The sequence below is a fragment of the Leuresthes tenuis genome, unplaced genomic scaffold, assembly GCF_036924035.1.
Source record: "Leuresthes tenuis unplaced genomic scaffold, fLeuTen1.0.hap1 SCAF_16, whole genome shotgun sequence".
Lineage (NCBI taxonomy): Eukaryota > Metazoa > Chordata > Actinopteri > Atheriniformes > Atherinopsidae > Leuresthes > Leuresthes tenuis.
In genome coordinates this window covers 19188625-19476982 of record NW_027325370.1, presented here as the reverse complement: position 1 = coordinate 19476982, position 288358 = coordinate 19188625, and the positions used below count along the sequence as shown (strand labels likewise).

General features: G+C 41.7%; 5 protein-coding genes across 13 annotated transcripts; all 5 read right to left on the bottom strand.

Annotated features, from left to right (window-relative positions):
• Positions 1-10948: 10948 nt before the first annotated feature.
• Positions 10949-83338, bottom strand: skia (v-ski avian sarcoma viral oncogene homolog a). The gene is made up of 7 exons (XM_072366515.1): positions 82003-83338; positions 21152-21268; positions 20129-20244; positions 19321-19631; positions 18892-19220; positions 16977-17207; positions 10949-14669 (listed from the first exon to the last, which is right to left on the bottom strand). The coding sequence occupies exons 1-7, from the start codon at positions 82906-82908 to the stop codon at positions 14484-14486; spliced, it is 2196 nt and encodes a 731-aa protein (XP_072222616.1). The 5' UTR covers positions 82909-83338; the 3' UTR covers positions 10949-14483.
• A 24210-nt stretch (positions 83339-107548) lies between these two features.
• Positions 107549-229603, bottom strand: prkcz (protein kinase C, zeta). 4 transcript variants are annotated; one of them, XM_072366641.1, is made up of 18 exons: positions 229337-229603; positions 220454-220575; positions 219621-219710; positions 218472-218522; positions 174107-174192; positions 162126-162257; positions 161177-161267; positions 159392-159447; positions 159097-159291; positions 153908-154005; positions 151769-151855; positions 149185-149320; positions 148912-148999; positions 148437-148556; positions 138925-139004; positions 135919-136008; positions 123355-123470; positions 107549-111717 (listed from the first exon to the last, which is right to left on the bottom strand). In XM_072366641.1, the coding sequence occupies exons 1-18, from the start codon at positions 229411-229413 to the stop codon at positions 111630-111632; spliced, it is 1803 nt and encodes a 600-aa protein (XP_072222742.1). In that variant the 5' UTR covers positions 229414-229603; the 3' UTR covers positions 107549-111629. The 4 variants fall into 4 exon arrangements, with proteins under 4 accessions (XP_072222742.1, XP_072222738.1, XP_072222741.1 ...); XM_072366637.1 differs by lacking the exon at positions 229337-229603 and having other exon boundaries at positions 220454-220534; XM_072366640.1 differs by lacking the exons at positions 218472-218522; positions 219621-219710; positions 220454-220575; positions 229337-229603 and adding an exon at positions 185720-185811.
• A 3250-nt stretch (positions 229604-232853) lies between these two features.
• Positions 232854-242529, bottom strand: LOC140271283 (tumor necrosis factor receptor superfamily member 14-like). The gene is made up of 6 exons (XM_072366428.1): positions 242361-242529; positions 242159-242254; positions 240029-240154; positions 239776-239934; positions 239571-239655; positions 232854-236630 (listed from the first exon to the last, which is right to left on the bottom strand). Exons 1-6 carry the CDS (start codon positions 242383-242385, stop codon positions 236471-236473), a joined length of 651 nt encoding a protein of 216 aa, XP_072222529.1. The 5' UTR covers positions 242386-242529; the 3' UTR covers positions 232854-236470.
• A 1358-nt stretch (positions 242530-243887) lies between these two features.
• Positions 243888-272110, bottom strand: LOC140271280 (tumor necrosis factor receptor superfamily member 5-like). Of its 5 annotated transcripts, XR_011907842.1 has the most exons (12): positions 264349-264498; positions 263310-263449; positions 261147-261240; positions 260822-260947; positions 257891-258040; positions 257605-257692; positions 257310-257497; positions 257168-257217; positions 256980-257064; positions 252570-252620; positions 244366-244486; positions 243888-244266 (listed from the first exon to the last, which is right to left on the bottom strand). XR_011907842.1 is itself a non-coding variant. In XM_072366424.1 (11 exons), exons 2-10 carry the CDS (start codon positions 263430-263432, stop codon positions 252595-252597), a joined length of 930 nt encoding a protein of 309 aa, XP_072222525.1. In that variant the 5' UTR covers positions 263433-263449; positions 264349-264498; the 3' UTR covers positions 243888-244486; positions 252570-252594. The 5 variants fall into 5 exon arrangements, 4 of the variants coding, with proteins under 4 accessions (XP_072222525.1, XP_072222524.1, XP_072222523.1 ...); XM_072366424.1 differs by having other exon boundaries at positions 243888-244486; XM_072366423.1 differs by lacking the exons at positions 243888-244266; positions 244366-244486; positions 252570-252620; positions 264349-264498 and adding exons at positions 255174-256012; positions 272023-272110.
• A 7937-nt stretch (positions 272111-280047) lies between these two features.
• Positions 280048-284801, bottom strand: LOC140271281 (tumor necrosis factor receptor superfamily member 14-like). 2 transcript variants are annotated; one of them, XM_072366426.1, is made up of 8 exons: positions 284704-284801; positions 283429-283567; positions 282526-282619; positions 281904-282029; positions 281435-281590; positions 281149-281236; positions 280855-281041; positions 280048-280774 (listed from the first exon to the last, which is right to left on the bottom strand). In XM_072366426.1, exons 2-8 carry the CDS (start codon positions 283468-283470, stop codon positions 280760-280762), a joined length of 708 nt encoding a protein of 235 aa, XP_072222527.1. In that variant the 5' UTR covers positions 283471-283567; positions 284704-284801; the 3' UTR covers positions 280048-280759. The 2 variants fall into 2 exon arrangements, with proteins under 2 accessions (XP_072222527.1, XP_072222528.1); XM_072366427.1 differs by having other exon boundaries at positions 280051-280774; positions 280951-281041; positions 284704-284796.
• Positions 284802-288358: the final 3557 nt, after the last annotated feature.

Sequence of the window (288358 nt, the reverse complement as noted above, 5' to 3'; positions counted from 1 at the left end):
CCACTGTAGCCAACACTGCTAGCAGGAGGAAGTTTAATGTGGTGGTAATCTACTGTGAAACAGTCCACTTAGCATTTTAATGTAATGTCTCTGGAAGGTCAATGGTAGTGGAGCACTTAGAGTATAATTTGAACTTCACAGGGATTTTTTTTGTCCTGGTTTCTTATCACTGGACACTTACAACGTCCCCACAACACACTTTCCACCAGGATCTGAGTGGAACCTGTGTGTGAAAACACTGGACAAAACTAATCTCCACAAAGAACTGTAAGATTGTGTGTGACATGTCCCCATAAAGCCTGTTCTACTAAAGTTGTGTGGACACATACTTGGCTTGGCTGGCCAGTAAAAAATTATTTACTTACTGATTTTAGAATTACATCAACCATTATTTTTTTTATGAATTAATCAGTCGATTATATCATTGAATGATAAGTCTTTTGGTGTATACAATAGTGAAACAGGGAAAAATGTCTCATTTTTTTCTTTAAGCCCAGGATGATGACATCAGATGTCTTATTTTGGTCAAATGTCCGAAATCCCACTTATTGTTACGAAACCTGTGAAACTGTAAATTGATTATTGAAAGTTTTGTTGATTAATTTCTATTGACTGAAAAATCAGTGAACTCCTTTTCTAGTTTTACGTCATTCTAAATACTGTTTTTTTTTTTTGTTTGTTTTTGTTTTAGATGAAAGACACAAATCTTGAAAATTCTGATTAACTATATTATTCTACACCAGAGCGTGCAGAAGATTAGATTCCAGATACCACTTGCAAAAGGAGAGTCCCCATCTCTGAGACAGCACAAAACCAGACAATATGGCCTTTGACCGACACATCCTTTCATCTGAAGCCACTGGAGCAGAAAACGTACCCTCTTTAAGTCAGAACATGAATTATGGCATAGTTGTTAGTGCTCGCCAAAAAAGAGGTGGTGAATTTAAGAATTAAATTACTGATGTGCTACTAATTATTCTTCTAATTCTACTTAGATTGGACTAGATTAAATTTTTTTTAACAAATGCAATAATCTGGGGATGTCATTTGTCATTGGTAATACATGTTACAAAGTCCCCACTAATCACATGGGAATTTGTGTGAATTATGCAAATAATATGTAAATGTGGTCCCCATCAACCATGAATTGATTTTTCATATGTCCCCACTGAGCATGGTGAAATCATTATTTCAACAATTCAGATATTTAAAGTGGTGTATGAGCTCCATTACCAGCTGACACAACTTCACTATACAAGAAACTCGATGCAGGATATGATATGGAGAGTTTACATACAATTAAAGAGTTTCTTACTGTTATCTTACCTTTTATCCTCATTGGTGTTGAATAAAGTGATTTGTTTTGTTTGTAATGAAAGTTTTTTTATTATTATTATTCCATACTAAGGGTACTGTGGCATTAGAGAAAAGAAAATATGGAAATCCTTTAATAAATAGTGACTATAAACATCACACATCAAAGTGATGACAGATTACATCATGTTGCATTCAATATTCTGTATGGTGTTTGGAAAGGGTTTCAAACAATCTGCACCTTTGATACACATTTTTAAGCATAAATCAGGCTTGATATCCTTGAATCTTAACATGGTGTTTTCAGGGTATGAAAAGTGCTTAAAACTGCTTGAAATAGTAACTGCATTACTTTCATGAGAATAGTTTAATAGTGGCTCAGGCAAGTTCTACAGGATGCCAGGTCTACTTATAGGCTGGTTACACATTTTTTAACGGATTTTCCTTTAAATTTTCACCCTTTTGTAAAATGCTGTCACATTGTTAAAAATCACAAGACTCTACCCTGTCTGGACCACACCACGCCTCCTGAGGTATTAAGAGCCCACCCTCAAACCTTAGCCCTCTCTCTTTTCCCTCCACAAGGACCTGATGTATCCTCTTACCTTGCAGCATTTAATTGTGGATGCCTTAGTTATAAGTGAGTTAAGTTTAAATGTCCTGATTGATTGTTCTTATTTGTTTGGTATTGGAATTTATTTATTGTTTTTTTTATTTTGTACAGGAAATCATCCACCACCTTTTGTTCACCTATACATTTCTACCAGCTACCAAATAAATTACTGAACTGATCTCTGGAAACATTGACCCTAGAAACATTGACCCCTGGTCCTTTCAAAATATTCAAATGGGTGTAAATCCTCAAAGATAAGAATACTGAGTTTTTGATGAATAATCTCATTATTATTAAATTGAGCAAGCACATGTATTTCTTGGTTTGAGAGTGACTTCCTCTTTAATAAGGAACTTTCTGTGTCCCTGAGAAAGGAGAATATATATATGTGTGAAAGGAGAATTGAATGTATAAAAATAGAAAAATACTTTATTCATCCCCCAGTGAGTAAAATTCAAATTAGTGGAGTAGCTCAAAAAATTATATTTACAATGATTGCATACTAGACAACAACAACAACAATAATGATAATAATAAAAAAATCAATGACAAAATAAATAAATTTGAGAAGAACATGTCAGCAGTCACTGTTAAAAAGCCTTATGGCTGTGGGGACAAAGGACCTCCTGAATCTCTCAGTCCTGCAGCACAGTGAGAAGAGCCTCTCACTGCAGCTGCACCTCTGACCTGCCAAGATGCTGTGGAGAGGATGACTATTATTATCCAAAACAGAATATAATTTCCTCCTCATCCATTGCTCCACCACAGCACTGAGAAGGTCTAGTCTTCTGCCTACAACAGAACTGGCCTTTTTTTACCAGTTTGTCCAGGCGCATACAGTTTTTGTCTGTTGTGCAACTCCCCCAGCAGACAACAGCATAGCACAGTGCATTCTCAATGATAGTGTGATAAAACATGCATATCATATCACTACAGACATTGAAGGACCTGAACGTCTCAGGAAAAAGAGACGGCTCTGGCCCCTCCTGTACACTGCTTCTGTGTTGGCAGACCACTCCAGTTTATTATCTAGCACCAACTTGCACTTGGATATAATACCATCCGACTTTTTAAAAACTGTTTTTACCTCAGTAGAAAGTGATCTCATACAAATAGTTAACAGGTCACTGGCATCAGGTATTTTTCCCAAGTCACTAAAGACAGCTGCCATTAAGCCACTCCTAAAGAAGAGAACTCTAGACGCCTCTGTGTTGAACAACTACAGACCTGTCTCTAACCTCTCTTTTATGTCCAAGATTATTGAGAAAATGGTATTCAACCAGCTCAACAACTTTCTGAATGAAAGTGGAAGTCTCTATAACTTTCAATCAGGCTTCCAACGTCATCACAGCCCTGAAACAGCTCTGGTCAAAGTGTTAAACAACATTAGGTTGAATACTGATTCTGGTTATGTTTCAGTCCTGGTTCTGTTGGATCTCAGTGCTGCGTATTATACTGTAGATCACAGAATCCTGTTGCACAGGCTAGAAAACTGGGTTGGACTTTCTGGAGCGGTCCTCAACTGATTCAGGTCCTATTTAGAAGGCCGGAGTTATTTTGTTAGCTTTGTTGGCAGCTATGAACCATGACTTGTGGAGGCCCTCAGGGGTTAATTCTTGGACCTCTTCTGTTTAACTTGTATATGCTCCTTTTGGGTCAGATATTACAGAACTTTAACATCAATTATCACAGTTATGCAGATGATACACAACTTTGTGTGTCTGTCATCAGATGACTGCAGCCTAGCAGGGACTGTGATAGTGAGGTGATAAGATTGCCACTTTTCATGTAGGTGACCTGGGTTCAAATCCCCTGCATGAAAGGTCTTACCTCCAGTACGGATCCTTAGGCAAGACCCCCCCTTACCCTACCTGTCTACCTGTAAGTTGCTTTGGATAAAAGCATCTGCTAAATGCATAAACAGACGTACTGTGTCATTGTCTGGAGGAAATAAACTCCTGGATGAAAGAGAATTTTCTACAATTAAATGAAGACAAAACTGAGATAATTTTGTTTGGTAAATTGGTAAATACCTTGAGACTCGGGCCCTTACAATCACTGACCAAGTTCATAACCTTGGAGTGTTGATAGACTCAGATCTGACTTTCAGTAGCCCCATCAAAGCTGTCACCAAGGCAGCTTTTTACCAACTCAGAAACATCAACAAAATTAAAGGTATTCTCTCCCAAAAAGACCAGGAGAAACTCATCCATGCATTCATCTCCAGTAGACTCGATTACTGTAATGGTCTTTTAACTGGACTTCCCAAAAAGAGCATTAAACATCTGCAGCTCATCCAGAACACTGCTGCTAGAGTTTTAACCAGGACTAAGAGATCTGAACACATCACACCAGTTTTAAAATCAGTTTTAAAATCTCACTGGCTTCCAGTCAGTCACAGAATAGATTTTAAAAGCCTACTGATGGTTTACAAATCCCAGAACGGTTTAGGCCCAAAATACATCTGTGATATGTTCAGAGAATATAAACCTAGCAGAGCTCTTAGATCCAAGGACTCAGGTCAGCTGGTCCAGTCCAGAATCCAGACTAAACATGGAGAAGCAGCATTTAGCTGTTATGCTGCAAACAAGTGGAACAAACTGCCAGAGGAGATTAAACTGTCACCAAATGTAGACATTTTTAAATCCAAGTTAAAAACATTTTTTTTCTCGTGTCTATGCATGAAATCTGCACGGTATCTTTTTACTTATCTAGACTGTTGCTTGTTTTTATTCATTTTAATTATTCTATTTCTTTCTATTTCTATTCTTTTACATATTTCTAATTCTTCTTCTGCTTCCTGCTGCAATGCTTTTATTTTATTTAAAGCACTTTGAATTGTTTTGTACATGAAATATGCAAATAAATAATATACAATATAATATAATATAATACAATATATATAATATAATATACAAATAAATTTGACTTTGACTTTGACCACCCCCAGGTATTTGCAGGTCTGAACAGTCTCTATCTCCCCTCCATATATATATATATATATATATATATACATGTGTATGCACATTTGTGTGTGAAAAGAGAATGTATGTGCGTGAGTGAATATATGTATGTGTGTGAAAGGAGAATGTATGTGTGTGAGAGACTGAAAATATATGTATGTGAAAGTAGAATATGTGTGTAAAAGGAGAATGTATGTATGTATGTGAGAGGGCCAGAATGAATTATGTCTTGTACAGCCCCTCATAGTTAATGTTTATATAGATATAAAAAAAATGGTGTTCTAATGCGCTTTTTCTCCACAATGTCGAAGGTGTTATGAAGAGTTGTTTGCTTTTATAAATTCATAAATAGTTCAAAGGGAATAATAAGTTTTTCAGCTTAAAACTCAGAACCTTTATTTTCCTTCATAGATCGGTGATGAAAAATTAGCCCTGTCTATTTACAAAAAGTTCACTCCAAGCTAAATTCAATGTAAGCTGTTACTTTCTCTCTGCTTTAGAGCTTTTTCTTTATCTTTGAAAGGGACACTGAATCATCAGATTAGTCAAATGTTCTCATTTGACCTTGTAAGCACACTGATGACTGAATGTATGAGTACTTTTCAAAAATCATGCTATTTTGTGGCCATTCGAAAGTTTGCCTCTGTTTTTTTAACTAGCAGCTGGGTGTCAGGCTGCTTAGCTCAGTTCTCCTGCAGGAGTTTGACTGCAGAACTACATGAGTGGCCATCACAAATTCATGATATACGCAGTACTATGCAAAATTTAAGCGATGAACCAGTGTTGTGTCTACACATAACAGACAACTTTGCAAAGAACCAGCTTTCTATAGTATTTGTATTGTATATTTTGGCCCCTGAGGGATGCATCTGGCCCTTCAGCTGATCCATCTACTGTTGGCCCAAGCCTCATCAGAAATGGTCTCCATGGAAGGGTGGCTGTCAAGAAGCCATTCTTAAGGAAGGGAAACAGGGAGAAAAGGCTGAGCTATGCCAAATGACACAAGAAGTGGACTGAAAATCAGTGGCAACAGGTCTTATGGAGGGATGAATCCTCCCCAGAGCCCGGACCTCAACATCATTGAAGCAGTGTGGGATCATCTGACAGAGAACAGAACAAAAGGCAGCCAACATCCAAAGAAGAGCTTTGGGATGTCCTTCAAGAAGCCTGGAGAACTATTCCTGAAGACTACTTTTGAAAAAATCAATCAATTTCTGTCAATGGGAAGGAACAAATCACCTGGATCATGTCAGACAGGTTGGATAATTTGTGTGCCAAAGGATAACCCTCATCATCATTGCCTAAAGACAATTTTGCCATTATGAGCAGATTGATTTCAAGAGTGAAGGAAGTTTCTGAAGTACAGGTTTGTGAGAACTTTAATAAATTGGATGAGCTAATAAAGATAGTAGAGCTTTAAGATGCTAATGAGCTGAGATTTTTAGGAGGAGTCAGAGACCAAAACCAGAGCCCAAGGGAGAGGTTATTGAAGTTCATCAGGGAGCAGGAAACTGTTGTAAATAATGATGTATGTATCTGTGCTTTTAGTGCTTCCTTATTTAGTTGATTCACTTAAATGTACAAATAGCAGGTGACACTAACGGCTTTGAAAAAAAAACCGTTAAGGAATGCAAAGTAATGCACACTGTTTTTAACTATAAGAAAAACACATTCAAACTGTGACAGAATACAGAACATTTAAACACCATGTCTGTCTGTCAGACTGTCTGGAGTCAGACAGATCTATGCTTGGCTGGAGAAACTCAGCTTATTGGCCATTTCTTTGACATCTTGGCGGCTCATCACACAGCGACACCCTGCAGGGATGACTGCAATGGCAGTTGAAGTGATGTGTGGAGCTGCTGGATTGACAGGCAGAGTGCCTGAGATGCTGATCATTTTTGTCAAGCTGAGATGGTAAAAATGCTGCAGCGACCCATAAATATTGAATCTGCCTAGAAGCCAGTGACCTGCACTGGCTGATTGTGGGCTTTCTGGCAAGGCAATTGGATGTCTATGTTTGTGTGTTGAGAAATGAGTCCATTCAGCTGCAGGGAAGTGTCCATTCAGAGGGAGGAAGGGGGGAAAAGGTCAAGTCTGCTGCATTTGATGAGATGTTAACCACAGTAGGTGGAATAATACAACAGTGTCAACATTTTCTTTACTTTTACATTCTTCTTACATATATATATATATATATATATATATATATATATATATATATATATATATATATATATATATATATATATAAATATATATATATATATATATATATATATATATATATATATATATATATAAATATATATATATATATATATATATATATATATATAAATATATATATATATATATATAAATGAAATGTAGAACCAGTGTCCTCTGGACAATTCTCAGCAATCAACATCCATCACAGGCTGACTGTCAGTAACACATTTTTTATAAGAAAAACTGCATCCTTTACACAGCTGTAGGAGAATTTAAATTGTTACTCAAACAAAAAGCATCCACAGATTTTATATTTGATTAATTTATGCAATTCCCTACTTTTTTAACTCTATGCAGTCAACACACATTAGCCAACTGAAATTCACAAAACTGACATATGGTGAAGCATAACTGCAGAGATAAAAATGCATAAACATAAGTGCAAAAAGACAAAAACAAGATACTACTGAATGAGATCTTAAAACAAAAATACAATGAAAATACATACTTTTATATATTTATGCACACACACGTACACATTCACATACATATATGTACAACACATAATATATTAGTTAGTGTAACTTGTGCAGCAGAGGGCACACAACATTGATGTTTAAACCCCCAACACGGTGAAAACTGTTCAGCAGTATTATGTGTTAAATATGTATATATAACATATCTAACTTATATACAATCATATAAGCTAGATAAATCAAATACCAAATAAAGGCACATGGCCTCAAAATTGAAATGTTGTCCAGTCAAAATGATTACAAGCTTTTAGCCTTTTTCAGTACTATACCACTTCCAAAGAAAGTGGGTCAGTATAAGTTACATCAGCATCAAATGTAACTTAAAATGTCAGATATATTTTTTTTAGAGCAGGAGAAGCACAAAGTTTTTAATTATTGCAAGAACATTGTTTTCTGTTTTAGTTACATAGAGTCAAGAAGACGTACACATAGGATATCAAGCCCTGTGGAGTGGATCTTTCTACTGACAAGACTATAAGGGACTGTATTTGAAGGTATTCTTAAAATCCCACTGTAACATTAAACTTGCTTCTCTACTGCAGGTCAAACAGGTCATTGAAATGGTTCAGAAAGTTGTAGTGTGAAAGATAAACTTCATATAAAATAGCCCAAAACATAATAATAATAAAAAGTTGTGTCCATTCTTGCTGAATCCAAGATCCAAGATGTTGTTGTCTCCAATGCTTCATACATTTTCAATAGGAGACCGATGTGGATTGCAGGCCACAAGCACATACACTCTGTGTCTGATATTGACGGTCACATGTCTCTCCAAAACTCCAACATCGTCTGCATCAATGGTACCTTCAAACACATAAAGTCATGCATGCCATAGACACTGATGCCCCCCCCATACTGTCACAGACACTAGCTTTTGCACCTTTCTCAGATAACAGCCGTTCTCCCTTTTATGTAGAACCAGATGTCAGCAGCTGAAACGTGGACTCATCTGACCACAGAACACATGTCCACTGTCCATCTGAGATGAACTCGTGTCCAGAGAACTGAGCCATGTTTCTGCACAGAGTCGATGTATGGCTTCCTCATTGTGTAATACAGTTTCAGGTTACATTTTTGGGTGCGGCTGTGTTGAGTGAAATTGGTTTACAAATGTGCCCCTGAGCCCATGTGGCTGTATTGATCACGTTGACATGATAGTTTCTCATGCAGTTCAAACCTGAGGACTCAAAGCTCATGCACATCCAGCAGTAGTTTGCGACCTTGGGCTTTGCGCACTGAGATTTCCAAAGGCTCCTTGAATCTTTTCATAGTATTTTGCTCAGGACAAGTTGAAAGACCAACGTTTCTGCAACCTTTATAGTTGTTTTTAACTGATCAATGATTCCCTGACAGTTTGGCAAAAATTGTTGACTCATAACTCATCCTAGGCTGGGAAGGCAAAGTGGATGCTGCTCTTATACACAGTCCTGACACACGCTTGTCATCATTTAAACAACTGACAGCCAAATCTTCTAGAAAGATTTTACTTGTATATCCTTTATTTGTATCATTTCTATTCAAATTCATAAATGACAGATTTAAACTTTTTTTGCACTTTCAAAATTTCTCCTTTTCTGGAAAATAGATTTATAATGAACAAATACTAGCATGCTAACATGAGAAATAAAGTTGGGGAATGTTCTCAACATTATCTGCTTGGGAATGTTAAAGTTTGTACATTGAGGATATTAGTATTTAGGTCATTGCATTGCTGTGTCTAATTATAGCTTCACACAGCCTTTGGCTGTTAAGGAAAAAGTTGATACATAAACCTGACTTTCCAGGACAAAGTTTCCAGTTATCCAACCAGTTTAAATAGAAACCTGGCTTCTGTATCCTTATAAAGAAGTTATAAGTGACCTAGATTAGTTTTCTGTGGGTGGGTTTTCTCACTGCTGTTCTCATCAGTTGTTTTTCTTTAAATGCTTTCTCTATTTAGTCTAAATTTACAATGGCATTGTCTATAATTGCTTCTTTTGTCTTCATTTTGAGTAGAATTGAATGTAAAGGAAACCTTGAAATTCTTAAGACTTTTTAAAAGCTGATTTGTCTCTCAAAGAGCTGCTTGTTGGCCAGGAACTAAGCATTCACGAGATCTTGAGAAGCCTAAAGCTAATACACAGCGTGTACACATTACTGTGAAGCTGCGAACACTCTAATGAATGCTTACATTCGAATGCTGTCAGGCTGAGTGGGCGTTAACTGGAGATCCAGTGTACAGTACTTTCTAGCTAAGTGTTTGCCACTCATCTTTTAATTTTCAAGGTTTTCACAGTAATTATGGAGGATTCTCCAAAAGCTGCCCTAAAACCATATCTGTGTTGACAAAACCAGCCGAATGTGAAACAGAGGAATGTGTTGTTTTGGTAGTGGTCCCTGCATTGAGGCGGCTCCGCATCATTTTACCAGCATATATCTGAAAGTCTTTCTTTGTTGAATCACCTCTTGATTGGTACGCTTTTGATCGTGTATGTCCATTTATCTTGACTAGTGTTGATAATCACTAAGCTTCTGAATCGAGGCTTGTACTCAGTTTTTCACACAGATTCTGTGTTTCGGATTGGTAGAGTAGCTCATGTTGTGTTTCAGCAGATATTTTTGTGACGTATAACATGAATTTAAAAAAAAAAAACACTCATCTTATTGTGTTTGGTCGCACTTTCAGGTCGTCGAAAGGAGGCCCAGGAGTTTGAAACTTCTACGCGATCTGAGCCTCGCGTACAGACATGCGTGTATACAACCACACCTGTGCATACATACACAGTTATTTACATACATAAGTATTTAAATACATACATAGATAGATAGAGATAGCTAGATATACCCATCTACCTACATGTTTGTAATTATGTACTGTGTGTATCTATGTATGTATAGATGTAGGAATGTGTGTACATAAGTATTTATGTATAAAAGTAGGACTTATGTAGTTTAATATATTTCTATGACACATTCAGGGTGTACCTCGACTCTCGCCCAATGGCGGCAGGGATAGACTCATGACCCCCCCCCCATCTCCACTCAGGACCCTGAATTGTATGAAGTGATTATAGAAAATAGATGGAGAGAAATATTTTTGCATGTACATATATACTTGCACTTATATGCATATCTAAGTATGCAGGTATGTAGTTGTATGAATGCATGCATGTATTTATTAATGTGTGTATCGTTATATGTGTGTGTGTCTACATGCTTGAGCAGAATTTACTTAATTTTCCATGTACTGCGCTCAGACTTCAACTTTAAACAATAATTAGTTTCCCAAAAAAAGCAGCAAAAATGAAAAAAAAAAAAACTGGGTCGTTCCGTCTGGACAAACAACTTTATTTCTGGTAATGCATCTATACACTGTACATTCAGTCACTGTAGTATATAAGCATAGCTATTTTCAAACATAATCTCATAAAGTCCTTTACTTTACAATATAGTCCGTGTCGTTAGAGAAGAGAACGGTATCGATGGTGGAGGGAAAAGGCGTAAAAAGGTTAAAGAAAAAAGGGAGATAGACGAGAAAGCCAAGCTTCTTTTCATACTGTATATGTGGCATTAATAAATGGGAAAGTTTGCCTCTTACATAAAAAATATTTCTAGAACTGTATATAGCATTAGCAGCAGCACAGGGCTAAAACGATACATGAGGTTGAGGGGTAAACAATCTGCAAGGTGGTATAGCCTTGTGTGACCCATACTGCAGGTCTGTTATACGATACTGAGCATACTGTTAAAAAATATATATGAACTGGTGAAAAAAGTAATTCAATATAAAGACTCTACAGTAATAAAAGAAAAAGGAAAAAAAAAGAGAAGAAATGGGTTAACATGTTTATGTAGGGAATATTCTCTTACGCACTGCATCAACTGCTTCTGAAACATTTTAGTTAACACAAACTTAAAAAAAAACAAAAAAAAAAACATAAACAGCTATTGTAAGAAAAGATATCTTTTTGAAAAAGAAACACCATGTACATATATTATACAATATTGTAAATGAAAAGAAACATATTTACATTTGTAAATTCTTATTCAAATCTTCACACTGGCTAGTATTTGTTTCTATTAATGTGGATTGTTATTGCTGCTTTACTTCCCATTGTTTAGCAAAATGATTTTTCTTTTAGAAAACGAGACATTAGTTAAACTGCTTTTTTTCTTTTTGTGAGGGAAGAGCACAAAAGCCAAATGTTATCGTCTCCCCTCTTTTGTAGAAAACCAGAGTAACATAAACTACACACAGGCTTATCAACATCTTTTGAGGATTAAAAACTCCTACAAAATGTACCAATTTCAGTCTGCTGAAGCGACCGACACAGAGTTGTTCTCCTGGGCAACGTCGGTAATGACCGAATATAAATGGGCGTTCAACATAATGCCCTCTTTCTCATCATCCTCGAGACAAGTCGGCAAATTGGGAATAAACGGTTTATGTACAACTCATAGTGAGAATTCTCCGAAGCGAGTGGCTTTTTAAGATCTATAAAAATTGTCTGAAACATGCATATCACTGATTTTCCCAAATAAAGGAAAAAAATAAAAGCACTCATTCAGGAAAAAAAACCCCAAAACAAAGCGTTAAGCGTCTTAGCATTTCAACTATTCTTTGCACTGAATAATCGACAAAAAAAAACATTTGTAAACTGGTTGGTTTTGGAATACTGATTAAAAAGAGCACAGGAGGGGCTCCTCGCTTTAAACCTGCAAACAAGAAAGTGATGAGAAGCCGTGACAGCTTCATCATTAGTTTTCCTATTCTGGAAACCTTTCGCCCACATCCAGGCACTTGAGGTTATCCAGCATTGCATTGACTTTTTTTTTTTGTTGTTGTCTTTAGCGTTTTTGAACGTGTGAAGTGTGTTTTCTTTTTTTTTTTTTCCTTAAAAACACAATTCAGCTTTTTTTTTTCTTTTCTTTTTTTTTTTTACAACCATTTTCCTCTGGTAATAAGACAAGTGTTGCTTTATATTGCATAACACAATAAAACCCTTACATGTACAGTATCAATGCCCAATAACTGACTATATGTGTGGCAAACGTTCTCAAATTTCATGCATAAAGAAAATGAGTTTTTCTATTGAAAAAAAAAAAAAAAAAAAAAAGTGAACATAAACAAGCAATAAAATATCTCCACATTTAAAAACATCAACAAAGCAAAGCGAAAATAGCATTAACACAATGTACATTCTGACTGCATTGTACCCACTGTGCGGTGGCAGATTCACAGCCTCCGCTTTCTGTAAAAAGTCGGACTTTGCTTTTTGTTCGCGCTCCTGTAACAGTTCAGCTTGCTGCCGTCAGGCCGAGTGAGAACCAGTTGCCCGAGTGTCGATAAGGTGGGAGAATGTGCTGCTCAATGCTTTTTCCAAAAATCCCAGACCGTGTCAGCAAGACAGCTAGACAGTTTTCTTTCCGTTTATTTACAATACTTTGCTGTGAGAAAACAGAACAACAGTACTTATTGGCAGATAATCAACAAAACGCTTACTGATTTTTTTTTTTTCTTTTATATGGCAGCAGTCATGAATAAGATGCTAATAAAGAAAGTTTGAACACAATAGTGGGAGTACAAAGCATTACGACAGTATTTTGTTATGACAAAGTGCGATTCATTATTGTAAAGTACAAAAACAAAAAAAAAAAAACATATTTATATTTACAAACCCTTAATTTATTTAAAATGAACATTTTGTGGTTATTGACAAGAGTGTCCATCCAGCCCACGACCACTTCACAGATGATGACATCAGTCGGAGTAAAAACATGCCGTCCGTTACTAAAATATTACAAGAAAGGAAAGCAAGGCCACACTCGGATCCGGAGTATTTTCTTTTTAGAAGTTAAGGACTTCTGGGTTTTGACCCTAATGCTTGATAAAAATGTGTATGCATGTGTTTGCATTTGTGAGAGAGATGGAGACTGCTGGACATTGTAACTGATCATCCAAAACAAGTGCTCACTAAAACAAAAGTGTGTCTTTAACTCAGATCGTTTTTTTTATTTCCAACCCCAAGTCAAAGTTTTGATTCCAAGAAAGTGTGTGTGTGTGTGTGGGTGGGGGGGGGGATGAATGTGAGGAAAAAGCTGTTTTACTCCTTTGGTTGGCTGCGATGGCCTCCTGAAAAACACAACAAAACCACGGTGGCACTGTGGGAAGTCCATTTGTTCATCTTCTTATTTATATCTTTTATATTTTCAAACTCCAACAGCACAGAGAAACAAGGAAACCTTTTCTTTACATATCGCTATGTAGTCTCTTAAATAGCTTATAATGTCTTCAAAATCCTCTCTTTTTCACGGCAGGAGACGGTGGAGGGTGTTTTCTTGGGATACATATAAGCCCCGCCCTCCTGGCTGCAGCACTCTAACACCTCAACGGCTAATCTAATATGATCACCTTTAAGCAGTTTTTAGCACAGTTCGAAAGTCTCGCCTCATTCCCTGGTCAGGGGAAATCCAGGCACAGCTGCACTTTGTGCTCTACATCTCTTTTTCTGTCGTGATCCAGTTTTCAGTTCTGTGAGTGCTGAAGGTGCGAGTCAGTGCTTGATTTAGAAACACATTTACTTGTGGCTGTTTCCGGTCATTCTCCAAGGGAACCACTCACTAGACTCTTCATAGGCCAGGACGAGGACACAGCTCCTCATTTAATAACTGTCTCTGGTTAGAGGAAGAGTTTTTTTTCGTGTGGGTGTGTTTTCTAGAGGCAGGCGTGAAGGACTGTGGTGCCATGTGGCTGATCCAGGACTCCTGGGTGGGTTTCATGGTCTGAAATGGGCAGAGAATGTCCTGTGGGATGATTCTGATGATGAGGCTTGGGTGGTTGGTTGGGCTGTGAGGTTGGCTGCTGGTTTAGTTGTCAGCAGGCATGTCCTTTGATGCGCCATCCTTGCTGCCAGATGTAGGCCAGAGTTGCTGCTGTAGCTCCTTCACCACCCTCTCCAGGTGCTCCCTGGCCTCCCGCTCCTGCAGTAGGTCGGCTCTGAGCTGTTCGCGGTCAGCCTCGGCGTGCTGCAGCTTCATCTGGAGGTCCTCAATCTAAAAAACACAAGGTAGAAATAAGCTTAAATAATATAGTGCCTCCAACCTCCGAGCCGGTTTTAATTGACCCTGCTGTTCACATAGATTTAAAGTAGTGTGCAAAAGGCACCACTCGTTTCTTTATATTTAGCTTCCAGCCAACCAGAAATCTTGTAAATCTGTAAAAGTAGTCTTGAGCAACAGTTCTCCAGCCTTTCTGAAGGTCTGTAAGAGCTGTGCTGAACAAACTGAATTTGGTTCTGCTGGCTTAGCTTGCATGGACAGTTGAAAGTAGTTCGACTTTTTCAAAAGACAGCAGAGGTGCCAGCCAATCAAATCGCCTGACAAGTCGTGTGCCAGATCTTGTGACTCATTGTTGCTACAAGTCCAAATGTCAGACCTGTCAACCATTGAGTGCTACAGCACCGTGTCCCTAAGAATCCTGCTTTAATGTCAGGTCTTTGCACAGTTTGCTGCAGAACCACATTGGGCATGTTTTGTCTTTCTTTTTAGCTAAAGGGAAAATTGGGGAGTTAATTTAGTCGGAGGAGGCAATTTGTTGGATTTGCAGCAAAAAAGTAGAGCTCAAGTGTGCTAATACTGCTAATCTGAATGAGAAAAAAAAACAACATCTTGATAATGTGTACTGTGCCTGTTATTGTATCCATCAACCATCCCTGCATGAGTTAGAGCTGTGATCAGACTATAATACGAAGGTTTCCTTAAACAAACAAAGAAGTTAAATTTTGTAACTGAAGGTCAAATTGTAGCAAACAGCAGGGTTTCCCCGTTCCTCACACGACCAGCTACCATCTGTTACTCCAAATGTGTGATCAGTGAGTGGTCACAGAACTGCAGTTTTCGCTGTAACAGCGGTCATAAAGAGAAAACTACATTTCTGCCGAGACACTGTCAGTCTGGACTGTAAGAGGACTTATGATCCAAAAATTGATCTTTCTTGTATTCATTTTATTCTCTGACAGCATCCAGCTCATGTCTTTAAACAGCTGGGCCTTAAAGCATAATGAGAGTGCTGAGTAAATGGTACAGGAAGTGAGTTTTCCTTTTTCTGTCTGCACTAAAAACTTCTCATCTTAATGACAATCGTCCACAGACGACTGCAGTCTCTGCAGGGAGGGACAGACGCAGCTGGAGAGTACAACCTCCCCTCTTGTTTTGTCTAATCTGCATTTCCCATGGTGCCTGAGGGAAGTTGACATCTATTCCTGTTTCCTCTTAGAGGGGGGGTGTCATACTCCCCTGCAGTCAGGGCTACACCCATTTATTTTTGATTGGGGAAGCGGAAACTAGTTGGGTTTTTTTTTTTTTTTGTTGTTGTTTTTTGCCTTCTCTGTCGCCCTTGAGAATATTTGAGACGGTGAAACTGCATTTACTGTGAGGGTGTTGATATGATCGTCTACACTTTTCACCATCACATTTGAACACACTGAACCATTAACACCCGTGGATAAGTTTTTCTGTTTGGCTCCATTCCTGTCGATGTTTCTCAACTGTATTTTATATATACTGTCAGTACAACAGAAAAATGTGCAGTGATTACTGAAACATTTCTAAACATAAATGTAAATACAGTATAAAAGGCAAAAAACAGAGTTCTAAGGAGCTTTAAAGTGAATATTTGGTCTGAGCAGCTTTATTCAGTCTGAACCCTCTTAGACAAGCTTTCTGTCTTTTCTTTAAGTAGTCTTCAGGAATAGTTCTCCAGGCTTCTTGAAGGACATCCCAAAGCTCTTTTTCAAAGTCCAAGTTCAAAGTAGCTTTAATGTCAATTACTTCACATGTGAAGCCATACAAAGGAATCGAAAGGACCGTCTCCCACGGTAAAAACATGTGAAGTGCGCAGGCACAACAGATAAGACGAGACATTTCTAGTACAAGTAAACATTCAAATACACACAGATAAGACATATACTAACGCTAAAAAGACAAAGACAGTCAATAAAAAGGTTTTTTATAAATATAATAAAAAAGTGTTTTTCATAGATGCAACTAAAAGAAATGGGAACAAATTGTGTGTCTTTGTGACAGGCTGCTAGTAACAAAGTGCCTAAAGATACAATTTAAAATGGCTCCTTCGCTAAATTGTCTGTTATGTGAAGGTACAACACTGGTACATCCCTCCAGTTGGGTGCCATTTCAATGCGAGGCCACTTTAAAAGAAGAAGACTCTTTGGATAGAAAGTAAAAAGAAATGAGGTGTGCATTAAGGCTTTGTACAGTACTGGAGATTATTCAAGTATCAACATATCTTCCAGGACTCTCCGCCTAAAGTTGTCTGACAGTAATTAAAAAGCACTGACTGACCTGTGTGGAGTACTTTGCGCGGAGACGTCCGGCCTCGCAGCCTTTATCACAGACCCTCAGCTGCCGGGCCTGCTCCAGCTCCCTCTTCAGACGGATTCGGGACTCGTTTGCCTCCTTCATCTTCTTCTCGCTCTCAGCTCGCAGACGCTCAATCTCCTTCCTCAGGTTGCGCTTAGCCTCGGTCGCCTCTCGCAGCTTCTCCTTCTTTGCCACCCGCAAGAATTCCAACTCCTTTGTTGAAGAGATTTTGGAAGTTAGGTCTGAAGTGTCTCCATATCCTACTTGTTTCACTGATCGGAGAACAAATCTGCTCTTGGTGGCAGAATTTGACCGCATAATTCACTCAGAGTTCAAAGATGCTTATGTAACTGCTGCAAATCCTTCTGGATGTATCTGTCACATGACTGTTTTGCTTTGTTTCGGAGCTGTTGACACCTGAGGGCAGAGACCTGTTACAATGGCTGTAGTATCTGTGTCAGTGTTTACACTGAGCTAAGTCAGGGGTGAGAGCAATGAGCTGGATGACCGAAGTTACGCTTCCTTCCTCTACATCACTGAAAAAGTGTGAATGCGTAACGGTAACACCCATCTCTTCTCATGGGAACTTAGTAGCTGGGACAAAAGTGTCTGTCATCAGGCTTTGTTTGTCACGTAAAAAGAACTGAAACGAAACGAGCCCCATCACACCCTTTACGGCTTTACTCGAGTGCTCTCTGTCCTGTCAGTTAGGCCTCATTCAAATAAACAAGGGAGACGTATACCGAGCGTATGGATTGTTTTAAAGTAAGTCTGCTGCTAATTTAGCTTGTAGTTTGGCAGCTGTTCTGGGCCCTGATGGAAAGTGAAAGTGGAAAGCTCTGTCTGGTGCTCAGGATACATCTTGAGTTGCTAACCCACACTGACTCCTTCGTCGGCATTTTCTTGTCCTCTGTCCAAGACCAAAAATAAAAATGAAAGGCTGGCTTTTCCCTGTGTAGCAACTTCCGTTCTTATTGTTATCACTTGTGCAAAGCTTTGTGGATAGTGAGAATGACTTATGGTGCACTTCTGCATTTTGACGCCCAAGCTCGAGTAATTTCCTCAGTTTGCCGTCTTTGCAAAGCTTCTGTCTGCTATTATCTCTGAAGTATGAAGGGAAAGTTGGAGTTTTGTTTTCGTGGACATCTTGAGTTAGAAAACCCTACTCTTTGAGTCATGGATGGTACAAATCAGTATACATTTACTGAAATGATCTAATCTGCAATCCATGTGAGATAGCCTGGCCTTTGCCCTTATGTGCTGTCTGCGGTGGCGCAATTTTAAAGGTTCAGCCAAAGTCTGACTCCTCAAATTCTCAGCTAACTCCCAAGTCCCATCTCATGCCAGTTGAGAAGAGTTCATGTCAAGTCCTAAGTCATTATAGACAAGTCCAAGTCCATTTTCAAGTTTTTGAGAGCAAGTCCAAGATCACATGTCAAGATGCAATACTTTCTGGTCCCTATACGATGGAGTTTTCATTTAATTTATTTGAATTAATGATCCTTTTTCAATCCATAGCTGAGTCTTTAACGTCAGGGGTTAAGGCCCAAATCCAATTTCCCTATATTCTGTGTAACAAGACTGTGTAAAGCTGCTCCTTTTCTTTTGTGGATGAAGGAGTGCCACCACTCCAAGATGTATGCAGACATCCAATTGGCCTCCAAGGCCCTAGCTGAGGTGCCAGATGTCAACTACTCCCTGATTCACAGTAGAAACGGGGCACTATATCCCCGTGAAACAGCAGTGTGGGGTCTGAGTTAGTGTTCTTCCTCTGCTTGTTCAGATGAACTAAACACATCTTGAATCTGTTTCTGTGCATAATGTGAGCGTATGAATCTGAATCTGCCAGCTGACACAGAACGTGATGGTTTGTAGAATGACTTGAATGGAACCTCACCTGCTGAAGGCTGCGTTTGGCCTGCAGAGCTGATCCCAGCTTCTCTTCCTGCTTCACTCTCATTTTAACAATCTCATGCAGAAACTTCTCCTTTGACTCTTTCGAGTCCAGTCCACTGTCCAGTGCCTGCCTCAGGCTTTCCAGCTCAGACTCCAGCCCCAGCTCTGGTGGTGCCACAGGGGCTGTGACAGGCACAGCGGCAGGGGCCAGGCATTCCGCTGACGTGACAGTACAGATGGGCCCTTGGGCGCCCGGGGAGCTCAAATCCTTGGCTGAGCTGCTGGACGAGGTGAAGGATGGTGACGACAGGGAGGACAGGGATGAAGTGACTGTAAGGAGAGTCCAGAGACGTGACACAAATGACATGAGTGTGCTGAGACAGTCTGACAGGATAAATAAGCTGATGCAGCTATGAGCTTTTTTGCTTACAATCGTCGCGGCTCTCCACTTCAATCTCCACCTCAGAGTCTTTGTCGTCCTGAGGCGGCGGTGGTGGTGGCTTAATGGCAGTGGAGGACGGAGGGCAGGGGACCTCTGGTGCCGGGGGCGGGAGCTCCCCTGTAGCTCTTCTCTTGCGAGGCCTTGAGTTAGGGTTGGCACCCTCACCTGGGGGTTCACCTCCACTTGGGTGGGAGGTGCTAGGCACCGATGGGGACATGGGACCCATCTTCCCCATGGGCAGTGGTGTGAGGGCGACGTTGGGAGCCACAGCATTCTCAAGGCTCTTGTAGTTGTAGAAGCTAAAAAGAAAGCAGACAGTTTTCTCCTACTGTTCACATGCATTACCCTAAACCAAGGTTACTTAATTGACAAGGGCTGAGCTGTGAATGTACCATTAGTGCAGACAGTCCATTCCTGCACTGTGGGATCTGATTTGGACAACTTATGCAAACCAGCAAATAGAAGCATTCAAATAAACTGCCTCCAGCTCCATCCTCCCACTTCAGGAGAAACTGAACTAGATCAACTGTGATGTGGTACAGCCTGCACTGGCATTACCGTGCCAAGTGGGTGCCCACAACATGAGTGTATCAAATGTATGTGAATGGTGACGTGTGGGAGGCTGTGGTACAGTCAGTATTGACCCATGTAACACCAGCCCACCCAGACAAGTGAGAGCACACGCTGGGAGCTCATCATATTCAGCAGAACAAATCAGCTATCATCTGTTGCGAGAAAAGCTTCTCTTTGAGTCTAGGAGTGCTGTTTCAGTGTTCTGTTTTGGATTTGGGCTCACCTGTCTCTCAGCAGGGCCAGAGGGTGACTGGAGGGCTCTTTATCACCAGCAGAGATGTGAGGGGACCAAGGTCTGAAAGCTGAGGGCCTCTGTCTGGGCTGAATGCAGTTAATCCCCTGAAACACAGAAGAAGGTCTCGTTTTAACTCACAGGTCATAAAGGCATTTGATTTAGAAACAGCGCGGTGACGGCTCTAAATAAAAGTACCCAGTTAAGTACCCACAAAATCGTTCCAAAGTTTCACATTCTCAAAAGTTTAACTCCAATATTTCACCTCATAGGTGGCAGAAAGTGCTAAAAGGGGAGCTTCACAGTAACTAATTGTGCTGTAGAGGTAGATGTGTTGTGTGACTGCAGGTCAGCATGAAGATTAATTGTGGAAGACATTCTACATTATCTTGAGTGGGGGGGTATCGATCTTTCACGTGGGACATCCATCATTATATTGTGGGTCTATAGTGTTTCACTGCCCTCTAAAACTTTGATTCTCTGCCAGGCTCGTGGTATCTACAGTTACCCTCACTGTTAGTAGAGCCTGCCAAATCTAAACTTAAGTGCTTGCCTCATCCGAAAACTTTCATATAAGATTACATGACATTTCATCTCATGCACCATGAATCATTATCATCATTACAAGCATCTGCCTCCTGCGCTTGGTCCTAAGTGTTTGAATAGATGGCAGCTAGACCTCTTTTCTTGGTTCTTGAAGTCATTTCACCTCCCATCTGATAGGCTTCTTCAGTTAAAACTGACGCACCTTTGATCTTTTTTTTTTTTTAAACCACAGCATCTCACATTTCGGTCAGGCTGGTAAACAACCCACAGGTAACAGTGTGGGCTGGTGGGTGAGTGACACACAGCCTGAAACTCCTCACCAGCCAGTTAGAACTAAAGAAGCATTTCTGATAACAGGTGAACCATGAAAAGAAGTCCAAAGGGCTTCCATTCAAGCTCTTAGGGTTACATTAACGTGGATGATGGAGAATATACACCAAAGTTCCTCCTGAGATGAGTAATGCCAACCTTATTTGAGGAGGACAGGGATTGTAGCCAGTCGTGTTGCTTCTCTTTGTCGGCCAGTGGGGACTGCAACGGGACATCTTCGTATTTGGACTTTTTCATCGGGATGGGATCAGGTGCCTGAAAGAAAAAGAATTGGTTTGATTTAGAGAGGATGCAATATAATTTAGGGTCTCTTTCCTTTTTGTTAGTGTGTTATTTAGCTTTTCCGTGCATGTAGAAGAATTTATAAATCCAAAAGCCTCCATCACAGAGTGCCAGCAGCGCCAAAACATTTTTGACCATTGAGGTGATCAGTCAGGGGAGAAAGGGCCTTAAAGAGCAAGATAATTGTTACCAAATGGAGAATGGATGGAAAAGTTAAGAGAGTGAAGTCAAAATAGGGACCAAACGTAGCTACTGCCTAAAACCAATAAGGATCAACGTTAACCTGCAAACAGAGAGAAAGGTTGGAGTCCGTGTGGCTTATCGAGGATGATTTGATCCACCTGATACGAACGCATCACTTGGCAGCTGGCTATGGGCAGTCATACTAAAATGTCAATGAACTGAAAATGCTCCCAATAACGTCAGACATACCAATAACAAACTGTGTGTGCGTGAGTGCCTGATAGGGGAGTGCCAGCAGAGGTGTCTGGTAGCTGGGAGTGCGGGTGTGTTTTAAATTTAGGCACGCTGTTGACTTTGTGTGTACGTGTGTGTGTGTGTGACTTTCTATTTCTGGGGAAGTTACCAAATTCACACACACACAACCAAGGCTATGTGTCACCCACTTGTCACACACAGTATCCAATGCAGCTAGGTGTATTTGCTCATGGGCAGCCAAGAGAGGAGGCAAGAGGTGACTGGGGCAGTGTGTGCCCATGTGTGTGTCAGTCTGTCACACACTGATACACCCATACAGGCAGACAAGTAGGGGTTTGTTTCTACTTCCCCCTGTTAGGCTGGCTTTGTGGCTATGACCTCAGCCTCTCCAAGCTGTGGCTGTCACTTGCTGCCACACACACACACACACAGACGCGCACACACCAGAAAAGAGAACTAGCAACGACTGATCAGAGTGCATGCAGCTATCTTGAAAAAGAGTAACATTTCAAATAAATGCACTCATCTAAAAATACTTTTACACTCGTATTTTTAAAAGAAGACAAAATGTGAAAAAGGGTTTGAGTTAGCTCCACGCTCATCTTAACGGATCGGTGAAACTTTTTCAAACCTTTCGGGTTTACTGGTAAATGTGATTTGGCTCCATTAACAACAACAAAGCGCGAGGAAACGGAATGATTCTGTGGTGACTGTTCTGCAGCTCGCGTTCATTTCTGGAATGATGCCTGACGTGTTTCACACGAGGTCATGAGTTGGGAGTGGAGGTCACATGCAACTGTTTCTGTCAAACCAATCGCATTTCTACAGGGGATAGATTCACTCTACTTGTCCTCGGGAGGCTCCTTTGCTTTTGTTTTCTCTCAGAGGATCTCCCTCAGGCATCCTTCGGTGGGCAGGAGTGGGCAGAACGCGCTGCTCCTCACACTCGGACCAACCAACCCCTGCGTGGTGTCAACAGGTGGTCATTTGTAACGGGGTTAGATACTTTCTCTCCTGATCTATCCGCCTCTCTGGACCATGTTGGCAGCGCGTCACGCTCTGCCACATGTCTGTGTAATCAGAAGCGCTCTTGCAGAGAAGTAGCGTGGCTAGACGAGCAAGTGCTACCGACATGGCATCTGTCCTCATTCCACTATGGCCTTTGTGTATAACTCCATGACTGTCAATGACTTTCCATTACGTCAGAGTCCTTCCATGACTGAGTGTTCCTTCATTTCAAGTAAATTAGTCCACTTCTCGATGTTTTATGATGTAGGAGAAAGCTATTCTCCGAGGCTTGGATCAGAAAGGAATGCTCTTGTGTTTCCTTCTAATCTGGAAGAGCTAAACATCTAAAATGAGGGAGATCAGGCCTCACAACCTTGTTTTCAAGGGCTACAGTATTTTCCTACAAGCAGCTCCATTAGAGGAGACTTTTACGATCAGACCTAGTCACTATTTTTATCATATGCAGGCTCTACCGGATACAACTTTAGCATTTAATGCATCTCAATCATGTTTAGACTATCCATCAACAGAGTGCTTTTCTCACACACACTATAAAGCCACAGAACTCTGGCCCATTGCACACGGTTTTTACATTCATACACTTAACTAGAATTACACCACATTCACCTTTTTTTTTCTGTATTTCTCTTAGCACACACACAAGCTACATCATGAAGACAAAAGAAAATCTTAAATCTGAGTGGCTGTAAAGTCCCCAAGAGTGCATGCTGCTACATGACAAGATTGTTTGCTTCACCAAATGGTGGGCTCCAGCAGAAATAGGGGCTATTGTGGTGCAAAATGGCAGAGGGGAAGGAAAAGGGGGACAAGAGTAGCACAGTTTCCATTCGCTAACAAAGCTAATCTCAAGCAATCTTTTGAAAGGTCACAAAAAAGAAATGCGATTCAAGCACATTTCCATTAACTGCATTAAAGCAAATTTGTAAAAAATGCTGTCGACAGAAGGTGGCGGATGCTAATTTTCCAAGATTCTCCAAGAATGAAATCAGACCTCTGGGTAGTTCGTTGCATCTCTGCCCGTATATTGCCCTAAATGTTACACTTTAACAATAAATATAACTACAGTTTTCACCGTGACATAATTGACTGCTATGCTGCCAGAACACGTGCAAAAGCCACCAAAGGAAAAGAGGTTTAAGAGACATTTCTTTATGATAAGATTTGAATTGATGTCTCATATAGCGATACGACCACAGAAAGACACTGCAGGAGTAGATGAAGCCCAACTGTCGTTGGGAGGTTTGGGAGTTTTCTAGAGATGATGAGATTTGTCCTACATATCTGTGTAGCTAAGCAGGGCTGGAGGGCTAGAGGCAAATGGCTAGCCCAGAGTGTAGCTGATCTCACACACACACACACACACACATACACACACACAGACCGACAGACTGGCTCTGGGCAGAGTCTCTGTGCCACGTGCCAGTCCTCGTCTCGTGGATTATTAGTTGCCAACGCTGCGGCTCTCCACCAGGAAGAGATCCGGTCCCGGTGATCTTGGATGGAGGAAAGCGTTGAGGGGTCAACAGAACTGGCAGCTGAGCATGCCGGGCTCAGCAGCGGGGGCTTTGGGGAAAGAGAAAATCTGCATGTCTAGATTACTGAGCAGTGGGACTGTGAGACATTAGGCAAATAGTCAGGTTGGGAATTCCCATTTAAACAGTGTCACTGGCACTGGTTCTCAGGGGCTTGAGGGCCGATTTCAGGGGAAGTGGTGTAATTTCACAAAATTATCCTGTTATAGGGCATGGTATCTTTCTGTGAGGGTCTCTGGGGATCTGTGGCATTAAAACGTGACAAATCCTCTTGTGAGAAGACACACGTGTACAGACTGAGACCCTGACCGAGAGGTGAGTGAGACACTTTTATTAGGGACTTGACAGCGCTTTCCCTGATAAGCCTCTGAACAACAGCAAGCCCACTGCAAATGATAGACCTGAGCGAACTCCGAAGACACACACGCAAAAAAAAAAAAAGTAAGTGCACATACACATTCGTGCACTTTGGAGCCTACCGCCTTTATGATCCGGTGTGGATTACACAGCATAGACAGGATGTCACACTTCTGAGATAAGGCTTTACGATTATCCGAGGTGTGTTAGACATGCCCAGACTGCGCTGTCTATGTTCTCTGCACCAACACCTCACACTGAAAACATGACACCTCATACTATCTACTCACTGGCATTACACTGGTGTCTCGGGTATGATTTTGGCCCTTTTATTAAAAGTCAGATATCATTTGATCTTAAGAGCTGTAGCACCCTGAGGTCTGAGAACTTGTTTTATTTGGCACCATATTAGACAAGCGATGGCACAACATATCACTAGTGGATTTCTGAAGCGCATATCTGTCACATGCTAATTTACAGCCCTTTACTTCACACATGGCAGTCAGGAATATCCCCTGCATGAGAAACTCACAAAGCGTTAAGTCATAGGGCAGCATATGTGGGAATAGAGAGAGTCAGGCACGTCTCAGCTGCTGTAGGGGGGCCCTGTGCGGGGGCTCATGTGCGAGCACATGTGGCTGTTTGTGTCTGTTAGAATGGCTGAGTGCGAGTGTGTTTGTGGCAGACACAGGATGGGCGGGGCCCCATTCTCAGTTGAAGACTGTCTCTATCTTTTGAATATCCTCTTAGCTCTAAGTTCCTGTGTCTGCAAACCACTGGTGTTTGTCACTTGAAGACAAAATAGAATGAATAGAAGTCTTTTGGGCGAAGAGTTGGAAAGATTACTTTCTCGCTGCTGTAAAGTTGTCTCTTTGGAAGTAGTTTTTGTCTTTACTAATTATGAAGAAGGCATTTGTGAAGATAAAGTGCTTGAGTTCAAACCCTTTCCCCGGAGACTTTAGTGACACTTTAAGCATTCAAATGAATGTACATTGAATCACAATGTGGTGGATTTTCATTATAACTTATGACCAATGAGAGGTTATGCTGGATGCGTAAACTGGGGAAATGAAACTTCTGAATAAGACTATGTAAACTATGTCACTGTGCTGCCCCCTAAGCATTAAATATTATGTTTTCTTGTTAGATGGTGCACATTTTTTTAGAGCACTGGTTCCCAATGTGGAGTCACTGGGAGTGCAAGAAGTCTCCGCTCCACAGAAACTTTCAAAGTGAGATCTTTACACACACATTTACTCACCAAGTTTCAGCAGCAAAGTGTCATTTTACCCATGTTGATGCACACTTACGACAGAAAACCTGAGCGTAAAATGACAACGGCGCCTCATAGAGAACGTCGGCCGTTTCTTTGAAGCTGACACATGAAAACGAATGGAAGGTGAACGCTCTTCAGTCAACTTTAGCAAAAGATGGAGAATAATCTAGAAATGTGACATTCCCGTTAGTTTCATAGGGGAATGAAAATGATTATTCAGAAACTGTCGCGATCATTTTCAGTTGTGATTACATGTCTGCTACCTGTGGGTGGGCTTATGAAGTCAGAGCAGCAATCTGGAAAAACTGAACAGAAAAAGCTCTAAACATGTCTTTCTCTACAGACACATTGTAGCATTCAAACTAGGAGGGTCAGCAAATCCCACGAGCTTTGACTAGAGCCACCGTGGTGACAGACAGCCTTTACTGAGGCACGGCTGAAGCTCTTTCTTGATACAATCTGTCGTTTTCATCAACCCTGCCACCACCTTGTTTCCTTTTCTGCCACTCCCTCCTCTCACTCCCCTCTCCCACCCACTCACTCACCCACCCTGCTCGTTTTTGTCTATCTGTCTGAGAGCGTTTCCTGTGTCATAGATTACAGGATGTCCTCTGCAAACAAGCAAGGTTCCAGTTGCAGAGAAAAAAAAAAACAAAAGCAAAATAACTTAGACAGACTCTTCCAGAAGCATATGTTGGGGGGTATATAAGAGCTTCTGGTACAGTCTAATGAATGAATAAACAAATACTGTTCTGAGACTCGACCTGAGGTCAACTGAGAAATGTTTGTTTTCCAAAAGAAAAAAAAAAGAACTAACAAGAAGTAATTCAGGGGACATTTTTCTTCGGCTTATAACCAGAAATCACAATTTTCTTGACGTTTGTTCGGCTGTCATGTCTAGAGGCCCAGAGAATCAGCATTGCACCTTCGGTGGAATAAATGGTCAGCATGGAGATTTAATCTGGTTCATCTTAAAGGGTTTCAGAATGACGTTGAAAACTAACATCTCGATGAGTCAATGTCACACACTATGTTGTTAAAATGTTCTTGGAAAAAGGCCTGCATTTTGAAGGTTGAAGGTTGCATGACAGTGAGAGAGAAAGAAACTGTAGAGGTATGGCTGCTAAACAGGTTATGGAACCAAAACTAGGCTGAGATGAAAGAGCAAACAACCTGTTTTTGTTTGGTTTCTTTTTTCTCTTTCTTCTCTGAGGAGGGTGAATGAAGCCGCACCCGACCTGCGACCTGACTTTGGCCTCCCTGCACGCCTTGCTGAGGGGCCCCTGTCTGTGGTAAAGGGAGGGACCCTTCCTAGAGGAAAAGTGAGAACTTAGCTTACGTCGCATAGCACTTGCCACAAGAACCCCACATGTGCCGGGAAACAAACAGGTGTGAGACAACAAGTCGCCCTGATGCTTTTCACACAAATTTGAGAAAAAGCTGGACTGTAATGCTCAGGTTCAGGGCTGAATTTATTAGCTCTTGGCCTTGGAGCAAGTAAACAAGATGCATGTAGCACTTTAGCGTCCCCCAAGAGGTTTGGGGAGTTTTTACGTCTGCTGCAAGCTGAATTGTTATGAGCAGTGCGGGGAAGGTGAGCTGATTTGTCAGGAGAGTTGAATTCTCACCACCTGTTTATGCTAATCAGGCAGTCACCGTGCAATTTACTACAGTTGTGTGTCTGTGCGTGTGCTTGCTGTTCATTACCAAGACGGACACGCTGGGTAAAAATATAGAGAACACCATAGCTGTTCGTTTTGGTGAGATTCCTCGACTGCATGTTTGTGGGTTACACACATGCACAGAGGAGCTCTCCAATTTTGGCAACTAGTTCATCCCACCATCGCCTCCTTGGCTGAGGAGTCCCAGAGAACAATAGGGCCTCTGTCTTCAATGAAGTAAATAGCAAAAAAAATGTACATCGTTACAGTCAGGCTGCTGCAGCACTGCACTGCAAAGCATCAAATCATTCGCATTATTAAAGAGTTCGCCGACTTGCTGAGGCGCAGCTTCGACTTCAAGATGAACCGGTTTGCTGACTAGACATGAAATGACCTCATTTAATATTCGCTTTGAAGTGGTAAAGAGTCATTTTTCCTGTGCTCAGCACATAAGTAACTCTGTTTATTCAATAACTTTGGAATTATTAAGAGCGAGTATTAACTTGTTGAGTTTGTTGAACTCGGAGGCAAAAACACAGGACTGCAGACGGACAAAAGACACATGTTCAGACTATGTAGGGAGGGGGGCCCAGCAGTACCTGCCTGTACCACCTCTCTTCCCGTCATTTATCCCCCGAGCAGCTTCCCTGCTACTTAAGAGACAAACGGCAGATGCAACCAGCTGCCGCTCTGCTCCGCTGCTACGTCTCCTGATGCATCCGTGTCTTCCCACAAGATTAGTCTGATACTGGAAATCTGACATTCAATTCTCATTGCAACACCTAATGTGTTTTCCCTTTTTAACTTCATGGCACTGATTATGCAGTTGTTCCAGGAAGTGTCAAGAGAGACCAGCTTTAATAGAAACAGGAGAAACCTCCCAGAACAGCTAAAAGTTAAATGTTGATTGCAATTATTATTCTTATTGTGTAATAAAATACAAAGTGACCAAAGTGTTTTTCAAGAGCACAAAAGTACGCACGTTTTGTTATGTGAACTGTAATATATCTATCACAAAATCCAAATTAAGGCACCAAGATGGAGAGAGAAGATAAGATATGGGGGATTAGCAATAAAGGGTAGACACAATATTTGATTATCTAAGCATAAACATTACTTCTCAGTTAAAAACTATACCACATCAGGTGCGGGTTGTGTCATTTCATAACGCTAGGCTAGATCAGGAGAGGACAAGAGGCTTGCTCAGGAAAGGAGGACCAACATTCCTACACTCATCACTAAAAACATGCGAGGATGGAAGAAAGAAGGCACGGAGTGGTGGGAAAAAGAAAAGTAGCCTGGACAGAGAGGAACACACAAACAGATGACTTCTCAGATAAACTCTGCTTATCCAAAAGGCCATGAAGACAAGCAGCTTGGTTTGTAGCTCAACCACCAAAAGTCTGTTTGATGGATCTTAAAGACTCATTAGCTGCAACCTTCTACGAGGGTTTTTTACACAGAGGAGCACAGAAATCACTGAGCTTGATTTGTAGATGACAACAGTGATACACGAGGAGAGGAATGATAATACGAGGGAAGACAACAAATGACTTGACGAGCTGCTGCATACACACAGATACACACATGCAGAAAGAGTGGAGGAAAGGGAAGAGATTGGGGAGTTTTGGGAAGGGAGCAGGGTCTCCATTTCCTCTCGCCAAATTTGCTTTGGCAACTCTTTCCGTGGGAATGGGGGAGAGACCAGTCCTCCTCGGCCAGAGTGAACCGGGGATTGGACGTTTGAAGAGATGGAAAGATGAAGATGGAGATGGAGGAGGTGGGGGGGGGTAAGTAAATACAGCTGGATGTTTCCGTAGCTTTTTGTTTGGTCATTCTGGGGCTGTGCACTTTATGGGGGGGGGGGGCTGATGCTAAGATTAACATGCTAGATATACCGTGCAATACCGTGACAATTAATATCAAGTAAAAAAGATTTTTGGGGCAAATCAGCGTTTAAGGGGTTAGAAATATTCTAAAGATTTATAAAGTTTGTTGAGATATGTACGATTTATCTCTAACGCTGTGAGTGCTGCAATATATACAAATACCAATGGACTGCATCTGTGATCGAATAATACTGACAAGAACCTTTAAAAAAAATCTTAAAGGCCCGTTTATTCAGTCCAGACAATCCTGGCGTTTAAAGAACCAACTATTTCAGGATTCAGCAGACAAAGGCTGTGACAAATTCTGTTTGGCATCAGAACTGTGGCTAAGCAGAGAAAGAAAAAAAGCAGTCCTGTGTTTACAGGCCTTGCACAGGTTGCTTTCTGATTGGAGAACGGTTGTAGAGAGACGAGTTGATCAGGAAGGAATCTGCTGATGGACCTTTTCCTGGCTTCACAGTAGAAAGCTGCCTCGTTTCAAAGGAGGCCAGATGTGAATTGTGGATAATGAGGGGAGGACTGCATCAGTGCGTTTGTGCCGGCTCGGGAAATGTGGGGTGCGGGGCATACTTCTGCTTGGCGTGTGACGTGCCCTAAGGTTGAAGTTGCTTGTGAACGGGTTAAGTCGCATGGCTGAGCAAATACATAAATAGTACTGGAGGGTGTGTGTGGGCACGGACGCTGCTGCCAGATGGCGTTTTGGGAGAGGGCGTTCGCACATACAAACTCACACACACACCGGCAGTTTGATTTCCAAGTATTACTTACGGGGCACTGGAACACCAGCAGGCATTTTGGGCACCCGTGTCCAGACTGCAGCAAAAGCCTTAAAATGTGACGACCTCGCCGTGAGCGCGGTCCACTCACACACATACACGTCTGCGTTTGCACAGTTTTTTAAGTCGCGCCAACAGACAAAATTTACATAAATAAAAAGCAAGTGAAGCTGCAAAGACGAGCCTCGTCCTGGAATGAAGAATCATAGCCAAACACTTCGAAAAACACCCCAAATAAAACAGATGCTCATGTGCTCCCAGACGCCCTCCCTGCCCTGGATGTTTCCACTAATCTGAAAGGATTAGCACAGGTTTAAATTCTCTGGAATTATGCCGTTCTGCAATTTGAAATGTGACACGCAGAACCGGTTGCATTTCTCCTTCACATTTATCACATTGAATAGGCACACGGATTTCCTAATATGGGACAGCAGAGTAGCTAATAATGGTTTGGCCATACTGTGAGTGCGCCATGTGTCCTTTAGCTGGCGGTTTCACGTGCGCGGATCCTCCTGTCAGAGAGGAGGATGAGGGGGATTTGAAAGAAGGTGGGGGCTTGCAGTCGAATCCTCTCATCTTACAGGCATCATTACGCCAGCTAAAGCCTCATCCCTGGAGATCTCATCTACTAGTGACTGGGACAGACCACCAATTACAGTCCTCAGCTCTCTCATGCCTACTTTAACACACTAACACCTAGAACAGGAGAAAGGCAGGGGTTGATAAAGATGCTAACTCATGGAAGTCACTGAGGGCTGCCTCCTTTACAGATATTATCAAGAGAGTTGGAGGAAGACATGGTAGACTGAGTGTTTTTCTCAGGATACAATGTATTATAAATCAAGAATGTTCCATTATGACACGCTAAGCTTTTACATAAGGGTGCACGAGGGTCACAGCTCATGTGTCACTCCAGTTAAATGATTAGAAACGGGCTTCTTTTATGTGTTAATGTAGTGCATGTCCTGCCTTTGACTCAAGTCCAGTGGTGTGGGCATGGTGTTCTCCAAATCCACAGGGCTTTTCTAACAGCTGTAATAACAGTTGGTAAATAATGAAACACCTTGTTGACCCAAAGTTAATCCCCGTTTGGACTTGACTAAAACCTTCTTACGAGCCCACATATAGTCAAAGTCCAGATATAAAACCAGATAAATGACTAAACATAGGGACCTGTTAAGTTACCAAGAGCTACAAGGAATGACCAGGAGCATTTTCTAGAGCAGGTAAATGCCTTAAAATCTACCTGCTGTCCAGAAAGTTTCATCCAGAAAGGAACTGGAAATACTAATGAAGACCTGCATATTGTGTGTAGAAGAGATAAAGGCATTTCAACAGATATAACGCTGCTCAGGTGAACTAAAAGACATACGGAGGATTAACAGGGTCTCTTGTACAAAGGAATATGACAGCCTGGACTTGTAAGATCTGATTTACAGTTGACTTGATGCTTCCAATATGCAGCAACTATAGAAATAAAAAGGCTCATGGGATGCTAATTCACAGATGGAGTGGTCTGCTGTGACTCAGCAGCGGTAAATGAATTGTTCATCACATAAACAAGCCTGTGGCACTTGAGACCACAAAGGTGATGTGATGCTTTAGATGATAATGGAAGGTGTGAAACAGTGCGAGTCTGGAGGGGCTCCTCTTGTAGCCGCATTCAACTTCCATCCACAGGAACACCTGAGGGAGTGATGAGCCACACTAAACAAGAGGGGTCATTGGCTCAGAATAAATGAATAAATATACGTGTGAATATCCAGGGCAGCCAATGCGCGAGTTAGCAGAGAATGGCTACAGCAAATACTCGAGAGGAAAACACTGAAGTTTCTAACTTAGCATATGGAACTATTGCCACTCTGAGAGCTGACGCACACTTCCAGGAGAAAATCCAACACTTTCTCAGCAACTAGACTTCTTTTGCCTCAAACATGATCTGGGGAGGCATGTGACATCTTGCAGGATGTGGCGGGTCTTTAACTGCTTGTCAGCCTGACAGAACACCAGGATCAACAACATATTCTGCCAAGAGAATTCTAAATGAGTGGTAAGCGGGATTAAAGCAGTAGACACCTGTAATCTAGAGGCAGACTTGCTGGGTGTAAACGCTGGCGAGAGGACGATTGTTTCCTCTGTTGATCTTTGCTCTCAATATTCAGACGGGAAAAAAGGTGGCAGCTACATCTTTTATCAAAATAAGAGCAAGAACTGCTAACTGGTACGTAAATGCTATTTGAGGAGCTAAAGGAGCTGAAGGAAATTCTGGTGGATCTTTTCAGAGGGCCAAAAAGTTCCATCAACGCTAATTTCTGAACAGATTCTAAAAGTATCAGGACAGATAGCATCTGTTGCTAATAAGCGTGAGTAAATCTCCCCCTCAGCCATGTTGTTTTGCAGAAGGTCTGGCAGCTTGTCCAGTGACTGATCCCTCACTTCACACTAAACAACTAGTCTTTGAGAGAGCAGGTCTCAGACGGCCAGAGGCTGCCGTCTTTTTCCTTCCCGTCTATGTGGTGGGATTAGGTCAGGCTGTCAGCTGTTTCAGACACCACGACTAGCCACCACCACTCTCCTGACCGGCCATCGTCTGACAGGCCCTGCCTGCGTTTCAGACAAACTGCTGAACACACTGGGGCCTCACAGGCAAGACAGCAGCTCACTATATGCTGCATAAAAAGGCGGTTGTATCAATTGATGGCTGTGTTTGTTATAGTTGCGAATTAAGTCGGCCAAGCATGTCTGCACTAATGCATCTGCAGACATGTAGGGTCAATACCAGCACCACGCCGAGCCCTCCATCTGAAATGGAGAAACAAGCTCTTACACATTCATGCCTGCCGAGATGCAAGCTATGTTCTTCAAGTGTCATCATGGGGGGAGGCAGGGAAAAACAACCGTCTATCTGGGTAGTAACTGTAAATATAAAGCTACAGCAGGCAGAAAACGTCTTACAGGTCACGGGTGGCTAATACTAGCTAGGTTTCCATTGCCGCTTTTAATTTGAATGTATAAGATGTGAATACTAAAAGTTAAATGGGATCAAAATCTAAAAACTTCCACTAATGGGCAACAAAAAACGCACATCCTCGCTTGACGGGGTTTTTGGATTTTTCGGAAAAAGGTTTGGTGGTAATTTGGGCGGTAAATCAGGTTTAAGGATCTACAAATGGCAACAGTGAGAGTTCAGCTCAGACAGCCCTTCCACTCCACTTCACATTTAGACCATGATGCAGTCATGGAGCTGTCAGAGCAGCTGATGCCAGCCCCTAACCTGCCTGTGATAACCAGCTACCACACAGTAAATACTGCAGTAGTACCATCAGAGCAATATTAACAGTTAAAACCTCTCAAATTTGTGGCACCTGTCACGTAAATACACCTGAATGATGGTTTCCCTTCACTCACCGTTTGTATTTGGAAGGCTACATTTTCCTTTGAGCCCGTGGCGGTTTAACAGCATTTCACAATTAATTTCCAAACCACTGAAAAGGCAGAGGCGCTCAACTAACCAGCAAATATGAAAATGGAAACATGCCAGACAGGAAGTTAGCAATTGCAAGGTGAAAAAAACAAATGTGCCTCAGTGAGAGACATTAGGTCATGTCCTGCTAAAGCTAAGTGGTGCATCTTGGGGACTTCTGTCAAAAGAGAAAACCGCCACGTTCCCGTAATGCAGCAACAGGAAACTGTGGCTATTACAAGTCATTAACCGGCAGCCTGGAGTTCCAGCTAATACTTGAAAGATTCGACCCGCGGGGGAAAAACATGGAGAGCCTGGCGAGCTCCATCTGCTGCTGTATCCATAGAGGTGTTATAGGGATATAAAGAATGTCCAGGAAAGTCCCAAAACTGTCACATGCTTCTTTTTTTTTTTTTCCTGAGGTGAGAGACTGTCCATTGAGACTCATGATACACACGTCTAAGGTGAGAGAAAATGGCTGCTGAATGCACTGAAGTCACATGTCTGCAGGGCTCTCTGTCTGCTGGCCTACTCAGGGAGGGAAGGCATAATGGTCTGGGTTGTTAGTGAGCACTCCAGTTGCGCTGTGATGGGAATGTTTTCGACAGCTTTCAGACACTTGGCACTAATGATGTTCTGCATGCCCTGTGGCGAGCTGGGAGTCTTTTTTTTTTTTTTTTTTTCTTGAGTCTTACTCAAGTCAGCCAGTTGAACAATTTTAACAGCAGCGACACATACTCATGGAAACATGCCAGCTCGGTAGACTGCTGCTTCAGTTTAGAAGGTAAAATGGTACAGAGCTAAAAAAAAAAAAGTTTTGGTTAGACCTTTACTTTTTAATGTAAATCATAGAAAAAAATCTAAGTTAAATTTAATTTATTAATGGGTCCATTGGGTCAGATTTGGGTAGATCCAGTCTTGGATGGTGTAGAAATATCCTTTTCTATCTTCCCAAAGGACTCCTCAATGTGATCCTCGTGGTGGCTGCTACCAGCATGCTAACTGCTAACTGCACAGTTCTCCCTTCCAAGAGCAGACAATGCTACTGAAATCCAGCAGTAAATTCTATCAGTGGTGCAGCTTGTGATAGGTGAAAGCCTAGTTAGAGCCAGTCAGACAGAGTGGACAAGAGGAACGAATCAATGAGCACCAGAGGCTCCCTGAGGGCCAGCACGGGGCAGGGGAGGGTTATTGTAAATCAATTGTCGGCCAATTAATTTCCATTGATAGCATCAGAATAATGACATGCTGTAATAAAATGGTAATCACGGCCTTTAGCTGTGGGCGCTGGAGGTTTGTGTGGCAAACAGAGCTGCAGGGGGAGCGGCTCTCATTCTCAACTCTTGCCTTGCTAAACGTGTGTGCACTTATCCATGCGTGTGCACTGGGTATATTTACTCAATAGTTTGTTTTTGTTGTGACTGGATGAATGTCAATGTGTCACAGAGACATGCATGCGCTATGTCGCTGTGCATGAGGAACATATCACGTGCAGCACAGCCACCGATTTAATCCCAGAGCTACAGGGCCCAGTGACAGCAGCAGATGGCTCGGTGAGCAGATTAAAATCTCTACAAATGACCTCGTGCCAACCCAAACAGACACAATTCAAGTAAGAAAGAGGAGCCGGGACAATTATTACAGAGTTCTAAACCACAGCTGGGTGAAGGAGACAAGAAGATGATGGTTCTGTTATTTTTCTGGGCTCTGAAACCTCGGACACCCTAAAGCCGGCACTGGGAAACTGCAGGAGATATGGGTGCTCTTAATAAAGGTGGAGAGTAAGCTGGAGAGGAAAGGCAACAACTGCATCTTTAGCCTGGGTGGGCAGGCTAAATGAGGGATGGGCAATGGTGCAGCTGGCTGGCTAGTGACCTTCTTTAATTCAGGGATTTAGCAAACCACAACCCAGGCGCATCATATGCTATTAGCTCAAATGCGAATAAAGGAAGTTTTTCACATTTTCTGTTAAAACAGGAAACCATACATCAGCTATCAGCTAATATTTCAAAGGCAAGCAAACGGTCTTCCACCTGTACCGATTGTCCAAATTATATAGTGCCTCCATCAAAAAAAGATATTGGAATTGGAGCAATCCCAGCCCTCTTCCCTCATCATGTCCAGTAAAATCTGCTTTTGAGAGCTGGCAGCCTAAAAACCACCTAAACTTGCCAATATTAGGACCTAAACAAGGTTTTTTTCAAATATCAAGCTACTTTATTTTAGGTGCCAGGAGGCTCTGACAACAGTCAAGTCTAATAGGCTGAAGACTGATTAAATAATCTAATTTAGATGTGGTGGTAAACTGTGTGTTAATAGTGCTGCAGTAGACGGAAAGGAGGAGTGCTATTTAAGTCATCAAAAGGGCAGGTTGAGCAGGGTGAAGTTGGGGTTGAGTCCTTTTATGCACCAGCCAGAGAGGACAGTTGTGTCTGTTGGAGGAGTTCACAGAGAGGTGAGCAAGCAGACCCCTGCCATAAACAAGTCTGAAGTTTATAGCCACTATTTGGGTTTGTTGTTCTGCTGCATTCTGGGAGGAGGGGGAGCAGAGACACAACAGAGACGAGCAAAGCAATGACATCGTAAAAAAGAGGAAGGTTTAGAAGAAAAAAAACAAAAAAAAAACATGTGGCTCAAAGGGGTGGGGGTGGGGGGGCACAACTGGTCACAAAACTCAGGGGTCATTCAGAGAGCAGTTTCAGGTCAAGCTCTTCAGGTCACGTTTGCAGTCATCTTGGTTTTGGTTCATGCTCCAACTGGCTGACACATTTAGTCTTAGGTACACGCAGTGCTAAGAAATAACTAGCTTGAAAAAGGGGAATAAATATGAGGCAATAGGAAGGAAAAAGAGGCATGTTGTAGTTTCTTGTATATAAGAGTGAATGTGTGTGTGTGTGTGTGTGTTACATGCTGGGATAGTAGTTGCACTTCTTTACGCATTGGAATCTAAATTAAAATAATTGGTTATGCAGTAAGTCTGTGCCTAAGGGCAGCCGGCTGCGCTGCAAACATGCTCTGAAGGGAGATAGCCCACAAGCGGAACGAGGAGGGATTGAACTTTTTTTCCTAACACACCTTCGAGAGCAAATGTTCTGTAGAACACTGTTCCTGAATGACACAGGACTTCTCAAACATCTCACAGATCCGGGTTAGAATCCGCACAGGTGACTGCATCTTCCTCCTGCTTTTAACGAGCTCTGAAGCGTTATTCACAGGTGATGACATTTAAATGAAGAACAAGTTTGAACGCCGAGTTCAAAGCGCATTAATAAACCGTGAAACAAGTTGCCGGTTGGTGCTGCTGCCACAGCAAACAGCAAAAACAACATGGACACGCACAAACTTGTACACTGATGTGTGAGTGTGTGTACACTGGGCCTGCTTCCAGTTTCTGTCTGAAGGGGCTGAAATGTCAGATCTGCTGCTGTCTCATCAATCAAGGTTTGTTGGGTGGGATGTGTTAACTGCTATGCCTCCCTCAGAAGCTACACTCTGCCACACAGACACATCTGGGCCGGCAGCCATGCCCTCGTGACCAGTAGACAGCTCTGAAGTCACAGTCTATTTGTTTTCGAATGCCCCTGGACTGTCTCAGGTCTGGATATACTTCATAGCCGACTATCTGACACCGATTTACCGTCTCTCTAGCAGAGGGAACGCTCATGCGACGACAGATACAGGTGGGGAAAAGAGAGGAAAAGTGATTCTTGATCAGATCGTCCCTAAAAACATACTCATTTACTTGAAAATAGTTGAAAAAGAATGCTGCAAAGCTGCAAAACTGTTAAGAGCGTTTTAATTCAAATACATTTTGTAGATTTTGCTTTGTGTGCGTTTCATGTTTTTTATAACTTCAATCTACTTTCGGGGGTGTTGTTAGCAACTGTGTTTGGTGGGAAAAAAGTATCCGTTTGAGACTGCATTGGTGATTGCTGGATAATCTTCAATTACTCATAATGAGATCGAGAACAAAAAGTCTCGGTCGGGCTTTCCTTATGCACTCACAGATCCAGAAAACAATTCTGAAATTGGTAATAAAAGGCAGAAACCAGCTTCTTTTATCTGTAAAATCACACTAAACAGTCCCACCACAGTGAGGCGAACCATCCACGGATGCAGGGAACAGCTAATCAGGCAACAGAACCAGAGCCATCACCATGGCAACAGGTAAACCCACGGTTCTTGTGGAGAAGAGGAGACTAAACTGTTAATACCAACTCATAGCAGACTCCAGTATGGTAGATCCTCTATGACCTGTGTCACCACACACACACACACACACACACACACACACACACACACACACACACACACGTGCACACAGTCATGCACAGTTTCCAAGAGCACAGAACAGGGGTCACTGTGACCTGCTAGAAGCGAGATGTACGCTGTTGTTGTTGTTTTTTCGGTCAGAGAGACATCTGTTTGCTTGTGGATTTGGCTAGATTTTCAGTGTGCGCGTGTGTGTGTGTGTGTGTGTGTGTGAGAAAGCGCATGTGTGGCTCCGTGTGTGGGAGAGCGCCGGCTACACGTACACACACCAAAAACTATGAGCAGAAGGGCACAGAGACTATGAGTGAGTCACCCCGCCTGTTTGCAGACAGGCAACGCTCGCCATGAGAAGTGTAAATATGTGTGTGTCGCATCTCTATGCCTCCGTGTGTCAGTATGTGCCGACTGTCACACCTCTGGACAAAATAACACACACAAAGATGTGCGTGTGTGTGTGTGTGTGTGTGTCGGCGCAGGTTGAGCATGGGAGTGCTTTTTTAAACTGCAGGTGAGCTGCATACCACAACTAAGCTGTAGAGAGATGAACTGATAACAGACATGCAGGTGAGGGCAAGACACACACACACACACACACACACACAGATGTGAAATCGTGAACAAAGAGAACTGATGCAGCTGCATACACAGCAGAATTACAAAAACGACAAAATCAAGAGCGCTTTGATTTAGTCGAAACATTTGTTCTCACACACCTGCTGACTGATTCGCACACACAAACACACACACACACACACACACACACACACACACACACACCAATCAAGGAAATGGCAGAGCTGTGGCAGCAGCCGTGCGCTCGCTGCTGACCCTTTCACCGACTTCACTCTCTTAAATAAAATACACTCCATCAATCCACCGTCGACACGGCTAACACACCTCATCTCCTCTTAACACACACACACACGTGCGCACATACCATCAATCACATGTCAGCGTGCGCTTATGCGCCTCATCTTTCATTCATGGAGAGGAAACGGCATGTAAAAGAAAAGCAACGCTTGAGTCGATGCTGAAATGTGGGATTAGCACCGTTAACTCAAGTGAACATTGCAGTGGACTTCAGGGAGGAAAGTGGAGCAATAACGCCACAGTCTTCCACCCAGTGGAAGCGTCTGAGTGATACCACATGACTGCGTTTTTTTTTTACAACTGGATTCAAATGTGGCAGCTTGATGCTACACTGGCTGGAAGCTTAAATGGCGAAAAGTCGACAAACAAGCGGCCGACTTGCCATGAATTAATTTGTGTAAAGCTGGAAAATCCTTCCCTACTTTTATGGACAGTCTTGATGTTTGCACACTTGATAAGCAGCAATAATGAAGCCATAAAAGATGTAATAGAATTCAGCTGATTCTGTTGAATGTGAGTGCAACAGCACATGGAAATTCCAGAGAGTCCTCACGCTTGAAGTGATACTAATGGCTATCCTGTTAAAAGTCTGTTCTGATATCATTTACTAGCAGCTTGATTGTGTATAAGCATTCAGAACTCTCGCCTTGCTTTTGTTGGTTTAGAAACGGTGCACCATGAGAGACAGGGTAGTCCTCGGCTGCCATTTTATTTCTGTCTGACAGTCGAGAGGGGTTGCTCGGTCTGCTGCACACTTTGTCTGTCGTGTCTTGCTCTCTGCGAATCCACACCCTCTAAATTCTTGGAATCAAATTTCCAACCCCCCCCCCCCCCACCACCACCCAACCCAATCCCTGCACATGCTTTCCTTTCTTTTCTTTTTTTTTCTTATGCCTTGTACAACTCAGAGTCTGGCATGGCCTGTGTTTTTCACCATAGAAACCGACATAACAGTCCAGCATAGCCAAGCTTGGGCTCAGCAAACAGAGACCAAATAAAATCCATCATTTAGTCGGCGTGTGCGAAAGGGTTTTTTCCTTTCCCTTCCATCTCCATGAGGCACTCGCACCCTATTTTAGATCCGATCCAGCAGGACAGAGGCTAAGGGAGGGTGAGGAAAGTTTGAGCATGGTCATCTTTTGGTAATTTGCCTGCCGAATAGAATATGCAGTACATGGAAAAAAAGACACTTAAGACTTCCATATAATTTTTCCTGAGTGGAAAGGATTCCTTTAATATTTATTCTTTATTAATACTGTAAGTCATGGTTAAATCACCTGGAGAGAGATGACTTCACAATGTGCTGTATTCATGATGTAATATGATGATTCTATTCATCCCCAAAGCATCCAAGTACAGCTGCCACTAAATGGTTTCATGCAAATCTTTTGTCCCAGCAAACTCATTTAAACTGCAGCCCCGCACCTTCCCAGCACATAAACACAACTAAAACCTACAAATTTGATCCCTTCCTATGATGTAATCCGCTAAAATGTTGGATATTTGTTTTAGTTATGTAAGCTCTCAGCCCCTCCAAACCCTCCACTGCTTCTGCCAGATGGAACAAATGACGATTCTCAGACGTTTGGCGTTTCCTGGCCAGAGAGGCAAGGGGGAGAGCTGACTTCCAAATCATTCCCTTACTATGAAATCTCTTCAATTAAACCCATGCCATGTCAGAGAGTTTTTGAATTTGTGCAGAACACGAGCAGATGAAAGCGGGGATTCTGCACGTTGCGGTTTGACTTTGCCTAAGTTCTTTTCTCAGAGCAAATGGGGAGGCTCATGCAGGAATGCTGGTGACACCAAAAAATGACTGCAGGTTCGTGTAATCTGCAGGTTCCCGAAAGTTAACTGTAAGATTTTTTAGGATCTCATAAATATCCCGTGCAAAAGTCTTGAACCACCCTTCATTTTTGTATATACTGTCACTCCTGTTGCCACTGATTTTCAGTCCACTTCTCGTGTCATTTGGCATAGCTCAGCCTTTTCTCTCCGTTTCCCTTCCTTAAGAATGGCTTCTTGACAGCCACCCTTCCATGGAGACCATTTCTGATGAGGCTTGGGCCAACAGTAGATGGATCAGCTGAAGGTCCAGATGCATCTCTCAGGTCCTGTGTCAGGTCTTTGCTAGATTTTTTCCTCTTTCTTGAGGACATCACTTTCAGATCCTGTTCATCTGCTGTAGATAGTTTTTTAGGCCTGACACTTCTTCTTCTGTCCTCCACTCATCTAATAGTAATAGTTCTTGAGAATTACAATATAAAAAATACTATTTTTAGTCTGTCCAACTGTGTTCTCTTTGGCAGATTTCTCGTCTTTGTGACAGGCTGCTTGTAACAAAGAGCCTAAAGATCCAACTTAAAATGGCTTCTTTGCTAAGTTGTCTGTTATGTGTCGACACAACATCCCTTGAGTTAGGAGCCTTTTTTCTGCTTGAATGAGTCATAGGTCAGAGTTAAGTGGCCTTAAAAAATAAATAAATTAAAATGATAATAATAAGATAAAAAACATTCCTCTGAAACAGAAAATTTGTGAAAAAGTAGCCAATGTTTAAAGGAAAACTTTGAGATCTGCGCAAACTATTGCTCAAGACCACTTAAAAAGGCCCCAGAAAAGGAAAATCTAAAGAGAAGAGGACATGTTTTAACATATGAATGAATGTTAAAGAAGGAAGAAACGTGCCTTCCTGGCAATGTATGTACCATATGTTTTGCATCTATAAATAAATTTCCAAGCAGTCGACAAACAGAATGAGTAGCTGCTGAGCCGGAGGCGGCATGCGCTGAAGCTGACAATGAAACATATCCTTATGTGCTGTAAAGTAAAAGCATTAACCGTTTGTTAAAAACATGAAACATTTTCAGGGAACATTTTTAGTATTTACTGTAAATCTGTGTTTTGATACACCTCCTGCCTCCTACTGTGCCCAGTTGCATAAACAATGTACTTTTCTTTCTCCAAGAGTCATTGGGGAGGACATCCTTTATGTACACACACGGGCAAAGTTACTGTCAGCTGACACTGGCCAGCGCCAGGCCAATCGGCCAGCCGTGTCTCGCTGTGGACAATCAGCCCTGCTGCCCTGCGCCACCCCCATGGCCCTCTGGGATATCTGGGCTGGGAGAGAAGGAGAAGTGAAAGGGAAAGGGAGGGGGGGGCAAGCGCGGATGGAGGTTGTGGGAAAAGTGTACGTGACACACAGACAAGAGCCAGGGAGACAGACTCTGGCAGAAGACGTCACAGACTCTCTATCAGCTGTCTCTGGACTCTGTCAGCTGTCTGTTAGCGTCTTCCCTCCTCTGCCTTTACGCATCCTTTAACTTGAAGTGTCATCTCCCACAGATTCTGACCATACAATTAATACAGAACCCACAGTATAACGTAGGAAACGGGCAGAAAAAATGTATTTCCTGGAGCCATTAAACCGTACTGCCGCTCCTCTGTGCATCAACTTTTTCCTTCTTGGTACAAAGGGCTTCTCTGTCATACTATGTTCATCTCCTCCTTTTCCACAACCATGACACCGTTACATAACCAAATTGGCAAACTATGCCAAACACCCTCCCCACCTCGCCCTCCCTCCATTCTCACATCACACTCATCTGTTATGTCTGAGGCCGAGGAGACGAGATTCCCAGACAGACTTATCACAGCCTGTTTTGTAACTGTGCTGTAGATCACACAGTTACTTTCATCTGCTCCTCCACCAGAAGAAAACAAATAAAGTCTTTGAATCAGAACTGCGAGATTGAATGTTGCCGGCTGTTGTTTCAATGCTGAGAAACTCCAGACAAAGTTGCCTGCCAGTAATGTCAATTTAATCAGTGCTGCACGACTGTTCGCAACAATCTTTATGCGTGTTTGTGAACAGTTTCCCCTCAGTGAGCTCATTGTTTTTAAGCACATGGGGCTTTATTGGTGCTGGGGGGACTCAGCTGGCCCTCTGCTGTGGGTACAAATGCTAGGACCATTCCTGACGACTGCTTTGAGGAAATTACAGAAGGATTGTCCAAGAGGGTCAGGCTGTGTTGAAGAATAAAAAGGTGCTCGTATTAAAAATGGACTTTCAAGCTCCTTAGAACTGTACAAACTCTGTTTCTGCCTTATAGACTATGTCGCACATTTGAACATTTTTCAATAAATCACTGCACCTATTTCCTGTTTTTCTAGCAATAAAGAAATGAGGGGTGGCTCATGACTTTTGCACAGTGCTGTATTTCCTGAAGAACTTTGGATCAGTTAAAGCAATACAATACAATATAATGCAGTCTTCCCGAGGGACACTTCAGAATCTCCTAATATTTGTATCACCACAAGAGCCTTCGTGATTTAAGTTTTCTCGTCTTACCGTGCAAGCAAAAGTCTACATTAACCTTTTTTGTGCGGGGGGTCCAAGCTTTTGGCCATGCTACAATATAAGCATTGTTTGCAGATGCTTTATGCCTGGACTGACGTACTAAAAAAAGAAGCAGGGTTTTTTTTATTTGTTTTTTTTTTTTAGGCTGTGAGAGACACAATCACACACAGCTGAATACATTGTGACAATGTGGGTTTACTCATCTTGCTCAAGGACACTCAGCACATGGGCCGGCGAGGCCGAACCTCGAACCACCAGCCTCTTACTCCTGAGCCAAAGCTGCCCCTGGCAAACAGTCCTGTTCCTGACCTCTTTTGTTCAGTGTGACACAAGCCCTGGAAGTTGCAGCAATGGTGCCAATAACTAAAGCTTTTGGGGGCTAATTTGCCCACTGGGACAACTCCAAAGGTCATGGTGGGGAGGGGGGGGGAACTAAGCTGGAGAGCAAAAAGAAAGAACATCTGTCTTTCTCTTAGAGGATAGGGGAAATAAAAGTACTGTGTCCAGAGTCCAGAATGTACCAGTTGGAACTGGCAGGCCTGGACATTTTCCACTGGCTGTCCTTCCCTGAGACTTCTTTCCTATGTGCTCCTCTATCCCGACCTTTTTTCGTCTGATAATTGTATCTTCCAAAACACAACACGGAGCGATAAGCCTTGCACACATTAACACAGAGTATGGGGAGAGAGGAATAACAGAATGGGATGTATGAAGTCAATGTGGCAACAAAAAGAGGAAACGGTCATTTCCTCCTCTTCCACACACTTTCCTCCCATCATGTGGGAAGGAGATTATAGTTCCATACCAGAAAGGAGAAAGTAGGAAGACAAAAAAGAAGAAAAAAAACAACATAGTACGGGCAGAAAATACGTCAACAAAAGAGATGAAAGGCAGGGGCACAAGAAAAATAAAGAATACACCAACAGCTGAGTGAGGCAGGAAGCTGTCTGTGAGCTTAAGTGCAGAGAAATTAACATAGAAATGTCTTTAGCTTTGCTGCTTGCCACAAACAACAGCTCCCCGGTGTCTATACAGACGATGTGAAATACACTTAAAGACGAGGAAACCTACAGGTTTCACTGCTGCTGTCAAAGTGAACCCACGCAATGGTTTGAACTTCACAGAGAATACGTTGATGAAAGGCCAAAGTTGGGAGCGTGAAACAGGCTGGCATCTTAAAAACATAAGACTCGCTCACTGCAAATGTATGTACCCAACTGGAAGGAAGCTGAGGCGCTAACAGACCAAGACTAATAAGGCAGCTTAAGTCAATTAAGGAGCAGGACAAATATCTTCCCTCAGCTGGCTTCATTCTTTTTGTTCCACTCCCTTCAAACAGCTCCTGATTATTTCTCTGTCAGTCAAAAAAAATTCAAATTAAAAGTCACTTACAGGACTGTGTATAGTTAATAAAACTGAGTCGCTGTGATAACAGTGAACGGGAGTCTGTGGTGTATGAAAGCAGCTGTATCAGAGATCAGAAGCCGGTCATTGACATCACAGAACAAAACTGCCCTACATTTGTCACTTTGCAGGGAATCTAGGTCTGTTCAATCCCAGCTGGGTGTAAGGGTAAGGGTAAGGGTAAGGGTAAGGGTAAGGGTAAGCTGACCAACGACACCAAGTCCCTCCAGTCCTAAGTGGGGGGAGGCTTAAGATGGCAACCCAACACTGGCAAGTCTGCGCTGGCCATAGCGAGCAGTGATGCTGATCGATTTCATTGCACAGATTAGATTTGGGGAGTGCACTGGGATGGAGCTGATGCTGCTTTGAGTGGGAGGGGTGGCAATCATCAGGCGCCTAGTTGGTCTTTAGGAGTCTGCCAGAGTTAAGAGACACACACACACACTCACAGAGGTGGTGGGCTGGGGGTGCAGTAAGGCAGCTGTTAGCATTTCAGAAAAGATTAGCACCAGGTTCAACTGTAAACAATGAGCTCATTCTCTCTGCTCGAGCACCACGCAACACACCACATCTGTTTTGGAACAAGCAGTCTTATTCAAGCCCCACACTGAGGTAATCCACACCCCCTTGTAAAAATAAAACTGAGAAACGCACTAGAGAGGAACTTAAAGTCATGTATTTCTAATAAGCATGAACTGCATGTATACTTCACCTACACTATGCACCACAAAAGAAATCAATATTAAGGCTCTCACGAGGAGAGACTTTCTTTCAGGGGGAAGGGTGATGGCGCTTCTAGGCTCCTCCAACTAAAGATTCATCTTTCACTTCCTAGCAGAACATGAGGTATTTCAATGAGGCCGAACCTATTTTAAATGTCACAGAGCCATTTGAAGTAGTTTTTAATCCACTGCAGAGCATCAGTGGCCATTTTGCAAAGCACAACAATCAGCTTATACAAAAATGACCAGCTGGAGATGCAAAAATCAGCTAAAGGAAATGTCTAAACACGTCTTTGCATTTTCCTGCAGCATTGGTTCCTTGTACCTTTGATGAACATAATAAAAGAATGCGTATTTACAGACCAGCTGCTCTTGTATTTGGGTTTCTTTTTAACATATCTAGGGCTCTGAAAGAGTTGCCAGAGCCCCCCTCCGTTTTATAAAGTTTTCTCATTCAGCTGTTGCTACAACGCTGCTAGAAGTGCACCAGCCAAGTGAGTTTTGGTTCGCACTACATCGTAAAAAAATAACATGTTTGGACCCATCCTTCACCACCCAAAAATATATATAATAGGGAGTCAAACAGTTAACAGTGTTATGTTTCCTAAAGGGATGGTAAACTGTCACAGTTTAAAGCTGAAACAAACAAATTGCCTTCATGGTCCTTTAAGTCTGCCATCTCATATGATCCTGCAAAGAACGCTTAAAGGGCAACCTTTGAGAAGGGAAATATTCAGAGTTTTATTCCACTGCAACAATGTGAGTCCTAATATGTGTGTTTTGGGTGTCCTTCTCCCCACGCTTTTTAATCACGTGGTGTTTGGTGAGTGTGTTTGTGTGCGGCGGGTGGGGGATGGGGGACTGGCATGAGGGTCAAAAAGACATGAGGAGCAGGTGGCACAGGGGTGGGTGCTGCCGGGTTGGTGGGTGAGGATTGGTGAGTGTTGCCCTTTCGAGATCCACGTGCCATCTGCCTCGGCCGGCAGCGACTGCCTCCCGGTGACAAAAGAAGCAACAGAGACACAGAGGGAGAGAACTGTGCTGCTATGTCAGAAAACCTACAGAGCATTTGCTCATTTTCACCACCGTCCTCCACTTGGTTTTAACTGCTGAAGCAGCTCTGGAAAACCTGGCTACAGCCCATGTAGTAAACTACACAACTGCTATACGGGCATGATAATGTGCCAGCAGTGCCTATATAAGTGGTGGCAGTAAATATGAGCCCGATTTTTTTTTTTTTTAGTTTCAACTTACACAAACCTACATCTGTTTTGCTGCACAGAGTAAAGTGGAGGGATTGGTCCTGTCTCCACTGAGACTTGATGTCACACTCCGCCAATTTAATTTGGCAAACCAATTTATGGAATAGTTAATTGCAACACTGCTCTATTTAACAGTCAAATGAGCTCTGGAAGATGTCCTCGGTCTTGTGACCTCAGAAATGTCATATATTTTAATCAGAGCTGGAGAGCGGCTCGAGCACAAGTTCACTGTGTACGCTGTCCTCTGCGAGAAAATTCAATTTGGTCTCGAATTTGTCGTTTTTTTTTTTTTCCTTTCGCCGTCTCTTTAGCAGCTTTTCAACTTCCTCATCTAAACATGATGAGGAGGGTGGTAGATGGGGTCAGGACACGGTCCACTGGAGGCTCGTGTTTACGAGCGTCTGCTACACCTGGATTTCTTGCTATAAAAAAGGGAGACTGGCAGGAATCAAATGGGGGCTTGTAGCTGTGCTTAAATGGAGCTCAGATTTCTCCATCTTCCTCCCATCGGAATGAGTGCATTGAAGGGGTGGGGTGGGGTGGGGGTGGGGGGGGTCCGATGAGCTATTTACGAGAGAGGTCATACTGAGAGGGCATGGCAAGTAGCCAGAAATCTCTCCTCCTCCTCCCTGCTCTGCTCCCTGCCCTTTCTTTCATCCACTACTCTGCAAACTCTGAACACTAAAATCAACACTTATTTTGGGACTGAAGTCGAAGTTACAGGGTATTTTGTAGCAGTATTCAGCATCTCTGAATGAGGAAATGTGCCATGCCTACACAAACCATGAAGAGAAAAGGGAGACAACAACAACTGTGGTGGACATCCAGGAGAGGGAAATGGAGATTGCTTTGTTTTAAGGGACTCATTTTAAGGGGCGGCTGTAGCTCAGGAGGAAGAGTAGTTGCCTCCCAATCGGAAGGTTGGTGCTTCGACTCTGGCTTCCCCGGGTCACTTGTCGAAGCGTCCTTGGTCAAGACACGTGTGAATGTGTGTAAATGTGGTAGGAAGCACAGTGTAGCTGTATAGAGTAAGACGTGCTGTGTGACTGAATGGGTGAATGTGGCATGTAGTGTTAAAATCCAAGTATAGTCCATTTAATCTTTGGGAATATCAGATGGGATTTACTTCCCCACTAATGCGCAGCAACTGAAAAACCACCTCCTCTTTTGTTTCTGATCTTCTGAATGTAAATCGAAATTGAAACCCGCTTTAAAATAGCAAGCCGACGTCGCAGATGCAGCTGAGTGCCATTTTCTATTTAGAACATTTTAAAAATGAGCTTCGTATTCACAACCAGATGAAAACAGCTTTGGCTAATGATGTGGAACAGATTTTTTTTACAAGCACAGAATCTTGGCTCAGGAGGCCTACACAAACTCAGCTAATGTAAAGTGACTTTCAGCTGAAAGGGCTTTTTGCACAGAAAGGGACTTGGGGATAATTAGACACAAGGAAGCTCATGGCTAAAGTCTGATCCAATTAGCCTAAATAAAATTTGTGAAGCATTGATCTTGAATACTGGGAAGTGAGTGGACCTCTGAGGTGCAAACTCAGCCTACTGTTACAACGTTTTTGGGGGTTTTTTCCTCCATGGATGGACAGACGGATGGAGTCTCTGATCAGGAGCTCAATAAAAACTTAGCTGTCTAGCCACTAGGCTGGAGGCCCAGACTGCAGCTGTTCCTCCCTCCCCTCTGCACTGCCTCTGTGGTTGTTCGCTGGCAGTAATGTATTCTGCAGCATCTCCCTTTCTGAGTGGCAGGCACGGAGCTGCACAGCTCTTCCGTCTCACGCCAGTTTAATTAGCGCAGCCAACAAACTCGAAGCAGGGGTGTCTGCTCTGCAGATATTCCAGCCCAAAGAAATGAGCTTTAATTACAGTTTGAATATCATGTGACAATGAATATGATACAGCCTGATCAATGCGGACATCAACCTGCACTGATAGATAATTCGATGCCACTGCATCAAATGTGTATGTTCGTAGTCTCTGGGGCTTTTGGGGGCATTTTATCCAATTAGGAACATGAATTAGAAATGTTTCATTTAAACAAATCGGGATGAAGTGACACTTTAAATCTTCAAATGTATGTTTTTAGACAGTGAACATAAGCAGAAAATATTAATCACCACTTTCATTTGAGCCCTGATGTGTTCAGTTCGCTCCCCTCAGGTACTTCATCCTCCCTCCCCGCCCACCCCCACTCACACTCTTGAAAACTCAAGGGTGCACTCAATCAGGAGTAGGCAGCAGCAGAAGCAGAAGAGGGTTAGATTGGGTGTGAAATACGCTCCGCGACTTTCAAACAAGGAAACAGAGCCATGGCATCGCTGGTGGTGCGGGCAAGCGTGAGCACCTAGTGGAGGGCTCTCCCTTTGATGTTTAATTTAGTGTAAGAGGGAGGGGGAACGGGCTGGAAGGGTGATGGGGGGGGGGGGGGTGAATGCTGGAACTGTCGAGTGTGCTGAAACTCCACTGTTTTCCATCAAAGGCTTTGGGTTTCCTCTCCTTTTCATTTATTCACCAACAGTGATAAAGGGGAATATGGACTGCAACACAGAAGCTGAGAGAAGAGGCTTTGGGAAGTCGAAGAGGAGGAGAGAGGAAGAGCAGGAAGAAGCTAGAAAAGTGGGATGGGGTTCATAAAGGAGGTCCTGGTGGTGGTTTGAGCCAAATCTGGCTCATGGAAGTAGTTTTTGCCACCATTTCCTATCTTCCCTTCATCTGCCCTCCTCCTCCCCCCCTCTCCATCTCTCATTCCCTCTCCTCTGCTGGGGAGTCCTTCCTCCTCCTTCCTGCTCACTGAGTGAAAAGTGGAGCTGTGTGCCAGGCGGAGGAAGCAATTAAAAATTAATGGAAGCTGAATGATAGAGAAACCTGCAAGGGCGTGCCGCCCGCCACACATACAAGTCTGCGTTTCCCTGCGCTCTGCTTCTGCCTTCCTCGATCCCTCGGCTTCAGTGTTGCCTTTAGGGCAGCAGACGAGACGACATAACGTGAACACACTGAAATTTATCACCGCATTTCCAGCTGAAATGTGACGAGTAGTCATGCATGGTTTGCCGAGGTTTAATCATGTCCAGAGTGGGCCCGAAGTTTGTCTTTGTTCTACAAAACAGTCCAAGACGAGGGAGGTTTGCGAGACGAAGTCTGCAGTCAAACAGAAGTTTTGCTCCAGTTCGCTTCCAAAGTGTCTTACAAGGGAGGAACAACATTCAAGCTTCAGATGGAAGCATGAATGCGTTCAAAAGTAAATACATGTGGAACACGTAAGCCCAAAGTCAGCGCACGTTAGCTGTGTTAAAGTGTTAAAGGTTGGTGAAGAGAAGCAGTTACCAGAGATTAGTTTCCAATAGATTCTGGAAGGCAGAGAGGGACGCCCCTGTTCTGATAGCATTCAGCAGCTCGTTCCACCGTTTCTGAACCAGAAAATCCGAACATTCTGGACAGAGACTTCCTTGTGTGTAGGGATAACAGTACCAGATGACATTTGTGAGAGGAACACAGTGGTATAAAGTAGGATCACCCTGCATGACTGAGTTTAAATAGCTGGGTGCAGACCCAGAAGTCACTCTATAGGCAAGCATTAGTAATAGGAATTTGATTTGGGCAGCCATGGGTAGCCAGAGGAGGTCAGTGAGTAATGGAGTGACATGTGTCCTTACTGGTTGATCAAACACTGGACACACTGCTGGCAGAAAAGCATTACAGCATTCAAGGCTAAGATTAACCATGGCCTGGCTCAATGAGCAGAATGAAGGACCAAGTTTAATTTCATTTGACGGATCATATTGACTGAAGTCAAAGGTGTCTTTGAGGGAATCATTAAGCCTTTTTCACAGTAAAAATGTGGAATCAATGATAGGCACGTTACCACTGAGCCAGGACGGTGATAAAATGTGAAACCCAGATAAGAAACATGCTGGTGCCTCTGTTTATGCTGCGCTGGGAGTGTGACTGTGCTTCCACAGCAAAGCCATCTTAAACTTCGCTTTGCTTTACTGTGTATTTTATCTCTTTCCTGCCAAATAAGTTACACTTGAAACAGAGAGAACAGGATGCAAAGAGAGTCTAACCACAAATGCACAGAAGTGCTAAGATAAAAAGCAAAAAAAACAGCAATCACACTGTGGAGATGGAGTGATAGACAAAAGATCAGCAGGGCCTAACATCTGCAACATCTGCATCTGATAAATACAATGTTAATCAATGAAAACAGTTTGCTTTTTCTCAGTTATATATTGCCTTTATATGTGTGTGTGTAAAAACTTTAGTGAATAAAAATGGAGTTCCCATGACATATCACAGGTGTTTATCTGCTTCCACTTTTAGATAAAGAAAATGTCTGAGATAAAACAATGATTACCGCATGCTCAGCTGAAAGGAAAGGAATTCAAATATGGCTAAGATCACAGTTTTTCCTTCCTGTATCCTTCTTTTAAGGTTCCAGTAAGCGACCTCTACATCATCCACTCTGGTTATTGCCGTTAGACGTAACGTAGCTTGGCTGTGCTCCTGAGCCATTCTGGGTTTTGATTTGTCATTCTAATTACATAGGTTGCCAATCAATAATTTGTTTGTTTGGACGCTCACAGCTGAGAAAGAGCCAGTTGCAGTTTAATTCCCAACAGAATCCGATCTTTCTCCCTCAGGACCTCACCAAAGGACATGACCTCTCACCCCTGTCCTGGGCTATCCCCTCATTCCTCCCAAACACACTAACTGGAAGCCCTGGAGGTGCCATGGCCTCGCTATCAGAGCTCATTTGCATTCCACGGAGCAGGATGTAGACCATACTACGCCACATACAAACAGAATCCACCCTGACCCTTGACCTGGTGGCCCTTCTCTCAATCTCCCCTACCCCAGGTCTCCGTCATCCCACAGATGAGCTGATGCATCCCCCAGGGGTGGACCGCCGGGTCTTTGTTCTGAGGGAAGGCAGCCGTCCGCTGTGAGGACGTCTGCCTCTCATCTGTTCAGGATAACTTAAAGAAGTCTTTGGAGAGAGGAATTAAATCTACAAGCAACCATCTACAAACCAACTCTGCAATAAAGGGAATTCTGGTTCAGATTAAAGCATATTTGTTGTCAATGTTTTTTTTTTTTCTCTACTCGAGGTTCATTTCCTGTTAGGATGACTATTTCTACTGAAGTACAAGCACCAAGATCGTAGCCTTTACAGACAGTCTTGCAACACAAGCCTCAATTATTCAGTCTAAACTAGTCAATGGAATGGCGTGTAAATCATATTTTTTTGTGGTTTACCACATTAGATTCGCTTGTCCAGTGAAAAGAAACCCGGATAGTTGAAAGCTCTCAAAAAAAAAAGAAGCCATTTTGAGTTTTCAGCTTGAAAAAAAATAATAAATACGCATTACATTCTCTTCAACAGTGACAGTCAGTGGTAGAACAAATGAAGCCGAAGTATGAGGTGCAAAACTCCAGTTAATCATGACTGTTGTCAGAGCGGGCTGTCTGCAGAGCTCTGCGGCTTTGTGGAACAGAGTGATGCAAAATGAAAGTCAGTGTCGGGCACGGCTGTGAAAAAAAAACCTAAGACACAGGGCTGAACAAAGCAAAGCCTCGCTGCGTGCACTTTTTACCGTTTGTAGGTTGCTGCACCGCTGCAATACAGAGCATAGCATAAAGCATGTGGTTACACCCAACTCCATCTCACTGAGGCCTGTGGCGGGCGGCCATTTTGGTTAAACCCACGTTGGTCTGTGCTGGGGGTTTCACTACCGCACCCTTCCCCTCCCTGTGCTGCCGCTCCTTCCTCCTAAAACTACCAGACAAATCTCAGTTTACAGCACTGAACGCAGGTCGCATGTCACCGAGAGGATTCGCCAATGCCGTTGTAAAATCACAATTATGGAGCGCATGTAACATGACTAACCGGATGAGCCGAGTGTGTTTTACTGCGGCTCCAGTGTAAGATATCAGCGTGTGAAAAGACTGCAGTACTCCTGGAAGCATGTGGAGTGTGTTATCATGGTGAAAATGGAAAGCCCCTGCTTCGTGTAACGTGGTGTTATGACTGCCGTCGTGGATACGAAAGAGAAAAGTCACAGAAGTACAAAGGGACACTCACCTACGGATGATAAAACGATGGCAGGAGCACACCAGAGGGCCATGGAAAAGAAAGAGAGAAAGAGAACAGTTAGACACATCATCGCCAGACCTTCAGCAGAAAGTTAGAGCAAAATAAATGCACAATAAAGCCTTGGCTCCCAAAGTGCTCACTTAGTGAGTTCCAGCAGTATGAAGAAAAGCTTAATTTAACTTTAATTGAAATCATCCTCAATAGACGCATGTAAGATTTACTGCTCTCATCAGTAGTCCCCCCCCCCCCCCCCCCCCTCATGCATATTCCCCCACAGAAAACGTTCCAATGCTGGATCCTGAGCTGGCTCTTTGCATTTTGACAGCCTTAAAGCCGACCATGGAGACCAGCCCGGCCTCAGGTTGTGCTTCAAGTTGTTCAGGCAGCCGTATATCTGGGCATCAATGACGTGAAATGTCAGGAGGTTATTGGATAAAGCACCCAGAGTACCAAACTCTACATGAGCTTTCCCTGTTAAGTCGATCCAAGTGACAGTTTATTTGAGGTTCTGTTACATCCAACACATAGTTTCCCCTTCCTCCCCTTTCAGTTTCCCATCACGCGGTGGGCTGCGGCCTCCCTCAGTAGTGGTTTTATATTTTTTCTGTGCTTGGCTTTAGTGATGAAGTTGGGGCGGGGGGGCTCTGTGAAACTCCAGACACTCTCATTAAAGAGCTTTAATTGCTTTTGCGAACAGCAGCTCATGAATAGGGCCCGTAGCCCCATCTCTTCCTATAAAAGGGGAGGAGGTGAAAGGGGTGTGCATAGGGGTGGGGGGGGTGGGTGGGGACCCCAACTGTGGACCCCAAGTGTTGGTGGAGGAGACACAGGGGGTAAGGTGGGGTGTTTGAGCACAATTCCCCTCCTTCTATGTTTTCAAAATGACTCGGTGCTGAAGTTTGTCATCAGTTTATTTTGGATCAGCACCTGTGAGTAACTTCACTGCAGAGGTATCGTACTGCCTGTGCTTTCAGCCTCCTAAACCCTTTTAAACTGTCTTGTACCCACACATACAAGTACATTCCTACACATGTGCAAGCAGGAATGATTAATCATGCATACAGAGCGCAGGCCCCCACACAGATTAGCTAACAACATCTCAACACACTGAGCTAAATCAGCCATGACTTTATGTTTTCTGTGGAGAGGCTGTGACCCTCTGAGCTGTATGCCCATTTTTTTCTTTGATTTCTCTTCCCCCCCCCCCCCCCCCCCCCCCCTTCTGTCTCACAGCCCAGCCGACATCGATCTCTATGCGCTTAACCAGAGGCCTGTTTGCAAAAAAAAAAAAAAAAAAAAGTCATCTCTTTCATTGCTCAAGCTAATGAGCTAATAAGGATGAAACTTTCCCAGATTTATTTGTTTTTCACACCCAGCCCTGCTAATTGCCTTCTCCTGCAACCCCAGAGTTTGTGTAATGATGCCAGTTGACAAACCACACTTCCAACGCTAATGATGACTTCGGCAATGACATCAGTACGTCAGCTCCATTTGAAGAATAGCTCTCTGGAGTGGATCATTTGGAGCAAAAAAAAAAAAAGAAAAAAGAAAGCAGGAAAACAGCTTTGCAAAAAAAGGTTTTTTAAATTTTTTTTTTTATACATTTCAATGCTTGTTGGAGAAAAAAAGAAAAACTGCAGTAGAAGGTGGAGAAATCCCTCAGTGGGTTTCACTTTCACATGGTGATTAATCACTTAAGAAGATTGTGCCACCCACTCCGATAGCCCCCCCCCACCCAAAGCGGTCCCCTCCCTTCCAGGGCGCTGATGCTCATAACAGGATTGGTCTGGCTAATGTCTCTCTGCTTAACATATTTCAAGCCCTGGCTGCAAAGTGGCACGTTTTCATTTGAAAAGACAAATGAATCGCAAAGACAAAAGACAGATGATGGGTCTTGACTTTCTCTTCTCTTTGGGTGGGGGTGGCGAAGCGCCTCCCCATTTGCTTTGCTTTCCTCACCGCAGAGCTTCTTCTGTGTATTCAGAGTGAGCCAGTGGGGGTCCCCACTTTCTCTGCAGCTAAAGGGATTAGCTGTAATTGGAACAAAGGCACTGTCCTCAACCTGTTCTCAACCCGGCCCTCCCTCTTTAGCAGGCCCGATAAAGACAGTCAGCCTCTCTGCAGGGATCTTATCAATTCGGGTTCGGGGAGGGTAGACTGACCAAAAGATGACACGATAATCCTTTTGGGGTTGATCTGAATCACAATTCTACCTACAGACACATTCGAACTCATGTGATCACATGATCAGTTGTAGATACGGTTGCCTGGATACAAAGGCTGCAACTTCCCTTTGATTTTGGTCTGAAAGTTTTGACCAGAAGAGGTGATTGATATCAATGCATCCGTGACACTTCTAACAAGATATTGGTCTTTTTGACTATAAAAAAAAATGAACTGAATTAACCTCTGACAGTGTTTCCTTTCTCACTTATTTATCTGACATGTTTGCAAGGCTTCGCCTGCGATGATATGACGATGATCGGAAATTAAAGAAAAGTAGAGGAAGATTCGAGTTTCAACTGCGGAGTTTAAGTAGCTTCTTTGCCACCAGCATTTGTTTCCAGAGTAGAGAGGAAACTGGATGTGTGCTGGATATTACTGTACATCCTCCGTGTCAGACCTTCAGTCTGCATTCTACCACAGGAAACCAACCAATAATGAGGTCGGCTTAGGCATTTGGCAGCTTGCTTCACTGGGAAGATGTCAGTTGCGGTGACAACCCAAGTGACAATCTTTTCAGCTCTTAGCAGCACTTTCTTTCTGAAAGAGCTCGGAAATAAAAAGCCAAAGAGATGCCAAATGAGAACTCCTGACCTTCCGCCGTTGCAAAGAAGAATTAAAGTGCAGTCTTGGCTAAAAGGTGAAGAGCGAGGGGCAAAACAGAAGTTCTATATTTCTGGTACCCAAGCTCACCCCCAGAAAGCCTCATTAAAAAGCACAAAAGTCAGGCTTGCTGGGTTGACTTTATGGCTGCCAGATGGCATGAGGGGCTTGGGCTGCCTGTGAACTAGCCTCCACCCCTGTAAAACAGTGACCAGTTGACCCTGGAGCCATATAAACCTGACGTCTAAGACAACAAGGCTCCAACCTCATCACCCTGGACGAGTCACTTAAGAAGGGTGGGCTCGTCATTGCCCCACCACAACCTTGGGCACTTGAGGGGCATCTTAAAACCAAAAATCGTGAGAAAACTCAATCGGTTTATTTTCGGGTTGTCAAACAGCAACAGAGACGCACGCCACTGGGGGTTCACATTAATAAGAGCTCTGCCTACACCAGTGATGAAGAAGTGTATTCGAGACAGACTCGCCACTGAGGGCTTTTTTTTGGGGGGGGGTTTCACAGAAGGTTCACGACCTTTTGCGACCTCACTAAGGACCAGCCAAAGCCACCTCCTGACTGACTTTATGGTCTGGACCACTGTAAAAATAGCAAAAAAAAAAAGGGGAAAGGGGTGGTGAGGAGGAGCTGAGGGGGTGGAGAGTCTGGAGCGTCTGGCCTTTAGAAATGCAGTCTCACTCTGCAAACACTATCTTGAGAAGCAATCAAGGGAGGGACACTTAAAGGGCTTAATTGCACCAAATGTCCTCTAATGACAAGAAGCGACGGCCCTTCTCAGTGCCTTCAGTTTTAACAGTCACAGATTCCAGGCCACTGAGGGTCAGAGAGAGGTCAGGTTGAATAACAGTCCAACGGAAAGTTTGGGCAGGAGCTAAGAAGTTAAAAACGGAAGAGCTTACGAGATGATGTTGTGGTTTCAGAGAGGAGTTTAGGTAAGCGAATGAGGAAACTGTGGTTTGTTGGCTAATACGTGATCAGGCTAACTTAAAGGAGATAAGCAGTCCACCTCCAACCAGAGAGACTGAAAGTGGAATCAGCGTCGTCTGTTAGTGGCTCTCCTCTGTCCAGCCTCTGTCATCTCCCTCCTTTCCTCTCACATCTGGAAAGCAGGATTGGTTTCCTTCTTGAAGCATGCGTGCACACACACAAACACAGACTGACGTCATGTAGATCGCTCTGCCTGATGGGAAGCATATGAGCTGAGAGAGGAACACTGGAGGAAAGGGGGGTGTTGTCACAGAACACAGAAGCCCTCTGCCAGAAATCTACTCAAACTCATGTCTTCTCTCACTTCTTTTTGTATTCACCAAACACGGCTACGACTGCTTTAAAATGGCTGGACATCAGGCTCCTCGCTAAGCTGAAGTGTAACCTCAACCTGTAAACCAATTATGTCTTGCTTCGGTCAGTTTAAATGAGGAACCCGACATCTGTTCCCCTGCATATAGATCCAAGTCTGAGGCTTAAAACAGTCTGAGACTGTGCTTTAGTTTAAGCATTAACCCATTTCAGAAAAAGAAGAAAGAAAAAGAAAAAGAACTGGCTTTGCATACAAAACTTTGATCCAGATGCATTTGTCCGCCTGTCTCTTGCAAAACAAAGCTGCGGGGGATGTTGAAGAACGCAGCTTGGCTTCTTCAGGACGATGTGTTGCCTGGCTCCCCGCTGTTCATTGGCACAATCTCTCCAGAGCTCCAGCATTATCTGAGCCAAGGCAAACCCCTGTTCTGTTTGAGTGTTTACCCCTGCCACCACGATCGCCACTCCTGCAGATGCCAAAATGGTCCCCACGCAGGAAAGAATACCAAGAAATGAGAAGAGAACACAACTGGACGTGTTCCACGTGGGAGATGTGGGAAAAGGTTGTTACTGCTTTTGCTTCATAACGAGCTTTAACCTAGAAGCAACCCGTTGGTCTTTTTAATGCTTTCCCGTGCCTCTTTTAGCAGTTTTATCATTTGCTTCCTTCTTCTTCTGTGCGTTTGGGTTTAAACCACGTGAAACGGTGACACCACCTTCCACCAGGAAGGAGCCGAGAGGAGTGAGCGCTGAACAGCAGCCACCCTAACGGCGAGGACGAAACAGCAAAAACAAGCATCGGATTAAAGTCGTGAGCAGGGCAAGGTGACGCTGGAAAATTAATTGTGCGTACTTTGCAGTTGGTATATAAAGCCCTTTCGTGCTGAGGGGCGATTACCTCGTTTGCAGCGCCGGTAATCTGAAAAGCAGCTTGGAACGTTTTTTTTTTTTAAAGACGCAGCAGTGGTGGCAGTCTGTACTCTCTCCCCCCCTGACCAATGAGAGCCAGCTGCTAACAACAACCACAAAGAGGCGTAAAAAGCACCAAATCTACAGATCCAACAGGACTAAAATGTGTTGTGAAGCAGGTCATCCTATAGAAGTTAGTGCACCCATAATGTGCTTTTCACAAAGATGAATCAGTGCTGTTCCCATATTGTAGGAAGACTGAATATCCCAATCAAGCCAATGATTAGAATGTGATAATATAATGAGCTTCTTGAGTTTTTGGCAGCTGTTCTGGTGTTGCTTCCAAAACTGCAGGAAGCACAAGATCACTACTCTGAGCAGGTGCTGCTTTATTTTCAAGGCTGCTGACTTTTTGTCTCTTCTCCTCTCATTAGAATAGCGACTAAATTACACCAAACTTCATTTAAGAGGCCATCGTCTCCCAGGAGAACCGAGAAGACACCGGAGAGAAGAAAGGCTTCAAACAAAACAAGATGACACGACTTGACTGAGAGGTTCAAACACCCTTTGCATAGCAATCGCAGAAAAACTGGGCACGACTGTTAGACTGTTAGATAAGTTGGTGGAAGCTGGCCTCACCCTGACTCTGTGGCTTAAACGCTGAAGCTGCCAAGAATTTTCCTGGTAACATATTAATGCCTGCAAGCCTGGGAAGCATCGATTTTATCGTTTAATATTCGGCCAATAATTCTAACCAAAACTGCGACCAACTCAACACCTATAGAACTAACTTTCACAATTCTATATCATTAGCATCTAAACACTAAGGTCCTTTCAAAAGGTAGATGCATTGAAAAACATTTATGTCTCAGCTGGACGTGAATTACCAGCTTCTCCATATCATAATTCACAGAAAACAACCCTCTAATAGGTCGCCCCACGATAAAAACCTTCAGGGAAAGGAAAGGAGGGATTAGTGGGTGGGTATAGTAGAGGCCTACATCTGGGTAATTGGTAATGACAGGCCCTGGATCATCCCTCACAACAAGAGCTCTCCAACATGGTGGTGTGTGTTTGTGTGCGACTGTGGGTCAGAGTTGCCTGAACCTTGTGGTGTTTGTAATGAGGCACAGGAAAGTGGTAGCTGAGAGGGAGTCTTGAGCCACCCCTCATTGCTTTACATACTTACAAGGAAAAAAATGAGAGCAGCGATTCAATGAAACATGTGCGAGCATAAATGTGAATATAGTATAAAAGGCAAAAACAGAGTTTGTACAGTTCTAAGGAGCTTTAAAGTCAATACTCGGTCTGAGAACCCTCTGAGACAAGCTTTCTGTCTTTTCTTTAAGTAGTCTTCAGGAATAGTTCTCCAGGGTTCTTGAAGGACATCCCAAAGCTCTTCTTTGGATGATGGCTGCCTTTTGTTCCGTTCTCTGTCAGATGATCCCACACTGCTTCAATAATGTTGAGGTCCAGGCTCTGGGGAGGATTCATCCCTCCATAAGACCTGTTGCCACTGATTTTCAGTCCACTTCTTGTGTCATTTGGCATAGCTCAGCCTTTTCTCCCTGTTTCCCTTCCTTAAGAATGGCTTCTTGACAGCCACCCTTCCATGGAGACCATTTCTGATGAGGCTTGGTCCAACAGTAGATGGATCAGCTGAAGGTCCAGATGCATCTCTCAGGTCCTGTGTCAGGTCTTTGCTGGATTTCTTTCCCTCTTTCTTAAGGACATCACTTTCAGATCCTGTTCATCTGCTGTAGATAGTTTTTTAGACCTGACACTTTGTCTTTTGTCCTTCACTTTTCCTAAACCATGTCAAATTTTTGTTCCATTTAGTTCTAAACACCCTTTTGGTGCCAAATATATAACTTTCAAACCTAGTTATCTTCGGCATTTCTCATAGATGCAGTTAAAAGAGGAGGGAACAAATTACATGTCTTTGCGAAAGGCTGCAAGTAACAAAGTGCCTACAAACACCATTTAAAGTTGGTCCTATTTCCTTGAGTTAGGCGTCTTTTTTATGTTGAATGATTCATAGGTCAGTTTTAAGTGGTTTAGCAAACAAAAAAAAAAAAGAAGAAATAACACATTCCTGTGAAAATGGTGAAATACAAGGACTGGGCTGAAAAAAAGTGAAAAAGCAGCCAATGTTCAAAGTAAAAAAAACTCTGAAAGACCTTCAGAAGGCCTGAAGAACTATTGCTTAAGATCATTTTAAAAGATTACATGAAATTCTACTTGGAAACAAAATCTAAAGAAATGAGTGGTGGCTCGGGACTTGCACAGCACTGTGATAACTCAGTGAACTACACGAACTCTGCTTTCAAGCTTACTTTTTGCCCTTTACCACACAGCAGACTTCAAATGGCACTGAAATTAGTTTTAAATCTGTTTTGAATTGAACTGAAACATTTGACAACTAAAAAGTCTTTGGACCATGGATCACTTTTGCAAAGGCCAACTCTGGTAGGTGAGTGTGTGTGATGCAACGGGACTGGGGTTACATGCCAGCTTCTGTGTCTCACGGCTCTGTATTTCATTATCATGCCATCCTGTCATCTCGTTGAGAGCGTGCATGCCTGCTGTGAAAATCCACTGCCTCTGCAGAATGACACACACACACACACATGCAGAAATACCTTCTTTCCACCTGACCAGCGAAACATAAACCGTGGTGGACCGCCTCCTCGGGGCTGGCAGCAAGTTGAAGTGTGTCCTCCAAACTCTTGGATAATAATTCTGCATCCAGAGATGGACTTCATGGGATGCACTTTTCATCAAGCTTACATTTGACAACATTTTCTTGTCTTAGAAATGTTATTTTTTTCTATGGATCTGATGTAAAACTACAGCGGTTTGACACCAAAAGTGACAAAAAAAAGTGTTTAATCCTGAACTTTAACCCAGCTGCGTCCATTTTCAGCTGTAAAAAGCTGAACAGCACAGAGGCGAACACCATAACGCTGCCGCCAAACTGCTCAGTTCGGCTGAGGTAAGCACGCCGGGAGCCTGCTGCGTGTGGGAGTGCGTGCACGTCCCAGTGTGTCGAAGCGAACTGTGCAGCATGGGCGGTGAGGCACACTGCGATGTGGGGAAGAAAAGGGAGCAAGGGGAGAATGGAGAGAGAAAAAGGGGGAGAGCGAGCGAGGGATGGATGGATGGATGGAGAGATGGATGGACGGGAAAGAGAAAGATAGTAATAACAGAGACGCTCTGGTCAGGCACGCGATGCTTGGCTGGAATCAGGTCAGGCCCACACAAGGCCTCCCCCTCACACACTCAACAAAAAGGTTCTGTACAGCAGCAGAGAGCTCTTGTGCAGGGTTGTACTACATCTTATGGTGCTGTGAAGAACCATTTAAAGGAACAGTACAACATTTAGGTGATGTTCTGTGTCTTAAAATGCAGCGTTTTGGTGTCAGCGTTCTCTTTACAATCTAAACAGGCAGTTGCTCCAAATGTCCAGTTTTTTTGTGCTTGGTCACACACTTCCAGAGACATAAAGATGACAGAAGATAAAAGTGGAGCAGAGTCTAGTGTTAGCCAGCGCCAAGTCGTGGGTTCTTATTGAACTGCAGTGCTTTCAATGTTACAACAGAAACATATCAGAGGCAGCCAGAAACAGAAAACTGTCACCCATTAGAGTTTGTAGTGGGAATAGCTTTCATTTCCATGGTGGATCCAGCTGGCTCGGACATTTCTGTGTAGATACTGCATCTTCTCCTCGAGTTCAAGGTGGGCTTCTAATGGAGTGAAATGACCTGGAAGGATCTCAGTGGTAGTCGTGAAAAGAGCTGGGCTACAGAAAGGAGCTTCAGTGCTTCTCATGGGGTCTCCTTTATAAATGGAGATGATTCTGTCCCATAATTCCTTGCTGCTGCAGCATCCAAAGAGACGTTTGATTATCTTCATAGTTGGACAAACTGATTCATGTAAATGCATTAAGGACGTGTGTAAGGAGCTTGTGACATCTTTCATCTTTGTGTTTCTCACTTTATTTTCATTTTTATTTTTTTAAATGGCCAACCTGGATAATGAAGTTTTATACAAATATATTTATTATCATATTGCTTCCATGAAAGAAGGTGACAACAACTTTTTGTGGAACACTTTTTTTTAGCTTCTACAGCCACCACAACAGACTGAGTCAGTGAGGTGGGATTCTCTTCACTCATCATCACCGTCACCTGTGTTTTTTTTTTGTTTTTTTTAGCCTCCTCCAAGTGTTCACAGACGTGTTGAAGCTTCCCATTGCGACTTCGTATAATGTGTGTTAACACATCCTGAAATAGTCCCCAACCTCCTCTGACAGCAAACAAAAGGATTTCTTCTTATGCAAATTCCGTTCATTTATTAACCGACTGATCAGCCTTTTGTTGAAGCAGCGAAGCATGCCTCGTGTGTAAAAACAACACAGGTAATTGTTGATTTATTGATAAAGATTTTTTTTTGTTGTCAGCACTTCACAAAGAGCTTTAACTACTCTGCCTCAAAGTTTCGGACAACAGCTTTCGGAAAAAGCTAAATGCATTCCCTATGGTGTACATATCGTGCAACCACATCTAACGTTACAGAATTTGTCCCAAGGAAGAAAAAAAATAAATAAAAAAATCTCACCGCGTTATGAAAAGTGACCCAATTAACTGTTCAAACTGTGTTCTCACACCCTTTTATTCTGGACATGGAGCGCAGCTAAGTGCTTAGACCTAAGGTAAAGAAATGTGACACTTCGACTGTGCGGCTAAAAGTAGGTCGCACTCTGCTCTTATGCACAAACATAGTCACATATAGAGCCACTGCTGCGGCCCCAACCACGTCTGAAAGGGGACCCTCGTGCACACCTCAGGGCCCTCCGCGTTACCACCTCTTGGCCCCCGTTACTCTTAAGTGTCTTGACAAGAATTTTCCTGCTAAACCACCAACACCAACTGTCTGCTGCTTTAATTAAAGTTGCCTTCAGGAACTGACCTGCTTCCCCCTCCGACTTGCACCTCCCTCTCGCCGTTTGACAGACAGATGACCGAGAGCTGCAGTCTCACCTTACCGAAACCCGAGCCGGCGGCTGCCGGGCTGATCAGCAACCAGAGAGGCGCAGTGGCCCAGACTCCTCAACACGACACTGAAAAAAACCTAATATGTGGGTCATATTTTCTGACTTAGTTGTGCTTGTTTTAAAAATCCACTAAACACCGATTGGGTTTCATGCCACAGTGGATTGTAAACTTCTGATGGCAGCGTTTACAGGCTCTTTCATAGTATTTATCTATTTTAGTGATCAACAATGTAAAAAAAAAAAAGAGGCTTTAAATTAAAAAAAAAGGTCATATTTGGATCTTATTCCTATGACTAGTAACTGGCAGTTTCATTATTCTGCTTAAGCAAAATGACTAAAACCTACACACAAGCAGTTTCTTACTCTGAATCATTCAAACTGTTGTGGGCTACCACTGTTGCATGATCCTTTGAACTCATTATTAGTCACCACCTTCTCACTATGAGCTGCCAATATGACAGATAGCAACAACAAAAAAAAAACTCCACTATCACAGGGACCAGGTTGAGATTAAATCTGCGTTTAGACAACAGGAGCTCTCCAACCAGAGTTCGCTGCAGGGACCGGGAGCTAAAGAAAGTTCCTGGGAGATATTTAACCCCAGCAGCAGCAGCCATTGCATGCAATCTCTAAGCTCTTTGCATCTCTAAGTACCAATTTAAAGCAGTTTGAGGGGTGCAAGACACTGAGAGGCATCTAAGATGCATCAAGTTATCAACAGATGAATAGTGGGGCCAGTAAGCTGTTGTTGACTGTTTCACAGCAGCTACTTTCTGAGGCACAACCCAGTCGGACGGCTTTCACTGTGTGGCTCTGTGTGAGAGCAGCTGAAGTTCGGTGCGAGTCAGCGGACTAATTCACTAATCTTCCCGGCTATTTAGACCACAGTGGAAAAGCAAACAACCCAAGTCTGAACGAGTCTTTAAGTTCCTTTACAAAAGTCCCTGGAGCTACAAGCGCTGGGCACTTTTGGTTGAAACGCAGCTTAATTGTATGAGTTCTAGGAAATATAAATACAGCTTTGATAATGAGTAGTAGTCAGCTTTAAATGAACATGTCGCCACAGACCAGACAGGCTTGTGAGTCTTGTTAGCACAGCAGCAGCCGCAGCAGCACCAAAGTCCGGCCCACCAGCCAGCCAGGAAGCAGTCTTGCTCGTTCCAATTTAGTCCAGGAAGACTGAATTTGCTTAGCAACCACATTACCGCTCCAATCACAGCAGCAGCATTTGGGATAATGTGGGGCCAGAGCGCTGTGCTCTGCTGTGTGGAGGCGGTGCATTAGCCTGCAAGCACACACACACACACTCGTCTGATGTCGGTCTCACTTAATGCTGCTGCTCTCTGAGAGCATGAAAGGAAGAGGAAGAGTAGGTTTTTTTTTTTTTTTTTTGCACTCAGGAGTGCCTCGCCTTAATGCGCGAGCTCCTACCTAGCCCACTTACAGAGAGCGCGAGAGAGGAAGAGGAAGGGAGCGAAACATTGTCTGGCACCTTGAAACACACGCTAAAGTAAACCCATTATCGCTTTCCCCTCCCTCTCTATGCCACAGAGGTGTCTGACTGTCTACACCCCCCCCCATCAGACAAATAAGACTGAAATAGAAATTTCCGTGGTCGCTAGTGCTGACTGTGCCCTGTAGCACGGTCTCTCTCTCTCTCTCACACACACACACACACACAACATATTCTGAGCCATCCTCTCCAGGACCTCAGTGCTATTTCTGTAATGAACTGCCGGTCGCTGAACTTCAGGTTGAGCCAAATTAACACTTAATGAGACTTTGTACGACGCACCCAGAACGCAGCCAGCAGTCAACAATTAGGCTGCCCACGCTGTGTTTGCATATGCGTGCGTGCGTGCGTGCGTGCGTGCCAGCCGTATCTCTGATGCTGTAAAGCTGAGAGTTCAAGGCGGCAGACACAGGTCGGGGGAGTGCTTGGCCGCATTATCGAGAGCAGAAAACAACATTCATGCCTGTGTTTTCACTATCGCAGATGGCAGCTGAGGCCCCAAGACAGGCTCAAAGTTCATCAGCACTACTGTAGAGAAACAGGCTGAGCAAATAACAGTCAGCCACTGCAGGGTTAACAGAGCCACAGTGGGCCGATGAGCTCCGTCTGGACATCTGTTTGTGACCTTCGCAGGCGCCGACAGTCATGAGTTTGTTATTTCTTTAAAAAAAAAAAAAAAAAAACATACCTATTCCTGTTTGTCACCAGCTCCACGCTAAACCTTATTTACTCTGGAGTGCAATTACCCAGGAGCCTCATGTGACGATGGAATTTCACTACACGCTCAATCAGAGGAAGCAAAGTCTCTATTTTAACTTGGATTTCGGAGCAAAGCCCACTCATTTCTGCTGTGCAGTGCAACATGCTTTTTACACAAAGATTAGCGCGTAAATGCAGGTCTTGTTTAAAAAAAAAGAAGCTCCAAACACTCCTCCTATTGTTAACAGACCAGTTTGCCTTTCGGTCATCATAAAAAAGACTGGGTTAGTAACATTAGAGGGATGTTATTGCTGTTACTAATTGATATCGTTCCCTTCAAACTCAGTCACTGAACTGTGGAGATTAGAAGTATCTCTACTTCTTTTTCATTGTACATGACTGTAAACATTGGAGTTCAACCTGCATGGATGGGGCTGTAACATTTGGACCCAATCCTAATTTCTCCTCTTTTCCCTTCCTCTCTGTGTCGCTGGTTGTAAAATGGAAGGATAGGGCGAAGCCTAAATTGCGATTCCTTCATCTTTCTTGGCACACAACGGACAAAACAAGATGTAACAATGTTATAATGTTATATAACAAACAAGAGGGCGGCTCCATGCAATCCTGAGTTCATTAATAAATGGGGACTCCAACTTCCAACTGGGAACAAAGCCACCAGAAATCAGATTTCCTGGTCGGCAACTTGAGTGAAGTTCGTCAACGCCACATAAACAGAATTCTTCAGAAATTCTTAAAGCATTTTTAAAAGCACAGAGGTTTTTTTTTTCTTAAGTGAATTACTGAAACAACTGCTGAGATTTTTTTTCTTAATAGCAAAACAAAAACGCAAACTTTTCCCACTTTGAGCATCGAACCTGATTCCGGGTTCCAGATTCTCACAGAATTTCCAAAAAATAAACAAGAAGAGCCAGTAACTGCTGACATGGATGAACGTGACGATGACCGGACAGCAGATCCAAGTTCAGATTGTTCCTAATCTGTGGCCTTAATCGAGTGAACTGCTTGAAGCTGTCGGCTGGAAGAGCGATTCTTCAGGATAAAGGTGCGAATCCAAGACGTCAGAGCACCCAGTCACAATCTGCTGTATCGTTTTCCCTCTTTTTCTTTTTTTTTTTTTCAATCCTGGTTCTATTACAATAATCTGATTGAAAAAAATGTAAGAAGTCCCGACTAAATCTGGAGAACACAGGAGGTCAGAATGTGAGCTACTCAATGCGCCCTTTAAGTACAACAGTGGGGCTGAAAAACTGATTCAACTTTTGCATAATGCTGGAAGAAGAAAAAAACAAAACAACAACAACAAACATAGACTGGTTCCAAACAAACTCTTTTCCTCTTTTAAATCACTGTAAATTAAATCATCTTTTGTGGTTTGGACTTTTGCTCCAACAAAGTCAGCCGCCTGAGGACCGTATCTGAGGCTGAATGTGATCCTGATGCACATCTTTACTGGGTTTCTGTTACTCTATGTAAAAACTGTATCGTCTGACATAATCATATAACATTTCACCTGTTCCATTAGCTATGTTTCCAATTATCAAAGTACTTTGAGCGGATTGTTTTAACCTGATAAGATAATTCTGTAACGTGTGCATGCACCATCCATGTCCATTCATTAGAGCGCCCGTGTTGATCAGTCGCGTCAATAAAATGTTTCCACCCCTTCGTTTTAGAATCTGTTCTTTCGCTGCTCCCATTAACCTTTTTTTCTGACTCACCTTCTCTAAATTCCCATGAAAATAACCCGAACGGAAACGCGGTGCTTGACGAAACAGCTGATGGTTTCACAGAAGGCTCCTGCACACTTAAATTGATGCCTAAAGCATTTCCATGTAGATTTATGACAGTATAGATGAAGTCTGTGTGCACGATGCAATGCATGTTGGGCTTTGGCTGCTAAACTGAACCCGAGTATCTGCACAGCAATCATGGCTTTGCACATGAAGAGAAGGAAGAAGGAGAAGCTGACCATGTGGGGCCTTTTCAGGTCAACTGGGAAACTTCCTTCCTCTGTTTACTTTGGTTTATTCACCAGATTTTTTTTTTTTTTGTGTGTGTGTGTGTGTGTGCAAAACCAGATCCTGGCAGCTTCTTCGCTTGGACCCTGCGTACGGGACTGCAGGCATGTCCCTGACCAGGACACCGCTGTTGGTTTTTGTTTTTTTGTTGTTTTTTTGCTGCTGCTGCGGTGTGTCTTTGTGAGGCCTGAGCACAAAGAGGCCTTTTTGGTGGAGCGCGGGGCACCGGGCAGCCTCACAGCCCAGCCGACTGGCCAGTACATGCTGGTGTTTTCCACTCCAGAGTCAGACATTTTGTTCCACCGCTGAACTCTGGGAGAAGCACAGCGAGTGAAAGGGAGAGTGAGAGGCTCCACTCTGGAGCCAGATCACATGGTTTCCAGTGGGGAGGGAAAATGCTGGAAGAAGGTCTGGAGTTTAGGTTTCAGAAGCCGGATATTGTAGACAGAAGATTTCTTGAGCCAACATTCTATGATAGTCAGCTCAGGATTCTTAGTCTGTTTTTGTCACTTAATAATAACAACACTGCATCCAGTTTGAGCGCTGCTTTTACTGTTTATGTAAAACCAGCCTGGTAGTCTGAGTAGCTGTCCTCGGAGTGCTTTTGGCGGTTTTCTCACAAATGCATGCCAAAACTACAAATTCCTTCAGATCTTACAGACCTATCCTGAAGACTATCCAGTTTACGAGTTCGCCTATATCCATCTAGTTCAGACCAGAAGAAGAAAAACTGAAACACTGCGAAGGCACCAAACAGAAGAAAGAGTCAAGATTTGAGAATTCTAAAGTGCCTGCATTTGGGGCTCTGGTTATAGCACCAGACTCCACCCTGTTGTCGGAGGTGAAAGGCTTGCTGCCTGCGGCAGACGTTTAGACTGACAGTCTGCTGGGTTGTTGTGGCCGGCAGCTGACACATCGCTAACCCTGGCAGTACTGAGAAAAAGGGAAGTAGGAGGGATTTCAGCGCCGCAGAAGGTCATGTGACACTGCATGAGTTCAGCTGTGTGCACATGTGCTGTGTTTTCACTTTGAATAGAAAAGGCCCATCCCCGGGCTTCTGGCTGTTCTCCACTGACAGGTCACCCCACGCAGGTCACACGATGAGGTGGGGCTTCCATGGGAGCAAACTCTGGTATCAGCAACCTCTGTGACCCCCCCCACTGATGAACTGTACACCAGGCAAGGAACAACAGGAACACCCACTAGACAACACTTGCACAACCAGAGATTGTCCCATACAGAGGTTGATGTTTGTGCAAAGCTTAGACTGATATATTAGGTCAACAGTGGTTTTATACTGAGCAGCAGTGGAAGGTTGTTTTAGTTCAAAAAGGTACAGCAAGGCTTTTCCACGCTGACATTATCCCTTTCAGCTAACTCCCAAGTATTTATTATGTTTGAAATTTACTTTAAATCTCATTTAATATCAACGCAATCATTTCAAATCTGTCAAAAAAGCAGTACTTTTCCAGGAGAACTGAGACAAAATGCCCCATAGGAGCTCAGCAAATGAGGCTGAGATTGAATTCAGTGAAAGCCGTGGGCGGAAAAGAGAGTAGAACTTGTGTTATTTCCTGTACTCCATCTCATCCCCCTCTTTCTCTCCTGCTATCTCACTCCCAGCTAGATTTGTTTCTCCTCTGGAGGAGGAAGGTCTAATGGACACATTAGCTGTCGGCTTTTCCCTTCGCGACGATTAGGTGGCCGTGAGGTCATTCCTTCACTTCGGCTCCCATCCACATCAGGGATCTATCATTTCATTACTGCCGTAAGAGAGGAGGAGAGAAGCATCAGTCTTGGAAGTATCTTTTCCTCGGCTTCGCCATCTATCTGTTTCACGGCTGCTTCTTTTCAGTGTCAAAGCAAATCATGTGAAACAGAGTTTCCAGGTTGCGACTTGGGATCTACTCCCTGCAGCATCTCTATGTTCCACAATGCTCAAATGGACCAAGGTGCTTCTCTTTTGTATCTTTTAGTAAAAATATACTGCTCTCATTTTTTGGCTTCTTTTGTCAGACGGTTAAACCTGTCAGAAATTGTGACTACGTGTCAACTCACGGCCAACTTAAAGCATTTCCAGACTGCCGCTCTGCTCTAACAAAACCCTGATTCTATAACCGCAGCCTCATTAGACAAAATCACCATTCAAGTAACTTAAAGAGGACGTCTGCGGTGAATTCCGCCACACTTACATGTACCGTCATCTCCCACAGAGACTCAACATCATTCATTTGATGAATTGGCTGGCATCTCGTCATTCAGAAATATGAAGGACATTCAGGCTTTTACAGCCTGTCTCCTTGGCTTTAAGGCCTGGAAACAGAATCTGATCCTGCTTTTGGAAGTTGTTCTAAACAAAAGCCCTTCTTACATGCTTACAGTGTGAATTCACGCAAGTGTGTGCGGGTGCCGTGCACGAGTGCGTGCGTGTGCGTCCCAGTTGTGGATGTGTGTCTGTCGGCCCTGAGATGTATTGATCGACGCAGGAAGTGGGATCTGATGTTTCACAGGGCTTCCTGAGTTGGATGGTTGCACCACCGACTGTGAAAGGAGTGAGCGGCAGGGATCTGGCAGGGTAGAAGGGGGGGGGGGCTTGACACAGGGGAAGTAACCGGTTTGAGAAACAAAAAAAGATTGAGAGGAAGAGAAACAGGAGTGAAAAGACAGACATAACACCTTTGGCTCTGTCCTTGAGCTGAGACTAAACACCACCTCCTGCCTGCTTCTTCTCATAGCACCAACATCCCCGACAGAAAATCGTTCGTTCTCCTTTGCCTTGGACGCGGAGCTGATGCATTAAACTGTGCGGAGATTCGCTAGAGAGTGTACGCACAGAGGTAGAAATGAGCATAACCTTTCCTTATCTTTCACCTGGGATCAATGTAAACAATCCCTCGCTAAGCAATGAAAAATGATCAGACGGAGCGCTGACAAAAGCAGCAAAGGAGAAGCAGAAATCCACAATATAACGCATTCAACCCAGAAGTGGAGAAAAGGAGATGTGTGTATTTGGTGGTATCAGTTCTAAAACCACCACTTCTGAGGAGAAAACAGGAATAGAGTCTCTTACAGACTTCTGCAAGTTCAGAAAAAAGGGTCCTGAAGAGGTGCGAAAAGGGATAGTTGGACCACATAAACAGCAGCCATCATCCCACATCACACACAGCTGCAGCCAGTGTAATAATACCAAGAAATCACACCTAAGAGGCACCTTATACAACTGAAGTATTCAGTCATTTTTCTAAATATTCAGTCATCCACAAGAAGAAAATGGGAGATTTCCTCAAAGGAAATCTGGAATATTATATCATATCTGGGAAAATGTTCTTTTGTTGATGTTTGATTAAATCTGTGTGAGAAGTGACCGCCTCTAAGGAGGACATTTACACATTTACACCTGTCTATGCTGCCAGACAAGAAGGAGATGTGGTGGATATTTGACCTCTTTGGCTCAGATTTTTACAATAAACCAGCTATTGTCAGCTGTGTTTGGAGATTTATTGTAACTAAATATTGTGTTTGCAACATTTTGATTATGTCTGGAGCGAGGAAACTTTTAAAACTGATGTTTTCATGCTTTTTTTTTTTGCATCTGTATTAGCAAAATTAATCCTGACTTGTCTTCAAGCTTTTGGGGAACGGGGTGGGGGGTGGGGGGGACTTTTGGCGAACGTTGCCAAAATTTATGTGTGCGCAAGTGGATTTGGTATAAAATTAGTGCTCTGAGGCCTGCATTTGCAGTCAGCCTGACATGCCAGCTATGCAGCATGATTTCACACCTGCTCAAAGAAGAAAGCACCAAAGTGCTGCCACAATCAGCAAGAGACCGAGACATGTGGCGATCTTTATCTTGTAGGTCAGAGGATGAGGGCACCACTGCTCTTTGAAAGTACTCCTGTCTGAGAGACATGCATCAATGTTGCAATAACGCCAGCAGGAAAAGTGGGACTGCTCTACAAACCACAAGCGCTGGCACACAAACACACTCACACACATCTGGTTTAATCCTCTGCAGAGCAAAGCAGACAACCGGCAGTCACGCATGGAGCGAAGGAACTGGGGGAGGAGAGTGACTGGAGGGGGGGAGGGGGGGGGGGGGGGGGGGAGTGGAGGTGGCGTGGCAAGGTTCAGCTGCAGCCCTGACCTCTGTGTGTGCGCGTGCACATGTGTGTGTGTGAGAAGATAATTAAAAAGGGCAGACAGATGAGCCCAGCGAGAAAGCGAGAGGTCACATGGGATAAGTCAGCTTGCCCGACCCAACCGCCACCACCGCACACACAAACACGGGAGGCAGACGTAAATAAATGGCAGTAAACTTCACATAAACAGCTGCTCAACAGAGCTCTGGCAGTGTTTCTTTAAAGCAAGACGCCGAGAATGTCGCCTTTGTGCTCAGAGGCGGATACACACTCCGCACATTACCTTGTCTTAGAGATCGACAATTACAATAATTACAGGCCAAGGGCTTCAAGAGGTCTATTGTCTGCTCTGTAGAAGCAGAATGAGTGTGTGTGTGCTTGAATGAGTGTGTGAACAGAAAGAGGATGCCTGGACAGTCATTTGTAAGTCTAATTGTATGTGAGCTTTACAATAAGAAATGAGCAGGATTGGGTGGGGTGGGGTTCAAAGATTAAAAAAAAAAAATCAATGGATTCAAAGAGAGGAGCAAGTCTGGGCCTAGTGAGGCTTCCTGAACCCGAGAAGCAGGCTTCTGTGCCGAGAGAGGGGATCCCCTTTCAACATATTGTTTTATTTAGCATCTGCATGGCTGCTTCATTTGCCAGAGTGAAGCTGGGACAGATTCATTTAGTAGATTGGTAGGAGAGGACAAATGGCCCATCCCGTCTGGAGGAGGGATGTTCACCACATTATAAGGCTTTGTTTCCAACACATCATTCCTGAGGAGTAAACTGAGCCTGCTGAGCCCTTCACTGCCTCTACCCAGAGGCCCTCGTTTGAACACACACCATCCACTTCGACTTCCTGTCAAACTGAAGCCGAGGTGTGGTTGGAGTTAAGATTTTGATTCTGTCTATGCCCACTGTGCTGCACTCTCAAACTGAAACCAGCCCCAACTTGCCTGATTTCACTTTAAACCCACTGATCTATCCCTTTCAAACATTCCATTTGTTACAGCGAGTCTTCTTCTTGTATCTTTCCATTGAGGCACACCTCACCGCATAATCCCTTTCATAAACCCCTGTCGTGACACAAAAATAGGTTAATGTGGTCAATGTTCAAGGCAAAGTTTCCTTGTTGGATCCTTAGGGCAGGTCAGTTCTCCAGATTGATCCAGTTTAAGATTAACCAGCCCCACCTTCACTTAGCTGCAAGAGACTAGACAACACCATGAGTCAGAGCAGACTAAACAAAAGTACAGCTCAGAGGTGTTTGTACGTTTTTCTGCAGGTGGATGATGCACCATTTCCAAGAAAAGGCGTGCACAAGACAAGTGCAAGAATCTATTGCACTGTCTGACTGAGTGGCTAATTCAGAACTTTCCATTCATACATTTCCAGAAGCTGACACCAGCAAAAGCCTGCGGCTTCTTGTGTATTTGCAGCACTGAACGTCTCAAGACGTTACAAGCGAGATCTGAATGCGAGGACGCAAGTGTTTAATTCAAGCTAATATGCATTGGAAGTAGTATGACATCATTTTCGCTGGTCTACGAAAGGCCGTTGAGTCGCTGCAGTGTTCCCAGCTGCAGTGTAGCAGGTATGTTGCCGTTAGTTCGCACAACCCACAGAACAGTTTGATCCGAATGTTCCTTTTAAGGGCCGACACTTTGCAAAATGCAAATAGCTCATTTCATACCACAATGAATTACCGGTACATTTTAAACCTTTGATGGCGTTTGAGCCTAATAATCTAGCATATTTCTTATTGATTTTGACAGGTTTTCATTCATATTGCCCAGTCCTACTAGAAAATTAGTGATCCTCTATGGTTTCCTTACCTTTTTGTTTGTTTATGCTGGATAGCAGGAGCCTTGACATTTCTAGGAAAGATGACCAAACAGAAACTGGAGGAGGCAGGATGGAGGAGGGGGAGGCACTGGTCCATGACTCAGGCTCTTTGGGAGCACTGACCATCAAGCGGTGATGAGGAGGTGGGGGTGGTAGCACCTCTATCTGCCCCACAATCACAGATCCACATCTGATACCCACCACAAAAGGAGGTGACAATGGCAAGCCTGTGCCACCCCCCTCCCCTCCTTTCACACACACACACACACACACATCACCACCATCACCATCATCATCACTCTGTGCTCTCACAACAATACCTCGACAAACTCCCGGGAGCTGCCCTTCCACATGGCTGAGGTCAAGCCGCTGTGACCCATCCCCCGTCCCTTGAAGAATGAAATAAAGCAGAAAGAAAAGCACAACAAAGAGGATTCTCAGGACCCAGCCTCTTTTCACAACAACAAAAAAAAATAAAAAATACACCTCAAGCACTCTCAGACTCTCCTCTCAGTGTCTGCCTTTGGTCTGCCCGCCAAATGCTTGTTTAGAGAGCCGCCACACCATTATTTCAGAAGAGGAAAAGGAACACTGAATGCCCCCCATCAGACAAAACATTTTAAGGAACGATTCAATCCAGTGAACTAATTTAATGGCGACGGACCGATCTGGAACAAACCTCGCAACCTCTTAGGGACTGAAAGTAACATTCCTCTGGCTGAAAACAGATTCCGCTTTGTTGGGCTGTCTGAAATAAAAATGCTTTTTTCTAAGACTGCTCGGTTGTATTAGCAGCTTCCACCTTGGAAGAATCAATCAGGAATGAGATTATTATGATCAAAGTAAGGAAACCTTTTGGAGCCCGCAGTCCAACGCTGTGCGCGATGGATCGCCAGCTCCTGACGGGACGTTATTCCAGGCCGCGTTTGGTGGAGGTTACATGTTGGCGGTACAGCTGACAAGGTTGGGCAAGTGTGTCTGCACACAGTTCTGTCTCCTTCCATATTCATTACAAGACTTAGGATGCATTGCGGGGGTGGGATCTGGGTGTTGTGTGGACGTCTGTGCTCATGTATTCTTGTAGTGTGTGTGATTGGGGGGGGGGGGTCAGCATCACCGTGGGAGACAGGCAGATGGGGATGGAAATGAGTAGGCAGTGAGCTCATGCTAATCTCCTCCTACAGCTGATCCGGCACAAAACACACAGACTCACACACGCTCACACACACATGCGTGAACCAGCTCCGCACAGCATCACACTGCAAATGAGACGAAGGAGGCGTTTCCGTGGAAAATGTTCATGTTTCTTATCTAGTAAATCCAAAATCTTTCAATATGATCTGAAACAAGGGGACTTTTCTTGATTCAAACGTGGATTTCATTACATAATAGTGGCTGATAGCTGCGTGTGTGTGTGTGTGTGTGTGTGTGCGCAGATAAATCTTAACTGCCTTCATCAGACAGCCATCTGCCTCGTGGGAGTTTCTCAGTGGCACGTGATTGGCCGACAGCGCTTCAAGAGAGTAGAGGGGCGAGGTGGGTCACATCTTTATTTGAGGAAGGAAAGGTCATGTGCCGCTGGCTGCTCTTGCAAACACACCAAGGGGGGGGGGGGGGGGGGTACTCCTGGCCTGACACAGCAAAATCATTCAGCCACAAGGAAAAGCTGCCCTGGCTGTGTTTTCATATTCTAGAATAATTTTTTACAGTTTATCCAGCAGTTTATATTATTTCAACTCATTTACATCTGTACCCCCCCCCCCCCTTTTTTAGAAATCACAGCTGAGTGAAACAATGAAGGAATGTGGCATAACCAAAGTGTACCTCGAGCACAAGTTTTCACAAAACAAAACAAAAAACAAAAAAAAAAAAAAAAAAACTGTGATCTCACTTTAAGCCTCTGATAGCAAAACAAACAGACTGGATGTTTGGCATCAGTGCAATTCACACCAAAAATGCTGGAGAGCCCACCCCATCCACCGTTACACCAGCAGAGAACTGCGGTTAGCAAGAGAGAGGACAAAATAAGCCTTTAACGGCATGACAGCAAACCATTTAAGATATAATTACATCAGCACATGGACCCTTGGATTGAATGAAAAGCGTCCTAAACCGGCTGCTAACAACAAAATAAGATAAGCACATGGATAAAAATGTGGTCAAGAGTGCTTGCTTTGATGACATAAAGTTCTAGTTTTAAAGTCATAGTTTCGAGCGACTCTGGGGGGGGGGGGTGTTTCTACAGCTCGGCATCAGAAGCTGCAGGATGGGTTTCAGGAGGCCAAAGGTTTTGGGATGTAGTTTGAGAATGTGCCGTTACGGCTGTAGCTGGCTCTCACCGTGCACACGTCTGTTGATGAATATTTCAAAGACCCTCTCATTAAATAAACACGCCGGACTCCAGCGCCTCCGCCGTAACCCGACATCAATAATGAATGACCACAAAAAACCGACAGTGTTTCTTCGCAAAGCCAACAGTCAGGCCGACGCGAAGGGCTTTTTATCCATGCAACACCTGAGGGGGAGTGCCAGGTTCTTCCTCCTGTGCCGCCCTTGAAGACTTAAGAATAGCCACAGCAAGCCAAGAGTGCTTGTTAGGTCATACTTTATTACACAAATATGAATATTCTGACAGAAGTTTCAGAGTGGATAGGCATGCTTTATCTCTATGCATGCTCCCTACCCCTCAGACAAATATACTTCCAGTTATGGATGCTCTATGTTCCCTGACACCCTACAACAACAGCGGCGTGGGTTCCTGTTTGGGAGCCCTTTTTTGCCTCCACCATGTCTGAATGGATGGGTAGATGGGTAGGAAGCAGTTCTAAGAGCCTTGTTATCTGCCCCTTCCCCCGTCTCCACCTCTACACAAAGGCTCACTTACCGCCGGTGGTCCCAGGAAGGTGAACTAATGCAGCTTTCCCTGCCTGGGCTCTCCATGAAGCCGCTCCATCCATTTGTCACATGATGAAGCTGCTGATGGATGGAGCAGCAAGTGAAGCCGGGGGATGTGGGGGTAAGGGAGTGCAGACAATGGCTGGCAATGAGGGCTTGAACTTCTCCTGTTCTTGCTCTCCTTAGTCATTCACTCTCCTTTAATCAGAGCTCCGCTGTGGGTTAAAGAAAGCTGGGAGGGTTTTGAGATTGTTCGCCAGGGTTCACAAAGTCATATTAAAGACTTTTTTTAATCCCATTTTAAAACAGTAATTCTCATCTGAATAACAATGTTACACTCTGCAACAGATATTTTACTTCTTCTTCAAAAAATGCCTGGGGATAAGTTTTTAAAAGATTTCTGCATCTTCTACTAAAGTAACACTCTAATACTTAGAGGTTCCTACTTTGGCAAACATAAACTAGTCTTCCATAAAGAAAACTGACTGAGCTTTGATAAAATAAAATAAAAAAACAAGGAAAACATCATCATTTCAGTGCAAGTTTTGGACACTTGACAATTTTCTCTGCTCTTTAGAACTCCAGGACTATATTTTGGTCAGTTAGTGGACCTAAAACAAAGTTCTCAGAAAGTCTGTTAACACTGGGGTGAGAGTTAAAGGTTCTAATGTTATAAATGGCAAGATAATCCAATCCATCCTGACTATGGTTTAACCTGTAATATGATCATCCTACAACACCCACACTGCTTTAGATGCATTCAGTCCTGGTGAATAATCAAGCAGCGACTGAGTAAAATCCCCTTTTGTTCACACAACTTTAAAGCGTTCTAGAAATAAACAGCTTCTGGCAGGAGGATGTGATTTATGAAAAGAATCACTGCACTTAATTCATTTTCCGCTGCTACTTCAAATGGCAGCCTTTTGAAAAAAAAAAAAAAAAGAATTTCCAGACAAATACAACAAGCTATGCAACCTGTGATGTTCTGCCGCCGTCTCTCCCTCCGCCGCACGCGCGTTACGCCGCTTTCCTGTCAACAGCTGAGGTGGAAACCCCGACTGAGACCGACATTAAGAGGCGCGTCTAAACTGCAGCGCGCACCATTCATCTGGTGGCACAACTGTTCCTCAAAGTCTTCGCCGAGAAGCCTCAGAGCGGCGTCGCTACGTTCTGAGGTTTTATTCTTCCGCAATGGGAGGGGGGAAAAAAAAAAGAAAAGAAAAGGAAAAGAAATCTATTTCTGCAGTTAACCTCCACCATATAGGAAAAAAGATGAAAGGGATTTGGAAAAATCAGCAGAATGGAAAGTAATTATGAAAAGTCGCGGTACACAAACATAACTCCAGTCCAAATCGTCAACTCTCTCCCAGTCCTGTGAAAGTGCTCCTGAAAAGCCCATCCATGGCCTACGCCGGCCAAACTGACAGCTGCTGTAGATCCACCTGATTTTAAGTTTCTTTTGAAAGCAAGCACACACAAAAATGACTCACTGCGACCGATCTTGCTTTATGAACGCCTTTTCTAATGGGCCGTTTGCAGACGGCGTTCCCTATCTGATGCGGAAGTCCTCAACAAGCTCATCTGCAGCTGGCTCGGAGCAACACCGACTCCTGCTGCTCCTATAGTTCCAACAGATTGTTCAATTGATTGTAAGCGGTCGGTTAGCACGTGAGAAAAGGCATGTCCAACCACCTACAGGCAGCAAAGTTCTGTGGCAATCAGCTGATGTCCGCTGACCTAGTTTAGAAAGGTAAACAACAGTGCACCTTTTCTTGGAAAGCACTCTATTCCTCTAGGTCTGTTTGAGAGCCAAGCAGCCAGTGAGCTGCTGGGGGGGGGGGGGTGTCACTCTGAGCTCAAAAAGTGACGGGAGTTTTCAATCACACTTGACATAAACACTGGTGAATGTCAATATGGCATCGATCTTGCTGTCCCCGAGTCGTGCTTCACGCTTTGAGCTGCTACTACAAACTCACACTGGCAGCCTGGCCGGGCCACATTTCATACAGGACTAATTGACGGCTTCCTCGTCTTGACGCTGAAAAGTCTAAGTTCTACACTGGATAGAAAAGACGAGCCGCAGCAAAAACAGAAAAGGCAGCATAAAAAAAAAAAAAAAAACTGTTAAAAACAACAAAAACTCGTCCTCACACCGCCGCGTTCAAAGCAAAACGAAGCTCTGCTGCAGACTTTTGATACGGTCACGTTTTGCTAAAAAAAAAAAAAAAAACAACAACCCTAAAAAGAGCAAACAAATATTCTTTGAGCAGCCATTGAAATGCACAGTCACCAGCTGTTGTCCTGTCCACCGTGTGGACATGGTTGGCAGTCAGTGGGCCCGGCCAACACTGCGCCTTGCATATGAAACAGGACGTGGGCCTATATCCCCTCTGGGAGTTCACTTCCTCTGAGCCCCAACCACCACGGCCCCACCTCCCCTCCTGAAACAAGCGGCCCCTTCAGCTGGAGGCCAGAAATCCTGGGGCTGCAGCGGGGGCTTCTCGGGGGCTGGGGGTAGATGTGGAAGTAAAAGGGGAAGTTTTAGCGTCTGCATACTTGAGAGCGTCACCACAGTGCTGTGGAAGAAAATGTGACAACCTCAAACAGCATCCATTTGTTGGGGTGGGGGGGTGTAATAGTTCTGTAATGCAACACCAGCCAGCTTCAGTTCTCCACAATGAGCTGCAGGACAACACATGGCAGCAGCCTGCAGGAATGTGCTGGGTGTCAGCACAGTAACGCATATGCGGAGCATAGACAAACAAAATGGCCTCAGCCCAGCATTACTGTTCTCGCTGGATTCTTCGCGCACGTTTGTCTCGAAGCAAATCTCTTCCCGCCGCCTCAGACGGGAAAATGAATCATTGCGTGAGGAGGAAACATGACTTCCCTCAAAGCCTTCAATAGTAACCAGCAGGGTGGTGCTTGACAGTACGGACATGCATGCACAGAGACATGTGCCCTTCAAGCCCAGCCAGGAGCGACAGAGACGTAAAACATCTTTAACACTCCGAGGGAGCGGCGGCTTAGGAATGTAAGCACAGACGGGCTGCCTCTACTGTACGAGCATTGATCTCAGAAGCAATCTCAGCCCAACTCAAAGGCTCCGCTCACATTTAGTTTGCGCTCGATACAGATCAGATCACGATCAGAACAACAAGTGTTCAGCATCTGACTCTGGACAGCAAATAGTTGCTCAGCTGTAAAGAACAAGAGCGAGAAGGACACCAAAGGCCAGGCAGCAGGCTTTCGCCGTATGAGCGACTGCTGCCAGCAGAGATGCAGCGGGTCATGAGAGCTCTCAGCACTCGCGATGAGTCAGAAGCGTTCTCACATATATCGGATCTGGGACCACAAACTGAAACGAGACAAATCAGATTTCTGAGCTGAGACTGCTACTAAAACTACAAAAGCTGCTGAAAACGTGCACCACGTCTTCGCCGGATCTCTCCAGAAGAAATCTAATAAAGTGAAAAATTCTGACGTGTTCAGCCAAGCCTAACCTTGGCTTGACACCCCCCCCCCCCCCTCCTCCCTCCTCCTCCTTTCAGCCTCATATCTCCTTTAAACAGACGGACTCTGTTGAAATCACCTCATCTTGAGGGTGACTTATAAAGTTAGCAACATACTAAATCTGCAGCCACAATTCTTATCTAAACATCCTGATGCGGAAAGCCACTGATTATGTGTGCCACCCACATGTGCACGAGCCAGAGAGCCAAAGACTCACAGCAGCGGCCTGGCATGAGCAGCCAGGGTGTGGAGAAGTGTTCCACACCCAGCGCATAAACTCATTTCAACAATTCAATAGTCCACCGCATTTGCCCTCTGCTGTTTACAATGGCTTGCATCCTCCAAGATAAGGAAGAAGAATGAACCGAAAATTCACACTTGATCCACGACGGCGGGCACGAGGCAAATGGCGCAGACAAGTTTTCACCCAAAACGGTCTGTGATTCAGATAAACGCGGAGTGGAGCTTTCAAAAGAGCGTCTGCAAGAAGGGAAGTGTAGCAATATCACTTCCTGTGTCTGTCTGCATGCGAGACTTGATGCTCACACTTCTGTAACAGCCTCATTAATATTCGCAGAGCCGCCCCGGCTCCTGCGCTGGCAGATGACGCCGGGTTTTTTTTTTTTTCTTGTGAGAGATCCAGTCTCACACTCCAACCCGAGAACGTGTTCGGGTGTTCCGTGCTGCCAAAAGGGAACTCTGTTGTCTTAAGTTTAGCCATATTCCTCAGTGTGTATTCCCTCATTAGTGTTTCTTGAAGCGGGGGCGCCTGAGGGAGAGGAAAGGAGGAGTCGAATTAAAAAGCGGGGCAGAGTCTCAAATGAGCCTTGGGCTTAGCACTCGGGTGCCCCGTCGGCACTTATTAAAACAGATGAGGCCCCTGAAAGTGGAGGTCCTCGAGGTGTGCCCACTCCAGTCTGAATGAAAGTGTGTGGCCATAGTGGGCATTCACCATGCGTGGCAGGACTTTGGCACTCCTCTGGATTTCAAGGGTCTCCCTGATTTCTCTTTCTGTGGCAGGTTCTTCTGAAAGAAGCCTCGGCGGAGGAGTGGAGCGAGCCTGCGTGCCAAACACTCCTGCAGTTGCTTTCTGAGCCTCATCAACAAGTGTGTGCGCCCTCAGAAGCTTTCAATGAGACGGGAGGAGAAAGTGGGCAAAGCGGAGAGGAGTGAGGATGTCAGAGGTGGGGATGGGGGGGGGGGGGGGGGGGGGGGGGGGGGGGGGGGGGAGCTGGTCCGATGTTTACTGAATGCTCCCCTTTGTTGGGATTATATTATGTTTCCACTACAATACTTCTAAACCCTGCTTCATCAGCTCCATTGATGTGTAACAGTTCATGCAAATGGCCACACAAGCCTTTTTTTTTTCCTCCTAAAAGGAGGTGCGGGGGTGGGACTCTTTACCACCCTGCTGCCCTCTCTGCAAACTCCTCCTTGCACACTAAAGCAGATTATAACCCTCCATGCAGATTTACAGTCAATTTTGCTAATTACAAAAAAAAAAACAACAACAAAAAAAAAAAAAAAAACATGGAATTAGGGAAAAGAGGAAAAAGCTGCATGTTTTTGGAGGGAAGTCCTGCATCCAAGAGCCAAAACCCGCAATCAGGCTTCGATTCTGTTTATTTCAAATATTTCAGAGGTATCTGATAGCGTGGACACAACAACAGGAACAAATAGGACAGCCTTCAACTCTGATAGCAGCGCCGATTAAAGTGACAGGAAGTCAGACTCGTGACAGCCAGACGAACATTACATTTATTTGATGTGACACACGACGCCCCGTTGGCCAACACACACACACACACAAGAAATTGTTGGATGTTGCCCAACGCAGATCCACACAGCCACTGCACTGATGAGTGTATTCCAGGGGCAGTAATCCCTTTTAATCTTAAAAAGGGACACAAACCATTTCCAGACTAACAACTCATTTTATGTTGTTTACACTTTCCCATCGAGCCATTTGTTGGGAGATGAGATTGTATTTACTGTACAGGCCAATAAAAGTGAGCCTGAGAGGTGTTTCATGGAGCAAATAATGGCTTTATTGCCACCAGAGGCGTTTTCTTGTCACTCCTGGATGAGGCCCAATTAGTAACAATATGGCAATGATGACCAAATACTGACTTGTTCCCCAAGCTGAAAGAGGGGGGGGGGGGGGGCAATCACACACAATTCAGAAATCCATCTGACAGAATTCTGCCACAAGTTCTTTTTGGACACACCTAACCCTTTCAGACTTTTTCCTCACTGATCTCCTGCCCCGGAGGATCTAACCCTGCGGTGGAAACACCGAACATGACAAGGTCCCCCCCCCCCTAAAAGTGAGTGTTTGGATGAAAACCGGACTTAAAAGGCAACTTCAAAACGCGCTCTGGGCTGTTGAAAGGGAGGAGAAGAAGAATACAGTGCACCATAATAAGAGGAGCAGGAAAGTAAAGGACAACAGCTGCGAAAAGCTGTCAACGCGAGCAGCAATTTACAGTAAAAGTTAGGAAAGAAAAAAAAACTGAGCTCCGCGTGGAGTAAAAGCACGAGGAAAAACTCACCCTGGATGACGCTTTCCTCTTGTACTTGTTGGCGAAGTCAAATTTCTCCTTGATCTCGTCCAGGAGCTGCTCCAGACGGGCCTTCTCCTCTTTCCCCGTGTAATCCTGACCCAGGAGGATGTACGCCCTCCAGTTAGCCGAGTCGAAGCCCCAGTGGCAAGTCCTGTTCTCCTGCGCCTTGTGGCTGTGCACCACGAACTTGTGGGTCGGGTACATGAGTCTGCAGTCCATGCACTGGATGCACGCTGCGTTGGGACTGGTGTACAGCTCCGGCACCAACAAGCCCTTGCACTTGCCGAAGCACTCGTGGTAGACTTTGAAGCTCCTGTCGGTGAACTGCAGCTCCAGCGAGCCGCCGCTCAGCTCCTTCTTGCAGCGCGGCGGGTAGGCGCCTCCGTAGATCAGGGCGTTGCAGAGCCGCTCCGCGTCCGTCTTGGTGATGAGGCCGCAGGACGGAGCCGAGAAGGGCAGGATCCCCATGACTTTGAGGATCTCCAGCTGGTCCGCCGTGCACCGGGAGCAGTAGATGTGCAGCTCGTCGCACACGGAGTTGATCTGCTGCAGGGTGAAGTCCCGCAGCACCGTGTTGAGGATCTGCGGCAGGCACAGTCGCTTCTCCCCGCCGACCACGAAGCACGAGATGGTCTCGCCTTCCAGCACCGTCTCGCACCTCTCCGTGGAGCGGTCCGACGGGATGAACAGCGGCCCCGGCATCACGGGCGGCGGCAGATGCTGCAGAACCGGCTCGGGCTCCTTGCCGTCCTTCTTGAAGAGGAGCTCATGTTGCCACCGGGCAGAGAAAGCCGCCGGTCCGCCCAGAGAGCTCATAGAGCTGAGGTGAAACTGCTTGAGAGTTTGTTGCAGTCCCGGATGAGGCTGGAAGCTCTGCCGACTTACAGTCTCCATGTTTTTCCTGCAACTTTAGAACCGCAAATCCTTCTTATTGTCGACCGGGAATCACAAGTATCAATGCGTCCTTTAACCTGGTAAATCCACCGTGTCCCAGAAGTGGCTGAAACTGCGGAGCGCTTCATCAAACATCCAGCAGGGAAAAAAAAGTCCCACGCGCGAGTTTACAGTTTTATTCCTGCGACTACTGAGTGAACACCGGCCAGTCGCTGCCTGACGCGGGTCGCCGACTGTCCATATCCGAAAAGACGGCTTTCCAAACTCCAGAGAAGCGCAAAGTTCCGCTTGTCTTGTTCCAAAACAAAGTAGGCGAAAATGAAACAAAAGCGGGAGTTGTGAGTCAATAACGCTCGATAAAAAAAAAAAAATCCTTATTTGAGGTTCTTTCCGCTGTCGAGGACCGCAGAGATCCACTCCGTCTGCCCCCGCAGTTCACTCTGACTGTATGGAGATGAGAAGTCTGAGAGCCAGCCTGCTCGCGCGCGCTCCCTCCCTCCCTCTCCCTGCGCTCCGTCTAGGTCTCTCTCACGCGCTCTCTCACGCGCCCCCTCCCTCAGTGTTTGTGTGTCTGGCTCAGTCATTGAATCCCAGCCAGGAATGTGAGTGACTCTGCAGGCAGGCTCGGCTCTTCCAGGAACAAGCCGCCACCCCCCCACCCCCCCCACCCCCACCTCCCAAACTCGCCAACACGCGCGCGCGCGCGTGCACATTGCCCTGCAGAGAGTGAAGAGAGCAAAAGGAAGACGAATGCTGCGTTCGAGTCTTCAAGTCGTGTGGGGAAAAATGTTCTTAACCTCTCACTTGAAGTGTTTTCATATTATTTTATATATTTTAGGCACTAAGCTCAGCAAACAGGATATGCTCCTCCATCAAGTTGCATTTAAAGACACATTATCAACACATTGTTATGATATTTGCCCTTTAAATCATTTACTCAGTTAATTTGAGAGGTGAAACAGAGGGTGAGGAATTGCCAAACTTGGCAAATATCAAGCAAATATATTAGTAATGTGGGACACTTGAGCCATAGTGCAACAATATCCTGAGCTGACATAATCAAGTCACCAGAAGTTTTTTGAGAAGCTTAAGCATGGAGGTCATGCCAGTAAAAATGCATGACTTCACAGTGCTGATGCTGCAAGAAGGTTTGGGGCCTGAGTCACCTACAAAGCTCCCGCGTGAAGTTGCATGAAGAGGTTACAGTCATAAGAATTTAACAACTTTACCTGGTTTTATCAAATAGATTTGAGATTGTGGGACAGCCTACTGTTGTTTGAGTCTTTAAAAGAAAGAAATATGCATTCAAGGACCTCCTGAGGCCTACACAGATATTCAAGGGGTTATATCACTCGTGCCGTTTATGATATTCTAAACCCCAAAAGGAAATGTTTACGTGACAAATGGGCCTAATTTACATGAAACCGGGAACTGAAACTCAATGACCAAATTAATGACAGATTGAACTAGTCTTTACGTGTTAGCCTTTGAATTTTAGTTGATTTTTCAAAGATTCCTAACACATTTTTATGAGTTAACATGGGAAAAATATGTATCTTGTGTATCATTTACACAATATTTGTAATTTTTCAAGTTCTTATGTCTACATAAATATAAGAATTGTCTTTTCCTTTCACCAGATTTTCTATAACAGAGCTATTTTCAAAAGATTTACAAGTGAACTTGGCATGCATAAAGCATGATGATGTAAGCTTTTTCTAAGACTAGTGAAAGTAACCTGTCCCACAGATCTCACAGTATCAAATCAAGACTTTTCTATTTTTCCTTTTCCTTTTGGTACAAAGAACATCAACAGATGTGGCATGTATGCTCTGAGCGTGATATCTACATTTAATTTTCTGAGTGTGTAGGTATGTAGTTTATAGTATTAAATGCAGGCCACAAATGTGACATTTTGTAGATGTAGCTTGTATTCACTGCTTCATAAAGTATCTGGCTCATAAACATTGCTTAATTTAAATGTGCATATTTCCCCATTTCTTGACCACATTCAAAATCCAGAGTGCAGTTGTGTTTGACGGCTGATTCTGACTTTCCCCAGCGACATTTGAACGCAGCAGGATAGAGAGCGTTTATGAGAATCATTTAGTTCACGGCTGTGAGGATTTAAAAAAAAAGTCGAAAGAGGATGGGCGTGGACAAGATAGATATAGCTTTGGAAGAGGAAACGCAAACTGCACGTCTGGCTGCGGTTTATTTACTTTGCCTCTGTTTCAACGTGTTAAAACTGTTTGGCAAGAGGTAAAATAAGCCAAATCCATGTGATGGCAACACTGTGAAACATTCTTATTAATGAAATAAGTCCCCGCCCCTCCACACCCACCGGACAGCTATCAGAAATTTGTTCAAGGACAGTCAAACTAGTTACAAAATTTACAATTGTCACTCATAGATACTGAAACATATCTGACTTTACTCATACAAACTGTGATATACTAAATATGTAAATGTTATACATCAGTATTAGATGTCAGCACAGTTACTGTTATGTTGATATCCAGAGGCCCTAAAAACTAAACTAAACTAAAACTACAGCTGAATAAAAAAATTAAGCTTATGATTTTATCTGTAGTTTCTAATCAGGAATGAAGATGTGACATTGAAGAAGAAGAAAGACATGACCAATAATCCAAACCTTCTGGGAGGTCATGTGTCCAGAGCAAGTTCAACTCCAGTACTGATGGGGCTGTTTGCTGCTCCTGTAGCGCCCCCTAGCCACACACTACTGTAACTGCAACATGACGGCAGAAAGGGGCCACGACCTGGAGCAATCCTCCACCTCAGGCCAGCAGACAGTCTGAGGAGCAAATCTAAGGTTGGACTTGTAAATGCACCCATGAAAATGTTGTAAATTGATATCAGAGAAGAATCACAAGAAGGAAGAGAAAGCAACCAGCTCTCCATGGCTACCATGATTTAATTACTGACAATTCAGCCCACAGACAACTCAATACACTTTTTCACTTAAAACTTGTTAAATCAATCAGTTGGCCTTTGAATTAATACACATGATTGAATGATTACTAGATAAATTCCTGGGGTATTTTGTGAGATGGAAACAACTTCATGAAACTGCACAACATAGTCCTGTGAAGAATTCTTGTGCCTGACCATTTTCAGAGGAATTATATATTTTTTTCTTTGTAAAGCCACTTAACTCTGACCTATGAATCATTTAAGCAGAAAAAAGGCTCCTAACTCAAGGGATGAACCAGTGTTGTATCCACACATAACAAACAACTTAGCAAAGATGCCATTTTAAATTGGTTCTTTAGGCACTTTGTTACAAGCAGCCTGTCAAATAGACACGTCATTTAGTTGCATCTATGAAAAACACCAAAGATAACACAGTTTGACAGACAGAAAATAGGATTTTTTCACCAACAAGGTGATTCCCAAAGAGCTATTAGCTGACAATTTGGCATATCTCAGCATGGTGTGCAGTGTGTCCTTAAAACATCTGAGGAAACTGGACAAGTGGAGGACAAAAGAAGAAGCGGCAGACCTAAAAAAAACTATCTACAGGAGATGAACAGCATCTGAAAGTGATGTCCTTTAGAAAGAGGAAAAAATCCATCATTCACCTGACACAGGACCTGAGAGATGCATCTGGACCTTCATCTGATCCATCTACTGTTGGCCCAAGCCTCATCAGAAATGATCTCCATGGAAGGGTGGCTGTCAAGAAGCCATTCTTAAGGAAACGGGGAGAAAAGGCTGAGCTATGCCAAATGACACAAGAAGTGGACTGAAAATCAGTGGCAACAGGTCTTATGGAGGGATGAACAGGGATTGCACATGTTTCAATAAATTGCTGGAGCTAGCTGTTTTTCTGTCAGTATACTGAGAAATGTTGGATAGCTTAAGTCTTTTGCGTGTTCCGATACATAAAACAAATATGGACAAAACAGTTTAGATCTCAGGACCAGAGTCGCTTTAGAAGATTGGGACTACTGCTGATATGTCATGGCTTACATTGCACATCTGCAGTTAATCACATCATGTACACTCAAACAATGCTGAGAAGAACTTGTGGCCTTTGGCTCTTTACAGATAGCCCAATAGCACAATTGGTTTTCCAACTTTATCCAAAAAGGTCAATAGTAATATTCAAAAACATGAACTGCATAGAGCTGGAGTAATTGATTAGCTGATTAGTCAGCTGGCAGATAATTAGCTGTCTTTATTTAGGTCATTCTTCAAGCTAACAAAGCCCTGATATCAGCTTATCTGATGTGAATATTGTCTCATTTCTCATTAATTCTTTCCAGAGTGCTAATCAAACAAAAAAGACTTTTGCAGTCTGTATTTAGAAATGCAGAGAAAGAAAAGACCTCCATATTCTTTCCACAAAACCATAAACACAAGAGGAGGATGAGGTACATGTCATGGCTGATGCTGTACCTCAGTGGTGTGAAGCTCTAACAACATTACAATCAGTCAGATTTTAGCTCCAAATCCAAAAAACATCCAGCAGATTCAGGAGAGATGCCCACTTTACCCATCTGATAATCCAGCCTTGCCCTGCCCTGACATTCAGCCAGTAGCAGAAGACTGTGTGACTGTTGCCATCTTGTCCTCGAGGCTGGAGTTCCTACAAGTGGTTTTAGCATGTAGCTTAATGATGATTACCTAAACGGGGCCTATTAGGCTTGTTTCCAGCTCTCGCTTTTTCTTGGGTTCTATTCAGGAAGCTTTGCATGATGCAGCTTTATACTTTTCATATTGCCCTTCAGATCCACTTGACCCTCCATGCAGATAGCTGGTGGCAGTAGTTGTCAAAAATAACCTGCTCTCTTCATCTTTTGTGATCCAAATGGAGAAATTACATCTCATTTCATTTTATTCAAGTGTTAATTTTTCTGATCAGTTAGTTTTTTTCATCAAGTGTTCCACACGACAGAGAAAGCGTGCCATCACGATTGGCAGCTGTGTTTGACAGCTAACCTAAATAAATGGGTTGTGTCTGCAACATTCGCTCGTGACTTCTTATGGAGATTGCCCAACAGCTACTTAGTAAGACGCCTGATAAATCAGCCAAAGCCCCCACGTGTGAATACAGCACTGAATCCTACATATTCTTTTCCCCTGAGCAGTGTGTTGCTTTTCTCTTGTTTGTCAGTATAAAACAGCAATTTCTACACTTAACTCCTGTATCACATTCGTGTATTTTCGGAGCTTTACTCACACGCAACTCCACAGTATTTCCATCTGAGACTCCAGTATCTCCAATATTAAATTTGTGTTATGAAGGAAGGCCAAAAATAAACTTTCCACAGTATATGGTGGAAATTATCAGCCAGATAGTGAGATAACTTACAGTTACTAATAAAAAGCATGAATGAATTTCAAAGAAAGTCAGATTTCATTATTTACTGTTTGTTCAATCAGATTGGATGTACCCATTAATAAATACTGCCTATAAGCACCGCCTGTTTCTTGATTTTTTACTTCTTAGGCTGCTGTTTTAGCTCTAAAAAATGAAAGGTTTTACGAAAACGTGTAAACCTCTCTTAGACTGAGCTATCGGCCATCTTATTCAATCTCTCCATCCTGCACATTTCAGCATAGAAAAATATCACCTGTTCAACTGTTCCCCCAACAAAGGTTGTATGAAACCTGGGTGTCATATTAGGATTGATGGCCAGTTTTCTTTCTCTGGCCATGCTGCATCTCTGTTGTTGGTCATCTAACTTTGCACTTTAAAGAATCGGGGAGAAATCGGGGTGTATCCAACTCAGTATGCCACCAACTCCTGACACAGGCCATTGTTATCTCTGGTCTTGACCTACTGCAATGCTCTCATAGCAGGTTTATCAGCATCAGGTATTCGGCATTTCCACCTGAATCGAACTCAAGTCAATGCTGCCTCCTAAGTTTGTTGCCAGCTAGTTGGACTCGGATAAGCTTACACTCCCTATTGACTGCTTCATTCTTCTCAGGAATGCTGTCTGGTACTGCCATTCCTATGGCTATAACATAATTAATGGATTCCTTAATAAGTCTGCGAGGTTGTAAGGGGGAGTTATGTGCTGCGAACAGTTGGTACAGTGTCCATGTGCAGCAAGACAGCCACAGTGAATGTTCTCATACTAACACTAGGACCTAAACAATGGACACTGGAGGACCATACTGTAGACTATAATGTGTCATTTAAAGGTATCGTGAAATTAGCATTACACAGTAGTTACTGGTGATTTCAGTGTTGGAGGAAAAGGGCTGGACATTTCTTTGAGCAGGATTAGAGCCTCCATCGGTCTTGTCAGCCTGGCATGAAGCCGTTCATTCAGCCAGAACTGAGCTTTGGCAGTTATAGACTGGATGTGAGCCTGCAGCACTACACTTACTGTTTCACTGTCTGTGTGTACAGTAAGTGGTAACGGATACAAGTCAGATACAAAGCTTGCTTTTCCTTCAGGCTTCTCATCCTGTCAAGGTCAAAGCTGTTAGACAATTTCCTCCCGTGAGTTCCTCTATTCTCACAATTTACTTAGATTTAATTGTTTGGTCTTTCTCCTTGGGCTCTTGCAACACGTGTGTGTTTTTGGAAAGCTGGAAGAGTCCAGCAAAAAGTGATGGACACAATCTGCCGCTCATGGTGAACACATGGGTCTTTCTGAGTGTGATGGCCGTGACTCATAGTCTTCACCTACCTCTCTTCATCACTGTTAACACAGCATGAAATTAAAAAAGGCACATTCACACCTCCAAACACATGGTAAGTTGTCAAACTGACTAAAATCACACTCAAAACAACCAAAGCTGGAGATCAGATGGCAACACATGTAAGGGAATGACGATATGCAAAGTAATCTCAAAGTGAGTATGATATATAACTAAATAAAAAAAGTTTGCAAGAAAATTCTAAGCTTTGCCGTTAATTTTAAAGGGTAACACATGTTTGAAAGCTGACAATGATTCAAAACCTTTGGTGTCGCTACTGCACAGACACATTCTCTCTTATCCACTGACCTTGACCATAGAAAGAGAAAAAGCTAATTATTTGAATAATCACTTCTGCCTTGTAATTTTACAGCAAAAGACATTTTTTTGTCATTGAACACTTTCTGAAGGCAGCCAAAGGTAAACTAAAGGTTCTGAACTTGTATCCCTCAGAAGAGACACACCGAAAGCCACATATACAGTGCAGACAAAATGATCTTAAAGGGGATGCATGAGGTACCCTGCAACTGATAGAGGCAGATGAGCACGAGAGACTCCCTGTTTTATAAAAGAAGCAATAAAAGTCTGTTGCATAGAAGGGGGAAACATTCAGGACAATGCTCTGCAACCTTGAGACAGTTTGGAAGATACAGTGATCCGTATCTGAAGCAGTGCTCTGATTCACAAAAATCTAATGACACAGTTGTCTTTATGTGAATCTGAGACAAGCACAAAAAGTGGGCATGATTTTCAAATCTGGGGTTTGTTTCATACATAAAGTACAGGCATACAGAATGTAAGGCTTTGGGAATCAACCCCCTTTTTGGTTGTGGTCACAATTACAAGTTACAGGATTACAACTTACTATCAGAATTTTTTTTTTTTAAATATTACCTGAGAAAAAAGGTGTTGGTAATAAACTAAATGCGGCTCTACCTATGGCCAGGCTCTGGTTGTGAAAATGAAAAAAAGTAGCATTAACCAATTCCAGTGCTGTATTCTGGCCCATAAAGCCACAATTCCTATATGGTAATGAACCTATGTAACATGTTTGATAACAATTCAATGACATATAATATGTACCATAAAAATGCATCAAAAATGTTTAGTTTTAGTAGGTATATGCTGGTGTGGAAACCATACCGAAAATTTCACAAATAAAACAAATAAAAACCAATGGGCTAATTAAGGCTAATGGTTAGAATCAACTAAAGATAATGTCACTTTTTCAAATTTAGCAAAACGTTTGATGTGTAAGCAGCCAAAGAATTGGATTTCTCATGCAACGTGAATAAGGTAAAGTATATACAACACTCTATCTAAAAGAGTTTAGCCTTACCAGCACACTCTTAAAATACTGTCACACAGCTCTTAACGGCCTCACCCCATCATATTTATCTGAGCTTTTAACTGTCCGTAATCCTGGTAGAGCTCTGAGGTCAACAAATCAACTTTTGTTGGAAGTGGAAGCACTGGGGTGACCGAGCCTTTTCCGTTGCTGCCCCCAGGCTCTGGAATAAGCTCCCCCCCGAGATGCGTCTTATTTCTGACCTGGGCCTCTTTAAATCTAGGCTAAAAACATATTTATTTCAGATGGCTTTTAATACCCAGTAGTATGGTGACTCTTTTATATTATCTTATTCAATTTTGCTGTATTTTATTTTATTGCGTTTACTGTTATTTTATTGTTTTGTACTTATTCTTTTCTTTATTTATTATCTGATGTAAAGCACTTTGGTACACCGAAATGGATTGTTGTAAAGGGCTCTATAAATAAATTACATTTACATTTACATTTACACATGTGAAGAGAGAGGATTCAATTTTGCATTCACGGTTTATGTTCTGTGACGGTGATTATTGATATCTGAATCTTTTGTCCTATTCACTTTGTTATACTCGTGGTTAAACCATCTTTCATATAATTAAACACAGTAGGTTTGAAACTTGGGATGTTTGTCAATGTGAAATCCCATTAGAGGGATACATGGATAATATCACTCAAATCAAAAATGGCATCACTGAAATAAAACAGGTGGATTTGATGCCTTATCTCAGCACTGTAAGTGGAGGCAGAACTTCTTATAAAGACTGCATTGAGATGGAGTGCTCCAAAGCCTGAAAGAGAACCAATCAAGGTGAAGTTAACTTGCATTGAGGCTCAACTTGGTGTGAAGGATAGGATCATGTCCAACGGGGGATGAAGAGCTTTATTAAGTCATTTTCAGTTAACTCCATTCTGTCAGAACACTTGAATCATACCGATGATGCCATCTCTCCATAACTAGCCTTGGAGAATTGTTGTTGTTGTTGTTTTTTTTCTTTAACTTTAACCTTTGACAGTGCTGTCGTCACCATGGTAGCGAAACACAACACAGCATCACGTGCGATGTGTGACATAACATTTCTTTCCAGGCGCCGAGCAGATTTTTCCCAGAGTAGCCCTACGGACCCACAGGCCTGGCCCACTGCTCTGTTTTTGTGTTTCTTCCCTTTTGAGGTTGAGGTAGAAAAAAAAGTGATTGCACAATATGACGAATGCAGCAGTAGTTCTTCTGCAGTGCTCAACTCATTGGGCATGGCTTGAAACAATTTTTTTCATACTTGCAGGTTTTCCCACAGTGCCGTTTTCCTTTTGTTTAAATAATGCTTTCCTCTTTAGCTTTCTTTCCATCTAATCCAGCTTTCCCTTGTCTTTTTCCATTGCATAATTGTAGCCACTCTCCGTTGGTCCCTCTCTTCTGGCCTAAAGCTTAAAAAGCTCAGAAAGTCCCACCAATATTATGACTTCAACTTTCCACTTAATGTGTGTCCTAGCAGTGGGAACAAAGTACCATCATAACAGTGAGCATTCTTGTATGATGTAACCTTCTTTACTGTGCACTAAATAGAAATCCTTGTGCAAGACTGACATAATATTGTTAGAGCATTAAAAGTGAGAGTTCAGGATTAAGGGATTCAATCAGTGCAGAACACAGAAAGCTACTTATCCTTTGGTTTCATGCTTTCAGACATAAATAAATAACAAATCTTTCCAGTGATTGCACTGCATTTAAAATTTATTTTACATACTATGCTATGCTGCATTTAGTCCCTTAACCACTCACGCTGACATCTCAGACCTAAATGTTATTTTTCAGCTTCGCTTCCCTCCTATGTTTTAAAATGACTTGATTCTCAAAGATCTGCTTTAGACAACAAAAATCCACTGCACTGTTATACAGCTGAAGGTGGGAACTGTTTCTGTGATGTATCGGTAGAAAAGTTCCATCAGGGACCAAAAGGTACCATCGTTAAGTAAGGAGTGAAGAAACATATACAGTAAGTCAGTAATCAAATAAACCTAAGTACAAAACCCATTAGGGATTCATTTGAATTTAGTTTGTAAAATCTGTCAAAAATGACACTGCTGCATTTTAGAATTCAATTTAGAACTAAAATAAGTTTGTGATTATCAGCTGCAGCAGTGTGACTGGTATTGTTTTCACTTTGTAGCCCTTTTCAGTGCCATTTTTGCACCGGCTGTTCAAGACAGGTCTGTGGCACCTTTTGTGCCTCAGCTTTGTGTCTATAAGGTATAGAGCTGGAATGGGAGGTCAGAGTTGATGTTCATCCAGGTCAATGTCTGAACTCGTCAGAGAGCTTACGCAAAATTTATGATTACCATGTCAATTCAATTCAGTTCAGTTTGATTTATATAGCGCCAAATCACAACAAATGTCATCTCAAGGCACTTCAAAGATACAGTCCAGATTACAATCCAATTCATCCCAATAAAATCATATCACAATCAAATTAAATTCATTAGATTGCAAATTATTCCAATTCATACTAAACCAATAAAAGAAGAGTTGTCTAGCCAAGGAAACCAACAGAGTGCATCGAAAGCTTTCTTCAATCCTCTCTCCTGAGCGTGCACAAGATGATGCTGGCAAGAAAAAAACTCCCTTTTAACAGGAAGAAACCGCCAGCAGAACCAGAACCAGGAAGCCATCTGCCTGCTGGGGGTTGAGAGGACAGGAAAGAAGGGACAACAAGCACGATAACACCAGGCCAGGGATACCTGCTGAGAAAGAGAAACACTAGTTAATGACAACAATAATGTCATATGTACATGGAGAGTAAAGAGAGCAGAGTGAGGAGAGGTGCATCATGGGAGGTCCCATGGCCTGTTCACTCGTGCAAAAGGCTTTTGTGACACTAAATTTCAAGACCTCAATCAGTCCTCGAGGGATTGTGGATTTCCAGTACAACTGATGCATGCAGCCCAAAAAATTAACCCTGCTCAAGTTGTTATGACTTCTAATTTTAACCAAAGGAATTTATTGTCTCATGCCAAGTATAATTATTACTAATGTACCTCCATGTAACCACGGCACCCAGCGAAATAGTATCCATAAAGGTGACAGCTGCATTTTCTAACACTAACCAAGCAATCGTATTGCCTCAACCCAACCAGGAAGTCACAAAATTGTTTAACAAAAGTGTTTTCATGTAACTCAGAAGTGCGGAAAAAAAATGGCATATATTGGTCACAATCTCGTGTTACGCGAAGGTGTACAGTTCAAAACGCTGCTTGTAGCCATGCCATCCACTGCACGGTCCAGTTCCACCTTCCAAAAAGTCATGGCGAGAAGCTACTGCCTTCAAGCAGCTCATCTCTGTCCAATAATAGAGAGATCAATAGAAATTTAGATCTTATTGCTGTCTATGTGGAAGTGTTTTACATCAAAGATCATGGTCTATTTAGTGGAGAAAAACATGGTTTCACCTGCAATAAAATGCATGCATAGCCAGTCATGCACAGCATGAGCAAGAAACATAGATAGAGAAAGGAAGCTTTCTCTTATTAAGATAGAAGTTCACCGCTAAAATGTCACATACAGTAGCAAGTAGCTGTTTGCTGCTGTATTAAGATTTACAATATAATTAATTGGAACTTTAAGGGTTTGATGGGCATGATGTAGTGAAATAAAATCTGATTTAACTGAACACTCCCCACCTAATCTCAAACTCTAGTGGGTGCAAATGCAAATAGTTTGTTTTCTCTGGGCTGCAATAGGGTATAAGGGTAACTTTGGCAACCCATAAAGCCTTTGTTCATAAACTGCTCAGTTTAAGGCAATGAAAAGACAGAAATCTATCATTTTACATGACTCTATGCTGCTTAAAACAAAGTTATGAATATGAGATTTAGGTTCAGCCAATTATGCACCCTACATGTCCCATGATAAAGCCTTAAGTTGTGAATATGAATACTGTTTTCTGCTGACAACATAACTATCATAGAAATTAAACTTGCAAGAAAGCAGATACTAGTAGAGATGTTAGTTTCTGAAAATTAGAAACCCTCGTTTGGAAAGAAAATGTTTCAAAAATAATTTTATTAGTGCGATTGTGGTAAAACATTGTAAGTATGTTCAGTACACATTTAAACCCAAATAAGAAATGAAATAATAGTGAGATTTAGAAAGATTTGCAGAAACTGTATAGTTAAAGTCCAGTGGCCAAAAATGAAAACATTTCAACTACAAAAAAGTACAAACGACTGTTTTAAGATTATGTGAGGTCTCATTAACATAACATATTTCATGTGATTTTCTTAACATTCTTGATATGATGCAAAACTGTGTTTGTTGCCTGTCCATTCGTCCATCTTTGGTGTGTAATATCTGTCAGTTTGATACTTTCACCTGATTGGTCAGTCACATTTATGACACAGATGAAAGACACAATGAATGGGCTACTGATTGGACAGTGACAAGTGACGTTTGGCCCTAATACCGGAAGTTGTAGTCTCACACACTGGCGCGGAAACCGAAAGAGATGAAGAGACATGGCTCAAAATTACCCCAAATCCAAACTTAAACGTAAGAAGTTTTCTGTTAAAGAGTTAAAGTCAGAAACAACTGACAGAGGAACTGCGAAGGAAAACGATTTGACTTTCTTCCACAGCACCGGGTCAGGGAACAGCGAGGGGTGAGTCTGTTTGTCCTGATTAAAAACAGCCGTGTTTAAAGTTGACATAAGATTTCAGTTTATTTGACACAACTGAAGACTTTTGTGTTAAAAGTGTCAAATTCAGCCTGTTCGGGATCAAACTGTAGAGCTGGCTCGTTCTGTTTTGGTAGCTATGGTGCATACATATTTTGATTGACAGCAGGCAGACCAGAAACTAGGTGCAGGACGAATTAAAGGTGTTCATATTTGGTAAAATATCAACATGATAAGGCTTTATCTCATTGCCATGGAAACATTTAGTCGTCCGATTTTGGAAAATGGCTTGCTGTAGAATTTGTAATAACTAATCACAAATATAATAACTTATTTTTCAATAAAACGAACCTTCATTAAACTTCTGGTTTCTAACCTCTCCTTGCAAGCCAGCTTCTCCTGTCTTATCCTTTCTTAATTTATATATATAATTAACTATAATTTTTATATATATATATATGTATGTATATATAATGAGTCTGAAAATGCTTTAAGTGACCGTGGGTTGTCTTAATGGGTGGATTTTCTGTCTGACAAAAGAAACAGAAACATATGTGAATGAGAGGAAATTTTGCTGTAAAATGATCCACCTCTACTTTGGAGCATGTACAGAGCACCTGTCTTACTCTAGTGGCACGTAAACATGCAGCGCAGTCTCAAGGTTGTTTAACAAGTGTCAGAAATACAGTGAGAACATTATATAGTGAAAAACAAAGGCAGATAAATGACGTGAAAGTAAGAAATATAGGAAGCCAACAGGGTTAAAAAGGTGAAGTTGTGATGCCACTGAAATGTTGAGCTGCTGTGTGGAGATGACAACAGGAACCATAAAGTGAGCTTCTGTTGCCCTGTGGCCTGCACCATCCACTGTGGGTCTCCTTTTCCTGAAAGAGGCGTGGTCAACCGCAGCTAGTCACATATAAAGCTGCAGACCCTGAAACGGCCCATAAGGACAGCTCCAAACCACAGGCGTGAGACTGAATGATCGGTCGTATGGGCAAAAACTTATCCACAGATGTCTGATTCTTGCATTAACTGATTTTAAAAAAAGGTGAATAAAGGTGTGGTTATCCAACTTATTTCAGGGCTGTGTTCACTCTGAGCGTGTCCCTCTGTGGTTTCACGTTTCCATCAATGCCGATCAGAGCCGGAGCCACAGAGCACTCGTCATTGTGCTGAACGCTGATTGTACCTTTTCCCTTTAAAGGCAGAAGCCAGATGTTAGTGAGTATTTTGTGTTTTGGCAAAGATTACTGAGTGGAGATGTTATAGTGGGGTTGAGCCAAATGATTTGGAACAATTTACAAACAACCAAAAGAATATTTTTTTTTTACCTTTTTATATTAGTGGCATTCCCCCCCATATAACACACAAAAAAACCCAGAAAATCAGAGCACAGATGAGACTTAACACTCAGTGGTTGTCACATTTGCTCATAAATGTCATCTTCCTTTTTAATTCCAACCGAATCGTCTCCTCTCTGACATGGTGCAAGGAAAAATGGAACATCATAACCCATTTTAAGGTAGGATCTATTCCAGCAGTGTTAGATGTATTAGATGCTACAAACGTATGATTAACACTAAGAGTTTAAGACCAGATCAAAGCTGGAAGATTCTCTGGAGAGTTCCTGCTAATAAAGTTCCAGGACGAGAAAACGGATGAGAGTTTTTCGACGAACCAACATGCTCCTGTGACAAGAATTTTGTACATTTTGATCTGGAATAATATCCACTTTATTATTCCCAATAAAGGAGGCAGATTTGAGCCTTCACCCTTTTTTAATATATGCAGAATACAATCCACATTAGTTTCTCTCTCTTTGTTTTTCTCTTTTCTTTTCTTTTTTTTTTTTAACAAGAGAAGACAATGTGCACCAGATCAAAGGGGAACGGCACGAATCCTTTCAGCGTCGGATTAAAAATGCATTAGAAATATTTTTTTAAAAAGAATAACAACCAATTAAAATTTAAAATTTTGTGATTAACTTCAAAAATCTGTCGAAAGGCATCGCAGCTTTCTTATGTTGACGCGCTGTGCTCAGAAATGTGCTGGGTGCAGGCAGGAGCTCAGTTAGCGGCGGTGTGGAACAGTGTGTGTGATGTGGTTTGCAGGCCTGCGCTCCCAGCAGCAGCAGCAGCAGCAGCAGCAGCCGCCGCCTGGTGGAACAGACCGCAGCCCCCTGCTGTGGACAGCCTGTGGGCATCCACACTCAAGTCTGCTCTGCCATACCTGGAGAAGCAGCACTGGGACCCGGCTCCTGATCTTCCCCTTCCATCTGCAGCGGTATGTTCCATTACATCAGTCCTGTGGAGAATAGAACTACAGATACAAGTTTCATCAGAAAGGCTCAACATCCACACACAAATGTTCAAAGTTCAGACGCAGAGAAACACCGATTGCAAGTTTCTTGGCCAATTCAACTTTTCTTTCTTGAAGAGAAGTTTGCAAAATGTCTGTGACATGCACACACACACACACACACACACACACACACACACACACACACACACACACACCAAACTGATCCTCACATTTACCTTGCCTGCAATTTGACCACAGACACTTGATCTTGGTCCTTTTTTAAGGCACAATCTTGTTGAATGTCAAAGAAAACACCAACAAGAAGTTTAATTTCCTTGTTGGGAACTTGGATAAAGTTTATGAACCCCGATTTCCATATTTAAGTCTATCATTTAAGGTATCTCATCAAGTTAGTGTACTGGTAGAGCATCATTAGCCGAATTCTTATTATTATTAAGCAAATGATACAACTGCTAATGAGGGTTTTCTGTAAATAACAAAGCACAGGAGAGGTGCAGCAGATCAAAGGGATATGAAGCTATGGGTGAGAACGCACTGATGTCACATCTGGCTATACATCTGAAGAGCTATTCTTCAGATACTTTCAGGCCTGGGTGGTGGAGGACTGCACTGGGATGGGGAACCCACGGGACCCAGCTTAAATCATGTGGGAGCAGGCCTCCATGTGATATCAGCTCCAGTATTTAGCCACCTACAAGGGTTGATGTTATAGCGTGTTTACCACCCTGCTGCTTAGTGTATACACTGTACATGCGTGTGCAAGTTAACCAAACATTTGGCTTCAAATTGCGAGATTTGCATCTCCTCGAGTAGTTAACTAAATTATACGAGTACAGGTTAAAAGTAACACTTTTTTTTTTTTTTTCGTCTTGTTTTCCTGATTTTACAGCAGGAAGGACGAAGGATTGTTGCCTGCAGTCGATCTTTGTTTTGCTTTGGAGGCCGTCTGCTAATCACAGCTTTGGTTGTTCGATCCGCTGCTCCTCCTGCCTGCATGTTGGGGTGTCTTTGGGCAAGATGCTGACCCTCTAATTGCTGCTGATGTAACACTGACGTGATAAAAGAAGTGCTGTATGAAAAACACTGCATGAAAGAGTGTGTGTGTAAACTGGCTTGTTGCACACAGCTTCTCTAAGTGGTTGATGAGACTAAAAAAGGGCTTTTTGGCACATTTACCGCTGTACCTCCATTTAAACCAGCAGATTGAACTCTATTGATGCCCAATTCACACGGTGACATTTTCCTGTGAACTTGTTGGTTGGATTGTTAAGTTCCAACCTCTCTTTGCAGCGTTTTCACAATTCCAGTGAATGAACGTAGGTGAGAATGTAAAGGGAAAATAAAACTGAGTAACTGAAAAATGTTTCATCTAATAACACAGGATGTAGTTCATATGTTATTCTGACAGCTTCATAGAGGCCATCTTATACTCTAGAGTGAAGCACACCTGGTGATTAATGCACACGGACAAAGGTTGAATTAGGGCTGAGCGTGACTCTCAGCTGTGCTACTCCTGTTGAACTGCATCAAAAATGTGTAAAAGTCTCTCGTAAATGACAGTCTGATGAAGCACAAACACTGCAGCTTCGATGAGGACAGTTTTCCAACAGCGTCATACCCACCATGAAGCAGCTGAAGGATGCCACTTAACCTGAACACTTATTCACACAAACCTCTTAAAAAAGCCGTTTAGAACAGAATCACTCCTGTTGATTTCAGTCTGGTGTCTTTCTAATGAATGTGGTTTGAGTTATTTTGCACTCGCCCACTCTGATGTTGAGATTCAGGGAACAGCTTGCTCTTGTTTATTTAAATCTTTTACGTCAGTCATCTGTTTTCCTGTCCGCTGTAGAAACCCTCATCACTAAAGCCGGATGACCCGCGGTGGTGTGACCTCTGCAGTGAGGTTGGTCCCTTACCAGAATCTTCTCCACCCTCCCTGCCCTCCCCGAGGACTTCATCGAGCCTCGGCTCCTCCCAGCAGGACCTCCTTATACAGACCAAACCTGCAGCAGAGCCACCTGACAGTCCTGATCACCAGACTGATTCTCCTCCAGTCTTCTTTAGCAAAACACAGCGGCCGTCTGTCCACAGGTGGGAGGAGGAGGAGGAGGGGGCATCATCATCATCAGCAGCAGCAGGACAATCGAGTGTTGGAGGAGAAGCGGGGCGGAAAAGAGGAGAACGAAAAGAGGCTGGACCAGTGAGCAGGCAGCTTCACTCACAGGGGGTGAAGGCATGTGACCGCTCAGCTCCTCCTGGTGAACAAGAGGAGGTGCAGAGGAGCAGTCGGGGAGATGAGAGAGCAAGGCTTCAGAGCTGTCCCATGTGTTTACAGGTGTTCCCTGCTGGGTAAGTGCTGTGCATCACTTTGTTTTCCCACTGAAATTTCAAGTAAAGATTGTTTCTCGTCAGTTCGGTCCTCATTTTTTCATATTTTATGTGGATAAAAGTATTTCTAACTTATGCTCCTGTAGCACTGTCACAAAGACACAAAATGGATTAAATGTGTTAGCTGTACGTTGGCTCGGTTTGCTTCAAGTGCCCAAAACAACTGGAGGAGTTCCACATAATTATGAGTTTCATGTTAAATCAGGAGCCGGTGAAGTCCAGCCTGCTCTGATTGGTCAGCTCTGGTGCCCTTAACAGGCACCGCCCACTTTATCCATCAGCTCTACTGATGTTCATAATCAAGAAAATGTTTCATTGGAGACGAATCTGTGCCAGCAGAGTCCAACACTTTGTTCCTTTCACAGGAAACTAAAAACTCTTAGATCATGTTAAGAGTTAATTCCACCACCCTATGTGGAGATAACAAAAAGAAAAGTGGAAGTGATGAAAACACATGCATCCCAGACAGGTCGCAGCCCAGCCGCCCTCTGAAGGACATTCATTTCATCTGCCACCTCGTTCTTTCTGTCACTAAATCATCAAGTTTATTTCTGAAGCGACCACAGTTGAACAAAGTGCTGCACAACAACAAAAATAGACAAATGAGCAGAGACTGATTAAAAGCACGTAAAGCAAAAGGAAAGAAAACACCACCAACAAAAAAAAAAAAAGGTAGAAACCTTCAAATACTAAGAGCATTCAACAGAGTTAAAGCCAAGGAGACCAGTTCCTGGCTTCAGCCTCTGCAGGGACAAACGGGTTGAGACTTAACGAACTGAACAGGGACTGAAGCTTTGCACACATGCACATGGAAAACTACAGTCCTTGTGCTCTCAATGAAGAATTACAGAGGTGTAGATGATTCAGAAAGAGACGAGTTTGGTGGTTTCCTTCTGCTTGTTGTCTTTTTACCGTCTGGGGTGTGCACGACCTTTTGAGGTTGATTGAGCGCTTGCAGTGCACACAGCTCCGAATGTCCGGGCATCGCTCAGAGAGGCCCTGTGGACCTTTAGTGGAGTGGTTTCCAACAGACAGATCGCCTGATAAGCAGAAGCCAAAACCACGACCCAGTCTTCAGATGGAGCCGTTTCTCCTGTAAGTTGGAGCTCTACCGGTTTGAAGTAGGCACACGAATGCGAGGCCACGATTCTAGCTCTCTAAAAACGATCTGTCACGTGAGGAATGTTATTTGCCGGGTTTCTGTCCAACTGGATTTTTAGAAAATTGGCTAAATAATGTTTCGCAATTAACGAGCAGTTAGCAGCCAGAGCTGTTGAAGCATCAAAACGATGGAATTAAGAAAAGCGACGGAAACAAACAGGCCGGGCGGAGGGCTTGTTGACAGGAAACACGGAGGCCACTTTAAACTGCAGCGTGCATGTTTCAGCTCTGTGGCTTCATGCGTCCTCTTTCTTTCACCGAACCTGCGTTCACGTGGCAGATTTTCTTGGCTTCTCTTTTTTGTGATGGAGGAGGCATCATTCTGTAAGACTGCTGTACTGTTACATCAAGAGCAACGTCCCTCTTTAGCTGATCATATCGATAATCAAAGCCATCAGCTTCTCAGTCAGGACCTTCAATATATAGAGACAAAGAGGCTCTGAGGGAATTTATTCATATGTGTCAGATGATTATTTATTCTGGATTTCAGCGAGCAGAACTATTATGACACAGATGATTTTTGGAGATCTTTATTAAAAGACTTGGGTCAGCACCACAACAAAAACCTTCCACGTGGAGGCAGGAAGTGATGTGGCTGCTCTGTCTTTATACTGCTGTTGCTACGGTTCTGGATGGATTTAGGCTCTAAGCCCAGGACTGAAGACTCTGCAGACTGATGGTCTTTAATTAGCAGTGCCTGTGAATATCATTACTGAGTACTTCAACAACCACTGGCCAAAATGAAACGGCACTATACAACTTATAGTGTCCTCCAGCTGCCTGCCTCTCACTTACCTGTGCTGGCTTGTCATTGGTCATATCTGTAGCTGGCTAGTTGTTTTGGAGCCATGACATCCGTTGATCATGAAGACATGCAAGCTTTTTTTTCTTTAACAGCATCAGGCAGGGAACCTGTCTGCCACCTGGTATGTATCTACTGTAAAAACAGGCTTCATTTACAGCACAGAGGAGGGGTGTCTGCAGTCAAATTGCCGCACGGGTCCACATATTTTCTACCTGTTTTCTGCTGTCATTGATTCCTTTGCATCGATTGTGCAAGAAAACAAAATAACAGGCTTTGTACAGAACATACTTGGGTATTTCTCTGCTTTCGCGACTACATTACAGAGCAAATTGATAAATAAAAAAATGCTTCTTCTTTTCTGTTTTTCATTTTGGAAACACCTTGTTGGCACAGTCCCTGTCCCTATTCAGCCTTTTTGGCCCTATGCCTCCATTTTGCAGGGACAAGGTGCCCCTGTTGGGAATTAAGTAGTGGTCATCTAACCATCCAGATGGCCCCAAACGCCCCAGCTGAAGATTAATATTACCTCAGTAAAAGAGGGAGGGGAGGAATGAGTGTTGCGCCGAAGTTTGTGAAGTTTTGACTCTGCCGGCACAGACTGTGTGCATCAGTATGTGCTCATCACACGGTGAGTGTGTTCCTTGTCAGCACCTTGTTCCTGTCTCTCCAGGTTCACACAGATGGACTGTGACGGCCACCTGGCCCAGTGTCTGTCGGAGATGAATGTGGACGTGACCTGGTGAGCCGGCAGGATGCTGGCTGCTGTCCAGGATCTACAGGGAGCCCAGATGCCCCACACACTCTGGGATCACAGCAGATGAGGTGGACACGGCTCCGCAAAGACTTATTCACTGAGCTGCAGACACTTCGCTCGGGTTGTACACAGAGAGACCCGGGGGGTTAAACCTGAGGGGGTGTTAGCCGGGAAGCTCTCGTCTTCTGAGAAGGAGGGCGTCAGGTGGGAAAACTGTCCAAGTGTCTTTCCACTTAATACCTTTTATTTCAGCTGGTGAACAGATCTGCAGTCAAAACCCAATTCAGCCCTCCTTATTCTCTGGGAGATGAGACCACCGATTCTTTTCAGTAGTTCTGAGCTAGATCTCTCATCTAAAACACCTTTCCAGCTTGTAACTTTCTGAAAATAACGGCTGTGCAGAGGTGAGAAGCATTGATCTTTTTTTTCCTCCCTTTCCAAACAACGCAGTCCAGTGATTCCCAGCAGGAACTGCCTGAACACAACAGCCAGCTTTTCACTCCTCCTTTGATTTCCAACCATAACCGTTCATCTCCTATTAAGATGTCTTTGACATTTATGAAGCTGAGTGGTGGAACCGAATGCCCTGCATTGTCATTCCTCTTTTCTCAGCTCCACCTTTGGACATCCCCGATTCCTTTCATCAACTCTTCACATTGAAGTAGATATGTAAGCAGAATGAAGAGGATGTGGAGAAGATCTTCACAAAGAATACTCTCCTGAAACTGGTTTCCAGGTCACAGAAAAGAGGGCCGAGGAGACAAGGAGCCTGAAATCTCTGCACATGAGAAAACTATTGTCAGCCTTGTGAAGGTCTCAAGTTTTTCTTTGGACATTAGCTGGGTTTTTTTTCACTCCTTTTCAGTTCAGTCCTTGTACATGACCATTTTCAGAAGATTGTTTTTTTGTTTAAAAGCTGCTTAACACTGACCTACGAATCATTCAGCATCGTTGAAGTATAAAAATGGCTCCAAACTCAAGGGATGAACCAGTAAGCGTGTTTACATGGTGCTAGAAAAGAATAGTAGACAAAAATCAGACTTAGAAAATGCATGTAAACATGTTAATCTGACCAAATTCATACGAACACACCCAGATCATGTGGTTGGGGGTTGAATCACTGCTTCATGTGCACACTCCACGAGACTCAAATGAGCCGGGGTGCTCTGAACATGCTCCAAAGTTCCATCTTTTTGTATCTTATTGTGAAAACATAAAAGCATTCATGTATATGAATACAGCTGAATTCCCAATAAAGCTGCTCTCATTCACATATTTTTGTTTCTTTTGTCAGACAGCTGAACCCGTCTGTAAGTCTGTGGGTCAACCTGCGGTCACTTAAAGGACTGTCACTCTGCTCTAATAAAATCCTGATTTTATAACCACAGCCTCATCTGACAGTCTCCATTCAAGTAACGTAAAGACATTACAGCTCTGCTTTCATGTATGATGATCTCCCCTTCAGAATGTTTAAAGCTGCACAGTGTTGTGACATTGTCTATATTTCAGTGTAACTCGATGCTGCTCCGGCACATGTATGCTGTTAAAATGACAGTGGTCTAGTTAAATGTCTACACATAGGACAACTTGGCAAAGAGATGTTTTAAATTGGATCTTTAGGCTCTTTGCTACTAGCAGCCTGTCACAAAGACACATCATTTGCTCCCATTTCTTCAGTTGCATCTATGAAAAACACCAATGATAACAGTTTGACAGACAGAAAATACTGTTTTTGCAGCAACAAGGTGATTCCCAAAGAGCTATTAGCTGAAAACTTGGTATATCTCAGCATGGTGTGCCGTGTGCCCTTAAAACATTTGAGGAAACTGGACAATAGGAGGACAAAAGAAGAAGTGTCAGGTCTAAAAAACAATGTACAGCAGGGAAACAGTATCTGAAAGTGATGTTCTTAAGAAAGAGGAAAAAATCCAGAAAAGACCTGACACAGGACCTGAGAGATGCATCTGGACCTTCAGCTGATCCATCTACTGTTGGCCCAAGCCTCATCAGAAATGGTCTCCATGGAAGGGTGGCTGCCAAGAAGCCATTCTTAAGGAAGGGAAACAGGGAGAAAAGGCTGAGCTATGCCAAATGACACAAGAAGTGGACTGAAAATCAGTGTCAGCAGGTCTTATGGAGGGATGAATCCTCCCCAGAGCTCGGACCTCAACATCATTGAAGCAGTGTGGGATCATCTGACAGAGAACGGAACCAAAGGCAGCCAACATCCAAAGAAGAGCTTTGGGATGTCCTTCAAGAAGCCTGGAGAACTATTCCTGAAGACTCCTTAAAGAAATGAGGGGTGGCTCAACCTTTGCATGGTTCTGTATCCCTCAGTTTCACTGGGGTTGTTTCTACAGCACTCAGTGGTGCCAGTTGTTGTGGAATAGAAGCACCAGTAGAAATACCAGCAATGAAATGTATCTTTCACTTTTAGAAGTAGTAACTGCCCCTACTTCCAAGGTCTCTGTCCAGATTCAAAGTCTTCAACCAACAGCTGTTCTGTTGTATTTGCTCACCGACAAACACCTGATTTCTGTAATCAGCACACACAGAAATCCAGGAGTGCAGCCTGATGATCTGTCCATTATGTCTGTGGCATACAGTCATGACCTACCCACCACATCACAGACTAGACTACTGTGAAGTTGTCATGAGGCAAGTTTTCCAAAAAGTGTGTTTGAATTCATTAATATGCAAATGTATGCAAAGCAAAATCTAATCAGATCATCTGCTTTAGGCTTCCTGTGGTACAAGTATGAAGCTCTGCTGTGTTTTCGACTCAAGTTGTTGAGTTCAAGAAAAAAGCAGCTTCCTCCTAATCAAGTTAATTAGCTCAGTAATCGGGGGGACGTTTTACACCAACATGTTTGTGTTTGCTTGTAACATACCTCATTTTGAACTTGTTAGCCTAAAGTGTTATTACATCCTTCATCAAGAGGCAAATTTACACTGCGAGGTGCTTCACACTGTAATCAGACGATCTGCCCCACATGGAGCACAAGTGGTCAAAGGATGAAGCTGCTGCTGTGAAACTCACAAATACAGAAGAGCCGTCACAAGCAGCATGTAAAGTCTGGACATGGTGACCTGGGAAGGAGGGTTTGGACAAAGCTGGAAGTGCAAAGCAGCTGAAGAGCAGAAATCTGGGACTTTTAAACAGTCCCGAACAAATCCAACAGGCCATACAGTCCTATTATTTACTATTTACTATACTATTTGTGGAGTTTTATTCATTTCAAAAGGCATACGTGTGAAAACCTGACAAGTGCACACAATATGAGCTCATAGAAGAGTATCAGCGGGAAGAAAAGAGTTTTTGAGGCTAGCTGTTTCCCCTGACAACAAAAATTCACAAAGCAGAGCCCGAAAGCAGAAGTAAGTAAAGTATGGATGTCTGGTGGTAGTTCAAAGAGGCATTTGTCATCGAAATTAAAGTTGGTGAAGATATTCTGGTTGTTTTTGGACAGGTACCAACATCAGTTATTTCATTTAAACTTTTGATCTGAAAACTGTGAGTATACATGAAGTTATTGTAAAGACACCACAGTGCAATGCACAGTTCATCATGTGAGTTTATCGTGGTTTTCTCATAAGCTTTTTCCCCATTAAACCCCGAGATTTATAACATCGGGAAAACATTTTACTTTTGAACCTGTGGATCAGGACTACTAAGGAAAAAAACTTAATTTCATCATGTTTGGAACAAACTTTAAGCATTAAGCCACTTTTCTGTACAAATTTCCTGAGTAGAACAGACTTGTTCTTCTATGGTTGTCATAACAACCTGACCTTCATCCATAATGCAGTCCAAAAGGAGCATTGTTACAAGTTTTCTCTCATTAGATGCGTGAAAGTTACACAAACTATCAGCGGGAGAAGCTAATTAGCCTATCGATGTTTATCAAAATATTCTACAATGATAACGTTAACTCAGAAATCTTTGGTACTAGTCATGAAGTATTCACTGTGAATCCACATTTCTGAGCCTGGATTTCTGTGAAAGGCAGAAATTAACTTGTGTATTTAAAAAGGTGATGAAATGACAGCGCTTCTTGTTTTTTGTCCAGTAAACTTCTCTTGGTTTTCTCCTCCATGTTGGTGAAAACCAGCGCAGCCTCTTTTCATCTGTAAAACATTAAAGTTATTAAACCATGTGTGTTGAAAATGCAGATGGTGAACCAGTAAATATCTATTATTTCTGTGTTTGGCTAATTGATGTCCTCCAGCTGCGTTTGACAAAATGCACACTTGCCTTAAGTCACTGATTTGGACTCAGCTGATGCAATCACTTGAAGATGCAGATTTATTAATATTCTAGCAAACAGTTGAGGTTTTTCTTCTCCGTACCAAAGAAAGAGAAAATTAGAGGGTGAACATCAACTAATTACCTTCTCCACTTGCTGTGTGAATGGACGAAGTGGCGATCAGAAGATTTGCTGCTATAGGAGGCAACACCCAAACAGAACTGGAGCATCTGCAAACATTTCCCTGCCACTGTCTGCAAAACAAATCCAAGGACTCAGTTCACGGAAAACCAGTATCATTTTTAATAATTACACGTATTTACAAAGATGCGGCGAAGCAAAATTAAGCAGATCCAACCAGCATTATGGTTTTTTTTTTTTCTTAAAAAACAAACAGAAAACGCATGGTCTTACTTCATTCATTTTCAAATCATTCTCGTTTTCTGTATGAACGGCCTTCAGTGTTCTGTAATGTAGATTAAAGGACTTCCAGTTCATCCATTGGTCCCTCAAGAAAAAAGATGCCACTAATGTATCATCTACTGTGCAGAGAGGTCAACAAAACATTAATAAAATGCAGCGAACGAGATGGAGGCTTCCTCAAATGTTGAAGCAGTTTCTGGCTTCCTCTTGTGTGCGTCTTCATTGTGGTGGACTATGCTGCGCCTGTGGAACTCCTTCACCATCTCCCCTCCTCACGATCTGTTCCTTCCCTGCCCCTGAAGACCCTGCAGCTAAATGAGCCCCTTTTAACTCGGGATCAGCTAATTAATCCTATTATGTAGTTATCATATCAGACTCCGTCTAATAATTCTCAGCCAGTGGAGAGCTCTTCTTTCCCCAGAAGCACACCAGAGATCGACGAGGCTTGCTTGCTTGAGAGGACTTCTGTCAGAGATGTTAATCCTAACCGAAGCTGATATTTTGGGTTTGAGTTTTGATCCCAGGTTTCCTCAGCTCAACACTCCATTTGGTTAGATATGATGCTTACACTTTTGTAAAGGTAGCAGTACACAAAGTTAAGCTAGCTTGAACTAGAACCAGCTTAAAACTTCTCACCGTGTTGAGGAACTCATGAATTCAAATAGTGAACCAGGTGTGGGCAAGACTACTGCAGAAATACGAAAACAGCTGGGCGAGCTGAGCCTCCGCCACGTTGGACTGGATTCACACCGTGTCCAAATGTCATCCGCAAGGGGTGTAATTCTAATGCTATTGGTATAAAGTACCAAATCACTAATTAATCACGACATCCTGAAACTGTTCAGTACTGATGCCAGAACTGGACTCAGATTCAGTAAAAAAATGGCTAAACAACACTTTTTGTCAATTTAAATGAAATATTTTGCTGAAATTGGAAATTAAGAGCACCAAATCCTAGTGTAAATCCAGACGGAGTAACTAATAGGAGGAAAAGAGACAAAAAAAAAATTTAGAGTTGTTTTGAACTGCTGGAACTTCCCAAAGTATCTAGGAACTTTATAGGGAGCCCGTCCCTGATGCTCTGCATCTACACTGCAGAAACCAGTAGCGACATAAAACTGTCCTGATCAAAAGAGTAGTTCTTTAAGTACGTGGGTCTTTTTGTGATGCTGGACATTCCTGATTGGACGAGTACCCTCTTATTTTCACCTCTATCTGACAATTAACCTCCACAATAACTCATAAAATTCGTTATCTTTTCTGTTATCTAAATAAGATAAAGAATTGGAAAAATAAATAGTTACTTTTTTGATTATTTCCCAGGGGTTTCATTCTGAAACAAACCCTGGAGGAAGGTGCCACATTGCGGATTTTTGTGCCTGATGCTGAAGAGCACTGTTTGCATACTGCAGCTTAGACAGATGTCCAACAGTCAGGGTGTTTCTATGATGGAAGAACGTTTCAATTATTGTGTTAGTCTGACTACAACTGGACTTATAACACGTGTGAAAGCTGGATCACATTCAGTGAGTTAGGAGTCGAATTTCTCCTCCATGTGTACGTTCAGTTGAACTCGAACTGTTCTAAGCGCTCTGCCAACGCTCCAGTTTCCACCCATGACTTCAACCTGGAACAGAAGAAGCTGCTAACAACAGAATTACCACAAAGAATAGCATCTCATTTGTAAGAAAACAGTAAAGCCTACATCACATTTGAAATGAAAAAAAAAAATGTAAAACTCTTCAATTCACCTCTCAACATGGTACCAGTTTACAGCAAGCTAAATTACTTGTAAATGGTTTCGGACTGTGTAATGTAATCGCTCAACTAGAAAAGCCCAATACTAAGCAGCTAAAAGGAGGCATATAGCAACCTACTGTGGTGGAATCAACAGACTTCGGTAATGAATCGATTCCCTTCCCGTGCTTGTGTACTGGGACAAGGAAAGTAGTCCAATCAAACTGCCTCATGAGCTGTAACTGTAGCTCAACCTAACTGAGCATGTAAACGTACAGAGTCAGCAGACGAATTTGCCAAATTCACACTTATTTAGTTCTTTGAAAAAAAGTCCCCGGTGCTAAAAGTACCAGCGACTTTTGATGAAATACAGCTTCAGAGTATGATTTTGATTAGATTCAGTCTTTTTGTTTTAATAGTCAGCAATACGGATACGTTTCAGTTGGTACTCAAAAAGTTCCTAGCTTTTTTAACAAGCCCTGTTCCCGATGCTAGCAGGGCCGGTACAGTCCTTCTGTGGACGGCAGATACACATGTCGTAGGGCTCTGCTGTAACGTGGTGGACGTGTACATAGTACATAGTAGGATCTGTCAGGTCGGGACTTTTCTGCTATCACAATACCCCAGTTATTTAAAAATGTACAACATTTATATATTCTAACATTTCATTAGGACTTCTACATGTGAATATAAGCTGTGACCGCACCAGTTTAAGCCAGTCTTTGTGCAAAGATGGAAACACAGAGCCCGAAATGGAACAGGAGACCTGTTTCCACGAGGCAGCACAACCAACAGGTCACATGGTATTTTTGAGGGGTTGCAGATGGTCACGCAGTGGAAGCTTGTGCGGAAGAACCTGCGCCCGGCCAGCAAGCCTGTACACTCTGTGGAAGCTAGAGCCAATGGAATGCTTTGTTTTTCAGCCTAATTTATGCGTTTCTAAAGCTGCCCGACTGCGACTGGCAGTAAGTCTGCTATGGCATTCAAACACCTTCCTATTACAGTAGGTTGGAAAGTATGGAGCTGCACAGCACCCATTTGGCATTGGGAAACCCTTGGCAAGCAGGACACAATCCTCACAACGCAGTACCAACACATCAAGCTTTACCTTGAAGCATTTTGCCTCTTACTGCCACCAGTTTCTGTCATTTCTGCTTTGATGCTCTTCTGAATTTTTTGAGCAATAAATAATCCGTTTTACGTCGACTATTTGAGCTGATCCACTGAAAATAAAAGGATTTTGTGTGTCAGGATTGATGCAGACTGCTGGCTTCCAAACATACGGATTGCCAGTCGAGCCTCAGCTTCAGCAGCTTTATCTACTGAAACCATGACGGGTGAAGAATATCCAATAAGTGCAATCAGAGACATAATTAATTTGATCTTTGAGGCACTTCTTAAATAAAAAGTCGTCTCCCAGTTAGCGTCCCCCTCCCTCCCCTTTTCTTCTGTGAAAATCATAAAAGAGAATAAAAAGAACAGTTTGTGTTGACTAATGAAACTGTGCCACTTGCATCAATAAAAAGGCATCATCAATTTTGGATTCACTACCTACATTATAATACACAATAACTTATTTTTTTCCTTTGTCATTGTACATTCTTGTCTCATGTGAGGCATTGCCCCCCCCCCCCCCCCCCCCAATCCCATCCCATCCCATCCCATACAAGACAGAAAAGCAAAAAGAAATTAACAAAAAAGTGCACATAAAATTATTTTGAGTTCCTCAGCAGAACTGTCATCTTCATCCGGGGATGTGAGGGGGGGGGGGGGGGGGGGTTGAATGTGTTCATGATGGCAGGCACAGAATGAAAACATTTCTCTTTTGAAATGACAAAGCCGACCGTGCTTTGACATGAGGGTGGACATTCTGAAGGTAGAAAGGAAATAAGAAAAGAAAAGGAGAAGACGACATCATGACAGGGAATGTTCTTGTGTCTCTGTTTTCTCCTTTAACACCAAGAAAAGAAGAGTCTGGTACCCTAACAAAACAATCAGAATCGTCCAGGGAGGACCTTCTCCCCTTCTCCTGTTTGCTTTGCCTTGATGACCAGTCCAGAGGGTGAGTTCGTCCTCCTTGTCGCCCTGTGCTCTTTCCTCCTCCTCGCCTTCCAGGGTTGGCTTGTGAGTGGGTTTTTTTTGGCTGAGACGGCAGCTCGGACAGACAGTAGGTGGGCGAGGGAGGAAGCTGGCCTCTCCTTCATACAGATTCTTCTGTGGGTAGCAGCAGGGGGTTGATGTATTCAAATCCCTCAAACTCTGACTGGTCTATTCGTTTGATGACATCCCTGAGGAGGAAAAGATGCACAAAAGAATTAGAAGTGGTGTTCCATCACAAACCTACAGCACAATGCTGTAAGAGCAAACCTGCATTAAGTTGGGTGCTGGCTCCTCCTGGATTTGCTAGAAAAAGCAGGTAAAGTTGTTTTGAAACTTGTGTTCAGTGATTTTGGATTTGCAAGTTTCGAACCCACAATATGACCTGGAGGTCAGCAAATTTCTTATCAGCCGGTTTCAGAACACTGACATAAAGTAAAAACCTTAATTGTCCTACAGAGGACGTAAATGCACCTCAGACCGTGTCATCTGTACCTACTGCTAACTGTTTGACTGCTTATCTCTTGTTTTGTCTGGATAAAAAAGTTGGTAAAAATGCTCGAAACTGACCAAGAAGGGAAGAGATGGACATAAAAAAAATTATAAGGAAATTAAATTGCAAATTGTAACGTTTTTGGATTGAGAGGATGCACTTTGCACAAGTTTAAAAGTAACAAATCCCAAGAAGCTCATCAACAGCTTTGCAGCTGAACTAAACAAATCCCAAAACTTAAAAAAAACGAGGCCAATTTATTGAGTCGTAGGGTGTGTTGTGGTTGCCCAGAGGTACTCTGTGAAGTGAGCTGCACTTCTTATTGAGCCATGTTAAGAAAGAACAGAAACGCTCGGTTCAAAGGGAGCTGCAGCACTTCCCACACATTCTCAGGCAATGCATGCGTTTTGTCTGGTAAGTAAAATCTAACCAAAAACCCCTGCAGAGATGTTGTTCTGAACACGTTTTGGTTACAAAATATGGATTTTATCAGAACAGAGGAGATCGCTGGTTGACAAGCAGTCTTAACTCAGTTTCACTTTCACTCATTTCAGCATCAGACAAAAGAAAGGGAAATATATGTGAAAGAGAGCAGCTTTATTCATCTGTACGCAGCGCCATTTAGAAAAAGATTTTCCACCTGTGTAGAAACGCAAAGCTCAACCAAAACAACTGAAGTTCCATTTACAAGTGCCTATACACAGGGTACAGGTGTCAATACTTGCTTTGTTATTCTCTGTCATCTCGCCTCACCTGCTGAAAAGTTCAACGCCATCTTTGTTTGACAGGTAGTAGTCGCAGACAAAGCAGCTCACTACAACCATTTCATTCTCAAAGTTGTTCTGACAACTAGTGGGTCCGATCGAGTCTTCACAAAAACGGGGGAAGTGTCCCAACCAGCTGGGGTTCTGAGCTGGATCAATGGCAAATTCTGCTGCCTTTATTCTTCTATACAGTCATTTATGTGCAAACACATAAAAAGTGCTGTCAACGAGGTCAGCGTGGGCAATATCTTGCTCCGTGTCAACAAGGGGGAATTGTGCGCATACTCTGCCATCAGACCAAGGAGATAATGGCACGAAGCGAGACAAACACGTGAATGTCGGATTAATCACTGGATGAACTTGAACCGATTTTCTGAGTATCCTTCTATTATCAACAAGACCGCAATCACAGGTAAATTGAGTGGAACCCCATAAACAGTGCGCAGAGTGGCTGGGTAAAAATAAATGGACTCCCTTAGCAACACTGCTGCTTTCTTCTTCTGCAGCAACAGGCTGTTTACTCATCTGTGTGTGACTATGTGTGTGCTTGTGTGCTGATGGTGAGACGAAGCCCAAAAAGGAGGCCTCTCGCTGGGAAAGGCCAAGAGGCTTTCTCCCTGCAGGCTCTGAGCGGGGGGCTTTGAAGTTAAAACAAAAGGTGCGTTCACTGTTCTACCAGGTGGGTGGGAGTCTCACATTAAGGGCCACCGGCGGTGTCGAACAGGTTGTTGATCCCACCCACACAGAGCACCAGGACAAGTGAATGAAATGCTACAATGTCTTTCTTTGAGAGCGTTGACTAGAATATTGATGAAGCAAATATTTTCCTTCCGTCTGATCTCATGTGAAGTACTCTCACTGTAGGAGGAGGTCAACCAAGAAGACAACAATTAGATTTAGAAAGTGGAGTTTTTCTATTTTGGAGTTTCAGGGAGGCAGAAAGAAAGACCACAGAGAGGAACACACAAAAGAGAGGGGAGAAGGTTTGGGAGATGACCAAAACAAACAGTGTGTTCAACCAATGTAAATGGTGCCTTTTTTCCAGACTTGGATGATTTGAAAACATTACCAGATGCAGAGAGAGCGAAAAAAAAAAAAAAAGGGGACAGAGGAGGGAGTGAAGTGAGTAAGATGGAACAAGAGTAAGAAAGAAAAACCACAGGAATATCAGAGTAACTCCTCTGGTTTTTGGAAATCAACCATTTAAGACTTAACATTTTGACAGTGTAAAGTGACAGCATAGTTCAGACAAAGAGCCAGAATTAAGTTTGAAGGTGCTGAGTGATATCTGGAGCTTAAACTATTTCAGCTGGGGTGCAGCAGGGGGAAAAGATTAAAACAGCAGAAAGGTCTAATAAAGCGGAGCTTCAACTTCGCTGTGACAACAGACTACACAGCTAGCTAGACCCAGATTTATGAGCATAAACAGTCTAAACTACTGCTGGCAATGAAAGCCAAGCTGATTGTACAGAGTCAAAGGGCCTGATAAACCACACTCCCATCCCGCAGGACACAAGGGACATGGTCATAAGCCTTCTTCCACATAGCAAAAATAAATGTCGACTGGTTGGACAAACTCTGCTTGGGATTGCATCTTTGCCTTTTTAGATGATGTGGTTCTATGGGCCTCATCAAGCAGAGACCTCCAGCGAGCACAGAGGTGGTTTGAAGCCGGGGTGAAAATTAGCACCTCAAAGTCTGGGGCCGAGGTCCTCAGTTTCAAAAGGGCGGATTGCCCTCTCTTGGTTGGGAGTGAGTTGCTGCTTGAAGGATTTGCCTTTGACTTTCCAAACTGAGAGTGTCCTGACCCCCGTCTACTGCAAGTAAGACACTGATCACTCATCACAGTGCGACACACTACCCTACTACCTGAAACAAAACAAAAAAACACCCCTTTAATATGACTAAAGCAGCGATTTTGATGCATTTAAGCTATAATGATAACTACAGATATCTGAATGTAATCAGGTCACCTATTTGTGTCCCGTTAGTTGCTCAGAGCTGCCCGTGTGTGATATAATCCAGATGTTTATTTGCATAAAGACCACAGAAGTGATATCTGACCACATGTGGTCAATCCAGCTGCACAGACGCATTGATACACTTCGAGCTGCTCCAGAGATATTTTTGCCTCACTTTTACATGATAAACTTTTAGAACTTCTAAGCATTTTGAGTCAAGAGTCACGCTATTTTTTGTCAGTTACCAAGGTTACAAGTGTTTTTGTCTCGCAAGGCTCACGGAGAGAATACAGCTTACCATTCTGCAGAAATACCACACAGGCTCTGCTCGGTAAGTCGACTTCCAAGTTCCAGTGTGTAACATTTGGGGACATTTATTGGGGGGGAAAAAAAATACACTTCTGTTTTTAATTGCTTGCAAATAAGAATGACGTTCTTGTTACATTAGAGCAAGCACTTTATGTCCAAAAACAATACTGCCATTGCAGTTTGGGTGTCGGTGGGGGTATTTAGCTGATCAATTTGAGCTGCGAGATCCAAGTAGATCCCACATACTGCACCTTTAACCCTTATCATTTCCAAACAGTTGGAACAGAACTGTTCTCATTGTCCAACCTACCATTAGCATCAGTACTACCACAGCCAAGCAAGAGCAAAATCTAGGGAGATTTTTCCACACGACTGAGTAATTGTAGATAAATTTAGTTCTTCCAAGGACCAGTAAGGTCAGATAACTTTACTAAGAGTGGCGCACAATTACTTTACTTTGTAAACAACAACTAAAACACTGTATTAAAACATTAAGATAATTTGTTCCTTTAAAAAAAAAAAAAGATCTCGTCTTCTGCGGACAAAATAAGCCCTTAAAAAAGATAACTATTTTCACAACCTGACATAATTTACTGAGGTCCTAAAGGGAATGTTAAGGTCTTTGGAGGTTGGGTTGTGTGAAGCACTTATTACTCAGAAGTTAGTACCTAACCTTACCAAACTATCCCTTTAATGAAATAACATGCTTAAGTCAAAATTCAACATAAAGATGGTACAGCAGCACTCTTTTCCCACTCTAAATTTATATCTCTCTTTTGGTTTGGAAAAACCCCTTGAGATATTTTACCATACCATTCTACCTGAGAGCTCACACTACCACACACAGCAAACCAAGCTCAGACTACCACAAGTCAAGCTGATAGAAAGATATAACACTGGCTGTTCTTTAACTCAAATACTAAGATTTCCCCTGTCTGCAGTTCGGCCACAGACAGATGGTACTGATGCCTGTTTAAGGTGCAATCTTGTTCCATGTCATGTATTGAACATGCCCGAGTTGTCAAAACACTTAACTGCTTTATCCAACAGCCAGCCAGAGGGTTTATAAGCCATTAAAAAATAGCATATTAATCCATCTGTCAAATTTGAGCTCCCTGGGCTTCAGGGTTGCTCCAATCCCCTGCTTTGTTTGTTCTTGGAGGCTAACATGAAAAAAAAAACTGTTGCCCAAATGGGGTACTTTTCACCAAGTTCAAGTTGGTGAAAACCCACGATGGTGCATTTAATGGAAGTCGGAATTTCCAACTTTCAACTGGGAAAAATAGGTCCCCCGTATTAGAAGTCAGACTAGACAAAGACCTAGCAAAAATATTATTATCCAATTTATTTCTGAAGTTAAATAAACTGTGGGGCAGCTCAAGGTTCCTTGTTTTTAAACGGCAATATCAAATTGTAGTAAGTCATGACGTTAAGTGTGTGGTCAATGCATAATGTATCAGAGTATGTGCACTGACAACACTTACAGGCAACATGAATGACATGTTTTTAATGTGAGGCTTAAAGTATTTAACATGCTGTAATTTGTTGTTAAATATGGGAGAAAGAAATAAAGACTATCGTATAGCAACAGGTTTTCAGACATGAGCAGGATTGTGGCCCTAACCATGATAAACTGTATTCAGCACCCTGAAATCAACCTCCAAAGATGACAGAGATGGCAAAAGCGTGTTTTCCTTGGCCCTGGCTAAGGCTGCCATTTTCTAAGACTGAGAACTGGCATTGAGAACCTCAAACCTCTCTCCCCCTCCCATCACCACTCTGGCTAAGGGCCCCTAGCAATCCTGGCTTTTAATGTTGCAATATAAATCTCAAACATGGAGGGTTTACCCTTCTCTCTCCCCTATGCTGCTCTTACTTCTCTTTCTTCTCGTGCCAGCTCATCATGAGTGGGAGAGAGGGGAGACTGGAGAGCTTTTTGCATCACCCCCTCCGAGGAGAAGTGGGCGACGTCAGCCCCTCTCCTTGGTAACAGAGGGAAGAGAAAGGGATGGGGAGACAAAGTGCGAGACGAAGGCATGAGACATGAGTCTTTTTTTCTTTTTTTTTTGGCAAGTTGCCGTCATTAGGTAGAAACAGCAGAGACAGATAGGAAAGGGAGTCGAACAGAGCAGGGAATGACCTGAAGGATGGTCCAGCTGGTCGGGAATAGAACTGTGGACTCATTGGTGAGAACATTTGCGCGCTGACTGGGTCATCATAGCGTAAATCTTCTTTTTAATGCGCCACATTGTTTGATGCCTAGTTGGTATCTCCATGACTGAACTGACATCGTGCTCCCCACCCTGTTCTTCCTCTCATCCCACTCCTCCCACCACCTCAGCCTCCGTTACAACTGCCTCCTCAAAAGTCTGTCACAGACTCCTGTCATCAAACCCCGTCTCAAATGAGAAAGGATGAGCTTCAGAGTCATCCCGCTGCCACCCCTTAATGAGCTGCGAGGCTGGTTTGAAGTTCAGCGTCTGGTGAACGGCAGAGGCGTGCGGCACCTTCAAACTGATGGAGAAATCTGGTTGCTACCCAAAGACATCTGTCATGGCTGCACAACATGATGGGCATTTAACAAGGCCACTAAGAAGGGTACAGCCAGGAGCTGTGCAGCTGGTGATAACACCAATTACTGACAGCTTCTAAATTCTGCTTTCGGTGAAATTAAGCAATCAGGGTTTTGAGTATTAATGAACCATTGACAGCAGCTGGACAAAGCTCTGGATCACATGTTTAGAAGCTACACTTGTGTACAAATCTGTACTTTTGTCGCACATGTGGTGCGCATCTGTTCAGAGAAGGGTTCCCTAGTCAGATGTGTCCAAGAACAAAAGACATCATACACTATGCTGCTGCACACATCGTAGAGCTCCTTGAGGCAAACTTGAATTTTGTGGCACAGAGGTATTTAATAAAACTGACTTAACAAGTGGCAACACAGCTCTGAGTGCCAGCGATGCTCTGCTTTGCTTTATCTACTGCTCTCTAAAGCAGAGTGTAAAGGTGTCAAGTCCTGCAGCTGAGCTACAGTGGTGTAAAGTTTTTAACCATCACTCAAACAGGAAGCAGATGCAGCAAGTTATTGATTCATGGGTAAATGCAAACAGAAATACAGTAAATAAGGAAACAGACTTTCTACAATTCTGGTGAATATTTGGTCTAAGGCACATTTACTCTCCAACACAGCCTGAACCCTCTTAGACAAGCTTTCTGTCATTTCTTTAAGTAGTCTTTAGGAATAGTTCTCCAGGCAGGATAACTATGTTGATGTCCAGGCTCTGGGGAGGATTCATCCCTCCATAAGACCTGTTAACACTGATTTTCAGTCCACTTCTTGTGTCATTTGGCATAGCTCAGCCATTTCTCCCTGTTTCCCTTCCTTAAGAATGGCTTCTTGACAGCCACCCTTCCATGGAGACCATTTCTGATGAGGCCAACAGTAGATGGATCAGCTGAAGGTCCAGATGCATCTCTCAGGTCCTGTGTCAGGTCTTTGATGGATTTCTTTCCCTCTTTCTTAAGGACATCACTTTCAGATACTGTTCATCAGCTGTAGATAGTTTTTTAGGTCTTTTGTCCTCCACTTGTCCAGTTTCCTCAAAAGTTTTAAGGACACACTGCACACCGTGCTGAGATATGCCAAGTTTTCAGCTAAAAAAAGTATTGTGCCTTATGTGTTGCATACTGCCTGGATCTAAAGCATCATACCGATTCATGATGTGGAATCATTAAGATTTGGAACTAATAAACTCAATCCATGAAGCATGCGACAGTAAAAAAAAATGCTAAAGCTTTTCATACAAAAGCTGTGAGATTCTGCCTCATCCCAAGCTGTCCTTTTTTGCTGTGCAACTGTTTGGGGGTAATCCAAATCATGGATCAAAAGCAGACTTGATAATTGAAATGATAATTTCATCAGCTTTGATCATTTTAGAACTTATTTATGCATAAAATAGATTTTTTCAATCTCTCTCTGGCTTTGCTGCAGAGCTGGTTTCATCAAATCATTTCCAAACGGAGCAGTGCAGCAGAAGTAATGCAGGTTGTAAACCAGCAGGGTAATAAGCATCATTTTAGCAGTCCTCTTTCTCATTTAATGGTGCACACATTGGAACACTTTGCCAACAGGAATAAAAATCCCAAAGTTAAAAGTCTTCAGTTCTTCAGTTCTTCTTCTTTCAGAGATGAACTAGTCTATGCAGCACACAATGAGACAGTGGGGTTTTCTTTTTGTTTCTTTTATACTTTTCCTTTGTGTGTCACGTTGTTCTTGTTTTATTATCAGTTCTTTAAAAATTCTTTAAAATTACAACAATAGGACTACATTTAAAAAAATGTGTGACTTGAAATATGTGGCTTTTATGTATTACCCCTGTTGAATGAACTCTAAATGAAACGAAACACATGCACACGTGGAAAACACTGGATGGAACACAGTGCCAACACAGTAAAGCATGTTATGGGTTGAAAGGCTGGGACGTTGCTTGTAGCTCTCTACTTAAGCTCATTAGTGGGAAAACTGTAAAACTCCTTTCGTAGTCATGTGACCTCGTTCGTTTCAAGTATTCTGACTCGTACACACTTTGCTGCACTCAAAGGGCTCTGGATCAGTTTGCTTATTGAAGCTATTGCAGTTTTTATCACAACAGTCATCAGATTTATGACATTCTCAAGTACAGAAAATGACTTTAAAAGACTTTTGTAAATCAAAACAACTCATGATCAACAGTGAGCTGTAAAAGGAAACTTCTCATTTCCCAAAAGGATGGACAATGTGAAATAAAGCCAAAGCCTTGGTACTTATTAGGTCCTTATTGTCATATTATTATATACTTATCTGCGTTAGCAGGGTTCTTGCAGTGTTCTCCTAAGTTAACTGAAGATAATCTTAACCTTTTTAATAGCACAGAGAGGACAGTTCAGCTCGTTTTTCAGTCCCAAAACTGTAGGAAAACCAATGGGACGTTAAGGGGTTGTATAAAGGCACAATCATTTCATTCATATACTCTTTCTTTATGTTCTTATCAATACTTGCTGCCTGTATATAAGAATATTTCTGCAAACATTAACCACCTCCCAAAGAACTTCTAGCAGTACAATCCATCATTACAACAATTCATTTTACCCTCTATGTCAAGAAACAAAACATATTTTATCATTTTCTTTAACATGAAAGACTTCTTAATACCCTTTGAGGTTTTTTTTAAGAGCTGAAGTTGACATTTGAAAATCTGCAGATATCATGGATAAATAACTGATGCACGTGCTGTCTCTGTGGGACTTGTTATTTTGGCTCTTCTACAGTACGTCTCATGTGCTTCGTTACGCATTGCCCAACATATATTTAAATAATAAAGACTTCAGCTCAGTGCACCCTGTGATCTAAGCAGGCTCTGTCAGAGCAGTCTGTTTATCCTACAGAACACACTGACCCGCTCCAGTACACGAGTTACACCTTGAATGTTTTTACAGAGTTACGAAATTGAATTAAAAATGCACTTAAGTTGTACGTGTTTGTCTTAAAAGCCTAATAAGAGCTGTTAGTAGCATCCTGACTCTCAATCTATAAACCGCTTGGTTTGATTTTACATTCCCATCAAATATCTTTCCTTGCACCGTATAGGATGAGTCATGCCCCGTTTAACATCCAGCTGCTTCTTACAAGCCTCTTAGTGCAGGTTGCCATTCATTCATACTAATGAGTAGACTGTTTTCTAAGGTGGGTTAGGTGCATGCTCTATTTAATTTCCAGTTCAGCGCCTGGTTTTGAGCAGCAGCTTTGTTTAGAAACGGTTGGCTAAAAACCCTTCCAATGAATGCTTTGCAGGAGAAATATAAATGCTGGAGCCTGAACAATCAATCTAGCATGGATTTAAATAGAACTGTTGTCTAACAAAAGCCTGGTAATATCTATGGGAAAGGCTTGCCAAAGCCTTATGGAATCTATTTTCTGATGGCACAGAGGAAAACAAGCCTTGCTTGTGTCTTCGTGCTGCGTCTGCAGACAATCTTCAGCGGCGGAGCCTGCGTCGTGTCTGTTGCTGTGCCAGAAATCTTCAGCCTTTTCTCTCCAAAAGTAAATCTCAAACAAGAGCTTCTGTCAGATCCTGAAGGCTACATGTTGGCATTAATCAAGACAATGTCCCTGATGGATAAAGATGTCAACGCTGGGAACTCGCAGGGGGGGATGTTTTGGTTTATTTGATGAGAAAGTCCTGTGAGAAGATGCCACAGCATGCCGTGTTTGTAAGAAAGCACATTTAAGAAGGCGAGCTCTCTTTTTTTTTTTTTTTTTTAACACCGTTTGACCACGATAGAAAGAGTTTTCTTTTTAAAATGTGTACACCTTTACAGCTGTGCAGATCCACAGCTGTCAGATCACAGAAAACTTCTGGCCACTGAGAGCACAAAAAAAACCACACCATTTTAAGATGGAATGTAAAAGCAACAGAAAGGGCGGGAAGCAACAAAATTAACCGATTAATCAAATGCAGGTTTGATAAGACAACATTATCCATAATTGTCTCCTGTAAAATAACTCCTGACACTTTTGTCACTGACTGTTTATGTCGGTACGACTGGTTCAATGTCTGCGTGGCTGGGTATAAACACCACCTCAATGTTAACGTCTTCGACAGATTTATTCACATGACTGCATTGTTTTTGGCTCAGTTGGGTGACTGACTACACTCTCTACTCTTTCTTAGCCCAAATCTATGACCTCAGTCCTTCACATGGTTGAGGTTACAGCCACAATCTGAGTTTTAGCTCGAGCTAGCTTAACTTCTTTTTTAGCAAGGCTGAAGCCTCAACATATATGTCTGTTTGCCTTCTCCAACTCTCAAACTGGTATTCAATTAATCATTTCTTTGAAACATAAAAGAATCTAAACAATTTTAGAGGCTTTTTTGCCTTTATTTGGATAGAAACATTGGAAAGTTGACAGGGAAACAGAGGGGGGATGACATCCAGAGTTGGAATCATACCCAGGCATGCTGCAGTTAAATGAAACCATTTCTGTCAAGAAAGAAAATATTTTCAAGTTGCTTTGTGAATGAAGGACTTTCTAATAGCTTCTAAGTCTTTTACTGAGATCTGCAGAGATCATGGTTAAAGTGCAACGCATGTTGCCACTGGAGTGTTTGCCAGACTTCTTCTTTTGGCTGTGTGTTGTTACACACTTCACACAATCAACGCGACTAATAAAGACTTTTGCTCGGCCCGTCCTGTCATTCAAATGGATACTGGTCGACTTGTCTGCTTACCCTGCAGTAAGAGGTGTTGGGATAAGCCGGTTGTGCCGATAATCGCGATGTTAAAACAATTTAATATCGATATTGTGCCGATAACACACATGATGAGATCGTGGTTAAATCTCAGCTGTTAATATCAACATACAACTGAAAACAAATTGGTTTATGTCACTTTTAAAGTTCCTTAACTCCTTTTTCCGAAGAATTCAATTTCCAAAAAAGAGGAGACGATAAACGACGAAACCAAGACGAATTTATCTGATAGCAATGTTTCCTATCTATTTAGTCACCACATTGAGCATCTCAATTTATTTGAAACTGTGTTTCTTCTTTGCTTTATAATTCATAGTAAAAAAAAAAAAGAGTATTAAAAGAAGATGAAAAGAAGAGAAAAGAAGAGGGAGTTTACACCAATCCAAGACTAAACTTGGTTGTGGATGTTAACAGAATTACACTTAAATTTCTAAAAGAACACCACACTTATGCACAGCTTTGTGAATTTGGCAAAGAGAAAGCATTCATACCTTGATTCATACCTGATGAAGGTAATGAAACAACATCAATGAAAATTTGCTGCGACTTTCTGAGCAGAATACAGTTAAAGGATAATTCAGATTTATTTCTGTCTGATGCATTTTTCCGGTAAAACTAGGTTTTTGTGCTAACTCAAAACTCCACTCTGGAGCGGCCATTATTGCTAAGTAGATCTGCATTAGGTGCAGCTGGCACGGCTGACCAAAATATCTGCTTCTGTGGTTCAGGTTCAGGATTATTATCTATTACAATTTCCGTGAGTTGATAAGATTAAACACTCAGGTGTATGGTCAGGTGATTACAGATACAGCATAGTTACCCAAGTTCATTTACTTCTTAACATCAACTTCCACTGTTCCATTGATGGACTGATTATGTAGTATTTTGCAAGCAGTCCCTCACATAGAGAAGTGTTGTGTTTACTTGACTGGCCCACATGTGGAGCTCTAAATGATTCACAGAAGGTCGGCTTTAATGATGGCGTGAGTAAAAGAAAAGCAGTACTTACTCGTCGTCTGGTGTTAGCTGCACTGGTTCATTAGTAAACTGTGTGTCGAAGTTTTCCAGACCGTACTGATCAGAGATTTGAGGTTTGAAAGGTGGCGTCATCTCCTTCTTTTCCAGCTGCGGACAAACAAAGAAAAAACTAAATAAATGCGTCAACGTGTGTAAAAAAAAACTGTTTTAGGCACCACAGAGAAAACATTCACTGGTAAACTAGTCAAAACACCCAACCCTTGAACATTCCCACCATGTTGTTTTAATTCTGCGTGTCCCCTTACATATGCCTTTTCGATTCATTTCAATTTTATATAATTCAATCTAAATTCTATTCATTCATTTATAGTCCCGACAGCAAAAAACGATTCCTCAGATGCTTCTACAAGGAGAGAAGCCCATCAGTTCCCTTTGAGCAGCGCTTGGTGGCGGTAGATAAAAAAAATAAAAAAAAGACCTCATAATGTTACTTAGTAGTTCATGTTTTACTGGAAACTTGACGGACAACCACACTTTAACAGGTGAACAATGGCTGCAAGATGATTTACTTGAACCCTAATCCTTAAGCTTTGGTCTCAATGGATGGGTACAACTTTAAAAAAAAAATGAATCATGCAATACAAAGTAGTTTCCACAGTCAGTGCTTCTAATCTGCTTCACTTTGCCTGCCGACCCAAAATACTGTCCGAAAATGTGCCTGCTTTATTTCAAAAGGTATCTGAAAATGTGACAGATTTTCAGTGCAGTTTTAGGCTTCTGATGGGAAAGAGAAGGTGACTGAACACTGTTGGTCTTGGTGTGACTTCAGGCCTTGGATTTGGCTCAGGATTTACCATTCCTGTACTCCAATGAATGCAAGAAAGGAAAGGAACCTTTCACATTTGAGGCAAAATCAACCCAAAAGAAATCTGCCACACAGTGCATGTGGTTTTAACAGTGCAGCTCTTTTCCATATGGTCGGATGAACGGGAAGATGAGCATCGTGTGGCCACATCTTTCAGTGGCGATGACGACAGAACTGTACAAGGGAGAGAAAAACATGTCGAGGCAGCAGAATAATTGTGCCCGAGTGATTCAGCCAGGAGAGTTTTCGTCTGGTGTGTTTCCATGGTTTCACATCAGTCCCTCATCCTGTTAAAATGTGCAGTGAGGACATTTTCTGAGAACACAATGAAGTCAGAAGCACCACAGGTACATGAGTTTGCTCCTCGTGTTGTTTTTGATTGCTTCCTCAGTCTTTCGAAACCTGACCGGGAGTCGTGTCAGGGGAGGTTTGAAACACAGGGAAATCCATGATGTCTGATGGTTATTTCATGTTTTGGAACCAACTGACCATAACATGTGGAGCAGTACACGACAAGCACATTAGATCCTACGTCAGATCCCATAGTTTAATACTCACAGACCCACATATTGTCTCATGTCTGCAGAATCAAATCGGATTAAGAAAAACGTCAAAGTAAAACTGCGATTTATCAGATTTCTATTTCAATTTGACTTCCTGCAATTGTGAAAACAGTAATCTACCAAGAATCAATATTGTGCTGCGTGCCATGTTTCTGTCACTTGTCTTGTGTTCTAAATACTTCTGGCCTCCCAAAACAGCAGCGTGCTCCACCCATCAAGCTCAGTACAGTATGTCAGCTGCATGTGTTGAGAGGAAGGTTAGAAGGTGCGTTTCTAGACTTGTTTTGGAGATAGGTGACCTTCTGTCGCTAAGAAAGGGAGGAAAAAATCAAATGAAAATCAGCTGCCTGGAAACGGTTTTGAGGAGCCCCCGGCGCCCCATTCTTTTATAGTTAAAAGTCATAGTGTTTAAAAGAAACACCAGAGTTAAGGGTCAATAAAGAGATATACACTGCCTGGCCCAAAAAAAGTCACCACCTGGATTGAACTAAGCAAAGAGGTGGGAGCCTCCTATTGCACAATTACTGCAGGGGCGATTATCTTTCAGCTGGCAACAAGTTATTTAACTCCAACTGATGCAATGAGAAGTTTCTCATTTCTTAAACAACCATGTCGAAAGACACATCCCGTGGTCATGGAAAAGATGTTAGTCTGTTTGAGAAGGATCAAATCGTTGGCATGCATCAAGCAGAGAAAACATCTAAGGAGATTGCAGAAATGACTAAAATTGAGTTAAGAACTGTCCAACGCATTATTGAAAACTGGAAGGATAGAGGGGAACCATCATCTTTGAGGGAGAAATGTGGTTGAAAAAAAATCCTCACTGATCGTGATCAGAGATCACTTAAACTTTTGTTGAAGTCAAATTGCAGAAAAACAACAGAACAACTCAGGGCTATGTTTGATAGTGAAAGTAAGAGCATTTCAACTCACACGATGCGAAGGGAACACAAAGGATTGGGACTAAACCGCTGTGTAGCCCTAAGAAAACCACTAATCAGGGAGGCTAATCAGAAAAAAGGCTTACATTTGCTAGGGAGCATAAAGATTGGACTCTGGAGCAATGGAAGAAGGTCATGTGGTCTGATGAGTTCAGATTTACTCTGTTCCAGAGGGATGGGTGCATGAGGGTAAGAAGAGAGGCAGATGAAGTGATGCCCCCATCATGCCTGGTGCCTACCATACAAACCTGTGGGGGCAGTGCTACGATCTGGGGTTCCTGCAGTTGGTCAGGTCTCGGTTCAGCATCGTTATGAGCCCAAAGAATGAGGTCAGCCGACTACCTGAATAAACTGAATGACCAGATTATTCCATCAATGGATTTTGTTCTCCCTGATGGCACGGGCATATTCCAAGATGACAATGCCAGGATTCATCGGCCTCAAATTGTGAAAGAGTGGTTCAGGGAGCATGAGACATCATTTTCACACATGGATTGGCCCCCCCGACTCTCCCATCATCAATACAAGATCTTGGTGAAAAATTAATGTAACACTGGATGGAAATAAATCTCGTGACATTGCAGAAGCTTATCGAAACAATGCCACACCGAACGAGTGCCGTAATAAAAGCTAAAGGTGGTCCAACAAAATATGTAGGTGGCGACTTTTTTTTGGGCCAGACAGTGTATATATATCAAATAAACTAACAACCTTGTCTTATAATTTATACTTATTATTGTGATCATCATTTTTGCCATAATCAGAACAAATTCCACAGAAACAGCTGACTGCATTCACACGGTTTAAAAACGGTAACACTTGCCTTCATATTGTCCAAAACCTCTTTTACTGACAACACAAAGGTGGTCGCAGTCATCTTCCCAGGCCTGCTGAACTGTTTAGTGCGCAGCTTTTCCGATAGCACCGACAACTGGCCTCATCAGAAGTGGTCTTACATACAATGAGCAGACCGAGTAGCTCACTAGAACCAAGCTATTCTCATAGCTGTTCCACGAACCAGAGAGCCAATCCAGTCTCGTCAAAAAACCCAAGCTGTGAACGATCTGATGCCTCCTCCCTTCTTCAACAAAGTTACATTTATGAGCAAACATGTAAAAAGTGCTGTTAACAAAGTTAAAACCGGTATAATCTTGCTGGTGTAGCCTGGTGCCATGTCAGTAAAGGATTTGGTGCGTATTCTGACAGCAGAACAGGGAGATGACAGCGAACAGGCTGACGTCACAGACCAAAATCCAAAGTTCCTAGGTGCTTCTATGTTTCTATGTTCAGCTACGTTTTAGTGAAAACCAAATCATGATGTAGTTGATGTAAATTAAGTTTTACATTTCCAGTGCAGAAGAGCTGCCATCATCACAATGCTTTGCTGTGGATAAACTAATATTACATTACTGTTACTGACAGCAGTTGAGCTGTGGACTGTTGACTGTACTGACATTTAAAATGAGTGACGACAGATAAAGGTAGGGCCACAAAGGATGGGCATAAACTAGCATAGGCACAAGGCTTTTGAACAAGCAAACACGTCTTCAGTGTGCCGTTAAACATGAAAAACGTCAGGGAAAACAACTATATTACTCTGAGATGTGAAGAACAACAACTGCTCCTAAAGGATTTGAGAAATGGAAGCAATTTTTTTTATTACTATTATTCAGCTAAATAGAAAATTGAAGCAGATACCAGTACAGAAAGTCAAAGCTGTCAGAAGGTATCGATATAGGCTGTGTTACAGACTGGCTGCAAACATTGTGATTATTCTGTAATTTCCATTATGTTTGGCCATGTCTCTTTTCTAGAAGCAGAAACAGCTGATGATTCCTGCAAAACCCACCAAGTTGGCATAAAACACTTTTTTTAAGCAAGAATAAAGAAGTTTTGTTTTTGTATGTTGTGGTTTCCATCAATCTTTTCTAAAGTACAATTTCAAAACGCACATTAACAAACCGTGATGGATGCAGCGAATAAAGCAGAGTTCAGCTACAAATTTCTTTACTTCACAAGCAAAAATATTGCCCCAACCCCTCCTTCTTTGGCATGTAGACCCCGAGCTTTCTTTGACCAGTTTAGGTTGTCGAAACGTAAACCTAACCTTTTAAATCACCCCTGCTGTGCTCACACGAGTTATTCAAAAGTTACCACAAAGTGACGTGGCGTTAAAGTCACTGCTATGGAGGAATGATTTCCTCGGTGTGTAGTTATTACAAAGCTTCTGGCTGAAGTTTCTGTGCTTCATTAGTGTTATTGGTTCAAAGTGCTTTCTGAGAACAGCTGCAAAAAAACAACAAACACAAAATAAGTCACTTTCTCTCTTTGTATCTCCGTCTCTATCAAATTGCCCCATCTTCCCCAGTTTTTCTGTCTTTCCCTTCATTTACTCATTTCTTTTTCAGCTTCTTCACCCTCTACCAACACACCTGTCAGTTTCACCCCCTCACATCCTGTCTCCTTCATTCTCCTCTCTGCCTGTGTCTGTCCTACTCATTTTCAATTCTTTTATCTTTTCACATCCCTCTCCTCTCTCCTCCTACTTTCTATTTCTACTTTCTCTCCCCGTCTCTCTGATGTGTTGTCGGGCAGGCAGAAGCTGTGTGGTGGTAATGAAGTACACTGATGGCCTGGAATAAGCACAGCACCTTCACACACACACGGAGACAGTGCCCCTGAGGCCAGAGATGAACATGAAAGGGGTTAGAGATTATCAGGCTATACAGAGATGCCACGGACTCCCAGATGACAGCGCCTGCCAGAGTGTATTGCATCGACAGCCTGATCTTACACACTACAACAGAAATACACAAGCACACGTATACAGCATATACAAATGTGAGTGGTACTCCAGTGGTCTATGAGCTCATCTCCACATAAACAAGCAGACTGACGTCAGAGAAGCTGATTGCCTTCACATCACTGCTGGTTTGAACATTAGAAGTTTCTGCTGCTTCTCAGAAAAAAATCTGCTGTGCAAATCTGTCAGATATCTCCAACATTTCAGTATCTAAATGTCAACTGGTTCTGGGACTTATGTAAAATGAACAGCATTTAAATAGTGCCTTTTCTAATCTAAGCACAATGCACCTCAACCCACCGACTGAGCATTCATTGGTTAAAAAGACATCTACGTGGCCTATGGACATCTAGGCTAAAACCGGGCTAAACTTGACATAAAAAGTGTAAGTTTCTAAGAGATCTATGTCGATTTGATGAGAGTGAAACTTCCTACAGCAGAATGAGAGATAGCACATATCGTGAGCTGCAGTGGTTGAGCAAGCTCCAGAATCAGAGGCTACTCTGTGAAAAGAAAGCAGTTTAATCAGAGCAATAAAATGTTCATCTCTGATCTTTTCACAACAATTTTACTCTAAGACACAAATGAAAACATCTGAAACTCCATAAGAAAGTGTATCATGGACAGATGAGGCTTGCAGTTTGCAAGCTGATCTGAACCAAAGGGAGGCGGCGGACAACACAGGCAGGCGTGATCCCGATAGCCAAGATGTGATTTAGAGGAGTAAAAAGTTCATCTCTTAAAGTTTTTCACAGCAGCTATGCTCTAAGACACAAGTAAAAACACCCCAAATTCCATAAAGCGTGTAACATGGACAGATTTTGATTTATCAGAGCTGAAGTGGATTTCGTGGTTACTTTTGGCTCGCCGTGGCAGCACTGAGGCTCCAGCAAGTGGTGTTGGGGTGGAGCAACACACCCCACCAGATTTAATTTGCCTCATCTTCTCTGAACCCTCGTCCTCAGTGGAAATGCAACAGAACCAAGGCTGGATAATCTTTAAGCCTCTGGAGAGAGAAAAAATCCAGTCCGATGACTATCCTTTCAAACTCTATACTCTGATACTGATGGACCACCTGCTCGTTAATCATTTTTCCTGCAAGTTATCAATACATAACAAAACCGTGTCTAATGTTATATTACTCCATGTTATATTATGACTTTCCATTGACCGACTTCCAGATCATTTGACTGTTCAGAGCATAAAATGTTAAAAAATAATCATCAGAAAATAACTCTTTTTGAAGAGTTTTTGGAAAATGACTTAATTGTTTCATAAATGCTACCTTCAGTGGGATAAAAATAACATCTGCATAGTTTTGGTACGTCTGGCCCCCACTGTGTGAACGTGGCATGACAAAAATTAGAACCCAAGTGGGATGTTACGGCTAGACATCTGGCTGGGATGGCAGGGGATTGTCTCTAGCAGCTGGAACACAGCGCAGTCATACGCTGTACACAGGGGGAAGTCTATGTACTGGGATGAAAGCAAGAAACGTAAAGATCACACCAGTTAGACAACAGAAATACAGGTAGTCTGAGCTTGAGAAGATAAACCAAAGTGCTCTCTCCAGTCAGTTAACATTAGGCATCAAAGCCAAAGGCTACAATGAAATGCCGATTTCCATTTCATTTTAAAGCATCCTGCTAAGTTTCGGCTGTGTGGAGGTAACACTGCGGTAAAAGGGGGACTGATCCATCGGCAACATGCAGGACACAGAACTGATAATCACGTTTCCTGCTCAGATGCGATCTCAATGCGAGTGGTGAAATCCAGCTCTTTTTGCTTCCAAATAATCAATTTCTTCCCAGAGCTCATCAACCCGACGGTTCTCTGGCAGTAGAGTACTGTGCATTTGGAGGGGGAATAAAGGAGTGCGGCAGGTAAATTATATTCAAATGTGTCATCTTTTCAGAGGGAAAACACAGCGCTCCCCCTGGAAATGTCTGATGAATATTAATATGTGGTAACAACAGTAGCAACGCGCCAGGCCTGTCAGGTCTGGAGACAGGTTCCTACTTTGAGGGCAGAGAGCGTCACTTCTCTACCTCTCACAGCTTTGTCAACTTGTTTTCCCCAGTGCACTATGTGGGAGCTTTGTCGCGGGGCAGAAAATTTCTCTCTGCTTTGATATCTCTCCCAAGTTTCCCTTTGGTGTGCACTTCACAGGCACTGATGTACCACTCATTAACAGACGATAGCTTTCCTCTGCTTTTACGCCACTACACTCACTGGCACCCCACCTAATTGTCCCATGAGGGACACTGCAACAACGAGGGTAGAGAAATGGTCTTAATTCATCTTAAGTGAGAATGTGCGCTCCTGTCTGATGAAGCATCGTGTTCCTGGCGCTTTTATACAAGAACTGCAGACAGGAAAAAGTTCAAATGCAATGGTTTGGGGAATTTGCTTTTTATTGCCTTACAGCTATAAACTATGATTTTTAATAAAGTCTTTGATTCCAGTGATAAATGAATAAAGCTAGTCCTAAGTGGTTTGCATAAACTGAGTAAAACGAATCTAAATATTCTGCTTTTTGGTTCGTGGATCATTTTCATTCACCAAAATTGGACCCAAGTGGGAAAAAAAAATAAAAAATGTTGTCAGCAACTGCAATACAAAAGTTAAAGCAACTGACAAATGTGTGAATTAAACAAAGCCAGATTCAACAACGGTTACCTAAAAGGGAAAGCAGTTCTGAACCAGTGGCATTCACAAAGGACCAGAGACAGTCATTTCAAGATTGGAGATCCTTAAAGATTATGTCAGAATACGCCAAAAAAAAACACCATTGAACCACTTAATAAACCTCAGGACTACAAGGCCCATCATACAGCTTCCCGGTCCCATTCTTTCTGAATTTCTAAAAAGAATTTAAGAAGATACAATTTTAAAACTGATGATAAGAATAATCTGGATTATGTACAATCTATCGAACCAAAATTCATTGAACCAACATTAATTTAAAATTACTTTGGACTTAATCTTGATGGGAAATTAATATGAACCATTTCTGGTTACATTTCTGTACCTGCATGATACACTATTAACCTTAAAGCTTAAATGAAAGTGTTTTTCTCCCAAGAACATTGATTCTGAGTTCCAACACGCCTACAAAGTGGGCCACTCAACTTGTACAGCACAAACACAAATGGCGATTGGTTGTGCCAAAGAGACGAAGAAAAATTGTTGGTGCCATTTTATTAGATCTCAGTGCAGCTAAAATCGAGTAAAACATTGACTGACCATGGCTCCTTATTGCTTATTTGTTTGACCAGGTAAGCCGACTCAGATCAAACGTGTTATATGCAAGAGAGACCGTCTTACAATCGGGTTCTAGTTCATGTTAGGAGCCACACAATCTGCCACTTAAATAAAAGAGGACGAGCCACCGCAGTAGCTTATCCAGTTTGCTTTAGCATGCTAATAACCAAAGCGGTTGATGGTTTAGTTGGTTGTCAGCCTCGGTATGATGATTGCCAGCCCAGATATGCAAATGCACAGCCTGTCAAAGCTATATACAATAAATACAAATGAGTAGCTGCATTAGATGCATGAGCTACCGTCCAGGCTGAGGAGTAGTTGCCACTGTCGGCTTATCATTGGTCGGATCTGTAGCAGCCTTCAGCAGGGATATAGCCTCCACTGAGTGCTCAATAGTGTTATATATGGCCCTTTGCTGCACCATAAGGTCCTGGGTAGGTTAGGAGTTTTGAGTAATGGCGGGTAAATTGCGTCATGATTGATGTATGTTGAAAGCAATATTACATATTGTTGTTTTGTGTGTGGAGTCCAGAAAGACTAGATGCTGTGTAGGCAGCAGCTGGGATCCTTTAAAACAAATAAACACACATGAAGTGCTCATGTTTCAGTACGTGCGCGATTAGGAATTCACTTTTTTTTTTTTGCCTTGGAGCTCCACATAGGGGGGAGGGTGGGGGGGGGGGGTATGCAGCAAGCGTCTACACACAATGCTTCTAACTCCATCATTCTTTTTTTCTTTCTTTTTTTTTTTTTTAAACACAGACACAAACAAAAGGCCCCACCTCACTCATGTGCCTCAGATCATAAATAGCGGGATGTGTTCTCCGAGTTGTTTAAGCGCTTCAGATATACAGTAAACACACACCATCGAGAGTGATGAAGGCATTGCAGAATGTATAATGACAGCTGTGCCCTGCTCGGTCTCTCTTAGCGGAGTAGCATTACATGTGGGCGTGCAGTGTTTACTCTTTGTTGTTTTTATAGGAGTTCTAAGTAAACTGACAGGTTGTAGAGTCAAACCCCAGATCAACTGTGAGCAGCTGTCTATCAGTAAGCGGCACACAGCCAGATTCCTCCAGTGATGAATGGAATCTGCGGCGCGTCGTCTTCCTCCACACAGTTTATCTATTTAATAAGAGTCATGGAGATTATTTTAATCTCAAAATCCTTTTTTTCACTCCTTCGTCTATGAATGCATTTTTAAAGTTATACAAATATCAGTGAACTTATTATTAACGTACTAGCAAAGAAAAAAAAAATTTATTAGAAATACACTTGAGCTAAACACCCTGAAGACGGTTCAGTCTACACACTGTTTAGATGTCCTGGGTGAAAGCTAGAGTTTCCCAAACAATTGTCCTGTATCAATGATTTAGTGATATAGCTGTTCCACATTCATGTGTAATTTCCAGGTGGCTACAGGAACAGTTGAGCTGTAACCAGCAGAGTCTCGTCTTGCAGTGTTAATCGTGTAACTTACCACTCTATAATTAATTGGCAGCCTTATCAAGACCAGTTCCTTAAAGTGCACTTTTCAGATTTGAGGTTCCCACTAAAAGATCTCCAATTAGATCTCCACCTCGCACATAATGTGGGTTCTTTTGAACTGCAGATATGTTCTATCTTTTTGAAGTTTTATCTAAATAGGAAACTACTGTATGTAGATTATCAAAGCAGCCTATAATCTGGAGAAAGAGTCGTAGTGGAGTCGACGGCATTTGTGATGGTGTCATCGGCATAACAATGGGCATCATAGTGCTGAGTGAGAAAACGGTGAAGAGAAACTTTATTTCATAGCATCTTATTTGACGAGATGCTACAATCGGCAGCACAAGCAGGTAGGCAGCAGATCCCCTGGGTCCTGTGGGTCGCTGGTGGCAGACTCAGTGGATTGGATCTGTAGGACACATTCTGTGAGAGCTCAATCTGACAGAGATCAGGGGCCTCATGTACAAAGGGTACGTGCGCACAAGAAAGTGGCGTACACACTTTTTCACGTCAACGATCAGATGTATCAAGAGCGAAATGACCGTGGAAATGTGCGGTGCTTCACGCAAACTTCAAGGCTGTTGTACGCACTTTCTACAGCGGATGATTCTTTGGCGACACTTAGAGGTGACGTTGGGAAACTGTTATAATAAATAAATGTCAACACAATTTGTCCTCAGAATGAGTGATGTGCACATTTGAGACACATGAACAATTAACACACCCATGTGTTTGCAATTACACGAGTGGATATAAAAGCATGCGCAAAGTGCTGCAGTGCATACTATTAAAAAAACAATGGCTGCTTTAGTGGTATTGGAAGACATTGTAAATGGTGCAATTGGAAGAAAGCGTGTGTTCAGAGACTGACGGGATTTGCTGGCACATGATGACAACTGGCTCATCAGCCGTTTTGAGGGCAATCCTCCTGGAACTGTGCACAGAGCTGCGGCCGGCGCTGGAGCGCAACACAGCGAGGAGCCACGCACTGCTTGTGCCACAGGTGATGTGCACACTGGGGTTTAAGCAACCGGGGCATTCCTGAGGGAGCTGGCCAACCGATTGGAACTGTGCCAGTCAACCCTGAGCCGAGCTATTCCAGCTGAGTGGGACGGAATTATTTGCATCTCAGCAGGTATATCAAATTCCCACAATGCAGTTGAACAAGCCAACATTGAAGCGCAATTTGAAGCAAGAGCCGGTTTTCCTAATGTAATCGGAGCTATCGACTGCACACACATTGCCATAAAAGCTCATCACATGATGAATTTGTATAGCAACAGGAAATATTTTCATTCCATCAATGTACAGATCGTATGTGATGCGCAAATGCTTTGTGGGGGTGACCTGATACAACGTATGATTCATACATTCAGTAACAGAATTGTTGGGAACAGACTATAAGCTGGCACTGTGCGCGATGGGTTGCTTCTTGGTGAGTAACTTTATTATCCCCATGAAGTGCATTGAGCATGTGCGCCCCCAATTTCTATCCCATCCTCACAGCATCATAGTTGGTGGTTAAAGTTAGTAACTTGCTGTTTTTTTGCTGGTTAAACTACAGCTTAAGATCTTTCTAACAAGCCCCGGATCGTCTCTGTGTGCAAATATTAATAACCCGTGCGTAAAGTGTGAAATGTCTTAATCAGCCTCACCTTTTCCCTGGGGCACTTCTGCACTAGTTTACTGTATGAACACGTTTGTTGTGAGTTACACAAATATAGGTATTTACCTTTAATCAGAGTCACCCACACTCCCACACCCACCACCCCTGAGAGAGCAGTGTCACAGCCCCCCCCGCCTTTTTTGTCCACACTTTGGCGGTGGGCAGCCAGTCTCCGCTTCACATCCACCTTAATATCGGACCGCTTCTTTTTCACCTCTGCTTGTGTGCGCTTCTCAGACTCCACAGCATTAAAGGCCTCGCTCACGCTCTCCCAGCCACTCCTGTTACGTTTGCTGCTTACATCGTAGGACAGCGTGCCAAAGAGGACATTTTTGCGGGCCTCCACTTCAGAAAGTATCATCTCCACTTCGCTTTCCATTAAGTTCTTCTTTTTCCATCTTATTCATTCTTTTTTCTTTATTTTCTGATCCTGCAGAGAGAGGAATTGCAGGTGCAGGGCTAATTTAAATATGATTTGCATATTTAAGTAGGGAGGAGGAGGAGGAGGAGGAGGAGGAGACGGGTACTCCGACATGTGCGCTCAATTCCACGTTGATTGGGATGTACAAAATGTGCTTGGATTCATGGACACATTGATACATCCGGATATTTTTATACGTTGGAGGGCATTTTGGCTTGAGCGTACGCCATGTTCAGTAGGAAATCCACGCAAGTCTTTGTACATGAGGCCCCTGGAGATTTCGAAGGTCAGATGGATCCCTTGAGCTCAGTTTCTTTGTAGAGGGCTGTTATAGCGGTTAGCTGCACTTAATGCTGATGTGTGTGGTACGTGTGAAAGTAATCCAAAGTTTCTCAGCAGAATAATTCATTGCTGCATCATCCACTTGATTAATCAAACTGTTTTAATGCTATGGTACATGGTGTGCTTGATCATGTTTTATATATACCTTTTCTTTTCCTTCCTACCCCCCTTCAGAATATACCTTGAAAGATTGGACTGACATGGCAGCAACATGAAATGATCCTCACTCAGTCAGCTCTTACCTGGTCCCAGTCTATACTGCGGAAAAATGTGTGCGACTTGATGTCTGTGAAGCCTGTCTGGACCTGGCAACCCAGTCGCTCCTTGGGATCCTGTTGGGAACAGAAAGCCAGTCAGGGACATAATCAAAAGAAATTGTATGTCACTGAAATGTGACATTATTCTTTATAATTCAGCGTTTTAATAGAGAGGAGGAAGCTTACAGTCAGGTTCATTCTACCGTTAAAAAGGTCCAGAGGGTTTGGTTTGGTTATAAATCATGTGCATACTCATAAGATTTAAACCTTTTCCATGTGGACAGCAAAATAACAATGTTAGCCCTTCATGTTTCATCATGCATTGCAGACTTATAGTGCAAACCCCTGTAACGGCTCAACTTGAACAATGACGGTAGTAAGTCATTGTGGAAAAGTGTGTTTGCATACTGTGCACATGCACAAAAACACACAAAACCTTGTTGCAAAAAAACACAAACACAGGGAATGAAATGAATGAATACTCAGTTTTACAGAATAGTACTTAAAGGGCCAGTACAACGTTTTTACATTTCTGTCACTCCCAACCACATGAACACTTTTTTTTCCCAGATATTTTCCTCCCACTAAAAGTCTTATTCTTAATATTCTTTTTCCATTACTCTAAAATATACATACTAAATTCTTAAACTAAGCCTAATTTGTGGGATATCTACTTTAATCTAAATGTTACCCTGTCAAAATCTTCCTATGAAAAGACCAGAACCAACAGCCTTGATGCTTCAACATCTCTATGGTTGGCTTTCAGCTCCCAAAATCAGTTCTTAGTGAGAACATAAAGCAGCTCACGGGTGGATAGTTTAATTTAGAACCTATAGAAGAAACGGGCCACTGGCTGCCCATACTTACATGCTGGAACTAATTTCAGTCAGTTGCACAAAACACTCCAAGTTTGACACTGAAGACTTCATTTTCACCCTAACTGAGGGACTCACTTAAGGGTCCTACAGAAAATCTCTTCAAAAGGTTTCCTTAGTTAAGCAAAATTGTTGAGACATAAACGGCAATTTAAGAGATTTCACAAAGAGGGAATTCTGCAGTTTCCATGGAAACTGTTAGTTTCCTTGCACTCGCACTTGGCATAACCTTTAGGGCTTTAACTACTGTCGCCTGAAAAACACAGCAGAAGAATAGAAACTATATATATATATATATATAAAAAACTGTGTCTCTTCTTCTTCCTGTTGTTTTGATGGGAACCTCCCCATTGCGTTCAACTCTGTGAACAACATAACATATTATTGGCATGAAGGCATGAGTTCACTAATCAATGACTCACTAGAAAGATCCAGAAGCATAAAACAGTAAAGTAGTTATTTATTGGAAAGTGCCTGGAAGTGAACGCCTGCAGAAAGCAGAGAGGGGTCCAACTGTGAATGATCTGTAGGTTGAATCCGTCATGCAGATCATTAGGTATATCTAATGCTTCTCCCAGTCATTCAGTTTTGACACGCTACAGTTAAGATGCATATGGACTTTTTTTTTTTTTTCTTTTTGTTGTTAAGGTTTTCTGCGCAACTGATAAACTAATTTTAAGGGATTCCTTAAACACTTTAGCAAAAATTTAAGGGACAGGACTGAAGAATGCTTTGTGCTTCAGATCTTACTTATAGGAAGCTGATTGGGAAATCTTAAGGTGTTCCGTCCAACTGGTCTGTGATAACCCCTCTTATGTAAACATGTACAGCATCGTGCCTCCCACATTTTCTGTCTCCTCGGTTCGACAGCGTTTACTGGAATCTGTTGAGTCTTCCAACTGGTTCAGCACCACAGTTTGTTTTTAACTACAGCTCGTCTTTGTGCTGCTTTTACTCCCACTGTTCCGTCTTTCATCTCCAACTTATCTCTGATTCCATTATCACTATATTGATCTCAGTTCTGATTTATTGTTTTTGTATTCCTCTTTAAAGCATGTTGGCACAGTACTGACAATAAAAAAAAACAAATGTGGGGATTAAGGGAAAAATAAACTGCATGCTTTTATGATAATGAAGAAACATTCCTGTGGATGACATTGGCTCGCTGATGTGTTCTGGTACATATGGACCTTATTTATTGCATACAGATCTAATATCTAAAGCTTTTTATGGTTAAATAATTCTCTCGATAGCTTCAAGCTTTTTATTAGATTTGCTGATTCTAAGAAAACTACAAATATCAGCATTTAATCCTTCACGCTGACATAACCTTATCTGTAGATCTGGGATGAAATAAAACAGACATATTAAGAACACTGAGACATAAGATTAGATGTTAACAACAGAAGAAGCAAACATCATTCTGAAGTTTTTTTTCTTATATTCACTCACAATTACCATTTAGCTTCACTTTACATGCTGTTTGGTTAGGTTTAGGCGTCACAACGACTTTGTGTAGTTTAGGGAAAAGACTGCGGCCAGGTGTAAAACACACCACTTCTTAATGATGCAGATACACACCGTTTCACTACGTTTTACTTTAAAAGAGATTTTAAATCACTAAACTTTTATTCAATTCTAATTCTATTTGATCTCCTTTGATTTAACCACAAACGTCCCATTAAGATACAAATCTCTTTTTATTGGCAACATTCTACTGCACATACTTTCTCCAGTGCAATTCTTTTGTTCTGTTTTTGCCTGTGGTATCGTGTCATTTGTGCAATTTTGAGAATTTATCACATCATTGGAGAAGAAGGTGGCTCAGCTTCAGTTTGTCAAGTGGCCCACCTTGGTCCTGACACCTCGAGATACTGCAGAGTACATTTGATGTGCCTCTTTTGTGTGCATTCTACTTTCCTCTCTTACTACCACAAAACACACAGGAACAAACATACTCAGGCAGTTTGAGCTGAACTCTGGGGTCTTCCCTGCCATCCATAACACAGCCCAAGCACTTGGCCGTGTTCCCACACATGGTGGTTTGAGTGAGCAGCGGAGTGCACGGATACACACAGAGACAGATCAAGGGCTTATGGGAGTGGACGGCTCTCACCTTGTTTAGAAAGCCCTTGAGCACGCTGGCAGCTTTCACCGACAGAGACCTTGGGATGCGAATGGGCTTCTCCAGAATAACTGTTAACAAAAAGAAGAAGGACGGCGGCAGAGGAAAAAGAAAGAGGGGGGAGACAATAAAAGGGCAGTCGTGAGTAGGGAGGAGGATGATTCACAGGCTAACCTGCCTGTGGGTGACCATGTCTGCTGTGTGGGAGTCAGAGGAAGGGAGGAGGAGATATAAAGGACACTGCTCTGTTCTCTCCCTCACGTTTTATGGTCTACTAATAGACCTTGAGATTCGCACAAACGAGAACAAAAATGCTCTTAAAAAAATAGTCTTTTCCTCAAAACTCCATTTCAAGGATGTACAAATGCTTCATGTTGAAGTTTTAAATCTTTTTTTTTTCTTCAATTACAACTCAAGGTTACTGTCTTGTACAGCCTTCCCTACCCACAAGGCAGCCTCAGGCCAGACTTTTCTGATGTGTGGTTCCAGAGTTGGGAAAGAGACACTCAGTAATGATATTTTTTTATTTAGTTAATTCTATTATTCAATCTCCTTTGGAAAACAAAGAAACCTTTGGCTCATCTTATCCTGTTAAATTAAAATTTACTGAGGAAATTACACTCTAAAATAGGATCCTGGTCACTTCTCTCTCTGCTGCTGTGCACTGAAGAAGCTAAAGAAATATGAGATAAATAATGAAAACAATCCAATGTCTCACTGCAATCAAACTTGTATGTTGGAGTGTGTGTTATGGGCTAGTTTTGACTTGTAGGAGATACAGCAGGCAGAGAAATGTGAAAATGCTTTTGAAAAAAAAGGGGGGGGGGGGGGGGGATTCTATCACTCTTTGCTGTAAATTTACATTGGATTTATAAAAGAAAGCTTCATAGCATATTTGAATTTACAGGAAGACTCACATCGCTCGCAGTAAACGTAGCCAGGGTGGATAACTCTAATTCATAACATTAATATGTCAGCATTAAACAGTATTTTCAGAAATACACCCCACACACACGCAGAGTTATTAAATACAGTCACCCAAAATAAAGAATTAAACAATAAAAACAAAATAACAGTGGCTGCACTGTAACTAATGACTTTCTTTACACTATATCACTATAAAAGGAACATCCTGGTGCAGTTTCCATTTTTATTCTCAATAGTTCAGCTCTGCCACATTTTGATGTGAAGGCCTCATTGTTGCCGATTACCTCGCTGAATCGAATGTTTCCCTGTCTCTGGGTGTCTGCTTAAAGCTCTGGGGATGATATGCGGTGCACCAACACCCAAAGTGGCGTCCTGGCACCAGGTCTAACTAGGCAGCATATGGCTGGGTGGCTCATATACAGTGAAAGAGTTGGTTTCCGTTGGAGGGCGTTCATCCAGGAACCTGCTGGCCTACTGGTGTGACTGCCAGGCGGATGGTACTGGTGGCAGCTGCTAGCCATGGTGCTGCGCTATATGCTCCTGACATTCACAGCTGAGGCGAAATGCGTCACACTGTAGTATGGAGGAATTTCGGTTTCAGTGGACTGCGTGACAGAGGGAGGAGGAGGAGGAGGAGGGGGTGATGGGCGTGTGATATGTACGGGGACCATATGGCTTAAGGAAACACAAAATGCAATAGGAGGGAATTCATAGAGGATCTTCTACCCTAAAGGGTGTGAGCTCACAGACAGTTTGTCTTCGGGTGAGCTCTTGTACTTTCACCGGTCTTCACACCAATTTCAGGACTTGAGATGGGTTGCTGTAATGCCTGATTACCAAAACTGAAACTGTAGCACATTGGCGTAGTTGTACACACTTGTGAAAATGTCTTCTTTTGGCATCTAAAGCGCTTCCTTAAGTTACAGGAACACAATCAAATAAAAAAGCTGCAAGGAATCCAAGGAGCAAATGTCAAAATCTTGTTGTGTGATGGCAACAACAATTCTTACACCGAAGATCATTAAAACAGTAAAGATTCCTACAGGCACATGGCAACAGTTTGAAAGCATAACAAAAATGTGTGTAAATCTATCATTTGATAAATCACTGTAGATGTTTTGACTGCTGCCGGAGTGCGTTTCAGTTTTTCAACGAGCACTTGATGCCTGCTGTACAAATGTTTAGACTGAAAACGGCACCATGTTTATCAGTATATATATATATATATATATATAATATTATGTACTATATATGTCAAACTGTGACAAGGTCTCCATTGCTGTTGTTACTCACTTTTAGAAGGTGTAAGAAAAAAGGTGAATGAAAAGTGTAAAAATCCAAAATCATCCAGATGTTTATACCAGCTGTTTTTGGCCCGAGCCAGCAAACAATAGCCCCCACACGTCTTTCCAGATATGAAACTGAATCACAGATACTCTCAGAGATTAAAGCCACACCTGAAGGTTTTTTCCTCTTGCAAATGTCCACAACAGCAGTTGTGTTTTCCCTCCTTAAGTTCCCTTGTTTGAGGTTAGAACAACTATTACTTTCACTGAATTCCAACCACCAGGAACCTCATCTTTACCTCTGGAAACACTATGGAGGATAGCTTATCCATTTCAAACCAGTCAACAAAAACCTGTCTGATTCACATTTCGCTTTAGCGGCTTCTCAAGAGATTACCAAAGATTGCTTTGGAGACCCCGCTTCTATGAACTTTTTGGCTTCCAAAAGAGGCTCACAAATGACTGGGGTAACATAAACATGCAGTTGTTCTCTCAGTTGTTTTACACCAGAATAAGGAGGCACTAGCTCATGGTAATGTAACAGCAAGAACAAGAGACAAGGACAAGTGAAGGACAAGTATGTATTTAACAGTAAGGCTGCCTGTTCTGTGATGGTTTGTCAGTTTTGGGTGACCAATCGTTTCCGAGTGGTGGTGCCATCTTCCTGAATGATAATCTGCAGATTCATACCGGCACAAACTGAAATGTGGTCTCACTTGGATTGGCCCCACACAATCACCACATCTTAACATAATCAACTATCTGCGGTGTTTTAAAGAAGCAATAAGCAACCACATTCACCCGCCATTATCTCGGAAAAAGTTGGAAAAAGTTCTTCTTGTGGAATGGATAAAAAAAACAAATCCTCTAGCAACTGTCTAAAACTATTCCTCAACATACTGAAATAGTTCCTGTTTCCAGAGGAGGACAAACTCTATTTAAAAAATTTAAATGGTTCTTTCCTTTAACATGGCGGTTCCATTATTTTGTCCAACCTCTTTAACGGTACACTAACAGATCCAATGCACAATAATATGAGAACTCTTCCCCTGTTCCTTATCTTAACAGACATCATGTCAAGGGAGTGTGTGCAGGGTTTATACACCTCTGCCAGAGATATTTGTTAACAACATCCAGACTTGCTGGCCAAGTGTGTTCCTGGATGACACATCTTGTATGAACATATTTGCAAGATTAGTCTGCAGTGTTGTTTACTTCAGTGCAGGTTATTCAATAAGAGCCATTTATGTGTTATTGCATTTTTCACTGAGTAATCATGTTTGTTTGAATGTGGCTTGATGGGAAAAATCAACAAAAGCTCTTCCAAGTTCGTCAAACTACTTCATTTTGCATCTATAAAGCAAAATTAAAGAGGTGACTGAACTTTAAAACTAAATTAAGTAGTACACTGACCTTTGTTAAGCACATTCCCAGGCCTGAAACCAGTTCACCACTTTGGTTTCCAGCACAGCACAACACTGTTTAGCTATACATTAACAGCGTACCAGTAATTAGATGGCACATTTTCATCATAATTAATAAAGTAAAAAAAATTTAAAATTAAAAGACATCGTCACCATTACAAGTAAAAAAAAGAAAAAACCTCCCTGGCAGAAGTAAACGCTATAGGAGGATTTAACAGGACAAGAATAAACATCAGACTGGATTGTACTGATGGACAAGGCCCAGAAATAAAAGAAATGAATGACAGAGATGCAGAGTTAGCTTCACTGTTGCTAGCAGAAAGTGATAACTGATCAGCTCTCTTGTTCGGTCCCGTTTGCTTTGCTTGGTTCCGTCAGTGAAGTTGTCAAAGTGCAGGTTTGAATTTGTGACAAGAACATGATCATTTCTCCCTCTCCTCTGTGTAGGCTGTAAACCAGAGGAGATTGAAGCTGGGGTTGATTACTTTAAAAAAAAGAATGAAGCATGTTTATATACTCCAGACATCTATTTTAGTGCTCTATATCATGACTAACAGGAAATGCACAGCACTACAACAGCAGCATCTGTGTTATGCTATTTATCAGAGATTGAAAGATAAATGATAACTTTTTCATTATCTCTGCCACACAGATGAGGCCTCAGTTCTATTTTCAGACTAACATGGAAATAGGTTCTTCTAGATAAAAAATGTTCGGTCAGTTTTTGCAAATTTTACACAAAATGTGGGAATTTTGCATCTATTCAAAGTGCTCTCTTTCGTCTTGCAATAAATGAATGTAATATATATGATGTGTGATGGTAAATTTTATGTCTCAGGACTGACAGACTCTCCAATCCACATTAACCATTTGTATCACCCAGACACGCTAATTGTTTTAAACGATTTACCTCTTAATTAACACTCAGACAAGATAATTGTTTTAACCTCCTGTTTCTTAATTATCATCAAGACTGCATCCTGCCCCCCTCTGGAGATGTTGTTACACATCTAAAGAACAAAGCCCCCACCTCAGGTATAAATGCTCTGTATTCCTTTTGTTTGTATCTTTTCATACCATTGCCGCTGAATGGTGTGGACTGATCTTTTTCCTTGCAACGAAGAATAAAAACTTAGCCGGCCGGCAGAAAAAGTAAGTGTCTCTATTTCATTGCTCATCAGAGGTATTAGGAAGGAAGCGATTGAAAACAGATGTGCATAGGACCGGATCGTGGTGTATGTGTGAAATCAATACATGAGCAACATGTGCAACATATGTATTGATTCCAGACATACACCACGATCCAGTCCTCCAAAAATGTAAATCAGAAAAGCTGATTGTATTACGGATAAACTAGAACATCAGATTTTTTGGTTTTGTCTGTTTGTCAGCACGTTTGTTCATCACATACTGTACATCATGCATGTAAAAAAAACATACTTGTTTGGCCCTCTGCATTACCCTCCCCTGTCTCTTGACATTTTTGGTGGCTTCTGGGTGTGTCTTTTGTCAGCCTCTAAAGCTTGACAACAAATTCATGTGTATAATCTGTAAGTGTGCAGGGCTCAGACAGTTATTTGTTTTCAGACAGTGGCTTCCATCCCATAACTGTAGGGAGAGCCAGAGAGCAAAATACTGCCCAGTAAAGCTTTTAATGTCTGCATTGTTGGTATAGTTTAAAATATATTCTTTAATGGGCTGCCTGCTTAGTTGATGATTAGAGAGATCAGTCAAAAGAAATCCTAAACTGATTTGTACCCATATCAGCTAAAGTCAAGGGCTGGCGATAGAGCCAGCTCCAAGATGGTTCTTTGAAGAACTGGCCGACCACTGGTTCGATTTTTCACATCTCGAGAGCAGCCACAGAGCCACATCATTACATCACTTTAAACATCTCTGAACTTCTGCTGAGGAGCACAGTGCAGGGAGACAGTTTATCTTCACAGATCATTGTGGTTGTTTCACTTTCCCTGCAAACTGATGTCTTAATGTCACCAGTCTACTTTATCAAACAACAGTCTGTGTTCTGGAACGCTCTAATATTAAATACTAATATTAAAACATTAAACAGCAGGGAATACTTGAACTCCACATGCATACTGATTTTTTTTTTTTTTTTATTGTTCTCTCCTGAAATAAGATAGGAAGATGCTACACTGGTGCTGGCTTTTTAAATCCGACAGTCACATTTTAGCTGTTATGGTTGCTCCGCGAATTAAGTGGTGCTTTGCTCTGAAAGAGCAAAGAGTTGTTGGTGCTTCTGCAGCACCAGTTTTCAGGGCTGGAGGCAATGCTTTGGCTGCTGAAACAGAAAGAACTGGTTCCGTGTTAGGCTCTGGCTCCAAACCAGCGCTGGAACGACTGGGGGAAAAACCCCAGCGGATTTTATCAGTCAAATCACTACAGCTTTTTCTCCATGTATCACTGTACATAAAACAATGCAGGAGAAAATAAACGCATAGCAAGCTGTAAACCTTTCAAACAAGGTCCGAATCCCGGACCACAACACATTTGTTTGTTCTCTGCTTTGACAACCTCCGTTTCGGAGCAAAGCACATTTTCATCGAAACACCGAAAAGTCTTTTCATTGAACTTTCTGTGCTGACATTTAGTGTGGCTGAGTGCTCCCAGAGCACAGAGCAAGCTCTGTTTCAGCAGATTAAGACTGGCTGGAACTAAAGAAATCCCGTTTTTTGGAAGCTTTCATTTACAGTAACGTGATGAGCTTCCAACTTGTCAGCTTCAGGACCCTCAACCTCTTATTGCTGCTGCTAGCTTGTGTCTCTTTGACAGTTCCACCAGCCGATCATACACGGTTGTGCAGTCAGAGAGAAAATGACGGAGCGTCAAAGAGGAGGACACACACTGAGGTGGCGCTGACCACAGCTAACCTGAGTCTGCAGTTTATCATCACAGAAACACACGTGCACACAAATAGACGAGAAAGAGAAGCAAAACAAGGTAAAGGGACACTCACACTGAACTGCAGTAAAACAAGTGCACACAGAATTTGTTCTTTGTATCCGACAACATCAGCACACATCTATATTAATGTGGTGCTTTTTCTCAACATTAAATAAACCTCCCTCCAGTACTTGAAAAGAAAGCCCACTACATTAAGTTAAAAGGAGCGCTTTCTCCGGTTTGTTACATATGAAACTGACAATTTGAATAGATGATTTACAGACTTTCTCCGGTGCCGTTTCAAGGTCGTAATGCTCAGCCACTGTTTGACTTATGATACCTTCTAGCATATAAAAACACAGCATGCAAATGTGCTAAAAAGATTTAAACGAGAATAACAAGCAGCCACTCAGAATCAGATTTTAACATGCAGCTCATACCATAAAAATGATGAGAAAATGATTCTCGCAAATGGAAACCAGCACACGAAAATATGTCCAACCAACAACTTGACTAATAAAAGACAGAGCTGTATTTTTTCAGGTGCCTCAGTGCGATTATTTGGCACCGTTTCTGTTCAAATGAAAATTCAATCAACTGCCAAATGAAGCGCACTAATGAAGAAAACACTCAAGTGTTCCACACATGCAACTGAATCTCATCTGTAATAGAGGCCATGATGTACTGCCAAATATTCCACAGTTGATGAGAGGTACGGGAGCATGCGCTGGGGCTGTGTGTGCAGCTGAACATCATTACACACTAACCCATTTCTTCTTTACACACAAATTGTGGAAGCGTAAGTGTTTTTGTGGTAAGATCCATGCAAATGCAATGAACTGTTACAGACTCATCCTGATAGTACTGGAAAAACAAGCTTTCTTTTATATATTGTGTCAATGGGATTTAAAGCACAAGTTCGACAACAAAAAAGGTAAAAAAAAAAATAATAATAATAATAAAATCAGTTCTGTTTTAGAAGTTCCTCCATTTGAACACAGCATCAGAGAACCATCCAGGTGACATTAATACTTTTACAGCCCAGAGATGATTGTAATCCCTTTACTGAACTACCAAACACAACCTGTAACTTCTACCTGTAAAAATTTCCCATCGATCACAAAAGCTTGCAGTGAATATATATATTGTATGTCATAAAAACAAAAAAATATGGGAAACAAGGCTGTAGAAACAAGTATGGATGTCATTCACCAAAACCTTATATTCCTCAACAGATTTTTTTCTGTCTCCTGTCCACCATTATTTGTTGATGTCGATTTTTTGTCCTCCCCTTATGAGACACTCCTTTTAAACGATTAAGCTCTATTGAAGAAATGCAGTCCAAGTGCTCTGGTGAGGCAGCAATGTTTTTCTGTCGTCTAATGGTTGACAGCCAGTTCCATTATGTTCAAAAAGGTCCTCCGATGAATCAATCTTTCCTGAAAACATTTTCTTTCCAAGCTAGCGTCCTCCGTAAGAGGATTTGAGATAATTTCCACTCGAAATTGTCTTCTTCCATCCATCTAGTTTATTACTCATGCTAACCAAAGAGCAAGCAATTTCAATCACTTATTTCAGTCATTATTTGAGAAGTAATAACAGTTTCAGAAAAATCCATTTTTTGTCATTGTTGTTTATGAAAGACGGAAAAATGCCTCAAAACTTTTTATGCAAAAACATAAAAAATAATTGGCTCAAACACAATCTCCTGACATGCTCAATGCCTGCTAAAGGTTTGCAAATTGCAGCCATTTTGAATCCAGAGACTGAATGAGAGTAGTTTACAAAGCCCCTGTTAGCAGCAGGTGGGCTATCTTGATTGAGTTTAGCATTTTAACTGCCATCCTGTTATTTTTTGGAACCAGAAGTCTCCACATTTGGAGGGGCCGCGACCTGTCAATCAGAAGGTAGCAACGCCCTGAAGGTTTCCTGCTTTATCGTCTGTTTCACTCTAAGCGAGACGAAAATTGGCAACATGAACACGACTTTTAAATGAAGACGCTAAAACTAGCAGTTGCAAGCATGAACTCATAAGGAAGATGTTTAGTGAGGTAATAAATGGTCATTTTTCTCAGACTTCAAAACTTCTAGAATTCAACTTGCAGCCAAAGTCACCGCCTCCTGGCCATTGCTTTCATTTTTTCAACATCTGTTCAGTGATACAAAGAAAAGCAGCATCGCATGACGCAACTTAAAACTCGGTAGGTGTTGTCCAGCTCTCCTTTTTTATACATTTTGGTTCCCAGTGAGCCAGACTTTCATGTAATTTTTTAAAGTGGCCTTGAGCAACGGTTCTCCTGAAGCTCTATCAAAGTTTTCTTTGGACATTTGCTGCTTTTCCACTCATTTTCAGTCCAGTCCTTGAACCTGAACATTTTCAGAGGAATGTGTTTTATCTTTTGTTTGTTTGTTCAGCCATTTAACACTCACCTATGACTCATTCAAAAATTAGTGTTGTGTCTATACATAACAGACAACTTTGCAAAGAACCAATTTTAAATTGTATCTTTAGGCTCTTTGTTACTAGCAGCCTGTCACAAAGGCACATCATTTGTTCCCAGTTCTTTAGTTCATGAAAAACACTAAAGATAACAAAGTTTGACAGACAGAATATTTCTGAACCATCAAGGTGAATCCCAAAGAGCTATTAGCTGAAAACTTGGCATTTCTCAGAAAAGAAGAGCCTTGGGATGTCCTTCAAGAAGCCTGGATAACTATTCCTGAAGACTACTTAAAGAAATGACAGAAAGCTTGTCTCAGAGGGTTCAGGCTGTGTTGGAGAATAAAGCTGCTCAGAGTAAATATTCACTTTGAAGCTCCTTAGAACTGTACAAACTCTGTATTTGCATTATATACTATGTATCTACTGATAAACCCGGATACTGTTTTCCTGACTACACATAAAGAAATGAAGAAAGACATTTTTTACATGCATCTATAAGCCTGATACAACCCACTGTACCTTGAAAGAGGTACTCCTCTGTGTTCATGTCAGGATTGTCGGTGATAATGTCAAATGGAGACCTTCCAGCCATCATCTCAAACATCAGCACACCCAGAGCCCACCAGTCCACACTGAAGCCTGAAAGGAAAAACAAATGACTCAGGTTTGGGTGTGCCCTAAAAAGATTCCTCAAATCTGTGTTTCACATCTGTACATCTCAAACTGAGGCTGGTTTAGCCACAAATCAAAAATGTCCTCATCATACAGGGCTGTGCAACAGTTTTCAGCACTTTTTTGTCTGCTGTCAGCTCAGTTAAACTTAAACTTAACTCACGTACTGTACTGAGCATGTGCAGACTTTGTAGTTTAACAAACAGGCAGCTCAACAGCTTGCTTGGTGGTGGCCTCAGGAACCAGTCACTGCAATGACTGTCATTTCCTCCTTGAATTTCCTTCAAAAATACCAATACAGATATGTGTTACGACAGCTCACCATAGTCCTCTCCTCTGAGGATCTCAGGTGCAATGTAGTTGGGAGTTCCACAGAAAGTACTGGTGGTGTCACCTGGTCTGATTCCCTCCTGAGAGGTAGAGAAGAAGAAGGAGAAGAAAGAAACATCATGAAGGACGTGACAAAAGGTGGAGTATGAAAGCATGTTAAAGTTTCCAGTCATTACTGGTCTACTGGATTATTGATTTCCCTGCACCAGCTGTCCACACGGTCAACAAAAAAAAAAAGAAAGAAACAAAGTAGTCAGTATGTTACCTTGCACATGCCGTAGTCTGTGAGCTTGATGTGTCCCTCGTGGTCCAGGAGCACGTTGTCCAGCTTTAGATCGCGGTAGATGATGCCCTTTTCATGAAGGAAGTTCAGAGCAATACAGATTTCAGCAGCGTAAAATCTGTGACAGAGCAGAGAGAAAGGATGAGTTTAATGACCAGCTGGTTTCCACTTACACTCCAGGCCATTCATAAATCTAGAACCCTTTGTGGATGTACGTGAAAAAGTGGGAACTCCAGCTCTACCCATGACTTTTCCTGTAAAGTCAGGAGCTAATTCAAATAACAATTACTTTAACAGGGAGAAATTAACTTAAATTAATTAGGAAAATAAATGGAATGAAAAAATACCTTATTTATCCCAAAGGGAAATGACATTATATATACTACATGTATATTATATTATATGTGCATAAAAGCAGAGAAAAGACCAGCCGAGTTATAGTGTAGAGCCAGATGTACAAAGAACAGCCTGCAGATGATGATTCTCTTCCATTCTGACCACTTTGAATACAATGATTGTGAATAATGCTTTATGGGGCACATTGGGCGGCATTCGCAGACACCAGCTGGTGATATTTAACCAGCAGAAAAATAGGAGGGACACTGGGAACATGTTCTTCCACTGCTGCTTTGACTTCACATCCATGTTGAGACTCGGTTTTTTTTCCCTCTCTCCTGAATTAAGCAGACTAAACTCTGCACTGGCTCTGGTTTTCTAAACATAGTGGTCATGTTTTAGCTGATCTCGGGTTGGTCTCCATAACCCAGACCCCAACCACTGACCAGCAAAGAGTTGGTGCTACTGAAGCACCAGTTTTTCAGGGTTGGCAGTCAGAGCAGTAAGAACTGGATCTAAGTTAGACACTGGCTCCAAACGTCCACTGGAACCACCTAATTCTAGGCACACTTTTTTTTTAAGACACTTGTTCCAAGAATCTTGTGTAACAGTTGTTCTCTGAATTTGGTTAGTCTTGTTGCACTGTCTCTGTCCATGTAATCCCAGACAGATGTTGAGATCAGAACATCTGTCGCGGGGACTGATCGCTCTTTGTATGGCTGTAGATATGGTTTCACCCTGACTGAAGTGTGTTCAGGATGTCAGACTGCAGAACGCCTGTGGCTGGCAGTGAAATAGCACTTTGAATGACTAAAGTTTTGCATAGCGCTGCAGACGCTAGCGGAGGAACCTTGTGTCTGGCGCTGGGACTCAGACTTTTTCGAGCAGTGAACCCTTTAAACCTTTTGTAGTTTTGGTCATAATTAGATGCACTCTGTGTGCTTCTTTGGTGAGTCAGAAGCATGTTTTCTCTCCATGTGTAGGTAGTGTATTTTCTGTCTCTAGGAGATAAGCCTTCATTAAAACTGACGAGCTTCTCTGTCTGCCTGCTGTAAACCAATGATTGTCAAAACACTGAGGGAAAAGACTGCATCGGAGCGATGTTTGACAGAAGAATCACAAATCCCACATCGCTCCCCCACATCTTCACCATGACAGCCTCTATTGTACACTGTTGTTTCATTGCTGCCATCAGACTGCTGGAAAACAAGTCCTATCAGCAGCACCATCCATCGCCCACCGGTCCACCTCCCCCACTGCGCGGGGGAATGCAGCAGGGCTCTCTCTAAGAGCGCCACTCATGAATATGTACAATCATTATGAGTGATTAACATGCTGTTTTGCATATGTACAGCCACTGTCTGCAGGATCCAGATTGTAGAGGCCGATAGGGGCCCAACGGTGCCTCTCTAAATTACTCAGCCTTTGATCCAGCATTTATCAGAGCCGCAGTTGGAGTGCCCTGCGAGCAGACAGGCACAATGAATTATGGGTGCTCATTATATTTCTCAGAGATGGAAAAAAGTGTTAAGTTGGATTTTGGCAGCTTTGCCGCATCCACGAAGAGCCGTTAAAGCCTCCCTTTAAGCATACGTGTGGAAAGAAACGTATGCTCTTGTGGAACATTCAATCTGAGTGCACAGAAAGGGCATAAAAGCGTCTTCAATCAACCACACACACGCACTAAAGCTGCCCTGAACCACAATACTCAAGATCCTTTCATGAGACCAAAGATTTCTGTTGTGAACGAAAGACAACAACCGCATCCACACCCCTCTTTTCACATTAAACAGTCACGAAAAAATACAAATGCTCCCTCTGAAGGAAGTTCAGTCGGTTCACCTCGAAACAGCTGCCATGTGCTTCCTGTACAACTGCACCATGTCAGCTTAAGCAAAATCTAATCATAAATGCATCTACTTCTCCATCATCCTCTGATCATACAACCTATTCCTGAATGCCTCGCTGTGCAAACTCGCCCTGTTCCACAGCGGCATTCATGACAGCGTTTGAGAAAGGCCAATGGAAAAATCCCTTCACTTCATAATTCTTAAAAAAAAGGCTTCCAAAACATGCAGCACCTTTTATGACGACGTTCTGTGTGGGAGTAGCAGAGGTAAAGACCGAGCGGTGTCTCTAAATATAGATATATGGTGAAATTCTGGACTGGAATTTGAAAAAAAATTAAAATAAATGTGTGGAAACAGATGTTGTACATCTGGATGTTTACCTTGCATGTTCTTCAGGGAGCTTCCTTTGCCGTTGCATATGAAACATCAAGTCCCCACCATTCACGTACTCAATCACCAGAAATAACCTGGAAAACACCGTTTGAAAATTAATCAGTAAGCTGCTGACATTCTTCAGCAGGAGCAGGTTAGGGACAGACATACAGGGCACATCACAGTGCAGAGAACATGTTATACCTGGATACCTCCAAGAGAAACTTTACCTGTTGGCTCTAAATCAAAAAAGTTTGTATCCAGAGTATCTAAATCAGGTCGTCGGTTTTAGGGGACATTCGTCTTAGCTTTATTGACATTAAAACCCAACTTTGTTGTCGATGGGTTGCACATGTGCTAAAACCAATCTTCAGCAACTTAAAAGTGCCTTCACTGGCTTATGTGTAAGCTCCAGTGTTTAGGATGTAGTGATGTATAGTGCAATAAACTGCAAACTGCAAACAGCGTGCTTAAGAGTCAGTGTTAGGATTGTTCCCTCTGGGCTACCGTAGTAAAACGGTGGCAGAACATGACAGAGGGGTGAAATATGAGTTTGTTTAAAGGTAAGAGAAACGCGCCAATATTCTCATCTTCAAATGGTTATGAATGGTATTTCTGCCAATAGATTATCCGAAATGTTACAAACTTTGAAATACATGTCAATGCTACTGACATATTCAACGTCTTTCCATGTCAGAGAAGAGAAAAGAATCATTGCGTTAGTCGAACTCGGGCAGATTTTTTTAAATAGATGTAAACATTTTGGTCTGACTGAAGTTGTACTGAATCATATTATATATCATATATTCAAATTACTCCCGGACGCAGACAAAAGTCAAAAGGATTTAAACTCTATGAGGCAGTCTGCCAATGCTCCCTGTTCCCCATCATGAGCTTTAACTTGGGAGGTACAGATGAAGCTGGTACCAAGAAAAAGAGAATAACCACAGGAGATGTGTGCACCTTCCATCCATCCTTTTCTGTCACTGGGTCACAGCCATCTCTTCCTGCTATTCCAGAAGGACACAGAGGCGTTCCCCAGCTAACTAAGGGATATAATCTCTCCAACAAGTCCTGGATCTGACCAACCAGAGCCTTCCTTCACGCAGGACTTGTCCAAAACGCCTCCGCCTGGACAGCAGAAGGAGTGTGCACCTTATTTATAAAAAAATAATAATTTAAATAGTGTATCAATGGTTAATGGTTTTGGTCTGTGAGGTAACTTGAAAAGGCCCAGTATAAATAAGCTGAAAGGGGACATATCGCCATCGGTAGAAGCATCAGTCAATAAATGGATTCCCCTCTCATGCCTGCATAATGGCACAGGGAGTCTAGTCCAATAAGTGGTCTAGTTAAGATATAACTTGAAGTAACTATACATGAAAACATATTGACTGTAATTAAGATTATAGGGTAGATGAATGGAAGGAGGCACACAAGCTATGTGTTGATGTGGAGGCATAAAAGAATCTTATACAGAGAAACAAATGTTCTGTAAACTTTCAGCATTTAATTCAAAGCCAATCTTTGTGAGTCATCAGAACAAGTAAATGACACCGAGTGGAGCGCAGAATTATGTAAGCAAAGAAATATGGGAAAAGGAAAGCAGAAAGTAATCAGGAGATCCAAATATATCCAGAAATGTAGAAAAAAAAAAAGTAATAAAAGGAAAGAGGGTGAAGAATGTTTGGCCACAAACACACGACAGTTTTTTCCATTCAGACATCTTCTGTATCTGTAGAGAGAGGAAACTTCACTGGGAAACCTGTATGAAAAAGCACTGGTGCCCTCTAATTGATGTCATTATATTGAAATTTCCTTGTCAAACATTAGCCTCGACGAAGCTCCAGTAGTGCAAAGACTCCATTTCAAAATACTTGCATTACACTGAAATCTGAAGAGATTTTTACAGACTTTTGCCATGACACACAAAGACAAATGACATCAAGGGCTTTCTGGACAGACTACACACCGAGAATAAATTGATTTAAATGTACCATTGTTATCCTTTAATAAAGACCTTTATCATGAGGTGGTTTTTCTTATTACTCAGAAGAACTGTCGGGTGTCATAAGCTGCGACTGAAATATGTTGGCTTTGAAAACAGAATGATCTCTGTCGAAGTGTCAGTCTTATCGTGCTCTTACCGACTTTCTGTCTGGAAGCAGGAGTGGAGGCCAACTAAAAAAGGATTTGTGGACGCCTGCTCAAACACGTGCTTCTCTGTTTGCACCCAGTCGATATCCTGGAGAAATGAGGGGAGACAGAGACAGAGATAGCATGAAGGAACGATGATGGAAAGATAATAGAATCAATACGTCTGATCAATACTCTTTCTCCGATGAACTGTACTCAGTCTTTGAAAAATCCTCACACTCGGGGCTGTTCAGACGCTGGTTCTTTGAGCTGTCCAAGTTAAGAGACTGGAGCGTTAAAAAAGGCAAACATGAATGCTAAACAGGTCGTAAAAACCATCAGTCATTAACACAACTTAAAGCTCAATAAAACTTCAGTTTCCAGAAAAGGATCCTCTTCTAAACGTACATATTTCAAGAGTAAAAAAAGGGCAACACTGAAGAATATCCCTGGAAGACACATCTTTCCACATTTTTAAACGTAACAAATGACTAAGCCCCAAATCCAAACACAAGAAAATCAGCGAGGGTATCAATATTAGCAGCTTAAAGCTTTTTAAATAAATGTGGCTTCATTAACAAGCGAGGCGAGGTCCAAGCCCACAGAAAACTAACATAACCACCATACATGCTCGGTCTTAACATTAGGTCGTTACAATCTCAGACCAACAACAACACGCCGCATTACACTGTGTCAAAGGCAAAAATGCAGAAGCAGTGTGTGAAAAACTAAGTGAACCCCAGGATCCAACCGCTTGTAGAAGCAGCTTTAGCAGCAGTAAGATGAAATGATGGTTTTCTGTATGACGTTATCAGTCTCTCACATTTGGCCCACTTTCAGCTCATCGAGGTTTGCAGCAGTGGTTTATGCACAGCTCTCTTAAGGTCCCACCACAGCACTTCAGTCAGGTTGAGGTCTGGACTTTGACTGGACCATTGCAACACCTTGATTCTCTTCTTTTTCAGACATTCTGTTGCAGATCTGCTGCTGTGTTTGGGATCATTGTCCTGTTGATGACTCAGTTTCAGCCGAGCTTCAGCTGTCGGACAGATGGCCTCACATCTGACTGTAGAATACTTTGGTATACGGAGGAGTTCATGGTGGACTCGGTGACTGCTAGCTCTAATTTCAGGAGCTAGTCATATCATCTTTACCCTGCCTGTGTATAGCCTAACTTAAGGAGGGCTTACCCTGTTATTGGATCCCCTTCTTAGGTCTGATGTCACAGAGTACAACAACAAAAAAAAAAGGCATAACTGTAACAACTGAAACAGACTATTAAAAACAAATAACGATCTCAACTGCAAATCAGCTGTCTGGAACAGTTAAAGGGTAATGCTGATATCAGGCAGCTGTGGTTTTAATGGTTCACACTTCAGTAGTAGAGAGCTGTGAGTGTTTAGCCCAAGGCAAGGGTCTTTTATGCTGATTTCAAGTGTCATTAAATGGATGATAGTCAGAGTTTTATGGGAGCTGCAACAGAGTGCGTCTACATTCTGAGCTTCCCATGCTGCGCTCTGATATGGTTGATGGTTAATTCATAATGTAACAATAGAGACCACATACTGTGCACATGATACAACGCTCCTACTGGTCAAGTCATTATTACTTAAAGAATTTATAAACATGCAGAATATGAAATCACAAAGCATATTACAGTGGTCATTGGAGTTAGTTGGGAGGAGGGGGGGGGGGGGGGGGGGGGGGGTACATTTCCAGACAGACATGACAGACATTACACTAGTGTTGAGAAGAATTATGAAACTAATGTACATGAATAAAGCAAATGGAAATGAGATGTCCAACCCAAACCTTCAGGGTAAATCAGAAACTCCATCACAAGGTCAGATCTGTTTTTATCTTCAGAAACTTTAAGCTGTGAAGATGTTTTCATGATGCAGAAGCTCTGGACACTGACGCTTGGTCTCACTGTTGGTTTGTGTGGAAGAGTTACTGTAAATGTTCGGCAATATCGCCATCTGGTGGACGTCTTTTTCCCCCTTTTAAAAAAAATTCAGGCTTGTTTCTGCACTCTGTAGTCTCAGAAGTCTGAATAACATCCAGTCCACAGACTTTGCTTGACACAGAAATAATTCTTAGCTGTTTGGCTTTAAACTGTCTGGCTTACCACTCACAGAAATCAGGCCGTGTCTGTGTGGTAGAAGCGTGCAGGACCGCGTCACTTCATATGTGACGATATGGGAGCATATCAACTCATTGGCACAAATGTGGTTCAAAGAGCTCTGAGCTGTGAAGAACTCGGGCTCGGTCCTCCCTCCGCTTCATGGAGTCTGATGTCTCCTTTCCTTTGACTTATATAAAAATATCATTCGAAGCATCACCAATGAAGCGTCTGTGAAGCTCGAGTTTCTTCAGTTTAATGTAAAAACGAGAATTAGTACAATTTTGCTGCTGTTGTAAAAGCATTAGCAAAAGCACGGCTATAAGTAACAAAACCACCATCACTAATGTTACTTCATTTTAGTCTAATCATTTAGTCTAAACTGTAACAACTACTGACACCTCCTGCAGTTTAAAATCCCTTCTGGTTTTTTTTGTTTTTTTTTACATAACATATACAGGTTCTGAATCCCCACATTTGAATATATCCAAATAAGTGAAAATCTAAAATCTTCCCGTTTGCATGTACAGATAAAATCACAAGTACAAATCGATTCCACTGGCAATTCTGAGAAGGCTTTTTCCTGCCTTCTACCAAAGTTTTTGCTTGGTACTGTTTTCACAGATTCAGACTCAGTTTCACACCTACTGGCCTGCAGAGCGAACACAGACATTAATCGATCAAAGGAGAGAGGCTGTCAGACACCGGTTCTGCTTCCAGTGTCTCGTACCTGACGAGCGAGTGCGCACAAAGAGTCGAGCACAGCTCTGTTCTCGCTGTGGATCCCAAATGTTCACTCTTGAGAAATAGTTTTGCAGGCTTCTGAAGGTCTCAGAATGTTTTTTTTCTCTCTTTGGACATTGGCTGCTTTTTCATTCATTTTCATTCAGGTCCTTGTTCCCTAATAGTTTTCAGAGGAATGTGTTTTTATGTTTGGTTTAAAAAAAAAAAACCTCAACACTGACCTATGAACCATTCAAGTAACACAGCTTGACAAACACAAAACAGGATTTTGTCAATGCTAAAGAGTTATTAGCTGAAAACCTGGCATATCTCAGCACAGTGTACAGTATGCTCTTAAATAATCTGAAGAAACTGAACAGGTGGAGGACAAAAGACGAGGTGTCAGGCCTAAAAAACTATCTACAGCAGATGAACAGCATCTGAAAGTGATGTCCTTTAGAAAGAGGAAAAAATCCATCAAAGACCTGACACAGGACCTGAGAGATGCATCTGGACCTTCAGCTGATCCATCTACTGTTGGCCCAAGCCTCATCAGAAATGGTCTCCATGGAAGGGTGGCTGTCAAGAAGCCATTCTTTAGGAAGGGAAACAGGGAGAAAAGGCTGAGCTATGCCAAATGACACAAGAAGTGGACTGAAAATCAGTGGCAGCAGGTCTTATGGAGGAATGAATCCTCCCCCAGAGCCCGGACCTCAACATCATTGAAGCAGTGTGGGATCATCTGACAGAGAACAGAACAAAAGGCAGCAAACATCCAAAGAAGAGCTTTGGGATGTCCTTCAAGAAGTCTGGAGAACTATTCCTGAAGACTGCTTAAAGGAAAGACAGAAAGCTTGTCTCAGAGGGTTCAGGCTGTGTTGGAGAATAAAGGTGCTCAGAGTAAATATTCACTTTAAAGCTCCTTTATTGTACAAACTCTGTTTCTGCCTTACAGTCTATGCTGTGTTTCCATTTATGGTGATGTGTAAAGAAATAAGAGATGGCTCAAGACCTTCACACTGTACTGGACCTAAAGCTACAGTACAAGTAAAAGGTCAAATTTTACATAAACATCTTAAAGCCTGAACAAATCACAACTGTCAAAGCTATTCGATTGTGATTGGGTGTGTTTTAAGGATGCTGTTATAGATGAAAACTACTTAAATTCACATTGATAACAAATTCTCGCTGTGTGGTGTGTAAAGTAAGCTTGTACTTTTTCCAGCATCATACAGTCTAACACAAGCCTCGGATCTAGTTCTAGTTCAGGCAGTTTCATGAGAAACATCTTAAATCCTGATTTCATTTTCTCCTGTCAGTCACCAACTCACTTATTCCTCCTTCTGCCTTTATTTCAATTCAAAAGCTCTGCGCCACTTTTGTGTCGTTTCCTCGCTCCCTTCGTCTTTCCTGTTCTTTTTTCAGCAGCTCCTACCACTCTCTTTCACTCCCTTTACTTAATTCAGTCTTTGCCCATTTCTACACATGACTGCTCCAACACTACGCAAATTTGAACCTGCTCCCGTCTTCTAACTAATTACTGCTGTTAGACCTGTGAAATATTCCAGTGTTTTTTTTATTCCCTTCCTCAGAGGACTCAGAACTCGGCGGCTTTTTGTTCTGGGAATTTAGTGAAGGACAGATTCATGCTCAGAATGCAAAGGCAAAGCAATTCAATCGACTATTTCATCAGAAAACCTGAAGTATTCAAAGTGTAAGAACTTGTCCTGAGAAAGTCGTGCAGGAAGTATCTAAAATCCAACTCCGACTCACTGAAAAATGGCAGAAGGCTTACAGATTATCGCCTTGTGTTGTCCATAAAATTCCCTCACAGGTACCGATCAGACATACATTAGCGAAAAACAGCACAAAAATTGGAAATATATTCACAAATCAAACAAATGAAGCTGTCAAGAGTGGGATGAGAGTGAGATTCAAAGCGCTGCACGATATGCCAAAAAGACCAAAAGATGCCAAGAGTAGAGGGTCCTTGTGACAGTTTGTTTCAGACAAGCACAAATAAAGATGAATGAACAGCAAAAGACAAAACTACAAATAGCCCTTAAACTTATATTACAGAACAATGTGGGAAATGTCTCTGCTTAGTGATTGTTGTACTCATTCAGTTGAGATTTTTCTTATTTAAAAACCGGTGGCAGCAGTAGCGCCAAGGGAAGACCCGTCTAATCATTAAAGTTATTAAGCCAAGTGCCAGCAGAAGTTTGCATCTGCATTATTAGTGTAGACACCAAGAATGATATGATGTGAATTAAGAAGCTTTGGGTTCCACCTAAACTGCTCATGTCCGGCAGCTGTCCCACATCCTCGGCATCTCACACGCTCTCAGCGTCTCACCTCATCATCGTGGACCAGCTCCTTCTTCACCACTTTCATGGCGTACACCTGCTCGTTCTTCTTTAGCCGAACCAGCAGGACTTTGGCATAGCTTCCACGCCCGATCACCCGGATCAGCTCAAAGTCGCTCAGTCCGAGAGTCAGGCCCTGGGACAGCTTTATGCCGTCGATGCCATCCACCACTGCTTTGATGTCCTGCAAAGGATTGAGTTCACGGCGCTGTGAGTGAGATCATACAGTCCACACAGTGGGAGTTCAGAGTTCAGCTAGAAGACTGATGGCATGAACCTCTCACCTCTGTATGTGCATCTTCTGCTTTATCCACTGCACAGCTGTGCGGTAGCAACGGTACTGGAAATTAAATAAATACAAACAGTGTGACAGGGGAAAAGAAATCTGAATCACAACTTTGACATTTTGTTCTGATTTTGTCCAGCAGAGGGAGTCAGAGCACACAAATAGTTTTGAAATCACAGTATCATGCACAAGTCTTGAGTCACTCATTTCTTTATATACTGCAAAGAAATGGAAAATAGGAGCAGTGATTTAATAGAACATGCACAAACCAACATGGAATTGCAGCACATTAGGCACTTTTTCTGCCATATATACAGTTATTTCACCTAATGTTGATAAAGTTTCCTGAACACCCTGCACATCATGCTGAGATATGTCAAGGTTTCAGCTAAAAGCTGTTGGGGAAATCATCTTTGGCGATTTACATTGGTCCAACTAAAGCAACGTGAACAAGTCAAGTGTCATAACGACAGGCTAGCAGTAACAAGAGTGAAGAAGCAGCCACTGACCAAAAGAAAAACAAACTCTGAAAGACCCCCAGAAAGCCTGGACGACTATTGCTCAAGACCACTTTAAAAGATTACTAGAACATCTGTTTCTTTGGAAACTAAACATACAGAAATGAGGTGTGGCTCAGGACGACTACGTTGAACTGCATCGAGAAAGTCAAACCAAGCTGATCCACAGGGGGTCCCACAGCCCTACAGTCTCCTTCAGCAGGATTATTAAAGAGTCTGCACTGCTGGATCCCGTCACAAATCAGTACTGTCGTTAGATAACTGATGAGTTATATCAGGGATGATGGTAAATGTGTCTTTTTAACAAAGTAGTCGTTCTGTTATTGATTTTTTTAAGAGACTCCTGGACTCACACCGTGAAGGCACTTTGATTCCGCTCTGGTAGTTATGCACTCGCTTCTTACAGTTTACTCTTCACTTAATGTGCAGTACAAATGGAGTCCTTGTAGTACCACTCAGGGAAAAAAAAAAAAAAAAAAAAACAGTTCTAGCCATTTGTTGAGGAATTGCTGGTTCTCAATCATATTGCTAATTGAAGCTGCCTGTGTTGTTCTTGTTGTTACCGTGGTGTGAGTTTCACTACAGTTGGTGCTGGAAGTGGGAGGAGCGGGTTCCCAATTGGACAAACATAACAAACACGTGCATAAAAACTAATTCAACATCTTTATTGAACACTATTTCCCCCTAATGTGCTGTTCGTGCCACGCCAAGTCAGATCTTCTTCAGATGAAGGCCACTAGGCTTATTGGTGGATCAAGTATGTAACTAAACTTGAACAATGTTTTATTCAGCGTTTTGTTTTGAAAATGCATGAAAATTCACAAAGAAGTAACTAAAACCCCCGAATTCTCAGGCACAAACAGTATAGAAGGACAGATGAGAACTGGTTTCACTCGTGATGAAGCAGGACTGTGGCTGCAACTTAGAAATTAAACATTTATTTACTAATCAACCTGGGGATTCAATTGCTGATTAATCTGCTATTCATTCATAGTGAAAATAGTGAGAACTCTGGATAGTTACATGTTTTGTAAGGCAGTCCAAGGAAAAGCACTTTACTGTCGTGTCCAACAAACAGAAGCATTTTAAACCACACCATACAGCAAAAGAACAAACTGTTTTACACTTATTTTTCTTTCTCCTCTGTGTAAAAAGAATCGGATTCACTCCTCTTCCATTTTTTTTAATTTTTTTAATTTTTTTTTTTTACAAAAACCTAAACATTCCACTTTAAAGTCCTTATAAAAGAATAAAAAGTGTCTTACTCCTATTTGTGTCCTCTGTATCATCTGGTGGAAGGTCCACCTCCTCACTCTTGGCATCTGCAGGCGGCTCCTGTGATGGCATGACTGGATCCTGGAAAAACAATTTCACAAGTTCACCTAAATATCCCCGGACATAATCTTCCAAATATGCACTGAAATATCCCCTCAAACTTCTACACTCTTGGCAGAGTGTATGATGAATCATGTTTTGAAGGACGCTGGAGGAAAACTGCATTTGGAAAGCTGTTTCCGGCTAACGTGCAGAAATGCCGTTGCTCTGGGACACTTGCGATAATGTGGGGGTTCCGAGAGAAAAGGCATTTAATCTCACGGGGCCACAAGTCACTTATCTGCTCTGAAGATAGCATGTTGAAGCCGTGATCAATGTGCTGACAGCAGAAAAGGACCAGAGCAAACACCGTACTGACTTCATTGATTTTCTAATCAGGATTTTGTCTTCGGAGGTTGGATTTCGGCTTGTTGTGTTTCGCTCTGGTCAAATGGACTGATTACGTGGAACTCAATGTTTTATTATCACTTAATGCGATAGCTCTTTTCATAAGAAGAGGAAGAAAGAAACAAGAAGCTGAGTGCCACAGAGACTGGGCTTTTCGGAGTTTTTAAAAGAAAAATGTTGTGCTCTCTTCCTCAGGCTGACCTTTATGGCATGTCTCATGCTGAATAATACAAGTAAAATGTAAGACGGGGCACGTAGGTACTCCATTCCAAAAGTTGAGGACAAAAGATGGCAGAAACCATGAAAAGAAGTTTGAACAACAAGTCCCTTAAATCTAAATGTGTCGCACTCTCCCGCTGAGGGAACGTAATCATGTCGACAGCATGCAACTTGATGTCAGACACGAGCATGAAGCCGAGCCAATGTGGTAGTGTTGGATATGCCAGGCTGGCACTGCGCCGTCTGCTGCTCACGACGTGATGAAATACTCACCATAAGCCTTTGGCAGGTCTGAGGGAAGAGTCTGTGACAGCGCTTATGGACCAGCAGTTTGCAGTTGATACACTTGTAGCCCTGCCTGCCCAGCCCCCATATCCTTTCACCACAGTGGCCACAGTAGGCTTTCTGGAAGACAGACAGACAGCACAGGACAGGACAAACAGTGACAGGTCGTTCTTTGACTCACGCTGGATTTTTTTTTGTGTGGATATTTCATAAGGCGGATATGAGGGGTGGAGGAGATGGAGAGAATCCCTTTTCAGATAAGGAAATGTGTCAGATTTACTCCACATTTCGATACATTTTTTTTACCCTTTATTTGTCACATCGTTACCAAACCTTGTTTTTAATATCGTCACAAAAAAACAGTAGAAATTTAGCATAAAAAACATCTAATTGAGTAAACATCGAAATAATAATCCAAGGAATAACTGCAGATTTTACTGTCAAGAGTGGCCCAGTAATATTACTCGTGTATCGGACTGCTACATGATCATAGCTTTTGAGCAAACTACTTCCAAAGTCAATCCTTAATCCATCCATCCATAGAATATTGGAGCAGTAATCTCTCATCCTCCAAGTCTACGGCCAGTATTCTCCGTTGTATCGCTTTATACAGCTCATTAACCGTAGCCTCGTGAGGTTGAATTTGCTTAGGAGGTTCATTACAGCTTTCTTATCAACTTCATTTGTACTATGCTGAGGAAAACCATTTGGGCCACTCAGCTGCCGATGACTTGGGAAGTGCATGACCTGCTCCACTCTACTTGAACAGACTTGGTGCACCATGAGGGCAACAAGTGCATGATATTCAGGGTGTTTAGAGATAAGTGCACCACACCACTGGGTAGAGGTAAAAACGCAAACTTTCTTTAATTTTCTGATTTCACTTTGGCCTTGTGATATGGATAATAAGATGTTTTAATTCTCCCATGTCTCTGTTATCCAGGATCTGCTGTTGAGGATTTGTTACCTGATAAAATTTGTTATAAAATATGGTATCGCTGTGTCAAAAAGGCTGAACAAGCCATACCACACTGAAAATAGGTCTTTTTGCGTGTTCACATCAAAGTTTTCACACTTGTTTGGACTTCCACACCCTCGTCCTTCCAGTGTCATCATCTGCTCTGCCTGTCGTTATGTTGGTATGCACCGTAAAGCTGAAACACGCTCAAGTTCACTCTCTGTTACCTAACACAGTTTACAGAGTGTTTGCTCTTTTTTTTTTGCGGTTACCGTTTTTAGCTCGCGTCTGACGCCGCTATATTTGTACGACAGGATGTTGCGTTTGCAGCTCGGTGTCTCTGGACATCAACAAGCCTGTCACCACAACGCCTCCCAGGGGAGCGGACACTTAAGATGCAGGGTGCGTACTGGGCCGTTTCAACCGCGTTCATTCACAGGGTGTGTATGCAAACAGTGTAAAGAACAAAGAGTCCCAGTCAGTGCTCTGTTGCCATGGAAATGCTTCAGTGAGGCTTCAAAGCTTTCTGTCAGTCTTTCTAATCTAACTCCACTCAGATTCTTAAATGGATAAAACTCCTGCACTGCCTCTGTTCCCTTCCCTGAACAACACAAATAACATGAGAGCGATCAGTGTTGTGAAGCACAACGGTCATCATTTCTCACTTTGGACAGGATGGAGAGAATAGTTATAGTTCTTAACTTTTTACACGTCAATTCTCCGTGCTGTGTTCTCCTCGGGTTCTTTAAATGTGCTTTTTTTTTTTTTGGTGTTTTGTCTGTAATACATGATAAGAAAATAGTGTCAGAAAAGTGAATTTTTAGTATCTTACATGACAACTTTTAAAAGACCCTCTCTGCTTATAAGCTGACGCTGTAGAACTGAAGAAGCCTATCGGATGAGAGTGGAGGCTCTGGTGATTACCATGACCCGGATGATTGAGAATCTTCATCAACGTGTAACTTTTAAAAGGCTTCCTACAGAATTCTAAATGGTGAATATGATGCAACTTTAACAAAGCTTAATGCGGCTATGCAAAGAAATTCACCGAGAGTTTTACAAAGGCTTGTAAATGCATCACAACGGCATTACGGACTTGGCCTTTTCAGAAAATGTTCCAATAAAGGCAAACGTTAGAAAAGTGACACAAGAACATAAAACGCCTTCGCAAACCAAGTCCATATAAGTCATTCAATTCTCTCGCACATACAAAGCTCGTCAAAAATGACGTGATAAAGTTAGTTTCCCAGCTCTAAACACTTTATCAGAAACAATATACAAAATACAGGGTTAAATGGATCTAGAAAACTGGTGATTGTCGCCTGCAGGGCATCATAGCGGACCACTGACATCCTGAAATAAACCTGGCAGCTCTGCTCGGTCTTAGCTCCGTTTAGCCTTTTAGCTCCGTTTAGCTCTCCGTATGAAAGCTTCCTGTGCAAAACTATTTCAAATGGTTCATTTCCAACTCGCTTGTCACCATCTTGGCTTTTTCTGGAGCCAGATGTGACCATATTTGGACAAAGTTTATATCTTTAAGCCCCATCATCTTTTAAATGTGAAAATATTCGCAAAAATGTCCACCGTCGCACATGATCAGAGGAAAGGCGTCCAGCTAATGAAACGTTACTAGTATGTAGGAAAAATGTGCCGATGTACACACCACTCAAATGCCATTTGTTTTCAATCATTTTTGGTCTTAAATCAAAACAGCAGATAAACTACAATTTCGGTAAAAATTTAGGAACGAAAGAAATCCACAGGATGGACACATCAAGACTGAAACTGGACGCGTCTGTATCTTACCCGTGATATTTGAGAGGCATCTTAAGTTTGGCCAACTTAGTTTGGTTTCCTCTGTAAATGAATTAACTTAACACATATTCATGATAATTTGCCACTTCTGTTCATCATACGTTTAATGAGCTCTTTTCAGGCTTAGCTGTGAACTGCTGCGTCACCAACAGGATCATTTACAGGGGCTCAAACTGCAGCTCTCATCTTTGGCATCAAGCTCGAGATCGTGACAACTTAATTGTGGTTTTCTTGTTTTTTTTTTTTTTATTCAAGTACTCACAAAAGAGTGTCAAGGAAGCAGCAGGGATTACAAATGACTAAAAAAGAGACAGTATTTCACTTGGACACTTGGAGACTTTCAGTTTAATAGTCACCTGTAAGGAATGTGTGGACATAAATTTTGCCTCTGTTCACATGAAATGGAGCCTTCCCAAAGGTCAGAGTGAAAGTGAACATTCATCAGATAAGACTTTTGAGTTTAAAAAATCCATTATCATGTAGTTTCATTGATATTTAAATCTCTCTTTGGGAAAGAAAATGGACATTTTCCACAGGAAAATCAGTTATTCATCCATCCATCCATCATCTGCCGCTTATCCGGGGGTCGGGTCGCGGGGGCAGCAGCTTTAACAGAGAAACCCAGACGTCCCTGTCCCCGGCCACTTCCTCCAACTCTTCTGGGGAGACCCATGACCCAGGCCTGGGGGTCGGGCCCGGCAGCGAGCGCCTGGTGGCCGGGTCTGTGCCCACGGGGCTCGGTCGGGCATAGACCAAACACATGACGTGGGTCCCCCTTCCAACAGGCTCACCACCCGTGGGAGGGGCCGAGGGGGTCGGGTGCCATGTGAGATGGGTAGCAGCCGAAGGCGGAGGCCTTGGCGGTCTGATCAGTTATTCATACAAGGGACAATTTAAAGCCACAGTACAGCTGAATAATTCTGCAAAGTCCTTGATCTAGCTGAGCATGTCCCCTCATATTTGTTCTATAAACCCAGGTACTGCCCCCAATTTGGGATCTGAAAACAGAGAAAGAGCCACTGTCTAGTGGTCCTTTGTGCACTACCCGAACCGCTCTGACCCACCAAAGCATACAGCGTAGGTGGACTGTGGTATCTGTACCCAGGACATTAGTCACAGATCCTTAAAGTCCCGACCCCTAACATCCTGCCGGACATGAAAATAAATCTGTGATTATTATTTTAGGGGGGAATAAATCAAAACCTGTTCCACAGAAACCACCGGACCAGGAGGAGTATATTCCTCCTCCAGCTGTAGTTGTCATGTGGAAGCGCTGATTGTGGGAGTCTAAAGTCTTGCAGCTGCTGCTTCAGAATAAAGGGATGAGAAAGGCTTTTATTGACTGGCAGTCCTCCCTTGATCCCAACAGACAGCATTACAGATCATGTGAGTGCCTGGAAACTGACTGGCCTAATATGCTAAGGAATGATGTGCTGTCTGAGTCATCTCAGAGGGGAACTCATCAGAGTGAACTGACTGGTATTGTTTGCACCAGTCAGTACAGTAAAATCAGGCTATAACATAAGGAAAGAATTTCATACAGGGTACAACAAAAAGTCTACCCCAGAACCCCACTGAAGCATCCATACTGTCAGAGGTTAGACGGACGGCATGGTGCAGTCCAAATGCTGTGCCAAAAAAATCAATACAACAGTCATACAAAAGTGAATCCTCAGTTTATATCCACACAGGCATCCCTTTCTATCAAATGCTCATGGTCAGAAGATGACAGCCTGAGTGAAAAATCTGGTCCTCTGTTCCAGAGCAGTCTCTAATACCGTATAGACGAAGCAGTGCTGTTTGAGTGTGTGTGTGTGTGTGTGTGTGTGAATATGTAATGTGGCTTGTCATGTAAAAGCACTTTGAGGGGTCTACTAGACCAGAAACGTGCCATACAACTACAGTCCATTTAGCCACAACAATAATTTGATTGATTACTTAAAAACATAGATTATTCACGCTATTTCCATAAGAGATCAATTGATTTGATCTGTAGGTCCGACAAAACAGCACTCTGAGATGTGTGAATCTACATATTGTTTATTTTTTTACTGTAAGGTTCAATGGGCTAAACAATTAATCCCAAAAAATTATCTGCAGATAAATCTATAGATCTCAAATAGGATTTCTGGATTCCGGGTTCAAACCAAAAAGTTTGAAAGAGTACAGTAATACTAATCATTAAGAGTATCGTTGCTACCAACACAACTTGTAATCCTCTAGCACAACCTGCTAGCACAACCTGCTAGCACAACCTGCTAGCACAACCTGCTAGCACAACCTGCTAAAACAGTGGTTTATAGTAAAGTACGTCTACTATAGCACTATTCAGACAGACTAAATGGATTCAATGTTATGTTTATGCTTAGTTGCAGGTTGAGAGATTGCAGGTTCGTATTTCACATACAAAACATGTCAATTCAGACTCAAACTCGACTTCATAACAAAGCTTAGGTAAGCATGATGTTGCACATCTTCTTTAAGTCTCAAAGAACTCAATATACACACACACATATATATTTATATATATACTGATATATAAAAATGGTCTCAGCACGAATGTCAGACTGTCTCTCTGACATATCGACTTCACCTCCAACTAAACCTCTCAAAAACTGAACTGCTTGTCTTCCCAGCCAAATCAAGCATACACCACAGCATCTGCATCCAAACTGAAGCCCTATCTCTTGCTCTGTCAAAGGTAGCTAGAAATTTGGGTGTCAAGATTGATGACCAGCTGACCATTAAAAATCACGTTGCCTCCGTCGCTCGATCGCGCCGCTTCGCATTGTTAAACATAAGAAAGATCAGGCCGTACCTAACCCAACACGCCACCCAGCTCCTGGTGCAGGCCATGGTCATCTCCCGCCTCGACTACTGCAACGTCCTCCTCACTGGTCTCTCAGCCTGTGCTGTGAAACCTCTGCAGATGGTCCAGAACGCAGCAGCGCGTCTGCTCATCAATAAGCCTATAAGAGCACACGTCACCCCTTTGTTCGTTGAGCTCCACTGGCTACCCTTAGCCATCAAATTAAAGTCACTGATGTTAGCCTACAAAGTGTTTAATGGAACGGCTCCCATCTTATTGAATGCTCTCGCAAAGGCTTATTCCACGACTTGGGTCACTGCGGTCGCCAAAGGATTATCATATAGCAGTGCCTACACCACGCTTAAGACAATCCAGACTCTTAATGTGTCGTTCCACGATGGTGGAATGACCTACCGAGCGCTACCAGAAAAGGTCTCTGTCTATCTTCGAGCAATTCTTGAAGACCCAGCTCTTCAGAGAGCATCTCCTACCCTCGCACTTACCCTGTACTTCCCTACCCCTTCTACTCTCTATGAGTGCTGTATGAGTGTGTGTGAATATAGCTTGTCGAGTAAACACATTGTGTGTGATCAAAAAGACAAGAACAGGGCTACATAAATACAGTCCATTTACCATTCAGTCTTTACCAAAGCAGAGACCAACAAACAGAACATGTTACTTGTATTAGCCTAGCAGTGAAAAGTGCAGAAGAAAAAAAAACCTTGCTGTCCACGGCCCGCCCTCCCTGCTGTGACCCCCTGCTGAGGACTGCAAGGTAAAAGCTGCTGTCCAACACTGATAGACAGCCAACAGCTCTTTCTCCCACAGGCCTAAGTCATGGTAATACGTGGCAAAAAGACTAGTCCTGACAGCTCAAAGCTGTCTACCGTAACGTCTGAGCACTTCACATCAGCTAATTCGGACAACAAATGCCGAACCATGTTGGAAGTGAAGGCACTCGCTCTCAAGTTCCAGCATCCTGTTAAAACGAGGAACCTCTGTGATGCCTGAGAAGGGGAAACACAGAGAGGAGACTAAATTCTGCCAACTCCTTTATGTCTTATGGGGGACATCCACAAAGCAGCTCTCCTAACTCACAGATTTGGGGGAGACAGACAGGGAAGGAAAGGAAGGAGTAGAGGAATGATGGAAGTGCGATGTCTGAGAAGAATAGGAGGGATAGAGTGAGAGAAGGGAGGAGAAATCTGACCTACTTCTTCTTGGCTTATTTATATGCTGCAGACAGCATGATGAACTAACCAAGAGCCTTGAAGCTGGCATAGCAACAACCCCAGTGAGAAATACAACTGGTTAAGAACACAACTCCTACTGCTAAGTCATTCATTTATCTAAAAAAGAAAAATCCTCTTGCTATCATTCAATGTCATGTCTCACTGTTAAGAACAAATTTAAAGTCCACAGCTGGATAGCTGTGATTAAAGACTTGAGGTATGGGGAAACAATGAGTCTGACTATTAAACCTGATGTCAAACAGCTAGTTTAAGTTCTCAGAGGACTTCTAAATGCATTTGTTAATGAGCAGGGCAGCTTAATGCAGTGAATGTGCAGCTTCCTAAGGTCTCATCACCAGGACTGTAAATGTTTTCTATCATCATATATTTACAGAAACAGCAGCTACACACAGAAAATCAGTTAAATGTTTTTGGCAACTTGCATAAAGGTGCCAGGCACACGCAAAGAGCTCTGGAAAATGCACAACAGTGAAAACTGAAACCGTTTAACTCCAGCTTCACAGAGACATGAGGCTGACGTCAATACTTCACCACTGCAGCTAACAGCAAGTAGCCATAACGATGTGATCACCCGCTTAATGAGTGCGTCCCTGTCAAAATATGTACTCCCCATAACTCCGAAAGGTATGCTGTGGTAGCAGGCACCAAGTTATCATTAGCAGATCCTTTAAACGAGGCATATGTGGTTGAAAGCTTATCTTTGGGTGTCTGAAGACATTACAAACTCAAAAATCTCAGAAAAAACAACCCTGACATTTTGTTTTGGGCCCATATATCTGAAAATGTGAAAATCAGTGAGCCACTCAGATTTGCAGGGTGAAGTTATGCCACTTCACAAGGTTATCCAGCCTCCTCCTTCTGTATCTCCACATAGTTTCAACTGCAGATGATGATGCTGCATTCGCTGTACCTCGGAGGTAGGAAGTTAAAACACTAATGTTCTTACCATCAAATCTCATCATAACTTATAAAGTTCACTTTACAAAATAAATAAAATATCTAATAATGCTCTACCAGTACTTTGTTTAATGTTTTATATCCCAACAAGGAAATCCTAATCACTTATGTAATAATTTATAATTGCTTTTCCTTGATGTTCTAAATATGTATTTCTTTTTTTACTGATAACAAGTAGGACAATCTGATTTCCCATTTGTCACTGAATGCAACATCAGTAAGCACAGATGGCAGCAATTAAAAAAAAAAAAAAAGTGAAATATTGCCCATATAAGCAACAGTTCCCAGTGTTAGCTGCTAAAAACTGCTAAAAACAGGAAAGTTGAGACTTTTGGAGCAGATACGACACAGAGGGATTATGACGCGAGTTCTCAGAGGCGTTCTTAACCGGCATGTTTTAACAACTTGGACCACATGGATCTCCTCTAGACTGTGCCTAAAAGAGGGATCAGTGGCCAACCCGCTGTCCATGGTCCAACTGCAGATGAGCGAAATGAAAACTATTTGAAAATAAATTGGGTTTTTTTTTTTAAAATCACATTTTAGTTTGGCGTATGGTCTGAGCCCTCAGGGCATCTTCTTTATACTCTCTCTTACTATAAGAATGTGCTCCAAAGGTTATTAACTACTGCAGACGAAAAAGGAGCTGCTGCACGGTCTATGTTATTGTGACCAAAATATGTCACATACATTTAATCTAAACCTCAGAATATTGTGTCAGCTTTTGGAAAAAGGACATACCATGTTTCCTTTAAGCCTTGTAAGTTGTGAGGTGGGCCCTTCATGGACGGCACTGATCCTGAAGTGGATCCAGGATCATTTTATTTAGCCTTGGTAGGGAGACTCAGCTTCAGGCTGCTTTTGTTTGACTCAGTTATTTTGTTCAGGCAAGCAACAAACAAAGGAGTCCTTGTTGTTGCATTTGTGTCATTTTTTCTAGTGTGCACACACGCGCACAACCCTTGACTGTAAATTTTATAGTTAATGGCAACAACAGAATGTGAGTCACAGCATCCAAACCCAGGTTCTCACCAAAAATGTGCTGCAAACTGCAACAAATGATTCACATATCCGTCAGATAGCTGCGTTCTAACATCTGTGCAGCTACCAAAAAAAAAAAGCCATTACATTAAGAAGTAGGCAAGGAAGGAATCATGTGACCTTATATATCCTGGTAAATGGAAAAGCAGCTAAGTTATAAAGATCTATTTTAAAAGTAACAAGGTAAAAAAATAAAATAAAATAAAAAAATCCGTTAAACTGTAACGGAGGTGGAGCCCAGACAGAATTTCATTCCCCTGCACCAGCTTTTCACAGACGGCGTATGTTTTATTCAGTAAGCCGTGCTCCACAGTGCATCAACACTGAGGACCAAAGCAAGGTGTAGATGCTGGCCAACTGCTGAGTCAGCGTGGTGGCAGGGCACTCAGCATCTGGAAGCTCATCTCCATCCAGACATTAAGACCACAGCCCCCACAGGGCAAGTTTCCCTCTGATGAACAGAAAGAGTTGTGAAGCTCCTCTCATCATGTAAGGTATTCCCTGATTAATGTGCAGAAAAAAAGTCTCACCTTTGAATAAATGACAAAAAAAATCATATGATCTAAACACAACATGAAAAGTAGGGCTTTGTCCCAGCAGCAGTAGAACCTGATCTCCCTCATTCCCCTTCAGAGAAATCACATTACCTACCTAATGCACATAATTGCATTTATTCTTCTGCCTTTCAGAGGGCCCGTTGCACTCTGTAAGTACACTTTAAGCTCTGAAATCCTGTTTCAGAAAAGCTGGATGGGCAGGTGGAGCCCTTTAACATCTTGGCAAGGAAATGATTAAAGCCCACATGTGCTCTCGTGTACATGCGAGTGTGCGGAGCTGAGATCTGAGAGGAGGCCGAACGAGCCACAACTAGGACACCATGAATTATGCATCGATATCCCGATAGCTTAGCTGGAAATCTGACTTGATCACCTGGCATTTATAATTCAACTGCAGTATGTTTGGGACTGTATTCTCAGCACAAAGACAGGAAGAAACTCATGTTCTGCATAGATTTAGAAGCACACCCACACGAGCGTGGAAGAGATTATGGATTTGAGTAGTCATCATATCATAAAGCATCATCATGACTCAGGAGCTGACCGGAACAGATGTTGCAGATTTTGTTTTTATCAGATTTGATGAAGATTCTAACATTTTCTTATTACCGTACTTATTTGAGATTTGATAAGAGCGCAATTATGGACATTTTAGTACTTTAAACTAACTAAAGCTTGAATTTTATTCAGTTCTTCAGCTTCATATTACCTTGAGGAATGAAGTCTTTCTCTTGCATTAACCTCTAAAAACCCCTCTCTGTTCAATTAAATCACATATTTAAAATATGACTTTTATGAAAATAATCATTTTATACCATGAACTGACTTAGATGCAACTTTTTTGGGGCACTTTTGCCGTACCTCAGTCTCTCGCTGTTGCTCCCAGCTGTGTGGGTAAATGCTATCATTAGGCAAACCGCTCTTGACTGCCAGCACTGACAAGTCAGCACTAACCTGCCTGTTGAAAGGATTGGTGTCTAAGGTTAGTTTCCCCTCAGCCCCAGACAGTGAATGAGTCTGAACCAGTGATTTGGCGAATGTCACAAGTGGGTTACGGCTTTAAGGCGATTATGCTCATTCATTGTGCCAACTGAAATAATATGACAAGTTAACGTTAAACTCCCAAAGCGGACATATTTCTCCACCGTTGGCCAACACACACAGGGGGCATATTGAGCCTTCAGCTGAATGAACACTGCACAAATGGAGATTTTGGGGACTGAATAACTTGGACAGATGATTCAAAAACAACTGCACCGTACACTACAACTACCTGCACGTTAAGGCAAGCTTTCCATTCTCCACTGCCGAAAACACCGGTCAAATGAGCAGCACGTCTGATCCTCAGAACCTCCTCCTGACTGCGGTCTCCTGCTTCCCAACTACACGCCCATGAGCTGCTGGAGATGCGGGTCCGATTGGTGGTCTTTACACCAAAATAAGCAAAAAAAAAGGTTTAACTGGGAAATTCAGGACGCAGTCGTGGAGAAACAGAAGCTGCTTCGAGTTTTCTTTGAGTGTCTTGGAGATTGCTGCCCGGCTCCACTTTTGTGTTAACAATTTTCAGAACAAATTTAAGATAAAACAACAAGATTTTGTGAACGCGGCCCATTATTTTTTAAATATTCTGCAGGAACATGTCTTAATTTAAAAAAAAAAAGGTTTGTGTATACCCAGATGAGGTAATGCAAGATTATTCCAAATGCCCTGAACATGAAATCCTTTAGATATGGCCGTTCTGAGGACCTTCAGCATCAGCAGTATCAGCAGAGGGTGGTGGGTGGTATAGGCTACGTTGTGGTGGTTATTGTGGGATGAGGAGGCGAGGATAAAGAACTCTCCACTACGGTGGAGCTGTTGATTGGGAATCACTTTCATTTCTGAGAATATGTGGGATATTACATCATATCTGGGAAGACATCGGTCAGTCCCTTTAGTTTATCGTTTGCTGATTCAGACTGGAAACAGCTGGTGAGTCACATGACTTTAAAGCTTAATCTCGGCCCGGTCAGATGCCATTCACAAAAGCGTTCCCATGCCCCCTAATGTGTGTTAGCTCCTCTTCAAAACAGATAAAAACCACCTCGAGTGAGTGTATAAAATGTTCTGCTCGTTAGAGGAAGCTCTTTATATTTGTACCATTCACTTTCTTATATTCCCATAGACTGCCAACCCCACCTTTTTTCCCAGCTTTGAACCCAGCTCTTTCAACAACAAATTGCTGAAACTGCCCATTTTCATACGAATCTGTTCCAAAGACAAACTGCACGTGGATGAGCTCAGTAAAGCTGTAGATTCTGCCAGCTAAAACAACTGCCTAAAAGTGTCTGTCAGATATAAGTACCGACTGATGTCTCCTCTTGGCCTGCTCACTCACAGCTGTCTCACCAGGCGTTTGTGTCTCTGCTAAAGCGAATAACAATGATGAGCACATCTTTGAAAAGTCTTACAGCAAAGTAAACATTGCTTTTAAAACGTCCTGCGTGCTCCACCTAATTAAGATGCGCTCAGTTCGTTCCACTGATTGAAGCGCTGCCTGAGCTGTAACCACATGTCCTGCCCAGCTGAGAGTGACTTACCCTGTTAAAGCGTTTGGCCTGGAAGAGGTGTCCGTTGACTCGGTAGAGCTTCCTCCATCTTCTGGCCCCGCGGCGATAGATCGACTCTAGAAGAGAGATAAAACAGTTGTAGAGCAGCAGCATTGTGGGGGTCAATGGGGGGCGGAGGTGCGCTCCGCTACACGAGAGACAGATGGAGCGACAGAAGCAAGGGAAAGCTGAGGTAAAGGTCCTGAGGCTCCTCGTTGGAGTGAGCTCTGTGTTCAAGTGAGGAGGAAAACAACCATCAGGTTCCTGTGTACAGTGCGCGCGCACACACACACACACACACACACACACACATCTAAAGCTCCTGCCTCACTTCTTTCACCCCCTCCCTTTTTTGCTCTTGTTTCTTCCCCTCCTCAAGTCCTCCATCCCTCTGTTTCTTTTGCTCTTTGTGATGAACCAACTAATCAGTGCTCTTTAATGTCTTTTATTCAAATGAGACTATGAAGCTCTTCATAATGGGAGCGTGTTGTCAGCTATTAATAAGCTGCAGGGCGTGTGGAGTGTACTGAAACTGGTTAATTCCACCTTCATATCAAACAATGCTTGAAAAGCATTAACAACACTGCACATTGCTATTAGAATTATTCTTTGCTACAATTATTATTTAGTAATAAACCATAAAGGAAACGCATGTACACGTGAAAATGTGCTATGATCTAACCGCTGAGTCACTTCTTATATGATATATTCCGACCCAGGATGCTGTCACTACCTGATGTGAAGCAAAGAAAGAAAACAAAAAAAAAAGAATGCTTTTTTGGTTGCTGAAGTACTTCGCTGCTATACATCTGGTCTCCAAAGCGGATTACAACTCCAATGAAATGCTAAATTCCCAAACTGTTTTCATAGAATTATTTTTTTTGCTATAAACCTGAGAAGCTTGATAACTGAAGTGAGTGGATCAAAAATGCCCAAAACAGATAGCTACAGCTTTGTGTGGGCTCGGGTCTATCAACAGCATTTATCGCATGGTCTCAAACATGGTTTATCTCAAACATTCAAACTGTATCCTGGGTAACTGTTGTCGATAAATCTTCGGCAGAAACTTAATTCGATACCAAGAAGTTATCAGTGTCTTGGTTTTATGGATGTCTGATCTGATGTCAGAGTATTTAAATGTTCTCATCAGTGACCAAAATGTCCATACATGGTGTTGAGAACCAAATGCATTTTCATGTGAATACATGGATGCTTCATCTTCATCTTCAGTAAAACTGAAGAAAGGCAAAAAAGAAGTTCTTACAGAACACTATGATGTCACAGTAAAGTTGGCCTCTGGATGTCGAATGTCACTGCTTCATGATGTAATCCGATTAGACATTCATGTAAAACAATTACCATGTGAAATCTTATTAACGTGCTTTCTGAGGTCAACTCACAGCAACCTTTAACTTTTGACCATCAAATTCTAATCAAACCATCTGCGACGGTCCTGGTGGACGTTTGTGGGAAATCCCTACGGTACAGTCACATGAAAATTAAGTCCAGCGATCGTTGCTGCCAAATCACACAGATCAGATCATAAAGACTTTACTAAAGTAAAGAAATCAGACTACATATTTATAGGCTGAGTGTTTAAGAGTTAACAGCTCAGTATGAATCCTTCAACAGGAATCAGTGAGCTTTGGGTTGAGAGCAGCAGCACAGAAAATGAAGTAAGAAGACAGTTTATGGTTGCCTCATCCATGTGGGCACACCGACAGGGACTCTGCAGACGGTTCTATTCATACAACACTTTGGGTCAGCTGCACCGATGCTTGCCACGCGTGCATATTTAACAGCCCTTGTCCTCTTTGACTGAAGCACTGTGGAGGTGTAGACGACTGCGACTCTCCTGCAGACAGACACTGATCAACGTGCACGAGTGCTCAGCCTGCTCAGTCTGCACAGTTACAGCTCTTTGGCCTGCACACGGTCAGCTGCAGAGCAACCCGATGAACCCACATGGACTTGTATCACACGGCTCTTGAGTGCAACCGGATGTGGAAACCATAAATAGGCTTTAATGATGCCCCCCCCCCTCCTCACTCGACTCAGACTGATAAATGATCAATATAATTTCCACAGAATTAAGTAGTTTACTCGTCTATATATCGAGCGCAAATACATATCCCATTAGATCGTCCTTTTCCATATTAGAATTTGGGTCAGAAGTGTAGTCTTTTAGCCAAAGCGACTCATCAGGCTTACACCCCCCCTCCCTCCGCTGCTGCCATCCATTTTAATTATTTCTAAACAGGAGAGGGGCCCTTTAAAAGGTGTTTTAGCGCTATCAACTATAAAATCTGTTATTATGAAAATCAATACATCATGAGAAAGCCTGCATGTTGTCGTCTTCTGTGCTTTAAAGCACAATCAAACGAATCCCAACACTGAACACAGAGTGAACTGGTTGGCTGAGCCACATCAGACGTTGCCCTCCTGACTCCCACTAATTATTCATCAGCTGCTCTCCCCCAGTGCTTCTCCCCCGTCTGGTTGGTTGCTCCAGTGATGGGTGTGGTAGTGATATTCTCCTCCACTCCCTCATTTTTTTTGCCTCTGTTGCTATGGTAGCCCCAGCCCACCATATACTGTACCAGCTATTCTTAGTTAGCTGCGAGGATGTCAGGATGACACAGTCTGCTGAAAAAAAAAGTGCATCTGAAAAACAAATCCCCCCCTTTCTCTCCTCCTGAAAAGCTGACTCTAACGCGCTGCACATCACATGCGTTGTTGATCTCTTGAGAAGGTGAAGCCTTTGGATTTGCATACCCCAGATGGAGTTATCAGGGGGCCCATCATCTTTAAGCCAAGAAATTAGTCTTGTGCCTCTTCTTCTTCTGTCATAGTCCTTAGCTTTTGTCTGCACGTGCAATACATTTTTAAAGCAAAAACATAGAAATTGCACCACTTTTGGCAAGCTATATTGAAAGCGGATTGAGTTTTGTTGCAGCCAAAAGCTCGTTTCCGGGGATTTAAACACACTACCAGACACTTGGCATATGAGGCACAAACTGAGATATCAAGTCAACACAGAAGCAGAACTCCACAAGGAATAGTAATGTATGGTTGCAATGGCTCAATGTCATAAACGAGCCTTAAGTTGGAAATGAACACTCGTGACTGTAAGTTTTGGCTTTTTGTTTTTACAGTTCCTGTGATTTTAGATTCTGTCTGTCTGTGACTCTAGTGAAAGAGGCCCTGCTTTTATGGGTTTCCTCTGTGAATTCGTATAATGCTGTTAAGTGAGGCCCTGTAAAGAAAAAGGATCACCCGCCTCTGATAATAGCTGCAGTGTCTCGCCACGGTTACCCCCGTATTTCTACCCCTGCGCTCCTGCTACACACACACTGCATGCAGATTAAGTTAAGTGGAGCTCTTAGTCTTTAAAGAGAGTGTTAATAAAAAGATGGGCTGCAGCACAAAAGATGAAACACAGCTTCCTATTAAATGTGTATTTGGCTCCAATAGAGACTGCTCTGGATTTAAATGGAAAAGATTCTGTAAATAACAACATATAAACAAACACATCGTAATGACATTCACATTGTTCAGAACATAGTACAAAGCATGAGTCTTTAGCCAGCCCTCATTACTTCATGTTTTTCTTCCAAGCAGCCAGACTTTTTTTTCGGTCTTCAGAAATAGTTGTCCAGGCTTTCTGAAGGTCTTCCAAAGTTTTTCTGTGGACACTGGCTGCTTTTTCACTCATCTTAAAGCTTCCACTAGTCCAGTGCTTATACAGCTTGACACTGACCTACGAACCAGTGTTTTAACTACAAATATCAGACAACGAAGCAAAAATCTTCATATTGTATCTAGACAACTTCTTTCTTGCATTTGTTTCCATTCCTTTAGTTGCATATATGAAAAACACCAAAGTCAGAGTGAAAGTGTTAGATTTGCAGCAACAAGGTGATTCCCAGAGAGCTATTAGCTGAAAACTTGGCATATCTCAGCACGGTGTGCAGTGTGTCCTTAAAACATTTGAGGAAACTGGACAAGTGGAGGACAAAAGAAGAAGTGTCAGGCCTAAAAAAAAAAACTATCTACAGCAGATGAACAGGATCTGAAAGTGATGTTCTTTAGAAAGAGGAAAAAAAAATCCAGCAAAGACCTGACAGATGCATCTGGACCTTCAACTGATCCATCTACTGTTGGCCCAAGCCTCATCAGAAATGGTCTCCATGGAAGGGTGGCTGTCAAGAAGCCATTCTTAAGAAAGGGAAACAGGGAGAAAAGGCTGAGCTATGCCAAATGACACAAGAAGTGGACTGAAAATCAGTGGCAACAGGTCTTATGGAGGGATGAATCCTCCCCAGAGCCCAGACCTCAACATTACTGAAGCAGTGTGGGATCATCTGACAGAGAACAGAACAAAAGGCAGCCGACATCCAAAGAAGAGCTTTGGGATGTCCTTCAAGAAGCCTGGAGAACTATTCCTGAAGACTACTTAAAGAAAAGACAGAAAGCTTCTCTAAGAGGGTTCAGGCTGTGTTGGAGAATAAAGGAGCTCAGACCAAATACTGACTTTAAGGCTCCTTAGAATCTGTTAGCACAAGTTTATATAAATCACTGCAACTCCTTCCTGGAAAAATATGAAGAATTGAGGGGTGCCAAAACTTTTGCACAGTCCTGTATTTGTCTTCTACTTCTTCAGGTAGCCCCACTGAGATATTAATCTCTCTCTTTCCAGGGAGACTTGGCAAAGATAGCAGCCGTATAAACATATGAAACGTCATAAAAATGCTCAGACCAAACACTGACTTTCGAGATTAGAATTTTACCTACTCTTTAATCTGCCTTTGCACATGTGTAATTTGTAACAGAGAGAGGGATTTTCTTGGTGTTTTGTTTGGAAATATTTCAGTCTGAAAACAGCAGCTTCTACTGCATTAACAAGAACTTTCTTACAGGTGGAGGTTATCAACAACTGAAGAGAAAACTCCGCCCAGCAGATGTTCACAGATGCACTCCAGAGGTGAAATGCACTTTAACTAAAGGGACCACAGAGAAGCAGAAGCATCCTACTGCGGGCTGATCAACCTCTACCTGATGTGGAAAATGTGGCGTCACCGTTAGCGGAGCTTAAAGCTTTGAGCCCACTGTCTCCCATTAGTCCGACCGTACATTTGGGGAGCCGTTAAACTGCAGCGCTTCAGAGGGAGTGAAATGAGAGAGCTGTCATTTTGCTGACAGTTTCATCCTAAAAAACCCACTTTGCCGTTCTTAGTTCATATCTTTCTACACATTTTCACTCTTTGGTTTCAAACAGTCAGGAAATCATTTGGAGGAGTCGTCAGTTTGCCGTGACACAGCTAAATAAATGACTTTGTAAATTCCCCTTATTGCGCTTTGTTCTCTCCGGAGGAAGTGCTTTGTAGTTTATTACAGTCTCATGGAACCTTACCCGATCCCACCAATAATGACTGTAATAATGTTAAAGTAAAAGCAGCTCTGGTATCAGAATGTGCTGGTGTCAGTAGGCTATATATCTACTCATATACGCTCTCGTCTTGTGGTGAATGATTATCGTCATAAGAAAAAAGATGCTAATGAAGATCAGTGCTTTACGGTTATTTTGAGTCTGATTTGAATCAGATCGCCTCTGACCATCTTCAGCTCATTAAAATCATTGTCCTTGTGGGGTTTGATTGAGTTTCCCATAGATCTGACTCAGCTCGGCTCTCAAATGTTGGAACTGTGGATCAAAATGTCAGATGCAGCTGTGGGAATGATTCAAATCTCCTTATAAGAAAATATTTCACACAGCTCACATACACTGAAAATCAGAGTTTCTGCATCTGCATTAAAAAAAAAAAAGAAATGCCAACATTAGCTCTCAGTCATGTGGATGTTCAATGAAAAAAATATAGCATTCTTCATAATAATAATCAAATATTTAGAATCTGTCTGATGGCCGTGAATATTTTATGACTGTCTGGCTTCTCCCTGACGTTTGAATGAAAAAAGAAATAACAGTGAGTTTCAAATAACAAATTTGATGAACAATAATGACTAAAGTGGCACCGGGTGCACATCTGTGCAGGTATTTCTGTCACAGAATTATCTCAACTCCTCCGTTTGCATTGGTAGAAACTTGGAAAATGAACCAGAAAGGGAAATTTCCGAATCTGTAGTCAAGAGTTTCCAGAGCATCGAGATTTATTAATGTGAGGACTGATTAAGAAAAGGAATGCAAATAGAAATCTGTGTATGTGGAGACATATCTGTAAAGAGCGATGTTAATGGTTTAAAAGTCTCAGTGAGAGACTCGGGCATGCATAATGTGCAGAAACATTTACTCCAAAGTCCAAGCTTTAATTTGCCCTAAGTTCAGGCTTACAACCCCGAGCTGCACATTTAAAGCAGGAACACTTTCAGCCCGGCTAACACAACAACAGTCCAGTCAAACAGTGCTTTTAGACTGTTCAGGACCGGAGCGATGAGCCTTCGCTGAGCACAGAGGTGATGCACTGCTGACACACCTCAGATCCAGCAACAGAGGACGTCGCGGAGTCAGACTGAAGGCAGCTCGCTCTGCTCCTGCACGAGGACTGCGTCAATTTACCGGTTAGTGAAGGCCATCAGGTCCTTCTGCGGCCCAAGAGTGAGCTCACCGACTACACGTGGGCCTGGATCCATCTCCATTCGGAGCAATAGAAACATACCGGCAAAGAAGACGAGGAGCAGAAGAACAACTCAGACGCTTGGTTAGAGGAGAAACATTTCAGGAGAATTGCTGTTATCCATACACCTACTATGCACGGATTCCATGACTTTGACAGACGACAGACACTTTCTTTTGGTGCGACTGCTGTGTGAAAATTAAATTGGTGTTAAGCTTGAAATGATTTCGTGTTTCTGCAGACCAACTGGTGGTATGTAGGCTGAATTGTAGACTTCTCTGGATTTCAAACTGAAGCACAAAATGCAGACACTTCCTCTGTCACTGCTTCAGTAAGTATGTGTTGACATATTCGCAGATATGTAGATTTTCCTGGACGCTTACAAATCTTACTACTCACGCATTCTAAAAACGTGCACGGAGATCCTCGTTTGCATATTACCAAAACTCGTGTGCACACAAAGCTCAGAACTCATTCAGAGATTATTGAGCACAACTCAGCACACAATCTGAAACCAGCTACACCTCCAAATGCATTCCAATGAAGTTGGGTGTGCGAGCTACGAATTCTTTCACAAATCCGATTCAAGTGAGGAAACGTGTGGGAGAAGGGATGAGCAGCGATGCATGGGTCAGGATTGTTTTATACCTGCGTCGACACGACTTAATATCACAAGGATATTAAAGGCAGCAGCACGTCTCTATGATCCTCTGCGTTTCTACCTGCTGTTTTCATCACAAAGGTGAAAACACGCAGCCTTACAGCCCTACTGCATGCAATGTTTCTGTGAGTTACTTAGAATTTACCCCTGAATGGGTGATCTTTACCTAAACCTCAAATTAACATTTATTAGCACGAGTACAAATGAACTGACAGCCTTCTGTGAATTCAGTAAGTTCATACCTGCTGCCAGTCGCCATGACATTACAAATTCTTCCACGTTATTGACTTTAAAATTGGCCCGATATTAAAATGAATATCCCAGTGGATATTTCCCAACATTACAGACAGATAATAACACCGCCTTAAATCCCCCCCTGGTTGTAGCAGATGTTGCAGCTTAGTACGTCCACCTAAAAAGGACTCAGAGGGCCTCTTATCAGTTCTCCTTTACATCCTGCTTGGAATCCTACCAGCCTGAAGGCCAGAAACACCGCTGCCTCTGATGAACTTGCACTTGATTAGCACACCTTCAAAGAGCTGACCTATTACACCATCCCCCCCCTCAGGAGAACGCAGCTTACTGTCCCACTTTTGTGCCAAGCTGCCGAAATGAGAGAGACACGCAGAGTGAAGGAAAAAAAAACAAAAAAAACAGGCGAGTCAAAGCACTTCTAAGGTGATAAATCATAATACTACACCTCCGGATGCAAAAGCCAGTGCGCAGAGTCCTGCCATTTTCTGTGTTGATGGTATATAGAAGAGCATGCAGGCTGCTGTGATGTTCTCTAGGTTAAGTGGGGAGCCGAGGCAGGACAACAGGGTGGTACTTCCAAATCCATCCTGGACAGGACATTTACAGGGGCTTGACTCACTTCCAGACATTGTTCCTCTCCCTCACAGGAAAGTAGCAGCTACAAGTTGCTGCCAGCAGCACACGCCCCTTCCCCCAAAAAACATCCAAGAAGTAAAGAGTAGGTACAAAGCTTTGTAAGTGAGAATGTAGCTGCGCTGGGTTTTTAATGAGATCCTGATGGACCCTCATTTTTAATGGAGACTCGTGAAACTTTCGCAAAGTTATTACACGTCTTCACTTCCAAAGAGGCTGAGAGGGATCAGCGAGACAGCCCAGAGGCATTTCAGACACAATTAGACCTACGTGATAAGGAATGCTCAGCAGTGGCGTGGCTAACTTTGTTAGTTTCACTATTAATGAAAGCATTTATTCAACTGTCCTATAATCATAACGTTTCAGATAAAAATGTAGAGGATGGACACTGCAGAGAGCATGAAATTACAAAAGAAATCTCATTTAAAAGTTGGGATTACTCATTTGATCTGGCCTTAAGAGTCTGTGAGGCCCCATCCTGGGGGTTTTCTGGAGTTTAAACTGTAGGAGGGAGACAGACGCCTATTGTATAAGAGCCATACAAACCACTGTGTGGGTTTCTCTGGACTGCAGACAAGTCAGCGTCACATGCTGATGAGTCAGTCCCACAAGGTGACACCATGGTAACAAATCGCCACGTTACCCCCGCATCACACCACTGAGAGCTGAGGTGTGCTTCAGATCTGATCTGTCATGCGAATGGGGTTAAATGTACACCGTTAAGTCTACAAGTTGTTAGAAAAATTAAAATTATCATTTTAATACTCGTGGATCGCGGTTCCCATCATGTCACCTGAACGCTTCCAGACAGAAAACAAGCCAAGAGATAGGCTGTTATCTCACAATTTACATCAATGGACACAAGCTGCCACTCAGCCTCGACCCCAAGTCTCACCTGTGGGCCATGAGCGTTATTAAATCATCACACAGCAGGAACAAACAAACGTGAAACACTGCCAACAACTGTTACTTATCTCTAACATGTGGAGATTAAATACTCACAGGATCTATCCGCACAAAAGTTGCAAATCTCATCTCTCTACAGCTAAATTCTTTATAAACAATGATTAAATGACATTATTTGCAAGCAAACCCTGCCGTACACATTCATTTAAGTTTTCTTCCTGAACACAAAGGCTTCTCCAAGAGCGTGCAGGTCATTATATAAGGAGACTCGAGTGTTTTCACCTGCCCTGGTTACGTTACGGTGTAATTTCTGCCTGCGTGGTTACTGATGATCAGGGGCTCTGAAGAATTCCAAGGGGACTGACTCCTTGAATCCTTGCGGAGCAGGAAAGCAGGCAGGTGGTTTTATAGTGAAAAAACATGAGCGTGGCGCAATCCGATCATGAAAAATTTAAGTCATCTAACCATCTTCCTTTGCTTTCACAAATTCTGTGTGCTCGATATAGGTTTATAATCATTCTCTGTTGATGAAGATCGGTGGCTTAGAGATGACATGATATCATAAACCACTCTGCACATGTGATCAGAGGCCTGCAGGCTTGAACCCTTTCGGATCTATGGCTTTGTTTTAAATCAGCCTTCTAAAATCTGAGGCTTTTCTGGAAAAAAAAAAATCATCAGCCTCTGAAGAAGCTGGAAACATGAAATAAAAAAAAACATTTGAGAGGATAAACCTTCAGCTTTTACTGCGAATGACTGACTGCCTTTGCCCTCATGTTTATCTGTATTCCTTTTAAATGAAAGAGTGTGTCTTGAAAATGTTGAACGGACATGCGAGTTGCTCCGATTAAAAGGTTAAATAGTACACATCAGTCCTCGTCATAGTGGGTTAAAGATCATACAGGGGTACGAATGAGCAGCACTGTATCCATTATATGATTAAAACCTGGATAAAACTCAATATGGAGACACTAAGCAGCATTCACAAGCAGGTTTGGTTGATCACTTGGGCGGGTATGAAGACTGTATTTAACAGTTTCTACACATACTGGTTAAGAACTCATCGGTCATCCACTTTAACTCCACCTGGAGTGGGTTTTTTTTATCGTCAACCTGACAGAACAGTGTTGGGAGCGTCTTTTATTTCTTTTTGCTGCTACAATTGCTGTCATCTTAAAACATACACGCATGCACAAGAAATAGCAGTTGGGCATTAATGTGGGTCAGCTGCTCATCAGTGGGATTCTACAAGCAGCTGAAGCATCTTTCCGACAAGACAAACTGCTGATATGAAACTCTACAAAGCTCTTTACAAAGCTTGCTCCTCGTGAACGCGTTCAGCAGAGCGCTGAAGAGCCACAGGGAGCATCTTGGGTGGCTCCAGTGTTTTGCCCAAAAGTCTCGTGCAACTAATCACCGACCTGCTTTCTGAACATCAGGAGAGAAAGACCACAGAGAGAGAGAGTCCAACAAAACCTGGACACGGAGACACTTTTCCATTATCTAATGAAGATTGTGTGTCATTGTCAAGGTGATTCATTCCTGTCCACCGTAGTGAGAGAGGACAGAGCGGACTAAGAGATCAGGTCAGAAAATCAAGAAATTGGCCAGGTCAGTCTTAGTTTAATATTTGTGTCTTCAGTCTGTGCTCTATTGGCCAAATTAAATGTCAGGGAGTAACAAATAATCACCATTTTTAAGAAGAAAGAAGCTTTTCCCCTCCAATTAAACCCAAGATCACATCAAACAAAATGTACCAAAAGTGTACCAAAAGCTACCACCAAATGCAGAATAGCTGCCGGTGTTGATGCTCTCAGGGGTGACTGACCGACATTTGGAGTTTTCAGACTACTTTAAAAAACATGAACATGAAGAAAAATTCCTTTTTGCTTCTTATTCAGTATCGAGAAGGTTTAAGAAAGCATTGAAATACAAAAATATTGTGCAGCTGAGCAAGTAAATGAAAGTATTAGGAAGTAATTGCTTGATTTTTACCCCGTAATAACTTCTAGTGCTGGAAAACAGTTAAAAGCCACAGCATCAATAAATCTTCACAGAGAGATGGCATCTACACGGATCACCTTGTTAGTAACTTCTTTAAGGACTGGCAGAGACTACATGGATCCCAATCAGCTGCTCCTCTGGCTCTGAGAGGCACAAGTTGTCAAGGCTGACAGTATGCAGCTGACAGAGGAGAGCCTCCGAGCAAAGGAAACAAGGTCTGATTAAGATGCTGCAGCAACAGTCTGTTACTGTGTTTGCAGAGAAGATGCATACAGTCCAGCTTCTGTTTGCATTCAGACAGGATGCATGCAACAGCACAGCAGTGATTTAATCGCTTTTGGGAATTATTTCAAGTCAAATCGAAGCAGATTTTCTTTCACGGGGACAAAAAGGCAAAACAGCCCCCCTGAGGTCATCTCAGCCTGGATTGTACCTGCCGCCGGAACCTCGCGCTGTCGCACAGACCTCTAATGAGCTGACACTACAGTTACAGAATCATCACATTCACCTCACCTTTGACTCGAAAGTAGAAAAGCAGTGTAAGCAGCATCCCTCCTTCTAAATGTGCAGCGTTCCTTCATACTCTGGATCTCATGGTGATCTCCTGCTCATCCTCCTCTGCTGCTCCTCTCCTCATCCTGCCTCCCTCCCCCCCTGCTCCCACTGAGCAGCTTCGCTCTTCTGTCGCTCCCTCCTCCCCCTTCCTATTTGCCTTTAGTCCCCTCAAGGCTGCTTCTCTACAGTTTCCTGTCACACACACCTCACGTGAAACACATCAGAGGAGGCATACACAAACATTTAGCGATTCCAGAATAACATTTCTCCATTTCTTTTGTGCACCGACACTTCCTCGATGAAGAGGAGCAGTACCACATGACTGAGGCTTTTTAAAGCAACCACAGTCTGCACACGAGCTGCAGTTGCAACATCCTTCCCACAAGATGGCAAAAGAAGCTCTGGCTTCAACATCAGCCTCCTCTGCACGCTTGACATTTTAACCCAGATATAAACCCTGTCGACTATTTTTAGTTGCTGCGCTGGTGAAGCACATCCTGGATGGCAGCATCACTTTCACAGAAACCAGTATAAAGATGCATTTCTAGCACTTTTTCAGAGCTCTGTGCGCTGCTGCGTGTCACCTAAAGTAAGCATGTGACAGTTAATGTCGCGCTGCCCTATTTAGGCCCGAGTTCTGTACATTGATACTGGATGCTTTTGGGAACTTGGGGATGAGAGTCACACGAATCCACTTAACGAGCTTGGTTTCAGTCGTTTAATGCAAAGCAAATTAAGTCTATCTACTCAATTAGAGCAGGGAATTTATTCTGAAAATAGCAACAATTTCATCTCGTTCGATATAAAATAATTATCTAATACAAAAGTTAGAGCCCCACAGACATAACGGCCGGCAAATCTTTGCAGCTGATATCAGTCTATGGCGATATAAGAGTGTCACCATATCTGTTCACTAAATTAAAAAATCCTTTGGATCCAGAGTCAAGGGATGCTTTTGTATTTAGTTGCTACTCAGTTTATTAAATAGTTGCATTCGCCTCATTATTTTCCCATTTAATTATACCCCTAACTGCCTGTACGTGTGAAAATAATGTTGGACAATTTAAAGAGAATATAATACTCGTTCGTATTACTGTTCATCAAAATCCAACCGTCGTTGAGCTCTAAAAGTTCCTGGATAAATCATACTTTCCTTAAAAGGAAACAAAAAAAAAGCAGCACGTTGTTTTTTCAAAGAATCAAAAGACAACAAAACGCACTAAAAAGATTCAGCCTGTGCCACCTGTTAAATGTGACCATGGCAACCATCAAACCGAGAGAACTCTCTCTGCTGCTGGACGCCACCGTTCCAGGTTTGTGTATCTCGGTTTAATCGTGAAAATTTGACAGTGTGGCAAAGCTCCAGGACTCCGCTGCTAATCCAGGTGAAGCGACGCGGCATCCATGACAGACATGACGCCGATGACGTCAGACACAGACTGAAGGCAGAGCTTCTGTGGAGGCGGGTTGTGATGCTCTGGCAGAGGAGGCAGCAAAGGTAAGCCAGACATAGCATTCATCGCTCCTCACAAAATATACAACTCGTGACGCATTTACACTTTGGGAAATGAAAACTCATGTACCAAGTAAGAAAGAACGCAACAAGATACCTTTCGGCTATTGTTAAAAAAAAAAAAAAGTGGGTCCAGCTGAAACACTTAAACATGAACGGCAGGTTTTTCTTTAAAAAGAAGCCTTTCTGCTGCGTTACCACATAGTCTTCATCTAATATACTTCCAGCCGAGCTAAACATGTAATAAATCTCCATCTTCTCAGCCCCTTAACAGGTATTACAGATGATATGACTGATGGTCAGAGCTGCTCACTCAGAAAATCAGCTGATTCAGATTCCACAGGAAGCCAAATTATCTTCCAACGGAACGAGAAAATTTGGTTTGCCAATTCTTGCCATTTTTCTCGCCTTCCGACAACACTTAAAACAGGTATGTTTTCTGAATTAGTTTCAGTTTCAGATTAGTCATTGCTCGTTAAGAAATCTTCATCATTTCTGTTTTTTATAGTTTCTGCATTCATTCACTCAAAGACCAAATAAAATCTAAGCAACAAGTTGGAATATCTCATTTTTGGCAATTAAGGACCGAAGTGCTTGATGGAAGTGAAATGTTCTTACTTAAAAATGTGCAGGGCATGTTTTATCGGCATGTTTTACTCCATTGAAAAAAAAAAAAAGGGCTGGAAGTGGAGTGGATGTTGCTTTGACACATAAGCACCCCCGCCCCATGTCGACAGGTTTCTCTAACTGCAGCAGCCTCCTTTAGCAGAATAATGTTCAGAAACATCTCGAGGAACATGACAAAACAAACCCAAGATGTTGACGTAGTCTCAAATCCGATTAAGCGCTCATGGAATGCACCAGAACAAGCCCAATCTGCACAGAGCCTATCGAACAACAACTGCCAGGTCCAAACTGAAACCGAAACCAAAACATACTGGTTAAAAAAGCCAAACCTCTCAGGTGACAAGACGATTAAACCCTATAAACTTCCCCATAAAGCCTTTGATTAAGGACAGGCTCGCACAGAAAATCTCCCTCCCTCAGCCAAACACAGACTTGGACACATTTGCGTCTCTCCTTGCCAGCCGGTGTTGCAACAGCAGGGAGATTGTGCAAGCATTTTCTGCATTCTTTCACAGTGACGAGGGAAGGCTATTCTCTAAGCTGGACGCATAGCGTTATCAAAGCAACCTTCAAGACATTTTTACTTTATCAGCTTTGCCAGGAGACTCGTGAGGCTGCCACTCATTCACCCTGAATCAACACGTCTGGCTGAAAGAAGTGCATTAGAAAACACGCCCGATCATGAAGAGCTTTTCCACATGGAGGAAGCGAGTGGCTCGAAATCAAGATAACACCTTCCCTTTACTCTTTGTGGTTAATGGCAGGGGTTACCTGTTAGGCCGTGTTGACTGTTACCATGTGAAGTATTTACAGAATCTAGACTGAGGCGAAACTCAGAGAAAGTCGTCACTTACAAAATTACAAAATCGCAAAACAATGCTCCTGAAGATGTGGAGGAACTGAGTAATTCCTGATGTCGCTGGGAAATGCAGGCTGAGGTGGAGATGCTGGAGCCCATTTTCACCACTGGCAGCGACGCTCCCTCACAGTGCTGTCAGCATAACAAGCTCACTTCCATCCATTCCCGAGAGACGGATGCAATGTGCATTTACAGTTTTGCACAGATTTGTTGTGAAATGATAGACTTTTCATGTCATTTCATGGGAATCGCTTGTGAAATCTTAATGTCGAGCCGTTTTCACACATCCTCTTCAGTCTGGAAATGTTTAAGAGATGTTCCAGAGGGACAGGACATGAAAACACAAATATCGCCAGCGTTCGCTTTTGGGATTTCTTGCTGACTCTTACCACCCATCTGAGTTTCTGGAGCAGTTACAGCGAGAGAGCATGCTGGCATAAGTCTGTGCCATCCACTCTTTTCTCACCATTGTGGATACGTTCAGAAACATTTAGTGTCGATATCAATATAAAAAAAAAAAATCTCATCTCAAAAGAGCCTCATCCGACCATTCTCTACACGCTGTAAAGGAACCAGCTTTGTTCTGCCTAAAGGCCCCTTGGGCTACGGTCACATTAGTGACCACACTGTTCAGTTCAGGCTGAATCCTGATCTGATTTGACGGTTCACAATCATAACGAAAAGTGTCTGGTATCTGAATTCCACGTGAAGACACCTGCCTGTTGCAATGGCACGCATGTGCAAATGGTTTTTACATGAATCATTGAAACTACAATAACAAAAAAACATGGTTCTGAGACCACTGAGAAGATGAGATTAAGACACAAAGACTTATGGGATGGAAGCTGTCAGAGGAAATGTGTTGATGATATTTACTCAGGCTCCAGTGGACAGAAAACATTTATCCATCTATAAAGGAACAAACAAGATAAAACCACATGGTTAGTACTTCAGTAGTGCTGCAGGTTTATGAGGACAGTGCTGAGCAAATGTGTTTTAGCAGTTACATCCTCTCTCATGTCACGTTGTAATGGATATGTATCTGATCGAGGACCACGAAGCGAAGTGGCGCAGATTGTTCTTAAAAATCAGAATCAGTGTAAAGAATGTTTTATCTGAGTCACATCAACCTGGTAATGTGAACACTGCCCAGGACAGACGCTGCACCAACCACCTCCACCCGCACCTTTCGTGCTGTGACAGCACAGCTCCAGCAGAAGTCCTCCGTCTGAGAAGCACATGTGTGAACAGCAACTGCAGGAAAAGTCCGGATCCAACTGTTCACACATTCAGCTCAACATTTATAGCGCTTATGTGTGAAAACAGGTTATGTAACTCGCTGCAAAAATTAAAAATGTGACAACCTAAAGCGTCAGACATTCAGTCCAGTCCAGTCCACGCATATTTGTTCCAGCAGGTAAATGCACGACACATTGTCTGCATACAGCACTTCGCGCCATTTCTGCCACTCTAAATTATTTCCAATCTGCACTAAATCAATTGAAAACCACTGGACAAATTCTTTAGTTTTTTCTAAACCACACAAACGTTTGACCTACGGTTAAGCTTGCTATAAAAAAAAAACTGCGATGAGATCATCCAATTATCTTTATCAGAATGCTTGGTGTCGCAATCGCTTCTTACAAAGACGGCCGATTGACTGGTACAGACGATGAACGTCCCGCTAACACACCGGAATAAGTTCAGCCCATTTTACAAAGTGCATGCTTCCACATCATCATCTGCCACGGTAACAACTGGCATGAGGCCAGTTCTATTTGCACAGTCTGAACTGCTGCAAAGTAGGGTTATGATACACAGAGAAAAGGTCATTTCCTCTGGTTTTCATTCTCCAGGACTGTGAAGACAGGTGTCACAAAGCCGCTCATCGAGATTAAATGTGGCACAAAAGACCTGCACGGATCAGCATGACGAGTACCGCCTGACTGGTCCGAATCTACTTGAAACATGCCCTTAGAGAAAGCTGCCTGTGTTCTCTGGAAGACAAAAAAAAAAAAAGATGTTTCATTTGTAAAAAAAAAACTGGCATGGCTCCAGAAATGCAATCATGATCGGGAGTCTTGTTTCTTCGTATGGGAGGAAACCCAACTGCACACATAAATCATCTACTTTACAACTGATGTAACCACACACCTTCACCAGAAATCGACTGTTCACTACATAACTTGAAGTGTACAGTACAGAGGGCCTCGCGCTCAGCCCTCTGAGCTAAAACAACCGACAGCAGCACACCAACACAGAATATTTGAGTAAAGACGAAATCTTCCTGATCATAATAAATAACCTCGGCGTCTTCATCTGTGACGCTCCTAACCTTGACAGGTCATCCTACTGTATCTGTAGCTGGATTGTTGCAGAACTGGTTTAAAATGCTTTTACTTCAGATTATGGAAAAACAACAGGGAACAGCAAGGTGACCTGGTCAGTCGAGAGGTTCAGAGAGCAGAAAAATGCATACAAAAACAAGAACATGAGTTCAAAAACAGCTATGAAAACAAGGAGGGCGTGACTGCAAAGACAGGAGACTGAAAGATGGGGAGTTATGATAAGAAAGAGGGGAGAATTAGATAAAGAGGGAATGCCACAGGGGAGGCCTTTGAAATGAGGCCAGCTCAGTTAGCAGGACTCAAACATGAGCTGGCTCGATTTAGCAGCTTAGCAGAGCTCTCTTTCTGCTCGGGACATAGCCGTGCCACAGCTAGCTGCAGCGAGGCCATTGTTTTGCACGGCTCGTTTGTGCCAGCTGAAGTGGTTGCCCAGTGGGAGCATTATGCAAGGGACCAGCCTTTTGTGGATTAGCCTTCTGAACAGATGTGCTCCAGGCTAACGCTATTCACCGCTATAGTTCAATAGTAGGACATGCCAACCCTTCCAAATCCAGCTGCACAACAAATGAGGTCAGCAGCGGCAGAGGTAGAAAAGAGACGAGTGGCTGGAAACTTGTGCTGAGAACAACGCTTTAAAGTTAAACTGCTTCGACAAATAATCTGCACACACTAAAGTGTCATTATGCCAAAAGCCTGTAGAAAAAAGGTCATGAATGCCTTTGAATTGCTGTTTTTCCCAACCCTAACCATCTCCAGGTGAGAGCCAAGTAGAAAAAGTTGAAAAATGACACCAATGTTGATATCACACATACTCTCTTTATGAAATGACTGAACTCAACTAACACCTCGTTTTAAACTTGTGTCAGTTTCAAACAGCTCGTTGCCGCTCTCATGCGTCGCTTCTGAACAAAAACTAGCAGGTTGTCTTGAGCATTTGCTGTAAGACAGGCGAAGTTTCAAAGTGAGAGCCAGTGTGGACTGTGCGTTTTATTTGATACTAAACTAATAAACTGTCACATCTCTGAAGATCAGTGCTTTCCACGATCATCTCCCCCGGACGTCAAAGTATGAAAGCAAGTATCCTAAAAACGATGCGGCAGGACAGTCCCATGTTAGGAGATAACTCTGCTCCTATCGCCCTCTCTGCCCGAGTCACTTTTTGAATTGAATGACAGAATTTGTTCTCATTCAATTTGGTTTGAAATCTTCCCTGAGAGGCCCCCGCCGCATGGCCGACCAATCAGATATGTCCGGGAACAGAGCTCATGATATAAATGAACTGAAATCCATAAAGCCAACCACCGAGCAGAGGTTGCTTTCACAAAAATGCCCCATTTCTCCAAGCTCCAATCATTCCGTTCCTGTGGCTTTGTAAGAGAGGGATTTATCAAAGAAGAGCAGGTTAAAGAGCGTTTCAATCGTCGACTCTTAAATAAAACCTTTCTTTGTCTGACGGGTGATATGACCTAAATTCAAGTCGGATAAGACAACTGCCACATCACTTAAAGGTTTACTTCCAACCCAGTTAGCAAAAGCAGGCAGAGAAGAAGAAAGCACTGCTATCAAAAGACTCCGAGGCCCAGCTTTCTCAGAAACGGTCCCGCTCACAAAATAAGAAGAAGAATATTTCAGGTTAGGCTGCAAAGAATGATGGAAAATAAATCCTGAGCGGCGGGACGTTCCGTTCTGTTCTACAGTTAAAGAGCAATGCCAGCTCTGTGTTGGAGACTGCCAGAACACAGTCTGCCACCTATGAGTTCAGACTATGCAACACATCCTCTGGCAGCAATTAAAGCTTTCACTTTCAACAACACTCTCAGCCAACTAAGGACTCTCTATATAACAGTAGTTGTTTTCGTTTGGTCCTCACATTGGTCCCTTTATTAGACAGCAAAGTCGTGGCAGCAGCACTGGAGTATGAACTCAAGTCTTGCATGATGACACTTTGACGGACAGAGGAGCTCACAGCTTTCAGTACTGGCTTCAGCCTGCAGTCTGAGTTGCAGAAACCCTGATCGAACTACTAAAATCTGGATCGTTGCTCGAAGCAGATACATTCTTTTCTATGTTAATGAGACATTCTGTCAGGTATATTAATAGCAGTAGTAATTAAAGCTGAGCAGGGACAGTTCAATTCTGCACGTAGAGCCTCCAGAAAGACATTTTTACACCAAATTTAGGCTGTTATAACGATTTTTAATACAGATACGCCTGCTAAAACATGTCAATTAAATCATTTTCCCACTGCCAGAAGTAGCAGGTTTACCCTGAATGTTCTGCAGACTGCAACGTTTTCAGAGTCAGTCAATAACTAGCTCTTCCTACCAAGGGACAAGAACATGAATGGGAGGTCTTGACTTCACCTTATACACCGTGTCAGACAATGAGCATGAAATTCTGAGATATTTAGAATGTATTTTACCACACCGATCAGTCGTGTTTTGTTTCGTCCGTATGGTGTAGCTGTCAGTTTCTCTGCCCACTCTGCGTTTAACATTCTGATCAAAAATATGCTCCCGGATGTTGAGTTCCCATAAATGCTGATCAGAGCCGGAGGCAATAAACGCCTGCAGCTACTTCAGAGTCATTTGATGTGGAGCTGACTAAACAGTCTCCCATCTCACACAAAAGGGGCAGATATTAGCATGTGTTAACGGTTTTTTGGCTGTTGGAAAAGGGGCTTGAGAGGTTGTAGACTAAACCGGAACTATAAGAAGAGAAAATTTTGGACTTTTGGATTTGTTAAAGGCTTCTCTGTGAAACCTAACTTGGAGCCCTTAAAGCAGCTTATACATCTACATTTCGGGTATAAACCATTGAAAGTGTCGACTCTGGTCTTATGTCTCACTTTGGAGGAGGGTTTTTGGCCAAAGACTTTAAGTCAGTTTTGGTGGATGGGCAAAATCTGAAAGTTTACTCAGTTTATACTAAAGCAAAGACTTAAATATGATCATGACCAGCTGCTATAACAAAAAAAAGAGAGGAACTCCATTTATGGCCTGAGAGAAAGAATGAGAGTTCTCATAAGAATCTCATTACTCCAGCACATCTTCACAAAACTGAAGTGAATAATTAACGCTGGCAGTTATGGCCCGGGTTTATTGAACTGACAGTGAGCTTGTTATGATTGTTGTTTGAAAGGGGAAATGAGGATTCCCTGACCCCTTTCTGAAAGGCTTCATGACTTCATATTAAATCAAAAAGTCCCTCAGAGAGACAGAGTTCTGCAGTGGAAACAGACCACGTGTGTCATGAGACTTCAGAGGATGATGTGGCACCTGAAGAGGCAAATTTGTCCGTCAGCATCCAAGAGGTCAATATTCAGCCAGTCACTCGCATGTTCAATGAACATGATCAGCAGTCTTGATCATATAATTAATCCCTGTCTGACCAATAAGTAGAACTCACAATTCTTAGAACAGTGTCAGAGGGACTCTTTGTCTCACATTGTGAAATATTTCTTACATTAGATGAATAGTCATCATAAATGATACCATTGAAATGAGAGAAAAGGGAGCCAACAAAACTTATGAACTACAATTTATGTAGTTCAGGGAATCCTGAAAGCTGGAGGAAAGCAACGACGTGCAACATAAGGTATGAAAAGAACAGCATAAGACCTGTATTTGAGGTCAAAGACCGTATACCCATCCCATTATGTTAAAGGAGAAACTCCCCCAATTATGGAAAGAGACGTCAGGCCTTTGCAAAACAAGTATCGTACTCTCATAGTTTTGCACAGCTTGTGCAGCATTTTGCTGCAGTTTAAAAGGCACAAAAGACTGTTCTAGACTGTCTTTTATCTCACATCAACAACTCAGAGAGGGCAATATGCATTAAGGCCAGATGAAGAAATATGGTATCTCAGCCAGGAAGGTATTTGTCAGCATTGCAGCAAAAACAAAACAAAAAAAAGGCACCTTCACCAAAACCAACAGCAGCAAAAAAATGAAAGATATTGCAATTCTTCGGCTCTGCTTTGAGAGAAAATATTTGCAGCATACTTTTCACTCAGCGCGTTTAGAAAAGGACTCTTCTTCTCGCTTTCTGTGATTGTTTTGGAGCCAGAGGATCGTATTTCAAACCTGCTGGAGCATCAGGAACTACTATGCAAATCAACAGTCCTCCTCCACTGTGTATCAAAGGTCTCTCAGTATCAGTCCTGCTGTGCTTAAGCCCTGGAGCCCCAACACGGCCATGTCAAGGATAAGAATGCAGCTAACCTGCCTCAAATCTAGTGCTCCTCTTCAGATTAAAGGCGTGATCAAAGACATGAGGAGTATGGAAGCGTGGTTCTCTGGGGCTGCTATGCTGTGCTGTAATATACCATGCAGTGAGTTGCTCACAAGGCGGACCAGCTCATAAAAATGAAGACCCCACTGAAATGTCAGTTCTTCACCTCTTTACATCTCTGCCAGCCTGAAATCAGTTTGGGCTTCTGTGTCACTTTAGCACAGTTTTCTCTGGAGAAAGACACCTCACGACTGATAATGAGAACGCCGCATTAGCGTTGAGGACGATTTGTTGTGGAACAAAAACGTGTGTTAGGAACACAGGACGGCACCGGGTCACGGTTTTCCACAGCAGGAACCTGACTCTTAACGACCGGCAGGCCCACACGGCGCCCCGAAGCTCACCAGGACCATGAAATGAGAAATCAATTCAGCGGTTCTTGAAGCTGACGGCTCAGAGCAGTTACTCCTGGGAAATCAGGAGGCAAATAAACCTAAAGATTATGTCCAGCCGCTGAGGGTGCAACCTTTAACTTTACATCACTGCAAAAGGAGGAGCACAAAAGACGGGCTGCAACACACATTACGCCTCAGTGTGTCTATGTGCTGCTCTGATAAGTCCCTGTTAAAAAAATAAAAATAAAAATCAAGAGGTGAACATTCTTTGTTGAACTCCTGCAGCTCACCCACTACATTATGCTCTGTTTACAATAATCCAAATAAACTCTCCCTCTGACCAAGACGAACTGTTGCAGGTCTGCTGATAATTCAGTGGGATACTCAGGAATGCATTTGCCTAAGGCCGGTCTCTACTACATTATTTAAACACTTTGTCATTGAAGAAAAACAAGACTGTGATAAGCACGTTTTAAGGCATGAGACAATTTATTCAAAGCTGTTCTCCTCTTGCATAAAAAGTCGGAACAAATGGCTCTGTGTAATCTGAGGCCTCAGATGGACATAGCATCTACAGGTTTTTCACTTCACCGTTTGTTTGAGGATACCCTCTAATCAAAACCTTGTCCAGCTGCAGCGTACAGCTGTTTCCAGTAAAAACAGTGAAAAACCAACAGTGCATGACTTGGGGATCATCTAAGACTGGACAGCCATCCTTAGAGACTAAAAAGATTTTATGCTAAAATGAACACCGATTAATTACTGTAAGTCTGGACTTGTTTGTTCACATGTGCACAAACACTTGCTGTGAATTCTCTGGACAGTGATCGGCACTGTTCGTACGTGGTTTTCGTGTTTCGTGACTTAATCCTGGAGAACTAAAGTCTGGTTCGTCTGAGGCAGCTCTTCTGCAAAATGTCTGAAAATCTAAGGGCACATAAAAAAAAAACACGACTCAACTGGGGACTTTTTGACCAGCACCTCAAAGTTGGTGGAGACTGTCGGTCCTTCTCAAAGTCAATGAAGGACCTAAGCAGCTACCTTTCAATGGTGCCATGTCTTAAAATCTCTCCTAAGGATTGTTCCAGTGTCGGGATCTTTTAAAAGGACTTAGCGAAGGGTGACATTTCATGTATCATGCTTTGATGCGCGATTCTTGGTCATGAAAGAAGTTAGAGATGGAAGATAGATGGAGGTCGGCATAACATGCAGTAACAGTTTTGGTTTGTTTTCCCTGCATTTCTCATCAGTCTAAAGTTGTTAGCATCATTATGTGTCCCATCAATGGACAGCTAAGTAGCAGTTAAGTAGTCTGTTACAAGCTATCTAACAGCCATGTCAGTTTTTCCAGCTGTGTGAGTACTATCGATGCTGCTGTGGCTGTGACCAACGCTCACTTGTTAAGACTGTTCCATTATGCGTTTTCCAGAGACAAGGAAGGACTCTTTCCTCATCAAAGGACACAACAGACAGTCCACTCCTACCAGGGAAACTTGACTTTGAGAAGTCTTCCTTTGACCACAGCAAGAATTGACACGGTACATCAGGAGCTATATCTCAATTCTAGTCATAATAGAGAACACAATAGAGAACGTCGGTAATCATTTACTTTTAGACATGTATGAAATACAAGCCCAACTGTAAATGCCCCACACATACAGCACTATACATACGCTGCGCTTTTTCTCTACTAAAAAATGTAGTTATGTGTGCATATTCTTGCCCAAGGACACTATGACTCATGGAGAGGCTGAGGATCAAACTGCTGACCCACTAATTGGAAGATGACTGTACTAACACCTGAACCATCCTGCATTTTAAGGTCTGTATTCGCCATTTCTCTGTACCGCCCGTGTGTGGCAGGAGATGGACTCTGCCCAGAGAGCAGGTGTCAGGACTGATGCATCATAATCATGGTTAGATTGTGTCTCTGGGTTACACAGACAACATCTGTGTACTCTAATGACTCACACTCTAATGTGCCTTCATCTAATTTATCACCGAGGAAAACAGCACTTTAACCATCAGCGACACTGCTTATTGTTCTCACTCTTTCTTTGTCCCCTTTGTGTGTTCAACTGCACTGTGACTGCCAAAGAATCACTGCATGGAAACTGTATCACCTGAGCAATAGCAGCCTGGCGGTGAGAAAGACATCAGAGAGAAGTGACGGTGTGCGGGAGGCTGAAGCTGACGGGGCACCTGGGGAGGCAGGACTCAGCCTAATACCTGACAATACACACGACTGATGTCAACAAATGGTTTAAACACTAAAGCTACAATGAGGACAGTCAGCGATGCACAGGTTGGCTGATAACAGTCGGTACCTGCATGCCAATATGGTTTTTAAACAGAAAAATGCATGTGACAAAGAATTCTTCTTCTTTTAGGAGCTACATTGTATCCAGCTAAGATGAAATGTAGATTGAAAAGATAAAAATCCATCTTTGCACAATAGGTAGAGCTTTTATTAGGCAGGAGGCGCATTCTCATCACATTATCCACATTGGACCCAGGAGACTATCTGACTGCCAGTGAAACATTCAAGGTAGGATGGTTCCGGCCTTCAAGGTAGTTCAATATTAAAGAGATCGGTGCCAGCATTGCAGAGCAAAAGGTATCGGACAGAATATACTGAGCTCAAATTCTAATGCACTCCTGTTTTCAATTTCCATGGGGAAAACATCTAAAACTGTTAAGGAAAAAAAAAACAACAAACAACCTTTAGCTCTCAACATAGGAGACTCTTTGGAGAATAGTGAAACAACACTTTCTGTCCCTGACACAAGGTCAGAGTGAGACCTGAAAACATCCAGGAAAAAAAAATAAAAATCATTTCAACCTAAAATGTCCAGAAATTAGGTCAACACTTTCTTAGATGGGCAACAGCACATTACACATTCATTACAATGTGGCATCATTCATTTAACAAAAACCAAGCAACAATCCAGGAGCAGTGTGTGAGAACACTGGGTCTATCCCAACTGTTTGAGTAGATAATAAGAGGTAAGAAGCAGCCATGTGCTGCTGATCAATGCACTGATTGATTGATCATCAGCAAGTGTGAGCACCTCTATAAATGTTGCTGCCCATCAATCTGGGAAGGGTTAAAAGGCCATAATAAGGAGAAAGATTATTCACAAGTGGAAAACATTCAAGACAGCTGTCAATCTTCCCAGGAGTGGACGTCCCAGCAAGTTCACCCCAAGGTCAAAGTAAAGAGTACTTAAAGAGGTAAAGAGTACTTTCTTTTTCCCTGTTTATTATTCAACCGGTTGTAAAAGTTATCTAATTGTACTTTTCCATCAAATTAGATATAATAGAAATAAAAAAAGTGTGTTCTATTTTGATCACAGCAAAAGCAGCATAACACACCTTGATGGCCTTGTGAAGACGGCGGCAGGTGTAGCATCTCCCTCCACTCCCTTTTCTCCCCTTCACACTCTCATTTTGCCTGTTTAAGACTTCCATCATGAAAGAAATACATTCGTAAATATCTTGTTAAGAGTCGCTGACCTGTACTAATCGCTTGCCAAAGTCATTCTCGGTAGTATGATGACGGCATTAAATGACAGCATTCAACCTTGGCTCCTCCTCCTTCCGTGCTCAACGAGCAGGGGTGGAGCTGCGTTCAAGCAAGTTGGAGAGGGCACAAAAAGGCTGTGGCCAGTTGAAAGGATTGAGATAATCCAGAGAAATGTCCTCCAGTTCAAGTTGCTGCACTCTCATTTGGCACTGCATATAAACCACAGTAACTTCAGCTTGTCACCACTGAACATTTTGAAAACCAGCATCCATGGTAATAATAATTATAATATATAACTCTGTTATTACACGTGACTTGGCTGAAATGTCTGTTGTCTGAGAATTTCTTTTTTTCATTATTACATCGTTTATCATCTCAGCACTTGTGCATAATAATGTCTATATTTAAAGGAAAATAAATCATTCTGCATCTTGAAATTGAACGGTAAGTACTTCTAGATCTAAAAGGCAGACTAATAACTAATATACTGCATTCAGTGTGAATTGTTTCAGTTTCAGAGCACAGACTAGAGACTGTTGTGGCTTATTTCTGGGGTGATGCATCTACTCCTCCTGTGCTGGCAAGTTTGCATACAGTGATCATCTATAACTGACCAACAGAATAGTTTGTTAGGTCAAATTGTTGCTACTATTTAAAAAAAGAGCAGGTTAATTCTCTCATGAATAGGATTAAGTCTGATCTCAGTGTTGTTCACAGTCAAATAACTGTTAGATGGAGAGCTGTGAGGCTAGCATTAAGCCATGTAAACAAAAGTGCCCCCTTTAAACTTTAGACCCCAAAAGAGATAGACTCTGGAAACAAAAGCTTCAAATAAGTAAAAGTTTTGTATTTTCTCGTTATTTTTGCCTAGACAGACAGAAGTAGTCATGTTTGCTGCCATGAGAATAAGAGTGCCTGAATATTTAGCTCGTGTGTTTTTGTTAAATGGTCCATTAAAAGACAGATTTTAGTCTAACATATAGTCAACAGTGACCCAGAGCTGTCTCAGGAGAGTGTGGCAATCATCCACAATGCATCATTCTGGTCAGTATAGAAACCACAGTGTGTTAAAGGCAGAACAATGGCGCTCCGCTGTGCCGCAGTCAACACTCCAGGGACAAGGCTGCCATTGAGAGCTTCCGAGCTACAGCAGTTCAGTGTTGGCAGCTTTGCTGTTATAGAAACAAACCTTTCCAAGTCCAGATGACTTACAACAAAACAACTATCAGGGGTAGAGGAGAGTGTGTGACCAGTATGCACTTTTCAAGGCCAACTCTTGTATTCCAGACTCAGACGAGTCCAATTAAAAAGGTGTCTACAAGCTGAATCTTCCACAAAGGTCGAACCAAGTATCAAACTGAATTCACACTGCCGAATTACCCGAGCTATCTGCAAATCAAACACATCCAAGTAAAAACCGTCTCGCTTCCGCATTCAGATCAATGCTAGAAGCGCGTCCCAGCTGCTCTGATATCAGCAGCAGTGAAAACATGTGGGTGTGCTGCAGTGCAGCAGGGAGGCCTGACACATTACAAAACCGCTGTTACTATTTCTGGAGCTGGAGATGCTTATAAGTCAAGAGGTGTGCTGAGTATTATGGGTGTGGAGCCTGGATGAATGTCCTATAGCTCTCATTAGCAGTGGCCACAAACAGCATCTGACATTCTCAATCCTGCTCAGTGAGTAGCTGACTGGTAAAGGTGATTAGGCAAGGTGAGGAATATGAGGTGGGACATGTATGTTAAAGGTGTTTTCTGCTGCAGACACAGAGTGTGGTCTTCAGCAAGACACTGACAACAAAACTTATTTATTTTGCTTATTTATCTTAAGGTAAATGATATGAAGAGTATTCTGTATGCAGCAAAAAAAAAAACAGCTATGGTTTCCAGCAAGATCATAGTGACGAGATAATGACAAATAAACAACATGGGAAGATTGTAAAGGGGAAACAGAAAAGGTGACCCAGGAAGACACCAAAGCATCAGAAAACTCAAAGCAGTGAAAAACAAATGGCAAAAAAACAGAGAGAAAGATTATTCACAAGTGTAATGTGACTGAGCTTTAAAAACTGTCTGAAAGAAATGGTATTTCCATCCAGAAGAGCCATCACTAACGTCTAAAGATAAAAAATAAAAATAAAAATCACCAAGATGAATCACCAAGCCGCTTTGGACAAGGAGACGATGCTGGAACTTTAGTTTGGTGAAGGTCCAATGAAACGTAGAAAGACAACTGGCTGAAGAAATCCAGCACATTTCCATGATCATTAAAAGCGGTTGATGTCAGGTAAAGAAGCAGGGGAGATGGCAGTCTTTACCTCTACAGTAACAGCAACAGGGGGACACTTTCCTCACTTTACTGATCAGGAAAATGTTTGGATGATAATTCATGTCGCTACAGAGCAAAGAGTGCTAAAACTTTTCTTTTAAAAAGACACATCAAACTCAGTGACACGGCCAGCAAACAGCTCCATCCTGCAAAGCTGCCACACATGGATCCATATGGATGAATGTGGTTTTTAATTAGGGAACTCCTCGAAGAATTCAAGCTGTCATAGAAGCCAGAAGAGTGGCGTTGTACGAATGTGTGTGAATGCTTTGAAGAAAGCAGCCGATATGGGCTGTATGAGTGTGTGAGTGAATGTAGCATGTAGTGTGGAAGCGCTTTGAGTGGGCAGCGTGACTAGAAAAAAGTACAGTTCATTTACCATTTATCTATCCAGCACAAACACGTGCTGAAGCTTTACGGCATTAAACAAACCAGCATGAAAGGCTGACGATGCAGGCGTTCAGGTCAGTTGGACATCCCCAGCAAGTTCATTTCTATCAAATTTAAAGAAAAAGAGGCTCATATGATTCCCCCACTAATATGTACAGCATTTTGTGCCATAATAGTAACATCAGTGTAATATTTGCCATTTTCCTTTAGGTAACATGTCCTAAAGAACAATCCAGCACATGCCTCTTATTTTCTTTAAAACTCCCAGTTTTAAACTTTCTGAAATTATCTCAGGAATTTAACAGAACAAAGGCCTTCAGGAAAATACTTGACTGGTTTGATCCAGCCTCATAGTTCTCCCTCTGTGACCCCCCCCCCACCCTCCTTTCTTTGCCTTTCAGACATCTCAGACTAAACTAAGTCATCCCTGGTACACTGGCTTTAACACTCTGAGCCCTGTGATGCATGAAGGACCTGCATGCTGACTTTATCCACCTCTCTGTCCATCTCACACACAGGTACAGCACACACACTGCTTTCTTTCATTCTTCCAGCGTGGCTTAAAAGTGAGCCCCGCACTAAAAAAAAAAACATCAATTCCTACTTAGCTCGCCATGGAGAGTGCTCGCAGGCAAACTATTCAGACATGACAGCTCCAACGATCACATAAACATCATGGAACGCAGTCTAAGCTTAGTCTCAACCTGGTTGGATGTCTCTATGGCTTAACGTTTAGCACACTGATCAGTTATAGATTCAACACTTGATGGCTATGATACGTGGCTACGATAAACTCACCAGCAGATCACTCACCTGAGTTTTGGTTCTGCCCACAATAACAAAGGGACAGTATTCATCTTCATCAGAGTCGCTGAATTTAAAGAATCAACATCAAACACAAGCATAATAGAACAAAAACTCAGTAGCTTTCTCCACTCTTTTGGCACTTAGTGAATATGATTCGAATCCTGATATATTATTAGGATTTTCCTGTGTCTCCAGGTTATCCATGTTCTTTCTAAAATTGCCAAAAGATTAAGTTTGTACTGCAGGGACACCCTGAGACTTTTAAATCCACTTTTGGCTCTATTTAGCACTCTGAAGACTGATTCTATAACTTTTTCCCTTTACCGGGAACGTTTCCGCCCGATAATCACTGATCTCTTTTCTTTCAATACCCTCCTGTATTTGACTTATTTTCTGTTATTTACACAGCATAGTACCACCTCACATATTAGACACTGCCTTGTTCTGAGTTTAGAAATCAGTAAAAGGAGGGAAAATTATGAGTTTATCTGGAGACGACACATAATATACCAAAAGGGAAGCAGCCGACACATAAAGAAGCACAGCTAGCTTGATTGAAAAAGTAACCTAAATGTTCCAACAGTTAGTCTCCATTAGTAGACGCAGAAAAATTTCCTAATTTTTTTTTATTCTATTAATCACACACATTTGTTTGCAGCCTTTATTCTTTTGGGAAGTCTGTAAGAACCACAAGCAGCAAATCTTTTTCTCGATATTGGATTTCTCTGTTGGAATCGCATCAGGAGCATCGTCGCCATGACAGCACAGCCCTCTACCGGTCCAGTTTTAAGGCATCATTAGGACATTAATCAGGTTAAAGATCATGTATGATACAAATAACACACACACACACACACGTTGTGCTTGTCACTGAAGTGATGTCACACAGATGCTGCACTTTCATTCCTCGAACCCTGCAGACAGACAGTCACACAGACAAAGCTGAGCATCAGTTTTAAGACCCTCATCCTTTCTCTGACAACACAGCATGGCTTGAACCCCCCTTTGTCTTTAAATGAGCTAAGCTCTGACAGCTGGAGTAAAACCGGTCGCTGACATAACATTGACATGCTACCAGCCAACAGTGGATCTAGAAACCACACAGAAGCAGCAGTGGGAACAGTAGCCACAAACTACAGGTCCAACGGATGCAGGTCAAAGTTACACAGTCTTCAATTTCTCTTTACAGCTGGAGTAATGGCATCCAGCGTGAGGGCCTCTCAACACATTTCTGTGTCATTTATGTGTGTGGACAGCCTGATAAGCTCTAAAGGTAAAGTTTGCTTCTGTCATCTGGTCGTAAGACTGCAAACATTAGAGATTACACAAAAAACTTCAGCAAACAAGAGAAATCAAACAGCGGGCACATTCAAAAATTAAGTGAATACAGAGCATGTGTGATGTGGTGACGCCAGCATTTCCCGTGATGAATGAAATATCTCACCTGAACTGAAAACCAGATGCCGAACTGGGACATCTGCCCAGTCCATGTCGGCACAGTTTGGTTTCCATGCCTCTGAAAAGTGAACATTTAGCTCAAAGATTCTGCAGATATGAAAATCCTTAAACAGACACGCTTTGCTGTAAATATGAGCAGCATAAACAAACAAACTAAAAAAAAAAAGAATCAAGCAATTTATTATCTAATTCATGTGTATTTTTCAGAGATTTAGAGCTCGGATTTGTGACACAGTGGGCATTGGGAGAGGCATGAGTCTAAAAGGTCGAGCCACAAAAGAACACAACCGATGACTACTTTCATCATAGATCTTAGTCCGTTGTTCGTTAAGACTTCAAATCTAAGAAATGTCAAGAGCATCAGATCTTAAAAGCTTAAAAATGTAGTGACGTAATGGAGTAAAGTCTTTAACTGCTTGTTAAATCAAACCAAACAGTCAAAAGCCCAAAGATATTGGATTTGCTGTGATAAATAATCAACAAATGTAACCCAGGAACAAATCTTCGAAAACGGTTTATCATTGATGATGGGGTGGCATCAGCTAAAAAAAAAATCCAGAGCTGAAAGACCAAACCCACGTAAAGAAGGCTCTAACAATGGACAATGTAGAATCGTTTGGTAAAGTATCATAAAAAATATCCAAAAGTCTTCTTCTCTCCCTTTATTTCCTGCCATTTCTCTCCTCCTGCCTAACCAACAAAGTGTTTTTTATTTTCCATGTTCAGTTACTGTAGAGACAAAAACAGCCATCTAACACCAAATCTATTCCCAAACTCCAGTTAACCTTTTCTAAGATGTCTTCCATGAGTTAAAGATTCTGGTATCAGAACAACGTATATTTTCAAAGTAAAAGGTTTGTGTAGCAGTTGCACAGGATATCTGTCAGTTCACACAAATTGAATCCCTGTAACACCAACGATCCAAAAATATCATAATATGTCCACTGCCCATCCCTGCTGCAGTACATGACAAGGTCTGATGCATACACTGAACATTTGGCAATGAATTTCACTTCCTGTTTTTGGTAGACAGCGATAATGGTCGTTGACAAGAGTATAATCTGCACTACAGACGTATCATTTCTCAGCATAGATTCAGAGAAGTAGTATAAAGGATTTACAACTCATCATCCATTCGCTGTATTGTTGGCACATCATTAAATAGAGTTTAAGGGTCCGTTTGAAGATGGCTTTGACATGCAACAGTCATTAAAAGGAACTGGATATATGAAAGTTGCTGCTGCGATGGAGAAGTTGAACCAATCCCCAAGCCTATACTTTAGCCCTTCCTCTGGAGAGCCAGAGCAACACAAAAGGGATTAAAACAATTTCTCTACCTAGATCAGTGCCCTGTGACGTAAATTATCATGCTGCAATGGCCTTTCTGTGTTTAAATTTCGTTAATGTAAGATCAACCTACATCTAAAACTCCCTTTTGGCAGCATGAAGTGAATTATAAGGGATATAAATGATGAACATGGGTGCAAAGTAGCTCAATAACATGCCTTTAAAGTCAAAGACAATAACATCAGAGGACGAGATATTAAAATGTGTCACGAGTCACAATTTTTACCGTCGGAAGTGATAATATTTAAACAATCTATGCAAATAGCTCAGTGTAATCAAAATAAATCACCTGCGGTCCAGGAATTTCATGCTGATGCCAACATGTCCACCACAAGACGACGGTATCTAAAAGCCGCTTCGAGGCCTATTCATAACTCCCACACTTGGTCCTATCCCTTCATCAAGCAGAGGTAACAATTCTCTGGTCCAACTGCGAGTGGGGAAAACAAATTCTCCACTGCAAACTAAATAGGCCGAGCAGTGCAGGGCACACGGCTCTTAGCAGTGATCAATCGCTGTAGAAGATGGATTTCTCTCAACAGTCGCACTTTTTTGGTAATGTCTGGCGGCTTTGATCAATGCCGCACAACAAGCAACAACTACCTTGTCCAATAATATAAAATACCAGCCTCTGGCTCAGCACCTTGTGTGGCAGCACAGATCATACCGGAGCTGCTGAATAATAGACAAGTAACTTCAAGAGGGTCAGAGGTGCTGCACGAGGAAGTTGGAAGACATCGTTTTGCCGGAACCTACTTCAGTCTGTTCGGTGTCGTTTGGAATCTTGTCGTACTTTCATCCTCAAGGGAAAGCTGTAGATTTAATATAATGATTGCATTACATAACAATATTGGATATTGCTGTAGATGCTGCAGATGTGTCGGTCCCTTTTTAAGTCCTGTATGCAACAGTAATCTAATACTCCGCTGGCAGCGAGTTCCGTTTGAGCCATAAAAACACCATTAACCTCAATTAATGAGACTTTGTCTCTCTGTCCTGTTGTTTAAGATGATTTAAGCACCAACAAGCAAAAGATTGTGATACGATTAAAGTATTAAAAAAAGAAAAGAAAAAAACCCTGTCGCTTTAATTGAAAGAAAAACTTATTTCTCGAACAAACGGAGCTGAAGACAAACATGTCTCCTGCCACAGAGACATTTCAAAGCTTGGACATGAGGTGTTTTTCTTAATCTTAGGTCAAACATTGAGCTTGAGGACATGATACAACACTGTAGTTTGCTGTACTGGCTGATGAGTGTGAAGCTACTATGAGATCACTCATTATTATTGTCGCCAACAGACCAACTGTGCAACGCACAGACATCAAGTCTTCCAGCCTTAAGACATTTTCAGTCTGATTTACTTCAAAGTTAGTGCCAATGAGCTTGTTGCAAAGTTTTATAACAGAGCAGGTACTTGTATTATGCACAAAGTTGATAAAAGTACATGAAAACATGTGGAGTTAGGGCCTCTGAGTCACATCCATTTCCCTTTATGGTGATGCACAATTGCTTTTTTGTTTCTCTACTGCAGGACTCCCCTACTGTCTTTCTCTAAGCTTTTTTTTCTCCTTAACCTCATTGGAAAACGTCATGAGGTAAAGTTGGTGAAATCAGTAAGGATTATGGAAAGGATGACCGCTCTGCACTGAGAATCCAACTAAACTTAACTAAGCTGTGGTGTGGCTCTGCATCACTGAAATTACAGCTGTTTAATAAATACACCCCAAAATCGATACTTCAGCTAATGCAATCTTATGGCGGCGCTACACTGAGGCTGTATCATAGACATGATGAGCATAACAAGACAAGCTGTTGACAAGGTTTTGAGAATCAAGGTATCAAGTGAGTATCAATTATGGAGGTTTGTAATTAAGAACGAAAAGCATTATGTCAGAAAGTGAAATGCATTGTTGTCACAAGCTGCTCACACTCACCCTCCTGCCCTCATGTTCATCCATATGCATTCCAGCTGGATAAATATTATCGAGCGCAGCTTTGAAAGTTGTGGCTGCAAGGGATTGTGGGACCGAATTCTCTGGATTTGTTCACAAAGGATGAGCGAGTGTTTCCTCTGCTAAGTGACAGAATTATGGAGGCATAAAGGCTACTTTCCCCTGTGCAGAATTTGAACAGCTCTTACCACAGCTGTTGCTCAAACTATTCCAGGTAATTTCACTAAATTATCATGTAGCCTTCTTAATTTAAAAAAAAAAAAAAAAAGACTATTCAAGCGAATCCCTGGACACGGTGCTCATTAGTCTGCTTGCATCTGGCTGGAAGAGCAGCAGCGTTCCGTTGTTTTGGTCAGTGCTTCCCCATAATGCACTGCACTATGAGAATAGGTGATACCCGTTTTACGTGCCGTGGCGGAGTGCCGCCATCACGGGAGACATGTTGGACTGTGAAGAACGTTCCCCTGTCACGTGACACTAAAACCTTGCAGAGTGAGGTGGATACAGTCAGGATGGGTCAGACGTTGCAGTTACTCTTTTCCACTTCCACTGGCCAACAGCCACCTCTGTAGCTAAGCAACTCTTCCTTGATTAGCTGACATGCATGATTGTGATGCGTTTTTATTCTCAGATATCTCTGTGTCCTCCTGTACTTGAAATTGATCTATAAACACGGCTTCACAGGAGACATCTTGTACATCTGGAAAAGCAGATACATTTTGTCTACCAGGAAATCTTTATTCAGTGCCTTCCCCGGTGACTTTTTCCACAATAAAGAAATTATGTACGAGCCTTAATGATGCCATAAGGCTGTACTTCCTGAAGATCAGATGCTGTTTTGAACTCATTTGTGTTAGTAAACTGTCTCCAAGCAGACAGCCGTCTTTTTACACATCACCTCTTAGGTCGCCAGCAGTTCCCATTAGCGATATAAGCCACTCCCAGTTGTATCTGAGTGCATCTATTGGTTGCCAACCCATGCAAAGATGGCCACATCCTGTGGCGGGTGATACTTTGATGTCCTCTTTGGGTCACTGAAAATTTGTTGAGTACAACATCCCACTAGGATGAACACGTCCACCCGGTGTCAAAGTGTCTTTGGTTTTCTCTCTGGTTGTAAAGATAATGGTGTACACTGCTGCCTCTGGCCTCTGTACACTGGAAATATGTGGGTGTCAGAAACCTTAGAGAGGAAAAGACAAAGTCAAAATATACAAGGCGATTTTGTAACCGTCACCAGGAGAAAAAAAAAAAAAAGAGAGTTCCAGTCAGCGAGGGCAGGTACTATGTAAGGAAGATGGAATCATTATCACGGGGGTCATGTGTGTTTCTATGCTGTGCCTTCAAGGCTCTTTAGTGTTTATAGTCCCGACTTAGCTCAGCTTCCATGGCCAAAAACTCTTGAACCCTTAAAAACTCTTTGAAAATAAGGACATCTGCTATGCTGGATGATAACTGGATTCTTATTTTTAATATATCAGAACATGGGGTGCTCAGATGATCCAAGAGGTTGTAAACAACAGTTCATGTACACAACCTAAACGCATTAAACTGAAACTTGAAGCGGTAAGCGGATTTACTAATTGCAATGGCTGCTTAAAATGGAGGTTTTGTAGTCGTTTCACCGTTTAGTTCCTCACCTGGATAAGTTTGGACTCCTGGAAAAAAATAATACTTTTAAGTTTTGACCAAGGAAACAGCAAAGGAAACAGCAAAGGAAACAGCAAAGGAAACAGCAAAGGTCAAACTAGATGAATAAATCAGATTATGAGACTAAATATAAACCTAATAGAAAATAGCTAAAATCATAATGGATAATCACACTTGGATCGTCTAAAATCCTTTAAAGCGAAGTGACTTCAGTGCATTATTTGTTTTTTAGGCTCATGGAGGTAAGTGAATCCACGACCGACAGAGGTAATCAGATTTGAGGCATCCAAGAGGATTACATCAGTGGCTACAACTTACAGCAAGTAATGAGGATGCTGAAATTAGATTTTGAAAGTAGCTTCCCTTCCCTTGTTCTAAGTCAGGGCTGATGAGTTTATGTAATCCCACAGTTTGCTGGTACTAAACCGACCCCAAATCATTCCATGTTCCATCGCAAGTGGTGCGCCAGGGCGCTGAAGCAAGATGACAGCCGAAGGTCTTCGTGTACGATATCAGTGGGAAATTCTGAAAACTTGAATGGCATTTCTTTGAGTGGCTTCTCAAGCACACAGTACAAAACGTTGCTACACGTTCGTGCTAATCAATGCGTGATCCAAACAAGCCGTAAAAATGCGACCACTCTCATCACTTATTCACAAATGCAAACTGTTTCAGCTTTCAGATTAATCCCCGGAGGCTGGCACTGAACGGTCCAAAGGCCCATTTATAAATTGGAGCGTTATCTGATGCGATCGGGGGTGAAAAAGCCTTTCACTTGCTTGGCTGTGTCATTGGCTAGAATGCCTTCCAGCAATGATACGAGGCCATTCTGAACAACTTTTTGCTCCGAGGTAAGTAATAAGTAACAAAAGCCTTACAGTGACAAAGACGGAGCCTTTAGTTTTCAGCCTGTTGTTGAATATCGTCTTATACTTGTATTTTTTTGCACTTGTTTGAACATACTGTGATCATTTAAGATGACATGTAGTATGTAATGGTACCATATAAGATCCAATGTGAGAAAAATGGATACTGTTTTGTCTGTGACTCATGCTGGCAAACGGGTTTTCTGCTCCACAGTCAGGCTGATATTGAACGCAGCAGTCCATTGAGTTTGATGGTCTCTAGTTAACTAGTTCAACTACTTACAGGCTGACTGGAACTCCATAATGCAGTCCCATTGGGCCCCACAGCAGAGAACAAGAAGAGAGCTGCAGGAGCTTATGTGCAGTGATAAACACTGACGTCCACTAACAAGAGGAAATGGAAGCAGATGTATTGTTGTGTAGCATCACATATCTACGACTGCATTGCAGACTGAGCCGTTCAGCCAAGCTTTATCCGTTAAGTGCTATTAATAGGTCGGTGTCCAGTCAGCAAAAAAAAAAAAAAAAAATCACACACAGGAAGAAAACATCCAAACCCACACCACAGTTTTTCTCAGGCTCATAAACCGTTGGAAACAGCGTTGGGGATCAATACACAGGATGACTCAAACTGCACAGTCCACCACTGCTCAAAGCAGCAGTAAATGCCCCCCCCCCCCCCCGAACCAGACAAAGCCTCTCGAATATAAAACTCCAGTTCTGTGTTCGCTGCAGAGAGCAAGCCAAGGTCAGGGAAGCTGAACGCCAAAGTGTTCAGTCACTTTTGGCAAAGACACTTCCAAAGTAAAATGGGATGAGCCAATACCACCAGCCCAACATCAGAAGAGTGCACTTTAGCAATTAAAACACAGTGTCACCCAGACAATGAAGCATAGCCTTGAGGGATGAGCACTAAGCCGGCCGTTTGGGTGAAAAAACTGGATCCCTGTCCAGACTGACAAGGACCTCGATGGTGCAGCCCACCCCAAATGATCCTTCTTTTCTTGTAGTGATATCTTCAGAATTCCTCAAAAGAGATTACCACAACAGCTGCAGGTGTATCTGAAGGCCACTGTTAAGATTTCATTTCATAATTATTTCATACTTGAATTTGCACCATTCTTAAATTGATATGAAAAGTGTTGAGCTCATAGCTCCCAGAAGCAGTAACTGCAACATCTGTATCAGGATGGCTTATCTAGCATTTATTTTCGGGGAAAAAAACAAAAAAAAAAACATAATAAGGGTCTTCGAAGAGATATCACCTGACATGAGCACAGTCTCAACCACAAGTCAAAGTAAATCCCTCCACTGTTTCAAGTAGGAAAATTCACTTCCAAAACAAAGTATCAAACTTCTGCGGGATGTTAATTTAGTCACCGGCACCAGGCCAACAGGGTCCATACGATCACTGTGTGGCCGACCATGTGGTGCCAAAGTATTTGTATCAAAAGAACCATACAAAAGAGCCTCATCATCAAAGAGGATGAGGAGCACTTGTTTTGAGGAGAGACTGTGATGTAATCACCCCTATTCACAACTCTACAATGTACTTTAGGATGATTACATGTGTCAATGCATGGGAAGCTTTGGCCCAGCTGACCGAAGAGGTAGAATGCGTAGGACTTAATGTGCATGTGCAGATTTCCAATCAGTTGATGACCCAATATGAAAAGATTTAAGATATAAAGCTGAGAAACATGCAGGAAATAAAAAAGAAAAAAAAGAAAGCTGAAGCCTGAGGCCCTCAGTTGGTTCAGATTACTAAATCATGTGATCTTTAATTTCTTTCATACAATTTGAAAGCGTTTTAATACACCTTTTCTGCCTGGTAAACACTCATTTCTTTCATTCCCAACATTCATAGACTGTTAAAAATGTTGTCTCCAAGCCCAGCCTGAGATAACCCACCAGGCTTATTATCTCCAAGTTAATAAATCCTCTTCAGAGACACTGGAAACACACAGTTGTTTTCATGAGGGTTTCACTGTTGTCCTAGCCAAGATAATTAAATTATAATCAAACTGGATCTGTCAATCCTCTCCCCTTGATGCCCCCATGAAACTTTTACATGGAAGAAAATGGATAAAAAACATCATTTAAGAGAGGTTCTATACTGTTCATTTGTTGAGTTTCTTCTGTAGCCAGTAAACCATCCCCTGGCATATTTCCACTAACACACGCACACACAAATTTAGACATATCTGAATCGTGACTGACAGAGACAAAGCAACACTTTATTTTCTGTGCCATGGATGCAATTTAGGATGCATCAGATTCATTCTAAGAATGATATTTTAAGGGGGGTGCTATTGCCTCTATTTTGTCCCACATTTAATCTTTAAACAATTTTCACAGCACATACATTTCTAAAAATAACATGTTATTTTAACAGAAATACATTCTCAGAATGATGACTAAGCCTCTGAAATAGCATTTAAACTGTGAAGGAGTCCATTTCGGTTAGAGGCTTCGAGGACAAGTAGTGGAACGGTGCTCTAATGTGCAATCAGCCTGCATCACAGACATTATATCAGGTGGACGCCACTCACTGCAACACATCTCAATATACGACTGTCAACCAGGCTGCACAATAACAATGCAACCGTCACCCTCACATGCACACCGACATCATGTCGCACTCATTGGCAGGTGCAGCCTCCGAGTGCACTGCCAAACAGACAGCGTTCCAGGGCTACAATACAGTGCTGAGAGCCAGGCACCAGCTATGCTAACACAGCTAGCAGGTTGCATGTACACAGTCTCTGCCTGCAGCGTGTGGCACGATCAGCGATAAGACATAAATCAATCGCACACATGCGAATCACAGGAAAAGGCAGATCTCTCCTGCGCACACATTGTGAGATAAAAATGCTGGCAAGGACACCCTCATCCAAATCCATTGTCCCTGGGTTTGGTGAACACACAAAGATGGACTGATGAAAAGATGAAAAGATGGAAGGATGGAAGGATGCGGGATAGATATCAGACGGATAGCTCACCGGTTTGCCTTTTTCCTTAATCTCCACCTCTATCGGCACAGCATCCAGGCTAAATGTTTATGTGTGTACATGTATGTGTGTGTATGTGCATGTGTGGATATGTGGTGAGCCGGCGAGGATACACACCGCTACATCCCCTCCGCTTTCTCTCTGGTGATCCCTCCCTCTTTTTTTTCTCTCTCTCTCTCTCTCTCTCTCTCCTCTCTGGGATTTATTTCATTATTTCCTCTCTCTGTCACTCACTCACCCTTTCTTCCCCTCTATCTCCTCACAGCTGATAGAGTCGCGCTGCTTTTCTCAGGCGTCTTTATTCTTTCTCTCCGTTTCCCCCTTTCTGCTTCCAGAAATGCCCTTGATGAAGCCGTAGATTCATTTGTTTTTCTCTTTTGGGGCAAAACAGGCAGATACCAAAATAGTAAAACCAAAAAAAAAAAAAAAAAAAAGAGGAAGAAAAAAAAAAAAAAAACAGAGTGCCTGTCTTGTATATTAACACTGTCTTTGACTTCCACACGGTGTCCCTGGCCCGCCTCTGTTTCTTGTGCGATGCAGCAGAGCTGGAGGCTCCTCCCTGGAGAGACAGCGGTGCCACACAGCTGAGAGAAAGAGAGGGGGATGTTGGGAAAAAGTGGTAGCAGTGGCGAGGAGGAGGAGGGGGAGGGGGAGGAGGGTGGGTCTGTTGGGGGATGGGTGGGGCTTAATGGTGGTGGAGAATCCGGTGCAAGGCAGGGCAGCCTCTGTCCACTGAGCACATCATCCAGGATTTTAGCTTTTCCACCTCCTCCCAACCTCCATCATTCTCCACACAGAGGGGGGTCTGTTCACTCCTCACACACACACACACACACACTCTTTAAGTAAGCCGCTTCCAATGGGAGCTTTCTCTACTGCTGTCAGCTCCACTGTTTGATTCAGCTTGTGTCGGTTTACAGACAAGATTTTCCCATCAGCAAATCACTTCTCTAGTTGTTTTGCAAATTTACTAAAAAAAAAACCACCTCGAGTACACTGGAGTTTAAACTGCATCTCATCAGGATTGATTTGACAGCAAATGCTTTGAACTGCTGGACAGCACAAAGACAGATTACATTCTGGCACAAAACAGCAAGAGGAGAGTTGCTCCTGCGAGCTGAGAGTGGTATCAGGGTGTGATGGCACTTAAAGGGGTGCTAATGGGAAAAATTGCCAGATTATTTATAGAGAAGGCAGCGTTGTTCCACTATTTTGTTCGACACTGAAATATTGATGGGAATTCCATGTCTGGTGCATCAGTATCCATGGTCCCCGGGGGACTAATTCAAATCAATTTGGTAACCCCCTAATTTTTAGTAATGTCAAGAGGCTAATGTTCACAATTTAGAGTGGAACGCCTCATCAAAGTGGAAGGGCTTGCTTCACAAACGTACAATTTCATTCTTATCAAGTAGCTTTAGAAGGCCAACATAATCATTCCCATTTTGAAATCAAACTGTTACTGCCTCAATTCAGACTGATTGTTATTTATATCTTTTCAGGTCCAGACATTTCTGAACACCTAAAAATCTCTATTCTTCAAAAATAACCCAAGTTTCTTTTTTCTAACCCACTGAAAATAACCCCTTCCTGCCTTAAAACGGCTTAGCTGTCACTCTGCACCTTGTCCTTATTTAGTATGCCGGGCTGCAGGAACATGTAAATTAGCCATGGGTTTAATCCATCAGTTGAGGCCTACAGCTGCTGGAAAAGCACTCTGACACACATGAGTTCAAACTGGAAGAAGAACAACAGAAAGAAGATGAACACAATCCAGGAAAAGAACAACCAGTTGAACAGAGAATAGTTGTGTATTATTAGATGAGCTCACTGAAACAGTAAATAATTAACAACAGATACAATATGCTTTAGCCAACACTACGTTATTAAACCACTGATAATGTGTTTATAATGTCATATGAGTCTTATTGTCAGCTCTGTCTAAGTTGTTCTTGTTACAAATCATTTACAAATGCATATACACACATACCTGCAGAACCAGCCAACACTTAAGTGCACACTAAGATCAATTAATCAGGTTCATTTGATTAGCAGCACTTAACCTCTTAGTTACATAAGCCGTAAGGCTGTACCATTTTCCCCACACTGCTTCCATATTTTAGTTGAGCTTTTGTTGAATAAATGACGATAGAGGGTAATATGTCGAGTGTTGTTGTTCATCACTGAAAGCGAGTGAGCTTTCTTTTTCAAATGAGCTCTTGTTATTTTATCAGGAGATCTCGGTTAGCCTTGAAAACGCAAAATGTCTAAAAAAACAAATAACATCCTCCCTCCATCTATTCTCATTCTTTCCACCCTCTGGCTCCTCTGTGAAGAGCCCACTTGTGTCCTCTACTCCTCTTTCCACTTGTTAATCATCAGGAAGCAAATCAGGTGCAAATGGCAGCAAACACTGCAGGAAGCCACAATTATAACTCGTACATTTGCAATATTACACAAGCAGAGGGAACAGGGAACAACGGGGAACAGCAAGCAAAGCTTCACAAACACAACCAGGCTAACTTTGTGGATGCCTGCACATGTGTAGCTTTCGTTACCTACCAAGAGAATGACAGCCACACTCTGCTCTTCAAACATTACACCAGAGGTCTGCCTCAGACAAAAAGCACAGGGCTCCCCTCCCATTAAAACACACACCGACACACACGTGCACAGTCAGGAGTGCAGCCCACAAGCTGCTGAAACGTGCTGTCACAGCAAACAGACAGCGAGGGAGTGCAGCAAACAACATGAGAGAATGGGGAGGCAGGAACGCAGCGGCGGCGGCGGCGACTACTCGCATGAACACTGAGGTCTTACAACAACAGCGTTTTACACAGAGCTGAGCATTAACGTGCCACTCACTCCCACAGGTGTAAAGCATTACAGGTCAGACGAGGGAGACATTCACTGCAGGTACTCATGCTTCACAGCCGACGAGCTCGCCGCTAGTCCAACCAAAAATACCCCACATACGCCAATAAATTCAGCCCCCGTGATGTTCTCAATCTGGCCATCAGGTTAGTGAGAATGTTTAATGAGAAAAAACAACCTATAGACCACTGCAGGAGGTCTTAGTTTAATCAGACTTAGTTTAAAGAGGGACATGCAAGTCAAATTTGCTGTACATGCATAATAATTTGTGGAAATATATGCTTGAAAAGTTAACACTTTAGTACAGATGGCCGATTCTTTGCGAGTGGGATTTAGTAAAATTGTCTTCTTTGTGATTTTTAATATGGCAAATCATTGTGTTTGTGCAGGTTACACACAAAAAAACTGATTTTCAAGACGCAGAGTCCAAGGATTTCTGAACCAAACGAAGTAAGCTCTCGTGCCTGGGTGAATTTTGTTAAAGAGATGGAACTTCACTTTCACATTTATAACAAAAAACCTGAAGATTTAATGGAGTCCCAGATGGGACTTCGAAGCAAGACCTGTGGGAGATTGCTAGCTGGTTTGCTTCTCTTCACAGAAGCAGCCTTTGGTCCTGGTGCCGATGGGACCAAAGGACGTAGATTCAGGTTGATGGAGACAGGAAGCGTGCACTGCAAGTCCTCTTTTCTCATAGTTGCTAGTTTAGTTTAGCGTTTCGTTCACATACTTGGGAACTTGGTCACTTGAGCTGAAGATGAAGGCCAAAGAATAAAGGAGCTCAAAGTTGAGTGGTCCAATGTAAACCTCAAACTCACTTATCGTGTCCCTAGCTGACACAGAATGATATTCATGACTATACCGTAGCTTTGTGTATGGAGCAAAACTGTGACATTTTTCTGGATGTGACTGGCAGAGATGGTGAAGGATGACAGCCATCTGTTGACCTCTAAAGCCCCTAATATGCTCAACGTGACCTCAACACAGTGCTGCTAGCAGTGCAGTCTTCATCCTATGCAGTAGGTGGCGCTACAGAGGAAAATGACATCCCACGTTGCAGGAATAGCACTGGAGGTCATCGTAGAAGAAGTCCATAATGCATACATTAATGCAACAACACAGTTTCAACTTAATCTTAAGAGCTATTTGATCCGATTTCTTTTGTAACATTTGCAGTCGTTGTAGAGGTAGCTTTGTGGGTTTGAATGGGTCATTCAGGTTCTTTTAGAGATGGACCTGCTCTCTCTCTCTTTTTTCTTCTTTTTTTTCTTTAAACGCACAGGGTTGGAAAGGTTACAAAAAACAGGAGTGTTGAGCCAATTTTATGTGGCCATTTGCAAGGTCAAGAACATTGAGCATGAACATCTTTCACAAAAGACAACCAGACAGCATCTCTCAACTTACCAGTACCTGTCCCCTTCTCTTTATTAGTGTTGGTCTGGCTGTAATTCTATGCACAATTTCCATAACGCTGGATGCAAAAGTTTCAAATCGCTGCGGTGACTTTTTCATCCAGCCAAAAAGAAATGCATTACCGCTGAATCTTGTTGCAACACTGAGAGCTCTAGTCCATAAGGTACCATATTTCTAATTCTGGAGCTAGAAGTAAAGAACTGCCTCTTATACAGAGTGGTATCTTAGAAAGCTTAAGTAAAAAAAGGCCTAGGCCTCTGTTTGAGGAAGGAAATACAGCATGTGTAGAGGAGATTTAGTGTTCAGTTCACACTGGAAATTGTCTGAATCAAATTGATTTGGGTACATTTGCCAGGCAGATGCTGTTAACAGTTTGAAGGCCCCCTGACTGTTGTATGCTTTTATGTATGCAACCTAAACACTAATATCTGAGGTTTGAGATTAGTAACAAAGAGTGTATTTAAGCACAGTATTGGTATAATAAATTACTGTTCTGTTTTATTTCTTTCACTTTACACATCAAATTTCATCAAAGTGCACACCTCCATGAGAAAATCCAGTTCATACAACAAATCCTTCACCGGTGCGACCGGCTCCCTCTGACAAACTGTTCAATTTGCAAATGAAGACATCGCATCCTCTGATAAGGAGGGCTGCCATGAAATTGACTGAGCACCATCTTGTCCCACGGAACCCAAACCCATTTCAATGACTTCCTCCAAGTCATTTCATTGTGCAGTGTTAAAAGACGCCATCACAATAATGGCTCAACTTCTGCCTTGAATTTGTCTCAGTTATTTCATTCCGTTTGCCTGTGGTTATCAGGTAGGTTCGGTTTGTTTGTCAGTGTGAAATTTGCATTCATTTTTGCCCGATCAGCCTTGGCGGGGGTGCATGGTCTTCGACTGCTGTTTTGAAAATACTAAATCTCTGCAATAAACAAATAAGAGGACTCCAGAAGAACTGCTATGTTCCCACATCATTTCATTTAGTGATTTTTCGAGCGATTTTATTTAGGAGCTGACAGACAAAATGTCAGCATCCGAGTAAAATTTAGCTGGCATTTAAAAAAAAAAGGGTTAGAAACTGAAAGGAGAACTGAATTACTTACTGTCCTCTCCAGGGCAGGGCATGCCGGGCCGCTCTGGGATGCTGGGGAAGACTGCAAAAGTTAAAAACAAGAACTAAGTGATGAATGGAAGGCGCAATGAATGGATGAAAGCAAAAGTATGACTGCTGCAACAAAACCTGCACGCTGTTGTGGAATCAGTTATTCAATGCATTTACATCATATTAGAAAAAAAATCATCTATTCATAATCAATCATTGCCTTAGTCTGACTAAAATATATGTAAACATATCAGTCTGACTGAAGCAAACTCAGACGAACGCACCCAGATGATGTAGTTGGAAGTCAAATTAGTCCCGAATGCATACATTCAACGGGTCTCGAACATTTCCCACAGTTCCCGTGCTGGGCTTGGACTCAGAATAAACTCAACCAAACCAAACCAAAGGGATAACGTCTGTCTCAAAACACACTAAATGTAAAGCTTGTCACGTCTCAGCAGTGTTATCTGTCGTTAACATTTATACGATGGTAAGCGAACGCAACATCATTGTCAATTCTTACACTCCCCCTTTAATAAAACTATTAGTATTAGAACGCGTCATTTCTTTATCTAATAAAAGAAGAGCACGTTTTTTAAATTCCTGCATATGTACTTAAATAAGCAATGAGATCAACCCGCAACAATGTGGCGGATGTGGGCAGATTCCCACCCACAGCAATAGTTCTTTACAATTTGGATTGTTTGTGTTTAAACTGATTTCCTAGAGTGTTTTTTGTTCTAATAAAATTGCGTTTACAGAGTTATTTTTCCTCTATTGCAGCAAAAACACACTGCACAGTAAGATTTATAGTAGGACTGTAACAATATTGGATTTTTAACCCGTGATTATCAAGGCCAAAAACATTCCCGATGATGAAGCACTGCAATATCAAGTTTCTCACAAATTTATCGTTGCTTTTTGATTTTGCGTCCCCTTTATTTTGTTCACTGAAAATAGGAAGGAACAATATAAACTACCCTGACGCTAATGTTTATTCAGCAATGTATTCGTTTGATCGGCTAAGATCAACACAATATTAACATTTATTTCAGAGTCACAGTTGTAATCAATACCACTCCAACGGGACACCAAGTGTACACAGACTTGGATATTAGTCAAGTTTAATCTAAAGGAGGCTCTAACTCACCGTGCAGCAGCAGTCCTGACCTCTTGGTCCGATTGTAAATCCTGAAAGCCTCATCGAGCTCCATTTGAGAGGAGATGGTACAAGGATCCCCTACAAGAAACACACACGATTCAAGAGAGCGTCAGATGCTTTGAGCTGAAGGACGACGAGTTAAAAAAAAAAGGAAAATTGACAATAAAACCTGATCCAGTACCAGACCTCCTCGACCTGCAGGTCTGCTCATGGACTATGGATGCCATGTGTGGCTGGCTAGGCTGAGGAAAGATGTTCGCACTATAAATCTCGATTGTGTGAAAAATAAATTCTGCATTTAATCATTTAATGAGCATCGACTTACTGCTCCACTATTTATTCATTTTTTAAAAACAACTTCGAACATATCAACTCCACAGCCTCAGTTGTGTTTCCAGTTTTCAAAACTCCTCAAATACTACAGTTGGATAAGTCTAAGATCAAAGCATCAATTAGCTTCACTGACTAATATAAGTAATAGTTACATTGACTGCACTTAACATCCATTCTCTGAGTACATCCGTAGCCAATAACAATAACAAACCTTCAAAGGTAATGAACAGTAAAACAGAGCAGTGACCTGAGCAGATCTGGCAACCCAAGCCGATCCGATAGACTGAATGGAACAAATCAAATCATTCCAGTGCACATTGTGATGTGGCAGTGGTGACTTTTGAACTGACAGGAAATGGACTCTCTGGCAACGCTGCTGCTTCTTTGAGCCAGGATTCAGACGGAGATGAAGAGGATGCAGCATGTGCCTGCAGGACGAAACGCAGCTGCAGACTGATGTACAGCGACTGACCGTGAGGAGTATTCACCTTCATCATCGATCCACTTGAGCGTGATGGGCTGCCGTTTGGCAACACTGCACAATGTCTTCACCTCTTCACACAGCTCCACAAAGGTTAACGTGGCAGCCAAGTCGGCGATCAACATGTCTCTGAAAGAACACAAATACACAGAAAATGTCAAGATTGAGTCACTTCTTCTCGGCAGAACAGAGATCCCAGAGAGGGTTCCAAGAAGTCAACAACAAAATGTCAGATTCATTCACGATGACTGAAACCGCACTTCACTTCTCCCTATGGTCTGATACTGGGAGACACAGACAAGGAGACTGTGGGAGGCTGCTTCATTAAGCTGTTCTCTGACAAGGTGTTTACAGAACTGGGACATGCAAACAGGTCTGACAAAGAAAAGGATCCAGTAAAACTCCAGCTGGACTTAAAGCAAAGTGAAGGAGTCTTTGGCTGGAACGCTGTTGTCTAAAATGTACGGTTGACTCAGGCCTGACTCAGCTGTGCCCCAGCTTGCACTGACGGTAACTGTGACAGACAGGATCAGACAAACGTAATAATGAGATTTCCACACAGGAAAGACATTATGAAGTGAACGATCCAGTGTTTGTTGGAGAGGGAAACGTTTTCACACCTCCTTTTCTGCTGCTTTGTGCCCGACATTTATATCTGCTGCCATCACCCCAGTCTAATGCTGCACTGCCTTCAAACCCAGTTCTTTACATTTTGTTTCCAAGCAGCCAGACTTTCTTCTAAGTGTTTTTGAGAAATAGCGCTCCAGGCTTTCTGACCAGTCCTTCTATCTGACCTGTGTTTTACTTTTTTTAAGCCATTTAACTCGGACCAAGCATAGAATTTCAAGCATAAAAAGACATCTAACTCAAGGGATGAACCAGTGTTGCTTCTACACATAACAGACAACTTAGCAAAGAATCCATTTGAAATTCTATCTTTAGGCACTTTGTTACTAGCAGGGAAAATAATCTGTCTATCAAATTTAAGATCAGACTCAAATATGACTCCCTAATTCCTGGTCTGAGCCTGAAGATTCACTGACAGTGGCTCTAAGAGGCTTCCTAAACCTTCTGAGGAGTAAGGAGAAGACATGAAATACCCACCTCAGACTTTCTATTATTTAACTGCAGTCAGGCATCAGTCATCCAGCATTTGACTCCTTTTGATAGATCAATCTGGAGTCTGCAGGATTTCAAGTATTGCCAAAGGGAAGCATTTAATATGTGAATAAGATTAGTCCCAAAATCAATCTTTAAGAGACATGTTAACCCAGATAATTTTGAAGAATTTGCTGGTCAACCATAACACAGTTTAACTTACATAAAATTGTGTTGTTGTGCCCATAAGGTGATTCCCAAAGAGTTATTAGCTGAAAACTTGGCATATCTCAGCACGGTGTGCAGTGTGTCCTTAAAACATTTGAGGAAACTGGACAAGTGGAGGACAAAAAAAAAAAAAAACTATCTACAGCAGATGAACAGGATCTGAAAGTGACGTCCTTAAGAAAGAGGAAAAAAATCCATCAAAGACCTGACACAGGACCTGAGAGATGCATCTGGACCTTCAGCTGATCCATCTACTGTTGGCCAAAACCTCATCAGAAATGGTCTCCATGGAAGGGTGGCTGTCAAGAAGCCATTCTTAAGGAAGGGAAACAGGGAGAAAAGGCTGAGCTATGCCAAATGACACAAGAAGTGGACTGAAAATCAGCGGCAACAGGTCTTATGGAGGGATGAATCCTCCCCAGAGCCCAGACCTCAAGATTATTGAAGCAGTGTGGGATCATCCTGACAGAGAACAGAACAAAAGGCAGCCGACATCCAAAGAAGAGCTTTGGGATGTCCTTCAAGAAGCCTGGAGAACTATTCCTGAAGACTACTTAAAGAAAAGACAGAAACCTTGTCTCAGAGGGTTCAGGCTGTGTTGGAGAATAAAGCTTCTCAGAGCAAATATTCACTTTAAAGCTCCTTAGAATTACACAACCAACAAGTTTCCTCTGATTAGTAATTACATAAACCACTGAAAAAAAGAAGAAAACCTTTTTTTTTTTTTTTTAAATATAAGAATGTAATGTCAAAATTATTGATACACCTTATAATATTACTTTTCATTTTACTGCAAAAATTGAGCTACTATACAATACAAAATGGTCCAAATGTAAATAACTTAAACCTTGGCCCTCTTTCCTCTTCAAAGCAGTCACTTTGTGCAGCGACAATGCTTTCAGCACGGCTGCCATAGTTATAACACAAACTTATCTGTAATTCCACCTTGGAACACACACACACACACTTGCTCGCAGAGAAAATAATCCACCACCAATCCATGTTGAGGATCACCACTGATGGGAAGAGCAGTCTCCAGCTAACACTGAAGAATCAAACACCGAATGGGGCTGCAGAAGGAGGCATTTTAGCACTTTTAGAAGCAAAGCTGTGAGCACACTTGTTGTTTTCTTTCAGTCACTCTAAGATCCACCGTCACGCCTCAGCAGGAGAACTACGGTTCTGCCCATTTTGTTGCAACCAAATGTCAATAATTTTGACATTACATCCTCATTAATCAACTTGAGATTAGCGCCATTAATTGAAGTATTTATTGCAAATCACATCCTCATCACAATGCCCATATTTTGCCAGTGCTGCTGCTCTTATGCACAAAGACGCTGCATCATCAGTTTCAATAATTACACTTTAAAGTATCTGATCAAATGATATAAAACATATATATTTGATGTTCATCGATCCCAACTGACTAAAGATCTGTCTAATAATCCAAGTTTCAACAGCTTTGTCGTGAAATGACGCGATGGGTAGACCCCTCACTTTTTTGTTCCATTTCATAGCCAATCTTTTTTCATCTTTTTCCACTAATGCACAAATCACAGCAAATGACTTAAGACCAAAAGACACTTGAACGACGAGCAACAGAACGTCAGAGCCTTCCTGCCCTCGGTAAGAGTTTGAGTCCAATTGAAGCAGTAATAAAGATGTCACATATAAATATAATCACTCAGCCCGACGTAAATTCTTTATACGTTTGTAAACTACGTTGCAAAAATCAGAGGAAAATAGGCCGCGCTCTCTGCTCTGAGATGCCGGGGTGTGTCCGCTGAGGGTGTCGACTGACAGCTCCCAGATGTGATCGAATAAATCAGCACAGAGCTTGTTTTAACCAAACCAACAGCTTTCCTGTGAATTCACACACGCAGCAGGTACAAATATTTCTGAGAAGATCCTCAACACAAACAGTTTCACTTTGTAACACAGAAAGAGAGACACAGTTCTTAGTCTTAGCAACTTTTAAGCAATTCCTCTCTCTTAAATACGCTGCAAAGCTCGGATTCTCTGACTTTAAGCTGAAGCAGCTTTGAACCGATGGCTAAATAGAAACGCAGTCCATCTCCGACTACTGCGTGTAGGATAATTAAGTTGGTGCGATGGGTTCTGAGCAACCAAATACACTTCCTGTCCTAATCTAAAGGCCCAGCTCCACACAGCTGTCAAAGTGGGGTAAACAACACAGATGGGCACCGACTGCTCTGTGGTTAACACAGTCGGTGCAAATTGCAGGAAAAATACTGGGAAGACATATTTACTCAAACAAGCCAGCGGGTTTTGGTCTACTGAATATCAAGAAAAGCAACTTTGGCCTCATTTGAACACAGAGGCTATAAAATAGACAATCAGGGGAGGGTGCGATTGAAATCAAAGGTCATAAAGGATTCATTCACCGTCTCTGTTGTCGAATACTGACCTCAAACGTAAAGCACTGGATTTCTTATCAGCGCTGGCCTTCACATACCCTCATCAGTTTATGACTATTTCAAATAAGGGCGTGCGTGTTGAGTTTCAACAGCAACCCGCACTGCTGACTGAACGCGGATTGTTGGTCACAGCGTGTATTCACATGCAACAGAACTACGCCTCGCATAGAGACCGGGTCGCACACGCAACCAGCTGCATGTGAGCGCCTGTGTGTTTCGCCATGAAAGCCGCATGTGTCCGAGCAGGAGCTGCAGCCAGCGCTCTCGTGTGAGTGCGTCTGGCAGGTTTCTGGGTGTGTGTGTGTGTGTGTGTTTATGGCAAGCGTTAGTTGGACTCTGACAAGGTGACGCAGCGACAGCTTGTCTCTCAGCAGGTATTGTGCAACGCAGTCGACACCCACCAAAGCGAATGAGAAGCGATGTCACAAACACACACACACACACACACACACACGCGAGCATGTTTGTGGGCATGAACTGGAGAGGTGTGCCTCACACTGATGCAGTAACCACGTTCTAACCTAATCAGATCCGCTCAGCAAAGTGCAAAAAATGACGCAGGCTAATGAGATAAATGGGATTTAATTCATCATTTCTATCTATCGATTCACCATTAAAGAGTTCAAACAGTTTTTGAAACCCTCTTATCCGCTGCTTTTGTCCTGAATGTTGCTCTGGCCTATTTGCATTTTTCGCTCTCATTCTCTTATGAATTTTTCTGTCGGTTTTGACTAAAAATTTTTAATCTTGATCCAACAACATGTAAATGACTGTAAAACTCAGTCTTTCCTCCATTCTTCTTCTGTTCCAGACCTTTCACCTGAAACACTTTTAGCTCTTTTACCATCTTTAAGGCCTAACAGATTGTTAAAGCGAGGAAGATGCTCATTCTTTAAAGTCAAAGTCAGATTTATTTGTATCGCACATTTCATGTACAAAACAATTCAAAGTGCTTTACATGAAATAAAAGCATTGCAGCAGGGAGCAGAAAAAGCATTGAAAATATGCAAATGCCTTATAAATTAATTAATGGAAGGAAAAGGGATCTGCTGTTCAGTCTTTCTTTGGTATTTTGACCAAAACGTGCTGCAGAGATTCCAAAAACATCCCTGAAAACCGTGTAAGCCTGTGAAAAACAAGTTTTGTGATACTCAGAAGTGTGCGGACCGTTCCTTTTTGCAGTGCCTGTGTGTGGGACACTCTTCGGGCCAGGTGTGCATCATGCCATTAAAAACTTAAGCTGTAGTAAAGCATTTCGCTGCAACACGGCACGGCCAAGCACGGCTCCTGCTCAGCTTTCAAGGTTAATCCTGCCAACATGCTACGGCTAATAAATAACAAAAGGTGTACTGACAAAAATGTTTCAGGTGAAACCCAGGCTGTAAAATCTTTGTCCTGGAAGTGCAACTATGTAGACACACAGCCTGACAAATACTTGCTTGGATTACTGAAACAAACAAGAAAGCCTCATCTCGAACAGAATGTCCTGCTAAAAGCAATACTGTAATTCATTCTGTGCCCATAGCAAAGACTCAGATCAGACACTTCCTGGTTTAAATACAATTTGGACCAGTTTAACTTCAGTGGTAAACATTGTGTGCTGTACGATTCAGTATCATGAAGGATTCGATCATTACTGGTTTTCAGATGTTGTTCAAGCCACTAATCACAAAGTAATTAGTGAATTTACCTAAGCAAATAAGATGGTTCCCATTGGAAAAGTCCTGCGGCGATTAATGTTTCATCTGTTCAACATTAACTGATGCAGCGAGGGATTTTTATTCATCGAACCACCCCGTCCTGTGTTGGTGGAAAAGGTGCCACTCCGTTTCAGGAGGGTGAAATATCAGTCGGCATAAAGCAAACGTACTTTAATTCAAGAACTACTCGATGCAGTATTAAACCTGGAAGGATAGGGGTGAAACGCCATCTCTGAGGAAGAAATTAAAAGACAAGAGAAGAAAGTCAGCTCACAGCAATGACTTAAAGTTAAAGTAAGAGCATTTCCACATGCACCATGCAAAGAGAACTTAAGGCACTGGGAAGAAACAGCTGTGGAGCTTTAAGAAAAATCACTTATTAGTGAGACTTATCAAAATGAGTTCAGATTTACCCCGTTCAAGACCTGACAGGCGCTTCCAATGAATGCATCTCTAGATGCTGATATATGTTGTCTACTTACACAAGTTTAATTAAATGAAGCAATGGCGAATGTGTACCATAATCAAAGCTGAAGGTGGTTATTTTGGGACTCTTTATTTTCGAGACCAGGCGGCTTTTAAGTTCATTAGCTTTTCTATTTTACAACCAGTTACAGAAAACCCATTTGACCCATTTTTGAAAGCCAGTTACGAGTGATAAGGTCAGTCTGAACATGTTCAGAAGTTGCAAAGAGCTCATGAATGCATGTTCCACAGGGTCATGTGTAAAACTTACAGGATTAACTCAAGTCTTACCAGGCGACATCACCTCCAGTCCCTGTACACACACACACACACTCCACAAGTTCAGAGACACATCTGAAAAAGCTTACCATCGGTAAGCTGCCACTTGAGAAGCAGAAATTGTAAGACTTTCACAGAAAAGTCAACATAAAGAGATCCAACCACAAACACATCCCCAGGTTTACATCCAGTGCTGTGTGTCCATCAGTCATGATGTGTCCCGTCAATTATTCCCCAAATAAATCATTCATTCAGAAACATCTACACTTCTACTACTCCTGTGAGTGCAAACAAACAGATGTTGTTGTTCTTTTACCCATGTGGTTCTTTTAAAATGCCAAATGGATTAATAAACCACAGCATAGGGTGGCTTTACACTCTCAGGCTTTAATATTTCACTCTATTTGACCTTTCCTGATCTTTTAATACTAAGATTACAGAGCATGTCAGCTTCAGTGTAGAGTGGAGACTGGAATAGTCAACCTGCCATAAATCCACAAGATCTTTCACAATCAGTAGCCATTCATTCATGCATGCATGCATACATACTGTCATCCAGCTAGTCCTGAGAGGAGTTAGTAACTGGAGGAATTAATATTTATAATGGATTAATCTGGTTATGTGATGATAAAAGAACAAGCAAACATTATTAGCTCACAGTGTCTTATCACAGTAATGCATAAGTCTTTCACTCACTCATGATGAGCAACTGGTGAGAATTATGTCAGAAAAGCATTATGTGTGACACAAACACCGCAGTTCACACAGATTCACCGTAACATGAGGACCGACATTAAGAGCCCTGGTAGGAACGTCCAAAAGCAGCAGAATAAGAAAAGCAAAAACCAAAACTTTCACAGTGAAGTTTTGCTACAGTGTTTAAACTTGTTGCAAGTGCGAAACGTTCCGCCAACTCACAGAATAACAAAGAACCAAAGAAGTCAAGAATGAAGGAGAAAGGTTGCGCCCGTGTGACACTTCCCATCAGGATTTCGCTCTCACGTTTGTCCAAGACAAGGTTGTTGTTGGTAACGATGACATCATCACTGGTTAAAAGGCGAAGCAGCATCAAAAGAATCCGACCCACAAAAAGTTAAATGACCATATAGATGCTCACTGATACAAGGGCAGTTAACCCAAGAACAGATGATCCGCTGACAGTTAAACGTGAAGTTCAGAGAAAGAGACACTGGGAGGAGGAAAACAAAAAGCCTGCCCTGAGAACAAAGTCAGGGAACACAAAAATCCCCTCCAAATAATACTTCCATCTGTGCATTTTCTTCAGATTATCCGGGCCCAGATCCAAGAGCAGCAATCTGAGTACAGATCCCCAAACATTCCTCTCCCCAGCCGCAATCTCGAACTCTTCCAGGTGGACACAGGGGCATTCCCAAGCCAGCCGAGAGATTATCCCACCAGCGAGCGGGTCTGCCTGGAGGCCTCCGCCCAGTGAAACATGTCTGAAATACCTCCTCTGTGAAGCGAACTGAAGGCTTCCTGACCAGATACTCCAACCACCTCAACTGGCTCCTTCCAATAAACTTTAAATGTCAGTAAACTTCAAAGAAATCCAAATGTAACACTAACACGTGTTTGGCTAAGACATGCATTTCACGGTGACTCGTGAAATAAATCCTTTTTTTATGATAAATTCAAGTTCCAAGAAGTCTCTGGGGGTAACAGAGGGCTCTATGTAAGGAAAGAAGCAGCCGATACAACAGTTTATAAAGCTCACGGGAAAAGAAAGTGGTGGGAATTCACAGACCTGAGGGGGTTTTGTCTATCTGACACCGGACACCTGCATCCTGACCAAGAAGAAGCACGAGAAGCATCACTCTTCAGAGACATACTCCAAATTCTTCTTTGCATCCGTGTGTCGAAGAATCCGAGCCAGAGTTGGGCAAGAACTACTCAGACACTAAAGGAGATCAAAAGGGGGCTGACTGAACTTTCCTCCACAGTCACCTGAGCTCCAGAACTCTTTTTCAAAGGGTCACTGCTAAACCAGCCATTTAACACGGGCAAGCCCAACCACTCCACCCAAGACACTCCAAAATAGAAAGAACATTTATGAAGCATTTCTCTCAAGTTGACAGGCTTATATCTGTACAACTGAGGCTTCTCATATGAAGGTCTCACACTTCTGTGGGACACTGTGCAGCAGCCAGGAGCTGTACTCCACAGTCCAGTTCTCGCAGTAACAGCAGGAAATGTAATTACTCACGTTTTAAATTAGAACACGTCGGCATTTTTCACGTTATCATACTCAACTACATTAGACCTTAAAGGTCTGCAGTTTTTTTTTAACAAAAGGACCACGAGACACACCTCAAGAAAACACAAGTTCCAGCAAATAGCAACTGATTAACGTTTTATATAACACGACTAAAGTTAGCAAAATAATTATTTAAAAAAAAAAAACAGAGAGAGAGAGAGAGAGAGAGAGAGAGACATCATTAAAACATTTTCAAAATTAGAATTCATTTTAATGTAATTTCTTTATACATCTGAGAGTTTGATGCCGGCCAGGTGTGCTGAAGACCCAAGATGACAGGGCTACATATTGACCCATAACACCATCTGGAAGTCTCCATTCCACAGGTGTTTCCCACCCCCTCGACACCGCCAGCCGGATAACTACTGCCTATTTGGAAATACATCCCACGAAGAGTCACTTACCCACAGTAGTGAGCTTTAATTTTCACCACCTCCGAGCCCAGGTCCATTATGGATCCGTTTGACGCTAGCATATGCATCGTACAGTTTGGTTCAAACTTCCAACGAGCCCAACGTCAAGTGGAGAGGCCCAAAGTTTATAGCCCGAACGAGCTGTATCTCCCGGCCACAGCGGAAGAGTCAGCTCTTTACATAACAAACCCGGGGTCAACGTTTGGTTCAATAATCTCAAAAGGAAACTAGTGGGGCTACTTTAAAGTTTCACCTCGTTTGGTGAACATTAAAAGGCTTCGATGACGGAGTACTTATCAATTTCACCTGAATGCGGTTACTATTCCTGGTCTTGCCTTTCAAAATAAAAGAAACACATTAAATGTATGACGTGTTTGGATTCGTGATGAGAGCAGGACTTTAATGCTGAAAACAAACTTCCCAACTGATGAAGTCAGGTGTGGTTTAGCTTGACCCAATTTCTTTTGGCTCACTATGGTTACCGTAATCCAAATTCACCTGTCCCGTTGTTACTGTTGATGACAACCCCAACATGAAGTCTCATAAGGGATACAGATGTGCGTCACCCTGTCAAAATAAATGTTAATCTCTGTAGGAGCACTTATCGCGTAACATTCTTTATGAAGACTCATTGTCATTCCAATTTTATTCCCCTTTTCCATCAGCACATGAGGTCCCCTATGATTAAATGAATCATCAAATAATTACAGGAAACTATTTATTTGTTACCAAGAACATTTAATTGAAGAAAAAAAACATGCATATGTTGTACCAACTGTATCACAAAAATCCCAAGAAACACCTCTGCAGAATCAAAATAAAACACAAATACTTCATTCCAGTTCAAACACAAGTAAAATAGTCCCTCACCGCCACCTGCTGGTTGTTTGACCATTTAAATAACCAGTTGGCTTGATTAAAAGGCTGCAAGGCATGAGGTGTGGAGAATGAGTCAATAAAAATACAATGGTGTTCCTTTTAAACAGTATAAAGAAAGCAATTACACAATCAACTTAGCTTTTCATTTGTAATGCTGTCTCAACTAACAAAAATGTTTTGAAATTCAGCACCATGATAATTAATAAAGACTGAATTCATCTGAATAAATTAAATTAGTGAGTTATTTTGCTGCACAGTTGCACTGTATTCTGCACTGATTTGTAGAGCGGGGCTCTGAACATTGAACCCACTAATGGGGATTCTTTTGGGCTGCTTTGATTTGCCCCCACATACTTTAATGGCAATATCCACCTCCAGAGAAGACATTTGTGAAACATCAGCTTCACTTGCATATTTAAAGTAGTTTGGCTTTAGCACCCATATCCCACAATATTCTGTTCCATCATTTTACTGGTTGTTTAGAGGCTCAGTGAAGGAATCACTACTGTCTGCATCCGAGTTAATATGGAATCACACGACTGTTGCAGAGATACACTTTTTTCTGTTACTATGAGGCTCATTTACATGTGGTAACAAGCATTGTGATGTCCAACATAGATATTTAAAGCAAATCAATTTGCTGTGCATTTAGACACAGCTGAGATGATGTGGCGGCAATAGCAGTCGTCGAAGTTTCTTGAAGTTTTTCTGTCAAATGAAGTGATGCCTTCAACCACAAGAGGTCAGGAGTGCGCACTTTTACAGAGGTGTAAAATGAACGGTAGGTTCATGCACGACAGCAGCATTTTTGTGCTCTACAGATCTTAATCAACAGTGTAAAGTCACAGCAGAAGAGATGAGAGAGTAGATGAAATCAACACAAAAGTAAATAAGTGGTTAAAAAAAAACACAACGCAATCTAAAGGAATACAGTCAGTGTTTAAATATGTGTGATAGTAGCTACTCTTTCAGAAAAAATAATCCCAGAAAAACCACAGATGAACAATATGGACGTCTTTATTCAGGTTATAAAATCAAAGCATGATGACACAACAACAAAGAGGCATCATAAAGCCCATCAATAACACATGTGTGACAATAAGGCCACAGATGGTTTGACTGAAGCATCGTGGAATCAGCTGGAGTGAAATCAAATTGAATTAAATGAGAAAAATACTTGATCTATTCCAAAAGGAAATTAAATCGTCAGTTTGGGATCACAACAAGATTATTTTCTTTGCACCTGTTTGTACCTACTTCATACATTTTTGCATATATTGTTATATATTGTATGGAGTTGAAATATCTGCCTCACAAACTACTCGTCAGGTGAATTCAGATGAATTCAGCAGCTCTGCTTTTCTTCTGGTGGAGCATGGCCTCCTTTTGTCCAGTCTTTCCCACGTCAGGCCTTCAGGATCAGGAGATCATTTATGTCTATAGCTGTTGGACAGCAACTAGACTTGTGTAAACGCTGGGCTCCGTGTTTATTTCTAATTAAAGGTAATCCATATGTGTTAAATGTAAAGGTCAGAGTGTCAGAAAGGGAATATTCTCCCTTTGTTAGTAGACAGCTCTGGTGTGAGTCACAAATGACCTTTTAAAGGCAGCAGATACAGACTCTCTCTCCTCATCCCTCCATTTATCTGTCGCATTTAATACAAGCGACCATTGCAACTCCTCAGCCATCTTCACCCCACCGTTGGACTCACTCAGCACTGCCCTCAATTGGTCATATTTCACCGATCGAACAGAGTACATCTCCCTGGGACACACAAGATCCAAACCACACACCAACACATGTGGGGTCCCTCTGGGTTTGGCCCCATCCTCTTCATCTACCTTCTTGGCCAAGTCTCCACCTTTATCATTGTTCTGTCATCATCAGCATCGTCATCCCTCGTGTCTCCACTCACCATCTGTCTGGATATGAAGGTGTAGATCGAGCACAACTTCCTCAAACTAAATAGCTCCAAAATTGAAGCCCCTCACCAGACCCCGTCATCATCTGTAACCAGCATCTCCTTCACTGGTCACAATAGCCCCCTCTCCGTCAGTCACCAACCTTGGTGGAAAAATTGACCCCCACAACACCTTTGAATCCCATGTAAATCACCTCTGCAATATCTCCTTCCTCCACCTCTGTAACATCACCAGACTCTGCAAAACCACAGACTTCTTTCAATAAATCTGTGGTGAGGATGCAGGGGACGTTGTCTTCCGACAACGCCTTCTCATTTCACAGGTAAAGGTGTCCCAGCACAGTGGAACATCACTCAAGAGTTTCATAAATCACTCCTGAAGGATTTTCATTTGCCTTATTCGCGTTTCTTCAAAGAAAGACACTAAGCATATTGTTACTCTGGATGACATTACCCTGCACGATTGTAAGGAACCTTGGGCGTAAGTTGCGTCCTTAATTTGCATGTAAAACTAGTTTTCAGGATCGCATTCTTTCATTACCAAATATTGGCAAAAATCGGGACCATCCTATCAAAGTGATGCATAAAAAGTAGCCCTTGCTTTTATTTTCTTCCTGGATTACCAGGATGTCCCAAAAAGTCTCCAGCTGATCCACAATCCTGCAGCTGCCATCGATAAAGAAGGACACACAGAACGCAGGTGGATGCAGAACATTTTTTAAATCATTTTTTAATAACACTTCCAAAAACAGAATCAGAAAAAGTGACAATATATCAAGGATCCAGTAAATGAAAACCAACAAGCAGGAAATACATTTTAAATGGCCCTAATGCATACTGTAAGTGTTGTTGTGCTTGTGTTAAAATACCTATATTTCATGTTGTTAAATAGTTTAGATGAAAGTGGCTGAATAAGTAGTTAAGTTAAAATATGGGTTAATCATATGCATATGCATTAGTGTATTTGGCCTGGAACGGATGTTTTTAGTGCTTCTGTGCTACTACAGTAGACTTATTGCTATACTGCTGAGCAAGACCCGACATGTACCAAGAATCTCTGTTCACAAAAAGCTGCCAAACTAAGTACTTTTAGCAGTGGTTGTGTGTTTTGTTTATGCTCACACAGCGCAACACTTGTCACTTTATTTACTTCATGTCAAATCAGATCAAATCAAATTTCATTTATATGGCACCTTTCGTACTTAAAAAGCAACACAAAGTGCCTCACAGAGGCTAAAAAAACAAAAACAATGAAAAAGCAAATAAACCTTCCAATCCCCATAAATACCCAAAGAGACAGAAACATACAGACACAAACACACAAAGACACAAGCTCAGCCCCACTGCACCTCAGACAGAGACATGGCCGGGCCCCGAGACCTAAGGCAAGGTAAAAGCCACCCTTGGGGGCCGACCACACTGAGAGGGCTCCCAGCCCACGACTACAGGGAGCGCCGCCACAGAGACAGCCCCGACCCGGGCAGAAAAGAGGCCCCCCACCAAGGTGCAGAGTCCTCCAGCCACCCGGGCCAGAGCAGTCCACAGGACAGCACCCCCCTCAGTGGACCAAACGCAGCTCCCAGTGTGGTGGGCCCCCATGAGGAAGCACTGGAGCTAAAAACTAAAGCAGTAAAATAAGATAAAAAGGTGTAAAATTAACAAGATAGATAAAATGATTTTCAGCTCGTGAAATTAAACCATGTAGTCAAAACAGATAACTAAAACATGTAGTTAAAACATATAATTCAAATAATATAGAACAAAAATTAAATATGATAAAAAGTTTGATTAAAAGGAATGAAGGAAATCAGTAAAATCAAATAAAAGCCTGATTTAAAAAAGGTGAGTCTACAGCCTCTTTTTAAAAATATCAACAGTCTCTGCGGCCACACACCAACACGATGGAGCACGTGGTCATAAGTGTTAAAAGCCCAGAGCCGGAAGACCTCAGGGTCCGTGAGGGCTGATATGAAAAAAGTAAGTCCGATAAATAAGAAGGCCCAAGATCATTAAGAATCTAAAAACGAGTTAAAAAAAACAATAACTTACAATTGATCCTGAAGCGTACGAGGAGCCAGTGGAGCGATTTTAAAACTGGTGGAATGTGCTCCCGCCCTCTGGTCCTCGTGCGGCTGAATTCTCCAAAAGGTTTCATTATTATTAAACTTAATATTATCATCAAGTTTTTGTTTGTTAAAAGATCAGTGGTGGAGAAGAGGAATTTTGGTTTGCTTTTATGGTCAGAGATTGTTTTGGGTTTTTTTTAAATGGGAAATTCTGTTTGATTGCATTATTGTAGCTTTTGAGTTGTTGTGATGGTGAACTGTTAAGTTTTAAATTTTCTCCATCTCCTTTCAGCACTCCTGCAGTTTGGATGTTGATGTTTATGTTTAGCTACAGATTTTTATCTCCGGCTTTATTTTAGATTGAAATATTTTAATAAAAGATTAAAACATTTGTTCAGAGGATTCTAAAAACACCATAACTTGTTAAGATATAAAGGTTAAAGATATAGCAAAGTTATGACGTGTGAATAACGAACCAAACAATGTTATTTTTCTGTGTTGAACACGGAATACAATAAGAAACAGCTGAAGCATTGGTTAATAGTTGCATTATTTCATATAAAGGTCACATGTCATATGCAAGTCGTCGACTTCATTTTGGGTTTAACTATTCAGTACTACGGACCACTAGGGGGCCATGTGGCTCCATAAGCTGATTAGTCATTTACTAATTACTTCTTTCGTATCCTTCCACGTACGATCATGAAAAAGGTATAAAAATGCAGCTTGTGATATCACTGAGAACATGAAAGAACTTGTACAAAAAAATAAAGCACATTTAATACAGTTTCAAGATTCAGCTAAAAAGTGATTCTGGGTGAGATCCTTCTGAGAGCTCCATGCTGCGACTGGCTCTGAGTCAGAGTCAGAGTCAGGGCAAACTGTCACCATTGTTTACTTTGACCCAGATAAGGCCGGAAGGATCCTGTTCGGGTTTTCCCCAATGCATTTACCTAAATTTATGGCACAGGTCTGTGGAAAGAGGGGCTGAGAAACTTCCCCAAAATGCTTTCATGGACAAAGGTTGTTGTAAATGTCTCTTCTTTGATATAGAAACCCCCCATCTGGTATTTCCACACTGACCCTCCCCACAAAAGAATGTTGCAGTCATTTAAAGTCATTTAAACAAACGAAGAAAAGCATATGATGCAGTGGGTGACGAAGTTCTGAGGCTGTTCAATTCATAAACTGAAGAAGATGATTTTGATGGTTTTAGTGCGCAGGAGGAAGATGAAGAAGGCGATCAATGACTTTTCCTGGTCTTTTTTTGCTTCTTACCAGCCGTGTTACAGGCACTGTTTGAATAAAAAAGCATTTACGCCGTATTTGTGCATTACCGATAGGTGTTTAAGTTAAAACCATCGATGTTACAGGCACTGTTCGAAAAAAAGCATTTACGCCACATTTGTCCGTTATGGATAGGTTTTTAAGCTAAAACCATCAATGTTACAGGCACTGTTCGGGGAAAAAAGCATTTACTTCATATTTGTATGTTACTCATTAGTGTTTAAGTTAAAACTATTGATGTTACAGGCACTGTTCAGAAGAAAAAAAAAGCATTTGCAGCATGTATTTGTTTATGCTACCATACGCATTCAATTAAAAGTTTTAAAATCCTCACATGTAACATCTTTCTGTGTAAATATCTATTCAAATGTGGAATAGATAGGCTTATAAACCGGTGCGCTTTATACAAGCACAAAATGGATTTTCTTTTTAAAATGAGAGGGAGCGGCTTATATTCAGGTGCGCGCTATAGTCCGTAATTTACGGTAAGTATGATAAGTATGCGTGTTCTTAAACTTAGATGAGTGTGTGAGTTTATGTATGCATTGATTTTATTATGTAAAGCACTTTGTGCTGCTTTTGTATAAAAAGTGCTATATAAATAAAGTTTGATTTGATGTATAGTTTGTTGTACGCTGACATATTTGTATTACTTTACAATGACAGACGAAATAAATGCGAGTTAAAGAGGACCTAATCCGTGTCAGTTGTAGAGAGAGCTACACTTACAAATGTCTACTCTATTAGCCGAAAGGAATGTGGATACAGACAGATTTTCTAAATCAAAATTCAAATTTCTTGCCAGAGACAGCAATAAGCTGCCTCTGAAATTCTTATTTTCCACGCTTGCCTAAAACCCAGAAGGGAGATGTTAGCAAGTTAAAAAACAAACAAAATAAATAGGTATGTCATCCAATTTAATTAGATTAGAGTCAATTAATTTGAGTTTAATTTTACACTAAATAAAAGAGTTAGTCACACAAGCACAAACCTTTTATAAAAAGTCCCATAATTGTACAAAAGCAAAGACTGCATGGTAATGTTAAGATAAAATGGTTTCTTGAAGCGCTGCCACAGACAACGTCACTGCTCGAGCTTCCTTCTTTGACCTTTTTCTGGATTTTAGAGCATCTGTTAAAGAAGAAAGAGACATTTCTTGTTCATTGTTATGCAATTCTAACGAAGACTCGTGTAAGGCAGGGTGAGGGAATACTGCACCGCTGTAAAGAACCTGTGGTGCCGTTACACTGCAAAATTTAGAGACAATAAGTCATGAAAACAAGTTAAATCAAGTTCTAAAGTCATAACTCGTGGTGTCATTTCAGAATGAAAATCATTGCAGTGGAATCATAGTCTTTTTCTCTCCTGGGCTTCTGTTTCACTCAACACTGTGCAGAAGTCACTGGTTTCCATGTGAATAATTTAGCAGCAACTGATAGTTCAAAGGCTGTTTACACCCTCATGTGTAGCATTCAACCAGAACAGGATGCTACTTACCTCTCTTGACATAAACCGGAACCTGAATTCTGTCTGCACCACATAGTTATGAAACCACTCTGGTTGATCAACATGCTAAGTTTAGCAGATTCGGGTTCCTTTGATGTCTTCTGTTTCTGTGCTTGTTTTAGACTGTTTGACTTTAGACTGCATGCACTCCTGCTCCTGCAGCTTCTCTCCAGCTGCACAGTCCAGCAGTTTTGCAGTTTTCTTGAGTTTTTCCAAAGGGCCCCTGCTCAAATAACACATGCCACACAGAGGTGACTCATCGCCCTATGAGTGTGTGTTTACACACATCAAGGCAGCATTGCAGAATCAGCTGAGTGATGATAATGTTCTTGGTTAGTTGTGCAATATCACCATGACGTTTTTCGGTGCACACCGTTTGCTGCTGTTACTTGTTACCTTGCAGTAATTAGCTCTGCTGTGCATTAGAGACCTAAACAGACCCAAACTTCACATGGCTTTAATGTGGATAACCTGAGGTAGGTATTATCAAAACCTCTTACTTTAAGTCCCACTTAACAACTGCTCTGGTCCGAGTGGTGTCTCAAAGGATCATTAAATGTATCCTTAAAAAATTTAAGGTGACTTAACGTATTTCCCATTTCTGTTTCCAGCAACATTTGAACTTTTATGTCAAAGTGGTTCCAACTTCACTCTCAAAAGTTACTAAATGTAAAACAGTTGACTGTTTTATTGTTTGCTCAGGAGGGCAACAAAACGGTGCGATCCGTTTCTGTGCAAACTTTGCATATTACATTTGCTTGCGCTTGATCAGTTGCGGAAAATCCAAACCAATTACATACAATGGAGGTGGAATTTTTTTTAGCGACCAACTCCTCTGTTTGCCTTTCAGCCATCGCTCTCCATGCAGCTACCGCTACACACACAAACAAGGAGGCGGGTAAGAAAGCGCGTCGCTGCCCGTAATTCGCTGTGATTGGTCGGTCAGGTTCATGACGTAATACGTCTGGTGCGTCGGTGCATCAGCATAGAACTGATAATTATAGAATGTGCCCGAGACGATCCCACGATCTCTGCAGTTTGACAGATCGTTACGGATCATCTTCACGTTGCAATCGTTCACGATTTAATATCGTCATATCGCCCACCCCTACGTGGAGAGAACTTTTGTTTGTTAACTTTCATAGCTGCACACATCCTCAGCCATAGTTACTGAGGAGAGCGCTTAGGATTTTCATAGCCTGTTCTTTTGCTCTGTCCTAATCCTGCCTTGCCTTGCTGTGCTAACAAAATAAACCTCTTTGCTTTTGAACTGACCCTGCATCAGTGTCCTGAGTCCGTGACACACTGGGGGATAGAATAAATACATAAAATTGCATCTCTTTTGTGTGGGCGTGATAAGCATAAGTGCTTGTAGAGCCGGTTCAGTGTCACAGCACCATGTGTATACAGGTGCGGCACGGTCCATACAGAGACCGCATCACCCAGTTTAATCTTGTAAATAGAACCTTCAGCCCGAATTCAGTTTTCCCTCTGTTGATGTAAACGACGGGAGGAAGGAGAGCGGCGGCTCCTTCCCGACCCAGGACCTCCTGACCCGCCGGAATAGAACGGCACCCTCTCAGCGTAAGAAAACAAAGAAATTCTTTGTAAAATCAGATGTTCAGAAGCAGCGAGCCCCCCATATAGTCAGAATTAAAGTGGTATTTATTTAATTTGAGCACCCATCTCGTGCCTCTCTCTCATTACAAACTAAACTACTTCGGCTCACTATTTTGCAGGGGAAATTACGAGTCGGACTCCGATTTAGAAGTTGATTCATGAAATAAACAGAGTTTCAGAGACAATTCAGGCTGACTGTGGAGGGTTTGCCCGATCTGAGCATCTGATTGGCAGTAGCAGTATGGTTGGTTGCGTTTCTCTAATGTAGTCCTGCAGATCTGGAGCTACCAGCTGTTTATTCCTCAAATAGAAATCATATACCCGTTAGAGTTACATTCCCATGTGTATGTTTTTGAGAATCAATTAACTGTAATCTTACAATATTGCTCCTTTAACTAACCGACTTTAAAGATAATGGTTAAATAATTGATTTTCTCTCAGTTTCTTAATATTTATGTCAATCTAGTACTTTCAGTGTGGTTGTGATGTCAGGCATCAGCATAGATTCAACACTCCTGTGTGACATTTAAATTTTGTTTTAGCCTGACTTAACAGTCTAAAATATCATCAGGAAAAGAATCACTGAGAGGATGGAGCGTTTTCTTTTCAGTTCAGTTTTTTTCAGGTACTTGTGGCCTTTATTTGACAGTAGATGGCAGAAGGAGTGGGGAAAACATGCAGCAAACCACTGCCTCTGTACATGGGAGGCCAGCTTAACCAGTTGAGCGATCGCGGCTCAAACATTCCTTCTTTGAAACATTTCAAACCTAAATTCTGAACATAAACTGCTCTCCAGCTGTGACTGGAAAGCAAGCAAACACAGCGAATGAAGACATAACGTGACTTTAAAAGTAAAAGGGACAACAGCAAAAACTGTGACAGTTCGGTTCAGTTACTGGAGGAAAGATGTCGTTTGGTGAGGACATAATTCTCAGAATGACTTACTCAGTCCAGGGAGTGCAGTTAACACCATCTGTGGAAAAATGGCCTGGCTGACAGGCTTCACACACTGTGTCGTTTCTGGAGGTTCCTGGAAAAAAAAAAAGAAGAAAAACTGACAAATTCTTACAAGAACCCACATTTCCGTGAAACCAACAAATCTATCAGCCTGGAAAATCCTTTGAAATACTCTGATGTTAAATGTTCTCACCAGGTTCTTTTATCCTCTGTCCTGCTGCACAGCCTGAATGCTTCTCTGCCCAACTACATCCCATATTATCTGCCAAAGCCTTGCAGAAATATCCACTTAAAACGTCACAGACTGTGTCAGATGTCGTTGTGCACGTCTGCTTGGCAAAGAGACCTTGGTCTAAAAAAAAAGAAAAATCAGGAATTATTCCACTGAATGCAATTTTCAGTTTGTTAAAGGCGAGTTTGATTGAGCGCCTTCCATGTGACGGTACCTGAGGCACACGAAGTGCAGGAGAAACACTTTCTCAGACCATTGGGTTTGTTCATGAAGGTCCCCGGCTCACAGCTGCTGCACTTTGTTCCGTACTGCACCGTGCAGTCTCTGCTGACAAACGTCCCTGTTCGACACAGCACAGTGATCCCGTCAGTGTCCCAAGTGCCTCTGACACCAGATCATCTTTTCCCAAACGCGTTAAAAAGCAGGGGGGTGGATCATTCCCAACAAACATGCTGTGACAGCTGCGTTTTAACAGTCAGTTTCACTCCCTTTCAATCAAAAAAACAACATGAATAATAACAAAAATCCCATTCGTTCTGTAGTTAACTCGTTCTCTCCAGGAGACGACTTCAGACTAACAACTACGACTTTAAGATGAAGAGATCAGATTTATTTGTCCTCCGCTTTTAACCCATCCTGGTGGGAACCTGTTGAACACACACATGCACAGGGTCACACACTCATAGAGGCAGATGCCATACGCTGGAGCGGTGGACAGCCAATCACAGCACCCGGCCCTGGCAAAGAGGTGGACTGACACCCCTCCAGCTGTCAGTTTATGAGGCAGGTTATTGGACGACTCCCATTCTCTAACCAATCAATCGTGTTTTTGGACAGTGGGAGGAAGCCGGAGTACCAGGAGAGAACCCACACGCCTATATTTAGGTCTTACGTAAATCATATTTCATACCATAATATTGTGTTTCGTACATATTTGATATTACTTTCTTTTTTTTTTTTGTACAATTATTTAAGTTCTTCTCTTATTTCATAAGCTAATTCAATATACATTTTCCTGTGTTTGGTCCTCGCTCTCATACAAATGTCCCTGCTGAGGGACTAACAAAGGATTGGTCTTTTCTATTCTACTTTCCATAATTCCATATCTCCTCCTGGCTTTAAAAAAATCAGCTCTGTCGATGATGATGTTCAGAGTGAACTGTTTCCTCTGCTGCTTTGGGTGAATCATAAATCAAGACAAAAACATCCATCTAATTACTGTCATTTCATCCATTTGACTGTCCTACGAGTGGAAAGATGAGAAAACAGCAACAAGCGGATAAAGACTTTTGATGAGGGAAGTCTTATACGATTTTACAGAGGGCGTTGCTTCTGGGAAACGTTACGCCGGGTTTTTTTTCTCTTCTTCCTCCTCTTAGTCCGACATTCAACGTGGTGCAGACTAAATGAGCACGCGAGACGGGGAAAACAGCAAGGTGCTAAATAGAAAACAAAGGTGTGGTTTCAATATTAACAGCCCGAAGAGGATGTTGCATAGAGATATTCACAGATGAGGTAAGCGTGAATTTGCTCTCTGTTATTTCCATCATTTCACTGTGACTGTAAAGTTATTTGAACTGAGTCACTGAGTAACAACCAAAATTTCAGTGCGGAACACAAGAACACAAGGGAAAGTCTGAATGGAGGAGAGGAAATGTTAAATTAGTCTGAAGAGTAACTTCAATAAAAAAAAAATGATAATAATGTGGCTTAAGAATGGAAACAAATGAGTTTTTTGGGAGATATTCAACAACCTGAGGAACCACATAGGACAAATAATTCATGTATTTTGTGAAATCTGCAAATGCCATTTGGCAATATGAGTTTTTTCTTTGCTCACTGAAATATGTCTGGAATTTATTAGATTGATTCTGCAGCTATTTAGGAATTTAGTCAAAGTTAAAAAAAAAAAAAAAAAAAAAAAGGAGTGAGACTGGAAACTCTTGTAAAAACGAATTCTAATTATTGTTTTAAAGTTTTTGTCATTATTATAAAATACAATTTCTGTATATTCCTCAGATTTGTTATCTCTTTTTTTAACATTTGAAGATAAGATAAGTAAACCAACTCAACTTGAGCGCCATCATTACGACACTTTATTTCTGACCGTTTTAAGTATTTAATATAGCTGGGACAGAGATTCTGGTTATAGGATGAGTGTTTCCATCAAGGCACGTTTTCAGTGTGTGTTACACGAGGAGGACACTCCTGGGAACTTTAATGGAGATTAGTGTGAAAAACAAACTGATGTTTGTTTTTTTTAAAAAGGGAATTTATTTCTTTATAGCAAAATGGCGGATGGTTTCGTTTTCTTCCGTTCCAAACCCTCAACGCTCATACGCACCTTCGTTACACAACGGGCAGCACTGTCCATCACTTAAAGTATACTCTATGGGCCGACAGCACATCCCAAGTGTGATGAAGTACACAACCGGAATCACTGAAAAGCACAACAGAAAAACACACGTTCGTTGAGGAAGACGAGCTCAACGACAGCATCCGTAAGAAGTCACATTCTTGTCAGCTGGCTGCGGCGCGGCACTTACCAAAGACAAGCAACGTGGAAACCATGTTAATTCGTATATCATATATACATATTCGCTATAACGTTCCGTTGTAGGGTATTTGAGCCATTATCTGTTAATTTTGTTAAAAAGTATTTTAATGTCCCTATTGAAAGCTACCCAGCAAATGTTGCTGAGTCGGCAGAACAAAAAGGTGGAATGTTGCCAGTTTCACTATTACGTTAGAACTCAGGCTTCGGAGAATGAATCAAACTGATCTTGTGACTAAATACTAAAATAGGCTGTAGCTTCATATCAACCAAGTAGATCTACTCTATATAAGCACATACCCTTCTCTGCATCCATTTACTCTCACAGTCCATTTACCGTTTTAATTGAACAAGCATCCAAAGATACCATCACAGTTGATGTTGAACTTACCTTCCTCCTCACATCTTAAATCTGCGAGGGACAAGCCACTCGGTCATCGCATACATCTTATATGGACCACAGTGATGAAGAATGAAGCCGTGAGTCAATGAAAATACACTTTTAAGGTGCCCCCCTGAGACTGACTGAGAGACTCAGAGCTAAGTGATTTTATTTACAAAGGTGACAGAGATGTGCACTGTGACTGGTTCAGTTGTCTGTACAGCGACGGTTCTGACAGGGAGAAGCACGTTAGGTGTTGTCTGTGGAAGCTTGAAACTTGGATCGACGTCGCTGGCTTTTCCTGGTGGTGGTTGCTTGAAGCTGGTGTCTGGAATACATTCCAGGTCTCTCTGTGAAGCACACAATGAAGACCTAAAGGAAGCACTTAGCATAGGACACTTGATCGGAACCGAAGGTTAACCAACAACGTACTGTGTGTGAACAACCATCCGGTGGGAACCTGGAGCTTAAATACCAGAGCCAGCTCAATGAGTCTCAGGCAGAGACACACAAGAGAAAGCAGACACTCAGTCCAAAAATACACATAAACACACACAGACAGAAAATAACACCGTGACACCCCTGAACTCACTCTCTATCTAAGATATGAAAGCTGAAAGTTAGTTTCTGGAAATCAAAGTCAAAACACAACACATTAAGTTTACCTGTAAAATGTTTATTTGATTAAAAAACATATTATAAGATTGCATTTACTGTTCTATCAATTTATCCAGTGGCGTAGTAGTACTCACGGTAGTAGGTGCACTATTTCTACCACATTTATTTAATTATTTATTTATTTAAAAAGCAGCCTCTCTAGCAAAGACTTGTGTTTGAATCTATGACGAGAGTATGGAAGAGAAACAGGCAAACTGGGCAAGTGACATTTGAACATCGCAACATATTTTCTGCTGCTTGAGATCAGGGAGCAAATATTAGTGTGAAATTTAGCTTCAGCTAAGACAACCGTCAAGTGAAGGGAGTTGAGGCAGAGAAAGTATTTGCCTTCTTATGTAAAATAACGACATACAAATGAGAGCGATGCACAGAAGAAGAGATATGTGATAAATGGAAAAAATACGGGAAAATAAGCGGGTATAGTCTGTATACCAGCATATACGCTACACTACACAACTGTATACGTCTCTTTAATGGAGCAAAATGAAGATGGACAATTTAACAACATGCAGTAGTTTACTTATAGTTTGTTTTGGTAATAAGAATTCAAATTGAATCTAGTGCAGCACAAGGCAGGGGTGTTGGGAGACATCTTTTTTCTTTACGGTATGTTAAGAGTATGAAATGTCTTAAAGAATATGTTACACGAGTCCAGTATTCTGCTACTATCAGACAGCTTCTGCTGAAACTGAGACAGCTGATGAGGATAAAATTGTAGGCTGGAGATGTTAATCTTTTTGTGACCAACGCCCTCCCAGTTCCATCTCTGTCATGCGGTCTCACCTTATCTCTTCCTTTGTCGCGACAGTCCATCCGGCTCCTCTCACTTCTCCTTTTTCTATCAGCACCAGAAACACAGAATCAAATGATTCTGAATCAAATGAACTAGGGCTTGCATCGATTCTCAACATTTACATAATGCCAAAACACTGTTTACGGATGGTGAAATCTCCGTGGAGTCCGTTAAAGTGAATATGGGGGAGTCTTATCAGCATTCCTCTGTCCACCTTCGTTTCCTTCCTTTTTCTGCTCTCTTCTTTGTATCCCCCTCAATCCTCCTAGAGTGAAAAAACACACTTGTTTGTTCAGCAGACAAGCAGCTCAGACAGAGTTTAATTAACAACCATCGCTGTCATATCTGATCTCCTATCGTTGTTTGCTTTCGTCATTGTGCCTCGCTATCATGCCGTGGTCAAAACTGCTCTACCACAAACCCTATCTGTATCATCTCTCCTGGTGTTTGTTTCAAGCAGAGCATGCATGTTAACAAACTGTACTGCTGCACGCACACTGCTGAAGTGCATTAGCAACATGCACAAAGCTGTGCACTACATGTGAGGCGAGACAGACAGACAGACTTTTTGTGGCCACTTCAGTTCGTATTTTGAACTAAAACGCATATTTAATATTGTGAATAGTTACAAAATAACTGTCCCCTTTTCTGTTGTTTAATCATCCCTTGCTGCCAGCTTGTTTAAACTTCCATGCTAGATTATACTGAAGCAAAAATTAACAGTACCAGGGCAGATGCCCCAGTAAAAACGGTTTAGTGTTGCCTTTGCAGAAAGGAGACTGAACTTGAACTGAGAGGAAGTGTATGATACAGATTTGTTTGTGCGTCTTTTTTTCTCATGTACAGAAACTGTCTTGAGGTTTTTTTTTTAAATTCTTTCTGCAGTTCTTTAGTTTCCTTTCTGTTTTTCACCCTGCTGACTGCCACCCTGGGCATAAAGAAAACGCTGAGTTGGAAAATTTACTAACTCTGATGCAGTGAGTAGCTTCTCATTTCTTAAACAACCATGTCGGAAGACACATCCTGTGGTCCTGGAAAAGATGTTCATCAATTTCGGAAGGGTCAAATTATCAGCATGAATTTCACACATGGATTGTCCCCCACAGAGTCCAGACTTTAACCCCATTGAGAATCTTTGGGATCCGGTCTGACTCTCCCATCATAACTGCAAGATCTTGGCAAAAACTAATTCAACTCTGGACAGAAATAAATGTTGTAACATTGCAGAAGCTTATCAGAGCTAAAGGTGGTCTCATTAAATATCATAAAACTTTTATTTTTAGACAAGGACGCTTATCTTGAAATTAAAAAAAGCACCCAATCGGTGATAATTCACGGACCTGGCAACTCTGGCTACCGGAAGTGATGTTATGACAGAAAGAAGGCGGTCCTTAATCAGACACTCCAGAATATGCCGTGTTTTTATTTAGCGATGTATTTTCAATTTTCATCAGAAACCTGGAAGACTAAAGCTCCAACTGTGTGAAGTCGTTCGCAAACTCAAACGAGTTAAATTTAAGAGAAAACAGATGTGTAACACATCCTACCGAAGGCTGGATTTATAGTTATCGCTGTCGATCTGTGCTATGACCCATCAGCAAATAATACCACGCGTATTTTTAAGACAATTCAGTTTTCCGCTTGCAAAAGACAGTTTAAAAAATTTTATGCAATGTAGACGGGAAATGACGTGTGAGCGTTCAAACATCTAACCGCAGGTTGGATGTCGCGACAGTGGAAATTACCCCATCAAAGTACGCTAATATACATATTTATGCAGGCAAACAAAATCTAACTGATTAAATATAAATAATTCTCATGATTTATACTGTTAAACGGCTTAGAAAAGCAACTAAAATCCTTAAATGTTCGGCACATTTTTTGAGACAGTGGGAGTACAGTTACACAATAATAGCAAAAATTATTAGTAATATTGCAACGTGTTTCTAAAAACTTACTAAAACAAAAAATATCTCAAAACTCTTCACCCCTACAGCAATGGGGGAAAAGGTCTGGGTCTTACGGGGTTAATTGGTTAACACTCAATAATTCACGCTTATTTAAAACAGCGTTACGGGACTAGCTCATGTTCACGAAGCCAGCCTTCATCCTATGTTCTCATTCTGACATAAATTATCTTAGTTGAGGACGCATAAAACTGGTCCAGTGTTATTTGAGGAAAAAGAAGCATTAACTGTGATAAAGTGGAGAACATTACTACTCACCGCTTTTTGAACCACGAAAGTCTCACAGCTGTTTTGGAACTCCAGTGTTTTGAAAATCTGAGATAATTTGGAGGTTGAGGGCGTGTTTCCCGTTGTGCGCTTGCGCAAAGAGCAAGCCCTAGGATAGCCTGTCCTCAACTGGACAGAAGGAGGCGCAGAGGCACGAGTCACAGGGACTAAAACCACCAACTGTCTGCTTGAAATGGCGACGCGTTATATGCAGCAGTTACACAGTAAACAAGGCCAGTCTGCATGCAATAAAAAAAGGTTAAAGTTTTACTATTACCTTTGTGCTTATACAGAGTTGATACACTCCTCTTAAAAGGGAACAAGCATTAACGTCACGATGTGAAGGGTTAAAACGTGCTTACACAAGAGTCAAAACAGTTGGGGATGAAGCCTATAGTGTAAAATTACCAGACACAGTAAATCAAATAAATCAATCAATAAAATAAAATACAAAAATGTTCAGGGAGAAAGGGAGGAATTTTGCCATCTGATTGGAACAGAGAAGGGGTACAGGCTGATACCAAAAGAGGCCAATCAGGGAAAGTCAATTCTAAACCAGGCCTCTCACCAACTTTTGGACCAATGATATTTACATCATGTTTGTGTGGCAGTATGAAAGTTTACTTAGCTAAAGAGCGGTGGCCTTTTTCTGATCAGACCGCCTGGCAGAGAAAGGTCCACAGCACTGTGTAACTTGAACCTTCAACCAATTTATAAATTCTTAACTAGACTGGGAGTTTGTATATCTCTCAGATAAACGAACACGGCAACAGGCGGAGTCAGAAACCGAAAGAACATAAATAAACCACATGCATCACGTTCATCCCATAAAAATGTGATCTCTCATACGATTTTTCAACCTTTGTACTTTTCTAATGAACCTGATGAGGCACTGGTTCATAAATAAGAAAGAAGAAAAAACCTGCTGGCAGAACACATTAAAGACAGTGTTAAAAGAAAAGTGTTGAAATCATGAACACAAACCAAGAGAGTAAAGTTAATTAGAAATCCAACACTTAGCGGTTCATTAAACATGTTTGGAGTTTGGAGGTTAAAAATACCCACTCTGACAGACATCTCTGGTTTAAAGACGGGCGGGGCATGGGGTAAGTTACCACAACCAGACTGTGCTCCTGAAATCTCTCCATCCCTATGTTAATGATACTCAGTTGTACTTATCTATGAAACCAATCAGTTGGTCAGACTACAAGCATGTCTCAAAGACACGAAGAGCTGAATGACTCAGAATTGTTTGCTTCTAAATTCAGACAAAACTGAAGTTGAAACTGTCCAGTTATAGACTTACTCTAGATAGTATTTCCTACTACAGTGAGGAACCTCTGAGTTATTTTTGACCAGGATCTGTCCTTTGACTCACATATAAATCAGGTTTCCAGGACTGCCTTCGTTCACCTTCGTAATATTGTTCAAATCAGGAACATTTTGGCTACGTTTACTGCTCAAATCCGATTTTTTTGTTTGACTGTTCACATTACCTCTTTAAATATGGGTTGTCTACGGATTGCTGTGTGAACAGCTCACGCTCCTAAAGTGACCCGCATGCGCAGTTGAACATTGATGACATCACGCCCATAGACCACGCCATGATGGTGTTTACAGAAGTGACCATGGCAACGGCAACGTACTGCAGGACTGTATGGCTAAATGCTAAAAATCAGGGCTCTCAAGTTTCACGAGACACATGCATTTCAGCAAGTTCTCATGCTCACACGCCACACATGGTATTTCTCACGCTGAAAAAAAAGAAAAATCTATATTATATAAATTCCTCTGGCGTGCCGCTATCGCTACGGAAATGGCAGGAAACAATCTCCCATGAGTATGAGCAGAGCAACACTAACAACACCACTAATAATAACATAAATAATCCCTTCTGATGTGGCATTGGAGCCAGGAGTGGTGGGATCAGGTTGTGGCTGGTTACTCTGAGGAATACCTTTCATCACATTTGTCAGTGCCTCTCCCTGAGACTTTCAAGAGGATTAAAAAAAGAAAAAATCTGATACGTATCCGATTCAGTATCACATTTAAAAGTGGCCTGATTCCGATTCGAAAATGTCAGATTCAATGCGACTTGTGCTGCCAAAAGCAAATTGGATATAGCTCACATATGAGCGAAAAAAATCAGATTCAGGTCACTCGCAACTGCAGTCTGAACGTAGCCTTTGTCTCAGAGTAATGCGGAAAAACGGCTCCCTCCATTTGTTACTTCAAGACTGGACTACTGTAATTCTTTATTATTGGGCTGTCCCACAAATTCTCTGAAAAGCCTCCAGCTGATCCAAAATGTTGCTGCCAGAGTTATGATGAGAACAAACAGAGAAGATCACATTTTTCCAGTTTTGGCTTCTCTTGATTGGCTTCCTGTTAAATTCAGAATAGAATTTAAACATTTTCTCCTCACATATATAGCTCTTAATGACCAAGCTCCATCGTATCATATCTTAAAGTTCTCATAGTTGGATATTTTCCCAACAGAGCACTTTGCTCCCAGACTGCAGGTTTTCTTGTGGTTCCCAGAGTTTCTAAAAGTAGAATGGGAGGTAGAGCCTTCAGCTATCAGGCCCCTCTCTGTGGAACCAGCTACCAGTTTGGGTTCAGGAAGCAGACACCTTCTCTACCTTTAAGATTAGGCTTAAATCTCTCCTTTTTGATAAAGCTTACAGTCAGGGATGGCTCAGGTGACCCTTAAGGGGGCCTCCCATGATGCACCTCTCCTCCCTCTGCTCTGTTTACTCTTCATGTACATATGACATTATTGTTGTCATTAACTTGTGTTTCTCTTTCTCAGCAGGTGTCCCTGGCCTGGTGTTACGGTGCTTGTTGTCCTCTCTTTCCTGCCCTCTTGACCACCAGGGGGTTGGATTGAAGTGAAGTTTCGGTGCAATCTGTTGGTTTCTTTAGCTTTGCTTTCTTTAGATTTGACTAATTGTATTGAATTTATTTGATTGTATTTGATTGTAATTGGCTTGAATTGGACTGTATCTTTGAGGTGCCCCTGAGATGACAATTGTTGTGATTTGGCACTTTATAAATAAAACTGAATTGAATTGAATTATGTGAGCAATGACATAAACTCTAAATTTTTGATTAGCTCAGCTACATAGCATACATAATTCCACTTTCTGTTAGATAAGTCTCAGGTCTATCCATTTTCTATACAGCCACTTTTTGGATCAATTTTAGAATGACCAATTAAGATGATTTTTTTGGAGGTGAGAGTAAGTCACACTGGCACAGGTAGAACATGTAAACTCTCTGCAGAGAGGCCAAAGTAGAGATTTCACCAGGAACCTTCTCGAAGTGAGGTGACAGAGCTAACCATCATGTAGCCTGTTGCAGGTCTAAAGAATGTTAATGATACTTATTACTGCACTGTAGATTGGCTCAATAAGAACATGGTTTTACTGTGTAGTTTTACTTTCATACAGAATACATCAAAATCACTCAAAAATGAATTTGAAGTTTATAGTGAAACTGGACAAGATGAACAGGAACTTTTTATAAAAATAACTAATTCATTAAAGCAAAATGAATATACAATGTTTATTTTTCAGTTTGTTTTTTCCTCTGTAAACTTGAACTATGTCATGTCTCGATGTTTTTATTCTGAAAATAAAGGCAGACAAAAAGTTTTTGGTCTCTTTCTTGTTCTGTTTCAGTCTCTTTAAAAAAAAACCACACAAACAGAAAATAAAGGAAAAAAAAGTTTGCTTTGTTAAAGAAAATAACCTCATAGACTAAAATTCCATAAACGTGGTTGCAGTTATGAGTTACTTTGTGGGTGGAAGCATCAAAGAATGCCTTCTGTTCACTGTCGTGACTGCAAGACGATGAAGCCTTTGCAAGTGTGCAGCCGACAAAGTGCACGAAAAGATCTTTCACAAGAGCAACAGCTCACGTGATCGGTTTGAGCAACTTGGATTATTGCCTTCAGCAAGTGGAACATGACTGAATCTCGGTGATTGTACACACCCAACATGTTTATCTGGGGGAACACCCAGCCTCTCTTTTCTAAGAAGGAAAGTTTGTGGCCACCAGAACCTCTTCTGTTTTCAGGTCATTGGAAGTCCATCCAAGTTTGGTTCACTCAAGCAGTCCTTACATTTAGGACAGTTCACCAACTGTCCCATCCACATGAGGGAAAATCAGCTCCTTTTTCAAGGCACCTGCGCTGTTCAATTCTGTGCCTAAAGCCAAATGTTGTCTCCAGCACCAAATGCCTCATTTTACTCGGTTTATACCTTTTTGTGGCATCTGGCTCTGGGATAGTGTGGGTTTGGCACAGGGCCTTGGTTCTCTTATACATATCTATGATATGTGTGTGTTGGCCCTTCAGTCTCTGTGGAGTCTTTCAGTTACAGATAGATTATTGGATCGTAATTAACATGCCCAGCAAGTGTCTGAAAGTTGCACAAGCTCACCTGATACAAATCCAGACTTGCACTGAGCCTCTATGAACATATGAATATTGACTAAGGTCTGGCTGAGGAAAGAATATACACAACCCAACAAGTTGAAAACCTCCACACCCTCTGAAACAGCCCTGCAGGTATGGCACAACAACAGGTTTAGTTCCTGAGCATAACAACGGACATAGACATAGACTCAGGAGTCTTCTAAAATGTGTCTGTACACGTCCTCCAGCAGACCAACTCATAACAGCTGCACCATACATTGCCCATCCACAGCTGACCTAACTCTTTTGGCTCATAACGTTGCTAAACCTCGACCAGCCTGATGCACCCTTTACTCTTCAACAGGATAAATCTGATCGATCAATCAGTAGGACTCATTAGACTATGTGACCTTCTGAGGTTTTCTTAAGGCTACTCAGCTGTTTAGTCTCAATCCCTCGAGTTCCCTTCACATTGTAGAAATGTGGAAATGCTCTTACTTTCACTATCAAACATAGCTGTGAGTTCTACTGTTGTTGCGGATCTGCTGCTGAAGCTCATTTGCAAAGGACAAATTCAAATGACTCAATCTCTGTAAGGCCCAAGAAATGCTTACTTCCCTCCCCATGACACAAACAGCCAGCTGCTGTGACTCCCTCTGTGCATCCCTTGCCTGATCAGCTATAATAGCACAGATTTTGGACTCTCTCGTCTCAGTGGTGACTTCCTATGTGCTACACAAATGATGATGAGATATAGGTAGCATTTGATGGAGGATTATATTTCTTTCTCAAACTCCTTCAAAACTGCCTTTATTCGTGCCATCTTCACCTTCAATACTGCCACGTAAAGGAAGACCATGTCTCCCTAACATAGAGGTGACTGCAACAATCCTTCCTTCTCCCTGCTATCTCGTTTGTATTTGCAGTTGCTTTCATCTGTACAATGTTCCCACATCTGATAGTTTCCTTCTAGCTTTTCAAAGCAATAACACTGTCCTGGCGTGTCTGTGCCATCTCATGTTTGCCAATTTTGACCAAGGCTTTTTTTTCAGTTTTTGCAACCACTGCTGCCAAAGCGGTCACATTTGATGTTTTTTTTACACGAGTACCAAAAAGCAGCATTCTGATCCACTGAATATTCCAATCAAATGTGCTTTTCAACTCAGCTGCGATGAAATGCTCTGTTCTGCACACCAAGACTACCTTGTGGGCAGCTCATCAGTTTCACCTGTCTGGGGCCTGTGTTCGTCACCCAAATCTCTCCAGATACATCTTTATTTTCCTTGTTTTGGTCTGTTTGTTCTCCCTCCAGATATATTTTCTTCAGCTCTGTCTCTGGAGCTTCACTTTCTCTCTGGCTCAAACAGTTTGCCTGATGACCCTGTTCTCCCGCAACCTCTTCTTCTGCCTGACCCTTTGAAATAAGTTCACACTGAATTATTAAAAAGGACTAATTTATTTCTTTTTATTTCCAAGTGTCAAAGTGTAGTTACGATTTGTTAAAACAGTCTAATTAGAACATCATTATAGTAATTCAAACCACTTTAAAATGGTACTAAATCCCCTTTTTTGTGAGGATTCAGGTTATTTGCTCATACAGTGGTGCTTTACACATTCTAATGTTGTCTCCTCTTCCAAGATAAATCATTTTTATTACTCTATTCCAAACGAATCTGTGGATAAATCCTTCTTACCTCAGCAGTGGTTCATGCTCTCCTCTCACATCCATTCCCCCTGTTCTCTGTCTGGATAGGATGATAAGAGAGTTGGAGACATAATTATTAGACTTATTATATTTTTTTACTAGTGAACAAACACAGAGAGCTTATATTTTCAGAGCAAAAACAAGAATAACAGAACACACAACATTTACTACAGGTGACCCACTACAGTTTATCAATAATAAGCGACTCTTTGCTGTTAATTAGCGAGAGTGATGATGACTTACTTTCGCTTTCAAAAATCTCTGTATATCCATCTCACTCACAGACTCGCGTGACAGATAATACGTTTCAGTCTCATACAAATATTCCGTGTCAGAATCGATTCGGCTTCTGGTGTCGTGCAAAGATAGTTATTCCCGATAGAAATGAAGTACTACTTCGAGCCAACAGCTGGACTTGTAATGTGACGGCAGCCACTTCCTGCAATAGGTCTGTCGAAGCAGGCTCCGGTGACTAGAGAATGTCTAATGTCTGACACAAGTGCAAGTGATGCATGAGCAAATATTACACGTAAACAAGCTCAGTCTGCATACCTCTGCAAACAGAAATGAAAAAGCCGGAAGCGCTTCATTTTTAAAATAAGACGCATATCAATAATAAATCGGAGCCTTACATTTGGTCAAAATGTTACACATAATGCGCTCGTTTTGCAGTTTTTTGCTTTACAAGGGGAGCACCTGGATGAACCGATAAGAGATCATTAATCAGCCTGCCTGAGGCTGGTCTGGTCTGATTGGACCTTATCGTTTTAAGGACGATTTAGTTCAAATTCTGAAGAACTGCCCTTGACATTTCAACCGCCAATGAAATGAGCTTTTCGATTATATTTGTTGTCAGAAAAGTTCACCCAAAATCCCAGAACACTGAGTAATAATTCTTTGGTAATAATCGGAGATGGTTTGTTTCTTCGGGGCACCGCCCCCATCATTACGGCCACTTCCCGTTAAACATAAATACATTATGTAACATTATTATGTAATTAAAACCGATTACAATACAAAATGCCTGATAGGTAGTCTGTGAGCATTCATTGAGAAGTGCTGCTGTTGGTTTATGACTTACCGTATAATATGTTCCATGGCCAGGGGCGCCAGGTCAATGGAAGGAGTATAGTATATGTCCTCAATTTCTGCTCTGTCAAGATTCCATGCTGCGTCCATGGCCGATCAATACTATTTTAAGTTCTTTGTCGAATGTGATTGATTCTCGAAACCTCTCATTAAAAATATCACACCCCTGGTATCCAAATGCGAGGGCAAGTTAACCCAAAGGACCTAAAGCTTTTGATCGCTTTATTTATGATTTGCCAGACATTTTAACGGTAATTTGTGATGTTAAGCTTATCAAATTAGAGTAACTGTAATACCAAAATATGTGTTTATTTTGTTTGTTGGCTCTCTTTTTCACGGTAGTACATTTCGTTTTCAGTATGAACATCTCTGTGGATGGACTTTACACTCAAATACAGCGGTGTGCATGTGTGAGGAACACTACAGTGAGATCTATATACCCTGCTTTGGGGAGATGTTTGCCCTTGACATCTATTATCCATCTTCTGAGAAGTTCAGGGGCACACAGATGGTGTTAGCTGTCTTCAAATTTTGCTGTTTGACTGCAGACAACAAGCTTCTTCTTCCTGACAATTATTCCTTTTCCAATAAGGGCAAAATCATGCTTTTTGGATCCCAGTAAGAAGTGATACCCTTTGCTGGTCTGAAAGAGGACATTTCATCACAGACTGTTTGTGACTTAGTGCCACCTCAGTTCTTCACGTGAGGGATGTTTTTGAGGGAAGGTTGTATAGAGGATTTGTCCCACACAAAATAATATCAACATAGATGTATGGACATGATTTTTCCCAGTTGTCCCAATAGGAAACTTTGAATACAAATCAGTCCATGACAGGGACAGTAAAACCATCAACGTACCATCAGTTGTCACCGAGCACAGGACCAGCTCAAACTTCCAGGATATTCCGTCTTCCTGCTTCCTCGTCGGTGATAAATCCAACCGTCCACTGATCAAAATATGAACTGAAATGTATCCTGGTCCAAGTTTGCAGTCAGTGGTTGCGTTTCCACAAAGTAAAAAAAAAAAAATAATAATGGAGCCTCGAGATTCTTGATGCCTGTGATGGACTGGCGACCTGTCCAGGGTGTACCCCGCCTTTCGCACGATGACTGCTGGGATAGGCTCCAGCCCCCCCGTGTCCTGACCGACGGATTGACGGTATAGAAAATGGATGGATGGATGGAGATCCTTGATGCGGTTTTCAAAATAACAGAGAAGTAAAGCACATGGTCATTCCATGTATTTTTCAATGGTTTTCTTTTTTTTTCATTCCAATGCTACTCAATATGCAAACTATAGGAGCCATGAATTAGGGTAGGTTTGTTTTATGATAGTATGTGGATTGTTGTATGTATATTTTTGTCTGAATTATGATTATGAGGATATTTGGAAATAAGGTCAAATATCTGTGATTAACTTTTGTGTAAGTTATAATTTTGTACATGTTGTACTTAGTTGATCATTTTATTTGTTAATAAAGCTTCATCCTCTCAGTGACTTTTGCTTGGTTTCCCAAAGTCACAAACATTAAACATATTGTATGACAATAAATATGTTTGAAAAGCTGCAAAGAGCACTACAAACTGTACATAGGACAGAGTATGTGTGCTTCAATGGGCTTTGCAAGGAAATATGTAAGAACTGAAAGAACAAAGAAAAATAAGCACAAAAATGCACATCTTTGACAACAACATCAGATTTGTTTTAGATACAAGATTTGACAACCAAACCATAACACTATGAGACTTTATGTCTTTCACTTTTTCAAGCAAAGGAGCTCCTCTTCTTATTGTCAATATTTCTCTTTCCAATAAGGGCAAAATCATGTCATTTGTCTCCCAGTAAGAAGGGATATCCCTCATGGGTTTGGGAGGAAATGCCATCCTATTCCAGCTTCCAAGACAGTCTACGGCACTCAAATCAATATTTTCATTTGAATGAGTTTCTGAGTGTCATCTCAGTTCTTGATGTGAAGCCTGCTTTGATAAAATGTTTTAAAAAACACGGCCACACAGATGGAATCTTTTAGACTTTTCCTCGCTGTCCCACCAGGAAAACGCATCGGTCCCTCACGGGGACAGTCGAACCATGAACTGACCTTCAGTTGTCACCGAGCACAGGAACACCACAAGCTTCCTGGTGTAGGTTGACACCCAGGATGTTCCGTCATCAGTGAGTGCAATAAATCTAACCGTCCACTGATCATAACGTGTCATTCCACGTGGTTTCGTCTTTTTTCAATGTGACTCAAATTCAAACATTCAACATGTCATTTATCCATCCATCCAGCCATCCATTAATTTTCTTCCGCTTATCTGGGACGGACCGCGGAGGACACACGTCTAGAAGAGAAACCAAGACATCCCTTATGTGATATACAAAAGAAATAATATTTAAAAAAAGAGCAAACTAAACTACATGTACATTATTTACATTCAGCTGAAGAACATTATCTTACAGTGTGTAATGCAGAGGGAGATGTCAGAAACTGAACACAAGGAATAAACCACATGCAAACATCTGGAAAAGCAACATCACGTTCATCCCATTAATCCAATCACAACATTTTTCAACCTTTCTACTTTTCTTACGAGCCCGGTGAAACACTGCAGTGTGTTTTTCACCACAAATAAGTTGTATCTGGTTCATCACAAATTATTACACAGAACAGAGTCACCAACGTTGTACTGGTTAAACACAGGAGCACTTTTAGTAGAAGACTGATTCTACCTAAATTCACCACAGAGCGACTCTGGAAGTCATTCCTTCCTGTGGCAACTGGACTCCACAACTCCAATTTGTAAATCTGACACCTTCTACAGTGGACATGTGCAATAACTGTAAATATTTACAAAAGAGTGCTACTTAGTTTAACATTCCTTTTATTTCTATTTGCTATATATATATTTATTTTTCTCATGCTTAGTTAGTTTTATTATGATTATTTGTATATTCTATTCCTTTTCATATTCCTTAAAGGGGTGCAGCTGCAACAAAAGAATTCCCCCTGGGGATCAATAAAGTATTCTGATTCTGATTGGCTTTCAGTCCAAAACCTGGAGCTTCCACAGCTTTAAAGTTGGTACATTAAGCCATTGATTAGCTTCTTGAGCAGTCACATATTCTTTTTATGAAACACATCTACATTTACTCTGCAGTGAAGAGATATTGTTGGGCTCAATTACAAATGGTTTAATACTGTGGAGGGAAATAAATTGAGTTAAAGCATAAACTGTTTGGAGATTTACAGAGACATCACATCATTTAGACAGTCATCAGTCATTAAACGTCTGAGTGGAAAATATTCACCTGCTGCTGCTAGATTCCGTGACAAATTCTCCTTTTCTTCTTCTTCTCCTTCTGGATTCACTGACAGTATTTGTAATGATTCGTCCTTTTTGGTTAAAAAAAGCTTAAATGAGTTCATCTGATTGATAAATTGTGGTAATCAAAGACTGTTTACACCAAAGTTGAAGAAAAGTGAGAAACAAACATACCTCTGTTGGAGTTCTTACATGGTGCTGAATTTGTGGACTCTCTTGTTTGTCTGTAAAAAACAGAATAGATTGGAAAAAAACATCTTACACGGTTATGACTGGGCTGAAAGAATAAATGAACACAGAAATCCATTGTCCTCACCTTTGTTTGAACATATCTTCTTTTTGTGGTAAAGAAAATATACAAGCAGGGCTGTTACTACTAATGATAAAAAAAACCCAGCCAAAACACCGACAACAATTGCTGTCACGTTGGAACTTTTTTCTCCACATTCTGCATCAGATGAAGAAGTTCCTGCTTTTGTCAGCTGAAGGTTTTCTGATTCACATCTGGAATGACAGAGGGACATTATTTAAAGATTACATTCAGATACAACCGATTCACTGCTGTTCTAGGAGATTAAATGTGTTTCCGCCTGTAATGAGGAACTACTTACTGCGTGTGTGGCTGGCAAGATGTTAATGTTCCATCTGAAAATGTTCCACTACTGCAGTCAGAGCACTCAGTGTCTGTGGAGGTTGTTCCTGAACAATCACAAATCAAATGTGGACAATAGTTCAACACACTGTACATGAAGTGCTCCATGTTCATTTAGTAGAAGATTTGAACTAGATTCAGTCTCTCTGAACTTAATAAATATATTTATCATTATCATTATTATCTAAAACTCAGCTTTATTCCTGAAATCATGTGACCTTTAATGTGAACATAAGAAAACACACCTCTTCTGCTGATGTATTGTCCCGGGTTACAACTCTTGTGTTTCTGAGCTTCTGCACAGCCACTTTTTGTAGAGTCAACACAGAAGAATCCCTCCATTGTTTCACAAACTGTATCTAATGTTGGTGTACAGCTCTGCTTTACCTTCAGTCCTGTGAACACAAGCAGAGGTTATGATACAGACACAAAACTTTCTTTCTGTTTTCTGACATAAAACAGGCTTTTTTATTTTTTTCACCTTTTGGTGAAATGTGATGCAACAGCTTATCTGGTTTATAAATTATAAATCTAACATTTTCAAAGTAAAACCCACAAAAATGTTGACATGGATAAAGGACTGTCGAGAGGCACTTGGCTGCAGATCTCCACTGTCAGGCCCAGAAGTGAGGACGTTTTTTGGGGGGTGGGGAGGACATTTTGAGAGGCTCATTTTCACTTGGCCTTTAAATTGAGAGAGACCAGCGAGAGAATATATGTACGAAAAGAACACGGAGAGTGAAATTATTCACAGAGTAGCGGTGAGTTTCTGATTTTTATTATCCACAGAAAGTAAATGCATGGTTTCTCGTGTTCTTCGTCAATATAGGTGCGTTATAGTAGTCGTTATAGAAGTCATTAATGACAGAAATTACCTAATGTTACATGTTGGTTTGGGTTGTCGTTTTGAAGCTAAGTTAGATGACTTCAAAGTTTACTTTCACCTGTTATAATTGGCTTTGTTCTTAGACATTATGTATTCATATTCTGTACTTTACTAAATAACCTATGTTCCTAGTTTGTACTTTTCCACTCTGCTCATACTACACAATAGATGACACAATAGATGACCAAGACTTTAAGATGGCATAACTAGACTGAATAACTATCTTGTCAGACAGACACATTCCTAAAACAGCACTGCTCAGGCCACTAAAAACTGTCCAATTATACTCTGCCAAGTGTGAGTACAACCTCTGTGAGATAAAGCTGTCTATAAATATGAAATGCTTCCAGACATCGGGGCTCAGCCTGACGGGTTTCCTGCGAGAACTCTGTCCCTCCGAGTCCAGCGCTGCAATATACTTTACTTGTGATCACTAATACTTTGTTTCATAAAAGATTTCTCCAGCTTGTTCTTGGGCTTCCAATGAAAGAATCGGGCTAACGAGTGTGCTGACATGCTTCTTAATGAACACACCACCAGCAAACCTGTCAATTGGACTCGGTGATTTCTACGACAGTAATTTTGTAGCCATTATTACTTCTTCTGTGTAAGTATGGCCTCATTTACACTACCTGGTGCAAGTGGCCATTTTCCCTGTAAGCAAATCTAAATTTGCAGGCTGCATACATTAATATGAATTGAAGTTCATGTACTATAATTCAAACGCATGATATATTTTATGTGCTTTTTTAGATGCGCCTTTCAGTTGTCTCATCAGATGGAGCAGTGAGTTCCACTGCACCCTGTGTCTCAAACACCTCTTTAAATTAAGCAAACCAGACAGAGTTCGGCAGCATTTGGAGGTCCACATCAAAAATACCATTGAATTTTTTATTAAAGATTCATACGTGCATACATGCACACATTTGTGTGCATGTTCATGTGACTTGTTTGTCATTGTCTAACATAAAAATTTTGACTTGCTCTTATATAAGAAGATCTGCCGCTGAAAAACTTGGCCAAATATATGCAGAGGAAGCACGCCTCCCTAAAAAAAAAATCAGAGGATGTAAGTCAAACCAAATGGCATTTCTGCATTGATGTGGACACACCAGAGGAAGGCGTAAGCTTTTTCTAAGTATCTATTGGTCAGATACTGTTGGCGTGGCAGCCAGGCAAAGCAAGTTTATTTGTAGAGCACAATTCGTACACAAGGCAATTTAAAGTGCTTTTGGTACTAGACATCTTTCTTTCTGTCTTTTCCATAAGACTCGGTTGAAGATCGCATTCTTCAAATTGCAGACATGTGGCAGAGTGGGTTGAGGCCAACAAACCACTATTCCCTCCCAAAGTGGACCTCCCTGACGTTCTGGGCATGCGGGAGGAGGAACAGGCAGAGGCTGCTTTACAATATGGGAGGTCGTGTACTGAAGAACTGAACGAGAATGAAATAGAAGCGATCCTGGAGCCATTCAAATTCACATTTCACAACCCTGACGACACGTGGAGATTTTGTCACGAAATAATGGCCAAAAAAATTATTTGGCCTGTTGTGAATGTCGCACTGAGTGAGTTTGTGTATGAGAATAAAGGTCTACAGAACATTTGAACATGTTGTGACTTGATCTGTTTTTTATGTTTTCTCATTGCTCACTTAATAATTTGACTTGGATTATACTGTAGATATCAAGAGTTAGGGTAGTATTTAGTGGTACTTAGGTGTTCCAGCAGCACAAGAACATAATTAGCATAGACATTGAACCAAACATGACATTTATGGTGGTTAATAAAAATACAACAGAAAAACTGATTGAAACAAATAATAGCAAAAGAGCAGTGCAATAAAGTCAAAATTAAATGATAATGAAACTTCAGTGAAGTACTCTGTATAGTATACAATAATACTACGTATAGTCCTATGACATCTTATGAGATGTTGGCTTATGAATATGAGTAATAGCTTAAGAGAACATTTGTGCACTGTCCAAACAAAAGTATTACTCCACAAATAAAAACAATTTATACAATAGATCGGGAATTGATCGATTCTATGTCATATTGTATACTAATTAATTCATTTGTGAGGAAAACTATTCAACCGGAAGTGCATTCACGATTTTATTTTGAAATGTATCCCTTGCATTTCTGGGCCCGAGAGTGGATCCTGCGGCGGAGGTCTGCAGTTTTATTTTGAAATGTATCGCGGGCATTTCCAGGCCTGACAGTGGAAGTAGTGACCTGACAGTGGAGGTCTGCAGCCGGGACCTCTTGGGACTGCCTGTATATTTACCTGAATCACAAGTAGTACAAGGAACACAGTGCTTCAGTCCATTAGGTTTGTCCATAAATGTTCCATCTATGCAGGGAAGACATGATGTACTCCTGAACTCTGTGCAGTCTGTTTTGACTCGACTTCCTGTTGGAAAGTAAATCATTTTAATCAGAATAATCTTATCATGAAAATAAAATATGTAATATTGAAGGTATTTTATAATTTGCAAAGTTCACCATCTACTAAAGTAATTCTTAAGTATTTCAACTGAGGAAAAACAGCAGAAAGAAAATAGGAGGAGAACATGAGTAAAAAACCAAAGAGATGATGAGTTATCTCTTACCAGGGGGGCACATCGGACAGCATTCGCCCCCTATGTTATACTCTGATGGATGACATGTGAGAGTATGGACAGTGAATGCTCTCATCAGAATCATCTGTGAAGAGGAAGAACAGTTTTTCATTATGACTGAAGTTTTGTTTCATTGACACCATATTTATCCTATTTTACAGCAATGATGGAGAAATAAAGATTAGAAGACACCAGATATGTTCCCTCATCCTTTGTTTAAGGCCAGTCAGTAATGTTGGAGTTGTTTCGTTGGAAGTATTTCAGTGGTTCATTTCGCTTCTTTTAAGGGCCCAGTTAAAACCGACTCCTCTCACACCGATTCCTTTCTATAGTTCATCATTTGCCTTTTTGTAAGGTTAGTCTGTCACAAGGTCGGTATACGTGGCGACATAACCAAGTATTAAGAAGCTTAGCTGCAGGTATTGAAGATAAACGAAGGCAGGTAAATTTAGGAGGGTCTAAGGTGAAGAGAGTGAGAGAGTTCTAAAGGCCAGACCTCGTGAAGCTTTGACTAGAGTGGAGAGTCTGGAGCGCGAGAAGAGGAATAGCATGTTCTGGGAGCGAAGGGCAAAGAAAAATGTGTCGCACTTCTCAAGGCTCTGAGGGAGAAAAACCTCATATATGAAAAGCTGAAAGACAGGCTTAAATGCTACTCGGCGAAAATAGAAATACTAATTTGAATATTTTATATAAGTTCCTTAATTAAAGACCTGAATACTACGGAACATTTTCTGGGTTCTTTTCGTTTTATCTATGTCTTTCTGTCATGTCTGACGTTTGACAAACGAGCCTTATCAAGATAGCTTGACAGCTGAGCGATTTATGATCACTTTTATTGTGTAGAAACACCATTCCTCCATAGATGTAATGTACTGTGGGAGCGAGTGGCACTGTACCAAGATGGCTGCCCTGCAGGCACGCCCCTCTAGTGAGCGGCACCAGTCAAAGCAGCGTCTTTGTATATATGTCTATAGTGTGGCCCATGTGAGCCTTTTGAAACCAGGCGGTCATTTCAGGTGAGTTGGCCTGTATGGCCTTGTATTTACTGGCATTTTTAGTGACTGTAGGATTGTTTATGTGTGTTTTTCTGCTTAATCTGCAAGTGTGTTGTTCTGCCTCCACCTCTGGCACCCTCTATACTTTCATTACCTCCTACCTGAACCAGGGTTTGAATTCCATTCTTACTTATCTTTTCCTCTTCTATTTCTACCCCCTAACCGAACCAGGGTTTGTTTCCCCACCCCGCTATGACTGGTGTGCAGTTGGTGAGAGGCTGGGGTAGCTTGTGGTTGTGGAAGAAAAGATTGTTGTTGTGGTGTGAGGAGCAGTGATGGCTGGCATTAGGGGAGTGACTCTGGGATGCCAGTGATCACTGTCTAGCCTCCTGGAGGTGTCGTGGCCCAAATAGATGAAACACTGATGAAAGGAGGTTCCCACCTGATGACCCCAATGACATGTTGGTCAGCACTGCTCACTGGTCTATATCAGATCAGGAGGTTCTTTATTAGGAACTCAGCCAGTATTAGAAGATTAATTGTTGAATTTAGGGAATTATTCACGGGGTTAATTTTCTTTTGTTGCACAAGTTCCTTGTGCTTACTTTAGGGGTGAAATGAAACTGGGTTTTGAAGGAAAAATTTGACTTTCCATCATGACTCAGAGATGCTGGTTTCTATGACAATCAGTGTTACTTCCTGTAATCTCTTTTTGTTACATTTAACCCACCAACACCTCCATACACCCACTTTCATATTGCATTGAACTCTTTTTAAAACAAAGTAGCAGCTTTAATCTCTAATTTTCACTGACTTTTGTTTGTGTAAAAACTTAAACTTTACATACAGTGTCAGGGTCGGAGAGAAAGAGTGAGAGAAGAAACTAGATGCTGCCTGTTAAATCCAAACTTTCTTTAATAATCCTTTCTTACCGCAAACATTTTATCTTCTCAGAGCAAGAAAGTTGAATTAATAACATTATGGATAACTCAGCTCCTTTTAATGTACCAGTAAGCATGTATGAAATGTATAAAAAGTATGTGTGAACGTGAATCAGTGGGACTTAAGTAAAATGCATTCATTATCAGGACACCTCCACATTTCTTGCTATGACATATCAGAGTATCTGCTGTCTACTTTCTGTAACAGGGAATGTTACCAGCACAGATGCAGCTGTCAAAGGTTTTCCTCTTAAAGTCATTTTATGATGCAGGTATAAAGTTTTCTTCAGCTGGAGACACCATCTCACTGAGATCTGGGATGAAATTAGTTGTAACGACATAAAACACCAGCTGCTATCTGCAAAGGAGAAAGAAATCACACATAAACTGCATTAAGCCACAGCAAAAAAAGAAATAAAGAGAAACCTGGTTAACAGGTCTTGGTGAACAGCCATGTTTAAGCTGCAAATATAGTTTGTTTCACTTTGCTTTAAAGATCAAGATAAAAATTAATCTACCATGAAGATTATACAGCCCATGTTTGTGCTCAAAGTTCACATTAGTTTAACTTCATCTGTTTCTTTCCTGACAAAGTCCGTTCAGTTCTTTATGTAACTGACACAAGATTTCAGAGCTCAGCTTGATTTAAAGATTTAACACTGGTTTAACCTCTGGACAGATATTTAACATTGAAACGCTCTGTTTACTCAGGTTTTTTGTTTCTGTTTTTGTTTTAACGTGATAACAAGGTCATATGACATATTTAGACTTTTTTCCTTCATATAATTGAACCAATTGTGAAACTGAATGTTTCACACAAAGGAACAGCCGTAACTTGTTTTCAAAGAGCTCTCTCGCTTACAAAATGTGAACCACACCTAAATCAAACTTCCTGTATTATGCACACAATGATGTCTCATTTTAAACAACAGACTCAGTAGATTCTGTCGCAAAGGAGAAACATTCTACATTTTAAATTTACCATTTAAATGTATCTGTTCTGCAGCTATAAACTGAAACATCAGACTGCTGTATTCTCCCACATATTTAGTTCGTCCGAACACAAACACATTTTAACCACAGCTGCAACTATTTCTCATCTAAAAGTTAAAGTTAGAGTTAAAAACACTTCCAGCAAACACTGGAACATTAAATAATTTTTACTGGCATCATAACATCAAGCTGATGACCGAACTGTAGCACATTCCGAACATATTATTTAAGCCTGAGACACACCAAATAATGCAGACCTCCTACCCTGGACAGTGTAAAACAGCAGTTTACTGCGTCACACGATCAGTTGGAAACGTAACCCTCTGTGAGGAATAGTCCTGAAAATGAATGTGAACATTTAATAAATTGTCCTTCCATTTCATCGAAGTAAGTCCAGACCTGTTCATCGTGTCAAACTGACAACGATCAAGCCCGCTCTCCTTAGTTATGACACAGTAAAGCCAGTCCTACTTTTTCCCTGTGCGCGCATACATTTAGGATTACGGTATTAACATTTGATCGCATTTTTCAAAAGAGCGTCTTCTAATACATTAAAAAAAAACGAAAATTCCACTTTTAAGATAGTTACAAATAGTAATTACATGAAACAATATAAAGCGATCTCGAGAATCGTGGCCCGAATTTCAAAATCAGATCCTTACAGTGTATAGTTTGATTTAATACATGAGTTAAAAGAGACGCTTGTTGTTGTTTTTTAAACCTGGACCTCAATTCTATTTAGATCCGCGTATATCCATATATAGGGGTATCGACCAAAACCCCCGTTCACTCCCGTTGTATGGATATACATTCATATTTATCCCTTGTATATATTCAATACAATCCCTTGATTGTATTGTATAGTATTTGATAGCATAAAGTCTAGCTGTAAATGGTTACCTTTTCTGTGAAACAGGAAACTGTGAAATTAACAGGGGTGTTAAAAGTATTCACATTCATTGTCCAAGTAGAAGTATAGATACTAGAATTTAAAAAGACTTCTGTAGAAGTTTAAGTATCAACTTAAGCTTTTTACTCAAGTAGAAATATAAAAGTACTGGCTTCAAAACTACCTAAAGTATAAAATTAAAAGTAATGTAAAGGGGAAAAAAGCCATCTACAGGGGCCTATAGCGCACTACACGAGTGTGACGTGATTTGTAACGTACAGGGGCGATGCATCGTACAGACCAATAGTGTGTCGGAATGGTATATGTTTACACTTCTCATCCAATCGCTATCAAATTCACTCTTTTTTTTAACGATATAAATCCTAACCCCAGGCCGAAATGAAAAACGAGTAACGAGGCTGTTTTGAAAATGTAAGGAGTAGAAAGTACAGATAATTGCTTGAAAATGTAAGGACTAGAAGTAAAAAGTCAGCTGAAAAAGAATTACTCCAATAAAGTATAGATACCCAGACATCCTACTTAAGTAAGGCAACAAAGTATTTGTACTTCGTTACTTGACATCTCTGGAAATTAAATTATTATTGTGGAACTGTAGTCATTTTCCGACTGTTCATTTGAATGCTTATGCTAGATTAGGCAGGGAAATCTGTTGGTACACCAGCCCCAAAAAACTTCCTTTTTTTTCACCAGCCGCCACTGTATAGAGAGAGAGCATATAAGTAGAAAGCAACTCCTCAACACCTCCACCTGAATACATCTGTTATTTATTCTCATCAGCATGTTTTGTTCCATCTGGGATCCTAAAACTAAGAAACAAATTGAAATAGTTTGAACATTCTTTCCGTCAAAGATAAACAGCTTATTTTCTGTTAATGTAAGAAAAAAAGTGTTGTATTTGCAGTTGTTTTCCATTTAACCATAAACTTTAGATGTTGTGTAAACTGTAATTTCATATTTAAGTGTCTGAATTCAAACTTGAATAACATAATCATAAATGTATGCGCGTACAGCAAAAAACTAAAAAACGCGGACTTTGATCGCAGTTAGGAAACTTGTGTGCCACGTAAGCTAAATGTTATTCAGGATCAACTGATACTAAGAATGTTATGATTCTTTATAGTTTTGAAAAAGTAAAATCTGTTTCCAAAGTACAAACATATGTTATGACTGAACAACTTTATTTTCATTTCAGGAGTGACAGATCTGGCTTTCTGTAGAGGGGAATTCCACATAATTCATAATCAAACTTTCACTTTCACTACTTACTTTCAGTCTTGCAAATATTAGGCTGCCTCTTTAAAAGATTAAATATGAAATAACAGTTTTCTATCACTAGCTACTGGAAAATGGAGACAGACAGGAATATAGCATTACAGCAATAGTTTATGCACAGCTCTCTTAAGGTCCCACCACAGCATTTCATTCAGGTTGAGGTCTGGACTTTGGCTGGACCATTGCAACACCTTGATTATTTTCAGACATTCTGTTGTAGATTTGTTGCTGTGTTTGGGATCATTGTCCTGTTGATGACCCAGTTTCAGCCAAGCTTTAGCTGTCAGACAGATGGCCTCACATTTGACTCCAGAATACTTTGGTATGCAGAGGAGTTCATGGTGGACTCAATGACTGCAAGGTCTCCAGGTCCTGTGGCTGCAGAATGAGCCCAAATCATCAGCCCTCCACCACCGTGCTTGACAGTTGGTATGAGGAGTTTGTGCTGATATGCTGTGTTTGGTTTTCTCCAAACGTGCTGCTGTGCATTATGACCAAACATCTCCACTTTGGTCTGGTCTGTCTAAAGGACATTGTTCCAGAAGTCTTGTGGTTTGTTTAGATGCAGCTTTGCAAACCTAAGCTGTGCTGCCATGTTCTTTTTAGAGAGAAGAGGCTTTCTCCTGCAACCCTTCCAAACAAGCCATAATTGTTCAGTCTGTTTCTAATTGTGCTGTCATGAACTTTAGATTCTTTAGAGTCTGAGATGTAGCTGTTGGGTTTTTGACCTTGGGGTGAACTTGCTGGGACGTCCACTCCTGGGAAGATTGACAGCTGTTTTGAATATTTTCCACTTGTGAATAATCTTTCTCTCTGTAGAATGATGGACTCCAAAGAGTTTGGAAATGGCCTGATAACCCTTCCCAGTGGTGTGCTGGCTGGCACTGTTGCCTCACAGCAAGAAGGTTTCCGGTTGGTGTCTGAGCTTCGGTGGGGAGTTTGCATGTTCTTGGTTTGGCTGCAGGTGTTTTCTGCAAACCGATCGTGTTTTTCATATAAAGCCTTGGTTCTACAATACCTATGATCCAACTTAACATTAATAATTCAGTTAGAGGTTTGGGTTTGGAGGTAGAAGCTAATGATGCCGTAAGAGTTCTTGTAAACACCTTTTTTCAAACTCAACACTGACAGCATCAGCTGACAGTAAGTTGGGAGGGGAAGCAGAAAACATGCTCTGACATTTCAAATAAGGATGTAAGCTACCAGGAAGGTTCTGGAAACATCAACATCCTCTTATTTGCTGACAATAAGCTATTTGGAGAATCAAAACATGTCAACTTGCAGTTAGAGACGAGACAAAAACACAATAAAGTGATTTAACAGACACGTAATAAGGCCAGTACACATTTATGAATGCAATATGACATGAAAAGTGCTACAATAAACACAAACAAGGGCATAAATGTACATTTTTAAAAATGTGCTCTATGAAAGAGAATGGAAAACAAAACACACAGTTCTCTGCATTTTCTTTTACTTCAGACTTGAATTTATTACTTTTCAAATGCTGTTGTTCCTTCACAGCCTCTAGCTAAACTGGCATATGAATAAATATCACACTGGAGTGTTTCATATAACAAGAACTTGGAAAAAATGCTAGAGGAAATGTGACTGAGAGTCACAGGACCTGCAGTCAGATCATGTGTTTGAAACCAATGTGGAATGGTTCAGTTTTCTCCCTTTTTCATTTCCTATTATTTTTCTGACAAAATGAAACTAAAGTACTTATTAGAGCTGAAGAAAAGATTGTGGTCTGGAATGACATGAACTGCCTCACAACTGGAACACTCCTTGAGAGCGATTTTTTGTTGTAAGTTTTGTCATAGATTTGAAGTTTTCTTTGTATTGTCGTTTATTCAGTAGTACCTCCGGTAGAGGAGTGTCTTTGATTTCTAGTGATAACTTTCATTAGCAACTCCATTAGAAGGAGCCTCTTTTGTTTATTGGTTTTGGTAAATTTCTATTGAGCCTCCGACGGTTCAGAGAGGGATAAATTTAGTTGTAAGATTTATATAACCTTTTGTTTTTTCCTCCTAGCGTGGAGAGAGTTTTCTTTTGATAAGTTTTATAGTGTCACTCTTCTCCCCATAGGTATCGAGAAGAGTGAGTTAGGAATTCATAATCTATTGCTTTACTCTGCAAGTGACAATCATTATACAAATAAAATCTGGTTATTGTTTCTACCCTGCATCTGCGTCCAGTGCTTCACGGTTCGTGACACAGAGTACACATCCTCAGAGTCGATCACACAATATCATCTTAATCTAGTGAATTATTTCAAAATTAAACGTAAATGTAAGGCTCTCCTACCACAGAATATACCAACTCCACAGAGAGACCCTTGAAAATAATAAAATCTGATGTTGAATTTCAGAATTAAAGCCCCCATAAACTCTCTAATCTTACCTAAATGTTCCATCTTCAGAGACATATTTATGTAAAAATGCAACTTGTCTAGACAATGAAAGTAAACCTCCTCAAAGAGACCCTCATAAAGTGTCACCCCAATCTGTTATAGTATTTAAAAATTAAGCCCCTAATAATTGTGTAATGTTACATATTCTACATGTTCAGATTCATATTAAAAGGAAACTCTCCATTTCCACAGAGCAATTTCACTTTAAATTGAAAACAGACCTCATCAAATAGACCCTCAGACAGTGTCATACCAATCTGATGTTATTATTCATTTATTCAAATTAAACCAAATGTCCAACATTTTCTGGATCTTCCCCATTTTCAGATTCATATTAATAGAAACCTCTTTTTCTTCAGAGCAATTTCATTTTAGATTGAAAGCTGAGCTCCTAAAAGAGACCTTCAAAAAGGTTGATAAATAGAGATATAAGTAAAGAGCAACTCCTAGACACCTCCACCTCAATACATCTGTTATTCTTTCTCATCAGCATGTTTTGTTTCATCTGGGATCCCAAAACTAAGAGACAAAATTAAATAGATTTATTGTTAGTTCCATCAAAGATAAACAGCTTTTTTTAAGTTTTGGTATAAAAAAAGTGTTTGTGTTGCAGTTGCTTTCAATATCCTATAAAATTTATATGTTGTGTAAACTGTAATTTCATATGTAAGTGTCTGACTTCAAACTTTAAAAACATAATCCTAAATGTATGCGTGTAAAGCAAAGAATAAAAAAAGAAAAAAGCCACATAAGCTAAATGTTATTTATTCTTTATCATTTTGTGAAAGTAAAGTCTGTTAACAGAGTACAAACATATGGAGTAAGAGTAAGAGATCAGCCACTGTGCAGAAGTCAAACATATGAAACAGTGTGGGAGAAGAGGATTAAATCTTCTGGTTTATGATTTTATTTTCATTATCGGGAAAAACAGGCCTGGCTTGATGCAGTGGGGAATTCCAGAGACTTCATAATCATACTTTCACTTTCAGTTAAACTCCAGTGAGTCACAATTTTACAAACCTCATTACTTAGTTTTTAAAGTCTAAACATAACCAAACAGTTACTGAAAACAAAATGTAAATTTCTGAGAAGAGTGCAAAGAACTGGATTAAGAAGGGAAAACTGGTTCTTGTAGATGATTGTTATGTATGTTTGTTATCAAACCTTATAGATTTATATGTATTTTTCATTTTAAAACTGGAAATCTCTGCAGGACGCAATGAAAATGAAAACGGAGTATGGCAAAAACAAGCGTCACTTATGGAAGCTTCGTATTTGTGGAACATTTAAGGAAAAAGGCTCCAGTAAAGCCAAACTGAGAGGAACTCATTGTGACTTTGCTATTCTTGTAAACAAGTGACTCAGTTTTGGTCAAAACTACCAAACTACGGGAGATCAAGACCTCAGAAAACCTGAACATATGTTGACAACATAAATGTGCCAAATTAACCAGGAACCAGGTTTTGTGCTACTACTGCAAATATAAAGATTAGCTCCAATTTCAGTTCTCTATTCTTACTTTCTTAATGTTGAGAGTTAAGTTGAAAACGCCTTAAACGGGATGATAAACCGGCAGTGTTAAAGAATATTTAGAAAATGCTGAGTTGATGACCACAGGTCAGACAGATGGTTTTAGGTAATAGTTTCAGCTCAGACCTGATGATGACTTTTCCCATCCAAAACAATCAATAAAACTGTTTTCACCGTAGTGATGGGGACGCTGCAAAGAAACTAAAAAGCCGCCTGAAGTCCTGTTATGTAAGAGAAAAAAGAAAACAATTCCTTGGTAGCAGCAGGGAGGGGAAAAGACAATCCTCCCCATCTTCACAATACAAGAGAATTCCTTGACAGAACCAAAGTCTGTGATGGTGGCTATCTGCCTAAACTGTGCTGTGAACAAGAAGAGAGAAGCAAGTAACAAATATGCACTGGGGGGGTTCATCGTGTCTGCAGCAGTAACATAAGACATAAACAGCTATAGACTGACTCTAAAACTGCATGACTAAGTCTTCAGCAAAACCACATTCAGATCAACAGGCACATAGCCAGAATATCATGTATACTTATGTGGTGAGCCTCCCCTGGACGCACTAGCTGAGGAATGTGTTATTCTCAAAAGGTTATATGTTTGACTACATGTACTGTATCTCTTATCGGGTCACACTGTCCCCGAACTCCTTCAAACAGCTGGTAAGTATCCGACACTACAGTGAGCACAGCAATAAATAAAGAGGAATATGGTTAACAGCCTGAAATATGTTTAAGCTGCATGTTACATATGTTTAACATGCAGCTGCAGCAGCTCTGACCTTTATTTCACTTTGCTTTAGAGACCAAAAGCAAAACTGAAAAACAAATCTACCATGAAGATTATACAGCTCATAGTTACGCTCAAAGTTCACGTTTAACTTCATCTGTTTCTTTCCTGCCGAAGTCTGAAAACGCCAAAAACAACAACACGCTGAAATGTTAACCCGACCCGCCCCGATAACGTTCTCACGCAGAGAGAGAGAGAGAGAGAGAGAGAGAGAGAGAGAGAGAGAGAGTGAGAGAGAAACAAAACCGTGGAAAACCGTGCGCACGGGTTATTAAACTATGCTCACGGGTTTTGCAGTAATAATCCCTGCGTGTGTGGAGTTGTGAGAGAGTAGCAGAGGGTCAGCCAAGTTAATATTTCAGTACCTGTGGCAGCACATGGAGCCCACAGCATCTATTAACTGTATTTATTTTTATTTTCTGTGATGCTTTGTGTGCGTGTGTTTGTGATTGGATGACAAAGTTAGCGGGGCGGGGTCGAATGTGAGAGAGCAGAGGGTCAGGCATGTTAACATTTTAGCGTGTTGTTGTTTTTAGCGTGGTTACAGCCAAAATTAACCCGTTCATGCTCTATAATAAACCGACTATTTGTGGAAAAGCTCGTCATCCTTCCTGCACGTCCTGGACGCTACAATATGTACATTTATATATATATATATATATATATATATACATACATAATGCTATATAAGACAAAGTTTCCATCTCTGATGTAAACAATATAATCAATTCCGTCGCAAAGATGTAAATGTAGCTGTTCTGCAACTGAAACATCAGACTGCTGTATTCTCCCACATCTTTAGTTCGTCTGAAAACAGAAACATTTTAACCACAGCTGCAGTGCTTTCTTATCTAAGACGATACGTAAGAGTTAAAAAAAAACTTCCTGTTTTGCAGTTTTGCGTAGCTGCTGGAACATTAAATAATGTTTACTGGTATCTTAACATCAAGCTGATGACCGAACTGTTGCAGATTCAGAATAGATTATTTAATAAACCTTATACACAACAAGCAGAGCTCTTACCGTGGATAGTGTAAAACAACAGTGTACTGCGTCACACGTTCAGTTGGAAACGTAACCCTCTGTAAGGAATAGTCCTGAAAATAATTCATCTGAGAACGAGGCAAGTCCAGACCTGGTCCTTTTGTCTAACTGACAACGATCAAACCCGTCCTCCTTAGTGGTAACACAGTAAAGTCAGCACTACTTTCTTTGCTGTGCGCGCATACATTTAGGATTACGGTATTGACGTTTCAGAGCAGCTATCACAGTGAAAGTATGATTCCTCTGGATGATATTATATATTTATCTACTTATTTTCACATAAAAAATGCTATAAATAGTTTTCAGAAATGAAAAATACGTTGTATCATTCCCACAAAACTCGAGGATTATGGTGTGAAATTTCAAAATGACATGTTACATTTACATGTTTGATTTCATCCATGAGTTAATATCTCTTGTATCAGATTAATGCTGAAGCGGTGTGTTGTTTCTTCATACCAGTTTAATTTCAGAGTACACGTCAATCACACAATTTAGAGAGTATAGAGAACTATATATGTAGAGAAAGAGTTTATTGGGGCTTTAATTCTGAAATACAACATCAGATTTGATTATTTTTTAGGGTCTCTCTGGGGAGCTGGTATATTCTGTAAACTTAACATTTTTAAGTTTACAACAAGTACATTAATCTATATATCTATATATTCCATCATTGGACTACTCCCCTCCTATTTGTCCACATACTTGACACGGAAACAGTCTGATCATAGCCTCCGGTCCCTGGATTACATCACATTTGCCATCCCCTCAGTCCGTACTGAACTTGGCAAAAAGGCGTTCTCCTATGCTGCGCCTGTAACATGGAACAGGCTCCAACAGAAGCTGAAGCTGTCCAGTTTTATTTCACTAGAGGACTTCAAATTACTTGCAGGAAGGCTGGTGAGACAGTCAGTGGGGGTCTGCACATGTACTGTACTTAACTAGTTCCTTTTTTCTTTAATTTTATTATTATTAATCATCATATGTTCCTGTTTTATTTTTGTCTCTTGTACGTTCAGTTAATCTATAACTTTGTGTTTTACTGCTGCCTACCTAAAACAGGTCTCTCTTGCAAATGAGACCCTGGGTCTCAATGAGATTTTACCTGTATAAATAAAGGTTAAAAAATATATATATATATGTCTAGTGTACTAGGTATATATCTTCAGTCCACATTTTAGTTTATTGAAGTATACTTTTCTGTGTACTTTTATGAACTTAGAATTACTAAAACTAAAAAAATGCTATTTTACTAGTTGTTATAACTGAAGTATACTTGTAAAATTGCTTAGCATATTACTTGTAGCATAATATTTATGTTTATGCATATGACTGGTGATAAACAGCTGAAACGTTCGCTGATCTTGTGGTACACCACTGATGAATTAGTCCTGAAATTGTGTAAAGAAACTAGCTTAGCTACCTGATAGTGTGGAAATACATCTGGCATCTCCAGACTAACAGCGTTAGTAACCTTAAACCTAGGACCGCAATATAGATTAACAAAGCTATGAAAAGGGAGAAATCGCTTACTGAGCTATCGATTTGGTATAAGTTCATAATGCTTTTAATGTTGCTTCTGCTCTGTTCTACATTGTTTATGGTACAGGAGGTTTCTGGGAGGACAAGGAGAACTTCAAAGCATGGCTTGTCTACAGTATAATGTGAATGGAAACTATATTTGACTGAATAAAGAATGAATTAGTTGGAAAGGCATGAATTAAGTGTAATAAAACCACTCTGCGACTGGGAACACTAGTGGCTCAACTGTGTCATTAAAACATACACCACCAAGAATATGAACAGTGACTCACACAGCTGTCTTATCATCTGACTCACCCTAAGTGTGTACCCTGTAGTTTTACACATTACTTCGGTCCTCCACTACTGTTGGACATTTATAACACTAGGCTACCACCCGTTTCAAGAGTAAACTCCTGAGACCCACACACTTTTGAACATTCATATATCACTTTCATGAGTTTCTGGAATCTGGTGACAATATTAAAAACTAGAATTCTACAGCTAATTACACACTCACAGTCTTACACAAGTCAGAAAAAACACTTAACCACCACCATCGCGAGTAACAGCTAATAACATACACATTTGCAACATATTGACCTAATAGAACCACTATTTTTCCTTTCGGCAGCATTCTGTGGGACATCTCCAAATATCTCCAAACTTCACAGAGGTTAGCTTTTATCAGAATGGAAGGTTGTCGTATGAAACCAAACCACAGGGTTTTTTTGGGGCCACCTTGCTAATGCAAAGGTCGCTGAACAACCGGATTATTTCAGAGAATTCCTAGAATACACTCCTGGATGTTCTTGGACTACAAGACTCCAATTTGACATTTGGTTAAGCCGAGTGTGTGGATTAATGATATTTCTGAATATTGTCTGCAAAGTGTCTGGGAGTGCAGCTCCTCATCCACAGGGGCTAGCTTTTATTAGAATGGAAGGTTGTCGTATGAAACCACGAGTCGAGCACTAAGCTCTCAGAACAATCTTCTTAACTCTGCCAACATGTTGAAGGCGATCCACAACTACACTCCAGAGTAGTCTCAGTTCAGATATGGTATCACACAGCCACGTAGTCTGGGGGCCGTTCAGGAGATAGTGTAGCCGTATTATTCTCTATTTGGCATGATTCTCTAATCTTCCTAGACGGAATGAACGTCCACTATTGTCAGTATTTAAGCAGATTCATTTTGGGCCACTGGGCTAATGCAAAGGTTGCTGAACAACCTGATTATCTCAATGAATCCCTAGAATACAATCCTGGATGTTTTTGTAATACAGGACTCCTATTTTACATTGAGTTAAGCCCGATTTGATGATTAATGCTATTTCTCAACATTGTCTGCAAAGTGTCTGTGAGTGCAGTTCTTCGTCCCCAACAGGAACACCATCCCCTCTTCCCTTATCTTTCACTTCCCTTAGTACCCACACTCAAGGTCACAGGACCCTAGCCCTAACCATAAGTCCTTCCCCTGGCTCCACCATGGGAAAAATTAATTTTCATAATTCCAACAATTTTGGCTAAAACGAACTGTTTTCAGCCTATACTTGACCACCTGTTTCCTTTCTCTTATGCCTTTCCCTGCCATTTATCCTTACCCTAAGGTCACAGGACACGAGCCCTAACCATAATTCCTTCCCCTGGCTCCACCACGGGAAAATTCATTTTCATAATTTTCATAATTTTTGCCAAAGCTAACTTTTTTCACCGTAGATCTGACCACCTGCTCCCTTTTTCGTATGCCTTTCCCTTCCATTTATCCTCACCCTAAGGTCACAGGACCATAGCCCTAACCATAAGTCCTTCCCCTGGCTACACCACGGAAAATTAATTTTCATAATTCCAACAATTTGGGCTAAAACTAACTGTTTTCAGCCTATACCTGACCACCTGTTTCCTTTTTTGTATGCCTTTCCCTTCCATTTATCCTCACCCTAAGGTCACAGGACCATAGCCCTAACCATAAGTCCTTCCCCTGGCTACACCACGGAAAATTAATTTTCATAATTCCAACAATTTTGGCTAAAACTAACTGTTTTCAGCCTATACCTGACCACCTGTTTCCTTTTTCTTAGGCCTTTCCCTGCCATTTATCCTTACCCTAAGGTCACAGGACCCTAGCCCTAACCATAAGTCCTTCCCCTGGCTACACCACGGAAAATTAATTTTCATAATTCCAACAATTTTGGCTAAAACTAACTGTTTTCAGCCTATACTTGACCACCTGTTTCCTTTCTCTTATGCCTTTCCCTTCCATTTATCCTCACCCTAAGGTCACAGGACCATAGCCCTAACCATAAGTCCTTCCCCTGGATCCACCACGGGAAAATTAATTTTCATAATTTTCATAATTTTCATAATTTTCATAATTTTCATAATTTTCATAATTTTCATAATTTTCATAATTTTCATAATTTTCATATTTCCCATTTCTTTTACACTCCCTACCTTAAATCCCCCCCCCACACACACACACACTTCCTCCACATACACAAACCAAGGGCCTCGAGCCCACTGCATACAGCTCAAACACCTGCACCACTCACCTCAAGGGAAATTTAATTTCCTATCGCACCCGCAACCCACCCCCTTTTTCTTCTCTCCCTCCCCCCCCCCCTCCACATACACAAACCAAGGGCCTCGAGCCCACTGCATACAGCCCACACTAAAACACCTGCACCACTCACCTCAAAGGAAATTTAATTTCCTATCGCACCCGCAGCACACCACAACTCAAAAACATTACCCATCCCTTCTTCTCCTGAGTCTATTACACCCACAGGGAATTTCCCAGGGTTGCCTGAGTTACTCCAAGACCATGTCACTACACGCAGCAGTTCCCAGCCAGATCACGAGTTGAGTGTGCACCCCCTTGGTCTCTACACCAAACTCCATGGTAACCAGCTGGTTGCGTAGGAGGGAGACCGCTGAGTAAAAACTGTGGGAGGTTATGTTTTTTTAAATTAAATTTCCCTTGAGGTGAGTGGTGCAGGTGTTTGCAACAGTCTAAATAAAGACTATGTTGGTAACCTTAATTTCTAAAGAATATCAAACTATTATTATTCTCTAATCAATGAACAGAAGGGCAACAGCTTACAATATAAGGTTTAACCTCTCAAATGTTTTATTGTGTATTTTTAGCTCCTTCAGAAAAGAAACCATGGGGCTAATTCACACTAAAAGAAACTATAAGGTCCAACTGTCCAATCAGTGAAAAGCAGTGCATTCATGAAAGGGGCCGAGGTGTCCATCATCAGAACCTGAACATACATACATCTCTAAAGTTGGTGGATTTAGCCTTTGATTAACCTCTGAGCAATAATCTTGTGTTTTTGTCCAACACATCTGCATAAAATGTGCCCTGACGTTACATTAGATGGTTAATAATTATAAATGATAATAACTGGGCAAAAATGGAAACCAGAGACTAATAACCAAACACCAGTACATCCTTACAGTATCCACTAGATGGCAGTGTTTCACAAAGGAAAGTTTTGTCACAATAAAAAGAAAAGGGAGCTCTTGTGTTTGGAAAGCTTCAATGAGCCAACTCCATACACATCCAGGCTTCAATTACACTGGCTTTTTCTACTCATTCCATAACATTTTTTCAACATTTTTAAGATAAAATAAAACTTTATTGATCCCACAGTGGGGAAAGTTCACCGTTAAAACTGCTTAAAAAGACAGGAATATAAGGACAGTTTAGATTTTAAATTATATATAAACTTATAAGTTTAAAAAAAAACCTTATATACAAAAGATGATATTTCAACGTGAAACTTTAATAGAATATTACATGTATATATGGTTACAGTGCAGCATTATATAGTCTGATTGATGAACCTTCTTTCACTTGGGGTGTAACAGTCTGATGCAGAAGGTGGGAGGTGTTGTTCATGATGGAGGACAGTTTAGCCAGAGCCCTCCTCTCCCCCGCCACCTCGATAGAGTCTAAAGAACACCCACAGACTGAGCGGGCTCTTTTTATCAGTGTTTTATCAGTGTCGGAGAAGGTCTTCAGCAGTGGCCTGCACACACCAAAAGATGCAAGCCTCCTGAGCAGGTATAAACGACACTGACCCTTCTTGTGAAGAGAGTCAGTGTTATCTGTCCAGTCCAATTTCTGTCACAGTTTAGTCATCCAACCATCAGTAATTTTCCATTGATCCTGCTTCTGCCCCACTCAGCCTGTCAGCCACACACACCTCATCAGTTCACTCCACTCACCTGTGCACACAGCTGCCTCTCATCACATGCAATCAGCCCAGCATATAGTCACCAGCTCCACACTCTATCCCTTGCCAGATTGTTCTTTGCCATGCAAGTCTTTCCGGCGGTCTCCTGCCAGCTTTACCGGTACCGACCTCGCCTGTCCCTGCTTCGTCTGCCTCCTGGTAATTCGACCCAGCCTTCTGTCCCTGACCAAGAACTTTGCCTCTCCTCTCCTGATTCCTGTTTGCCGGTTTCTAAACCGTTTGTCTGTAGAATAAAGAGAACAAAGCTCACAGTGAAGATCTTGTGTTGCTGCAACGGAGTTTAATGCCTCTATACTGTTCAATCTTGCATAAATGGGTGGAGACTTTTATTTTGTACCGAAATAAGATCGTCCTTTATTAGTTTCACAGTGGGGAGTTTCACGATGTTACAGCAGTAAGGACAGTAAGATAGAAAAATGGACGTTTCAGTCTTCTGCTGAAGGAGCTGCTCAGTGCTGTGATGGTGTCCTGGAGGTAGGGGACATCCCTGAACAAATCTGGCTTTCCTAATCAGTAGTCTCAGCAGACCACGAGCTATTTTTTTTTATTTTTAAAAATGTTGTTTTCGGAAAAGTACCTGCAGGGGCTGCCAGCGTTGGCTACGGGTGTCACGTGCATGCTGTGCAACCAATCACCACTAAGCAGTAAGGGGCGGGGGTAGCAGCGCTGAGACGTGAGGGAAGAGGGAGAGACGCTGAAGAGAGGGAGGAGTGTGGTGCAAAGATGAGTGAAAACAGAAAAAGAAGTAGTATTTGGATGCATTTTGACATTTGTGTCAGTAGCTGTCCTATTTTAATTTCTATGCTTAGGTTTTTATAGGCATTTTCTATCTGCTTTGTGTAGCAGAGTGATTCTTCAAGCAACTTTGAGAGTTACAAGGGATTTTACAACTGTAAATGCAATTGGCTTCAGTGATTTATTGAAATTTAAGGGATATATGTGTTCAAATACAAATCACAAGTCAAAACAGTGCTAAATTTGGCTGAATTCTAAAAGGTATAAGTGGTGAAATGGAGAGCCGTTTTGGAGCCGAAAGAGCAGGTTCTTCTTGTGAGCTGAGCCAAATGATCCAGCTCACTAAAAAGGTCTTAAGGAGTGCTTCCTGCACCAAAAAGGACCTCGGTCTCCTCAGCAGGTAGAGTCTGCTCTGACCATTCCTGTAGAGAGTAGCAGCATGATCAGACCAGTCCAGTTTACAGTTCAGGTGAACACCCAGGTGTTTGTAAGATGGCACCATCTCAATATCCATTGTTGTGTTGTCTCCTATGGAAATCCACCACCAGTTCTTTGGTTTTCCCCACATTGATCTGGAGGTGGTGTTGCAGGCACCAGTCTACAAAGTCCAGTATCAATAAGATATTTTGTCTGTAACATTTAATGGAAGATGATGGTAATTTACTGAATTATGATCAAATATGATTTCAAACCTCCCATTTTAGACTTTTTGAGTTTGCGTAATGTGCTTCCCCAAGAATTTATATTTCTGACTAAAAACATTATGACCCACCAGTTTATACAACCACAACTACTCCCTCTATCGATCGAGGGAATCCTATTTTTAGATTTAATAATTATTTGATTAGAAAATGCTTAACAAACTATCTTTTTCCCAGGCAACAAAGTAAGTAAATTTGATGAAATTTCAATCACAAAGCTAATAACAGTGTACTCAGTCTTCCCTCCAGCTCCTAAAGTAAAATGAATTATTAATAACATATATCCATCGAAATAATTACTTAGAAACCGCTTTAAAATAGATGATAATATTTGTACATTTTGTGAAAATAATACTGAAACAACCAACCACCTATTCCTCTTTTGTGTAACTGTACAAAACCTCTGCATAGAATTGCAAACATAGTTAATCAGCAAATTCCCACCATCACCAGTCTCTCTCAAGAAGAACTCTTGTGTTAATGATATTTTATGTTTGGCCAAATTCTTCAGGAACAAAGTACAAAAATGGCCCCCTAACTTTATTTATTTTAAAAATGACTTCCATTTGTATGTCAAATCTTTAAAACTTGTGAAAAGTCAGAAAGCTCAGAAGTTATATTCCCTTTTACTTGATGTTTCCCATAATTCCCCTTGCACTTGTTTTGATTTTTATTTATTTCATTGTTTGTTCCCTTGAAATATAACACTGTCATTTTAAAATGAATCTCAGCCACATCTGTTTTGTTGATGCACACGCATGTACTAACATGTGCTGTTTTAATAAAAAGAAATACATTTAAAAAAAGCAGTATCTGTCCTTTGTACTCTGTCGTCACGAGACCTACAATTGCAGAGTCATCTGAAAACGTCTGCAGGTGACAGAAGGGGGAGCTGTAGGAGAAGTCTGTAGTGTACAAGATGGAAAAAGGAACAGGGCCAGAACCTTTCCCTGTGGGGCCCCTAACAATGCCTGACACATAGTTCTGACTCCTCACATACTGGGGTTGATTAGTTAGATGACCCAGAACACAGAGAAGGCTATTTTATCTATGGTTCTGTATCTAAAGTTTAGATACTTCAGTCCATGCTTCAGTTGCAATGGGCTTTGGAATGAAATGTGAGGAAACTGAAACTACAAATAAAAATTAAGCACAAACACATCTCTGGCAGAAATATTGCGCTAATTATATTGCACAAAACAGTAAATATGTCATATAAAAACAATATCTTTGGAAAGCTGCCAGGAGCTAAATGTAAGCTGTAAGAATAATTGATACACATTCATCTGAGTGTAATGGGTAATGCAAAGGGAGGTGGTTTAATACTGTGGTGGGAAATAAATTAACATCAAGCGTCAACTAATTTGGAGATTTAGAGACAGCACAGCACACCTCATTTAGAAAACTGTCAGTCTTTAAACATCTAAGCGGAAAATACACTTCTGTCTGATCTGCTTTTGGAGTCGCTGGCTTTTTTTTCTTCTTCTCTCTTGTTCACCCAGACAAAACCTAAAAAGAAAAAAAAAGAGATCAAACATTTTACTATCATAGCTTGCAAAAAATGCATTCAGCAAAAAAGTTGTCCTCACCGCTTTAATGTTACATTTTATCTTCTTTTTGCAGAAACACAAACATATACACAGGGTTATTACTAGTAATAATAAAAAAACAGCCAAAACACCAACAGTTGCTGTCACGTTGGAACTTTTTTCTCCACATTCTGCATCAGATGAAGAATTTCCTGCTTTTATCAGCTGAATGTTTTCTGATTCACATCTGGAATGACAGAGGGACATTATTTAAAGATTACGTTCAGATACAACCGATTCACTGCTGTTCTAGGAGATTAAATGTGTTTCCGCCTGTAATGAGGAACTACTTACTGTGTGTGTGGCTGACAAGATGTTAATGTTCCATCTGAAAATGTTCCACTACTGCAGTCAGAGCACTCAGTGTCTGTGGAGGTTGTTCCTGAACAATCACAAATCAAATGTGGACAATAGTTCAACACACTGTACATGAAGTGCTACATGTTCATTTAGTAGAAGATTTGAACTAGATTCAGTCTCTCTGAACTTTGTAAATATATTCATCATTATTATTATTATCTAAAACTCAGCTTTATTCCTGAAATCATGTGACCTTTAATGTGAACATAAGAAAACACACCTCTTCTGCTGATGTATTGTCCCGGGTTACAACTCTTGTGTTTCTGAGCTTCTGCACAGCCACTTTTTGTAGAGTCAACACAGAAGAATCCCTCCACTGTTTCACAAACTGTATCTGATGATGGTGTACAGCTCTGCTTTACCTTCAGTCCTGAACCTGCCAACACAAGCAGGGGTTACACATGCTGTTGTGGAAATTCTTCAAATTTCACCATTTTCATCCAAAAGAGCCACTGGATATAATCTGTATGCATGCAAAAGATGTCCATTGTCCGAACAATTGCAACAGGTTTTGGTGGTTTATTTATCCATTTCAAGCCAGCAAAAAACAAACTTTTTCTGCTTCTCTTGCTTTGGTAAAAAAAAAAAAACATACGCCAATTGTACATTTTACAAAGTGGATGTTTGATTTCCTTGTGAAAACAAAAGGAGTTTCTCTAAAAAGGACAAATATATCATCAGAAATCCACCTGAATCACAAATAGTGCATTGAACACAGTGCTTCAATCCATTCAGTTTGTCCATAAATGTTCCATCTGTGCAGGGAAGACATGATGTACTTCTGAACTCTGTGCAGTCTGTTTTGACTCGACTTCCTGTTGGAGAGCAAATCTTTTGAATCAGAGCAATCTTATTAATGAAATAAAATAAATATTAAAAAAAGACTCAAAGTCCTTTGTCTCCTTGCGGAAGGCTGGTCAGCTGAGACAGGTTGGTGTCTCTCTGACTATGCCATGAAAATAAAGGCAGGAGTGTTTTTAATCTTTTTAACATTGAAGTTTATTCTGTTCCAGCTAAAGAGCACCTTGAATGAATATCATGCTGAAATCAGTCCTACACAAACAATTCTTTGAGTAAAATATGTGGTACTGAAGGCAAAGTGTACCTTAAATACATTGTCTATTACAGTCATTATTTTTTACAAACTTTACAAATTAAAGTCTTCATTTAATCATTTCTTAAATTGTATTCTTGTGGTAACAATAAGCTCAGGTGTCACTGAGGAAAAAGTTTTCATTTGTGAACATAAACAGCTGGAAGAAAACAGGAGGAGAACATGAGTAAAAACCAAAGAGATGAGTTATCTCTTACCAGGGGGACACATAGGACAGCATTCGCCCCCTGTGTTATACTCTGATGGATGACATGTGAGAGTATGGACAGTGAATGCTCTCATCATAATCATCTGTGAAGAGGAAGAACACAATTTTTTGTTTCATTGACACCATATTTATCCTATTTTAAAGCAAAGATGGAGAAATAAAGACGAGAAGACAGCAGATATGTTCCCTCGTCTTTCTTATTTGTTTTGGCAGTCAGTTTTGTCTCAAAATGAGCCTTTTTGGGATGAAATGAAACCCAGTTTTGACGTAAACCGGCGTTTACTTTTAAGGCTCGTACCATCACAGAGTATTTATCTGCTGTATATTTATGAGATCTTCTGGTGGAGGACGACTTTTTCTTGCTCAAGGGACGCAGCTTCAGTCCAGAGGTGATAAGAGTAGTTGCAGTCAAAGCCCAAAAACTCTAAAATGTGCCATCTGAGAAAATCAGGTCAGCGACGTCAGTGTTTTCTAATTAATCCCATCTTAAAACATACGTTTACCTTAAAGCCTTTCCTGATGTTACTTGATTTTTCTGATATTGTTTTTAATCATTGATTGGTAAACTGTCCTATAACATATTGTTGTATTGTTTTTATCTGTAGCTTTGTGAAGCACTTCATAATATTTGTTTAGAAAGGTGCTTTCTTTAATTATACTTAATTCTTCCAAGAGCAGGAAAACCACAAGTTGAATTAATTAGATTGTGGACAGCTGAGGCTTCTTTAGTATCATGTAATGTTACAAGAGTGAACCAGCATGTTTAAGAGTAGGACCTACCCAAAGTTGAATGCATTATCAGTAGTTAAATTCATTATCAGGACACCTCCACATTTCTTGCTATGACATATCAGAGTATCTGCTGTCTCCTTTCTGTAACAGGGAATGTTACCAGCACAGATGCAGCTGTCAAAGGTTTTCCTCTTAAAGTCATTTTATGATGCAGGTTTAAAGTTTTCTTCAGCTTTGCAAGGAAACACCACCTCTCTCAGATTTGGGATGAAATTAGTCGTACTGACAAAAACCACCGTCTGCAAGAAAAAATAAATCACACATAAACTGCATGAATAGGCTCCAGCCCCTCTGCGACCCGACCGACGGATTAAGCGGGTATAGAAAATGGATGGATGGATAAGGTGCAGTAACTCTGGTTACTGTGAGCACAGCAATAAATAAAGAGCAGCCTGGTTAACAGCCTGAAATATGTTTAATCTGCAAACAGTCAGCTGCAGAAGCTCTGCACTTTGTTTCACTTTGCTTTATAGACCAAGAGAAAATTAATCTACCATGAAGATCATACAGCTCACAGTTCTGCTCAAAGTTCACATTAGTTTAACTTCTTTTTTCTTTCCTGCTAAAGTCTGTTCAGTTCTTTATGTACCGCTACCAGAACAGGAGCGTCCCTGTCTATCTTCAAGAAGCTCTTGAAAACCCAGCTTTTCAGAGAGCATCTCCTGTCCTAGCACTTCATCTTTCTGCACTTCTTTCTATGCCTGCACCCTATCTCTACTCTGTCACCTCTGACAGAGTCGGACTAGTGGGTTTCTTCTATGTAGTTTACTGTTAGCTTTTTGTATAGCTGTTATATCTTCATTTGTAAGTCGCTTTGGATAAAAGCGTCTGATAAATACATAAACAGAAACAGAAACATGTAACGGACACAAGTTTTCAGAGCTCAGTTTGAGTTAGATATGACTGCTTCTTCTTGCAGCACATTGCTGAATACTGGTTTGAACTGGTTTCAATATAATCAGAGGTCACATGACATTTGTTTTGATTTGCCTTATTTAAAAAATAAATAAATCACTTTCTTTACTGGAAGTTTCACACAAATAAACTGGCGAAAACTATTTTCATAGAGCTCCCTCACTCGAAAAACATTAATCAAACCAAAATATATATTCCTCTAATATTCAGATACGTCTGTACATTTGCTGTTAACTTCCATGTAAAGAGTTGATCTGTTCTGCTCTGCATGCATAAAGTAAATTATTCAGGCTGCTGTATTCTTTAATGCTTTTTGTCCATTTGACACATGTTGCTGCTGGAACAGTGAATAATTCTGACCAATTTCATGGCATCCTGCTGGTTATCTTACTGTCGCTAAACAGGTTGTTTCATAAAGCTGAAAGTTTAAGCCTTCAACAAACCGACTCAGAGCTCTTACCGTCGCTGTTAAAGAGGCGTTGGCTGAATCTCTGTCACACTCACATGAAGAGTTGTCAGAAACGCGAACCTTAAAATAAGATTGAACTTTTTACTCGATTATTTTTTTCTATTTTTTTTCTTCTATGAAACGGATAGCGACATAAGATCAAATCTGGTTGTGCAGAGGTGAAACAAAGCAAAAGCGCTGCTAAAATGGTTTGAGCTGTGCTGGACACAGTCAGAGGAATGACGCAGCTCCAGCTGTGTCGTGCAACAGCTGCTTCCTTTCCTTTCAGCATCAGATCATATTAAACACCACATGATAATTTGTCACGACCTGAGACACAATCCAGACGGATTCAATTGCACAACTCAGGAGACGAGATAATCCAACAAAAAGTATTTATTTTCCAAAACAACAGACGCTCTCGAGCAGGATGACGATCTTTTTTTTTTTTTTTTAAAACTTGACTTGAAACACGATAATTCTTGAAGACTGGAAGGTCACAGTTGACATACAATTAACTTGGACAGAACAAAACGAACTGACACATGGAGATGCAGACTATTTAAACTCAGGGGTAATGGGGAACAGGTGGAAACAATCAGGGGAAGACAATCAGACCTGTGGCGCATGAGGGAAGAGCGAAGTGACCTGAAACGAGAGAGAAAAGGTGAAGACAAAATAAAACAGGAAGTGCAAGAACATAAAAACACTGAACAGGAACATAACTAAATTTAACAAACGAGACAATAGTATTATTGTGTCTATAACACATTCACAATGCTAAATGATTTAATCATGCCCTTAGCAAGAAGTAGTTTATTCAATTGTACTATGAGTATACTTATTTAATACTAAAACTGAGGCAGCATACCTGAAGTTTACTTTTTATATACTGTATTTTATATACTTAAGAATAGTATAGTGAAGTATACTTGGCTTATACTGAGAAGTATAAAGAAAAGTCTATGACTAAGTACACTAATACCAAGACTTACACTTATACTTACTAAAGCGTATACGTGTAATTTAGTATACTTTACTTATACTATACAAAGTACTAATACTTAGTTTATCTTGATACAAGTACAGATTGAGATAAAGTTGTTGACTCAGCAAAGAAGGACTTGATTTCATAGAGACTCTTTGTTTTTTAAATATCTTTTAAAATGTTAGCTGAATATGTCAAAGTTGTTCTCAACATTCTTTCTTGTGATTTTTTTTAAATACATTGTAGTCTAGTGTACATACAGGATGAGTTAACTTTAATTATAGTATAGTGGTAAGATTGCCACCTTTCATGTGGGTGGTCTTGGTTCAAAACCCCTGCATTAAAGGTACGACTCCCAGTAGGGGTCCTTAGACAAGAGCCCTTGGATAAAAGTGTCTGCAAAATGCTCAAACATAAACATAAATAGTATGCTACAAGGAATATGCTAAGCAAACTTACAAGTATACTTCATTTATAACAAGTATAACAGTAAAAAAAATAGTATTGTTTTAGTAATTCTAAGTTCATAAAAATATATTGAAAGTATACTTCAATAAACTAAAATGTGAACCGAAAGTAGTACACAAGTAGCATATAGATGAGTGTACTTGTTGTATACTTGAAAGTGTACTTTTGTAAACTTAAAATGACCTTATAATGTATACTTAAAGTATACTTTTAGAAACTTAAAAATGTTCCAATTTAGTCCGAAGAAGTATTAAATTAGTATACTTTCTAGTGTGGTCTGTGGTATACTTGCTATACTTTTAAGAGTATAGTTCTGCAGGAAGGAAAGTAACTGAACTGAAGTGAATAGATTTCAATAACAGTCAGAAAATAAAAGTATGAATATTCCAACGAGCATCACATAATATTAGAAAACCTCCCACGAGGCATTTCTTTTTGGAAAACAAAGTGTTATACTGTGGATCCACCTCCACCGAGCAAGTGTGCGCTCCCGCGTGCAGAAGATACCGCTCTGACAGGCATAACCACCCTGGAAGACACCGGTCCTTCCTTACCAAAAAGCGCAAACAGCACCACCTTGAGTTTAGGACAGGCGTCAGAACAAGTACCGGAAAAATAAAGAATTTCCTTTTAATTTGCATTTTTCTAACAAATACATACACAACGTTTTATATGCATACATTCAAATAAAGTGCTTGATGACCTGTTTCATCCTGCTAATTCCAGGAAACGTGGCTCCAACAAGTAAAAACTTCACCCAGGGAGGTAATTCAACATGGTGTGGCGAAAGATTTTGGTTGTTTAAAGTACAAACCAAATGGGAAGGATCGGACAAAGAAAATGAAACGGAAGCCAAGGAAGGAAACCAAGAGAGACATCAGTGTCAAACTCAAAGCAGATTGCCTGAAAGTACAAAAATGAGAAAGAAAGAAAATGAAAAAGGGCAGAAACAGGAGTCGGTGTTTGGGACCGGACTGTTAGAAACCGACTGCCACTCGACACCTAAAGAGAAGCAAACAAGGTTAGTGCGGCTGAAAGAGAAGCAGTCACGGACTGCTGATCAAAGGGATATTTAGTGCTGAATCATTAATCTGCTTTGGACAAGGAGATGATGCTGAAACTTTAGCTTGGTGAAACAGAAAGAAGACTGCCTGAAGAAGATCCATCAACTGCTACACAAGAAAGTCGTTCGATGAAGTAAAGAAACAAAACGTCAGTTTTCTACATCTTTAGGTATGTTTAACACAGCTAGATTGTTCAGTTGTTAAATCATATGGTTTTGTATCATATGTGTGATTAAAGACAGAAGAGCTGAATGAATATCCTCCAGGAGTGGTGAGTCTATCATTTTTTGCCAATGCTTGTAGGTTTATTAAACTTTTCTTTGATCAAAGGAAAAAAAGCAAAAAGGTTTTTAGGACAAATTGGGTCAAACATAACTTGTTAAAAGTTTTTTGGATCACTTATTCACACCGTAACAGCTGACAGAGGAGCATGAATTATCAATCGTATGAATAAGTTTTAGTCTTCATAAGCCGTGCCTTATTAATTCTGTTTCTTTCTTTCTGCAGCTCATGTGATGGGCTAAAAAACGGTTTTATTGAAGAATGATCAATAGAAAAACATAATCTTATATTTCAACATGCAAAACTTGTCTGGAAAAGGTATGTCTCAATATTACAATATTACCTTAAAGCTCAGTAACCAATGTAAAAGAATGAATACAAACTTTTCACATGTCCCCATCTCAGGAGTCTGATCTCCAGTTGCCCCAAAACACATTTCAGTGAAAGAAGTTTCGAAAAGGCCTGCAAAGAAGAAAGTGATGACACGATACTCAAGATCCATTTGGCAACAAGGCTGATACGGGCTAAAAATGAGTCGTGAAACCTTTTTTTTTTAAAATCCACTTTGCGTATGAAGAAAATTAAGATGACAGCATTTGAAATTCACTGCTGAACTCATAAGCTCATGCCATGAATCAAAATGGCTGAAATACTTTCAGCAATGCATTAATTAATGTTTTCTTCTTGCACCGAGAGCTGAGATACAGTTAATGAACGTACATCCAGAAAAGCTCGTGAGATTTTACATGAAATAACTGCTTTTTCCGTTCACACATTTAATATCTGGGTACCCTTATGGTTGCCGTTTCAGCCTACAAGCCTTACTAATTATCCAATCCCATCTAGTTGAAAGCCATGCATCAAA

Excerpts from the sequence above, each read along its gene's own strand:
- skia (XM_072366515.1), bottom strand. The coding sequence starts at position 82,908 with ATGGAGACTGTAAGTCGGCAGAGCTTCCAGCCTCATCCGGGACTGCAA. Across the intron at positions 19,632-20,128 it reads CTGGCCCTGCTGAGAGACAG|CTTCTACAACTACAAGAGCC; the intron begins GTGAGCCCAAAT and ends CTTTCTTTTTAG. Across the intron at positions 19,221-19,320 it reads AGTGGAGAGCCGCGACGATT|TCACTTCATCCCTGTCCTCC; the intron begins GTAAGCAAAAAA and ends CTCTCCTTACAG.
- LOC140271283 (XM_072366428.1), bottom strand. The coding sequence starts at position 242,385 with ATGGTTTCCACGTTGCTTGTCTTTG. Across the intron at positions 242,255-242,360 it reads TTCCACGTTGCTTGTCTTTG|TGATTCCGGTTGTGTACTTC; the intron begins GTAAGTGCCGCG and ends TGTGCTTTTCAG. Across the intron at positions 240,155-242,158 it reads CTGCCCGTTGTGTAACGAAG|GGACGTTTGTCAGCAGAGAC; the intron begins GTGCGTATGAGC and ends TGTGTCGAACAG.
- LOC140271281 (XM_072366426.1), bottom strand. The coding sequence starts at position 283,470 with ATGACTTTAAGAGGAAAACCTTTGACAGCTGCATCTGTGCTG. Across the intron at positions 282,620-283,428 it reads TGACAGCTGCATCTGTGCTG|ATGATTATGATGAGAGCATT; the intron begins GTAACATTCCCT and ends TCCTCTTCACAG. Across the intron at positions 281,237-281,434 it reads ACAATACATCAGCAGAAGAG|GAACAACCTCCACAGACACT; the intron begins GTGTGTTTTCTT and ends GTGATTGTTCAG.
- prkcz (XM_072366641.1), bottom strand. The coding sequence starts at position 229,413 with ATGCATATGCTAGCGTCAAACGGATCCATAATGGACCTGGGCTCGGAG. Across the intron at positions 149,000-149,184 it reads CAGACTACGGCATGTGCAAG|GAGGGAATCAGACCAGGTGA; the intron begins GTAACATACTGA and ends TCTACCTCTCAG. Across the intron at positions 111,718-123,354 it reads CAGCTAACACCAGACGACGA|GGATGTCATCAAACGAATAG; the intron begins GTAAGTACTGCT and ends TTTCCTCCTCAG.
- LOC140271280 (XM_072366423.1), bottom strand. The coding sequence starts at position 263,432 with ATGTCGTTACAACTAATTTCATCCCAGATCTCAGTGAGATGGTGTCTC. Across the intron at positions 258,041-260,821 it reads TTGTACTACTTGTGATTCAG|GACTGAAGGTAAAGCAGAGC; the intron begins GTAAATATACAG and ends TTGTGTTCACAG. Across the intron at positions 257,065-257,167 it reads ATGTAAGAACTCCAACAGAG|GACGAATCATTACAAATACT; the intron begins GTATGTTTGTTT and ends TTAACCAAAAAG.